At 42.5% G+C, this 288358-nt stretch overlaps 2 protein-coding genes, 3 long non-coding RNA genes and 1 other non-coding gene across 10 annotated transcripts; 5 read left to right on the top strand and 1 right to left on the bottom strand.

Annotated features, from left to right (window-relative positions):
* The first annotated feature begins 53851 nt into the window (after window positions 1-53851).
* Window positions 53852-150574, top strand: FAM20C (FAM20C golgi associated secretory pathway kinase). Of its 2 annotated transcripts, none has more exons than XM_007656042.3 (10): window positions 53852-55785; window positions 58243-58253; window positions 72480-72558; window positions 133104-133196; window positions 134273-134388; window positions 145397-145577; window positions 146350-146459; window positions 147466-147547; window positions 148137-148196; window positions 149471-150574. In XM_007656042.3, the coding sequence occupies exons 1-10, from the start codon at window positions 55256-55258 to the stop codon at window positions 149721-149723; spliced, it is 1515 nt and encodes a 504-aa protein (XP_007654232.1). In that variant the 5' UTR covers window positions 53852-55255; the 3' UTR covers window positions 149724-150574. The 2 variants fall into 2 exon arrangements, with proteins under 2 accessions (XP_007654232.1, XP_007654225.1); XM_007656035.3 differs by having other exon boundaries at window positions 53854-55785; window positions 58243-58421.
* A 1346-nt stretch (window positions 150575-151920) lies between these two features.
* Window positions 151921-169089, top strand: LOC114806528. 2 transcript variants are annotated; one of them, XR_003754564.2, is made up of 4 exons: window positions 151921-152016; window positions 153298-153381; window positions 155219-155331; window positions 168113-169089. It is a non-coding gene; the product is annotated as an uncharacterized LOC114806528 (long non-coding RNA). The 2 variants fall into 2 exon arrangements; XR_003754565.2 differs by lacking the exon at window positions 155219-155331.
* Window positions 169090-179217: 10128 nt separating this feature from the next.
* LOC114806363 lies at window positions 179218-191862 on the top strand. Of its 2 annotated transcripts, none has more exons than XR_003754389.2 (4): window positions 179218-179293; window positions 186774-186891; window positions 189242-189395; window positions 191225-191862. It is a non-coding gene; the product is annotated as an uncharacterized LOC114806363 (long non-coding RNA). The 2 variants fall into 2 exon arrangements; XR_005661129.1 differs by having other exon boundaries at window positions 186771-186891.
* LOC114809664 lies at window positions 185069-185207 on the top strand. Its single transcript, XR_003757441.1, has one exon. It is a non-coding gene; the product is annotated as a small nucleolar RNA SNORA7 (small nucleolar RNA).
* Window positions 191863-210524: 18662 nt separating the features above from the next.
* Window positions 210525-216233, top strand: FOXL3 (forkhead box L3). Of its 2 annotated transcripts, XM_007656022.4 has the most exons (4): window positions 210526-211573; window positions 212592-212760; window positions 213177-213318; window positions 214727-216233. In XM_007656022.4, exons 1-4 carry the CDS (start codon window positions 211467-211469, stop codon window positions 214741-214743), a joined length of 435 nt encoding a protein of 144 aa, XP_007654212.1. In that variant the 5' UTR covers window positions 210526-211466; the 3' UTR covers window positions 214744-216233. The 2 variants fall into 2 exon arrangements, with proteins under 2 accessions (XP_001511921.2, XP_007654212.1); XM_001511871.5 differs by having other exon boundaries at window positions 210525-211573; window positions 213177-214940.
* Window positions 214467-226006, bottom strand: LOC103164925. The gene is made up of 3 exons (XR_484385.2): window positions 225964-226006; window positions 219450-219632; window positions 214467-215079 (listed from the first exon to the last, which is right to left on the bottom strand). It is a non-coding gene; the product is annotated as an uncharacterized LOC103164925 (long non-coding RNA).
* Window positions 226007-288358: the final 62352 nt, after the last annotated feature.

Here is a 288358-nt window from a genome sequence, read left to right as displayed (position 1 = left end):
GGTGGAAGAATATACCGCCCTGCTTGCAAACAGTTGGTTATTTTTAACTCTTTTCTCCATACTGTGCATCTGCTGTTTTTCGGCTCTCCCACTGGTAAAGGCCCGAAATTGTGAGCGCATCAACACTCTGGCCTCCAGCCAGATTCATCCTGAAAGGAAGCTCATGGTTAAAATGCAAAGTAATGCTTGCGTATTTACACCTGATAGTGCTAGTAGAGAAGGATGCATATATCTCTCTGGGATTGAATCCATGGAATAAACACACTGGGCTCCATGGAGGGCAAGGTGAGTTTAGGAGGGTTAATTGTGACTTTGAAGGGGGACAACTTGTTACAGAACATGGAACAACATAATCTGTGTTTTCCTATTTCCTAGTTAATAGTTCTCCCACACAGGTGTGCAGCTTCTGGTGTGAATCACTTTTCCATCCTCGGAAAAAGCAATTATTTGACAATGTTACTTGTAGCCAAGGAGCGTGGCTCAGTGGAAAGAACACGGGATTGAGAGTCAGAGGTCACAGGTTCAAATTCCGGCTCTGCCGCTTGTCAGCTGTGTGACTTTGGGCAAGTCACTTAACTTCTCTGTGCCTCAGTTACCCCATCTGTAAAATGAGTATTAGGGCTGTGAGCCCCACGTGGGGCGACCTGATCCCCTTGTATCCTCCCCAGCGCTTAGAACAGTGCTTTGCAGATAGTAAGCACTTAACAACTACCATCATTATTATTATTATCGATCAATCGATCACTTATATTTATTAAACACCTTAGCTGCGACTGGGCCCCTAACTCCCTCTGCCCCGTCTCTCCAACTGTCCTCAAAAAGGACCAGTCTTTTCACGCTGTTGCAACAAGACAATAACGCTGCTGCAACAAGATCGTAATTGTGGTACTGGTTAAGCGCTTACTATGTGCCAATCATTGTACTAAGCACTGGGATAGTTGCAATCAAGTCAGGTTAGATACAATCCCTGTTGCCCATGGGACTCACAGTCTAACAGGGAGAGAGAACAGGCATTTTATCTACATTTTACAGATGGGGAAACTGAATCATAGAGAAGTTAATTGACTTGATCAAGCAGCAGAAGACAAGTGGAGAGCTAGGATTAGAACCTATAGCTTTCCACTAGGTTGTGCTGCCTCACAAGACCAGGAACAGTCTCAGGATCAGTCTCTCATGTGTCTACACTGGAAAAGCTGCTAAATAAATAAAATCCATTGGATAGGAGCCACTGGGATCCTCGTAATCTGGAGTCTTCATTCCACTGGAGCTAAGGGACTATAGGGGTCACAACGTGTAGGGCACCTTTCTCTCTAGGGCACCTTCCTTCCTGCTACCTGACTCCTTGGGAATGAAACCTATCTTCAGTAGATTAATAGTATTTATTAAGTGCGTACAATCAATCATTGGTATGTATTGAGAGCCTACTGTGTGCCGAGCATCGAGCCAAGTAAAACAGTAATAGAGAAGCAGCATGGCCTAGTGGATAAAGCATGGACCTTGGAGTCAGAGTCTAATCCCAGCTCTGCCACTTTTCTGGTGTGTGACCTTGAGCAAGTCACTTCACTTCTCTGGGCCTCAGTTACCTCATCTGTAGAATGAGGAATAAGTCTGTGAGCCTTACATGGGACAGGGACTGTGTCCAACCTGGTAAACTTGCATCTAACCTGGCACTTAGTGTCAGGCACACAGTGTCTGGCACATAATAGGCACTTAACAAATACAAGCTAATCAGTTTGGACACAGTCCCTGTCCCATCAAGGGCTTACAGTCTTAATACCCCTTTTACTGTTGAGGTAATGAAGGCACAGAGAAGTGACGTGGGTGCCCAAGGTCACACAGCAGACAAGTGGCAGAGCCAGCATTGGAAACCAGATCCTTCTGATTCCCAGGTTCATGCTCTAACCATTAGGCCACACGGCTTGAATTGATTGATTGAGACCTGGACCTACCACTGATGCCACTTTCAGCGTCTGGAGCAGATTTGTCAGCATCACCTAATCATGCTTACCCTTACCCTTACAGTCACAAAAATGTGAAGTCTGGGAGCACGTGCAGTCCTATAACACCAAAGCAATGTTGGCTCTGTTACATCTTAATGAGATAGAAGAAGTGAGGTGAATGCATGACAGCAGGATACCTAAAATGCTGTATTATAGTAAACTGAAAGGGACAAGCTGTTAAAAGGGAGGGCCAAAAAAATATTTTAATTGCACAAGGAAACAAAACGTGAAACCAAGGAGCAGAGGTGTGGACAGCCGGGAGATTGCAGCAGAAGACAGATTGTCTGCCACACAGAAATTAGAAATGGGATGACTGTTTTAGAGTAGAAACTTCAAAATTCTAACAGAAAGAGAGAAAAAAGGAAATGGTGTCAGGCGTGGAGGATAGTAAATGCCACAGTGCCGAAACAGGATATCTTCACATGTTTACAATATAAAAGGGATTATTGATCACTCATTAGTCTTGTCATATACACTTACATAATGATAATAATAATGTTGGTATTTGTTAAACACTTACTATGTGCCAAGCATTGTTCTAAGCACTGGGGTAGATACAGGGTCATCAGGTTGTCCCACGTGAGGCTCACAGTTAATCCCCATTTTACATATAATGGTAACATTTCATAGTAAGAAGCATCATCTTCGAACCCAAAGGATAAGTACTTATATTTGAGGTTAAAGAAAAACTGTTGCATGGTTTGTACTATTTCTTGTAAATATACACCTTGAGTAGGAAACAAAATCAATTCATCACTAATTATTCCAGTGACATCTTTTCCTCACAATAATATAACTTATCATGGGAATTGATTGTCTATAATGTGCTTGAGGATCATACAGACGTATGGGAAGCAGAGAAACAGTATGGCCTAGGGGATAGAACATGGGCCTTGATTCTAATCTCAGCTCCATTATTTGCTGGCTGTGTGGCCTTGGGCAAGTCACTTAACTCCTCTGTGCTTCAGTTACCTCGTGTGTAAAGTGGGGACATGGACTGCATCCAACTTAATTAGCTTGTAAATGCCCCAGTGCTTAGTACAATGCCTGGCACATATTAAGGACTTAACAAATACCATTAAAAAAAATTAAAGTATAAGATGTGAACCCTACCCTTGAAGAATTTACACCTGTCAGTGGTTTCCATAAGTGCCTGTCCCACATGAGGCTCGCAAACCATGACATTATCTTTGACTCCTCTGTCTCATTCAATCCGACACCAGATCCTATTGGTCCCACCTTCACAACATCAGTAAAATCCACCCTTTCCTCTCCATCTAAATTGCTACCATATTAATACAATCACTCATCCTATCCCACCTGAATTACTGCATCAGCCTCCTTGCTGACCTCCCAGCCTCCTGTCTCTCCCCACTCCAGTCCATACTTCACTCCGCTGCCCGGATCATTTTTCTACAGATACGTTCTGGATACATCACACCGCTCCTCAAAAAACAGCAGTGGTTGCCCACCTACCTCCCAATCAAACTAAAACTCCTCTCCATTGGCTTTAAAGCACTCCATCACCTTACCCCCTCCTACCTTGCCTCGCTTCTATCTTTCTACAACCCAGCCAGGACACTTCACTCCTCTAGTGCTCACCTTCTCACTGTCCCTCCATTTCACCTTTCTTGCTGCCGACACCTAGTCCATGTCCTGCTTCTGGCCTGGAACACCCTCCCTCTTCTAATCCAACAGACAACTACTCTCCCTCGCTTCAAAGCCTTATTGAAGGCACATCCCCTCCAAGAGGCCTTCTCAGACTAAGCCCCACCTTTCCTTATCTCCCACTCCCTTCTGCATCGCTCTGACTTGTTCCCTTTGCTCTTCCCCCATCCCAGCCCCAAAGCACTTATATACATATCTGTAATTTTATTTATCCCTTTGCTCTTCCCTGCTCTCAGCCCCAGAGCAATTATGTACATATCTGTAATTTTATTTATTTCTACTGAAGTCTGTCTCTCTCACTATAAACTGTGAGCTCGTTGTGGTCAGGGAATGTCACTGTTTATTGTCGGATTGTACTTTCCCAACTTCTTAGTACAGTGCTCTGCACACAGTAAGTGCTCAGTAAATACAATTGAATGAATGAATGAATGAATGAATGAATGAATGAATGAATCCATCTTCATTTTTAGATGAGGGAACTGAGGCCCAAAGAGGTTAAGTGACTTGCCCAAGATCACACAATAGTGGAATCAGGACTCGAATCAAGGTCTCCTGACTCCCAGTCCTGTGCTGTGCTTTGTTCCTTATTTGCACAGTATTTCATTATATTCTGATTTTGGACTCTCCTACCATCTCTTTTGATTTCTTCTTGTCCTTTGTTCTTTCTTTGATGTTCCTTCTTTTAATTTTCCCTGCCAAAACACTTATAAGTTTCAGACTGACCACTTTGAAGCAGTCTAGACTTTTTCATCCTTTCCTTCCTGTTTAGTTTCATGACTATTTAATTATTATTTCTACATTATTTTCCCAAGATTTTTTCCTCTAAGATAGATACCCACCTTGTCACATCTGCTGTCTGATGAAATTATAATTGTGACTCAATAGAAATAAGGAAAATCTCTGTAATATTGGGCTGAGGAAGCCTTCAGGGTTAGAAATCTTGGCTCAGCTACTTATTCAGGATGGATATTAGTGAGTTCACAGAAACCTGCTCTCTTTCTGAAGCCCTGGCATGATTTGAAGGCAGGATGAGATGATCCGCTAGATAAATAGCTCTCACTATGTTCACTCTTTGATTCTTGGCATGTGAATCGGCGGCATTTCAGTACATTATCTGCCTGTGCGTTGCATTTTCTGATCCAAGTGAGTGACGTTTGCTTCAGGAAGCCTGTTTTCCCAAGAAGCACAATTTAAACTAAAATATTATACATTCAAGGGGTTTCATCTGTTGTAAGACTCACTGGTCTCAGGACACTAGACTGTCAGCTCCATGTGGGCAAGGATCATATCTACCAACTCCACTGCATTGGACTTACCCAAGTGCTTGGTTCAGTGCTAGGCACAAAGTAAGTGCTCAATACCATTGATTTGTTGATTGATAAAGCACATTTTGGAGTTTGAAATGGTCTGCTTCTCATCTCAAACCTTTTCAGAGGACTTTTTCCTGCCTTTATCTTTGCCCAAGGCTGCAGAGGCAAAGCAAAGTAGAAAAGAGACGAGCTCTCCAATGAATCTAAGCAGTGTAGAGAGACAACCCAGATCATAGAGTGTCACAAGGGAATTTGTTCTGATTAAAATAATATAGTGAATTTGAAATGTGCACCCTGAGCAGTCTCAGTCATCTAAGGGACTAATTTAACAGGGGATTGGATCCAATCACTCATTTTAGCTGTCAGGATCTGAGCAGTTCAAATAACAGATTATATGGGTGATTGTGATAGTGTGGATCTAATGTTTGCTGGGAAATATACCCTCCAAGAGGAGAGTTCAGAGAGTGCTCCCCAGTGGTATTCTAAGGGCGAGTTTTCTGCTTTCTCCACACCCTCCCAACTCTGTCTCTGCAAGGCTTCCCTGCCGGTGTGGGTCATTGGCTACAGGAGACTGATTCCCCTCTCTGTCTGACTAGGAGAATCCCATGGTGAGGGGAATGTGAAAAGGAGGGTGCGCTCCCCTTGAATCAATCAGTCAGTCGAACAGTTGTATTTACTGAGTGCTTAAAGCATGTAGAGCACGAGACTAAGCTCTTGGGAGAGTACAATCACCCAGGGTTCTAGGGCCTTTCTGGACGCATCGAGAACGAAGCACAAAACTTGGGAATAGGATAGAAAGTATCCAAGAAAAGGGTGTGTGTGTGTGTGTGTGTGTATATGGGCGGGAGGAGGAGGGAGTGAAGGAAGAGGGGGCTGGGTGTGGAGGAGAGGTTGTCCATCTGTGCCAGGGTTTCTAAACGGGGGTTTTCCCAGATTGAACTGTGATTACCAAATTCCCTTGGTGTGTTCTGGACCAGACCAAGGAACAAAAAGTGATTCATGCCTAAAATGACTCTAAACAAATCCTCCCAGCTCAGAGCTGTTTTGATTCACCACAGCTTTCTCTCCAGCTTGGCAGCTGGCTTGTGGTTTCTCCTCAGGCCTCCTATGCCATCTTTCCAGACTTTCCCAGCCTCCCATGCCCTAGTGATCCCTTCAGATCCCTTCTTTGTCAGGGAATGGTAATGAGTTATCCAAAACAGAGTATCTAAAATCTCATTGTCTGAAAATAGATGGTAGAAAATATGACCATCAAAATTTAAGCCAATCCTTAAAGCGCCATCTGTCTGGAGGTACGCCATTGCTGCTCTGTTCAGATAAAGTCTATCATGATGGAAGAAAGTCTGCCTGGGTAAGCAGGGAACACAAGAAAAGAAGGGAATATGGGGTCAGAGGGGAAAACATTAAAGAATGATGAGGAAGAGAGGGCAAATGGGGATGGTACAAAGCGAAGGTGGAGAGTAAAAGGAAAGGAGGAGGGAAGAATTGGAAGAAACAGGGAAAGGGTGATGAAGGTGACACAATGAGTGAGGATAAGAGAGGGAAAGGAAAGAATGGGGAAGGTAGAAGATGAAAGAAGGATCCAGGAAGAAAGGAAGAGATGAATCATATTTATTGAGCTCTTACTGTGTGCAGAGCACAATACTAAGAGCTTGGAAGAGTACAATGTAACAGAGTTAATAGACAAGTTCTCTGACCACAAGGAGCTTACAGTCTTGAGAGAGAGACAGACATCGAAATAAATTTTAATGTTTCACACTAATTTTAATATTAAATATTAATAGTTAATGTGGGACCTGAGGTCTTCCAGTCAGACTTTGCCTAAAGGTCCGAGTTGGTAGAAATATTTTAATCCTGAAAAACCTTTCAACATTTTGATGATTTGGACATTTGAACATGTTTTCTATTTTTTCATAACTCTGCTGACATTAGCCAGCAGGGAATGTCACAAGTGCAGAAAGACCACACATCGCCAGCTCCAAGATCCTTGGAGGGCCATCACATATAATAATAATAATAATGTTGGTATCTGTTGAGCATTTACTATGTGCTGAGCACTGTTCTAAGCACTGGGGTAGATACAGGATAATCAGGTTGTTCCACATGAGGTTCACAGTCTTAATCCCCATTTTACAGATGAGGTAATTGAGACACCGAGAAGTCAAGTGACTTGCCCAAAGTCACACGGCTGACAGGTGGTGGAGTCGGAATTAGAACCCACGACTTCTGACTCCTAAAGCTGTGCCCTTTCCCCTGAGCCACGCTGCTTCTCATCCCAGGCAGTCTTTCCCCTCCGAACCACCATGGGAGGAAACCAGCCCTTCCCCCTGCAGGAGAGCACCCTGAAGCTGCCTCCCCAGCAGAGAGAAGCAGTGTAGCCTGGTGGATAGAGCATGGACCTGGGAGTCAGAGGATGTGGGTTCTAAACCCAGCTCCCCTACTTATCTGCCATGTGACCTTAACTTCTCTGTGCCTCGGTTACCTCACCTGTAAAATGAGGATTACAACTGTGAACCCCATGTGGAACCCGGATTATGTCAAACCTGGTTAGCATGGATCTACCCTCAGTGCTTAGTACAGTGCCTGGCACATAGTGAAATCTTAACAAATACCATTAAAAATGAGCTCAACTATTGGGGAGGTGAGTTGTTCCTAAACAAGGAGCTGAGGCCTCTGGGAAATTCCCCCATCCAAGTACCATCTCCCATCGCAATAGCCTTAATTTCTGAATTCCTTGTTTGTAACTGCTTCTATCATCCACTAGTTGTTCCTTTTTCTAGGCGTCTTTTCTTCATTTAATTCTGAGTCCTTGTTAGGAATGGGACTGGGTCTGAATTGTTTATTTTGTAACTACCCCAGCACTTACCCAAGTGTTGAGTATTTAATGATGATAATGATGGTGATGGAGTCTCACACAAAACGACAGGTGACTCGCAATCCAGTCATGAACCCTTCTGTACAGAAAACGTGCCTGAGGGAATTGATTATAGCATTATAGTGATTTTTACAGCTACTTTTGGCTCTTGCATCCCTGCCAATCTGGTGCCCGCTGGAGCAGTGAGTACAACAAGCAAGTAGGACCTTAATCAATCAATTAGTTTATGGTTATTCATTGTCTGATTTTTTTTTATTTTCAATTCAGTGATTTGTCTTGGGATCACTTCAAATGAATGTCCTTTCTGAATCTGCAGAGAAAGTAAAACATCTGTGGGTAGGTGTGGTAGTAAAGTAAGGCAAATATAAATCAAGGCTATAAGCAAACAAGAAAAATGAAGAGGAGTTGGAAATGCCAACCTCTGAATAGCAGAACTGTTGCTGCTCTATCGAGCACATTGGAAATCCCCCCAAGAGGAACCATTCTTTTCAGGCTAAAAATTGGTCTCCCCAACCCCCAGGTTCCTCTCAAAGTGACCTAATAACAATAATAATAATGGCATTTGTTAAGTGCTTACTATGTGCCAGGCACGTACTAAGCACTGCGGTGGATGCAAGCAAAATGAATTAGACCCAGTTTCTGTCCCATGTGGGGCTCACAGTCACAGAGAAGTGAAGTGACTTGTCCGCAACGCCACAGCAGACAAGTGACAGAGCCAGGATCAGAATCCATGCCCCTCACTTTGGAACTTTGGGAAATGAAAAGGAAGCATCATGGCCTTGGGGAAGGAGCTTGGTCCAGTTGGAAAAAGCACAGGCTGGAGCGACAGAGGATTTGGGCTCTAATCTCAGCTCTGAAACCTGTCTGCGGTGTGACCTTGGGCAAGTCACTTCACTTCTCTGTATCTCAGTTACCTAATCTGTGGATTAAGATTGTGAGACCCATGTTGGGCAGGAACTGCGTCTAACCCAATTTGCCTGTATCTTCTTCCCCATCTTAGTTCAGTGCCTGGCACATAGTAAGTGCTTAAATACCATAAAAAAGGAGAGTGGTTAAAGATGCTATCTTTTGGGGAGAAGTTCCCCAAATGTAATTAACTATGTTGACTCTGAAAAAACAAGTGAGGGATGTGGGGCATTGCCTTATATACTAAATGTTTCTTTAGCCCAATCCATCTATTTACCTGCTTTGGTGTCACATATTTCCTGGGGAGAAGAGACAAAAATGAGAACAGACAGGGATATACACTGCTTCAGAGGTTTGGGATGAGAAAATTCAATCTGCCTTTAAAGTCTTTCCTTTTTGATCTGTATCTCTATATGGACATTTCCTGACTGGTGAGCAGATATGGATCCTGAATCCAGTTTCCCAAGCTTTGAGTAGGAAATGGGGAAAAATGAAGGGTCAGGCAGCCCACTTGAAGAGATGACCTCAAGATAAGAAAATGCAGCCTATCATTCGCCTGTCTGTGCCTATGTTCTTGATCAAATCAATGGGTCCTGGCATCAGTAAAGGAGTATGAGAGTGCAGGAGAGAATACTGACAAAGGTCACCACACAGGTCCATTTATATGGCAGTCTTGGTTTTACTTGGAAGTCTTGGAATCAAGCTCAGGGTGACACCATCTTCTTCAGTGTCACTATCTCATTGGTATTTATTTCCTAATACTTTAAGAGTTTTTTAAATAGTCCCTATATACTTGGTATTTGTTAAATCACATCCACTTCACATTATTCTGCTCTTGCAGGTTAACTGTTCACCTCAGACCTTTACTCCTTTTATTATTTCTGGGCTCCTCTCCTGCCATCCCTCTAGACTATAAACTCATTTTGGGCAGGGAATTGTGTCTTTCAACTCTGTTGTGTTGTACTCTCCCAAGTGCTTAATAGAGTGCTCTGTACACAGTAAATGCTCAATAAATATGATTGATTGATTAATTAAGAAAGGGGATAAATTTGGGTTAGAGATCTGGAAAGGAAGATGCTATTTTTAATGAGGGTAATTGTATATTCTCATCTTAGCATGCTTCTACAGAAAAACTTCTCACCAAATTCTGCTACTTTGTAGCACCTTCTGCAATGATGCATCAGCTTCTAGAGATTCTTATAGGGAGGCAGCATGGCCTAGTCGAAAAAACACAAGTCTTGGAGTCAGAAGACCTGGTTTCTACTCCTAACTCCACCTCCTGCCTGCTGAGTGACCTCAAAAAATTATTTTTATTCAGCCTCAGTTTTCTCATCTGCAAAATGGGGATAAAATACCTGATCCCCCCCACCCCCAGACTGTGAGCTCTGTGGGAGGAGAAATGTCTAATCTAATCATTTTGTATCTACCTAGAGGGTCATGGGTTCTAATCTTGGCTCTGCCACTTGTCTGCTGTGTGACCTTGGGCAAATCACTTCACTTCTCTGGGCCTCAGTTATCTCACCTGTAAAATGAGGATAGAGACTGTGATCCCCATGTGGGTCAGAAACTGTGTCCAACCCGATTTCCTTGTACCCACCCCAGTGCTTAGTACAGTGGTTGGCACATAGTAAATGCTTAACAAAAATACCTTATCATTACTATTACTACCCCAGTCCTTAGTACAGTGCTTGGTACATAGTAAACACAATATCTCAGTGACACAACTGGAGAATAAGCATCTACAAAAGCTAAAATGAGCCTGTATGAGGTGGCTGCAGGAAGGCCTTGATTTACAAAATCCCCATCCTAATTCTAGGGCTCTAATTAGGAAATAGAGTCTGGTGCTCTCTGCTCTTCACTTTCCAAGAGTGAACCAAGGCCAGGGTGAATTACCCTGAGCAAATAATTTTGTAGAGTGCTAGAGGGTATCCCTGGACCAGACTAACAGTCCGAATCAACATTAGAGGTCCCTTGGAGAATGTCTCCTCACCCCAGGGACCCCAAAGAGCTGAAACATCCCATCCTTCTGATCTCAAAGGAGTAGGTAGTGTGACCAGAGTACCCAGTGGCTTTTAATGGAACCAGAGCTAAGAAACAGTCCAAGCCTCTGCCAGGGAGAGGAGACCAGGGATGTGCATGGTGAAATCTTGGAGAAGGAGCATGGCCAAGTGGAAAGAGCACAGGCCTGGAAGTCAGAGGACTTGGATTTTAATCCCGACTGTTTCACTTATCTACTGTGAGACCTTGGGCAAGTCGCTTAACTTCTCTTTGCCTCAGTTTCAATGAGATATGGAGATTCAATATCTGGTCTCCCTCCTATCTAGACTGGGAGCCCCATATGGGACTGTTCTGATTAATTTGTATCTACCACAGCGCTTAATCCAGTGTTTGTGAAATAGTATGCCCTGAACAAATACCATTATTATTATTACTGTCACAGAAGAAGATCGTGAACAGCTCACACAGAACCATCCTCAGCCATGGGGCAGCCCGTTGTGCTAGACAGAGATTAATAATAATTGTGGTATTTGTTAAGAGCTTACTATGTGCTGGGTACTGTACTAAGCATTGGGGTAGATACAAGGTAAGCAAGTTGGACATAATCCCTGTCCCACATTGGGCTCACAGTCTTAATCCCCATTTTTTACAGAGGAGGGAACTGGGGCACGGAGAAGTAAAATGACTTTCCCAAGGTCACACAGCAGTCGTGGTAGAGCCGGAATTAGAATGTGGGTCCTTCTGACTCCCAGGCTTGGTGAGTAAAGGTGGGGTATGTGGGGATGGGAACTGCTGAACCTCTGGGTCACTGGATGTTTGACTGTGGAATTGCACTAGGTGATCTGGGCGCATAACTGGGGAACTGTCCAGTGATCTGGGTTTTATGTGGGGAGCTGGGATGTAGTCCTAAGAGAGCGTCAACCACTCTGCTGAACCCTTCATTTTTCATGCTTGCAGGTTTTGGGTTTTACACAGAGGCCTCCCATCAGTATCACTCAGTTCTGGAAAGGACTAGAGCTGAGATTGGAGAACAACTCCTAGTCTAATGGAGGCAGCCTTCCTGCCAATAAAAGGGGACTGCCCAAGGGTTACCTATCCAAGGAAGAAAAGTAGGAAGCTGAATCCAAAAGCCCAGAATTTCTTCGGGGATAGAAATCCTGCATTTACTAAGGCACCGAACAAAAAAGGTTTACTCAGTTAATCAGACATCTTAGGTTCTGGTCCTATAGGAATCACTATAGCATTTGATCTGAAAATGCAGCCTAATGCTGCTTTGCCATTATTTTCACTTATATCAACAGTTTGGATGAAGCTGACATGAGAACAAAGTACTGAAGAAGATTTTGGAATCTAATTCCTTGGAGACCATTAAAAATTTAATCAATATCCATCTCTCTGAGATGAATCTGGTACATCATGAAAGCAAATTCTAGAGGATAACATCTCCCCACTGTTTTTGTTAACCTTCTTGCCTTCTTCTTTGGAGTTCAACTGGAACTTAGGTCTATTAAATCACCTCTACTTTAAACACATTCTGCATGGATTGTCACTTGCTCTACAAAGGGACTGTTTCTACAATAAATATTATTATCATGGTATTGGTTAAGCGTTGAGTATGTGTCAAGTACTGTTCTAAGTGCTGGGGGAGATACGAGCTAATCAGGTCAAATGCAGTCCCTGTCCAACAGGGGACTCAGTCTAATAGGAGGGAGAACAAGTATTAAATCCCCATTTTACAGATGAGGAAACTGAGGCACAAGAAGTTATGACTTGTCTAAGGTCACATAGTAGAGAAGTGGCTGTGCCAGCATTAGAACCCAGGTTCCCTGACTCAAGAGTCCATGCTCGTTCCACATAGTCATACTGTTTCTCAGGGGAAAGAAATGCTGGAGGTCTCAAGGACAGCAATGGAAGGATTTGGCTATGGAAACCGAAGGAGTGATTTCTCTATTATCAGACTGGCACAGAATCCACTCTTTCTTCCATTTCTGTTATTCAGAAGAGAAGAGAGATTAAACTACACCAAATAGTTCTCTCCCTGAATGGATAACCAGGAATGAGCAAAGGGCAGCTAAAAGCCAGGACTTCCAGTGCACTGAAAGAAATAGCTGCAGCCCTGGAATGCTTCTCAAGGGAAGACTGAGAGCCTCTTTCTTTGTTTTTGTCTTTAAATGAGTTTTTGAAAGGATATCATGCCCAGATCTCAGGGCACCAAATGTGTGAGACAAAAAGAATCTAAGCTTTGAGCAGGTGGGAATCCCTTCAGCGGACGTAAAAGTTGACTGCAGAATGATATCCTGTCATTCATCTTTGTGCAAACTTCTCAATGGAAATTGGGCCTATGCAACAATGACAGGATGTAGCCCTTGCTCTGGGGGTCAAGAGTACCATAGAGGGCGTCACGTCCTCCAAGATGTAGAGTGATAACCTCTTCCAAAAGTGGGGATCCCTGCCTAGAATGGTTAAAACTGCTAGGTAAAATACTGTCTAGGACTGAATCAGCTCAGTTGTTAAGGGGAACCAAGAAGAGAGGTGATGAGAAAATTAAATGTCGAACAACTCGAATCGCCTCACCTCCTCTGGTCTACATCCTGAAGTTTGGTGTGCAAGGATTAAGAGACCAGGTTTTTTCCTCGAGTTCCAGTTCTATTGCACAACCCATGTTGATCAAGGCTGATATTATCTAAATTCTTCAGTTACCTTGTTTGCATATTTTTCTCTGTAAAGAAAGGTATCCTTAAGCCAATATTACATACCCAGGGGGTGCTGTGGAGCAGATAGGTGAAAAATAAAAGTAGAAGTACAAAGCACTCACTACACATGAAAAATAAATCAGTTTAATTGCCAGGAATAGATGAGAACACCTTGATTTCACAGTCTTTGTCACTCCTCTTGGATATATTCCATTGTCTGGTTCCTAAAGTAGCAGTGAATATCATCTCAGGCAGCAAAGTGGTGGGTTCAGCCATCCCGGCATGTAAGGCTGGTGGTCTTCCCAAGATGGCTGTCTGGAAGCCCCAGAAGAGAGAAAGAAATAGAAAAATTCATAAGAGAAAGATGAGAGAGAGAAGAAGTGAAATATGAGAGAAAGAGAGAGAGGAAATGGAGTAAGAAAGAGAGATGGAGTGAATTTGAAAGAAGGGAGAGTGTGAGGGATAAGGAATAAAAAAAGGGAGGTACAGTGAGAGAAGAAAGAAGGGAGATAGAGAGGGGAGGAGAAAGAAAGATAAGGGTGAGGGAGAGAGAAAGAGAGAGGCAGATAGAAAGAAGAGAGAGAGAAAAAAACATGCTCCATCTGGCATGATCACCCTCTGGCAGTCATGGCTACTTTAACATCCAGGTTTCTGGTTCCTGATAGGGCTCACTTTGTTATTAATCTTACCTGACTCCTGGGCCTTGGGAAGAGAATGACAGGAAACCCCTGGAGATGTATTTTGATTATGTTATCCAGGTGGGCAAAGAACCTGAAGGAACTGGAAAAGGAAGTGAATGGAGGTAATGACTGAGAGAACAGGTTTGTTGGAAAAGGAAGTTTCAGGAACTTATAGAGATTTGGTGATAGTCAGTGATTGTTGGAGCACCCCGGAGCTAAAGATTTTTCAGACCAGAAGAAAATGTCATCTTAAGGATAGCAAATAAGTACTTAAGGTGCCTCTGAATTTCTCTCTTGGGTTTTTCTGACCATAAAGGTGGGCATAGAAAGAGCAGGAAAGCAGGGAAATGACATAAGCTGGATTCTTTTGTTAATTAGCACCCAAAATTAAAAAAAAAAAAAACTGGAAGAAGTTTGATTTAGGCACAACTACTTTTCTATGGTTCAGGCCTTATCAACTCATCTCCCTCACTTTGAATCCAAATTTCCATATGATGAAATTGTCCCCAGAACAATCCAACATCCATGCTAAGAGTAATGCAAGTCTGCTCACCAGGTCTACCTCTACTCCAGTTTCACTCATACAGACTTGGTAGGCAACCAACATCTGAATAAGCAAGCCAGTGCTAGCTCAAGTGAGAGTCAAATTCAACAAGAACCAGGGGAGCTCTGCCAATTCAATGCAGGTCTGATTTATATCTTTTCTTTCAAGTCCAAAAAAATTTCCCGGTGGAAATGGATTTGTTTTTTTTTTCTAATAGTGAAATAATATCCTCTGAAGTTGATTCTCTCCTGGCTCAAGATGACTTTCAAGAATGTTTAAGCAGATACTTTTTCAGTAAGCAAAATAACACGCCTTCCTATCCAGTAGTGGGAAAGTTATTAGAATAATCACCTTAGAGGAGTGTTGGGGTTTGCTCTTGTAGACATATAGACCCTCCAGTGTTAGAGCACACTATCAGGAATACATCTGAGAAAAACTCACTGAATGTGTTTGGTAAACAAATCCAGAACCTGAAGTGATGGCTATTTATCTCTTTCAGAAATCCTGATTGAACCAAGTTGACCTTAGCTCAACTGAGCTAGCCTTTCATGTTTCTTTTTTTTTTTGAGAAATTCTTTTGAAGATAAGGTTTCCACTCAAGATATAGAAAATTCATCTTTGGGTGCATGAGTGCATAGTGGCAGCTTAGGAATTCCTACATTCAGTGCTGAGGGGATGAAGTAAAGTTAAGACCTCAAGAAGGTAAACAGTAGAAGAAAATGAAGGGTTCCATAGGCAAAGAGAAGGACCCTCACCACCCACTTCTTGACAAAGAGAATTGTGTCAAAGGAAAACAGTAATAGTAATAACAATTGATAATAATTATGGTATTTTTTAAGTGCTTATTATATGCCAAGCACTGTTCTAAGTGACGGGGTAGATACAAGGTAATCAGGTTGGACACAGTCCTTGTCCCACTTGGGGTTCACACTCTTCATCCCCATTTTAAGAATGAGATAACTAAGGCACAGAGAAGTTAAGTGACTTACCCAAGGTCAAGATAGAAGATGATCAGGTCCCACCTGGATGCTCACAGTCTAAGTAAGAGGGAGAACAGATATTGAATCCCCATTTTGTAGATGAGGGAACTGAGGCACAGTGAAGTTAAGTGACTTACCTAAGGTCACACAACAGATGTATGAAGGAGCCAGGATTATAATCCAATTTTTCTGACTCCCAGGCCCATGCTTTCTCCACTAGGCCATGCTGCTTCCCAAGTAGAAGTACTAATAGTATTTATTAAGTGCTTACTGTGTTCAGGGCACTGTTCTAAGCTCTTGGAGAGAATACAAAGGTGAGAATTAGACATGGTCCCTGTCCCTCTGTGTCTTCCAATCTAAGAGTTTAAGTGAGGAGAAAGGCTTGGAGATACATCAGGAATGATAAAACATTAATATGAAATATCCAAGTGTATAGAACAGTACTTGATGCATAGTGAGTGTTTATCAAAGAAAATACCAATAATTGGTTAATCAGATTTAAATTACTTTTAACCCCAGAATCTTAACTTCACCATTACCCCACTCAGTGTGAAAAACTAACCTAGTTCAAATGTCTAAAGTATTTTTTTTTCCTGTAAATTTCCAAATTCTAATTCTAAAACTCAAAACAAGCAAAGCTTTGTAATTGGTATAGTCAGTACAAGACCGGAATGTTACTGTTTCACAAGAACTGAGATGGCATAACAAAAGGGAAGTACAGTTTTAACTAAAACACAATACAGGGGTTTGGAATGAGGTCATTGTCCAGAGTCTTTCTAAATCCAAAGCTAGGGAAACTGGGATGTGACTTTTGCTTTTTTCCTGGTTATAGAGATTGTTCCCCATGATCTGTGATTTATGTTAAAGGCCTTCTTCAGAAATCAAATAGAATAGCTTACTTTGTGCCAAGCAGTGTTCTAAGCACTGGGGTAGATACAAGGTGATCAGGTTGTCCTATGTGTGTCTCACACTCTTAATTTCCATTTTGCAGATGAGGTAAGCATTTACTATATGCCAAGACCTGTACTAAACACCTGGGTAGACAGAAGATCAGACACAGTTCCTGCCCACATGGAGCTTACAGTCTGAGAGGGAGATCAGGTATTTTATTCCCATTTTGCAGAAGAGGAAACGAAGGCACAGAGAAGTAAAGTGAACTGCCCAAGGTGACACAACATCAAGTGGCAGAACATGAATAAGAGCCCAGGCCCTCTAAATTTGTGTTAAAGGCCTTCTTCAGAAATCAATAGAAAGGTACTTCGAGAGGATAGATGATATTTTCTCACAAGTGTTTGTAAAGGAAATTTCTGCCCTACCTGCCTATTATGTTTCATATATGATCTTTTTGACAGGCCATTCCATTTTTCGGACTCCTTTGCTCTGGAGTTGTATTGGAACTGAGTTCCGTTGGGCCTTTTAGATTGTCTTCTCTCTGTTCTTTCACCTGAACAACCTTTCAGATGAATGTCTCGATTGTAGGAATACCTCATTCTGGGAATGTGCAAAACTACAGGGCTGCAGGATTCTCACTACGTCATGCCTCCTCCTTTGAGAGACAAAGTGCCCGTTGTCAGGATTTAGAAGGCTCAGCCGCAGATCTCTTCCATGAAACGTATCCGTTCTGTTTCTGTTGAAACTTATCGCTCTCATTTCACTGAACGGGAAGCGACTTGTTCTGGCACAGTCTCATAATGATGAAACCTTAAATATAGACCTGGCGGGAACCTGAAGAACTCATCAAGTCACCCTAGGGCCTTTTATGGGTAACTTAGCCACCTGTTCTGCACCGGGTGGAACCTCTCCAAATTTAGTTCCCTGAACCCACTACCAGAGAAATGGCCATGGTGACCTAAACAAGTCTCACTTTGGGCCATAGAGTAGTCCTGAGGGTCTAACATAAAGGAAAGCTCTAGTGGTAGAGGAAGTAGGTGGAAATAGTCAAGTGCAGCTGCTCCCAACCCTGGATGCATAGCTATTTATTAATCATAATGACGATGGTATTTGTTAAGTACTTACTATGTAAAAAACACTGTTTTAAGCCCTGGGGTAGATACAAGGTAATCAGGTTGTCCCACTTGGGGTTCATAGTCTTAATCCCCATTTTACAAATGAGGTAGCATTTACTATATGCCAAGCCCTGTACTAAGCACCGGGGTAGACACAATATAATCAGATCAGACAGAGTTACTGCCCACATGGGACTCACAGTCTCAGAGAGAAAGATCAAGTATTTTATCCCCATTTTGTAGAAGAGGAAACTGAGGCACAGAGAATAATAATAATGTTGGTATTTGTTAAGAGCTTACTATGTGCAGAGCACTGTTCTAAGCACTGGGGTAGATACAGGGTAATCAGGTTGTCCCAGGTTAGGCTCCCAATCTTCATCCCCATTTTATAGATGAGGTCACTGAGGCAGAGAGAAGTGAAGTGACTTGCCCACAGTCACACAGCTGACAAGTGGCAGAGCTGGGATTCAAACCCACGACCTCTGTCTCCCAAGCCCAGGCTCTTGCCACTGAGCCACGCTGCTTCTCTAAGAGAAGTTAAGTGACCTTCCCAAGGTCACACAACATCAAGTGGCAGAGCAGGAATAAGAGCCCCAGGCCCTCTAAATCCTAGGCCCATGCTCTTTCCGCCAGGCCAGGCTGCTTCTTCTTGTCTCTGACTTCCACTGACCCCAGAGATAAGCTGCTTGTGGGCTCCAGCCCTGGTGGAAATTCTAGTTACTGGCCATCTGAAGTGGGAATTTTTTCCCTGTATCCATACTGAACTAGTCTGTCTAAGCATAAGTGGGTCTCTATTCATGTGCCTGTGAGTGTTTGTATATTGATTCGAGTGTGTGCCTTTGTGATCTCTTATCCCATTTCCCCACAGCGTACTGAATCTGTAACTGGCTTGGGATCAACGAGGGTACCTGGAGAAACAACGGGCTTACCTATCACTTCCTGTAATAGTGCTCTGCTGGGATCAATGTGTTGTGGGAATCAAGGACCGGGAAGTAAACCAGAGGCCTAGTAGTAATAGAAATAATAATAGTAGTAATAGCAGTAATAGTGGGATTTACTGAGTCCCTACTGAAGGCAGTGAACTGTTTGTGAAGTACAAAGGGGAAGCACAAGACATGTTCCCTGTCCTCAAGAAGCTTCCATGCAGAAGATGCTCCGTAATACCGATGATAATGATAGTGACACAGATGAACAAGTAGAATAATTTAAGACAAATTGTTCTCTATTCCCCAAGGACCTTGAAATCTCAAGTTTCTGAAATTGAGTTGCCTCACTGTAGTGTGGCTCAGTCGAAAGAGCATGGGCTTTGGAGTCAGAGGTCATGAGTTCGAATCCCAGCTCTGCCACTTAGCTGTGTGACTGTGGGCAAGTCACTTAACTTCTCTGGGCCTCAGTTACCCCATCTGTAAAATGGGGATTAAGACTGTGAGCCCCATGTGGGACAACCTGATTCCCCCGTGTCTCCCCCAGTGCTTAGAACAGTGCTCTGCACATAGTAAGTGCTTAACAAATACCAACATTATTATTATTTAGACTAGGGAACGGTACTAAGGCCTTGGGAACATATAAATGCAGTAGACGTTATGGCCTCTGCCTTGGAGAGTTTTACAGTTTAATTGGAGAGGTTCACTGTATTCATTCCAGAACCTCATTGCTCGAGATTCTGACTTGTCTTTTAATACTGAATGTGGCACAAAGGTGAAGCTAATGGAAATGGAATTGGCATTAGGCATCCATTAAAGTCAGCATTTGGCTGAATGTCCTCATTGTCATTGTTGTCAATGGTATTTATTGAGTGTTTCCTGTATGCAGAGCACTGTGCTAAGTACTAAGAATGCAGGCCAACACAATTACAAGCTGAAGCAGGGAGCCAAGAGCAAGGCAATGTACTATACTATCTTGCTGTGCGACCTTTAGCAAGTCACTTAATTCCTTGGGATAGGATAACCTGTTCTCCTTCCCTCCTACACTGTGAGCCCCATATAGGACATAAGCTGTGTGTGATTATCTTTGATCTATCCCATTGTTTAGCAGAGTGCTTGGTCTCTGCATACAATCAATTGCATTTATTGAGCACTTGCGTGCAGCGTACTGAACTAAATGCTTAGGAAGTACAGTATAACAGAGTTGGAAGGCATGTTTCCTGCTCACAAAATGCTTGAAAAACAATGTGGCCTAGTGGAAAGAGGATGGTCTAGTAGGGGAACTGGGTTCTAATCCCAGCTCCACCATTGTCTCTGCTGTGTGACCTTGGGCAAGTCACTTAACTTCTCTGTGCCTCAGTTACCTCATCTCTAAAATCAGTGGAAAGAGCATGGGCTTTGGAGTCAGAGGTCATGAGTTCGCATCCCAGCTCTGCCACTTGTCAGCTGTGTGACTGTGGGCAAGTCACTTAACTTCTCTGTGCCTCAGTTCCCTCATCTGTAAAATGGGGATGAAGACTGTGAGCCCCACGTGGGACAACCTGATTTCCCTGTGTCTACCCCAGCGCTTAGAACAGTGCTCTGCACATAGTAAGCGCTTAACAAATACCAACATTATTATGGAGATTAAATTATATTCTTTCCTACTTGGACTGTGAGCCGCATATGGGCAGGGACTCTGTCCAAACTGATTAACTTCAACCCATTGCTTAGAACAGTGCTTAACACATAGTCTGCACTTAACAAGTACCATAACAGGGCATATAATAAATACCATCCTTATTTTTAGAAGCAGTGGAAGCGGCAACAACACTCAGCAGAGTGTAGCTGGAAGTTACTAAAGTCAGAGAGCATACCAGACTGGGATCAGAAAACAGATGGGCAGAACTGTTACAGTCAGATAATTCCCAAATGCAAGTATGGAGAAAAGTTCTATAAAAGATGAACAGAAAGCCAATGCAGCAGCTCTTGGTCGCCCTAAATACAAAAGAACACTCATTTCTCCATACAGAGATGCAACTCCATATCAGGATCTGTAGGCTTCAAGATGCATGAGGAACATGTAACAACATACTCAAGACCTATATCCAGGGAGCTATAAATATATATAGCCCTTAGTACTCAAAGGGGAGCCCAGGGATCCACGGCGTAGAAGTCACTGAAAAGGTCAATGCAGGGATGCAAAATCCCAGACTATATCGTGCACACATGAAGACATTTGTTGTCTGCTGAGGCTGATGCTTTTTACACTTTGTCCTCCTTGCCTCAAGATCTTTGCAAAAGTCCTTAAAGAAAGCCAACCCTTGCTTGCTTGCAGTAGCCAAACTAATATATCTGTGTCAACTGAATCTCATCCTAACACGAGATAGAGAGCAGAAAGTTCATATCTTAGCTACCGTGCTTTCAAGAACAGGGCACTGGTGTTTTGTGGACAACATGGGTAAAAGAAGGAGCAGAGGGGATAACAGGAAAAGATGTCCCTAGATCCTTCTTTGAAGGTAGAGTTTAGGGAAATATGGATGGACTCTCCTTAAAAGTCCTTTTTCCTTTCATATCCAAGCATATTTGGCTAGGAGCAGGAAAGATGATGCAAAAATTCCTTGGGGATTCAGAGATGTGTGAAGGAGGCTTCTACTCTTCCTTTATGCTGTATTCTGTAAAGCTGGATTTCATTTCCAGGTATGAATTACCATCTTAGTGTCATTCAACTGAAGTCATGAAACCAATACATCATACTACTATATTAAACAATACTAGATGAGTACATTTAACATTGGCCTTTTTTAAGTTCCATTAAATCATTTTCTCATACTAGTTCCACAAGGCTAGGGAAAGATTGAATAGCGTCATGTATCGCTTAGTAACAAAAGTGTTTTGAAATTCTTATCACACTTGGCTTCTTACATTCAAGTCAACATTCCTTGATGGACATCAGAATACTGTTTTTACTTGTTGAAAGAAGACAATTTTATTGATAACATCTTTAATTATTGTGCTTTCCAGCATGCTTGCATTTCTTCTGCTCCTGGAAAAGTTTTTTTTTTTCTTTCAAATCATTGTAAGATGTCAAAAAGCAAGCAACTCCAAGCCCTTGTCTTTCTTTTCAGTCAGGAGATGCCATTACTTCTCTTTCCTATAAAAATAAATAGCACCACCATCTAAGACTATTTAGAGAAGCCTGGGAGTAAGTGCATTCTAACAGATGGGATGGTTTGAACCTTTTATGGCTCATTTTGGGATGTGAATGTCCCTTTAAGCAAATAAAGAGACAAGAAACAGATCCTCTTAGGTGAGGCAGAAGGAAATGCCTCTGTCATCCCTGCCCTTCTCCCAGTAATCTCCAGTCCTGCCACACCTGATGCCAAATTGCAAAGGAGGAGGCTCTAACCCTCCCCAACTCCATCCTGGATCACTTTTCTACAAAAACATTCAGGCCATGTTTCCCCACTGCTCACGAACCTGCAGTGGTTGCCCATCCACCTGTGCAACAAACGGAAACTCCTTATCATTGGCTATAAAGCACTCAATCACTTCGCCCCCTTTTAACTCACCCCACTACTCTCCTACTACAACCAAACCCACACACTTTGCTCCTGTAGTACTAACCTTCTCATTGTACCTCTATCTCCTCTATCTCACCACCAACCTCACCCACATCTGCCTCTGGCCTGGAATACTCTCCCTCATTAAATGAGATAGGCACTTACTCTCCCCCCTTCAAATCCTTATTATAGGCATGTCTCTAAGAGGCCATCCTTGACTAAGCTCTCATTTCCTCTCCCCTCGATCCTTTCTGTGTCACCCTGACTTGCTCCCTTTATTCATCCCCATTCCCAGCCACATAACACTTCAGTGCAAATCTGTAATTTATTCATATTCTGTTTCCCTCTCTAGACTGTAAACTTATTGTGGGCAGGGAATGTGTCTGTGATATTGTTATATTGTACCCTCCCAAGTGCTTAGTACTGTGTTCTGCACACAGTAAGTGCTTAATAAATATAATTGACTGGCTGACCCTTTCATGCTTGCTCTGCCTACAGAGCAACAATAATAGAGCTTGAGAGAGAAGGAGTCTGCTGCACACTTGTTCATTAGGTATTTATGTCTGCCTTTGCTCAAGGAGCACTAATAATAATTTTTATGGTATTTGCTAACTGCTTACTATGCAACAAGCACTGTTCTAAGCTTTGGGGTAGATATAAGGTAATCAGGTTGGACACAGTCCCTGTCCCACATGGGGCTCAAAATCTTATTTTCTATTTCACAGAAGAGGTAACGGAGGCCCAGAGAAGTGATTTGCCCAAGGTCACACAGCAGACAGGCAGAACCAGGATTAGAACTCATGACCTCTGGAGCCAGTGAATGTGCCACCCCTGCTTTCACTCTTCCCTGCCCTCCTTCAACTCTGCACTCTGGCCCTCCCTTCTTTTTTTAGTGGTATTCACTGTTAAGAGTTTACTATGTGCCACGCACTGGGGTAGGTACATGATAATCAAGGAGGACACAGTCCCTCTCCCACATAGGCTCACAGTCTAAAGATTTTAAAGATCTTTAAAATTCCCATTTTAAAGATGAGAGGCACAGAGTTGTCATTTGCCCTAGTTCACATAGCAGACAAGTGGTGGAGTTTGGATTAGAACTACATCCTCTGACTCCCAGGCCCAGGCTATTTTCACTAGGCCATGCTGCTTTCTTTTTTTTTTATGGTACTTGTTAAGTGCTTACTCTGTGCCAAGCATTGTTCTAAGCACTGGGGTAGACACAAGATAACCAAGTTCGACACAGTCCCTGACCCATGTGGGGCTCACAGTTTAAGTAGGAACGAGTAGGATTTAATCCCCATTTTACAGATGCGGTAACTGAGGGACCAAGAAGTTAAGTGATTTGTCTAAGGTCACACAGCAGACACGCTCAGAGCCAAGAGTAGAATCCACGTTCTCCACCTCCCTGGCCAGTGCTCTTTTCATTAGAGCATTCATTCATTCAATCATTTATTGAGTGCTTACTGTGTGCAAAGCACTGTACTAAGTGCTTGGAATGTACAATTCGGCAACAGACAGAGCCAATGCCTGCCCAACAACTGGCTCACTGCCCCTCTCCAAGCAGCTGCTTCCTTTCATTCTTTCATTCAATTGAATTTATTGAGCACCTACATGTGTGCAGAGCACTGTACTAATTGCGTGGAAAGTACAATTCAGCATCAAATAGAGACAATCCCTATTCAATAACCGGCTCACAATCTAGAGTCAGAAATTCATGGGTTCTAATCCCAGCTCCACCACTTGCCCGCTTTGTGAACTTGGGTAAATTACTGCACTTCTCTGGCCCTCAGTTATACCTCATCTATAAAATGGAGATTGAGACTGTGAGCCCCAGGTGGGACAGGGATTGAGTCCAACCCAATTTTCTCCTATACATTCCAGCGCTTAGTACAGTACCCGGCACAGAGTAAGTGATTAACAAATACCTTAATTATTATAATTATTATTATTATTAGAAGGTGACACAACATGAAGGGTATAGGTTTGGTCTGCCAAAGAAAAGGAGGAGATGGATAGGGTGTAAGTGTTTGTGGATATGTGAGCCAGGGGAGAGGTAGGCATTGAGAAAATATGTCCATGAGATATTAGAGGGAAAATTTTGTAAATTGGTCCTTATAAAACAAACATGCTTCATTTATGAGCAAACTGAGAGCAAGAGACAATAAGATGGAAAATGCACACACAGAAAAAGCAACAAAAATATTCAGGGTTAAAAAAAAACCCCACAAATAACTAAAGCTAATTTTCCCATAATGTTTTGAACTTGAAACAATGAAAGAACAAATGACAATCTAATAATGTCTAGGGTTATCAACAGCGAAGAATGGGAAATGAAGAAGCACTATAAAGTTTTATAAACCTCCAGTGTGCCTGCCTGAAACAAATGGTTTGCTGCCTTCAAAATGTCTGATTCCCCGAAGGCCTAGAAAGACACATAATGACCTGGAAAAAGACTCCCATGTACAATCCCCATTTATGAAATCCAGGGTAGCACACCAATAAAGCCTGAGGCAAAATCTTCCTTAGCCATTTTCCAGTGATGTGAGCAAAAGAAAATGCTTTAACCGGGAAAAGATCTTAAATGGAAAAGATGATCTCTTTTTAATATAAACAGACCAAGGAAAAAGAAAAAGAAAACATTGAAAGAAATAATGTTACGGAGGAGTCGGGTGAGTTCTCTGGACTGCTTGGAATGAACTACCTAACAATCAAACCTAACAACCTAACCCTACAATTCTTTAATGATTCTACAATTATCATCATTAGTTTTTTTTGAGTGCCTTCTGTGTACAGAGTACCTCACTAGGCACTTTATAGCTTGCCACATAAAATGGAAGACATGGTCCCTGCCCTAAAGAGACTCTATTTAAGTATCCCCAAATTGTTGCCATTTGTCAACAAGCAGCATTGGGGAGGAGGCTTCTCAGTGTCTGAGTGCAGATTTTGAAGCAGTATTCAGCAAAACAAGAATCCCAGCTGAATGGGCCTGCACCTTGACTCCCTCAAGCTGAATTTGACTACAACTCTGGACTCAGTGGTCAGTGACTACACTGATGCTGATTAGAAATGCTTTCAATGTTTAGAAAATTGGTGGGGTAGTTTGGATGAGCAGGAGGGTTGTCCACACCCATTTTTCCTGCCCTGCTCAACCCCCAATATGGGACTTTCCTGGCTGAGAGCTTTGGGGGTGGGAAATAAGGAGGGGTGAGCTGTAGAGAAGGGAAAGAGGAGTGGAGATATGGCCTAAACCCATATTCCCATACATTTGGAGCAGAATTAATTGATTCATTCATTCAATATAACAACAAACGGAAACATTCCTGCCCACAACGAGCTCACAGTCTAGAGCGGGAGGCAGATGTTAATATAAATAAATAAATAAATAAATAAATAAATAAATAAATAAATAAATGAATGAATGAATGAATAAATAAATAAATAGCAGATTTATGCAGATTTACACATATATGCTGTGGGGTTGGAAGGGAGAATGCAAGAAGGAGCATGTAGGAGTGATGCAAAAGGGAGTGGGAGAAGGGGAGAGGAAAACTTGTCAAGGAGAATTCAGAATTCACCATTGATAGGAATCCCACTGTAGTTAGGGGAAGAGACCACTCTTGTCAGAGGACATTAAAGTGACAATGGGAAAGAGGCCGGATTTATGGAATTTGATTAAACCGGGATTGGAGGAGGCTGAAAGGCCTAACTTAATGGCCATACTGCCTAGGGCTAATCTATTGGCAGGGTGAACAAGTCTTTCATAATTCCCTTGCTTACTTTACAACCCTGTGGGGGTGAGCCAGACAACATGAGGTGAATTTAACCTATTATTTACTCTGACCATTTAGCATGGCAGAACTGAGAAGTCTTAGGTTGAGGTCTTGCCACCAGGGTCATTTTATGTTTTTCTGTTGTTTTTCTTGGGAGTTTTCACCCAGATTGGCCCAATTTGGAGAAGCTGTCCAGGGTGCTGGTGCCATGCCTTGTCTTGTGCAGACCCTTCTTCCTTCCTAAGAAAAGGGAACGTTGCAAAGTTTGAAAGACATTGATATTGTTCTTTGCACCTTCAAAATGGAACTCTGAAACATCAGTTTGCCAACTGTCCGGCCTAACTCCCCACTGCAAAGTTTCTTGCCTGGGACTGATACTTTCCTTAGAAAGAGTTTGGATTAAAATATGGGGATGGAAAAATCCACAGTGCTCTCAGTCAGGCGAGTAGATTGCTATCAGAATCCCTTTAGCAGTCTCTGAGGGAGATACTTATTGAGTGTCCAGTGGGTGCAATGCACTGTACTAAGAGCTTGGGAAAGGACAATAGAACATAAAATATGTTCCCTATTTTCCTGGGAAGACAGGCAAAAATATTTTTTCAAATGGGGTAATCCAAAATAAATGAATTGACAGTACGATGGATTATCCGTAGTTACATAAGGGCTGATGGAGGGTTTGAATAGATAAATATGTAAGTGGCTGAGGGACTGACGTGACTTGGCTTTGGGGACTAGTTATTCAAGACTCTAAAATCATTAGACCGGCCTGGCTGACACTGTCCTCCCTGGAAAATTATTTTAAAACACCATCTGTCCTGTAGACATGATTTATCATTGTAATGATTGACCACAGGAAACTGGACCTTAATGGGAAGGAAGGGTTTTGTCAAAGCTACCCTCTTCTGTTTAAGATCATGGAGTCTCCCTATTAAGGAAATTAGTTTTTCTCTCATATCTAACCTGGAGGTGTTATGGGAGTAAAAAGCTCAGACAACACATCACTACCCGGAACTTAATATGATTCCAAATTAGTCTTGGAAAAAGATGTTTAGGCATGACAAAGAACTAGGGAAAAGGATTTCATCCCAGGATTGAAAATGATTTGAGCTCCTGTTCTTTAAAAAGAGGAGAAGAGAAGATGACTGGGTTTAAGGGGAAACTTGAAAGTGTGAAGGAGCAAATTATAACTCTGTTGGTAGAATGATTTAGGAATGGCAATTGCATAAATGTTGGAAGAGAAGCAGTGTGGCTCAGTGAAAAGAGCGTGGGCTTCGGAATCAGAGGTCATGGGTTCGACTCCCGGCTCTGCCACTTGTCAGCTGTGTGACTGTGGGCAACTCATTTAACTTCTCTGTGCTTCAGTTACCTCATCTGTAAAATGGGGATTATCTGTGAGCCTCACGTGGGACAAACTGATTACTCTGTATCTGCCCCAGCACTTAGAACAGTGCTCTGCACATAGTAAGCGCTGAACAAATACCAACATCATCAAGAGAAATAAAAAATATTAAATCCTTCCTCGGTCTATCACTGCAAGGGATAAAGGGTAATATGTGTCCCTAGGGTCTCTGCCATTTTGGAAACAGCTAATTCACTAATTCAGGGAAGCAGCCCTGGCTAAGTGGAAAGAGCACTGGCTTGGGAGTCAGAGGACCTGGGTTCTAATCCCAACTCTGCCACTTGTCTGTTGTGTGACCTTGGGCAAGCCACTTAACTTCTCTGTGCCTCAGTTACCTCATTTGTAAAATGGGGATTAAGACTGCAAGTCCCACTTGGGACAACCTGATTACCTTGTATCTATCCAGCACTTAAAACAGTGCTTGGCACATAGTAAGTGCTTAACAAATGCCATAATTATTATAATTATTAATGACAGGAAATCTCCATATACTCCAGTCCTCTAGGCTGTAAGATCATTGTGGTTAGGGGATGTGTCTCCCAACTCTATCGCAGTGTAATCTCCCAAGCACTTTGTACACTGCTCCACACACGGTAAGGGCTCAATAATTGCCATAGATTTATTGGTATATTGAGATATTCCTTTCCCGGCTACCCTCCATTCACAGGTATCTTCTCATTTGATAGCCACTTCCTGGTTCAAAACCCAGCAAAATCCATTCCCTTGTTTGAAAAGACATGATGGCCTTGTGGCCCAGAAACACCACTCTACGTGAAAGAGCAAAATTATTTGAAAGATGGAAAGTTGATTTTCCCTTCCTCTCTCCTGTGACTGTGGCATAGAAATAGGGAAAAGAGTGAAGGCAGGAGGAAGAAAGGAGAAACTGGGAAGGTTGAATATGTCAGAGGAATGCAGTGGTGGAATGAATAAGGACTCATATTCATTCTGCCTCTCCCCACTCCAGTGCATATTTTGCTCTGCTGCCCTGATCATTTTTCTAAGAAAACATTCATTCCAAGTTTTCCACTTCTCAAGAACCTCCAGTGGTTGCCCATCCAACTCCACATCAAACAGAAACTATTTACCACAGCTTTAAAGCACTCAATCACCTTTCCCCTCCTGCTTTACCTCCTTGGTTTCCTACACAGTCCAGCCTACACACTTCATTCCTCTAATGTCAACTTACTGTAGCTTGATCTCATCTTCCACACCACCAACCTCTCACCCATGTCCTGTCTCTGGCCTGGTACTCCCCCTCCATATCTGACAATCTCTCTCCCCACATTCAGAGCTTTATTAAAACCTTATTTCCTCCAAGAGGTCTTCCCTGGCTAAGTCTACCTTTCCCCGATTCACTCCCCCTTCTGTGTCACCCAAATGCTTGGATTTTTATCCCTTAAAAGCCACACCCTTAGCCCCACAATATTTATGTGCATATCCAGAATTTAAATGTCTGCCTCCCCTTCTAGACTGTAAGCTCCTTGTGGACAGGGAAAATGTCTCCTAACTCTATTGCAATGTATTCTCCTAAATGCTTATTACAGTGCTCTGCACAGAGTAAGTGCTTAATAAATGAGAAGCAGCAAGTCCTAGTGGATCGAGCACAGGCCTTGGAGTCAAAAGGACCTAGGTTCTAATCCTGCCCCCTCCACTTCTCTGCTGTATGATCTTGGGCAAGTCACTTCACTCCTCTGACAGTTACCTCATCTGTAAAATGGGAATTAGGACTGTGAGCCTCATGTGGGGCATGGACTGTGTCCAACCTGAATACCTTGTATCTACTCCAGCTCTTAGAACAGTGCCTAGCACATTGTAGCAAATACTATTAAAAAATACTAAATAAATTCACTCTTTCATTCATTCAGTCATATTTATTAAGCGCTTACTGTGTGCTGCTGTGTGACTTTGGGCAGGTCACTTCACTTCTCTGTGTCTCAGTCACCCCACCTGCAAAATGGAGCATTAGACTGTGATCTCCATGTGGGACATGGACTGTGTCCAACCTAATTACCTGTTATCTACTTTGGCACTTACAACAGTGCCTGGCATATAGTAAGTACATAAAAACACCATTAAAAATAAAATTTAATAAAAATAAGAACATAAAGGACCTCCCCTACTATCCTGGGATCTAGTTGAATGATTTCCCAGCTTGGTAAGAATCTATTAGAGGATAGTGCACTCTGGCAGATTTAGGTGTTGATCACTCATTCAGGATCACTATTTGGCTAGAACCCAAATCCGAAGAGCAAAGTGAGAATGTCTCAGGTTTACCTCTAAGCCTCAGCTTGGAAGGCATAAAGTATCTAACAGAGAGCACCCTCCCCTAGCAAGTCTAATGAGGAAGCATCCAGACAATATGTATCTTGTGGCATCTGGTGACATCATGGTACCTGCTGAGAAGCAGCGTGGCTTAGTTGATAGAGCACCGGCCTGGGAGTCAGAAAGACCTGGGTTCTAATCCTGGCTCTGTCACTTGTCTGCTGTGTGACCTTGGGTAAATCACTTAACTTCTCTGTTGCCTCAGTTCCCTCATCTGTAAAATGGGGATGAAGACCGTGAGCCCCTTGTGGAACAGGTACTGTGTCCAACCTGATTATCATGTATCTACTTCAGCACTTAGTACAGTGCCTGACACATAGTAAGCACTTAAATGCCATTTAAAAAAATGACCTTTCTGCATGTGCAGACCCAATCATCTCAACCCAAATTATTTCAACAACACTTGTCGTGTTGCTCTCCCTTTTTAGTTTGGGTGAAAATGGACTAGACTACAGGGGCATAGTTAAAAAACATCAAGGTTTTAATTATTTTCTTATTAAAACTGGACTTGGGCCTTCCCCAAGAAGACACAACTACTATATGCCCACTTAATGCAGTATGCTGCATTATGAAGCTGGGGTGCTTTTTTGAAGAAAAGGGTCTGATCGTCGAGGAAATCACGATTTAAAAGAAGGTCCATATGCACTTGTCCAAATTAAATTAGATTGTCCTGCTCTGTCCTTTCAATGTGATATAGTACCTGTGTGGTCTGGTGGCTTTGCCCTCTAGATAACGAGAAACAGCCCAACTTCAGTATTTGAAACAAGTCCGAAGCATGCACACATTCTGCCTGTATCGCAGGGCATCTTGACCCAAACAGGATTGAAAAATTACAGTCACATCAACACCGGAGAGAGAGGCTCAGAAGAGAAACAGAGATGATGAAGGCCTAAAACTTCATGAGGTTTTCTTCCCTGCATCGGGAAATCATCTCTGATGAGTCAGCCAGAGATATGTGATAGGTGCACCTTGAGGCACATTAAATTCATTTCCCCTTAGCAAGAATTTAGTCTCAAAATTTTCAAATGTGCTTTCTCTTAAAGCCATTTTATTGATCTGATAGAGGAATCCCATGATTCCTAGTCAGTAACAATACAATCTGTGCTTTCTTGACTTTGGTTGTGAGCCATTAATTTGGGTCGGGAGTGGAAAATGCTGAGCTCATCATTGTTTCCTGAGTCAAATGTGGTGACATCATGGTCCCAGGGTGCCAGTTACAGTATCTATCAGCACAAACACTGTGAGTGTTGGTTTGGTGCTGGGAAGCAGGCTTGGCCTAGGTCGAGTCAAGCTTAAAGCACAATGATTTACTAAAAAAAAAAATTTGAGGAAAGACTTCAGTTTTTAGTGTGAAAATGATTTGTATTTACATTTGCACTTTAGCCAAAAATGTTGATTTATTCAGATTCTTCAATCTCTCTGCAGTTGGGATGCCGCTGGTATCTGCAATTTATTTTTCCCCTCTATGTAATTAATTTTAATGTGTCTCCCCCTGAAGACTGTAAATTCCTTGTGGGCAGGAATTGTGTCTAGAAACTTTATTGTTTTGTGTTTTCACAAGCAATTAGGATAGATCTCTGCCCACTGTAAATTCTCATAAATAACATTGATCGAATGATTGAACCATCACTATCTGTTCATGTTTCTAGCCACATGAATTGCCTGGATAATTGAACCCTCTAATGAGCTTTGGCTTAATTTTTCAGGTTATTTAAGGACTAAATTTCCACCCTTGAACTATCTAGATAATCCAAGGATTAGAGGTTGAAAAATCTGCATTATTTACACCTACAAACCTATCCAGGATTCCTTAACCATTAAATTACAACATCAGTACCTTTTTACATCCCTTTATTCAAGTCCACATTCAATTATTTGTTTTGATTATGCTGTAAATCCTTTTATTTCTGTCTCTTCTGGGTTGGAATGTATGCTCCCTGTGGGCAGAGAATGTTGGCTTGTTGGCTTGAATGAGAAACAAGAAACAAGTTGGCTTGTTTTGTTCTTCCCAAATGGTTAATACAGAGCATTGCACCCAGGAGGAACTCACTAACTGCTTTTTGTACTTCTACTTCGACTTATACTACTGAAGTAACATGGCCTAGTGGTTAACAACACAGGACTGGCAGTCCAAAGATCTGGGTTCTGCTCCTGGTTCTGATCCTGAGCAAGTTACTGCACTTTGTATCTTAATTACCTCATCTGTGAAATGGGGATTAAGACTGGAATCCCCATGTGGAACTGAACTGTGTCTAATCTTATTAGATTGTATCTACCTCAGCACTCAGTACAATACCTGGTACAATGTCTTGTCTTATGTTGTCGAGTCGTCTCCGACCCAAAGCGACATAATTTCCCACAGTGCCCCATATCTGTCTGCAATCATTCTGCTAGTGTATCCATATAGAGGTTTCTTGGTAAAAATATGGCAGTGGTTTACCATTGCCTTATGCCAGGCAGTAAATGTGAGACTTCATCCTCTACTCTCTCCCATGCCGCTGCTACCCAGCACAGGTGAGTTTTGACCTGTAGCAGATTGCCTTCCACTCACTAGCCACTGCCCAAGCTGGGATTGGAGTAGATTTATTTTTGCTTGACTTTCCTTCCCATAGTCGAGACGGGTAGAATACTGGAAACTCTCCAGGTGCGATCCTGAGAGGGGGACCTGGCATATAGTATGCACTTAATGGATACAAAAGGAAAAAAAACAACAGTTACAAAATTACTCCTACTACTATAATGTTAATAGGAACCAGGACAATTTGCCCTACCTTCAGCTCTATAGCACTGTGTACCTAGCTATAAATAATTTATTTGTATTAATGTCTGTATCCTCCTCTAGACTGTAAGCTCTCTGTGGGCAGGGAGCATGCCTACCAATGCCGATGTATTGTAATCGCTTCACCATTTAGTAGAGTGCTCTATATGGAATAAGCACTCAATAAATACATTGATGATGATGATGATGATGATATTAACAGACTGATCATAAACAACTTGGACTAGAACATTTTTCCATGACTACAGGGAAACACAACAGTCCCCCAGTCTGAACAATTAATTATAGCTGCAAAGGGGATTGCAATCATTCCCACCGTTGGGGATGGTTCAAATACCAAGAGGTGAGTGGAAAGAGCAATGAGAAAGGCTGTACCTGATTTTGTCAGCCATAAATTTCCGTGTGGAAGGATGGCCTGATCATTTGCCTTTAGCCACAGTCCCAGGTGTAGATTATTATGGGAAGGAGGCAGAATCCTAAAAGGATCTATTCAGTTCTGATCACATTTAAAGATTCTTCCAGAAAGGCTATTTTCCCATGAGAATTCCAGATAAGGGAACAACCACACCCTTACCCCAGAATGGGGCTTGTTTAGTGTGAGTCACTGTTTTATAGCAGTTGTATTTTTCTGATTGCTGCAGAGATGAGTCAGAAAAAAAATTTTCTTCTGAATAATCAACCAATCAAGAGACCAAGGCCATGTCATCGCTTGATTTGGAAAGGAAGTGGAGAGGAACAAAATGGATTTGCAGCTGTTTGGAGAGTGTCACAAAATGTGGCAATGGAAGACGATTTGCATCTAAACTGATGCAGAACTTAAATTCAGGGGGTATGAAGAAACCATAATCTTGCTACTACTTAGGATTTTCAAAGGCTGGATTGCACTGTTTCAACCTTTGTCCCTCAGTGTGGTTTGGACATGGTCAGTATCCAAGGTGAGATTTGCCTGAAAATCCCCAAGTTCTGAAAACAGATGTGAGCATACTTATTGAACTTCATCTGACTCCATGGATCTTTTTGAATCCCACATGAAATCTTTTCTGATTGTTTGGGGTAGGACTGTGGATGTCTAAATAAGGTAATTAGATCAGCAGTGTAGACCCCCTCTGAATTGACTGACAGGCTGGCTAAAGCTTCCTAGTCTGTGCCTTTGTCTTGACAAAGTAACAGAGCTTCCTAAATTCCAAGAGCTAGTAATTCACCTTTCAGAAAGCAAAAATCCTGTTGGGCTTTCACTCCTCTTGGAATATTAACTAATATTATTAGCTACCAGAGGAATGTTTCATTCTCAAAATTTAGCTGCATATCTGACTTAGAAAAGTATTATCTGTCAATCTTCAGACAAATGGCTACTTCTGAATGTAAGCTTTCTACTACGAGTACGATAATAATGTTTGGTTTAAGTAGCTAAGTGGGAAAGAATGGCATTGCAGTTTAGCTTCTAAGTTGAGTGATTTTGAAACCTCCTTTAGAAATGGCTTTTTTAAAGTGGATTCTCATTTTTAACCTCTCCTTATTTCTCAGGAATGATGAAGTTAAGAAATAACATAAATAGAGAATGTATGGAAGTACATAATGCAGCACCATTATAATCTGTACACCATTAAAAAAGAAAATAAAAGCCTCTCCTAGGTGAGAAGGTTTATTACAATTCCATATTAAATAACCACAGATAATCTGTTTGGTCAAGCTGCAAGCACTATTTCCTCAACTAATTTTTCAGTTGACACCTCTATATTTGTCAGAATTCCACCTGGGGCAAGCAACACTAACAGTGGGTGGACCATGTAGACAGCAAAGCTGCGTGAGGAGATGATAATAATAGTAACAATATTATTATTGTTCTTATTAATAATGACAGTATTTGTTTGACATTTACTATGTGCCAAGCGCTGAAATAGATACAATTAGATCAGGCACAGCTCTTGTTTCAGTGTATTCATAATCTAAATAGGAGGGAGAATGGGCATTTAATCCCCATTTTCCAGATGAGGAAATGGAGATTCAGAGAATTTCAGTGACTTGCCAAGAGAAAGAAAGCAGGAGAGCCAGAATTAGAATCAGGTTCTTCTGACTCCTAGTCCTGTGCTCTTTCCACTGCTCCACACTGTTTCTTACACCATTAGTCTCATCTTATTCCAGAGACCCTAACCCCAGATGACATACTGAGACCCTTTACATTCATTCATTCATTGATTCAATCATATTTATTAAGTGCTTACTGTGTGCACAGCACTGTATTAAGTGCTTGGCAAAGTACAATACAACAATAAACAGTGACAATCTTCACCCACAACTAGCTCACAGTCTAGACGGGGGGAGACATACATCAGTACAAATAAATTAAATTTCATATATATACATAAGTGCAGTGGGACTATGAGGGACGGCGGGGAGAGCAAAGGGAGAAAGTCAGGTTAATGCAGAAGGGAGTAGGAGATGAGGAAAAATGGGGCTTAGTCTGGGAAGGCCTCTTGGAGGAGATGTGCCTTCAATAAGGGTTTGAGATGGAGGCACAGTGAGAAGGTTAGCACTAGAGGAATGAAGTATGTGGGCTGGGTTGTAGGAGGAGAGGAGTGAGGTGAGTTAGGAGGGAGAAAGGAGACGGACTGCTTTAAAGCCAACGGTGAGGAGTTTTTGTTTGATATGGAGGTAGATAGGCAACCACTGGAGATTTTTGAGGAGGGCGGTGACTTGTCCTGAACGCTTTTTTGTAGAAAGGTGATCCGGGCAGCAGAGTGAAGTATGGACTGGAGTGGTGGACTGGAGAGGTTAGGAAGTGAGAAAAGAGGTTGATGCATTCATCTAGGCAGGATAGGATGAGTGATTATATTAACATGGTAGCAGTTTGGATGTCCTCACTCTCTATGAGAGGCCTGAGGACCTATGGATCATTTCCCAGTCAGGGAGAGTAGAGTGGAGTCTGAGAGGTGTCATATTAAATTGTTGCTGGAGTTCTCCAGCAAAATACCTGGGGTGTTTGGGGAGAGCAGATTTCAGCCCCAGAACTTTTATTAGTTCCTTTGCACCACTGGATAATTGTGAAGACTCCACATGGATCTCCAGACAGTGCAGTCGGCAAATCCTCCTTGGATCTGAAATGAAGGGTCCTCAAACTTCCCCCTCCCTTTCCCCCTTCCTTCCTAAATGTGAGCCCCATGTGGGATAGGGACTGTATCTGACCTTAGAACCTTGTACTTAGCCCAGTACTTACAGTGCTTGTTTTGTAGTAAGTGCTTAAAAATTGTTAGTTATTGTTAATAGTATAACTGTCCAAGCAGTCTCTATTGTATTGTACTCTCCCAAGTGCTTAGTACACCACTCTGCACACAGTAAGTACTCAATAAACAGCAGTACTTAGACCATGAGTCCCATCTGGGGCAGAGTCTGTGTCCAACTGGGTTAATTTGTATCTACCCCGGTTCTTAGAACAGTGCTTGACATGTAATAAATGCTTAAATGATACTACAGTAATAATACCATAATAATAATTGATTGAGATGTCCCAGTTTTACAGTCCCTAGATTTAATCCTCTCCCTGGACAAATTAGACCCTGCAGGGGAGGCCCGCTAACGCCCTTAACATGAGCTGACAATATTGTGTACTCACAATGTTGTGTACTCCAGGGACAATCAGGAAGCACTGCCCCAAACACCAGTCCCACAAACCTGGTTGCCCCATTTCCACTAGACCAAAGAAGCAATCCCCTTGTGATTTCAGCAGAGCTGCAGTGAATATCATCAGTTACTCTTTACGCTGACAGCGTGGCTGAGAACAATCAAGACATCATCATCCGCCATCCCCTCTTACTACTCAATGGCCCTTCAACCTGGTAACTTGGAGAAAGTAGCTGCATTGACTGTGTTCTGTGATCATGGTTTTCCCCCGTTCCCAAGGACAAGCAGAAGCACCGGGGTCTGGGAGGCCCCTGCCCTGACCAGTAAAGGCAAGAGAAAGGAGGAGGTGTCATGGTGCTTGCTCTGGGGTCCCCTGGGGAACAGCTGGGAAGGAGCATGGCATAATGGCTAGAGCACGGGCCTGGAAGTCAGAAGGTCATGGGTTCTAATTCTGGCTCCATCACTTGTCTGCTGTGTGGCGTTGCAAGTCACTTCACTTCTCTGGGCACCAGTTCCCTCATCTGTAAAATCAGACTTAAGACTGTGAGCCCTGTGAGGGACAGAGACTGCGACCAACCTGACTTTCTTATATCCACCCCAGCATTTAGTATAGTGCCTGACACATAGTAAATGCATAACAAATATCACAATTGTCATTATTATTATTTTTATTATTATTATTATCTGAAATGTCGGTGCTCTGAATGACTCCCTTCTTGTTTCCTCCTAGGGAAAGTTGGGGGTTTTTTATGGCATTTCTTTAGCACTTAATGTGTGTTGGGCACTGTACTAAGCGGTGGGGTAGATAGAAGCTAATCAGGTTGGACACAGTCCCTCTCCCACATAGGACATCTTAATCCCCATTTTGCAGTTAAGGTAACTCTGAGGCACAGAGAAGTTAAGTGACTTGCCCAAGGTCACACAGCAGACAAGTGTCAAAAGCAGGATTAGACCCCAGGTCTTTCTGACTCCAAGACTCATGGTCTAACCATTAGGTCACATGGCTTTTCTTCTTCATCTTGCCCGCAGTGTCTGGAATTCCCCACCCTTCTGGGGAGGCACAGCCCTGAAATTGCTTTGGAAAAAGCAGGAAAGAAAGTAGGTTTTCATCTCGGCTCAAAACCACAATTCACTCCAGAGACACAAAAGCCCTTCTCAACTTTAAGGCACAAAATCAGCTCTCCCCCGCCTACCTGCCATCCCACTACAACACAGCCCACACACTTTGTTCTTCTAACACTAACTTATTCACTGTATCTTTCTATCAACTCTCTCACTGTCAAGCCCTTGCTCACCATCTCCCTCCTGTCTGGAACTCCTTTCCATTTCATACCCAAAAGACCACCAGTCTCCCCAACTTGAGAGCTCTACTAATATCATATCTCCATCATGAAGCCTTCCCTGACTAATCTTTCATCTTCCATCCTATTCTGTGCCACCCCCAAATGCCTAACCTAACTTGAATGCCAAATGCCTAACGAGTCCTAACCCGCTTACCACCTACCCCCACACCTCAGCACAGTACATATTTGTCTCCACCACTAAATTTCAAGCTCCTTGAGGGCTGGAATCATGTCTGCTTATTTCATTATAGTCTCCTGAGCATTTAGTACAATGCTCTGCAAATGATAAGCACTCAATAATACTATTGATTGGTTGACGGATTGATTGATTCTGGACCTGGACTCCAAGGCAGGAAAAAGAAGTTCAGGTTAATTCCAGTGGGATGCAACGGTGCTGCCTGAGGATAGCTGACCTTCTGCATCACTGTCTTCCAGGTACCTTCCAACTCGGGTGACTCCTGCTTTTCCTACTACTTTCCAGGGGTATAAGGATGAGACATGAGAGGGGAATGTCACCTGAGTCCTCCTGTAGGAGAGATCAAAGCATGCCTTTAGACAAAGCATTCCTTGTCCAGGGCAAATCCATTCACTCATGCTCTCAATTTACTAGGCAGTGAATTCAAATATCATTTCTGGCTTTGCAGGGAAGAATCCAAATTTAAAGTCCTGGCCCTTTAAGATCTATTTTACTTATGTGGGCTAGGACATTTTCTCACTCCATCATTTCCTGCTGCTTGAGTAACCAACTCTTTCTCAGGAAAGCGAAGGAGGTAGCTTTTAGAGGCACAACACGGTGATTTTTTTCCTCTGATCGGTCTTCAGACCTCCTAATTAGAGGGGAAAGCTGTTCCTCTTTGGAACCATGATATCTTTGGAAGCCGTTGTGGTCGGAGTCTTGTTTGGTTTCCCCTGAGATACCTTGCCCAGCTGTGCTTATTAGACTGCTTCAGAGGATCTCTCAGAGGTTGAAGGGAAGGGTCAGAGTGGCTCCCGGCACCCTCTCCCTGCCCCGTCTCTCTCAGCTCTGGAAGATCAGGCCCTAGTGTCTTATCCTTGTCCAATGCTTGCCTCCAGCTGAAGATTGTGTACCTCAAGTCCAGTTGTGGATCATATGCCTTTGAACATGTAATAATGATAATTATAATGGTATTTGTTAAGCACTTATTATGAGTCAGGCACTCTTCTAAGCACTGGGGTAGATATAAGATAATCATGTTGGACACAGTCCCTATCCCACATGGAGTTCACACTCATCCCCATTCTTCAGATGAGGTAACTGAGGAAAAGAGAGAGTAAGTGACTGGGATAGGTTCAAGTTTATCAAGTCACATATGGGGCCCACAGTGTAAGAAGGAGAGATAGCAGGTATTGAATCCCCATTTTGTAGATGAGGGAAATGAGGTACAGAGAAGTTAAGTGACCTACCAAGGTCACACAGCAAGTAAGTGATGAAGCAGGATTAGAACCCAGGTCCTCTGACTTCCAGGCCTGTGCTCTTTCCTCTAGGCCACACTGCTTCTCAAACCTGGAAGAAATTCCCCTCCAAACCCTTCTCTGATGAGGGCTGACTGCCCCCCACCTAGTCAGAGGAACATTTACTGAATATAAATGTCCCAATCCAAACACCTGATACCAAGCCCCTCCTGTGGAACTTGGATGTTTTCAGCAAAAGGAAACAATTCAGAAATCCCAGCCACATGGATTCCAGTTCCTGGATCTCTGTAGTTATTTAAAAGGAGAACTGTACAGTAGGATCAGACTAGCACCCAGAAATGTGCACCCAACTGGAGTCAGGCTCATGATCAAATGAACCTGAAACTGAAGGAATTTAGAACAAAAACAAAATGCCCATCTTAAAGGCAGGACTAGATCAGTACCATCACTATCATCTTCTGTCTCTCTTGCTGGTAGAGGTCATGTTGCTTTTGCCTTACTCTTCTCTCTCCCCATATATTTCAAAGCAAAGTCTTGTTAGAGTGTAAGCTAGTTGTGGGGAGACAGTACATCTCTTCCTTCAGATGTGCTTTCCCAAGAGCTGAGTATGGTGCATCTCATTTTATAGGTGCTCAATAAACACCATTCCTGTTATAGTCTGGAAACTATCCGATTAAAGCCTTGTTCCCCAGGACTATAATCTATAGGTTTCACTTGAGAGAGAAGAGTAAGCAAAGAAAAAGCAGTTTGGCCTAGTGGAAAAAGCATGGCCTGAGAGTCAAAGGAACTGGTTTCTAATCCTGACTACATCACTTGCCTTCCAGGTGACACTAGGCAAGTGATTGAACTTTTCTGTGCTTCAGTTTCCTTATCTTTCAAATGGAACTAAATACCTTTTTTTTTCTTCTTCTAGACTGTGAACCCTAAATGGGACAGGGACTGTGTCCAACCAGATTATCTTTGATCTATCCCTGCATTTACTACAGTGCTTGACTCCTGTCAATGAATCAATGCTCCTTATTGAGCATTCACAATGTGCAGAGCACAGTCCAACAGAGTTAGCAGACACACTCCCTGCACATAACGAGCTAACAGTGTACGGGGGAAACAGACATTGATATAAATAAATAATTTAAGATATATTTTAAAGTTATGTACATAAGTGCTGTTAAGCACCTTGTAAGAACTTAACAAATGCCAAAAAAAAAAGTTAAATCCTTCCACAAGATGGAAGACTGGGACTGGATTTTGAGGCACATATGTGTTTCAAGGATCAAGGAGGTTTATACCAGACTCAAACTAGACATAAGGTTGAAATTTTTATCTATCATGATGGTTTGGGCTTTAAAAAATGAATTCCCTTTAAGCTGTTGCCAGTGAAAGGCATATTTCCACACTTCCTGACCTCTTCTTCAGTACCCATCAAATACAAGTACCAGAACTGAGAAAAAGGCACCAAGACTTAAATCCTTTAAGATTCTGCCAGAATTAGTCTTTGGCTCTGACAGACACTGGAATGGATTACTAAGGGAAGGAAGTTTTGGAATCTATTTCTCGGGAACTCTCTCAGACAAGCATACATACTGATGGATCTGTTGTGATCTTGATTCGGTTCTGTGCAGAAACAGAGGGATGGATTCAATGACTTCCAGAGGGTGAGGATTTTATGGTCCTGTAAAAGCTAGCTGTGAGGATGGAGTGTGCTTTCCATTTAGCTGTCCAGAAGGTGGGATGGACTGCTCCACTGACTGCTTGCATAATAGTCACTGTCACCCACCGCTTACTGGCAGCTCCAGCTCCTCTCCAGAATCATGGGTTGCTTCAGGCATTTTCTTTCTACATTCCAAGTAACTGACCCAAATACTCTAAATAAACACAAGGACGGAGGAGAATCTGGCCAAGAGACAGTTATTTAATAAGGACTGAACACACATCTGGGGAACCGCTCCAGCTGAGAAGGAACAGTTTCTAGGAAAACTGACAAAAGGAGAATCTGTCTGACTTTAATCGACTTTAATCAACCCTTAGCTGCCTGTCCCTTCCTTGCCCCTGTAGTCCTGTCTTTCACCTGATGGTACTTAAATATTGGAATGGTCCCAGGGTGTAGTCGTGATAAGGTTACAAAAAAAGTCCCACTAGATTGTAAACTCAATGTGTCCAGGGATCAATCAATCAATCAATCAACTGTACTTATTGAGTGCTTACTATGTACAGAGAAAGTGATCAATCAGTGGTATTTATTGAGCTCTTACTATGTGCAGAGCACTGTTCTAAGTGCTGGGGAGAGTACAATACAAGGGAAATTAGCAGACACATTCTCTACCCATAAGGAGCTTACAGTCTAAACACTCTACTAAGTGACTGGAAGAGTACAACAGAGTTGAACATGTCTTTCTAACTCTATTTTACACTTGGGAAGAAAATATGTTTTGTGGTTTAACATTGCTTTCCACCTTCATAATTTTATCTCCCTGGTGCTCCTTCCGCTCTTGCCCTGTACTTGAATTTGTCCACGCTCCAAAGCAACTTGAGGTAGGGACGGTACCATATGGCTGAAATGACGAAAGACTATAAATGAGTTTTAAGTTGGCATTACTAGCAAAAAAAAAACCACCCCTCCACGTTTGTATCTGCATATAAATTGCAGCAGTTTTCAGTTGTTCAAAGTTTAGAAATTAAGAGGTAGCTCAGACTCTCCCAAGCACCTAATTCAGTGCTCTGCAGACAGTAAGTGCTCAATAGATATAATTGATTGAAAAATATGATTGATGGATTATACCATAAGCTCACTGTGGACAGGGAATGGGTCTATGACTCTTTTGTACTGTACTCTCCCAAGAGTTTAGTTCAGTGCTTTTCACACAGTGAATGCTCAATAAACACAATTAACTGATTGATTGATTAGTTGGGGTAGAATTAAGGTTTTAAATAAGCAAGCTCCTCACTCTTTTTTCCTTTTATTTGAAAACAGAGTATTCCTCACATATGATAGCAGCTAATGATGCGTATATTTATGGGAATGTCTACGTAAGATGAATAAACTGCCTTAAACAATAAAGGAAAGAACTAGTCTCTTTAGAAAGTCCTTTCCTTGCTACCCATAATACCTAGCTCTTGTTCTGAAATTAACTGACTACCGCCACAAAAAATGGCAATCCAAGGAAAAGTGGAGATAATGACTTTATGAAAGATATTAGCTAGTCTCAGGCTAGAAGTAGATATAAAAAGAGCTAGTCTCAGGCTAGAAGTAGATATAGAAAAGTATCCCTCCTTTCACCCAGCACAATAATTTCTCATCAGAGTGACTAAAACTCAAGGAGATGAACACCGAATTAAAGAGGCTAAAGCTGAATGTTTCAGGTGTGAAGGAAGAGATGCCTTTCAGGAAGAAAGCTAAGCGACACATAATAACAAGGCCTTTTACTCAGATTATGCCTTCCCAGATAAGTAATCCTTTAATTCATTGTAAGCAGGGGATGTGTCTGTTACATTCTACTCTCCCCAGTGCTTATTACAGTGCTCTGCACACAGTAAGCACTCAGTGAATATGATTGATTGAAGCCAAAATGCAGTGGTTTAGCCAGCGTAACACTTGGTTTGGAAGGGATCCATTCCATCAGTGGCAATTGAAAGTCTCCAAAGCACTGGTCATTGTCTTAAATATTACTGATTCGTATAAATGATGTACTTCTTCTGGGCAAGAATCAACATTTCCACTTCAATTATGCTATCCCAAGTGTTTAGTACAGTGCTCTGCACATGGTAAATAATAACAATAATAATTTTGGAATTTGTTAAGCACTTACTGTGTGCCAGACACTGTACTAAACTCTGGGGTAGATAGGAGGTAATCAGGTTGGATTCAATCCCTGTCCTACTTGGGATGCACAATCTTAATCCCCATTTTACAGATGAGGTAACTGAGGCAAAGGGAAGTGAAGCGACTTGCCCAAGGTCACACAAGTGGCAAACAAGTGGCAGAACTGGGATTACAGCCCAAGTCTTTCCAACTCCCAGGCCCCTGCTCTATCCATTAGACCATGCTGCTTCTCTAAAATACTATTGATTGGTTGACTACTGATAAGAATGGGAAAGATTTAACAGTTGAATTCATGTGAGAGCTAAAAGATAGTAAGCAATGGAGCATGATATCTAGGTTGTGGTCTCCTAGGACAGGCAGTGTGGTTGTGTGATGGACTGAGAAGCGAAAGTGGGAAGAGGAGGGAAGCAGCATGGAAAGACGATATCCCTGGGAATCAGAGGACCTGTGTTCTAATCCCAGTTTTGCCACTTACCGGTTGTGTGACCTTGGGCAAGTCACTTAACTTCTCTGTGCCTCAGTTCCCTCATTTGCAAAATGGGGATGAAATATCTGATCTCCCTCCTACTTAGAGAGTGAGCCCCATGGGGGACCTCATTATGTTGTATCTACCCCAGCACTTAGTACAGTAGTACTAAGCATAGTACTTAGCTTAGCATATACCACTCTTTTTATTAATTGAGCTTAATATTCATATTAATTAATATTCACATTTAATTAAGATGGTGTCTTTTTTCTGAGAACTCAAAGACACTTCAAATGGATCTCATTTATGCTCACAACAGTCCTGTGTTGTGGCAGGAAGCTGGTATTAATGGACCCAACTTACTGAAGCACTAACTGAGACCCAGAAACTTTAAGAGCCTGTACAAGGTTGCATAGTAAATATATAAGGAATCAGAAACTGCCCATGGTGGAAGAAAATCTGTAGCTCTGGAGTCTAGTTTCTATGAAGGAAAATGAAAGAAAGACATGTATCTATAATTACATGATGGGTTTACAGCCATCTGGAAGGTTCCAAAATGGGATTTTTACCAACCTTGGATCCTTCCTCCAAAAAAAGTGCTAGATTTTTTAGAAAGAATAGTTAAAGGGGAATGCTTATCATGTTGTCATGTTGTTATGAAAAGTCAGTTGATGTTTACACATGCATAGTTTCTTGGAATAAACTATTTGTGTAATGGACACTCATCAGCTTATTTTTTTCCTGGGGATTTTGGCACAGTGATGTATTTGTATGTACCCTTGGAGATTTGAAAAAAAAAAGGTCAGAACTGGGCAGGATTCAAATAGCAGGCACCCAGAATTATAGGGTAATTAAGCTGTGAGAATCCTTGCATAATCATCTGGTCCAGCCTCCTGCATCTAGGAAGATGAAGAATCTTAAGGAAAGGGACTTTAGTTTTTACCTTTACTGCAGTCTCTCCCAGAACAGTGCTTGCAATTCAGTAAGTGCTTAAGTAAACAAGCACTTAGTACAGTGCTCTTCACATAGTAAGCACTCAGTAAATACTATTGAATGAATAAACGAAGGCGAGCGAAGGAAATGACTAAACCAAGCGGCACTGTTGTGCAGTCTCGGCCTTCCAGCCCTTTCTCTTCCTCTTTCTCACTCCCCTATTTAACCTCACTCCTCTCCCACTCTACCCCAGCTCGCAGATTTCACTTCTCTCAAGCTAACCTATTCACTTGTCCTTATTCTCATCTCCCCAGGCACTGCCCCCTTGTCCACACCCTCCATTCTGCCTGGAACTCCTTCACCTTTCACACTAGGAGACCACTGCTTTCCCCATCTTCAAAGCACTCCAGAAATCACATCTCCTGAGGATGCCTTCCCTGATTCCTCTTCCATCTCCCCACCCTCTTTTCCCCTTTAATGCCCCTTCTGAATTTCCACTTTACCTAAGCACTTGGGTACTCATCCCCACAACCCAGTAGCACTTATGCATGTATTTTTAAAATGTGTTACTCCCCTATATTTAACTTACTCTTATGCCCCTCTTCCCAGCTAGTTTGTAAACTCTCCAAGGGCAGGAATCCTGTTTACTATAGCTACTGTACTCTCCTAAATACTTAGTACAGTGTTCTGCCCAGAATAAACATTCAATAAATTATATTAATGGATGACCTAGTATTCATTGAGCACTTTCTGTCCACAAAAGATAGTACTAAACACGTGGGGGAGTATGAGGCAAAATAAACAATCCTTGCCCTCAAGGAGTTTAGAATCTAGCAAGAGGGAGAAAGGAAGGGTGAGGAACACTGAGAAAAATAATTTATAGAGAGGAGGAAAAAGAAAACGGGAAGATTCTAATCCCAGCTCTGCCACTTGTCTGCTTTATGACTTTGGGCAAGTCACTTCACTTCTCTGTGCCTCAGTTACCTCAGCTGTAAAATGGGGATTGAGACTGTGAACCCCACATGGGACAGGGACTGTGTCCAACACAATTTGCTTGTAACCATCCCAGCACTTAGTACAGTGGCTGGCACATAGTAAGTGCTTAACAAGTACCATTATCATTATTATTATTATTATTGGTGGATAAATTAGTGCTTTAATAATAGAATACATATACCTTTGCTTTTAATAATTTTGCTTTTAATAACTTTAATAATAATTTTATAATTTATAATGACATGTAAATAATATATAATTATATATAATAATGCAACAACAGTAGTTTATGACTTGTAATAATAAAATTTAATAATTTTGCTTTTAATAATTACTTTTGGTAATTATTATTACCCAAGCACTTTTGCTCTTAAGGACGAGTGGCACATATATGTATATACATACACATATATACATACACATATATACATATATATGTGTACCACTCGTCCTTGAGAGCAAAAGTGCTTGGGTAATAATAATTACCAAAAGTAATTATTAAAAGCAAAATTATTAAATTTTATTATTATAAATCATACATAATACATATGTATATATATGCCACTTGTCCTTGAGAGCAAAAGTGCTTGGGTAGTTCCTGAGACAATTTGACTGTGTTAAGTGCTTGGGAGAATACAATACAACAGAGATGGTAAACATGTTCCCTGCCCATGCTTACAGTGTAGAGTCTATACTTCCTGGCAGAAGTGAGATTTCAGGAGGGCTTCAAAGATGAAGAGAGCCCTGGTCTGAGAATATGAAAGAGTGGGAATTCTAAGCAGGAGGAAGAGTAAAAAACAAGGGGTCAGAGGTGGAAGGGGAGAAAATGAGGCACAGTGAGAAAATTAGCTCTTGAGAAGCAGCGTGTCCTAGTGGAAAGAACAAGGGCCTGGAAGTCAGAGGTTCTAATCCTGGCTCAGCCACTTACCTGCTGTGAAACCTTGGGCAAGGCATTTAATTTCTCTTGCCCTCGGTTTCCTTATCTACAGAATGAGTATTCAATACCTGTTCTCCTTCCTACCTAGATTGTGTTCCCCATGCAGGATAAGGACTGTGTCCCACCTGATTCTCTTGTATCTACCTCAGTGCTTAATATCTTGTTTGGCACAGTGTAAGTGCTTAACTAATTATTATTATTAGGAATGAAGAGTGCCGAATGGGATGTAGAGTTGATAAATAAGAGGAAGATAATTAATAGAGTACCTTAAAGCTGTGTTTCCCCTTTATCCCACTGAAGGTTTTCAAGAACTGGAGAAACATCTGCAGAATGATGCTTTAGAAAGGTGATCCAGGCAGCCCAGTAAAGTACAAACTGGAGCAGGGAGATTCTGAGACGGGGGACCAGTGAGGAGGCTGGTACAGTAGCCTAGTTTGGGATATGTTGAGCACCTAGACCATGGTGACGGATGTTTGCATGGAGAGGAAGGGGCAGATATGGGACATGTTCTGGAGGAAAAACCAGTGAGATTTAGGGACAGATTTACTCTGAGTGCTGTATCTCTTTAGAATGTCCATACAAAGCACCAGCAAATTATCTCCCCCTATTAAGAGCGATTGAAGGGGATACTTTTTTCGCTGATGGGGAAGAAAGGTCACTTTGGGGAGACTGGTGGTGATTGTGTTTAGAAGGAACATAACGCAGCATGGGGAAGCAGCATGGCCTACTGGAAAGAGCCTGGCCTGGAAGTCAGAGGACATGGGTTCTAATCCCAGCTCTGCCATTTGCTGGGTGACCTCAGCCAAGTCACTTAACTTCCCTGTTGTTCAGTTACCTCATCTGTAAAATGGGGGTTAAGACTTTGAACCCCAAGAGAGAAATGAACCATGTCAAGCCTGTTTACCTTGTATCTACCCTAGTGCTTAGTATGGTGCATAACACATAATAAGTGCTTAACAAATGCCATAGAAACAAGAAAAAGCGACCCATCTGAAGCACAAAATAATAGCAATGACTAGGATGTTGCTCTCCAGATCCCTGAAAGGTGGACAAAGTCCGGGCTAACAAGCGGATCACACTGCCCATAGGACCAGTCGGGTTAAATCTCAAGAGTCCCCCGTTACAGACTCAGTGCCCTACCTGGGAAAGCTATCACCATTGAGAAGAGTAACCTAGAAACTCCTTTTGCTGGACTTATATAATGTAAAGTCTCTCCCTTTAGTCTTCTCTTCTCCCAGCTGCAAACCTCAATTGCTTTACCTTTCCTCATAGGATTTTTTTTTCCATCCTTTAATTCCATCTCTGTGACTCTTCTCTGGACTGTTGTGCTTTGGTACTGTAAACTTTTTCATTCTGCTCAAAAATTTGGCCTGCAGATTTACAAGAGTTGTGCAGGAGCAAAGCTAACCAGTTTCCAAGTAATAGATTTTAGTTAGCCATGTTCCAGGTCTTACATCCTAAAAAAAATAAAAATCTGCCTCAGTTTTTGCCTTAGTGTATAGCTGTGGTTTTGCTTCTTGGGAGAAAATCTCCAGGTGTTTCGTTCAGAATATGTCTTATTTTTCACAAGGGTTTGCTTGCCAGAAAGCAGTGAGGTAAATGTCTGCTGGAGAGCTATTTCTCTAAGGGAGGATTATTGGAACATGCAGATTTGATGTGCTGCTGGATAATCATAACGTGTGTCTGCATAGGGCCAGCAGGCCCTTGGAACATTATTTTTTGATGTAAGAGCTTGAATCTGCATGGGGCAACCAAATGGGGTAAACATTAGTGAGGAATGGGCTGTGTGGGCAAGGACAGAATTTTGGGAGGAGCAAGGATTATCTGGGCAGCAGAAATCACCTCTTGGCCCAATTAAAAGGCCCCCCCTGAGCTAATCTTATTCCCCAAATGATTTGTCTGCAGGAATCCCACATAGCATTCTTCAGCTACCGTACTGAATTGCAACCACATTTAAAAAAATAGCAAACTGTAGAGAAGCAGCATGGCTCAGTGGAAAGAGCCCGGGCTTGGGAGTCAGAGGTCACAGGTTCGAATCCCCACTCTGCTACTTGTCAGCTTTGTGACTGTGGGCAAGTCACTTCACTTCTCTGTGCCTCAATGACCTCATCTGTAAAATGGGGATGAAGACTGGGAGCCTCACGTGGGACGACCTGTTTACCCCAGTGCTTAGAACAGTGCTGTGCACATAGTAAGCGCTTACCAAATACCAACATTATTATTATTTTTACTATCTCTAAATGAAAGAAGATACCTGTGGCAAAAATGGTTTGATGGCCCTTGTTCCCTGATCCCCTGGCCTCTGGTGCAGCCATCAACCCAACCTAGTCAGGGCAAGACCTGGAGTGTGGGAGTCTGGGACATTTCCAGGAAGCTAATAGGTGATAGCAGTGGGGATCTCCCATTTCTCTGACTTTTCTCTTCCAAATCTATTTTGAATGAGACTGGCAATTTGGGGGACTATCTTTGCTAGTTTCCGTCCCCATCTGGATGGGTACTGCATTCCTAAATTGGCCTACACATATACCTATGTGCTATTAAATGAGGCTGTTACCTCTTCAGCAACCTTGCAACCAATCTTCTCACCACCTAGGACATTTGTTTACATTTTCCCTCCTTCATTGAGACATAGTCTCCCGCCCTTAGACTGTAAGCTTACTGTGGGTAAGAAATGTAATCTTCCAACTCCATGGTTTTGTTCTCTCCCAATCTTAGTACAGTGCTCTGCACACAGTAAGCACTCAAATTCCACTGACTGATATTCTTTCCTTCCTTTTTTCATAGAGACAGTGGACTACCCAATATCACCCATCCATGGTGACTCAGCTTGCCTTCCTGTGATCAGCTGCAAATCTTGTGAGGCGACTGAATAGGATTTAAGTCTGTCTGTAGTCATATACTGCATATTTATGGAAACATCTTGGCTTAGGGGCAATAGCTTGGGCCTGGGAGTCTGAGTTCTAATCCCAGTTTTGCTATTTTTCTGTGTGTGACATAGGGCAAGTCACTTAACTTCTGTGTGCCTCAGTTCCCTCATCTGTAAAATGGAGATTCAACACTCCTTCTTCCTGCTTAAACTGCGAGCCCCTTGTGAGGCAGGGACTGTGTCTGATTTAGTTATCTCATCAGACTGGAGTTACCTACTCCAGTGCTTGGCACATATTAAGCACTTTAAAATACCACAGTTATTGGTCTGTCCTTTATAGAGGACTTAATGGGGGCAGTGCAAAAACACACAAAACCAACTACATCATAAGAGAAAGTTCTTACACTCAACAATATCTCCTTGAGTACTCTATCCACAGCATTTACTTCCATAATTGCCCCACTCCAGCTTTTCAGTAGGAAATAAAAGATTTTTTTGTACCAAATAACTGTAAGCAATGATAGCCATATGCATTGGAGGAAGAGCAGAGGGGAAAGGAGGAGTGTAGACGCGAGAGGGAGTAGGAGTTAGTTCACTGGGCTTCTTGTGGTTAGGGACTGTGTCTACCAATTCTACTGTAGTCTCTCAAATGCTTAGTGCAGTGCTCTGGACACAGTAAATGCACAATAAATAATATTGATTTATTGAATGACTGAGTTCCTGATGCATGCAGCTTTTGGGAGTCAACAAAAGAAGTAAGAGATGCAGTCTCGAGTGCTCTATTACCTTCCTCTTCCTCTCCCCTCCTTTCCTCTTCTTTTTATCCATTTCCCCTAACTACTAGACTTTATTCTTATAGGACCTATATAATTGCCCCCACCCATTTTAAGGTAACAAAAGTTGTGTGGGTAATTTATGAACGTCAGTACTGTACTACATATAAATAATAATAATAATAATGTTGGTATTTGTTAAGCGCTTACTATGTGCAGAGCACTGTTCTAAACGCTGGGGTAGATACAGGGTAATCAGGTTGTTCCATGTGAGGCTCACAGTTAATCCCCATTTTACAGATGAGGGAACTGAGGCACAGAGAAGTGAAGTGACTTGCCCACAGTCACACAGCTGACAAGTGGCAGAGCCGGGAGTCAAACCCATGACCTCCGACTCCTAAACCCGGGCTCTTTCCACTGAGCCACGCTGCTTCTCCTGTATTACATATAGAGACATTCTCTATTACATATTCTGTTATACATGCATATATATGTAGAGAGAGGTAGGGGAAGAGACAGAAAATAAGAGAAAAGGAATAAAGATGCCACTGAATGTTTTTGACCTGACAAAATTTTTACCTTGCAGCGTGGCTCAGTGGAAAGAGCCCGGGCTTTGGAGTCAGAGGTCATGAGTTCGAATCCCAGCTCTGCCACTTGTCAGCTGTGTGACTGTGGGCAAGTCACTTAACTTCTCTGTGCCTCAGTTACCTCATCTGTAAAATGGGGATTAAGAGTATGAGCCCCACGTGGGACATCCTGATTCCCCTGTGTCTACCCCAGCGCTTAGAACAGTGCTCGGCACATAGTAAGCGCTTAACAAATACCAACATTATTATTACCTTGCAGAAAGGTATGTGCAACCTTTTAGGAGTTGAGTCAAGGTGATGCCAAGATGATGAAATTAAAATAAACAGAGTTTTAAACTTCTTTCACCACCTAGGTTGCAGATCCTCCAGTCAAGCACCAATGCATCTAATGGGATGCGTAGTTCCTAATGCAATTCAAAAGCATCTCCCTGAAGATTCAAATGGGTTGACAATGTAATACACTTGGAGGAAATAAATGGCTTTCTCACCCACATGTATGAACAGTTTTCCCAGATGTCAAGGGTCAGACTGTAGAATGTCTAATACAGTTATCCAAATTAATATTACCCAGTCCCTATTGGTCAGGGAGAATGTCTGGGTGAGTTGAGGAATAGGAAACAGGCAAAAGGCCCTGTGAGCACCAATTTTATATAGAGACAATTTGGCAGGTATTTCTCCACGTTGCTTACAAAATTGCAAAGAAGCCCCTCACTATGGAAAGGTCCGAATGAAGGGGGGTCCTGAGAAATAGCAATGAAGAGTTCAATTATATTTAATAATACCACTGAACCACTGATATACCTGGGAATATGGTGAGCTGCCACAAATCTTGAAGGGTGCATGAAAATTTGAAGAGGTTGGTAGGTGATTTGAGTCTACCTGAAAGGCTATAATAAATGCATTGTGGTGCTTTCAAGTGTCAGATTACTGTCTTCATAGGCAAAATACACCCCTTCCCCACCCCCACCCCCCAACCAAGAGAGGGCACTGACTCAGTGCTTGGCATAGCAGAAGTGTGTCAGTTGGGAGGCCAGTAGACTCAGGCTTGAGTCTGAGATCGGCCACCAACCTGCTGTGTGACTTGGGCAAGTCACTTAACCTCCCTGTTCCTCAGTTTTCTTGTAGCAAAATGGATATACTAGTACTTGCCTTTCTTCCTACTTCACAGACTTGTTGTGAGGGCAAAAATGAGATAGGTAATGTGAGAGCACTTGGGGAATAAAAACCCTCTGTAAAAAAAATGAAGGTATTAGTAAAAGTGATATATTGTGTTACTGGCAGAAAATGGGGTGGCTCCACTCAAGGGAAACTGATACACCATCTTTGAGTCAGGCAGAAAGGAAGCTGGCAGGACAGCTAGTCTATAAATGGGGTCACGGTGGCAGAGGCTGCAGGTGGGAGATTGATCTACCCAGCCACAATTATACCCCTAATAGGTGGCTACGACATGTTGCTGCCACTCAAAATCCTGGACTGCCTGTGTGGGGATATTTTGAACAAGTTATAAATCTAGGTCCCTCCCCTCCCCAGTGACAATCTATCTCCTGAGATTAATCCCTACTATCCTTTCTGCCAAGTTTGTTGTATGTTATACAGCTGGAGCACCTATTTCCTAAATCAATTCCAACCTCAGTCCTATTCACTTTTCCCCAAATTCCCCCACCAAGTCCAATAGGCTGAGGGCCCGTCTTCATGTTTAGCCCAGTGGAGCCACTTAAATAATCTGAACCTTCTCACTCTCTTGGTAGAATCTTCTGCATGCTGAAAACGTTTCAGGTTATGTTTTTAGAGTTCAGTGCTACAGGGTCAAGATGTTGGATAGTGAAATTTTAATGTGATCTAGAAGCTGTTCCCTCTCCCCTTTTGATTCCGTTATACAAATGTTCATAATCGTATGTCAGGAGAAAGAGAAATAGATCCCGATGTATACAATTCTCCTCATTGGCACTTATTTCATAATCCTCACTTAGTACAGTGCCAGCCTATAGTACAGTGCTTTGTGCACAATAATTTAATAAATGGTATTACTACTACTAATGTCCTACTATTACTACTACAGGTGGTAAAACTCGAAGCTTTACCCACTAAAACCCAAAACGCACTTTTCCCTCCTCTAGTGCCCAACCTACTCACTGTACCTCGATTTCGTCTTTCTCGCCACTCTCCCCCACATCCTGCATCTGGCCTGAAACACCCTCCCTCTCCATATCTGATAGACGATTACTCTCCCCACCTTCGAAACCTTATTAAAAGCACATCTCTTCCAAGAGGCCTTCCCTAAACGGGCATCTCCTCTTCTCCCACTACCTTTTGCGTCACTCTTGCACTCGAATACACCCTTCTTTCACCCCTCCCTCAGCCCCACTGTACTTATGTACATAGCTGTAATTGATTTATTTATAATACTGTCTTCCCCGCTAGACCGTAAACTCCTCCTGGGCTGGGAACGTGTCTACCGAATCTGTTACACTGAACTCTCCCAAGCGCTTAGGGCAGTGCTCTACATTACAGTAAGCACTCAATCAACACAACGAATTCATTACTAGGCGTCGATGTTGTGCTAGGATTACCAGGTAGGAGCCTAGCAAGGCACGGCCCCGTTTCTGTGAATCGGAACAACCCAAATTGAGGATTAAAGAGGCTCAACCTCTGGATGCTTTTACAGCTAACACTGCATATGAAAACCAGTAGACACATGCAGCGTTTAAGAGCTTCGAAGTCAAAGTCTTAAGCCTCTCATCCCCCAGCAAGCTCTGTGGGCTCCCACAATCTCTGCCGGACAGAGAACTGATCTCATTTTTCTTCAGGCTCTATTTGATGATCAAGAAGGACAGTGTGCGGCTCAGGTAACACGAAGGGGAGGACGATTACTCTGCAACACATCTGCAGAGTGTTTCTGACCCCAGCCACCCAGACCTGAAATGAAGACCGTTCGACGGTTCGCATCCCGTTCTTTGGGGCGTCCCATTCATCGCGGCCTTGATGTTTTGCCACGTTGGCCGACCTTTCCTCGGGAGGAAGAAGGAGTCGCTTTCCCCAGAGCAGCCTCCAGCCCAGACAATGACATCGCAGAATTCATGTTCCCCAATCTAGGCAGAGCCAGGCTGCGCTTCCACACTTCGCAGAGCTGTGGGCCTGGAGCTTTCCTGCAAACCTCTGAGAAATAGGCGCCCTCTCCTTGCTCTTTGCGGAGCTGCAGAAGCTTGGGGAGGGCAGAGGAGAGAGCCGGTGTGGGTGCGGGAAGCTCTGCTTTCGGTTGAGGTTTTCCTGTTACTATCACTGGAGCGTTTATTTAGCCAATCTCTTCACTATGACGTCGGGGAGGCTGGATTCATGACTTGCCCGTAATATTTAACACACCCACGGAAGAGCCGAGCTGCAGCGCTTCCAGTCCTGCGTGCAGAGTAGCTGAAGGGGGATATTCGCCCTGCACCTGCCGTTAGATTTCTCATTTTTCTCTCTCCCTCTCTCGTACCCCGGGTCCCTCTCGGTGTCTCTCTGTCTCTCTCCTCTCTCCTCCCTCCTTTTTCCCTTTTTTTTTTTCCTCCCTCCCTCCCTTCCTCTCCGGGCAGAAATGTAAGTCGGAGAAGAGATCCAAGAGAGGCGTCTCCCTGCAAAGCTACCGAGCCCAAGGAGCTCGGCTTCCCTCCCCCATCCACACCCCCTCCCCCCCCCCAATCCACGCCCCCTCCCCCCTCCCCGGGCCATGTTTCAGCTCGCCTCGCCTTAGTGTCCTCGCCAAGGCTGGATACAGAGTCTTTTGCTGGGGCGAGCCCGGCCAGCTCCCCCTCGGTTTCCCGGGGGTGCAGGAGGCGGTGGGTGGAAGGATTTTATTTTGATTTGATTTGATTTTTTTGGAGAGCGGATCAGCCCGGCCTCCCGGAGTCAATGCTTGGAACAGAGCTGCGGGCGAGAAAGCGCACCCCTCCACCGCCGCCGCATCGCGGGTCCAAGCCCGGAGGATGGAAAACCAAGTCCCGTCCCGGCATTATGGATGATTAAACCTCTTTTCCGAGTCCATCGCAGGCTCCCTCGGGCTCACATGTGTGTGTATGTGCGTGTATGTGCGTGTATATGCCTGTGTGCCCGCGCGCTCGCATGTGCGTCTGATTTATTTTTATTTTTTTCCATGTGCATCTGACTCCCCCAACCCCCCCCCACCTTTCCCACCGGCTAAGGGTCTCCCCCACCTCCCCATCTTCCTCCGAAAAACCTAGCTGTGACCCCTCTATGAATCCGAAGAGTACTTGAGGCTCATCATTAATAATAAAACAACAGAGGCGCGTCTGTAGATGGCAATGCTTTTCCATTGATTTTTACAGACTCGATTGCTGAGTGAGGATGAGTGCTTGGTTTGGGGTTTTTTTTCCTGTTTTCTGGGTGGTTTGGGGTGGGGGGTTTTTTTGCCCGGGATTGTATGAGGAATAGAAGGGGAGGGAAAGAGAAGTAAAACCTTTTTTTCCTGTTTTTTGGCCAGAGTTGTATGAGAAATAGAAGGGGAGAGAAAGGGGAGTAAAGCCTTTTTTTTCCCCTGTCTTTCTTTTGGCTGGACTTGTATGAGAAATAGAAGGGGAGAGAAGGGGGAGTAAAGCTTTTTTTTTCTGTCTGGTTTTTGACTGGAATTGTATGAGAAATAGAAGGGGAGAGAAAGGGGAGTAAAGTCTTATTTTCTGTCTTTCTTTTGGCTGGAATTGTACGAGAAGTAGAAGGGGAGCGAAAGGGGAGGAAAGCCTTTTTTCTGTCCTTTTTGGGGGGGCTGGAATTGTACGAGAAGTAGAAGGGGAGCGAAAGGGGAGGAAAGCCTTTTTTCTGTCCTTTTTTGGGGGGGCCGGAATAGTATGAGAAATAGAAGGGGAGAGAAAGGGGAGGAAAGCCCGATGACTCGTTAAATATTTCTTTCTCCCTGCCTGCGAAGATAACTTTCTTGACTCTCGCTGCGTCCTTTGTCCATGGTCAGAAGAGAGAGAGCTCTACGGTAGCTTTTTCTGTGCAAGAGCATCCTCTCCCCACCCCATCCCCATCTCTCCCCCTCCCAACGCGCCTTTCTAAATCTCGGAAAGTCTTAAAGGCGTTAGACTCCTTTGGCCATGAAAATGATCCTGGTGCGCAAATTCCGGGTGCTGATCCTGGTGGTGTTCCTCCTCGCCTGCACGATGCACATCATGATCGATCTGTTGCCAAAGCTGGAGGCTCGAGGGGCCCGGGCTTCGGGCGACCCGAGCTGTTCTTGCTCGCCCACGCCGGGCGAGGAGGCCCAGGGCTGGGGCAAGCCCAGGACCGAGCCGGCCTGGCCCAACAAGCACACGCTCCGCATCCTGCAGGACTTCAGCAGCGATCCCGGCTCCAACCTGACTTCCCACTCTCTGGAGAAGGTGACCGAAGCCCTCCAGGGGCCGGAGTCCCCGGCCTTCCCCGCAGACCCCCGGGCCAGGAAGCTCATCCAGGATGGGAGTCCCAGCCGGAGGCTGCCAAGGGGGAAAGGACCGTCCAAGCTGGCCTCCCTCTTCGAGCATCCCCTCTACAGAATCGCCATCCCCGGCCTGACGGACGAAGATGTCCTCTTCGACGTGAACAGCGACATCCGATTTAATCCCAAGGCTGCCGAGATCCAGGAATGGTGAGTCGGCCGGCTTCTCCGGGGCCGGGCTCGGCTCTGCCAACTCTCCCGGATGGGACCCTGACCCCTCTAGTCTGGGAGCTCCTTGTGGGCAGGGATCGTCTCTCTTTATTCCTCTTGATGGTACTTTCCCAAGCGCTTAGCACAGGGCTCTACCCACCGTAAGCGCTCAATAAATACGATGGAATGAGCGAACGCACCCCGGAGGGGCTCCCTAAGTACCATTTCTTGATTGCTGATGGAAGAAAAACTCTTTCCCCTCCCCCTTGGGCCGAGAGCCCCGGGTGGGACAGGGACTGTGTTCGATGGGCTTATCTTGGATCTGCCCCAGCGCTTGGCGCAGTGCTTAAACAGCAGTTAGGTCTCTACCACCAGTACTGTGGAGGTTATTTCTACGCTCAGGGATCTAGAGTTTAACTTAATCTGCTCTCCCCGGGACCTCTCGGACGGTCCTCATTTCACCCTCGACGGGGCTGATTTGCTCCGACACCGCCTCACACCTTCCTAGCTTTGCCTTGTCCACGAGTCAGCCCAGTTCCATGGTCATTATCTGGGGGCTATGAAGATTGTCCCCCAGGACTAACGAGGTGCCACTGATGTGTCATGGCCCATCCCTCTTAGCCATATTCCAGCCATCCAGATCGTCTATTGATCTCAGATTTTGAAACAGCGGGGCCAGGGAAAATGGGGCATCTGCAGAAAAAAAGTGACCCTAGGTACGCGGAAAGGAGTTACTGGGGACCACCCACCCCAAAAGGTGCTCTTATGTGTCTAGTTTTCATATCAGTCCATCAGTTAGAAAGCCCCCCTCTCGCTGAGGAGCTGCTAGGCAGCGCTTGGTGTTTTCACGTAAAGGTGGGTGGCGACACAGTTTTGAAGGGAAAGTGTTTTCCTTGTCGATCTCAGATGCATCTAATGATTCTTTAAAATCAGTCATTCGGAATAAAATCAACATGCCTGGTGTGCCGGCAAAGAACATGAGAGTCGAGGGATGGGGTGGGGGTGCCGATAGGCGGAGTAGAAGGGGGCATGGGATGTTTAGGAGGGATTGTCTCATATGCACCTAGAAGCCAGTTGAGCCAGTAAAAAGAAAAGCATTACCTAACTCAGGTGGTACCTGCTGATAAGCTTCCCCTGCCCCCTCCTTTTTAAGTTCCTCTGGTTTTCTGGCCCATATCAAAGTAAATCAACACATTTTGTAACCCAGTGCAGTTATATATTAACTCCCTTCAAGGCCAGGTGAGGTAACTGTGACAGAGAACTGAACCAATGGAGATGTTAAATAGATGGGTGAATAAAATTCCAGGTATTGGCACCTCCAAAGAACTTCTCTCCTGAAATATTAATATTCTTCTTCAGGAGCACTTCCCATCTTTTCTGAACTTCCCCAAGTACTCTGCGGCATCCCTTCATTGCCCGGACCATTGATTTAAAATACATGCTTAGAAATTTGAGTGACTGGAGAGGGAGGAGGAGATAATCCCAGAGCCTTTTCTTTGATACAATAGCACCCTCTTCCCGATCCAATGGCACCGAAAAGCACAGGAGTTGCTGGGCACCATGCTAAAGAGAGCCAGTGGGCCGTCAGTCAGTGCAGATTGAATCCTTGGTAGAGATTTTTGTCTATTTCCATTAAGGCAGATGTGGTCAACCTGCAGTGATGACTGTTCAACTGAAGTACAGACCTGGGCTGCAATCAGGATAATTGTGAAAAGAGGGCAGTTCAGAGCAGCTAAGCATACCACTGACCTCTAGGAGTTCAGAATCTGAACCAAAGCAGATGGGTGATGGTTTTTTTAACTGAAGTATAGATATAGAGGAGGTTTTTCAGCTAAAGAATACGTACTCCTGTTGCTCCCTAGGCTTCCTTAATTAAAATCAAATTTTTCACTTAATATAATTCAAACACCTCTTTAACTCTAACAGTAGCTTAAAGCAAAGGAAGATTTCATGTAGATATGGGACTTATTTATAATTTACATTTAGCAGGTAGTGAAAAGAAATCTGGTTTCATTTGCTCCCTGGGAACAGACTATGTGTTATGTCTTAATTTGACATGATAATCGTCTGGCAATTTTCAGGATATATTCCTTATGTACAATAGAGAAAGGCTCGGGAAGTCTTCGACATTTTGGTTTCAGCCTTGTTAAAGTTAAACCTCTTCTGCAGAATCTCTAGAGAGTAAATACAGATGGAAGGGTCTTTAGGACTTGGCAATTATATTCCATTGACTGCAGATGATACTTTTTTATTTTAGCAATGTATAGAATATGAGCCAACTGACACCCAAACTTTAATGCTTTCTAAATGGGTAACTAAAATTTTGACACTAGGGTCCATGTGAAAGTAGCTTCTCACACAATTCCAACTGTTTTCACACCTCTGCATTTCATTAATTGCAATAACTGATGCTTTAAATCAGCCAGTAAAGCAAATATTTTTCCTTTCCTTTGATAGGCAAAATGAAGGTAATGAAGATGAAGAATTTTTACCCACGGGAGAAACATCTGTCGATTCCTATCCCAACTGGTTAAAATTTCATATTGGCATTAATAGATACGAGTTATATTCCAAGCATAATCCTGCAATTGGGGCTTTGCTGCAAGATCTTGTCTCCCAAAAGATAACAAGTGTCGGTAGGTTGCCATCCATATCATTCTCTTTGGCTGTTTAACTCTTCTTTGGAACTGTGGTCTCTGGACTGTTGCGAGTGCCTCTCTCAAATGAGTTGTATGGAGACGTTCATTAGGAAAGCCAGTCTCTGGCTATTCTCAGAAGAATCCTTCACTTTTGGTGAGGAGTTTGAAAGGCTTTCTGAAGGGTGCAGTGAGCAACAGATCTGGTTTTTCCATTTTGCTGCAAGATAATAATGATGATAGTATTTGTTAAGTACTTATTATGTGCCAGGCACTGTTCTAAAGGTTGGGGTTGGACAAGCTAATTGGGTTGGACACAGTGCTTGTCCCACCGAGGGCTCATTGTCTTAATCCCCATTTTACAGATGAGCAAACTGAGTCACAGAGAAGTTAAGCGACGTGCCCAAGGTCACACAGCAGACAAGTGGTGGAGCCAGGGTTAGAACCCCATGACCTTCTGTTTTCCAGGCCCAGGCTCTATCCACTATGCCAAGCTCCTCCTCCAGCAGATACATGCTGCCAAAGGAGAAACACTAAATAGAGAGAGTTTGCTTTTCACAGCTAATCCCCATTAGAAATAATACTAATGGAAGATGTATAAAAAGTTAGAAAGGTCATCTAAGTGAAAGGCTACAAGAGCAATGCATGTTTGTGTTTTCAGCAGTCCTTCCGGTCTCAAAATTACTCATCCAGCACTGGGGATACCAATATGCATCTATTACCTACCTTGTCCCATGCCTCCTAACACTGAGGAAAGACAGAGAGAGAAGGGGATATTTGACAGCCTTTTGTCTCCTTTTACAATCAGGTTTTCTGAGAGCAATACATAACTGCAAAAGAATCTATTATTTTTAGTCTGCTCAGATGATTTTATTTTTAGAGTACTACTAGTGAAGCCCTTTTTTCCAAGATTTGGGCACATATGAAATATGGTAATTAGAAGTTTAAAAAAGTTTAGGATAAAGGTGTATGAATTCTGAAAAGCAGGTGCAGTAGGTCTTCCCATTTTAAGAAAATGTGGTAGCAGTGGAGTGGTGGGTTGCTAATTTTTCACTGGGGCTATAATTTCCAGTGAATCATACTATAATGAGTGTGATCAGGTTGGATGGACCCAGTGACAAAACCAGTCTGAGAAATGTACAAAACCAGTGTACACCTCACCTGTGATATAATAATAACAGTAATAATAACTGTGGTAAAAGTTGAGCACTTACTATGTGCCTTGAACTGTACTAAGCACTGGAGTGGATACAAGCAAATCGGGTTGGACATAATCCCTGTCCCACATGGGGGTCACAGCCTTAATCTCTATTTTGCAGATGAGGTAACTGAGGCACAGAGAAGTGAAGTGTCTTGGCCAAGGTCACACAGCAGATAAGTAGCAGAGCTGGAATTGATATTCAGTTCCTTCTGACTCCCAGGCCTGTGCCTAGGTTAAACTGCTTCCGAGATCACCTCACCAGTGTATGTTGCTAGATAGCAGTTCATGTAGAGCCTATACACATTCTTACGTAGATAGAGATTGTATAGACAGTAAATCTATATTCTTGATAGTGTCTTAAGCTATTTGGCATGTTGCAGGATAGTTTACAGTAATAATAATAATGTTGGTATTTGTTAAGCGCTTACTATGTGCAAAGCATTGTTCTAAGCACTGAGGGGATACAAGGTGATCAGGTTGTCCCATGTGGGGCTCACAGTTTTAATCCCCATTTTACAGATGAGGTAACTGAGGCACAGAGAAGTGAAGCGACTTGCCTAAAGTCACACAGCTGGCAAGCGGCGGAGCTGGGATTAGAACCCATGACCACTGACTCCCAAGCCCGGGCTCTTTCCACTGAGCCACACTGCAGTCTTATATGAAGAGAGTCAGTAGATTTGGGAAGGATTTACTAGTTCATCTACTGAGGGTACCATTTTCTGCATTCCCTGCATGACTTAGATTTGTAGGCCAACCACTCACTTTGCAACTAGAAGGTTGAAGTAGACAGCTTACTTTAAGGCTCGTGTTAATTCTCTCCAGTGAAAGAGAAATTAATGTAACCAGTCCTCTCCTCCATTCCTCACCTGCTGCCCTGGGGGAATTGGTGTAGTACACCAGTGACCTGGCAACAGGCATACTGACAATTCAAACTGCCCCCTTCAATCCAAGTAACAGTCCTTGAAAAAGCTGGAGCGATAAACACCTGAGAAGAGAATACTGGATTTCTTTTAGGATGCCAGTTCACCTCAGAATAGTATTTTTGGAATCTCATTAGACTTGCAACTGTGCTGAATAACTTCATTTTTCAAGTTTATTGCCTTTTATGTTAGTTCTCCACTGTCCAATCCAGAATTTTAACTTATGGTCCAAATCAGCACATTCACAATCACTGCTTGGAGTAAACTGAAAAATCACTGCCTTTTTAGATAGTACAGTGGCCTGGCTAGAACACTGAGGGAAGTAGAGTAATTAATCAGATCCATTTAGGAAAGGTAATGATACCCATAATTGCTTAGGTTGTCCTAACAGGTGACTAGACACTTTAAAGCTGCACTATTGAATGAATGAATAAAGGGAGACAATGAAGCATATTTCTCATATTCAAAAAAGGAGTCAATATAATTAGAAGTGAATACAGCAACTACAGTCAGGAAAGAAGAAGGTGATTCCAGGGGAAAAGGAATGGAGGAAAATCAAGAATGAAGTAATGGGATAATAAAGAGACTCTGTTGATTCTCTTTTTTCCATATCACTGAGAGTGTAATAAGAAGGGATCAGAGCAGTTTATTTAATCCTGTTATAGACAAACTCTCCAATGCTACCTGTCAATTATATTGCCTGGCTGAAGTAGTTCAAATAGTCAGAGCAGGTGATTTAAATGAGAGAAAGCCTGAGCTTGATTCTCCTGGCGTTACTGCTTCCTTGCTTTGCCCAGGTGAAGTCACTCTACCTCTTTGAGACGTAGTGTTTCCATCTGTAAAAGAGGCTTTATAGTGTTAGTGTGCGTTTGGAGCTGATGTAAGGAGTGACCGGTTCCTGGATACTAAATTGTCTGGAAAAATGAGGTGAGAGTTTAATCACTGCCATTACTGATTGATAATACAGTGCAGAAGAAAAAGACAGTTTAGTCAACTATCCAAAAAATCTGGGTGGTTTTACCTAACCAAACCTGAAAATAGCTAGGTCCTCCAGAATTAAGTTTAGAAGGGTAGGTGGCCATTTAGACCAGTAAAATAATCAGAATTCAGATGAAAATGTTTGAATCACTTGCTCCACCTCATTATGAATTGAATAGTAAAGTTTTTATGGTTTGGTTTCATCTTTTAGATATTCCAAAAAATGAGAAAAGAACAAAATCAAAATTATTGCCGGGAGGGAATGTGCCTGCCAACTCTGTTGTATTGTAGAGAAGCAGCATAGCCTAGTGGATGGAGCATGGGCCTGGGAGTAACCAGAATCTGGGTTCTATTCTCAGCGCTACCACTTGTCTGTTGTGACCTTAGGCAAGTCACTTAATTTATCTGTGCCTCAGTTATCTTATCTGTAAAATGGGGATTAAGATTGTGAGCCCCATGTAGAGCAGGGACTATGTCTAACCTCAATAGCTTGGATTGACCCCAGTGCTTAGTAGAGTGCCTGGAACATAGTAAGTACTTAATTACTGTAATTTTTATTATTATTTTCACTCCTCCAAATTCTTAGTAAAGTGTTCTGCACCTAAGTGCTCAATAAATATCATTGATGGAATGACTGGTCAATAGGATAAAAAATATTTGTTTCATTTTAATACCCTAAATATTTATTCTTTGAGTGGATTTCAGGATGCTATTTCTGCCCATGTGTTTTCTCTTAAATACAGGGCTTATGAACAAAAGAAATGGAGATGTATACATATATATCTACGAATGAACCCTTTTGTATCAGAGAATACCAAACATGCTGGGATATAATATTCTCCAACATTATTTCCAGCAGTTCCAATTATTTTACCAATAACTGTGTGTGCTACTTTGGGGACTATTTTATTTACAACAGAACTATGAGTTTGAATACCCACTTTCAAGTGGTAACGTAAAATCTTTCTGCATCAGAGAACAGTATATTATTTATACTTTCCTTACATTCGGGATAAACTCAGAGAACAGCAATAATGAAATCTTCAACTAAATGGCATAGAGTCTTTGAGAAATTTATGCCGACAGTTTCAAAGCATGAAAATTGGGGCTAGGAAAATTACTACCCAAACCCTGAAAGTTAAAAAAAAAAAAAAAAGTCATCATGGGTATTGCTCAGTTTCTTCAGGTTAAAAGTTAAGGAAACTGCCCCTTATACTGATGATGGTGCTTCTGGCAAAAAGAAAAAAGGAAAAAAGGCAAGAATGAATTTGTAACTTGTTCCTACAATGACACACAGAGGTGGCCTTGAAAAAAGCAAGGTTAAGGATGGTTTAATAAAATACAGTAGAAGCCCTGAAGAGTAGTCTATACCTGAGATGTCTTGTGTTCAGTGGTTAAATATTGTTGCAGTTAGAAGATTGTTGTGAGTTTCTCTAAATCTCTTTCTTGAACTTGTCAAATTAAAATCCTTGTCTTCTGATTCACTTAATTGTATTAATGAAATTTGGAGCTGTAGATAGTGGAGCTGATTGTTATCAATACAGTGTACTTAAAACAGGGTCCTAGCTGCTTAGTAACCAGGTTCCATTTTCCTCTTGGAACCACATTGAACTCTGTCCATTTAAAAAGCACAAGAACTTCCATTTAATCAGGCAATAATTAAATTGCTATCATCCTGAACTCTGGATGCCAAGAACATATGGTAAATGGGTGCTAAATTACTGGTAAAGTAATGATAATGGTATAAAAGTATTTTTTGACCAGCACTGTGTCCCAAATGAAAACACTGCTATACTGTCTAGAACAAGACAGATCAGGTATGGGAGGGTGTGCTTAAGAGAAAAACTTCTCAGGAGGAAATCTCAATATGTCCCCAATAATAATGATGGCATTTAAGTGCTTATTATGTGCCAAGCACTGTTTTAAGAGCTGGGGTAGATATAAGGTGAAGCAGGTTGTCCCACATGAGGCTCACAGTCTTCATCCCCATTGTACAGATGAGGAAGCTGAGGAACAGAGAAGTGAAGTGATTTGCCCATGGTCACACAGCAAACAAGTGGTGGAGGCACAATTAGAACCCACATCCTCTGACACCCACGCTCATGCTCTTTCCACTAAGCCACACTGCTAATAGTCATTGTAGATTTTGCTTTGGGCTTATGATGTGTCAAGTACTGTATTAAGCACTGGGGTAAATACAAGATAATCAGGTCAGACAGAGTCCCTGTCCCACACGGAGCTCACAGTCTAAAATAATAGGCAAATAATACAATTTATATTGAATGAAACAGGAACTTGGTGGACTTCTCAGCTCTGAATGGACAAAAGTACTCTGTTAGGACCAACAAATGCCTGAGTTTCCCCAGGTTCAGAACTATGTTGCGCTCCTCATTTAAGTAAATTAGCAGCCTTTGTAGAATCTAAGCAAGTTTCTGAATCTTGCTCTTATTGGGTAGGCTACAGACCTGTGAAACTGCTGCAGGCTACAACAAAAGGGGACTAAGTATTCAGAGAAAGGATACCAAGCACACATTACAGTGCTCTGCACTCAGTAAGCACTTAATAAATTTGATTGAATCAATGAAAGGATGACAGACATGTCAATACAGATCGAAGGGCCCATGTTCTAAGCTCCAAAGCACATAGACAGTAGTGTGCACTGTGAAAAGCTGACTTTAAGCTCAAGAAAGTTTCCTGATGCATCTCAATGCCTCTCATTACCTCTCATCTCTTCTTTATCAGCGGTGTTTGCTGAGCATCAAATCCTTCCCCTGTAAGGACAGGCACCCATATTATCATTAGTGTGATTAGGGCAAAGTGACCCCCCCAGAGCTGTGACACTTCATAGCACTTTCATGTACATTAAAATCACAGCACCCTAATTTAAAAAAAAATCATCAGTATTGTGTCTCAAAGGCCACATTCATTGGAGATTCTTGCTATATCTTAGGGCAGAATATTGCTTTGGTCTCCGAAAATTCTTATTTTGCCTTAAGTTTAACATTAAAAGCAGAGTAGCCTATTTTTTCCGATGTTCTTCCACCTAGTATGATCTCTTCATAACTTTTTAAACAGAGGTATCCACATGTTGTCCTTCCCTACATCCCTACTTTCTTTGTTGTTTGAGAGAGGACTTTAGGGCATTTGGCTGTGATAATGTTGGGGGTTTTGCTCTTCAGAAGTCTTGATCCCTTGTGTGCATGGATTTATACTCTAATGCTTCCACATGTCTTTTAATTTATCTTAGTGCCTCCCCATCTAGACTGTAAGCTTGTTGAGGCCGGGGATCATGCTTACTTACTCTACTTATGCACGTACTTACTTCCAAGCACTTACTACAGTGTTCTCCACAGAGTAAGCTCTCAATAAATATTATGGATTGATTTTCACACTGGTAGGGATTGATGGGAGGCTTGGGGAGTCAGGGGGAAGGGGAGGTGTAGGGGAGAGGAAAGGGATAAGCTTAACTCCTGCTCCAGGGGAGAAGTAGAGATAATGGAGCACAACCCAGTCTAAATGTGTCTTACATCCTAGTGATTTCTTTCTTTTTCCTCATTCCATTCTCTTGCAATTCGCCCATCTTCTCCATCGGAGGCCAACCCCGTCTCCTCCACCTTCAGGTCAATGCTCCACTGACCCTAATTATTTCAGCAAGCTTTAAGGAACTTTTCCACAGCTGGCAAAAACTCTGCCTAAAAAATGTTGACCTCAGGGACTTCTAGCTCAGCAGCTATTTGGCCCAAAATTAAGTTTCTGTCAAAGTCAAAGTCAATCCACTGTTTAACATCAAAGTTTCATTAGAGGTCTTGGGATATTATATGCTTCCAAACAGAGAAGGGCAAGGAAAACATTGCAGAGTATAATTGGCTTCTGTAGAGCCATCTGCAATGTAGTCGAGTTTGACTTTCAGAAAGGACTTGATTTGACTATGGTATTTATTAAGTGCTTACTCTGCATTAAGCCCTGTGCTAAGTCTGGAGTAAAATCAAAATAAATAGTTAAGACATTGTCTCTGTCCTACAAAGGACACCCCTCTGGAGCTTCTCCACAATATTACCCGGTAGGTTTTGCCTCTGGATGCAGCTATGATGTAAATGAAGGACGAACAGGGTGGAGAGGCCTTGGTGAGAAAGAAGGCTATGAGGTCAGAAAGTCAGTGTTGCATCTCATCTTGCAGGCCATAAATGTTCTGAAGAATGTGCCTTCCAAGGCCACCCTTGGAGAAAAACAAAGGTATTTGGATGTTTTCACTGTGCGTTTGGGCCAGAACACATGTAGGGAATTAGGGAATTGTGTTTGACAATGTGAGCCTGTTTGGATACAGTGTGCCATGCTGTCAGAAGAAACAGCTTGTGGCACATTCTTGGGTAGCCTGTGTTTTACCCGCAATATCAGAATGGCTGAGTATTGTAGAGGAAGTTTTTTTCGAGAATGCAACATTTGTATAATAGGAGAACTGGATATATCTGTTTGCCCAAAAATTAACCCCAATCTCTCTAAGCAAGAATCTTGTTCGGTACTCCTAAGTACTCAGTAAACTTCTTCAGTACCACAGATGGTCATGACCTCTTTGGAGATGTGACAAAGCTCAGTCTTTAAATATGCAGTCCTCTACCTGTGAGCTCTAAAGGTTTTCTCATCTGCACCAAATCTGGATTCTCAAAGAAAGGTCTGCTATGTGACCTTGGGCAAGTCACTTCACTTCTCTTTGCCTCAATTATCTGTCAGTTGGGGCTAGAGACTGTGAGCCCCACATGGGACAGGGATTGTGTCCAACCCGATTTACGTATCCACCCCAGCACTTAGAACAGTGCCTGGTGCATAGTAAGTGCTTAAATACCATTATCATCACTGGCAGGATCAAATTAGCTTTTGAAATGAACAAGCTCAACTTAGCTCATGCATCAGACTTCTTGATCAGGATCTTGTACCATGTTCTTTCTCCCTTATGATCTTCTCTGGGATCTTTTCTACTTTGACCCACTTCCATCATTCTTGGGCTAAAGTTCTGATCGTGTTCTTTTGCCTAGGGAATAATTCTCAGTGAGGAAGCCTGTATCATGAAGACACAAGTTTCCCAGCGGAAATAGCCTGCCACTTGTCCTAGTCTAACAAAGACAATGGAAGTAAAGCCTTTGTTCTAAGGGATACTACCTATTTATATATGGAACCTAATATGGCGATGTTTGTATTCTTAAGTGATTAAAAGGCAAGGGACTGCGTGTTAGCTTGGTACACAAGAAACAAGTGTTTCGAAATACCTAGTCTCTGCGACTTCATTTAATGCCCTGTAATTTCCAATTATTTGTTTGTTCATGGGAAGGGATGGTAATTCAGTAGAAGACGAGGGTCAGGGAAACAGCAAAGCAGATGGGGTTCTGTTCCAGAAATAAAGTAATTAAACTGACCAGATATACATAATATTTTGCTATAAAAAATAAGGATTACGAGCACTGAGAATAAGCGGGTGACCTCTCTGTATTAAGGCCCAGAGTGGAATAATTAAAGGAAGAGGTAGCTAATGGTGCTGGTTATTAAAAGAAAATGTAGCAGCAAGATGGAGTTTAATTAAACCATGGGTTATGAAATCAGAAAGATAAGATACTTTGAATTGCACTGAGTTTTAAACTTTAGGTCAGTTTTCTTTTTTAATGATGGTGGATGATTTTGATAATTCTATAGGCAGGATAAAATGAAATATACTCAAATGAAATGACTTTTTCTTCTTATTTCAAGGTGCTATTTCCAGTAAGTTTAAATTTAGACACAAAGACAGGGATTATCATTGTCCCTAGATGACATTCAACTGCATGTCTCTACTATTTGTTAATGCTGCTTTCTCCAGTGATAAACAAGTGAAGTTTAAGTGGCTAGTTTACTTCCTGCAAATCTTCCTACCTTTAGTACTTAGGTAGTTTGTCTTCTAATTGAAGGAAGTATTGCTGTAGCCACTGCTCACAGCTGAGTCTATGCTTTTATGTGGCCTTTTGCATAGCCATGTTGCTCCTGTATTATATCAAAATACTTTAATAGGTAGAACACCTGGATATCGCTTTAGCTCACTTTTGTTTAATGGTATTTAAGTGCTTACTATGTGCCAGGTACTGTACTAAGCACTGGGGTAGATATAAGCTAATCAGGTTGAACTCAGTCCATGTCCCACATGGGACTCACAGACTGAATCCCCATTTTACAGGTGAGGCATCTGGGGCACAGATTAGCTAAATGACTTGCCCAAGGTCACGCAGTAGAGAAGTGGCGGAACCAGGATTAAAACCCAGGTCCTATTGACTCCCAGGCCCATGCTTTATCCACTAGGCAACACTGCTTCTCCTCCATTGCCCCTCTCCATTGTCTCCTTGTCTGCCTCTGTGTCCCCCTTCTTTACACCAAGACAGGAGTGGGAGGAAAGAGGACACAGAAAAAGGCAAAACACCTTACTGAACAGTGATCCCGTTAGTCACAAAGTCCATTTAACTGGAGTCATCCTCCTTTGGTAAAGAAGATAGTCAACAAATGGATCCTTCCAATTCTGCTCTTTCCTACTTAGACTGTTAGCCCCATGCAGGACAGGGACTGTGTCCAACCTAATTAACTGGTACCTTACCCCAGCACTTAAAACAGTGTTTGACATGTAGTAAATGCTTAACAAATACCATAAAACATTTAAAAAAGAGAGCTAACCTCAGTGATTTTTCCAGTTTATGGAAGGTGGAGTTGCTTTTTCCAATTTCTTCAAACTAGGTAGGCAAGAAGGAGAAGGTAGGCAGTGGAGCTGAAGTGTCCTGATACCCCGTGATTTATTTCTTGAAGGTGAAACAAAGTTGTAGGCCTGGGAAAGTCAGGGTAAACTATTTTATTCCAGCCTGTTAGTCTCTAGTGTAAGGAAAATGAAAATCACAAATCAAAAGTACTGTTATCTGTTTATAAAGTTATTAGGGCACTATTTTCCAAGAGATACACATCAGTCAGTGTAGGCTCCCAAATCTTACCTGGGATAAGATTGGGAATAAGCCTCAAGCATCAGGCCATTCTCAGTTTTCCATTCAGTTGGTTTGGAAATTCCCACGATTTCTTCAGGCAAAAAACAGTCCTACTGTAGATTGGACAGAGGCACCATTGAGCCCTCTGATTCCCTGCCTCCATCTTGGATTTGGTACAAAACTCCATTGATGTTTCTACGTGATGGCCCTAACTGCCAGTGCCCCGGGACTTCTGAGTAAGCTGGAAAACTTATTAGCTTTCTCGCTTGGTCAGTTCCCTTGGTAATGAAACATGAGAAGAAGGGCAGAGCCATGGGGAGGAGCCCCTCCTGGGAATCCCCAGTCACCCTTGTCAGACGGGAGTATGCCCTCTCACCCAGAATTCATTCATTTTAGTCAAGCATATTTACTGAGCACTTACTGTGTGCAGAGCACTGTACTAAGCACTTGGGAAATAGTAATAATGTTGGTATTTGTTAAGCGCTTACTATGTGCAGAGCACTGTTCTAAGCGCTGGGGTAGGCACAGAGGAATCAGGTTGTCCCATGTGGGGCTCACAGTCTTAATCCCCATTTTACAGATGAGGTAACTGAGGCACAGAGAAGTTAAGTGACTTGCCCACAGTCACACAGTTGACAAGTGGCAGAGCCGGGAAAGGAAATATAACAATAACCCAACACATTCCTTGAACGGAGAGGCTCTTAGGGTAACTTTTACCTCTTAGAACAACTCAATAATAATAATGATGATAATAATAATAGTGTTAAGTGCTTACTATGTGTCAAGCACTGTTTTAAGCACTAGGGTAGATCTGAGGTTATCAGGTGGGATGCAGTCCCTGTCCTACATGGGGCTCAGTCTTAATCCCCATTTTATAGATGAGGTAACTGAGGAACAGAGAAGTGAAGTGGCTTGCCCAAGGTCATACAGCAGTCAAACGGTAGAGCCAGGATTAGTATGCAGGTCCTTCTGGCTCACAGGCCTTCACTCTATCCACTACTCCATGCTACTTCTCCTAACCACAGGGGGAGCCAGGGAAATCCTACATCCCAGCTCAAGGGAGATTGGTTCCTACTTTGTTGATTTTTATGCAGTTCCAGCCAGTTTACTTAGCTGTCTCTCATTTGGACATTTGACCCAAGGAAAGGGAGATTAGTTCCTAGCTTGTTTATTTTTAATGCAGTTCCAGCCAGTTTGCTGAGCAATCTCTTGTTTGGACTTATGGAGGCAAAGTTTTATTCCTCTTGCCTGCCTCCTGATTTGGTGATAGTAATAGCAGTGGCAGCATTTTTTGAGCACCCATTTTGTCTGGTACACTGTGCCCGGCTCTTGGGAGTACGGTATAATGAAGTGACACCTTCTCTGCCAACAACTGTTATATGCTCTTGATGATCAGTATCCAAGATCCTTGTCCTTTCAATGTGTCCCACTTCCAGCTTATTTTTACTTCTGCCTCCCCCTGTAGACTTTAAGCTCCTTGAGGGCAGGGACTGTGTCTCTCAACTTTGTTGTATTGAAGTTTTCCAAGTACTCTGGATTCAATAAACGCTCACTAAATATGACTGATTTGGGGGTCAACAGGGTAGAGAACAAGGCTGAAAGATCAGCAAAACATGAACTACCCCCACTGTCGACACTGAGGTTCCCAAGGCCGCATGGAGGAGGGATTAATATTGTGTGTCCAAGCTTGTTTCATCTATACCGTTTGACCCGCTGCTAGGTTGATCGATGTTGATGGAGTATCCCATTAACAACTACAGGCGAGCCTCAATCCTGAGACTCCAGGGTTGAGAACCCACAGAAAGTAGTTGGTAATAGTTATTGTGGTGTGCTCAGAGCCACTAGTGTTCTCTCATTCTTGTGAGTTGTATTCTCCCTGAGGCATGGAGTCCAGGGAGCAATAAGTTGGGTAGAGGTACAGGGCATTGTGAAGTTCACTTAATGGTATATTTCACTTGCAGGATCCATTTATGGCCAAAAGGACCATAGGGGAGTGCTGGAGCTGTCATAGCATCATAGCCCATAAGAGGTTGCTGCAGTAATAATAATAATGATTATTGTTATTATTGTAGTACTTATTAAAGAAGGAACATGGGAAGGAATTCCTTTCCTAGTAATTTTGATATTTTGTATTGGAAGAGAGCATGGCCTAGTGGAAAAAGCCAAGACCTGAAAATCAGGGAACCTTGGTGCTAACGCTGCTCCATCACTTGCCTGCTGCGTGACCTAGGACAAGTCACTAACCTTCTCTGTGACTCACTTCCCTCATCTGCAAAATGGGGATTCAGTTCTGTGCTCCCTCCTACATAGAATGTGATCTGCATGTGGGACCTGATTACCCTGTATTTACCTCAGTGCTTAGTACAGTGCTTGGCACATAGAAAGTGCTTAAGTAATTAATAGTTATGATTATTGTTCACTTACTATTTTCCAAGCACTGTACTAGCACTGTGGTAAATACAATACAGTGAGATCAAACATAGTCTCTGTCCCACCATAGCTTGCTCTCTAAGAGGAAGTAGTGTAGCCTAGTGGAATGAGCTCTGGGCTTGAAGTCAGAGGAGCTGGGTTCTAATCCTGGATTCACCACTTATCTGCTATGGGTCCTTGGGCAAGTCACTTATGTTCTCTTTGCCCCAATTTCCTCATCTGTAAAACACAGATAAGTTACCCATTCTCCCTCTTACTTAGTCTGTAAGTCTGTTGAAGGACAGGAACTGTCCAACCCAACTATCTTGTGTCCACCACAGTGCTTGATACATAGTAGTTGCTTAGCAGGTAGTAGTATTATTGTTATCAGGGAGCAAGAACAGGTATTTAATCCCCATTTTCCAGATGAGGAAACTGAGGCACAGAAAAGTCAAGTGATTTGCCCAAACAGTATGGCCTAGTGGAAATACAACAGCTCTGGGAGTCAAAGGACATGTATTGTGATCCCAGCTCTGCTCCTTGCCTGATATGACCTTGGGCAAGTCTCTTAATTTATCTGTGCCTCACTTTCCTCATCTGAAAATGGAGAATCAGTACCTGTTCTCTCTCCTGCTTAGACTGTGAGCCCTATGTGTGATAACTGTGTCCAACCTGATTGTGTTATATTATTCAAATTTACTGAAGGCCCATCCCCTCCAAGAAATCTTCCCTGCCTTAACTCTCCTCTCCTTTTCTCCCATTCCCTTCTGTGCCGCTCTTCCTTGCCCCTTCATTCATTCTCCCTCCCATCCCCACAGCACATATATCTGTAATTTATTTATCTATTTAGACTATTGACTGTGCCCCCCTCTAGACTGTGAGCTCGTTGTAGGCAGGAATGTGTTTGTTTTTATACTGTACTCCCCCAAGTGCTTAATACAATGCTTTGCACACAGCTCAAGAAATATGAATGAATGAATCAGATTTGCTTGTATCCAACCCAGCGCTCAGTACAATGCTTTGCACAAAGTAAGCACTTAACAAATACCACAAATTATCATTATATGATTATTATTGTTAATATCAGCCCTGTAATTAGAGGACAGAAGCTCATCCTCTAGACTGTTAGCTCTCTGTGAGCAGGGACCATGTCTATCAACTCGATTATATTGCACTCTCCCTCGTGCTTAATACAGTGCTCTGCACACAGTAAGTGCTCAATAAAGATGATTGATTAATTCACTTGGGAAAAAGGTTCACCTAGTGAAGACCCAGTATTCTCTGTCTCCTCTGCAGGGAGGTATATTAAAGAAAGAGGAGGTATGTACTGTCCCCCAAGTCAGACAACTAAGTACTATGTGGTAATCCATGTCCACTGGAAATATCACAGAAAAAAGAACAGAAGTAAAACGAGACTGTAAAGAAATGGTGATGATACCCCAATTTAGCAAGGGAAAAATACTGCAATTTCACTACAGTGACAGATTACAGAGCGTAAATAGAATTGTATAATTAACATAGTAATCTGGAGAAAATTGCTGATTGAATTTTTTTTTCTCTCCTGCAGCAATGAAGTCAGGAGGCACTCAGCTAAAGCTCATCATGACATTCCAAAATTATGGGCAAGCTTTATTCAAACCCATGAAGTAAGTAGGAGACAGTTGAATTTTTTAAAATCTGGAATTGAATCTGCTGTGGTTGATTTCTCTTAATTCTTATTAAAAATGAACCTCTTTTGTCTAGAAATATTGGTGTTGAGGAAGAATATGATGATGACTTTCTAAATAGATCTGAGAAGTGGTGTTGGATTTGAACTTGGAAGGGTTTTGTGTCTAACTTCCTCACCTCAGAATCCTCTGGGGTACAGTTACGTTAAGGATATGTCATGGAATATAAAGCCCATTCTTGTCTGCGCCTTTGTGATCCTGTCATGGAACATGGAACCTCTACCCCTGTTGGGTAGAGGGGTGAGTGTGTGTTTGAGAGTGCTGTGCAGTAAGTGGGAAGTTGCCAAAAGTGCCAGTCTGGCTTCCACCCCCTTCACTCCCTGGAAATTGCCCTTTCAACCTTAACTTCATTGACACTCCCCTTGCCTGGTTCTCCTTATGTACCTCTTTGGGTGCTCATTTTCAATCCCTTCCATATTCTCCTCCTCTGCCTCCCACCCCCTAACTGTAGGAGTCTCTCAAGGCTCAGTTCTGGTTCCCTTCCTATTTTTCATTTATACCCACTCCCCTGGAAAACTCATTCATTCCCATGTCTTCAACTATCATCTCTAGGCAGATGATTCCCAAATCTACATCTCCAGCACTGAACTCTCTCCTTCTCTGCAGTCACATATTTCCTCCTGCCTTTAGGACATCTTACTTGGATGTCCCATGTTATCTCAAAGGTAACATGTGCAAAACAGAACTCCTCATCTTCCCTTCCAAACCCTCTCCTCCCCATGACTTTCCCATCACTGTAAACAGCATCATCCTCCTCCTTGTTTCAGAAGCACATAACCTTGGCATTATCTTCAACTCATCTCTCTCATTCAACATACACATTCATTGTCACAAAATCTTGTTAGTTCTATCTTCACAGCATCGCTAAAATCCACCCTTTCCATCCAAACTGCTATCACATTGATCCAAGCACCTACTCTATCCCGCCTCAACTATTGCATCGGCCTCCTTGCTGACCCCCGCCTCCTGTCTCGCCCAACTCCAATCCATATGTTACTCTGCTGCCCAGATCATTTTTCTAAAAAAATTTCAGTCCATGTTTCCCCATTTCTCAGGAACCTCCAGTGGTTGCCCATCCAACCCTGCATCAAACAGAAATTCCTTACCATTGGCTTTAAAACACTCAATCACCTTGCCCCCTTCTGTCTTATCTCACTGATTCCTACTGTGACCCAGCATGCTCACTCTGCACCTCTAACCCCAACCTGTTCCCTGTACCTTGATCTCATCTAGCCCTTGACCACATCCTGCCTGGGGTCTGGAACTCTCTCCCGCTTCATACCATCACTCTCCTGACATTCAAAGTCTTAGTAAAATCTCCTCTCCTCCAAGAGGCCTTCCCCAACTAAGCCCTCATTTCCCCACTCCTCCCTTCTGCATCAGCCTTACACTTGTATTCCCACCCTTTATTCACCTCACCCTCAGTCTTAGACTTATGTAAATATCCATAATTTATTTTAATGTCTGTCTCCCCCTCTAGACTGTAAGCCCCTGTGGGCAGGGACCATGTCTACCAACTCCATTATATTGTATTCTCCCAAGTGCTTAGTACAGTGTTCCAAACACAGTTAAGCACTCAATAAATACCACAGATGAAGTGGGAGATGCAGGTGTCAGCCATCGTTAATGCATTCTCCTCTCCGCACTCCTCCCTCCCATTCAGGAAGAGACAAAGTGATAAGGAAAAGAAAAGTAGCAGAGGGAGGGAAGGGCCCCATCCTGGAGGAGATGGAACCAGACACCATTTAAGAGCCCCCACCACCTCCACCCTTGTGCTAACAGCTACATCCAGCTGTAAAGCACAATACCAGAAAAAGCATCAAGGGGGATTGGGAGCATGATCATAACCAAACCACAGGTGCAAAAATACAGAGGGGCAGCTCAACTCCCAGAAGGGTTTATATCTGCCTAAGCTTCTTTTTCATAGATGCTTCTCATTTATGGTACCTCAGAGGAAGTCCGGCTATATATTGTGTTTACTTCCCATAGTGACATCATCTCTCAAATGACCCAGTTCTAGGTAGACTCCTCAATAGGATCGACAGCCAAGGAAGATATTTAATCAGACCTGTTGCACTTAGAAGCCTATTTTATCTTTCTTTGAGCTAGAGCTATTTGTAATGAGAGGCCCAGTTACTAATTAAGTGGCAACAATATTTATGTGGCTAGTAAAATGGGCTTTTAGACACCGTTCAGAAAAAGTAAACATAAAGGAGGAAGGACACAGGTTATGTATCGTCAGTGCAGAGTCATAATGAAGTATGCCAAGGGCATATTCAATCAGGTTTAGTAATATCACTTGAGGCTACCAGATGTTTAATAAACTACTCAATATCTGTATCAGGGGAATCAATGGAGTAGCATTCATTTTCTTCCTTTGTTTTTCCAATATGGGACTTACATTCATTACCTCATTTGAGATAGCCCATAAAGAATAAGGAAACAAATGATCACCATGTCTTCCCAAGCAATGGAGCAGAGGACTATGTATTTATGTGGATAATATGATCAATACAAGTGGTTAATCTGGAAAATTCAAGTAGAAAGAAGAAAATGTGTTTCCTTCAGTACCAGGAATTTTGACTAAACTATCCATACACTTGCCTTACCGTGTAAATGCTGTCACTGATTCATTTTGGATAAGTATAGATTAGTGTTTTTTACCTAACATTTTTATTTTGATATTTACTGTTGGTGGGTACATATTTTTCATATGCAGTATAGCCTTCCTTTTCAGGATTCTCGGGTTACATAAATGTGGCTATTTAAGGCCCTCTCATAATTATGACATTGTCATTTTGGGATTGCTATGGAGGTTGAATAGAGAGTTTGACATTTGTCTCAACGGCATTCTATGCACTGATGGCAAGATGATGGATGGTTTTGGACATTCAGCCAGTTCCCACACAAAGCAATTATAGGAATCCATGGACAATAGGAAAAAAAATGACAGTGTTTTAATCTCCCCTTGAACTGGATTTCAAGGACATTACCACAGCCTCCTCATAGCAGATTTATTTTGTTCACCTTGGAGTGCACATTTTCTGAAACTCTGGGGAAAATATTTTCAGCATGTTTGAGGCCTTTTGAAAAGAATGTTGGCAAAGAAGTAGCAATTATTCAGGGGATTCGGGTAAGATGCCCTTTGTAGAGACAGTCTAAAATTAGCAGGGTGGTTTAGTTATTTAAACATCAGAAGCAAGGACTATGTGAACAGCTTTCCACCTGGGATTCATACTTCTTTCATTATCATCAGGAAATAACTCCCAGTTCCTTGTCCCAAAAAGATGAAGAGGAAACCAAACCTTAGAGTTTGCATCGCTCTCAGATGTAGGCACTTAGTACAGTGCTTTGCACACAGTAGGTGCTCAATAAATACGATTGAATGAATGTAACTGGCAGTAGTTATGTTATTGGGTATTCATGGCTTAAAGAGCAGCAAGGGAAGCATCATCCCCTTGTGGGAAGAGTAAGGCTAGAGAGTCAGAGGACCTGAATTCTAATCCTGGATTTACCACTTGCCTGCTGTGTGACCTTGGAGAGTCACTTAAATTATCTGTGCCTCAGTTTCCTCATCAGTAAAAAAGGGATTAAATCCTTGTTGTCTTACCCCCTGGGACAGAGACTTTGTATGACCTGATCATCTTGTATCTGCACCAGCGTTTAATACAGTGCTTGTCTGGTCTGATGCTGTCAAGTTGTCTCCGACCCATAGTGACTCCATGGACACATTTCTCCTCCAGATTGCCCCACTTCCACCTGCAATCCTTCTTGTAGTGTATCCATAGAGTTTTCTTGGTAAAAATATGGAAGTGGTTTACCACTGCCTTCTTTACACAATAAACTCGACTTTCTCCCATGCCACTGCTGTCCAACACAGGTGAGTTTTGACTTGTAGCAGATTGCCTTCCACTGGCTAGCCACTGCCCAAGCTAGGAATGGAATGAGTAGGCCTCTGCTTGACTCTCTGTCCCATAGCTGAGACTTGTAGAATACTGGAAACTCTCCAGGTGTAATCCTGAGAGGGTAATACAGTGCTAGGCACGCAATAAGTGATTAACAAATACCTCAGTTACTATTGTTGAGAATTTTATTAAATGGAAAATAATGTCCATAGTTGTAGCATTTATTTGATTGTCTTTAACCCTTCTTTGTTGTATTTGATAAATGCTTACTATATGCCAGGCATAGTACTAAGCACTAGAATAGATACAAGCTAATTAGGTTGGACACTGTTCATGACCCACACGAGGCTCATGAGGCTCGAGGCACACGAGGTCTTAATTCCTATTTTACAGAGGAGATGACTGAGGAACAGAGAAGTTAAGTCATTTGTCCAGGGTCACACAGCAGACAAGTGACTGATTCCCAGGCCTGTGTTCTATCCACTACAGAATGCTGCTTTCCTTGAAAAGTATTCCTGTCATTGATTAGATTGTCTCAGAAAATCTTGCCTCAGAAAATCTTGTCTCTGAAAATCTTAAAGTGCTGGATAAAAACTTTTATATGATGAATATTGAATTTTTTTAAGCACAATTATTGAAACAGAATGACAGGGAAGAAGCATAGGGAGAAAGCTAAAAAGAAGGGGAAAACTAAAAATTGAGAAAAATACAAAAGATTAGAAGTGGAAGAAACAAGTAAAATCAAATATAATAATGTTGATATTAAGCGCTTACTATGTGCAGAGCACTGTTCTAAGCGCTGGGGTAGACACAGGGGAATCAGGTTGTCCCACGGGGGGCCCACAGTCTTAATCCCCATTTTACAGATGAGGTAACTGAGGCACAGAGAAGTTAAGTGACTTGCCCACAGTCACACAGCTGACAAGTGGCAGATCCAGGATTCGAACCCATGACCTCTGACTCCAAAGCCCGTGCTCTTTCCACTGAGCCACGCTGCTTCTCTATGTGAAGTAGCCATTATTCTCAGCCCCAGTATCTACCATTCAGAGTCACTAGTGTTGATATGGAGTGGGAAGGGGAAACAGGCTCCTTTGTTGGGTGAAGATTTCATGGTCAGAAATTAAGGTGGCCTTAGATGGCATTCAGAAATGCTGGATATTGAGATGCACGTGACTTTGCATGCATGACACCAGACGTGTAGCATAATGTGATGACATCCCAGCTTCATTATGAGAAGTATACTGAACTCACCCATACCTACAGCATTTCCTCAGGGGGACACTTGAACCTCCACTTGCTTCAGAGTCACCGTTTTCCTCTCCCAGGTTCACCGGACCTGGTCACCAAGTCAGAGCCTTGGAGTTTGGTAGCAGCAGAAGTGGCAGAGGGAGGTTGTGTGCTTAAGGCCAAAATGAGGGAAATAAGAGCATCTGGAGCTCAATCCACATTGGATAAGGGACCGATGAGCCAAAAACCAGACCGTCCAGGGTAAAACTGGACGAGTGGCTACACCCTATTCAAATTACAGGTGTGCACTGTCCCTTCTTAGCTTGGCTTCTATCTCCATCTGAGAGACCATGAAAAGTCCATAGAGACTTTTAGTAATTAATCTTTCAATATTCATTCAATCATATTTGAGCGCTTACTATGTGCCAAGCACTGTACTAAACACTTGGAATGTATATTCCCTTTATATTTGTTGGGGACTGTTATCTTCAAATTCAAAGAGATTAGAATTTTAAGTATAGGTGGAACTCAGAAGAATAAATGCTGATTTCTACCTGGACTAACCTTAGTTACCATCACATTAGCCCTCATCCTTTTAATTGAAATTTTGTCACTCATATTTCAAGTTTTTGTTTTTGTAATACTAGAGTAAAAGTAAATATTTGCTAAAGTACACTGAAGATCCTAATTTATGGGGTTAGAAATAGACAATAAAATGCTTTTCAAATCATTTTAGAGGTAAAATTGGCTTCTTCTGGTATTTTGTCATTGGCATGTTGTTGCCACTTTACCCAATTGTGCGATCAGCTGGAACATCAGCTGCGGTTATTAGATGTCTGGTTGAAATGTAGAACAAAGGGCCTTTAAGTCACAAAGTATCTCCCTCACCTCCCCCTTCCCATCCAAGGATTTATCCCTGACACTACTCTCCTCTTCTCACTGAGTCAGTTCAGGATTTGCGGTATATTGCAGGAAAAAATTGTGTGTAATTTCTATATCATTCTAATATTTTTTAATTTAGTTGAGAAGTGAGGTCTAATGGAGAGAATATGGACCTGAGAGTCAGAGAACCCGGGTTCTAATTAAGCTCTGCCACTTGTCTGCTGTGTGACTTTGGGCAAGTCACTTAACTTCTCTATACTCAGTTACCTCATCTATAAAATGGGCATTAAATCCTCCCTCCAGTTTAGACTGTGAGTCCCTTGTGAGACAGGGCGTAGTACCAACCTGATTATCTTGTCTCTCCTCCAGCACTTAGAACAGTGCTTGACACATACTAAGTGCTTAATACATGCCATTAAAAAAAATTAACATCTCAAAGTAAATAAGGAAAATAGTACTTTAAATGGATGAGCTGTGGATGATATCATCAAGAAAAAATAATAGGAAAACTTTAAATGCTAGTGTTTTAAAATTTGATACCCAAGTTCACCTAGAGCATTTTCATGGAAAAAAGTGAACAAAGAAACCGAGAATTGTTGCCACACCAAATCTGTCTAAACAGGTAGATTGAAATGGTGAGATGAGCAGTAATTGTTATAGTTTGATTAAACTCTGCAGCCAGTCTGGATTATCAAATCAAAATATCTTTCTAAGAAGCAGTTTTATTTTCTCGATAGGGGTCCTGACAACTTAGCGTATTTATTTAAAATGTTAAATGGCAGCTTTGTAATACTTAAAGAGCTGGTGATAGAGTCAAATTTAAGATGTTTATTCTACATGTCTAGTAAATTCCTGGCTGACCAGTGTGTCAAAATCCCACCACACCAAGATGTTAGTTACTTTTATGGCTATGTGAAAATCCAAAAGTAGAAAAATGCCCCCTTTCACTTGCAAAATCATTGTAACAACATAACCAAACTCCTACAGCATGGCAGAGTGGATACAGCATGGGCCTGGGAGTCAGAAGGTCATGGATTCTAATCCTGCCTTGCCCCTTGTCTGCTATGTGACCTTGGACAAGTTACTTCACTCCTCTGGGCCTCAGCTACCTCATCTGTGAAATAGGGATTTAGAATCTGAGCCCCCTGTGAAATAGGAACTGTGTCCAACCTGATTTGCTTAGTACAGTGTCTGGTGCATAGTAAGTGCTTAATAAATACCATAATTATTAAAACAAAATGAAAAATAATGCCATTTAAGTGTTTACTCTGTGCCAAGCACTATACTTGATCATTAGATCAGGCACCATCATTCATTCAGTCCTATTTATTGAGTGCTTACTGTGTGCAGAGCATTTATAAGCACTTGGGAAAGTACAGTACAACACTAAACAGTGACATCCCCTGCCCACAGTGAGCTTACAGTGTCTTTTCTACACAGGACTCATAGTCAAAGAGGGAGGGGGGAAAATGATTATTTTAATCATCATTTTACATGTGAGCAAACTCAGGCATAGAGAAGTTATTTGTCCAAGGTCACGCAACAGGCGAGAGGTAGAGCAGGACTAGAGTCTAGGTATGTGTCCTGATTTCCAGTCCTCTCCTCTTCCCACTAGGCCTTGCTGCTTCTCATCCTGCTGTGCAGGTGAAAGCGTGGGAACTGTCTTCAGTGTCGAGAGGTGCACCCTTCTCTCCTCACTGATTGAACTCTTGTACTGGTAGTTGGTCAGAATTCAGTCAACCTGTAGGCAAGGGTCTAGACTGATGACATACAGAATCATGTCATCATGAATCACTGGGTCTGGTAGTCAGAAGGTCATGAGTCTAATCCCTGCTCTGCCACTTGTCTGCTGTGTAACCTTGGGCAAGTCACTTCACTTCTCTGGGCCTCAGTTACCTCATGTGTAAAATGGGGATTGAGACTCTGAGTCCCCCTAGGGACAGGGACTGTGATTGAATCAGAAACAGTCTTGTAGCCACCCCAGCATTTAATATGGTGCCTGGCATATAGTAAGTGCTTAGCAAATGCCACAGTTAACATTATTGGATGGAAAAGGAATTGGTGGCCAGGTCCCTTCCCAGAATGGTTCTCTATTGAATGGCTCCAGTTCTTTGCACTCTCTCTCTCTCTCTCCCTTGACTATATGTGGATCCCAGCTGGTTCCTCCCAAGCAGATCCTGGTGAAGAAGTTGGGTATCTCAAGTTCTTCAACTCAGTGGCATTCCCTGGGTAAAAGAGAAAGGACAAGAGAAAATAATCCTCCCTGAGAAAAATATGTGACCTAGAAGACCAGCCTGAGTCAAAGAACCTAGTTCTCTAGAGTGGGATGGGAAAATTGGGCTTATATTTATCAGTCTGCAACATCCAGAGCATTAACTGACCACCTATTTTGCTCAGCTATGTTTGTTCATTTGTGTGTGTCTGGCATTGGATCAGGCCCTAAAATAGAGATCGATCAAAGAAAAGATGCAGTCTTGTCTCCCATAATAATAATGGTATGTATTAAGTGTCTTTCATGTTCAAAGCAGTGTACTAAATACTGGGAAAAAATATGTGGATGAATCTTGTTCATTGGCATCTCCAATGAATACAGGACCTGGGCTGCCCCAGTGCAGGAGAAGAGATGATAAATTACCAAGGACTTAGCCAACAGCTTAGTAACAGAGAAGGTTAAGTTTGAAAGCTCCAACAGGGAACTTTTTCCAATAAAACGTTTCAGGTTTTTGTTATGATCCATTTGTCTGCAAAACTGCAGGCAGGGATTATATTTGGTCAGTGATTCATAAACCCAAGGAGGACAAGATTGCCCAATGCTGGACCTGAGAAACTTTGGATGGGGAGTGAGATAAACATTTTACCCAACACTCCCCTTGGAACCTAATAGAGCCACATCCCAAAACCAAGATTTGATTTGACCTTTAGATTTTGAAAAATTGGGTTGAGGATGTGTGAGGCTCTTGGAGGGGGGTGTGTGATTGTGTGTGTGTGTACAAATGTATGTATTTGTATACATGTGTGTATATAATATATGTATTAAAAATGCATATATATTACAATTTGGGAAGAGCTTGTGTGGGAAGAATCCCTAAGATAGGAGATTGGGATCATACAGAAGCAGATTAAGAAGTGATCCCAGCCTCCCTTCCTTGGAGGAACCTGCAATTTATGTACAGAAGGAATCCAGGATATGAACAGTTGGTCAATAATCACGTGTGTTGTGGCCCAGTGGAAAGAGCATGGGTTTGAGAGAATGGAGACCAGGTTTCTATTCCCAGTTCTGCTAATTGCCTGCTGTGTGACCTTGGACAAGTCACTTGATTTCTCTGTGCTTCTTTCCTCATTTGTAAAATGAAAATTAAAGGCCTATTCTCTCTTCCCTTTAGACTGTGAATAGTATGTGATTCAGGGACTATACCTGACCTGATTATTTTTTTACCTAACCAAGGGCTTGTCACATAGTAAGTGCTTAACAAATAACCACAATTATTATTATTATCTTTATTAACCTCAAGCTTACTGTAAACTGACCACAGATCTGAACTTCTGCTTGCCTTTTAAAACACTGATTCAAACGGGGGAACTGTCCCTAAAGGCCAGTAGATTAGTATAGTTTGCCAGGTCACAAATCGTTTTACCGTTTCCCATCACTCTACACAGCTTCTTTGCCTATAGTGCCCAGGAGTATCATAAATAGAATTAAAGTTCTTTCCTCACAGCCCACCAAAATCTTTCCCGCAGCACTGGATTTCCTTGAAAGCCAATGGCTGCTTGCATTGCTGACCATTTCAGATTGGTTTTTAATGATAAAAAATGAGCAGAAAGTATGCACTCCTTGTCAGTCCGTAAGATGGTATTCATGTCAGAAGTTCAAAAGCTGAGTTTCAAGATCAATTCATTTCTAAAGAAAGTCCATTTGGGAACTCACTGTCTCTCCCTCCTATTGTCCCCTGTACTCTTTCCAACCACATTCCAGCTCTTTGCAGCCACCTCGTATTTAACGTCGTTGTCATATTTTTGAGGCCTTTTCAAAGCACTGATTTGTTTAATGTTCTTTTAAGGTGAATTTAGGGCAGAAAGCTCTTTTGTACATAAAGAAAAATCCCTGGTCCCTCTTCCTGTTCAGTGAGGCTCACTTCTCAACGGTTACTGTGACCAAATGTTTTCACAGACCAGGGCTGTGTTAGGGTCTTCTCTCCACCCCCTTATTTCAAAATCCCAGAGAAGTTCTGATTGACCTGCAATCCCAGAACCACAGAAATTCCTTGCTGATTAAACGTATAAACAGAGCCAGCTTATAAAAGAATCTCTGGGCTGAGCCATTACTTCAAAATGGAGAAACCAGAGTGCTGCTTTGGCTATAAGTTCTTGATGGTACCTGACAGATCGCACACCATCAGGTCATTAATTCAAGCTAGTGGAGCGAAAACAATAAAGATGGGTTTAATAACCAAAAGAGCACTATTGTGGTAAATAAAGCCTCATCGTCTATAATTATTTTATTTATCTGAAGTGCTGCCTCATCCCTTTTGAAGCAGCTTCTCATACATAAAGGGTGTTGGAGTGAGAGCCAGGGCAATTTATAACTCCCATGGCCAAATGCAGATTCCATAGCTGTTTCCAAATGAGTGGAGTCATGGAAAGTGAGAGTACTGCTTAGTATTCTGGGGAGGTTTTAATGCATTTGCAATGTAGTGAATATATTTTGACACAATAGCAAGGTAGGTCTTTTAGCATATTGCCACTTCATCATGCTGTGCAAACATCATCACAATAAATTACAACAGTAAAATGCCAATTTATAGAGTGTTAGGGGGAATGATAGAAATTACTGAGGCCTACATCAGCAACTCCAGACAGATTAGCAAAGTTCCCATACGGTTTTCCTTTCCAGCTCAGATTCTAGCCTGGGGTTTTACCAACTGGTAATATTGAAATGATATTATCTGGGGGAAGAGGGATAAGCTCACTATGCTGGCTACCCATGTGCTCTTATTTTTTGTTTTTTATCATATTTGTTAAACCGGGCATTGTACTAAGCACTGGGGTGAATCCAAGCTAATCAGGTTGGACACAGTGCCTGTCTCATGTGGGGCTCACAGTCTTAATCCCCATTTTACAGATGAAGAGACTGAGGCACAGAGAAGTTAAGTGACTTGCCCAAGATCCCACAGCAAATGTGGCAGAGCCAGGATTAGAATTCAGGTCCTTCTGGATCCCAGGCCTGTGCTCTATCCACTTGGCCAAGCTGCTGCTTTGTTCATTTACTGTCTCTGCAGTCTCTGGGTATTCTCTGCACGAGCTCTCAGAATCCATGGGAACCCCAGTAGATCAAAGCTGAATGTTTGATAAATTCCATTAGGAGGCTTTCTGAGTGGGCAGAAAGTTGAGATGTGCAGCTCTCTGGGCTTCAGTCATGTTGGGGTCCTGAGGGCAGGTGGGGAGAGGCACAGGATTGAAATGAATTTAGGGCAGGGACAGAAGGAAGGGCAGTATTACAATGTGTTGTGGGTATCATGGCAGCTCAAAACCTCTCCAATGGGGCAGAATTTTCCCTGAGTCCTTTTTGACTTTATCTGCTGGAATAAGGTAGCAAGCCTGCAAAGCTAGGAACACATCCCAAAATCACAATGTTTCCATGGGTCCCTTCAAACAAATAGATCTTTTTAGGGTAAATTCTAAGTGCATAAAGGTTTTCATTTTAAAAAAGGAAAGTTCAACACATGATGCTCACTTCCTCCCTACAGAACTTTGAAACCATCACTCAGTATTTCCATTTATCTATTCTCAAGATGAAAGAACTGTTAAGAGATTTAGAAAAAATACTTTTGTTTTTGATGGCATGAGGTGAGCTCTCTTACAGAAAGTATTACTAGCTTCCAAATCGCATACTTTTAGAAAGAAAGACTTAGCAGAATTCTTTAAATGTCTCTTTGATTTACTCTTTCGGGAGTGCTACATCGATATCATACTTTGTGATAGTGGCATTATATTGTGCCTAAAAATCCCATTTACAAAATCTGCTGGTAAGTTTTAGGATTCTCCAATTATTTCTCTTCTCTGAGACTATATTGGAAATTTGTCCCCAAGAAATGAAGTCATGGAATACTCCCACTCTGTAGATTGATTTGGTGTTTTACATTTCGTATGTTAATATCTTGGGGATAAAAAACCAGAAAAAGTGATTGAAAGCTCAGCTGGCAATCATGCCACACAAGTATGTAAGGCAACACAAAAATTAAAATCAACTTTCTGAATAGTTTCAGAAATAGTATGACTTGTGACAACATTCTAATAATATTGGTATTTGTTAAGCACTTACTATGTGCAGAGCACTGTTCTAAGTGCTGGGGTAAATACAGGGTAATCAGGTTGTCCCACTTGAGGCTCACAGTTAATCCCCATTTTACAGATGAGGTAACTGAGGCACAGAGAAGTTAAGTGACTTGCCCACAGTCACACAGCTGACAAGTGGCAGAGCTGAGAGTCGAACTCATGACCTCTGACTCCGAAGCCCAGGCTCTTTTCCACTGACATCCGGTCCCCGAGCATCATATGGCATTGTACACAATGTGCTTTCTTACAGTGTGATGTGACAATATCATATCGGTACTGTTTTGAGAAGTTCACCCCATTTGGCCTGAATAGACCTGAACCTAGAACATTTCTTTGAGGTATACTGATCCCCCTCCCCAAACCGCAATTGCTTCAGAGATTTTATGCTCCCCTCTAGGAACATGTGAATATGGTGCTGTGTCTGAGCCATTAAAGGAGGGAGAGTCAGTGCTGAAAATAAAAATATGGGACATAAAGGTGTCTGATGCCTACTGGACTTTAAAGCAGATAGGGGAAGTGACAGCATATAAAGATATGTTTAAAAGTGCAGTGGGGCTAGGGATGGGGAAAGATTTTATTATTGTTGTTAATGGTGCTCATTAAGCACTTAATAAGTGCCAGGCACAATGCTAAGCACTGGGAAAGACACAAGATAATCAGGTTGGACACCGTCTCTTTAGCATATGGGGTTCAAAACCTAAGTTGGAGGGAATAGGATTGAATTTGTATTTTAAGAATGAGGAAACTTAGGTACAGAGAAGTTAAATGACTTGGCTAAGATCACACAGCAGACAAGGGGTGAAGCTGAGATTAGAACCCAAGACCTATGACTCCCAGACCTGTAATCTTCTTCTTTTTTAGTGGTAGTTGTTAAGCACGTACTATGTGCCAGGCACTGTACTAAGTATTAGGGTAAATACATGCAAATCAGATTGATCACAGTCCATGTCCCACATGGGGCTCACAGTCTGAATCCCCATTTTTACAGATGAAGTAACTGAGGCACAAAGAAGTTAAATGACTTGCCCAGGGTCACCCAGAAGACAAGTGGCAGAGTCAAGATTAGAACCCAGGTCCTTCTGATTTACAGGCCTGTGGTCAATTCACTAGGCCAGGCTGCTCTTTCCACTTGGCCATGGTGCTTCCCTCAGTATCAAACTGCTTAAAGGGTACAGACCAGAGTGTGTAGCTTATGTGGAGGGGTGGGCAAATAGGTTGGGGAATTGAACGGTTTGTCAGGGATGTCCTCTTGCAGGAGTTATGATTTTAGTAGTGTTCGAAGATGAGGAGAGGCTTGTATTAGTAATATTAACAGTAGTAATAGTATTTATTAAACACTAACTGTTTGCAGAGAACTGTACTAAGCACTGGAAAAGCATACACAAGTGGGAATTTCATATGGATCCTGTCCCTCATAATCTATGAGGTGGAGGCAGCCCAGTCTTGTGTCCTGTTGCATGTTGACATCAATCCAAATTAGCCTGAAATTTCTGTAGCAAGCCATCTCTCTGAGGGACTTCACTTACATTTTTGTCAATGAAATGGAAGCCAGTGCCGCTACCAGAGTATTCTTTCCTCTTTAATTCTCATGACCATCCTTTCTGACTGAGGGGAAGCCCTATCCTTATGCTGGGTGGGCAACTCTTTATAAGGTGTGTTGTGGAGATGGGGGGGTGGTCGTGAGGGAAGGGCTCAGAAGGCAAGAGGGAGGTAGGCATGGCTCTCAGGAATACCTGCCTGAAGGTCCTTTTCTTGAAAAGAGCCAGGAGTGTGGGAAATCAAAATGCAGTACTCTCTCACAGTCTTGGATGATGATGATGACAGTGGTATTCATTAAGTTCTTACTACGTGCCAGGCACTGTACTAAGCACTGGTGTCTATACAAGCAAATCAGGTTGGACACAGCCCCTGTCCCACAAAGGCTCACAGTCTTAAACTCCATTTTACAGATGAAGAACTGTGAAGTGAAGTGACTTGTCCAGAGTCACTCAGTCAAGAGACAGAGCTGGGATTAAAGCCCAGGTCCTTCTAACTCAGGCCCATGCTCTACCCACAAAACCACACTACTCAGCGTGGTTTGGTTCTCAATTTGGAGATTTGCAAACCCCAGTGAGCATTGCCTGTCCTGAGGGTGAGTACTCTCCATCAACCCAGGGTGGAGAGGGGAGCCTACACAAATGCTTTGCCCTTACTTACCCCTCAGTCCCTCTCATATCTGAACCCCTTGAGAGGATTAAGAAGAGTTAATGTCTGAGCACCCAAAATGGCCTGCCTGCACTTCCCTGAGGTGTGACAGAGTTGCAGCCACTTCACCTATATCTTTTCCTCAACTCATCAATCAGTGCTATTTATTGAGCCCTTACTTTGTGCAGGTCAGTGTACTGATCGCTTGGGAGAGTGCAATACGGAAGAGTTGATAGACGCAGTATCCGACACAGTATCTGCCCCCAAGCATCGTACAGTCTAGAGGGGTGACAGACATTAAAGTAAACTATGGATTTGTCTGTAAGTGCTGTGTGGGGAATACCAAGTGCTTAAAGATATTGATCCAGATGCATAGGCGAGGCAGATTTCTTCATTAGCCATGGGCTTTTCTTACTCCTGTTGTCTTCCGGGAGATGTTGTTAGGGTCAGAAATGGATTTTGGAATGCCAGCCTCCAGCAGGTTCCTTGACACCTGGATGGGGTCCCATCACCAACTATTTTGAAAGATGTCTTGTTAAAACGTGTGGGCTCCTGCGGTCCCTGGTAAAAACAGGGCTATCTAAAAGCACTTTAGCCTGCCAAGGCTGTCTAACGATCTGAACACTTTTCTGCAAAAATAGTGGGAGAACCACCTTGGCAATTAATTGTGCCCATAATTGGTGCCCACCCTTCTTACCCTTGGTGGAGTTCCAGATGTCATTAGGCCAGGGAACAGACTGGGAGGTGATTCTGCTCTGAGGAGAACACCTTCTCATAGCACCTTTAGACATATATCTACCCAGGGCTTAGTACAGCGCTTGGCACATAATAAGGGCTTTGCAAACACTGCAGTCATTGTTGTTTTAATAATAATAATTTGTTGTTTTATTTATAAAAATAATTGTTGTTTTAATAATAATAATTGTTGTTTTAATAATAAGGGCTGGGTTGACTCAAGAAATTAGAGTCAACATAGAGAAGCAGCATGGCTTAGTGGAAAGAGCACAGGGTTGGCAACCAGAGGACATGGGTTCTAATTCCACCTCCACCACTTGTCTCCTGTGTGACCATGGGCAAGTCACTTCAGTTCTCTGTGCCTCAATTCCCTTATCTGTAAAATGTGGTTTAAGACTGTGAACCCAAATGGGACAACCCGATTACCTTATATCTACCCCAGCGCTTAGAACAATGCTTGGCCAATAGTAAGCACTTAACAAATACCATCAGTATTATTAGTATTGGGACTCTGAAGTCCTGGCTTCAAGTGTAGATTCTTGTCCATTCCATGCCGTCGCCCCCGTCATCCATCGGGGGCACCTTGTGGGACCTTTAAGATACAGTGTTGTGGGCAGGGAGGGAGAGAGGGGACACACAGCAAAGCCAGAATCCACTGAATCTTGACCAGTAATTTGGGTCTCCCAGGAAATTATGGGGGGTGCTCCAGAAGGGAGCGAGGGGTACTGTGCTATTTCTGGGAAGCACAGCCAGAGCTCTGAATGGTGACCCTGCTATTGAGACAAGTGTGTAAGGGTGGACTAGACCACTGCCTATTTGGGGAGCTGGATCAGACAGGGAGGAGCTGCAGCTGGGCTGCCCCATGAGAAGTCACAGCCCCCCCAAACACATACACACCTTCTCCTCTTCACCTGGAGAATCCGATTTCTGTTTTTAGTCAAGCTCAATTTCCTTACTCTATCAGGATCCTTATCTAGGTTGGACTTTCAAAAGTGATACCCAGCTTTGAATCCTTTGAGTGCTCTTTCGTTTAGCATCTCTCGCCCATGGTGACAGTAAATCAGAAAGCAGCAATTGGTAGTGAATGAGGATTATGTGTGGTTGAGGAGATATTCTTTTAGGCTCCTTTTTCTTTCCTAAATTCCATAACTTGTTCCATATTTTGGCACATTTCTTTGACATTTGATATCATGTATGTGGGGAAATAGAAAAGAAAGTGGGAAACACAAACTACACACATACACTCACATGCACACACTCACGCATACAAACCAGTTACCAGGAACCAAAAAGTCTGGGAATCTATTGTAGGCCAAAAGTCATGGATTTTTTTCATCGTAATATCCTCATTCCTACCTGCGGTTTATGCTCAGCAGGGAAATCATACCCAGGAGAGGATAAGAATGGAAACAGCAGGGTTTTGGAGATCATGTTTGGAAATACTGTTTTAGAGAATGCCAACTCCATGGACCAAGAATTGTTGCTAACATTAATGGCCCTGAGCCACATAAACAATCCAATAAAATAGCCTGGAAAGTTATATGCTTTCTTTGAAAGACACGGCTCCCAATATATAAGAGGATGTATGTTTAGAAGCAGCTGACTTTGATGACATCCTTCTGCCTTCCTAACCTTCTATAATTATAGTCCAACTGCCCATATTTCATCCTGCTTTATTGTTGGGTAAAGTAATTATACTGAGATGTCCGGAGGGAAAGTGCCAGACAGTTTTTTCCTTCCACAGGATATGAGTGAGAGAGAGAGAGTGTGTGTGTGTATGTGTGTGGGGGTGGGGGTGTGAGAAGTGTCATAAATAAATGTGACTTCAAGACTGCATCACATCCAGTAAAGTGAAAAATATACCTAACTTGCCCTTAAGCCAGATAGTGTTCTCAGGAGAGAGCAGATTGATCCTTTTAGTGCCATAAACTTATTTTGTAAACCTCCTTTACCTGTGGACTAACTCCTTACTGTAATAGCCCCTCGGCAAGTTAAGTTCTGCATTTAGCATAGCTCTACAGATCCATTTTGCTATGAGCTATATGAGATGTGAGAGAAAAGTCAGAACAATATTTACGATTTATACAAGCCAGAGAGAAGAGTGTGAAATGATGTATACATAACACGAATATATTCATATTTAAGCACTAACTTACTTATGCACTCCCCTATGTCTACCCCAGCGCTTAGAACAGTGCTCGGCACATAGTAAGCGCTTAACAAATACCAACATTATTATTATGCACTAAATCATGTACACATCCCTCTTTTTCTTCTTTCACCTGTGTGAAAATTTGCTTTAGTGTCTGTCTAAGATATTAGAAGATCTTTGAGGGCTAAATTTGTGTCTACTATTTGTATTGCACTCAGAGAAGCATTGTGATTAAGTAGAAAGCCATGTCCCTGAGAGTCAAATAATGATAATGATAATGTTGGTATTTGTTAAGCGCTGACTATGTGCAGAGCAATGTTCTAAGTGCTGGGGTAGTTACAGGTTGTCCCACGTGAGGCTCACAGTTAATCCCCATTTTACAGATGAGGTAACTGAGGCACAGAGAAGTTAAATGACTTGCTCACAGTCACACAGCTGACAAGTGGCAGAGCCGGAATTCAAACCCATGACCTCTGACTCCCAAGCCCGTGCTCTTTCCACATGCAGTGTGATCTTGGGCAAGTCACTTAAACCTCTGTTCCTCAGTTTCCTCTTTTTTTAAAAAAATTGGTATTTGTTAAGCACTATGTGTCATGCACTGTTCTAAGTATTGGAGTAGATGCAATCACAGTCCCTGTCCTGCATGTGGTTCACAGTCTATTTAGGAGGATGAACAGGTATTAAAAAACCATTTTATGATTGAGGAAACTAAGGCACAGAGAGGTTAAGTGACTTGCTCAGAGAAGTTAAATGACTTGCCCAGGATCCCATAAAAAGCAGAGCTGGGATTACAACCCGGGTCCTTTAACTTCAAGCCCCATGCTTTTTCCACTAGGTTTCTGAATCCTCATCTATAAAATAGGAATACAGTGCAAGTCCTTCCCATTTAAATTGTATGCCCCATGAGGGACAGAGACTGAGTCCAACTTAATTGTCTTGTTCCTGCTACAGTGCCTGGCTCGTGAGTAGACACTTAAAAAATATCACAGTTATTGTTACTACTCTCCCGATTGCTTAATACAGTGCTTTGCACCCAGTACATGCTCAAATATTACTGAATGATTGGCTTATATGATAAAATGCATGTGTGTGTGAGCTTGTGAGTACAAATATGTGTGACCATTCACTCTAGTGGGTGTGCTGATAGGGGTCAGATTTCTGATTGGGTTGATATTTTTGTCAATCATTTGGATTAGGAAGAGAAATAATGAAGAGAAAGGTGATCCAAGTCATAATAGATGGACTGATTTAAGGGAACATTCTCCTGTAATCATTGAAGGTACAGGAGATTTCACTTTCCTTTTGGCTCATGTCCCAGGAGGTGATATCCACCACTCAGTCACTAAGATTTTTCTTTTCAAGTTCTGCCAGAGGTCCCCCGCCCCGCCTCATCTCCGAAAGAAAATAAGCTCCCCAAGAGTTTGTATGACAGCAGTCACTTGTTTACTAAACAGTCCATGATCTAGCCAGGGCTTTCCTAGGTCAATACCACTTTGTATCCAACACTGGAAGGTTCTAGTTAGCATTCAGCCAGCATTCTGAGGTTTGGACCGCAGAGTTTCCGTTTGCTTTCCATGTCACAGTTGTGGCGAAGGCCAGGTCTGAATCACGAGCCAGATGTTTCTGCGTTGGTGGTGTTCCACCCAGGGCTTGGCAGTTCCACCCAACTCGGAGCCATAGTGACCGCCCCCTTCCCATATGTGTTCCGCTCAGAATCAGAATCGGGACCCAGTGACAAGGTCCGAACCCTAACACCTGGGTCATGGTGATACAAGGTCTAGTGCGATGGAAATCAGATTCGGGACTGCAAAATGAAAACAGCCATAAACCAAGAGTGGCAAGCGACTTGATTCGCCCTGCCACCTTGAAGCTGGGAGGCCAAGTACCGTGTGCCTGAGTGGGTGCCTCGCTCTCGTTTCTCTCGTTGATGACCTCTTACCCGCACCCTCCCTCCTGCCCAAAATTCCCATCCCCTTCATATCTGGCGGTCCATCACTCTCAAAGCCCTACTAAAATCACATCTCCTCCAGGCAGCCTTCCCTGACTAATCTCTCATCTCCCCACCCTATTTCCCCCACTGCTGCATCATCTATTTTTTCATTCATTCGATCGTATTTATTGAGCGCTTGCTGTGTGCACAGCACTGTACTAAGCGCTTGGAAAGTACAATTCGGCAACAGACAGAGACATTCCCTCCCCAACAAGGGGCTCACAGTCTAGAAGGGGGAGAGAGAGAGAGAAGTTTCATACTATTAGCGCTTCTTCTAGCTCTAGTATGTTGGCATGGAATTTCCTCTACTAGTCAAGGCCAGCTCAACTTCAAGCAATACAGAGTTTCTTTAATAATAATAAACACTAGTGTCCATTCCTGATCTCAAGTGCTTAGTACAGTGCTCTGCACACAGTAAGTGCTCAATAAATACTATTGACTGACCTGAAAAGCACTTAGTCACCCCATCCCCTCCTCCACAATGCTTATGAATATAACTTTATACACAGATGCTTCCCCTACCTGTGATTTATTTTTGTGTCCACCTCCCCTGCTAGATTGTTAGCTCCCCAAGGTCAGAGATCATACCTACTAACTCTGTTGCACTTTTCCAAGTACTTACTACCATGCTCAGCACATATTAGGCGCACAGTAAATACAGAGACTGGTTGATAAGTTGCTGGTGTAGGTGCCCTAGCCATCACCACCCTCCAAACAACATGCCATCGTCCACCTAAGGGCACTGTTGCCAAACGTAGTTGCAGAGCAGGTTGTTAGAGTGGGATGCTGGCAGGGCTTGAAATGTTCTCTTTGAGGGGATTGTGAAAAGGTAGATAATCAATGGCTGTCTGACATGCCTATCCAGTGGCAGGATGGATAAATGGGGTCCACGGAGCTGCTGCTGCAGAGATGAAGTAGCTACTTATGGATTGTCCTACCACTAACCGGAAAGAATGAATGCCCCCAAAGGACGTGACATCATCAAACTAGGGCTGTTTCATATTGACTCGGGCGATTTGGAAATACTGATTTACAAGAGACTTAGGGAGATTTAAGAAAAACGGCAATGGCGGTCATTCGAGTCCTGCCTGGTATTTACTGAGCACTATCTGTTTGCAAAGCCCTATACTAAGTGCTCGGTGGACTACAATGCAATAGCGTTGTTAGACTTCATTCCTGTCCTCAAGGGGTCTATAGTCTAATGGCATTGAGACAGGATGGCAGAGATCCCCGAAGGAAAGTGGGGGCAAGGATGCCTGCCCACTGAGGTAGAGGGTTTTCAGGGTCCACGGCTCAGTATGTACTTGGCAGCACCAGGAAACACAGGCAGGAAGGGATCATTCCTGCCCCTGTTTCTTAGATCTGCTTCCTAATCTGAGCTGCTTCTTGGGCAGCAACCAAATAGGAATTCTCATAAAAGCAGCGTGGCTCAGTGGCAAGATCCCGGGCTTGAGAGTCAGAGGTCGTGGGTTCTAATTCCGGTTCCTCCACTTGTCAACTGTGTGACTTTGGGCAAATCACTTAACTTCTCTGTGCCTCAGTTACCTCATCTGTAAAAGGGGGATTAAGATTGTGAGCCCCATCTCGGACAACCTGATAATCTAGTGTCTCCTTCAACATTTAGAACAGTGGTTGGCACATAGCAAGCACCTAACAAATGCCATCATCATTATTATTATAGAGAAGCAGTGTGGCTCAGTGGAAAGAGCACGGGCTTTGGAGTCAGAGATCATGGGTTTGAATCCCGGATCTGACACTTGTCAGCTGTGTGACTTTGGGCAAGTCACTTAACTTCTCTGTGCCTCAATTACCTCATCTGTAAAATGGGGATTAAGACTGTGAGCCCCACGTGGGACAACCTGATTCCCTTGTGTCTACCCCAGCGCTTAGAACAGTGCTCTGCACATAGTAAGTGCTTAACAAATACCAACATTATTATTATTATTTCTTCCTGAAAATATTTCTCATGCCAGTAGGTAAGAAGGGGTTCATCTAGGTGCCTGGGGTTTGTATGCAAGTGGTCCCATGTGGTTCTATTAATTCCATTTGGACCTGTTCTCCATTGACTGTCTCCGACCCAATTATCTTGCATCTATCCCAGTGTGTTGGCTCAAAGTAAGTACCTAAAAAACCACAGTTAAAATTATTATTGACTCTTTGGGACTTGCAATTCATCCTTTCTTGTTGGTGTGTGTCAGGATAAAGGACCATAATGGGGGCGAGGCCTGCAGCCATGGTCTGCATTGTCTTCCCTCCCAAGATATTGATGTCAGTTCTCCTAGATTTTGACAAGTGGCTAAATCCAGCTCTGTGGTCCTGCATGGAGCAAAAGGCCTTGCAAGCTTAAATATAGCTGTGCACCAAATAGATCCACTGGGCTCAGTTTATAAATCCTTCAGATATGGAAGATTTGTGCTAATCAGACACTTTTGTCTTAATCGTCACTGTCATGATAAAGGAAAAGGGCCATCCTGGGTTGATGTCTCTGGCCTCTTCAGAAGACAATCAAATTTCTCCAAGAGACATCACCTGCCTCTCTTACAGAAACAGCACAGAAGAGTACAGGCTTGGAAATCAGCAGTTTCACTGCTTGTTTACTGTATGACCTTGGGCAAGTCACTTAACTGCTCTGTGCCTCAGTTTCCTCATCTGTAACATAAGGATCAAATATTCTCCCTCCCATTTAGACTGTGAGTCCCCCACGGAACAGGAACTGTGTCCAACTCGCTTAACTTATATCGACCCCAGCACTTCATCCAGTGTCTGGTACATAATAAGGGCCTAACAAATGCCGCAATTATTATTATTTAAATGCCATGACTGGGTCATCTGCCTTTCCTGCCCCACTGCTCTTTTGGCACCTTTGCTACGATGTGACCGGTTGGCGGCGTGTGAGCGGGCACCATGCCAGTGAACAGATGGAGCAGACTGTGCTGGCAGCTCAGAAACCATGTGTGTACATCTAATGAGGGGTGGTGAGGAGGGCAGAAGGCCTCACCAGGGACATGCAGCTGACTGACAATCCCGAAGCTACCGGCTTCCGATCGTGGTGGGCAGTGGAAAGAGCCTCGGGTTTAGAATCTGGGGCCGACCTGCGAGCCATTTGAAAATATAGATGTTGACTTGTTAGATCATTTGACAGCTAAGTTTGTCAGATGTCCAGTCAATCATTTCTGCCTCAGTGTGGGCCCAGAGAGACATTGTAGTAATCATCTCAATGGATGCCCCCAGAACACTGCAGAATAATTGAGCTGTCTAAACAAGATACGAGACTTTAATTTTAGTATGTCAGGAGGGGGTGTAAAATGTGGCACTACCCAGAAAAATGGGTTAATGCCTTATGTCATGTAAAGGCCTAAATATATGTATGCCCCATGGTCAGTACTTGTAGAGTTTGTGGCATTTCTCGGAATCAGTTGTGCTTATTTCAGATTATAAATTGCTTGAGGTAGAAGGAACCATATCCATCTGATGAACTTTATATTGTGGGTATCTTGGCATTAGGTGTATAAATAGGTGCCTCTTAGAGTCTTTTTGTCAATAATAATAATGGCATTTTCAGTGTACATTTAAGTGCTTTGTAAGGAGCCAGGACTGTGCTAAGCAGTAGAGTAGATATAAGATTTTCCACTTGGACAGTGTCATCTAGATTCATGGAATACCATCTTTACTGGCTTGAGAGAGGGGCATTTCGGTTTGGATTGGTTTTGTTTGATTGATTTTTGTTAAAGCCCAATCAACTCTGTTATATTTCCTTTGCATACCTGGGTGAGCAGAGGGCTTAGTGGGTAGGGCATGGGCCTGGGAGTCATAAGGAGTTTGGTTCTAATCCCAGCTCTGCTACATGTCTGCTCTGTGACCTTGGACAAATAACTCAACTTTTCTATAGCTCAGTTACCTCATCTGTAAAATGGGGATAAGACAACTGTATCCAACCTGATTAGTTTGTATCTACCCTGGCTCTTAATACAGTGTCTGGCACATAGTGAGGGCTAAACAAATGCCATAAAAAAGAGGGGCTAAGGATTTGGGAATACAGATGAAGAGAAAAAGAATACAGCCAAGTGGGACCAGGTGACCCTAGTTCTCCCACAAACAGACTTTGTTTTTTAGCCGCTCATCTGACTTATATGTCATCTAGTCCAGCGTTCCAGGTTTCAGGAACCCCTAAAGCCTTCTTCTAAAGCATCACAAATAGTTAAGACTCTTTCCAAGGAAGGAGACTCCAGGTGACCTCAGAAACCTATCCTAGTATCTAAAATCAATCAATCAATCATATTTATTGAGCTCTATGTGCTTGAGAAAGTATAATACAACAGAATTAGCAGACACATTCTCTGCCCATAATGAACTTACAGTCTTGTGGGGGTGACATGCATTAATATCAATAAATAAATGATTTATAATGTATAATTCAAAGATAAGTATATAAGTGTTATGGGGCTGAAGGTGGGCGAATATCAAATATCCAAAAGTCCAAAGGTCACAAATTACTCACTGTCAGTGTTTTAAGCTCCTTGTGGACAGGGAATGTGTCAACCAACTCTGTCATATTGTACTCTCCCAAACTCCTAGAACAGTGCTCTGCACACAATAAGTGCTCAGTAAATATGAGCGATAATATTCTAGATTAGGTCTCTAGTCTGGGACCCTTTCCATAGGCTGTGCATGTAAGCTCAATGTCTCAAGCCAAGGAAGGGGGTTGAGATTCCAGATTCCCTAGTTATTTCCTCACCTTCAATTCCAAGCCCCCATTGATTATGACCTTGCTTTAACACACAGCAGCCTGATGCTTACCCCGCTACAGAGGAATTGCTTTCTAAGTGTTTTCAGGGATCTGAGTTCTCTCAGTGTTGGAGCCGCTGTGAAGGTTATAATCGTGCCTGGCTCATACAGAGTTTCCACTGACCCTCCAGGTGTCCTTGATGATTTCCCAAGTAATTTTCACCTTCATCTTGCCACTGCCTCATGCATTTCTGATCCAGCCTTTGAGCTGTTAACCTTGGGCTCACTGGGAACTGGAGAAATTACCAAGTTACTGGATTGGGCTTTGTTGTTTTTGGTCTAAGCGTCCCCACTGCCACAGTCCTGTTATTTTTGCATCTTGCGGAGGGTGCGAGCCAGCAGAGGGCCATGCCAGGAAGATCAAATGATACTGGAGTGTGAAGAAATCCAAGTGTTTCATTTTATATTCCTGTCACCTGGCCTGCACTGCTGCTCTCCCTCTGCACAGAGTTTGCTTGCCACGTCGCTTCTGCATTTTCTCTGGCCATCTGGAATTAAATAGCTTGACCCTAACCTCAGTGGAGAATGTCCCCGGGCACATGCCAAGCTCTGCTTGTAGCTCCTTCGTCCTTTTTGGGAATTTGATTTTGATTTGAGGACTAAAATGCCATCTCCTCACGCTTTTGGAAGCAGTCAAAAACGGTGGCTGCCTTCCAGCCTTGCTTGGCTAGAGGGGCAGATGTTCTGGGTAGTGAAAGGGTGCAGGGCAATTGCTCTGAATGCCTTTAGTGTGTATGAGGAAGGCTGAGGTAGCAAAGGCAGCCTTGTAGCCCCACAAAGGAGCTATTCAGCAAAAGGGAGAGTGGAAATGCACCGTACCAGTTAGACCCCCTTTGCGGTGGACCATATGAATGCAAGATCCTCTTGCCCTTGGAAGGAGTATCTCTGGGTAGCCTTTAGGCTTAAGGTTACTTCCCAGCATTGTTCTCCAAGTGAACCAGATTCCAAGTTAAAGACATTCACAATCATGCCCTTTCTCTGTTTTTTTAAAGGGATCTGTTAAGCACTTACTATGTGTCAGGCACTATACTAAGTGTTGGGGTAGATAAAAGTTAATTCGATTGGACACAGTCCCTGTCCCACACAGGACTAACGGTATTAATCACTGTTTTACTGGTGAGGTAACAGAGGCATAGAGAAGTTAAGTGACTTGCCCAGGGTCACTCAGCAAAACAGTGGTAGAGCTGGGATTAGAATCCAGGTCCTTCTGACCCCAGACCTATGCTCTATCCACTAGGCCACGCTACTCAAGTTACCTAAATTTAGTGAGTTAATGATAGGAGACTGGGCGCCTAGAACTTTGTTTCAAAGGAGCCCTGTAGGGCTGAAAAACACTTGGTTGGACTGGAGCAGAAAAAGCAGGAATGTCGTATGATTATTTTTTCATGTTGTCTCCTTATTGGCCTGGAGCCATACAACTGGTAGCTGCTCTTATTTGGCAATGTTGAGGTGCTGTCTGTTGCCAGGGAGATAGGGGAATTATCCAGGTTTCTCTTGATGGCTGAAAAGTGGGGGTCGATGGGTTCCGCTACCCTAATGTTGCCTGCCCCAGTCAGGGCTCCAACACTGACAGACTGTAAGCTCCAACACAGGTAGACTGTAAGCTCCCTGTGGGCAGGGATCTTGTCTACCGACTCCATTGTATTCTCCTCTCCGAAGTTCTTGGTACAGCATTCTGCACATAATAGGGGCTCAATAAATGCCACTGATGGGTTGATTGGTAGTTTTCAGCAAGAAACCCATAATGTGTTTTTAGAGGAAAAGCTTGGTGAGGTCAGAAAGTGTGAGAAGGGTTGAAACAGATTCTTGGATGCTGAGTCCAGAAAGGGTAATTTGAGGCCAACGTTAAGACTTTGGTGAGGATAATAATAACAACTGTGGTATATGTTAAGCACTTACTGTGTTCCAAGCACTGTGCTAAGTCCTGGGGTAAATACAGTGCCATCAGATCAGACACAGTTTGTGTCCCAAATGGGTTCACAGTCAAAAAAAAGGAGGAAAAACAGGTAGTAAAGCCCCATTTTACAGATGAGGAAACTGAGGCACAGAGAAGACAAGTGACTTAGTAAGATGGGTGTCAAGGAGAACAACATTCCTGCAAATGACCTTTGTTGCCAGGTCCAAGAGAGAACATGAGGCGAGATGAATCATTGGTCTGATTCAATTAAACATTGCATATCTTCTGTTCTTCTGTTCTAAGCATTATACTTTCCGATGCAGTTCTGGAGCAAAAGTAACAGTTTTTTTACTAAAGAATGATCTCAAAATTAAAAAAAAGCTCACCTCAGATCCATCTATTATTTCATAAATGACAAATGATAATCATTTACCAAAATGCTCTCCTTGTGGTGGTCAGAGCCCACATGCATCTGTATTTGAATGTCTGCATGACCAAAAAAAAACTTCAACAGAAAGGAAGTATAACAACCCTTCCATTACCCATTTATCTATTTCTGTATCAATTTGGGTATTCAAATGTAAGAATCTCAGGAATTGCTAAGTCAACCTTTAATATAAGGGATTTATGAATTTGGCTCAGCACTTGGAATGCTCCTAGAAGCAAATCAATGTTAATAAATCACAGGGCACAATGAAGTATGCTGCCCACTGTTCTATATCTAAGGAGCAGCATAAACAGCCTACTTAGCAGCAGGTAAGGCTGGGCTTTAGGGGGCTCTAAATTGCTGGCCAAGACTCTGTTCAAAAAGTATCAACCTTACGTTCCTCACCACGAATAGAAAGGAGAGAAGAAGGATCCGTAAAGAAGTAGATTAACCCAGCCCTCTGTCTCCAACATTTTGCTTCCTTTATGCCTCCTCTGTCACTTCTGTACATGGCAGCCAGCTCAAATCCTGCATCTTCTCAGGTCAGTTCCACACAATAGCCAAGGAGTCTCGCATGTTGCAGTAGATGACTTGGGCATGTAAGCACAGTAGACTGTGAGTGTCATATTTGATAAGTGCTTCCTATATACCAAGCAGTGTACTGAACACTCCACTGGGGTAATAATAATGCTGGTATTTGTTAAGCGCTTACTACGTGCCGAGCAGTGTTCTAAGCGCTGGAGTAGATACAGGGTAATCAGGTTGTCCCACGTGAGGCTCACAGTTAATTCCCATTTTACAGATGAGGTAACTGATAACTGAGGCACAGAGAAGTCAAGTGACTTGCCCACAGTCACACAGCTGACAAGTGGCAGAGCCGGGAGTCGAACCCATGACCTCTGACTCCAAGCCCAAGCTCTTTCCACTGATAATAATGTTGGTATTTGTTAAGCGCTCACTATGTGCAGAGCACTGCTCTAAGCGCTGGGGTAGACACAGGGGAATCAGGTTGTCCCACATGGGGCTCACAGTCTTAATCCTCATTTTACAGATGAGGTAACTGAGGCACAGCAGACAAGTGGCAAGGTCACACAGCAGACAAGTGGCAGAGCAGGGATTCAAACTCATGACCTCTGACTCCAAAGCCCGTGCTCTTTCCACTGAGCCATGCTGCTTCTCTAGGGTAGTTACAATACAATCAGATCAGTCACAGTCCCTGTCCCTAATGGGGTTTTCGATCTAAGAGGGAAGCGGGGAGAGTAGGTATTCATCCCATTTTACAGATGAGTTAACTGAAGCACAGAATCATTATGTGATTTACCCAAGGCCTCACAGACAAGTGGCAGAGCCAGAATTAGAACCCGTGCCCTCTGACTTTCAGGCCCGTGTTCTTTCCACTTTGTCACTCTGCTTCTCTCCCAGTTTCTAGCAGAGAATAAAAGCAAGGAGTCTTGCTATATCACAAAAAGGTTAGCAACCAGCTGGCCTCCATCACTACTGAGATCCCTTCTACAATTCCCCCAGCAGCGGGTACTATTTAGGCTGCTTCTCACATTTCTAAATACACACCATGTTTCAGTTTATAGCACGTAGATTTTGATGTTACAGCACTCACCTTTTTAATGGTACTAGCTTCGGTGGCACGTGCAGCTGGTACTGGGGGGGCAGGGGGTGGGGAGGGGGCATCCAGAAGTCATGGAGAAAAGGGGAAACAGTTTTATAATCCTTGACTGTGGGGAACGAAGGGAAAACTTGAAAGAGGACAAGGGGAGCATAGGAAAGACCAGGAAAAGCAGCAGCAAGGAGGGGTGACATATCCATTTTACTTCCAGTGATTAAAAAGGCCTGCTTCCCATTCCCTAAAAATATAATAATGTTGGTATTTCTTAAGTGCTTACTATGTGCCGAGCACAGTTCTAAGCGCTGGGGTAAACACAGGGTAATCAGGTTGTCCCACGTCAGGCACACAGTCTTAATCCCCATTTTACAGGTGAGGTAACTGAGGCACCGAGAAGTGAAGTGACTTGCCCAAAGTCACACAGCTGATGGTGGCGGAGCTGGGATTAGAACCCATGACCTTTGACTCCTAAGCCCTTGCTCTTTCCACTGAGCCACGCTAAATATAGATCTAGCTCTGATACCTATAATTGATTTGAGTACACAATGCTAGGTCATTTTGGCAAAATATCTATAAATTTTGTGTGTCTGTCTCTCTGGTGTAGAGTGTAAGGTCCTTATGGATAGGAAATATCACTTATGCTAAGTCACAGTTTCCTACCAGCTTAGCGGATACTCAATTAAAACCTTTGCTCCTTCTACTATTACTTTTTCTTCCACTACTATTGCTACCAATAACACTAAAATAGGGTATCCAACCTCGGTTTGCGAAGCAATCTCTCATTTATAACATCATAACCTCCTTGGGTGAAAACAGTTTCCTTAAAATATTTCGATTTAAGACACGGTTTTCAGGGACAGGTCACAAGTCTGAGGGACTGCCGGTAATCAGACACTTCCTAACTGTGAGAATGACTAAATATAAGCCAAGTTCACCAATAGAAGTTGTGGAAATTCAGGATACTTTTTGACAGCCAATTTGCAGGGCATTTCTTGTCGATGGTCTAGCTGTGATCCTGTCAGAGGCTAAGTGGGAGGCTATCCAAGTTCTTCAAGAGCTTTCTCATTGCCTCAGATGCTTTGATTTCCAAACAAGGGGCCTCAATCTCTTTTTCACATAGACTGTCTCACACTCAGGGCATGTCGTCATGAACTTGGTTGCTCGTGACTGAATTGAATAGTGAAAACCCCCAGAACCCAACATTCATGGCATAAATTATGGTGGAAACAATGCTGTGGTCCACGTAGCTCCACTCATAGAGTCAAGGTCTCAATGCTAACAACACCAGGCACCATGAGATGCCATAAGTCTGATATCCCTGCACACTGTGAATTTTCATTATTTTTTTAAATGTTATTTTTTAAGCACTTACTCTGTGACAAGCACTGTACTAAGTGCTGGGGCAGATACAATCTAGTCAGATTGGACACAGTCCATGTCCCACAAGAGGCTCATGCTCTTAATCCTCATTTTGCAGATGAGGGAACTGAGGCACAGAGAAGTTAAAGTGACTCACCCAAGGTCACACAGCAAACAAGTGGTGGAGTCGGAATTAGAACCCAGGCCCTCTGGCTCCCAGGCCCGGGCTGTTTTCACTAGAGCTTGATACTTCTCATTATTGCCTAGAAGGTATTAGAATGGGCAGTGACTAGCAAGTAGATGGCAATCTGCTACAAGTCAAAACTCACCCATGCTGGGCAGCAACGCCATGGGAGAGAGTCGAGGATGGAGACTCAAGTTTGCTGCACAGAAGGCAACAAGGGTAGACCACTTGCATATTTTTACCAAGAAAATTCTATGGACATACCACCAGAAAGATTGCAGGTGGAGAGCAGGGTGTTCTGGGAGAGAGATGTCCGCGGTGTCGGGATGGGTCGAAAACGTCTCAACGACATAAGACAAGACCACTGCACATAGTACAGCGCTTGACACCAGCTAATCATTTTACAAAACCGTTTTTTAAAAAAGTACTACCACTCAGTAGCTCACTTAGAAAAACAACATAGTATAGAGCACAGGCCTGGGAGTCAGATTGTCGTGGGTTCTAATCCCGGCTCTGCCACTTGTCTGCTCTGTGGCCTTGGGCAAGTCGTTTCACTTCTCTGGGACTCAGTTACCTCATCTGTAAAACGAGAATTGAGACTGTGAGCCCCACATGGGACAGGGACTGTGTATGCACCCAGCTTGTATCCACCCAGCACTTAGTACAGTGCCTGGCACATAATAAGTGTTTAACAAATACCATAATTATTATTATTATTAGCTCGTGGCTTTGTCACTTTTATGAATGGAAGTGCCACAACTTAGCCAATTTTTCTACCTTTGAGCTGTGGATAAAAATATTTCCTCAGAGACTCTTAGAAAATATCACTTTCTTCATTAAGAATTGAAATCAAAGAGTAACATTTACCAAAAGTATTCTCAATGACAGCTATGGCAAACCTAATTTATATTTTTATGTGAATAGTCCAAATCATGTGGTGCTTATTTGATTTTTTTCCTCTATCCCAGTCATATCTTGGAGGTGAACATAAATGGAAGAAATAAAATAATGGCATTTCTTTGCAGTTGATCTTTGGTTGGGGGGTGGTGGAATAAAAATGAAGGGATTGAAATGTGAAAGCAGTTTGATCACATCAAGGCTGTTCATGACTAAAATGGACAAAGTTCAAGGAGAGAGAACTTTGAATTTTCATTGTGGGCACTCTTAGCATATAGAAATGAATTTTAAATTAATCTGGTGTTTTCCTTCTGATAATTGTAGGGTACCTTGAGCTTTTGGGGGCCAAATAATTACAAGCAATAGCAACTGAGTTAATCTTTTAAACCACATTTTATATTAAATAGTAGTATACAACTGATAAAATATTTAGATGAACACAAAATATAAATCCAGAGCAATTTTCTGTGTGCAATGTGGAGCCCAGGCCTGGAGACCAGGAGACTGGGGCTAGTCAGAGTAGGACTGGGGTGGGAGAGGGATGGGGCTGACTAGCAGAGTGGCCTAGTGAAAAGACCACCAGCCTGGGAGTCGGCGGATCTGGGTTCTAATTCTGACTATGCCACTTGCTCTGCTCTGTGAACTTGGACAAGTCATTCAATTTCTCTGAGCTTCAATTTCCTCAACTGTAAAATGAGGATTATAGCCTACTACCTAGACTGTCAGCCCCATGTGGATAGTGACTGTCCTACCTGATTATCTTGCATCTTCCCCAGCACTTAGTTCAGTCAGTACCTGACACATAGTACTTGCTTAATAAATACCATAATTATTATTTCTTACAATTAAATTGGTGTGCATTTCTGGGAAATGAAGTCCCACCATTACCATCCAGGAAACAGACTGTATTTCTTGGAGCCGCATGTCCCAAAAACACTTCAGGTGAGGGAACTGCCTGCAGTTAGCTGTCATGCCACGATAGCCTGTGTAGCTTCTTTCTCGAGTCTCCCATAGTCCCTGTCACTGCTACAGAGTGTGCAGTGACTAAATGGGATCCTGTTTTAGATGGTACAGGTTGGGTCAATCCACACACAACATCCAGACACCCTGTCTTCTCTGGTACTGGGTGACTGGTATCTAACTACAAGTGCCAACAGAGCCCACCCTTCCTTGGTTACATCAAAAGTCCAGAAATTTTTAGGGGAAGTGTATCCATATTTCACTACATTTTAGTTCCTTATTCATAGCTCTGAATAGTGGGTGGTATAATATTCAAATACCTTTAAAGTAACAGCAGGCTTAACATTTCAACAAAGACTTCTTTTCATCTTTGAAAACAAGCCCTAATCATTGTAATACTTTGAACATGGAAATCAGTCTTTTCTAACCCAGTCCCTTTTTGAATAATTATTTTTTAAAAATTGATTTCCATCAAATTGGCCATAACAAGCTGGAGAGTCTCCTCTGAATTAATTTTCCACCTAGTTGAAGAAATTAGCTCTTTCCTTCTCCTTGTCTTTCCCACTTTGAAGCAGTATTAAAGTGGTTACCTGGATACCTGCTTGAAAAGATAGATGTAATAGCAATTTAAATATCCAATTTGCCATTTGAAAACCAGTGTGATTAGCCAGGTGGTATTTGGCACAAATATTAGAATTTAAATATTGATGTGTTGTTTTTTCTGAGTTATAGCCAGAATGGCTATAGTACGCTGAATGAAGTTGCTTTCATGGTAACAGAAAACATGCTAAATCCAATGTGGATGTTCACTACATGGGACTTCATTTCTACATTCTTTTCCTCCCACTGTTTCCTAGAAATAGAGTGTCTGAAGGACATGTGTTCTTAGGGTTACTATGAATTCTCTGGGAAATGCAATGCCTTGATCAAACCTCAGAACCATTTAGTACATTTTCCTGAAGGAATGGAGATGTTGCCCTAAAGAATGAGTGGGGTTCCATAACAGTGGAAATTTTAGGTAACTGCTTAATACATCTAGCCTATGTGGTGTGTTCCCCAGATAGCTGTTCCATAAGTGTGCTTTAAAAGCATAAAGAGTGCAAGAGCGATAAATAAAAAATACACCCTTTGCTCAAGACTATAGCTCATTGATTTTCTAAGTGCCAAATTACCCAGTCTGCTTCAGTCCTCTTCCTTCAATCAATAACTGACACAGGCGGGCCCAATCGGAAACCCCCTCCCCCACCCACCCGTGATGTTTAAAAGGTTGCCATTAGCTCAGTAGAACCATTAAAAGTAGCTGCCCTGTGGAAGCTCCTACCAGCTCTGGGGCAGGTCAGCTCCATCTCATGTTAAACACGGTTTCAATGTGTCACATTGATGCTCAGAAAAAGTGACCTTTATCCTTTGGTGTTAATTGGCATTACAAACATTTAGATAATCAGTGCCATTAAATGAGCTTAATGGATCCCACATCCCCAAATGAATAAGCCCACAGTTTGCCTCATGTGGTGAGAGTGCTATGGATTTTCCTCTGGTTAACAGTATCAAAGACTTTAATGTTAGGTCAATCAATAGAGAATTGGTTCCATTTCTAGATGTAAGGGGATCCCTCCCCATTATGGATTTGGATTTATAGTGTTCGTCATAACCATCGTCGTATGCAACTTCATATAAAATATAGATATTTTCATTTTCCAAGGAGAGCTGTATGGTTACGAAATGATTGCAATAGCTTATTATGCACAAAGTTTCCATTGTAATGAATAGATTTATCTTCCAGGAAATCAGCAATATTTTCTAGCCAGCAGAATTGCAGGACTCCAAGTATAAATAATGCAAGACATGTTGTGTTGCCTTTATAATTCTTCCTGGGATATTACGCCATTAAAATTTTCAAGGTTTTTTAAGCAGCTCACACACAGCAGGTTCAAAGAATGTTCATGTGATGAACAGTTTCAGAGACGGCATCAACTAATCTAAAAAGCTGGAGAAGATCACTCGAACATTTTTTTTTGTTTGCAGTAATTATAGCACAGGAAGAAACTGGCATTTAAGTTAATACCTGATGGTTCAGATCTAAATTGGGATCCATCATGGAGGGCTTTGAATTACAAACAAGATGCAGGCATTGAGGTTTGTAGTAAGACACACACTTAAAAAAAAAAACAACCTAAAACAAACACAGTTCCCTTAAATTCCAGAAGATATACAACTGTTAAATAAAACTACCAAGAAGAGTGAATTGTATACTCTAAGAATTTAAAGGTCAGGTTTAATTCATTGCCAGGGTAAAGAACTGATTTTCCTTAAGTAGTCTTTTAAAGCAATTGAAAACCTGAAATTAAACAGCTTAATATATCTTTTTAATGACAGTGTAGCTGGATTCTATTTGTTGAGCAACAGAAAGATTATCCAAGATATGATGGCACAATTTTGCCTCTAATCTTTCACTTCTGAGCCAGGGATAGCCTGTAGCTTATGAAGGAAATTTAAGTATCTGTCTTGTTCAGGCATTTCTTTACGCATGAGCTCAGTTTAAGTGCATGTTGTAAATGGAAATCAAATATGTGCCAGGGAATGGAGAATAGCTATTTGTTCATTGAAGCAATGATCACATTTTTAGTGAACATTTAAATGAAGTTCAGCACAGTAGATACAGTCTAGAAACAGGAATAAAGTGCTGGCATGGAGGGACAGGATTGTCACATGTGATGCTTCCCAATAATTTCTGATAAGCCCTAGTTTTCACGGTTACAATACAAAACAGCATTTTAAAAGTCTTTCAACTATACTCTCAGAGGAGAGCCAGAGGAGCGACTGTCCCCATGAAAAGTTGAGAAACAGAGAGGTCAAGTAACTTGCTCAGTGCTATCCGGCAAGCCAATGAATGGCAAAGATTTTTTTCACCCCTGAAAGCATGTGTGTGTGTGTATTGTATAGATATGAGTGCCTGGATAACACATGCTGGTATGCTGGATGAAATGTGTTTGTAATGTACAGAGCACGGGCCTGGGAGTGAGAAGGACCTGGATTCCAATCCCAGCTCTGCTACTAGTCTACATGTGACCTTGGGCAAGTCACCTCACTTCACTGTGCCTCATTTCCCTCGTTTGTTAGATGGGGATTAAGCCTGTGAGCCCTATCTGGGGCAGGGACTGTGTCCAACCCAATTATCTTGTATCTCCCAGCAGCTGGGTGGCTGGAGACTATAACAATGATAATGGAAGAACCATTAGAAAGGTTGCAGATTATGGCAAAGACAGGACGTACTGGAGAAAATACATCCATAGAGTCCCTGTGAATCGGAAACAACTCAACGGCACTTGATAATAATAATAATAACAACCCCATCTTTTAGAACAGTGCTTGGCACATAGTAAGGACTTAACAAATACCACAGTTGTTATTATGTGGTGTGGGAAAACATTGTGTGTACATAGGGTACGGGTACCAGTTCATATTAATTTTTGTTTTTATGAAAAAGATATGCAAGTCATTTATGATTTACCTGAATTGTTGAACACACATTAGTGCCCCCTTTGAATAGTTTTAGCTAATGTACCAACTTCATTTTTGCCAAAGAATTCAGTGTGTTTTAATGAAAGTCAAATACAAAGAACTGGCTTATTTTTTTCCTTCTTCTTATAGCCACAAGCACAATTGACCTCCCGCTTCCCAACCAGGAAGGGTAGAGGCTGAGGAAGAAGTGCATTCTCACAGTATATTATTGCAGTGTGTTCATTGTTCAATAATAACTTAACCATTTACCCCTTTTTTCTAATAGTTTTCCAAATAAAGCATTAAAAATGTGTGCATAAATAGTACTAATATGAAAGGGGAATTGATTCTTCCACAATTGCTTTGGAAAATACTGGATTTAGACTGAGAAGCAGTGAAGTGAATTTGACAATGTCTTGAGAGGCAACAGATATCTCAATTCATGAAGATTTACTAAAAATAGATTCCTGTCTGCATGACCTCTGTGTGATATTTTTCAGATCTTTTGCATTAATTGGGAACAAGAAAATGCTAGCAAATCCTCTCACCGTTAGGAGGACAACTAAATAGGTAGTTTTCATACTGACTTTTTTTTCGCTCTTTTGTACTCAGCCATTGAGTCAAGAGTGTTACTCCGTATATGAGAAGCAGCAAGGTCTACTGGAAAGGGCACGAGCCTGGGAGTCAGAGGCCCTGGGTTCTATTCTCTGCTCTGCCACTTGTCTGCTGTGTGACCTTGGGCAAGTCACTTCACTTCTCCTACTTAGACTATGAGTGACCTGATTATCTTGCATCTACCCCAGCACTTAGTGCTTAAGTACCACAATTATTACATAAATATAGTTTTTGCCTGTTTTATCTATCCCTATCTCTCTAAGCAAAATCACTGATTAGGATGTAATAATAATAGTGTGTCTGTTAAACACATACTATGTGCAAAACACTGTTCTAATTACTGGGGTAGGTCAATTAAAATAAGATCAGTCACAGCCCTTTTCCCACGTGGGGCTCACAGTGTAAGAAGGAGGGAGAACAGTTAAGGAGAACACACAGCAGGCAACCAGCAGAGCCAGGATTCGAACCAGGTCTTGTGACAGACATTAGTATAAATAAATAATTTATAACATATAGTTTAAAGATTTGTACCTATGTGCCGTGGGTTACATTCATTGTCATACTTATTGAGTGCTTACTATGTGCAGAGCACTGAACTAAGCACTTGGGAAGTACAGTCAGCAACAAATAGAGACAATCCCTGCCCACAACGCGCTCATAGTCTAAAAGGAGCAGACAGACATCAAAACAAGAAAACAGGCATCAGTAGCATCGTTATAAATTAATAAAATTATAGGTGTATACACATCTGGGTCAGGCACATATCAGTGACCTAAGTCATAGATCCAAGAGCATAGACAACACAGAAGGGAACAGGAGATGGGGGGAAAAAAGAGAGATTAATTGGGGAAGGCCTCTTTCAGAGAGGATAAGGCTGAAGTAATTAAGAGGTCAAGATAGCAGATATCACTCTGAACTGAATCTCTAAGCATCTGGATCTGACTCTAGTAACTGATCTAACAAAGCCCTATCACTATGATAATCTCTAACCAACTAAGGAAATGAACCTAGAATTAAATGAATAGAGAGACTCGGAGATGGCAGAACTTGCTCCGTTCTGACTGACATATCTGGTTAGGAGACAGAATTCAAGTCATCTGCTGAAAGGAAAGAATCTATATTGGCTCTGAAAATGTATCTCTTGTGTGTTAGAGTAAATGGATGTGACATGGAATTAAGTCCCTTCGTTAGCTAAAGGCTCAATGGAAAGAGCCTGGGCTTGGGAGTCAGAGGTCGTTGGTTCTAATCCTGGTTCCACCACTTGTCTGCTGTGTGACTTTGGGCAAGTCACTTAACTTCTTTGGGCCTCAGTTCCCTCATCTGTAAAATGGGGATGAAGACTGTGAGCCCCACGTGGGTTAACCTCATTCCCTTGTATCTACCCCAGCGCTTGGAACAGTGCTCGGCACATATGAACGCTTAACAAATACCAATATTATTATTATTATTATTATTTCCTGAATGAATACTATGTTCCAAGCAATATGCTAAGTGATGGGATAGATACAAATATAACACATCAGACACAGTCCCTACCCCACATGGATAAACAGATTAAGAACACTGAGAACATTGGACTGCCCAACAACAAACAAAAGAGTAAAGAAACAAGCTCCTTTGCTTGTGAGCACTGTAAGTCAGTCGCAATGGTATGCATGCCTTAGGGACATCAATTTGTGGAAAAGATTTGTCTAGTGGTCATGTCACAGGTATAACAAACAAGAGCCCTTATAGCTAAGTGCATGTGCGACCTCTTGGAGCTAAGATGTTCCAGCATACTTTGGATTCCATATTGAAAATATGCATCGTGTTGCAGCATTGGTATAAACTGGCCCTGGTGATTCCCTTTGACCATCGAGGAACTAAGGAATTTCTAGCATTTAACAATATTCTTTCCCTGCATTTGAGGCACTGTCCCATGAACCCTGAAAATCATGCGGGTGTATGTTCTAATCAGAGGGCCCAAAAAGCTGGCCATTTTACAACCTTTCTGATTTCACATTTCACTACCCATCTTCTCTCTTATTCATCAGGTGTGGTTGATGAGGTTTATGTTTTATGGAGATATTTTAATGCTAAAATTATAGTATTTGTTAAGCATTTACTCTGGGCCAAGCACCGTGCTACTCACTGGGGTAGGTACTAGGTAATCAGAATGGACACAGGCCCCGTCCCTTCTAGAACTCACATCCCAAGAGGCAGTGAGTGTAGGACTCTCGGTTCGATTGTCTCCATTTTACGGATGAGGAAGCTGAGAGTCGCTGAGATTAAGTAATTTACCTAAGGTCACACCGATCTGTGGCTGAGCTTGGATGAGAATCCGGGTCTTCTGCTTCACAGTCCCTTGTTCTTTCCACCTGGCTGCACTGACGTATACTGAGCACTAAAAGGCAGCTGCAGAACATAAAGCTGCTCCATTAAAAAGTTGTGCAACAGTATCTCACTGAGAAAGTTGATGACCCAGTTTTTTTTGTTGTTGTTGGTTTTTGCCATACAGTTTGACTTTCTCTTTTTATGAGTTGGTTCCAGTGGGTCTTCCTAGTTTTACAGAATCAAAATAAAGACGACAAGTGGTTCTCAAGCTTGTTTCTCCTGCCGATACCTTTCCTCATTCCCAAAGGTCGGCCTGATTCCCCTCAAGGGCTCACCAATCCCCCTTCTCCCTCCTATCACATATTCCTGCTGAGAGACCTTTCTCTAGAGCATAGGCTCTTCATTCATGAAATGGGGTGATGATAATAATAATAATAGTATTTGTTAAGCACTTATTATGTGCCAGACACTGTACTAAGTGTTGGGGTAGATACAAGATAATTGGGTTGGACATGGTCCCTGTCCAACATAAGGCTCACAGTTTAATCCTCATTTTACAGATAAGGAAATTAAGGCACAGAGAAGTTAAATGATTTGCCCAAGGTCACCCAGCAAACAAGTGGAGGAGGCGGGATTAGAATCCAGATCCTTCTAACCCCAGGCCCGTGCTCTATCCACTAAGTCATGCTGCTTCTCAGTACTTGCCACCTCTCAAATGGTTTGAATTGATTGAGATAAATTCATATTTTGTTTGAAATGGTTAGAGCAAGGCAGCACGCAGCATTTAAAAGATTTCAACTGAGAAGCATTTGATTTCATCTTGCCATACATCTAAGATCATCTCACTGTTTCCCACACGTAAAAGCATTTTCATGAGGCAGTAAAACAATTTAAAAGATGTGGAGATATTGACCAATAGATTCTGAGAAATTACAGAAACTTCACCCCGTGGAATGATTACCTTAAGGTAGCCTCCCTCCCAGGTGTGACCAAAGCCAACTGCAGACATTTGGCCACCCTGATGCAACAGTACAATTGCCTGTCCACCTCTCATGTGACCTGGATGGTGAGAAGATGGTGGAAAGAGTATGGGATTCTAGTGGATAGAGTACTCCCAGAGCCTGGGAGTCAGAAGGATCTGGGTTCAGCATGGCTCAGTGGAAAGAGCAAGGGTTTAGGAGTCTGAGGTCATGGGTTCTAATGCCGGCTCCGCCACCTGTCAGCTGTGTGACTTTGGGCAATTCACTTAACTTCTCGGTGCCTCAGTTACCTCATCTGTAAAATGGTGTTTAAGACTGTGAGCCTCACGTGGGACAACCTGATTAGCCTGTATCTACCCCAGTGCTTAGAACAGTGCTTGGCACATAGTAAGCGCTTAAGTAATACCAACATTATTATTAATAATAATCCCAGCTCTGCCACTGTCTACTGTGTGACCTTGAGCAAGTCACTTCACTTCTCTGGACCTCATCTGGAAAATGGGGATTGAGATTGGGAGCACTATGTGGGACAGGGACTGTGTCCAACCCTATTAACTTGTATCTACTCCAGCACTTAGTACAGTGCCAGGCACATAGTAAGCGCTTCACAAATACCACAATTATTAATTATCATCATTATTACTATTATGACCTGGGGATGTCATGTGGAGCCCTGTGTGATGTCATTGCATTGCAGTTTTCTCCAGGGTCCCTGATAATTTGGTCCACTCGCTCCGGCCCTGGGCAATACCTACATGCTCGCTGATCCCCTGGGAGGATGAGGTGGGATTGGTGCAGGGTCAGGGGGTCAAGGATAGTGTGAACTACCGGCAAGCTGGGTTGGTGTTCACCCAGTGCAACCCAGCTTCCCATCCTTCCCCAAAGTGACCGATTCCTTGCATACCATCAGAGCCCAGTCCTGGGTGTGTCATGTTTCTCACTGCATAATTACTGAAACATTTCAATGCCAAAACCCGAAACAGTAAGGCTGACCAAGGTCTTGTAGAACAGATATCATCCACAGAGTGAACAGCTTCAGGAGCAGATGATGGGATAACCTCCCTAGTGAGAGGGAAAGAGGAGGAGGGTCCATTATTCAATTAATCAATCAATCACATTTATTGAGTGCTTACTCTGTGCAGAGCACTGTACTAAATGCTTGGGAAAATGCAATATAACAGAGTTGGTAGGAAAGAGCACGGGCTTTGGAGTCAGAGCTCATGAGTTCGAATCCCAGCTCTGCCACCTGTCAGCTGTGTGACTGTGGGCAAGTCACTTAACTTCTCTGTGCCTCAGTTACCTCATCTGTAAAATGAGTATGAAGACTGGGAGCCCCACGTGGGACAACCTGGTTCCCCTGTGTCTACCCCAGCGCTTAGAACAGTGCTCTGCACATAGTAAGAGCTTAACAAATACCAACATTATTATTATTATTATTACCCCAGCACTTAGAACAGTGCTCTGCACATAGTAAGCGCTTAACAAATACCAACATTATTATTATTATTATTCCCTGCCCACAACGAGCTTACAGCCTAGGGGATAGATAAGCAAAATCTTAACTTGGTATCCTCTCCACCCCCCGTCACAGTATCACATCATGGTTTGGGAATTGGGAGCACTGGACACCACCCATGCTCTTAATGCAGGTGCTCCAAGCCCCAGACCTGAAAGTCCAGATTTGTATATTCCAAAATACCTGGAATTTCAACCATAGACCTTGGGTCTAGGGACCCCTTTGACCAAGGCACTGGGTAAATTCCCCAGTCATCGCTCATCAGAGGCACAGTTCCCTGGGTAATCTTACAGACTGCATTTCCACTTGCCCTGTTATGACCTGCCAATTCAAGGATTTGCCCAGCTTCAGTATCTCCTGAAGGAGAGCCTCCAAGGCGAATGATTTCCTCTTCACATTTCAATAGGCCATTGTTATTGCTTAAAGACACACATAAATTGAACTTGAACAGTGCAGTCAGCATTTAAGGGATTGAGGAGCCCACAGATACACAGTAAGTGCTCAATAAATACAATTGATTGAATGAATGAATTTTACCTGGTATGTAAATTATGATAGTTAAATGAACCAAAACCAACTGGGCTTCCATATTTAAAACACCTTTGGATAGTATGCAGTTTTACAGGGAGACAAAAATTCCTTCATATAGTCACTAGCTCCTCCAGATTCATCTTCGGCTGTTATTCAAATTCATCTTCAGATTTTAGACCAAACCAGATGGGAATATAGTGACCCCAAACCTAAGAGAGAAAAGAAGGGACATGAGGTATTTCTGAGTTCTACAGGAAAGAAGAGGAGCAGATTCTAGCAGGGAGACTCCACATTGTCTTTTGGTTTGGTTGCTGTATTTTAATTCCCATTTTCATCTTTTCTGTCTTTAAATATCCTCAGATTTACAAATCAGAAAAATCCTTACCACTGAGTGACCAATGCCTAAATTGGATTTTATGGGAACAGCTAGTGAAGCCCAGGCTATTACATTGTGAAATCCAGACTATAAAGTGCTTTAATTGTTTGTTGTTCTGGTGATTTAGGGGCTTTGGATAAAAATAAAGCACTTTTGTAGGTTAGAACAAACCCAAAGGGCAACTGAGAGAGGAAATGAACCTGGTTTAAAGTCACTGAAACTTAAGGTAATGGATAGTCGACCAACACGCAGCAAAATTCTCCAGCCTGGCTTTTCCTAACCTCCCTCTCCAAGGTAGCATTTTTAGATACTAACATTCCTTTTGTGATCACAATGATGATACTAATAAAATTGTCCTTGTTAAGTGCTTATTATGTGCCAAGCACAACTAAGCACTGGGGTAGACAAACCCCTGTCCCACATGGGGCTTACAGTCTAAGTCAAGATCCTTACAAAGTAGGTCTATTCAATGCTAGTTGAAGGTCTGTTAGTCAAAGGTCTGTAAAGTGTGAGATTTAAAAATCTCCTGTATTGTTCAACCTTCTTCGTTGTTGTGAGACGACCTTCTAGGGAAAACAATCAATCAATCAGTTGTATTTATTGAGGGCTTCCTGGATGCAGAGAACTTTACTAAGTGCTTGGGCTAGTACAATATAACAATAAACAGACACACTCCCTGCCCACAATGAGCTACATCCAGTTTCTTGAGCAGTCTCACTAACATCTTCTAGACTAAGCTCATTCTCTAAACTGTAAACTCATTGTGGGCAGGGAATGTGTCTGTTTATTGTTATATTGTACTCTCCCAAGCACTTAGTACAGTTCTCTGCACACAGGAAGCGCTCATTAAATATGATTGACTACTAATCATGTTCAACATCACATGGTATGTCAGATTAGCAACAAGGTCTCAGAATATAATCAGCTCACCAGGAATGAGAAAATACTTAAAGTAATATAGCTTCATTGGGGGAGACCTACGATAGATTAATCAGTGGTATTTATTGAGCTTACTAATGGCAGAGCACTATCCTAAGCATTTGAGAGAGTACAATACAACAAAATTAGTGGATGTGTTTCTTGCCCACAAGGACCTTAATTAATTAATCAATCCATGATATATATTGAGTATTTACTGTTTACAGTAGTAAGCACTTGGGAAAGTTCAATATGACCATAAAACCAACACATAGTGCAGAACACTATACTAAGAACTTGGGTAAATGCAATAGAGTTACTAGACTCTCTACCAGCGTTGGGGAGATACGTTAGCCTAGATACGTTAGCCTAGCAAGGAACTATTCTAACTTGCAAGCTGTGCACCATCAGTAAATCACTTTATTTCTCTATGCCTCAGTTTTTTCTTCTGTAAGGTGGTGATTCAATACTTATTCTACTGCCTACTTGGGCTGTGAGCCTCATGGTAAACAGGGACTGTGTCTGAATAGATTATCAAGCACTTTGTAGAGTGCTTGGCATATAGTAAGCACTTATAAACCACAATTATCATTATAATTAATTTAATAATAGGGATAGGGCTATCTGTATACTCTGAGTGAATAACAGGGCAGGATTAACTAAATTTGTACCAATCACTATCTAATATTTGAAACATTAAGAGCAAGCTTAATTTCACCTCTTTTATCATCAAATTCTAATTAAACCACAAAGGCAGTTATCATAAGATGGGGAGAGCCTGTGGAGGTGCATCTAAAACCAAATTAATGATTATACCATGAACTAAAATGTACTTTTTGTAACTTCCCAAATGGAAAACATTGATGTGTTTATTGAAAAATAACATAAAAATGTAAAATTTGGCTCTTTGAGGGTGCTACCTAAGGGAAGAATTCTCAAGAATGCATTTAACCCTTCATTTGGCCACAATCCCTTCCATTTTCTTACCCATAACTGCAAAATGTTCGTAAGTATTTGTCTCTTGTCAGACTTCTTCCTGGCTGACGAGGTTTTGTGTGAAAGAGATTTTGCCAGTTTTCAGCAGAGAGGGAGAGAGAGAGGGGGGAAGAGAATTCCCTTACCAGCGTCATTGTCTGTCCAGAGAGAAAGGATCTGATAAACTGCTTGATGGGCTGTGGCCTGATGGAGATAAGATCTCCTTTCTATGGCAGGCAGCCCTGAGCTCACTGAGGCAGAGCAGTGAGCAGGTTTACAGCCAGTTGTCTGATTTCCAAGTCAGGCAGGCTGCAGTGAAGAAAGTGATGCCTTCTAGAGGAGAAAGAAAGTGGTTTTGCATGGTAGAGTCTGTCTAAATAGGACAGCTTGGAGATGATACAGTTTGGTCTAGTGGAAAGAGCACTGACCTAGGAGTCAGCGGAACTGCGTTCTAATCCTGGCTCTCACACTTGTCTACTATGTAACGTTGGGAATGTAACTTAACTTCTGTGTGCCTCGATTTACTCATTATAAAATAGGACTTCAATACATGCTCTCCCTCCTCATCCTCCTTCTCCTTCTCCTCCTCATCATCAATGGTATATATTGAGTGCTTACTACCTGTAGAGCTCTGCGCTAAGTGCTTGGGTGAGTACAATACACTAGATCTGGCAGATGCATTCCCTTTCCACAACGAGTTTAGAGTCTAGTGGGAAAGACAAACATGTATATAAATAAATAATTTATCCTACTTAGACTATGAGCCCCATGTGAGACTATGAATATGTCCACCCTGATTATCCTGTATATATCTCCAGGCTTTAATACAGAGCTTGACACATAGTAAGTGCCTAACAAATCCCACAATCATTATTACTAGTGCTGACTTACAAGGGGTAGAAAAGGAATAGTTTTGACTTTTTGCCATTTCTTTCTGGTCTAGCAGAGCCAGCCCCCTGTTGCTGTGGGTTCTGGGTTTCAGGTGCGATGATTTGAAATTTGTGCTCCAGAGCAGAGTGATTCTGGCCTCCAGCACAGGGTTGCCCCGCATACAGCCTTCTACAGACAAGTACTCCAGGCTTGGTCTAAGGTCTCCACCAGAAGTCAGTGTTTTTCTGGACTTGGGATCTGGGCAGACAAGACAGGCACCCCCATTGCTTATGGCAGGAACTGAACTAGTCTCCAGAGGTGTAGGCAGCTCTTGGATGGAGCCAAATGATGGTCTGAATCTCTGATGCCTCAACAGACCACTCTAGCTCTAGAAAATAGGACTTCTACTCCTGCCGTCTCCTACAAGGAACTTCATTCATTCAATTCATTCAATAGTATTTATTGAGCGCTTACTATGTGCAGAGCACTGTACTAAGCGTTTTGTATATGAGTTTGCCACATGAGTTTTGTTTTTGTTTTTAATGGTTCTTGTTAAGAGCAGACTGTGGCAGGCCCTATACTAAGCTTTGAGATTGGTACAGGGTGATCAAGTTGGATACAGTCCTTGTCCCACATGGAGCTCGCATTCTTAATTCCTATTTTACAGATGAAGTAACTGAGGCTCAGAGAAATGAAGTGACTTCCCCAAGGTTATGCTGCACACAAGTGATGGAGCTGGGGTTAGAATCCAGATCCTCTGACTTCCAGGCCCACTTTCTTCCCACTAGGCCACATTGAGCCCAAGGATTCTCCTGAGGAGAGTGCAAAGTGCAGCCAGCAGTGGCATGCTCTAGGGCTGTACGAACTTCTCATCCCTGAGGTCTCACCGGCAAGTCGAGAGCCACTTGTGGAGTGATGCCAGGGTTCCCAGCTTCATCCCCGACTCCTCCACCCCCAGAGTCTGTGGTGTGATCTTCTGTGTACTTTTATTAGATGAACATTTAAAACTCAGATTAAAATGTAATGTAAAACAGGAGGGAGGAGAGGGAGAGCAGGAGGGAAGTCATAGGATGGACTAGAAAAACTCAAAACAATCCAATAAACTTATGGTCGAACAAACATCTGAATGAGCGGGATGGATTGCTGAAGAACAGAGAGAAGGTAGGCAGATCACGGAGCCTCAGAAGGCTGCAGAGGGAATTCTGTCCAGAAACTGGGTGGGTAAAGGACAGTCCTGGCCAAAAAGCACTGCATGTGACATGAAAAAAAAAAAACCCTCACTAGGTCCAGCTGAACTGAACCCCAAGGTTACAGAGGGTAGGTCCAATCAGGACCAGATCAGCCTAAGGCCCCCATACATAAATAGGGAGAAATGGTAATACCACAAAGGCATTTAAGCCCAGCCCCTGGGTTATTTGATATACAATCTAGCATGCTCACTTCCTTCCAGCAAAAGCAGCATGGCCTCGTGGGAAGAGCATGGGCCTTTGAGTCAGAGGACCTGGCTTCTAATCCTGACTCTGCCACTTTGCTGTGTGACCGCAGGCAAGCCACTTAACTTCTCTGGGTTGCAGTTTCCTCAACTGTAAAATGGGGATTCGATACCCATTCTCCTTCCTACTTAGTCTGTGAGCCCCATACAGGACACGGACTGTGTCTAACCTGTCCTGTATATATCCCAGTGCTTAGAGTAATGTTTGACACGTAGTAAGCACTTACAAAATACCATGAAAAAAAGCTATTCACTGTACTTTGATCTCATCTATCTTGGCTCTGACCCCTTGCCCATTTCCTCTCTCTGGCTTGGGACTCTCACCCCATTCATATTTGACAAACCACCACTCTCGCGACCACCACTCTCCCCACCTCCAAAGCCTTATTCAAATTGCATCTCCCCCAAGAGGCCTTTCCGGATTAAGCCCTCATTTCCCCTACTCCCTCCCCTTTTCGCATTACCTATGCACATGGATTTGTACCCTTTAAGCACTTGATATTCGTCCTACCCTCAGCCCCACAGCACTTATGTACCTATCCATAATTTATTTTAATGTCTATCGCCTCCTCTAGAATGGAAACTCCTTGAGGACAGAGAACATGCCTACCAACTCTTTATTGGTGCACCCACTCTTTCAAAGGCTTAGTATAGTGCTCTGCGTACAGTAAGCACTCAATAAATGGGATTGATTGAGGGCTGGGGTGGACAGGAGAGAGACACCAGTGTGAGTTGGCCAAGGGATGGGGACCATGTCTAATTCCCATCTGTGTACTCTCTCCCAGTGATCAGAACAGGACTCTGCACACACTAAGAGTTTAAATACTTTTTCTACTGCCACTGTTGACCAATGACCAACGTAATCTATCCTCCCATAGTCCACTAGAATGCAAAATCCTTGAGGACAGGGATCATGTCTGCTAAATGTACTGTGCTCTCCCAAGTGCTTTGGGGAGTGCTCTGCACACAGTGAGTGGGTGCTCAATATGTACTTTTGCCTGACAGCTACCGAAACCTCTAGACTAGCCCAGATTGTATGACTGCACGGAACAAGTGTCTTCCCTGAGCCAATGACATTGATAAATAGGCACAAGAATATTTCACCCAGAGAGTGCTCAGTACGTTGTAGTGGATGGAGTGCGGGCCTGGGAGTCAGAAGGTCTGGGTTCTAATCCTGGTTCTGCTGTGTGACCTCGGGAAAGTCACTTCACTTCTCTGAGCTTCAGTTACCTAATCTGTAAAACAGGGATTGAGAACTGTGAGCCCCTAATGGGACGGGGCCTGTGTCCAACTCGATTGGCTTGCATTCACTCTAAAGCTTAAGTCAGTGCCTGGCACATATTAAGCACTTAAATACCAAAATTATCATTATCATCATTATTATTAATGATAATAAATATCATTGAATGATTGATTGATTTAGTCCTTTTAGCCCCAGTATCCAGGAGAATTAGGTCACCCTGATGTTTTCACTTTCCCAGAGCACTCTGCTGAAAAGAAGAGCAGCCTGGCACCTGAGGAGTATCCTCTGTTGGCTAAAGGTGACTCTGCTGTCTTTTCTGTAGAGCCACAGAACCTCACACTCATTGTGTTTGAAGAAAAGTTCCCTAAGACAGTTGAGAAACAGTTGGGAACATGGTGTAAATGACCATCCTCTTCCACACTTACCAGGCACCTTATTATCCAAGTGAGTAAATGCCAGAAGCAGTAATAACTGGAGTGGAACTGACCTCTCGCTGTGGCCAGGGAATGTTTCACCCAATTCTATTGTATTGTATGCTCCCAAACACTCAGTACAGTGCTCTGCACATAATAAGTGCTCAATAAATAACGCTGATGGTGACCTTTTAGACAGATCTGCACCCGAACAGTGGTAGAAAGATGGGGTAAGGTTTTTGAGAACATGCACTCTTGAGTGAACCCTCTGAACACATAAGTTTTTAAATGGTATTTGTTAAATGCTTACTACATGTCTAGTACTATTCTAAGTACTGGGGTGGAGACAATATAATCAGGTTGGACAGAGGTCATGTCCCACAAAGGGCTCACAGTCTAAATCGTTGGAAGGAGGATTTAATCCCCATTTTGCAGCTGAGATAACTGAGGCACAGGGAAGTTAAGTGACTTGCCCAAGTTGACAAAGTCGACAGGTGGAGGAGCCAGGACTTCATTTCAACAATCTGTAAAAACCCAAACTTCTGTGTCACAATAATACAGTAAAAGAGAAAGGGAGTTCAACTTCTTCACAAGTATTTGTAAATATATTAAAGAAAATTAGATTGTCTTAAACCCTCTGATTTAATTCAACTATCCAGAAAGGTAAATATCTTTAAGTATTCAAGTCTCTCCCACTTGAAAAGCATCTCATTACCAGGTGTTCATGCTGGTCATGTCTTCAGAAGATTTTTTCTCTTCCCAAGTATCATCTGTCATGTTAGTGGTTTATGGTTCAGAGACATTGAATATCTGGGACTTGGAAGGGGGCAGGGAGAAAGATGATGGATTTGTTAAGCTGGTCATTGCAAAAGGGCACCCACTCTATTTTCTTCAAAGAAAACTTCTACAAGATCAAGTGAGTTTGAGGAGGGAAGCAGTGTGGCTTAGTGGAAGAGCACAGGCCTGGGCATCAGAAGACCTGGGTGCTAATTCTGGCTCTGCCATGTATGTGTAACTTATGTATTTGTTTATATTAATGTCTGTCGTTGTGCCCACCCCACCCCGGCCCCCGAATGTAAGCTCATTGTGAATAGGGAACGTGTCTACCAATTCTGATATACTGGACTCTCCCAAGCACTTAATTTAGTCCTCTGCACATCGTAAGTACTCAGTAAATATCACTGATTAATTGATTGTCTCCTAGGTGACCTTGGGTAAGTCCTTTAAGTTCTCTGTTCCTCAGTTACCTCATCTTTATAAACAAAATGGGGATTCAGTCAATCAATAGTATATCAATCTAACAGAATTGGTAGACACGTTCTGTGCCCACAATAAGTTTATATTAAATCCTCCTCTCTCTGACTTACTTTGAGTTTCATGTGAGACAGGGACTGTGTCCAACCTGATTATCTTGTATCTATTTCCATTCTTAGTACAGTGTCTAGCACATACTAAGTGCTTAACAAGTACCATTAAAAGAAACCAAAAAACAAAGAAAAACTTAACAAAACAAAAAAATAAGGTTATAATGTACTTTCTCATGCAAATATGGAAAACATTCCATCCAAAATCTGGCTTCTCACTTTCTTGCTAATTTTACTTTGCTTTGCTATGACAATAACTTTGATTATTCACTAATCAGTTGGGAAAAAAACTACTGTAGGGTGTCAAGAATCTCTTTATCCTTTTACTACTGATTGTCAAGTATGATTTCTGCCCCCATTGATGGAGCTTTGGAGATAAACTAGTCCAATCTGAGAAATAAGGTATTGCTAGGGGCTGCTGCTAACTCTTTTTTCTTCCTTTGAAGGTGGCCCCTTTGTTTTCCTAAAGAACATATTCTTTAGGACTGAATATTAGAAAGTCTTCTCACTGAACCATGTCAAAGTGAGGTTTCTGTCCTTTCACTTCATCTTTGTTCAGTTAAGCCCTCTTTAGACGAAGGACAACAGCGATGCAGTAAATCTTAGAAACTGGGGATCCATTGCAAACTTTCAGAAAACTGACTTTGAAATCTCCCCAGCAGCCATTTTTTAATGGCACTGACTACCATTTTTGCAGTTCCAACTCCATGCTCTTATGATGAATGCCAGACTTGTAAAGGGAATGGGATTATTGCCAGCTGCGATACTAATAAAAGTAGATTCCAACTCCTGCCAGGGGCAGGGTCGAGGTTTAACTTATGTGAAGGTTGTTATTTTCCCCCAACACACAAACATTCCGCAGATTTATTCACCTGAGAAATATCGGTGTCGCTCTCATTCTTGTTTTCTGTGTCTTCAGTGTAATAATTAAGTAAATACATCAAAAGCTTTTCCTTAGGCTTATTTATTTATTACCATGATAAACTTTAATTTTAACCTGAAATTAAGAGTAGACCAAGTCTGATATAGTTATATCTAGTTTACATATATATATATATTAGTGCATATGTTCAATTATCTATATGTCCATAGGTATACATATTATTCCACATCTAGACATTTGGAGTCCTTCATTTGCCTTGTGTTTATGAAGTCTGCAAGCTCACACCTGCTTTCTGAGGATGTATCTGATAAGCCTTCATAAATAAGCCTGCCGCATTCCCCAAAAAGTGATATGTGTTTTTTTCTGAAGGCATTAATGTCTTTCTCAGGAATTAATTTCTGTTTTCAGTTGGTCTAGCTTCCAATATAACCCTTAATATCAGGGAATTTTTTTTTATAAATGCCCACAAGTACCTCATACCATGATTCATAAAGTCCCACTTTCATGAGCCAGACCAGCTACCAGGGAAATGAATGTCTTGTCCTAAGCAAATTCTGTGATTTAGATTTTAGTTACTTTGGGGGACGGATATCCTTTCTAGTCCAATTAAATGGCCTCAACATTTGTTCCTGAGTGGGCTACATGTTTTCTGGATCTTATTTTGCCCTAAATACAATAAACTCCCATAAACATTCCCCGTTGGGGTTTCTTTGCGTTGTTTCAGCTCAGCTCAGCTTTGCTAAGTTTCCATTTGTAGCAGGGCCCCAATGTAACTTGTCTGTGCCAAAGTTACCTCATCTATAAAATGGGGATTAAATCCTACTCCCTCCAATTTAGACTGTGAGTCCCAAGTAGAACAGAGACTGTGTCCAACCTGATTATTTTGTGTCTACCCTAGTGCTTAGAACTGCGCTTGAACAGCAGTTAGTAATTAACAAATATTGTTATTATTCCTAGCCCTCAATTTTCATTTTCAGTGGTATTTATTGGGCACTCACTATGTGCCAAACACCATACTAAGCTTTGGGTTAGGTACTAGATAATCTGCTCCCAGTTCCTGTCCCACATGTGGCCCACCATCTAAGCAGAAGGGAGAAGTGGTATTGAATTCCCATTTTACAGATGAGGCAACTGAGGCACAGAGAAGTTAAGTGACTTACCCTAGGCCACAGAGGAGGCAATTGGTGGAGTTGGGATAAGAACCCAGGTCTCCTGACTCTGAGGCCAAGCTCTTGCTACTAGGCCATGCTGCTAGTTCTCATCCGCTATTGCCATTGTGTGGGTGGAAAGGAAACTCTGCCTGATGGTGTGGGCCCACATCAAAGATGAGGAGCTGCCTCAGAGTCTATCTTCTCTTAAAGTAATCAGCTTTCATCTATCTTCTGGCTTCCTGATATCAAAGGTAAATAAACAAAAAACCTGAAAAGCAGTCAGGCTGCCATTTGACAGAATTTTTCTAGCTGATACATAAACCTCAGTGGTCCATTTATGAAAAACAGTTCGTCGACTTTCACGCCCAGGTCCGTTGCCAAAAATATTGTACTCTAAACTTCCTGGACTGTTCCAGGAAGGCGGGATCCAGGGAGCTTGTTACCGAGCTAAGAAATGGGACAGTCAGCAACAGTAATCCTATTTAAAACCAGCTGAGTCTTGTCAAAGAGTTTCACAGTCCAGCTGCCCAGAGAGGAGCCCCAGTGCCTTGCCCCAAGGGCACACCACAAATTAGTGGTGAAACTGGGAACAAAACTGCCCCTTTCACTGAACAGCCTATGGGCATCAGAAAAGAGAGTCGAGAGGATACTTCTGGGTATGTGCTCCAGGATTGTTGGAAATAGAAGCCTGGGTAGGTACAGAGAACAGGTCCTTAACATATCAAAGAGGGTAAGGCCTGGGTAAACCTAGAGAATAACTCTGTTGCTACTGTTGTGGGCTGGGGAGAGAAATAACCAAGAAATGAGGGCAAGGGATGGTTTAAATATAAACTTTTCATCAGAGGCCAGGCAGAGAAGCAGCATGGCCTAGTGGAAATAGTCCAGGCCTGGAAGTCAGGGGACCTGGAGTCTAATCTTGGCTCTGCCACTAGTCCTTTCTCCCTCTTTCCCAGCTTTGCCCTTTGGTCAGCAAACCAGCTGACCCACTAATTTAAACTATGGACATGATCGATCAGTAGCCCCTATAAACCACTTATTTGTAGGATCATCTTAAAGGATTTTGTCCGATCATGTAGTGGCCCAGAATACACCAACCTGTTATAGAACCATCCTGGCTCAGATGTGCATAGGATAATGAAGTGATAGCAAAGAAAGAAGGAAATGGAGTAAACCAGCGGGAGTCATAAGGACTAAGGGGAGCTGGATCCTTTTCGGGAGGGGAGGGGGGCGGGGGTGTTGGGAAAAGGGAGCAGGGAGGCTAAATCTCCCAATAGCAGTGGACCTGTGAGTCAGGGAATCTGGATTTTAATCCCAGGCTGCTATGTGACCTTGAGCAAGTCACTTAACTTCTTTGTGCCTTACTTTCCTTCTCTGTAAATGGGAATTCAATCCCTATTCTCCTCCCCTGTAGGCTGTGAACCCCATGTGGACAGGGACTGTCTGTTGTATTGTCTCTACCCAGTGCTTGTCATATAACAAGTGCTTAACAAATACCACAGTTATTTATTGTATCTATTCCAGTGCTTACCACAGTGCCTGGCACATTGTAACTCCTTAACAAATGTTGTTAATCCCCTTCAGACAACAGTGGATGAGTCACGTCTAAGCAGGGTGACCCCCAGTGGCTTCTCAGCTGTAATTTATTACATTCTCTAGTACATACCAGGCCTCACAGAACCTGATAATAATAATGATAATTATTATTATGGTACTTGTTAAGCACTATGTGTCAAGCACTGTTCTGAGCCCTGAAGTAGATACAAATCAATTAGGTTGGACATAGTTCCTGTCCCACATGGGGTTTACAATCTTAATCCCTATTTTTACAGGTGAGGTAACTGTAACTGCCCAGAGAAGTTATGTGATTTGCCTAAGGTCACACATCAGACATGTGGCAGAAGCAGGATTAGAACCCAGATCTTTCTGACTCCCAGGCCCGTGCTCTATTCACTAAACCATGCTGCTTCTCAAGTGATCCTCTGGTGCTGCTCCACCTCAGTTCCATCGCCAGCGGTCTTTCTGCAGAAGCTCTCAAAAGTTCTGCTCTAAGGCCAAGACAAATGTGCAGGAGAGTCTGAAACCCCAGCCAGGAGGAAGCAGGAGCAGACAGTGCAGACATCAACCTATCCACCCCTTCTATCACATCTGCAGGCCACTCCAGCTGAGGCCACGTTTTACAGCAGAGAAATCAGCTTATCCTAAGATTGGAGTAGAGTCGCCTATTGACAAGACCCAGAAGGACCTGGGTCAGAGTCAGAAGGACCTTGGTTCCAATCCCATCTCCACCACTTGTTTGTTCTGTGACTTTGAGGAAGTCACTTAATTTACCTGTGCCTCAGTGATCATATATATAAAATGGGGATTAAAAACCGTGAACCCCATGTGGGACAGGGACTGCTTCTAACTGGATTAGGTTGTATCTACCTCAGGATTTTGTACAGTGCCTGGAACATAGTAAGTGCTTAACAAATATCATTTAAAAAAATGATGTAGGACCCAGTCTGGGATTACAGTAATAGGTTGTGTTTATGTTCCCATCATGGGATTATGGCTAACAGGTTGTGTATGTGAATCCCAAACTGGGGTTTTGCCCCAATAAATGGAGAATAGAAGCATGAAATGAACCATGATCTACTTTCAAAAACCATGTTTTCTCCCAATTGTGATTTTTGGCAACTAAGGTAAAGCTTCCCAGATCAAATTCCAAGTTTGCACAGGCTAGAAAAGTTAATGTGCATTTTACTTACGTATTCATTTGTGTAAATCATTTGAAATGGGGAATATTTCTGCGTTGAATATTTGCTGTAGAGCCATGCCTTTTTATAAATTATTGCACACAATAATACTTATTGTTATTATTATTATTATTACTGCATTAAACACTAGGTAATAATTATGGTGTTTGTTATGCACTTACTATGTGCTAAGCACTGTTCTAATCACTGAGGTAATAATAATGTTGGTATTTGTTAAGTGCTTACTATGTGCAGAGCACTGTTCTAAGCGCTGGGGTAGACACAGGGGAATCAGGTTGTCCCACGTGGGGCTCACAGTTTTCATCCCCATTTTACAGATGAGGGAACTGAGGCACAGAGAAGTTAAGTGACTTGCCCACAGTCACACAGCTGACAAGTGGCAGAGCTGGGATTCGAACTCATCACCTCTGACTCCAAAGCCCAGGCTCTTTCCACTGAGCCACGCTGCTTCTCATACAGGTAGATACAAGGTAGATACAAGGTAATCAGCTTGTCCCACATGGATCTCACAGTCTTAATCCCCATTTTACAGTTGAGGTAAATGAGGCACAGAGAAGTTAAGTGGCTTGCCCAAGATCACATAGACAAATGGAGGAGCTGAGATTAGAACTCATTACCTCTGACTCCCAACCCCATGCTCTTTCACTAAGCCATGCTGCATTTTTTCATCAATAAATCAGTGTTATTCATTGAATGCTCACTGTATTCAGAGCACTGTAGTAAGTATTTGGGAGAGTATAATAGAAGAGATTTGACAGACATGTTCCCTACCCACAGTGAGTTTACAATCTAGAGGAGGAGACAGACATTAATATACATAAATAATTTGTAGATATGTACATAAGAGTTGTGGACCTGTGAGCAGTGTCATTATACTGCCCTAAAAGCATTATCATTTTAACAGTTGCACCAATGTTGCTAGTTTATTATTATTTTTCCTATTCAAAATTGTGTTTTTTTCAAATTGAGATCATGTTTCTTCTGCAGTTGTTCCATCTGTTTTAAAAATTCCAGTCTCTTTCTGTTTAAAAGCTATTTTCTTCCTTGTGTCCTTAGGATAAAGACATGCTTTTCCTTGTTATTCTGTTTTCATTAATTAGTTTCATGGGTGTAGGCAAAACCCATATCATGAGTTCCCCAGCACATGCCTTTTAATTCCTAGAGGCACCATATCTTCTGGTGACTGTCAACTTGATTAGGTCTTTTATTAACCCACGACTGGCTTTCTCCAGTTCCCTGTAAACGATGTGTTTATGATCCTTGTATTCATAATGGATACGTTTATTCTAAGAGACAGGGGCTATACAATCAACTTTCAATTATCCACAGTAGCAGAGGACAGGAATAGCATGAATAAATGAAATATACTCATAATCTAAAAACCAATTGTGTCATTCTCTTTCCCACACAAACCAATTTACGGGAACTGCTGAGAAGCAGTCAGTTGAACTAATTTGGGCTTCATTCTTTGTCCTTATCCTTCCCCACCTCAGCTGAAGGTGTGTGAACAGTGAAATACCAAAATCAGGCAGTGGGAGAGAAGAGGAGAACTGAGAACTTGAGTTTTCTCATCTGCAGTCATTGCAGGTTGTTAGCGATGTACTCACATCTGCAGCCACTGAGTTGGTCTAGAGAGCGATGAGTCAATTTAATGGGTAGCTTCTTGAAGTTTCTTGCTGGTTTCCTAACCCTCTTGCTATTAGGGTCAGCGTCCCAGATGATCTCCATGAGGCGGTGTCCCAGTCCCCATTTCCAGAATAAGCAAATCTCAAAAGGGACATCATCGCCTGACAGTGTTTTTGTTCTTGAATTTTTACTTGGTGTTTCCAGGGAAAAGGGAATGGGGAAAAGGTCCTTGGGTCATCTGGAGAAAATATAAAAGAAATGAAGTCCTGATTGGGAGGACCAAATGAAATAATGAGTCCTGAGGCAAAATGTTGCTTTTAAAATTAACACCTGATTTTGTTTTTTATTTTGAGGACCTTAATCCTTTCATCTTAGTTCAAGGTTTAATAGGTCTTTTCCAAACTAAATGTTTTATTCTCAAAATGTTTTAGTCATCCTCAACTGCAGAGAATGGATAAAAATAAATACATGTTCCTGAGGAAACTGTTAGGTTTACACAACTCAGGAAGGTGAGTGATACTGGTGGCTCTCCCACCTGGAGCTGGGGAAGGAGTGGGGGCAGTAAAGGGGACGGGGTAACTGCACAAGGCAGCAGAAGGTACAGGACCACTCTCCTGCTAAATATGCATCCATCCAGCTATAACACTTGAACAAGCTCTGGACTAATAATAACTATGGTATATAGTAAGTGCTTACTATGTGCCAGGCACTGTACTAAGCGCTGGGGTGGGGACAAGCAAATCAGGTTAGACACAGTCCCTGTCCCGTGTGGGGCTCACAGTCTCAACCCACAGATAAGACAACTGAGGCCCAGAGAAGTGAAGTGACTTACCCAAGGTCATGCAGCAGACGTGTGATAGCTCCGGGCATTAGAACCCATGACTTTCTCACTCCCAGGCCTGTGGTCTATCCATTACGCCATGCTGCTTCCCATAAGAGGCCCACAGTCCTACTGAAATCACATCTACTCCAAGAGGCCTTCCCTACCTAGGATCTCACTTCACAGTTTTAGCCCTCCCTTCTGCCTCACCTATGGAGTTGGATCTATTCCTCTTGAACACTTTGATATTCACCCCTTTCCTAGCCCTGTGGCACTTATATATGTATCCAGCTGCAATTTATTTTAATGTCTGTCACCCCCTCTAGACTAGAAGTCCCTTGTGGGCAGAGATCATGTCTACCTACTCTTCTGTATTTTAGTCTCCCAGCTTAGCAAAGTGCTCTGCTCACAGTAAGCACTCAACAAATACCATGAATTGATTGAGTGAAGGTTGAGGTAAAAATGCCCCTCATATCAACACCCTTCTCTCCAACTTGGGGTTCACCACTGTCCAGTCAAAGAGTTCCAGGAGAGCAGGTGGCTTGCTATTTTGGTGGGACCACAGACAGAAAGTCTCAAGGAGGAGCCTTAGAATCCATCTTCTCACTTGGCTTCAGAGAAAAACCTCTTAAACCTTCCAACTGGTTTCTCACTCATCTTTCCCTGCATTTCCCTGCTTTTCCTGGTCTAGAGAGTGGTAAGGGTACCACTTTATCAGGTGCCTTGCCTTACATTAAAAAGAAAAAAAGATGAAGATTTTGCTGTCTATCTGAGCAAAGTCAAAGAGAAAGGCTTCATGACCCCTGTAGCTTTGCTGGAACCAGACCCTTGAGAGGTGAGTTGGAACAGCACTGCCCTAAAGTCCAGTATTGATTTAGATCCTGCCTTCAAGAATCAAATATATCACAATGATAGAGGATCCCCTGAAGGAATAAAGTGCCTAATCAGCCCCTTAAGGATAGGACCTAATTTTATCTGCCAGGTGGTGAAATGGACTCAAACTTCCCAAACTGGAGTTTATTCTTCACCGAGGCTCATGGGTAAGCTTTCAAAGGTCCCAGCTTCTATCAACAAAGACTACTGTGTTCTCTCTTTTCTAGAAACAACTAACATGTTGGAATGAAATTACAATGCACTTGGAAATCAGGCAGCAAAACAGAAACAGTAAATGCTATGTTCAGTAGTGAAAGCTGGAGGATTTAAATGTAGGCTGGTTCATGGGTAACAGAAGTAAAAGACAATGAATAAATGAGATTAGAACAGCCAGTTTGCATGCCTTAGTGCTGCGGTGAAGCAGTAGAGACATGAAATTTGTAAAAGATATACTGTTTCTCTCATGAAAATCTAATTCTATGGGAGACAGGAAGCCAATCAACCAATTTCTCCAGCATCAATTTCTCTCTGTATGAGGTAGATGAACACATTAGGTGAATGAACTTTTCTGGGCCACCAGACTATCATTAGCTCTTCCAAACTGATGCTTCAGGGAGACAGCAGATATGTATCCACTTTTGACGCCATCTGCTTTATGGTCAGGTAGTAACCTTTGAGCACCATGTGGCCTCCTGCCTTGCCACTTGCTCAGTCTGCCCTGACCACTGGAGACTTTGGCCAGAAGGGTATTAAAACATGTGACAATCCTTCCCTCCTGCTCCCCCTCCACCTCCACCACTTTTATCTCATCTACTGGAACAATGTGTTTGATTTCACTGCATGTAAAGCAAGTTATTTAAAAATATTTAAAGTATTCTAGTTGTGGAGGCATAGCAAAAGGGTTTCTGATAGATACTGCCCACTTTTTCCCTAAATGAAACCAACCAAGGTTGAGTCCCCCACTTTGCCAAGCATGGAGAAGCTCTTTGTTGGCCTGAATAAGGTTTCAGCTGGCAGTGATTTAGCAAATGTTCCATATGCCAAAGATGGAGCTGAAAGTTATAATTACTATTCTTTGCCATTCGTTATACACTCCAGATAAAGATCTGCCCTTTATTTGAAATATATTTTCTGGGCTGTGTTCCTTGTTAAGGAAGGTTGTGTTGTATTTCTAGGCTAGTGGGGATAAAAAACAGATGGCAGTGATTTGTTTACATGAGACGGTCTTCTGACACTTATCAACCAACTCGAGTAAATTTCTTCAATTTGTTAAGGCTCAGCAGCATCTCCTCTTCCTGTGAGTGGATGGTGGAAACTTATTTTATTGAAGCAAAAGCCAGCAGAGAAATGAAACGCAAAGAAATGATTGGTATTTTCTACTCTCCTGAAATAGGGCTTTTTTTTTCTTGCTTGGGCTTAATTCCTTTTTTAAACGTTGTGCTCACCAATCTTTAGTGAGATATATAGCCACAGACTGAGGATTTTTACCATGAAACTGCAGCATCCCTATTGGCAAGAGCACAAGCAGAGCATAAGTACAAGAAGCAGACAAGTTACAGAGAATGTAGATCATCTTTTGGCTGTGTCCAAGCCACATGCTGTTCACCTGTTCTGACCATTGCATGGGATTTCAATGAATTCCTTATCTGACAATTTATGCTATCTTAGTGCTTTGCTATTTTGGTCCAAGTAAGCATGGCTGTAGTTCCAGACTCTTTAGCCTCTGGATGCTCATTAATTTCCTATTAGCTAATTGTCTAGAGGTTCCCCTCCACTTCCCCCAAAACCCACATCTATGTTTGTAATGCTTTCTATTAATACCCTGGCCTCCTGGTAGAGATTTCCAAGGGAGGACATGAAACATCCTTCCTGAGGGTAGGGAGATAACTAATTGCCAGCTTATAGAGCAGGAGTTACCTCAGGTTGATCTCTGCCGACTAGAGCCATCAAGAGCAATTAGGAGTGGACAACTGAGTACTTAACTATAGAAAGCTGTATGGGGTGGTGAGACAAGGGGGACATTATTCATTTAGTAATGGAATGTCACCCAGGTGTGTGAGTATGCAGATAAGATCCAAGCATGGCCAACAATCCGATCGACATTATGGGCATGTAGCCTTTGCCACCTGTAGAGCCTGGTGCCGTTTCTAGTTCTGCCCTTTTGTGTTGTGATCTTCTTGAAGCCTCTGCCTAAAGACAGTTGTCTCAGTTCTTATAGCTGCCTGCCAAGGATCATCGGTCTGCAGCTGCTGCTGTCTCCCAGCTGTTCACAGTTATGTTATATTCCCTGGAGTTTTGCTTCCTTGTGTCTTCGACTTTGTTGCGTCTATATTTTCCCCTATTCCTGCTCTGTGTAAACAATTATGTCTGCCTGTCTCTACCATTTAATTGTAAGCTCCTTGAGGATAGCAACTGTATCTTATATTTTTCTTGTACTCTGCCAAGTGTCTAGTACAGTGATCTGTCCCCGATAATTACTTAACAAACACTATTATTTGAATGAATGAATGAATTGAAGAATGAATGAATGAGATTTCTTTTATTGTCCTTGAATGGTTCCTGCCAACTTTAGGTCGCCATATCATAATGGTATGGGATAGGCCGTTATTGTCCATTCCCCTCAAATGCTATGTTCAGGGGAGGCTCGACTCACTGTTCCCACTGGTTGGGATACCGTTGTGCCAGGTGACTTTTCAGAATGATGCATTAGGTGGCACGGAAGGAAGTGCTGGAGGAATTGAGTTTGGCATCTGTGATAAATCAGGGTCTCATGGCAATATGGAAGGTCTAGGAAGCCACTGCAGGGTTCAGGCCAGCTGAGGGGAGCAATGAGGTGTTCCACCCCAGGTTTCTCCTCCTCCTGAAGATTGATGGAAGAAAGGGCATCTCTGAAGTGTTTAGGCATCTCTTCCATGCTCCATAAATTGAAACCAGAGAGGTAGGGTGCTGTCTAACCGGCTGCCTGAGACAGAGGCCTATAGCTACCTCCAGAGAGTGGAGTGTCTTTGTAGGTAGATTGCCTTAGGTTACCTATCCTACTGATGAATGAACAGGAAAATATTATCTTGCATTAGAAAATATTACTGGGAAAATATTTGCATATGTTTGGGGCCATTGAATGTGGTGTTTTTTTTCTCATTAGGAGGATTTTGCTTAAGATCAGGCTTTACATTAAAACCTTATGTGGGGTGTTATGAAATCTGTGGCTATTTTGCCAGATCAGAATGTGAAGTAGCAAGCAACTCTTTCCAGTGCCTCTGTAGCAGAGCCTCTCATGCTCTCTGAAAGCATATGACAAGTATCGCAGAAAGAAGAGCAGACGGGTTCCAAAGTGAAGCAAACAGGCTCAGCTAGGATCTCAGGAACAAAAGAGCACAGTGTAGAGCCCACCTGCCAGAGATGAAAGAAATTTGAGTACAAGCATATATATTTCACTCACAGTTTCAATGAATGATAGCTTTTTCCCAGTGATCCCTAATGCAAAGAAAAAGGGCCAAACAAGTGATTTCACGACAGACAAGCCCAACGTGACCTCCATCAAAAATGTGGATGCAGATTGAGTTTACTGATGAAGAGAATGGGGCCACCTGTTTTCCCAAAATTCTTCATTAAGCAAAAAACATGGACCTCTTCAGCAGAAGGGTTGCTGGTTGAATGCCTCTGGGGTGAAAGTTCTCTTCAGACTCATTGCTTTCCATATGCTTTCTCTGCAGACAAACCAGGGAGCAGGAAACCCCACCGGATTTTTTTTATTTCTCAGACTATGAAAGACATAATGCTGAAATAGCTGCATTTCACCTGGACAGGTAAAGACTCCTTTTTTTTCTTCAACCTAAAGTGTAAGTCTTGCCATCTCTATGACCAAATTAGATCTTATGTGGGTCTGTGAGCAAGGACAGGGATTGTCTCTTTCTGTTGCCAAATTGTACATTCCAAGCGCTTAGTACAATGCTCTCCACACAGTAAGCGCTCAGTAAGTATGATTGAATGAGTGAATGGGAACCAAAATGCCAAATGGAGAAATACAGCAATGCAATATAATGCCATTTCACTGGAAGTGTGTGTGCAGAAACTAAGGAGGCCCATAGCCCTAAGATGTCTGGGTCTACCCAGGGACCCTAACCCTTTAGAGTATCAAATTACCTCGAGTCCTAAGGAAGCTCTGAGCCCCTGAAACCTGCTCAGACTCCACAGGGGACACCAGGCGAGCACTATTCCCACCTGGGTGGTACTTCTTAGGGCCCCAAAGCCTGGACCAGATCCCAGGAGGCCACTCCAGTCATCAGTAATGGTCTTGGAGTAGTCTTAATCTATCAAGTCTCTGCAATGTCAGAAGACTCACCCAGTTACTGACTGATTCCTAGTAGGCTGGGAACCTGTGCAGAAAGAGTCATTTGGGCAAAGGCAGAACGTGGCATTGTCTCACACTGGCCTTGTTGGCTGCTGCATATATAGAGTTGTCCTTCACATTTGAAGTAGACAGCACCGATGGTGGAATTCACCTACAGGGGTATGTGTGGATAAAGACTAGTGTTTTATAGGCAGGAGCTTAGTATGAAGGGACTAAGAGTAGATATTCATAGGTCCAGATTGGGCTGGAGCGATGGGCGTGCAGGAACAGAGAGCGTTCATCTAAATTCACCTAAAAGGTTTTCCTGGAGAAGGTGGATTTTTTTAGAAGTGTTTTGAAGGAGGAGAGCTGGATGCTTTACCACGGTTTTAACCATTCCCATCCTTCACTAGGCTCCCTTTTAACAACCCAGAAAGAAATAAAGAACCAAGTAGTGAGTTCCAAGAGAAGGCACCTGTGCCTCCATGCCCCAGTAGGATGAGGGGCTTTTTTTTTTCAAGGAATGGTGTTTATTTTCTCCTTTCTTTACAGAATCCTAGATTTTCGCCGCGTCCCTCCGGTTGCAGGCAGATTGGTCAATATGACGAAGGAAATAAGAGATGTAACCCGAGACAAGAAGCTCTGGAGAACCTTCTTTATCTCACCAGGTAGTCCTTTGTGCACGGCATCCTTTCCAATGGATCTCATGGTGGTGACTCTGGGAAACTGGAAAGAAAAAGGGACTATAGAGTGATTTCTGTCCTAATTCCTGGACATAATAGCTGTGTGATTTGGGAATTCTTTACAGTGGGGGAACCAGATCTTGGTTTCATCATAAAATTTGATAGGATCATGATCTAACTACACATCATATGCTCTAACTACACATCTCCTGGCAGCAAATGTAAACCATGGAGGAAATATGACAGGCAGAAAACCTTGTGCTTGTGGTGTCAGATTATAATGTTTTGCCCAGGAACATGTTGAAAGATTGGGTTGAGGAGAGGAAAAGATTTAGCCACAGAATTTTCCCCCTTTGACAGATCCTGGTTGTGTCAACACTTAGGTCTGTAATGGAGGTACTAATAGAGTAGTAGAAGCTGATTCCTGAAATCCTTTCCTTTCTGGGAACTACATTTCCCAAAAACTGAGAAGCAGCTTGGCTTAGTGGAAAGAGCATGGGCTTGGGAGTCAGAGGTCATGGGTTCTAATCCCAGCTCCGCCATTTGTCAGCTGTGTGACTTTGGGCAAGTCACTTAACTTCTTTGGACCTCAGTTACCTCATCTGTAAAATGGGGATTAAGACTGTGAGCCCCAAATGGGACAACCTGATGACCTTGTATCTACCCCAGTGCTTAGAACAGTGCTTGGCACATAGTAAGCACTTAACAAATACCAACATTATTATTATTACATTTTCTAGAATCCTTAGGGAGATTAAAATAATCTGGGACTAATAATAATTGTAATATTTGTTAATCACTTAATGTGAGTCAAGCATGGCACTAAAACTGGGGCAGATACAGTATATATGGATTGGACACATCCGGGTCCAAACAGCACTCACAGTCTGATTAGGAAGGAAAGTAGATATTTAATTTCCATTTTACTGGTGAGAAAACCTAGGCACAGAGGTTAAAGTGACTTGCCCGATGTCACGGACCAACCAAGTGGGAGATCTAGGATTAGAACCCAGGTCCTCTAATTCCCAGGCCTGTAATTTTTCCACTAGGTCACGCTGCTTCACCTGGGAAGAGGTGAGTCTGACCATTAGGAGTCCATAAAGGCATTCAGTCAGTCAGCAAGTCAGTGGGAGCTTTTAAATCCAAGAGAGGAGGATGCTTAGATCTCTCTGTAGTTGGTCTGAGATGTTGCTTTGCCTCCTCCATGTGACTAAAGTGTACATATTTAGACCCCAAAATGCTTTCTGAGACCCAAGGAAACCTGTATAAATACTGGAATGTAAAAATCTGGATTTAGCTGTCTTTCCCCTTTTACTCTTTTTAATAAATCTAAAACTTTTGTGTGAGTCTTCAGCAATTTGAGCATGTCCGTAAGCAAACGTCAATTTTTCCCTGGTTCTTCAGTCATTAATTCTGATTGATTTACTTTCACACAACACCAGTGCGATTGGAGCTATAATCTTGAGACATAAAATCACAATATGGAGAATTGTGAAAACCCACAAATCCATTACCTCTAAACTCTGAGCTTGTTGTGCGCAGGGAATGTGTCTGTTGTATTGTACTCTCCCAAGCGCTTAGTACAGTGCTTTGCACACAATAAGCACTCAAATACAATTGAATGAATAAACAACTACCTTAATATGTGCCCTCCTAGACCAAAGTTTTGTTGACCAAATGGGAATCCACCACGCTTCATTCATTATACAGTGAACTCATTTAAAGTCATTTATACCCTTCCTAGATATTCTGAACCCAACCCCATCACTGGCTTCAAGCACAAGTTCAGATACTTCCCTCTAAAAGAGGCTTTAGTATCTTTACCTAATCCTCACTCCATCCCTATTTGATAAGGCTCAGTAAAGCCTACAATGGCCATTGAGCTTCTGGGATGAAGGTTCTGTGGAAAGGCAAGATTCAGGAGAGTATTTTTCTTAATTCGTTCTCAGAATCTTGGGCAATGAAAGCAGGGTGCATGTTAACGCTTATTGCATGGCTCTCGTGGTAATTATAGCAGATGGGTCATTTAGCTTTTAAACCAGAGACAGAAAGTATGTCATAGTCAAAAAAAATTTCAGGATTCCTGGAACCCTAAAGCTGAAAGGGAAGGAAAGAGGACATCTCATCCACCTCCCTGCCTCCAAATTGGTTTACGGTTAACCCACCCAATGTCAGTGGATTTTTTTAGGATCTCTGCTATTTCTAGTAGACGTGTATTTTCTCCAAAAATTAACTCTTTAGTGTTGCTTAGTGGGTCTAGAGTCAAATCCACTTACTCGCTCACTATACCCTAAAGATTCAGGTTTTTGCAACCAGGATAAAATGGTACTGAGGTTTTAGAAATCCCACTCAAATGGATCTGAATCTGGATTCTGCTCTGCCTCCTCCTCCTCTTGTCGATGTGTACTCACCTATGTCTCTTATCACTAAGAAGATGGGGGATTAAATCCAGTAACTGCTAAGATGTCAAACTGAAATATCAATAAATCCTATTCATCCAATAATGGTGTTGAACCTTTGCTGAGTTGATGGAAGTTTCCCAAGGGTTACTCTATATAAGTCACATCTTGGGGCCAGGGCGGGCGGGGAGGCCAGTCTCTTTTCCAAGGTACCAGAAATCTCACAACTCTTGCTGTGCTCATCTGCATGTCCCAGTTGCTGAGGACAGGTAGTCTTCCACTTTGCAACTGGACAGATAATAACATCACCAAAAACAGAAGCAGAGGAAAGCAAGGTGGTAAACACAAAGTCTGCTTTCTGCAGTATAATAGTTTCCGGAGAAAAGATGCTCTGGACAAATGGGATTTGAATGTGTTTCAATAGACCTGTTATCCTGAACCTTTCTCTTATTTTCTGATATCTGATGTTTGATTGATATTTGATATTGAATTCTGATATCTGATAGAGTAATTAGAAAACTATCCATTTTCTTCTTGAATTTTGACAGGGCTTCAGTGATCCTAGTTTAGAAAAATAAAACAAAAATCAAAGGAATCATAAACCAGTAAGCATGGAAATTAAGCAAACAAAAGTATTTATAGATCACCTGTGGGCAGAGCAGAGTACTGATCTAAGGGAGAGTGCAGCAGAACTAAAGGAAATGATCCCTGCCTCCCTGAAAATGATAGGCACAAGATAATATACAGACAAGAGGAAGAACATGGAAATAAGATGGATAGTTTGATAATGAAGTGCTTATTTAGTAGAGTTCACTCAGTCCTGACAACACGTGTTTTCAATACACATTTTGGAAAGAACATCCTCCAGTAATGCAAGTCTGTCTTGGTTCAGTTTGCCAAATCTAAGAGGCATTTTCTATATATTTTCCAGATCAATTTAATTTGCACTTTTCTTCAATTATGGTCAGCAATTTGTCAGACTCAATCCCCCTAAATCCATAATTGAATTATCCATTTTCTCATCACAGAAAGTGTGGTGAGCTTTCTATGTTTTATTTATTTCAAAATACATTAAGGAGAGACAGAATAAAAAATAGACCCTAAAGTAACTATCAGAAGGCCATTACCCTGTTCAACATTTGATGTCAAAAACAGTTAAACCCCATAAGCTCTAACTCTGTTGGCCAAATGAGTAACCGTTCAATGCTCAGAGGCAAAATATCATCTATTCCTTGCCATTTAAATATCAATAACAGGCAGGGAGCTTGTGTGTAAATATGGAAAGCTTATGCCTACCAATTACCTTCACAGGTGCATTCATTCTTATTCAGGAATAGCAGAAAAACCTAAAACTCAGATTGAAATGGTGTCAGTTAATAAACTCCAGTGGAAGAAAAGCATATGTCTTAAAATTGTGTAGTCTTTTAGGTGAAACAAAGGAAATGGGAGTCTATCAGTGATCATTTAAATTAATTTTTATCTTTGTCACAGAGGGAACTTGCAATGGCACCATTACAAATTTCAGAGTAATTTGCCAGCAAAAAGAGATATATTAAAGCTGTCAGCCATAGTTTGAGGAGAAATTGAGGTAGCACTTTAAAGAAATCAATGTTACAGCGAATAAGCACTGGTGCTATTCACCGCATTTACCAATCCCAAAGGATTATGGATTTTTCTCTACAAACAAAAGGCAACCTGGCTGTATAATTATTCTGGGCATGTAGATTGAAACCATTTCACATCCCATTCAGGTGGTGTTCAGCTTGACCCCCCCATGCCCCGGACTTTGTTTGGGAAAAGACTGTCAAGTAGTGCAGATGGCTTATCGCAAGTTTCTAAGAATTACCAATACTACTAATCACTGTATGTTGTTGTTGAAATGCTTTCTTTTTTCACCAGAGCTGAAGCTATGTCAGCTCAATTGCAATTTATTTTGTCAGGCTGGCTTTGTAATTCTTAGCATCTATCACCTGAGTATGTTTGCAAGGATAACTGTAGAGCTATCCCTCGTGTTACAGAAATGTGTATATCTTCCCACCAAGTATCTAAATGGCCCATTTTCATTGACTCTAGAAATGAAGCTTCCTTAAATCCTTTCTTGTAAACAAGCGTGGCTAACGTGGAACATTTTAGCCTATCATTTCTGACATCCTGGAAGGCCATGTCTAATCCAAATTAGCTCCATTCAGAAAATTCACAGTTCCAGAGTCAGTCTGTCAACAAAATTTTGAGGTGTAGCTTTCTGATGAAAGCTTTTGGAAAAATGTTGGATTTTCATCCACAAGCCGAATGATAAGAGCAGAGCATAAACCCAGGTCACTTTTCCAATGAATAAACTACAGGTAATTCATGACTATAGAGGAAAAAAAAAACCTCTTAGCCAGGCTCTAATCCAGAATTACACTGGCCCATATCCAGAACCATTCCTAAAGAATTAAAGAGCATTTCATCCGATTTCTATTTTCCTTATCCTCAGGCGTGTTGGGCATTTGCGTATAAGACAAGTCAAAAGGGGGTAAAGGGACAAGGAAAACTGACAGGCAGGGGGAACAAGGAACCAAGTCAGCCTGCTAATCCATTTCCAACACAGAAACACAGTGGATCCTTACATCACCGTTAGGTAAGCCACATGTATACAGGCAACTGAGGGTTTTGTAAAATATTTCCTTCAGGAACTTATTTTATGTGAAAGAAACCCAATAGCAAAAACATTTCTTTTTGTTGGAAAAGTCAAATTTATGATTAAATGGTTCCCAAACAAAATCAGGAGTGGGATCTAATGGAAGAGTGGAGGCCAGAATTGTTTTGATGTTCTTGGGATCTCAGGACATTTTACTAGTGTTTCCACCCCTTGCTTCTGGGTCAGAAATGCCACCAGATGGAAATATCATTCCAAGAATTTCTGCAGAGAGCACGTTGCCGATGTTTGCCAAATGTTTCCCTGGAAAATATTCCTTCTCATTATGACTCTCTTGGCAAATCTCTTTTCACCTTCCATTCCCTTGCCAGAGTAGATGAGGTTAATTGGCTATCTGGAAATTTGCAGGATGGTAACTAATCCAGTGGACCTTGGCTATTTTCCCTTTTATAGTTACCTACTGGTGATTAATGTCCCACGCATTCCCCCAATCATTTCTTAGACAAGATTGTCCCCACCTATTTTTGGTGTTGGAGACCATTACACCACTCCCTCGCCTATTAGAAAAGGGGGAATATCATTTAGCTGAACCAATTAAAATAATGGATTACAGCAGAGAAGCAGGGAATGGAATAGAATGCAATCAGGGTGATTTATTAGACAGGGCCATGCTAGTGGTATTGCACCCCTGCCAGAGTAAAGAGAATATATGGCAAAGCTGGGAATAATTGCTAGGAAACTTGGGAGCTCTGTACTCTGTTAATGGGTTTAGTTCTCCTTTGCTAATATTTTGAGCACAAATTAGCTTTTGGGTTTTCTTTAGTTCTACAAGATTTAAACCTGGCAAATGTTTTGAAGCTTTACTAGATTGTGTTACGTTAGGTATGACTTCCACCCCACCTAACCCACGGTAATCATCAACATCAAAGTTGTCATCTTCTACTATGAAAGGCAACCATATATGGGATGAGCCAGAAGGGAACCTCCAGAGGCCAGATGGCCCATGCCTGGGAGTTAGAGGACCTGAGTTCTAATCCCAACTCTGACTCTTGCCTACTGTGTTACTGAGGACAAATCACTCAGCTTTTCTGTTTACCAGTTTCCTTATCTGTAATATGAGGACACAATACCTCTTCTCCCTCCTGTTTACTCTGTGAGCCCATGAGGGATAAGGATTATGTCTGCTCTGATTATCTTCTATAAGTAAGAACTATAGCAAGCACTTTACAAATACCATCATTACCATTATCTCCCACCTTCAGGTCAAATTCACCCAACCAATCTAGAAAGTGAAATCTTGTTCCTTTGCTCTAAAATCACAGTCAATCTATTGTATTTTTTGAGTGCTTACTAAGAGGAGAATACTGTACAAAGTGCTTGGGAAAAAATAAAAGAATATTATAGGCATGTTCTTTACCCATAAGGAGGTTGCCTCTAGAGGGGAAAAGGAAGGAGTCATCACAACCTCCCTTGCTTAAGCATTGGGTGACTTAACTCTTAGAAATAGAAAGTTCTAAATGCTGCCCAACTTTATCCCTTCTATTGGAGTTTAAGCACAATCCTTCTTGCTTTATCTTCAATGGGAACAGAGAACAGGGGTTTCCCATCCCTCACATGGGGCCTCTTCAGGGCTCTGAACAAGGCTTCACCTGCAAAAGGGCTTCAGAAATAAAAAAAGAAACAATTGGATAATGGTGCAGCTTTAGAAGCAAGGTAACCTAGTGGATAGAGCACGGGCCTGGAAGGCAGAAGGACCTGGGTTTTGATCCTGGCTCCCTCATTTGTCAGTTGTATGACCTTGCGCAACTCACTTAACTTTTCTGTGCTTCAGTTACCTCATCTGTAAAATGGACATTAAGAGTATAACGCCCGTATGCAACAGGGACTGTTTCCAAAATGATTTGCTCATATCCACCCTGCACTTAGTGCAGTGTCTGGTACATGGTAAGCACTTAAGGAATACCAGAATTATTATTACTGTTGTTATTATTATTAGAACCTCATAAGAACAGATAGCATTTGAGTGATTAGAAAAATGAAATCAATCAGTCAATAGTAATTATTGAGCACTTATTGAGTGCCAAGCATTATACTAAGCACTTGATACCCTCTTCCTCCAGGTCAGCCATGGACATATATCCTTCTTCCACTCTCTATTCCACTTTCCAAATACCATACTTATTATTCTTCTCCATCCAAAAAAGGTATTGAAAAATGAGGAGGAGGGATGAAATATCCTTGGGTCCCGCTCATCGGAAGTTTCTCTAATCTGAGCAGAGGAAAGCATCTTTACCTGAATTGCCATTTTTAAATGCTATTTGCTAAGCACTTACTCTGTGCTAGTCACTGTACTTAACGGTGGGGTAGATACAAGCTAACCTGGTTGGACAGAGCCCATTTCTCACCTGCAGCTCACAGTCTTAATCCCCATTTTACAGATGAGGTAACTGAGGCACAGTGAAGTGACTTGTCCAAGGTCACCCAGAAGATGTGGCGGAGCAGCGATTAGCACCCAGATCCTTCTATTTCTCAGGCCTGTGCTCCATCCACTAGCCCATGCTGCTGCTTGCCCCACAGTTGATGGATGGCAAAATCCTTGAGGACATGGATCAGATTTATTTTTTTTAAATGAAACGCAGTCAGTCATTAAGTACTGCACTACATGCCCGTGGGGGGCCTCCTTAGACAATCTTGAACACTTACTGTGGCTTTTGGGGTCTTCATTTGAGAGTAAGTCTCCATTTAGCTACAGCAACTCATTTTCCAGAGTTTGCCCTGAACTACTATGAGATCATGCCATGTGGCCACTGTTGGCCTTAGCAGATACTGTACACCCAGGTGTCCATATTGTCATGTATAATAATAATAGTAACTGTAGTATTTGTTAAGTACTTTTAAGTATTTAAGTTAAGTTAAATTGAAAGTTAAGTTGTTAAGTATTTGGTTAGAGAAGTAGCGTGGCTCAGTGGAAAGAACCTGGGCTTGGGAGTCAGAGTCATGGGTTCGAATCCCGGCTCTGCCACTTGTCAGCTGTGTGACTTTGGGCATGTCACTTAACTTCTCTGTGCCTCAGTTACCTCATCTGTAAAATGGGGATTAAGACAGTGAGCCCCAAGTGGGACAACCTAATTACCCTGTATTTACCCCAGTGCTTAGAACAGTGCTCTGCACATAGTAAGCACTTAACAAATACCAACATTAAGTACTTACTATGTGTCAGGCACTGTACTATGCCCTGGGATGGATACAAGCAGAATGAGTTGGGTGCAGTCCCTGTCCCGCATGGGACTCACAGTCTCAACCCCCCTTATATAGATGAGGGAACTGAGACACAAAAATGTAAAGTGACTTGCCCAAGGCCACACAGCAGACAAGTGGCAGAGCCGGCATTAGAACCCATGACCTTCTGACTCCCAGGCCCGTGCTCGAGCTGCCACGCTATGCTGTCAGGAATGTAGCACAACATAATCATGTTATATGCCCCATTTTGGGAAGTGTATATCAGTCTCCCCAAACCTACATTGTTTCTCTATGGGAATTCCCTGATTACCTCTCCAACCTCCCCACTTGCTCTAGACAAGTCTTCCCAGATTCCACTACCTATGAGTATCATCTCTGAGCCATAGGGCCTGGCGGCTGGTGTTGAGGAGGAGTAGACATTGGCACTGAAAATTAAAATACCAGACAAAAATGCATCCAGTGTCGACTCAGACCAGGGTGGGATAGGCAAAAGCGGACAGTGGATAATTTGCAGATGGAGGGAAGCCTGATTTTGTTTCTGGTTTAGCTATACTCAGTAGTTACCTCTATGTGATTAATCCCAATTGCTTTTTTTTTGTCAAATGAATAGGTGATGAGATACGCTCTTCCAGGAGTTTAATTCGCATGCAAATACTCAAAACCTATTTGCATTGATTTGGTTATCTGCACTGATTGGGTTTTGTTGGGGTTTTTTAAAAATTAGGCCCCCAAAGTCAACTAATTTAGGTACAACAAGAAGTACTGGAGCAGACAGATTTTATAGTCTGTGATTGTTGAAGATCAGATAACTGCTGTTGGGTATAAATACATTTGTTTAAAGTGTGGAAGATATGCTGTTGCAATTTGTCGAGACATAAATTAACTGAATCCATAAATGGGTGGTATTGACTCATTTTCCTTTGATCGTTCTGATAGTAAAATATCAGACACTGGCAATCTGTTTTCATTCAATAATGTTTATGCTTTTAGACTATTTGTTTACAGTCTAATAAAATGTTTTATCCACATTCTTGGGCAGCATTAAACTAAACTGAATTTACCTACAGAATTGCTGCTCTTTTTTCTGTTAAACTCATATTGCCGGTTGAATAAATCATCTGGGTGGACATTCATACATTACCAAATTTTGTTTTGAATTATGAAACCAAAAAACAAATCAAACTCATTCTTTTTTTTTTATCAGAGCTTGAATCAGAAAAGGCAAGTGAATCCAAGCATATGCTGGTAATTCCAATGTGTTCTCGTTTTTGAACTACTTTCATATGTTGTTGCAAAACAGAGAACAAACACCTATTCAAATGTAATGATCTGGACTCAGTTAATATTGGACTGACCCAGTTAGTGGCCTATATTGGCCCCTCAGTATAAGTTAGTCATTCTGTCTATCGTATTTATTGAGCACTTACTGTATGCAGAGCAGTATCCTATGCCCTTGGGAGAGTATAATATAATGTTATATAATATAATATAACATTCCCTGCCCACAGTGAGCTCACAGTCTAGATGGGGAGACTGACACTGATATAAGTAAATACAATTACAGATGTGTACATAGATGCTGTGGGGCTGGGTGGGGAGATAGATAAAGGGAGCAAGTCAGCACAGTGTAGAAGGGAGTGGGAGAAGAGTAAAGGAGGGCTTAGCCAGGGAGGGCCTCTTGGAGGTGATGTGCCTTTAGTAACGTTTCAAAGGTGGAGAGAGTAATTGTCGAATATGAAGAAAATGGACATGCCAGGCCAGGGAAAAGATGTGATTGAGAGGTCAGCAGCGAAATAAACGAGATTGAGGTACGGTGAAAAGGTTGGTATTAAAGGAGCAAAGTATGAGGTCTGGGTTGAAGCAGGAGGATATCAAGGTGAGGTAGGGAGTGGCAAGGTGATTGAGTGCTTTGAGTTTGATTACTTAAGTACAATTGCCCTCTTAAGCCACCAGTGGACCACTTAGTGCTCTGGGATAGCTCATTTTCTTTCAATCGTCAATCAATCAGTGGTATTTATTGAGTGCTTACTATGTGTGGACCAGGGTTCTAAGTGCTTGGGAGAGTATAATACAAAGAAATGAGCAGGCACATTTCCTGCTCATGACTTTTTTTTTTTAATGTGGTATTGGTAAGTGCTTACTCCACACCAGCCACTGGGCTAAGGGTTGGAGGAGATACAAGGTAATCAGGTTGGACACGGTTCCTGTCCCAAATAGAGCTCACAGTCTTAATCCCCATTTTACGGATGAGATGATTGAAGCACAGAGAAGTTAAATGACTCACCCAAGGTCACACAGCAGAAAAGGGACAGAGCCGGAATTAGAACCTTGGGCTTCTGATTCCCAGGCCTGTGCTCTTTCCACAAGGCCACCTGGCTTCGAACTTGTCCTGGATCAGGACGACTGCAGTCAAAAAGGCCTTCTCATCTAAGGAGTCTATTGCTAATCACTGAGCACTGAATACGGTTCCCAAGTAGTGATTTCTTAGGAAGTCATGGGTTCAGCAAATTTATTCTGAGAGTCCCATGAAGGGATTTGTCCATCCCAGAAGGCTAAAGCCCCAGTGACAACTAGCGAACTAGATAAGGACAGCAAGGGAGGGAAAATACTCCCCTTCCTTCCCTTGGTTTACCCACTAAATTTAACTATCCTGCATGGTGTTTGAATGAGTGACAAGGAAATTTTGAAAATCGGCTCATTATCTCTTTCCCAACAGCAAACAACATCTGTTTCTATGGAGAATGTTCCTATTACTGCTCCACGGAGCACGCTCTGTGTGGGAAGCCAGACCAGATTGAAGGTTCCCTAGCTGCTTTTCTGCCCGACCTGTCGCTTGCAAAAAGGAAAACCTGGCGAAATCCCTGGAGGCGCTCTTATCACAAACGCAAGAAAGCAGAGTGAGTCTTGCGACCTTGGTTCTAGACCCCCGTGCCCAGTTTGCCCACCATTATAACAGCTGCCATAGTAAATGGTCATCTTTAAATCTCTTTCTAGTTTTGTCTTTTGTCCTGTGTTATAATCATGGGAAATTACTATTTCCATTATCACCTTACCTCCACCATCTCAGAACTGGATATTCAGCTTTCCTTTGACCTCCCGATTGCATCTAGCATATTTTTTAGCTATTTCCACTACATTTAAAGACATCTATTGTCCTCCCTCATCTAGCATTTATTACGGTACTTGCAGATGCTTAATGACTGTACTGCTTTGGATTCCGGTAACCCATGTGTTCCCTGAAACTTGTAGAATTAGCAGTGCTTTTGGCATTTTGCTTTACCAAATCATAGAATTGTGATTTAAATTATAATTATATTATAAATTATAATTAAATCAAATTATAAGTCCTCAGACTTAGGCAGCAAATATAGAGGTCATTGTGTTCCTGCCTCCTTTTACAACTCCCAGAAACCCTTGAGAGTTGGATTTCTGTCCAACTGTAAAAGATCTACAGGAAAACCAATTCCATAACATTCTTTAACAAAACCATTTTAATGTCTCATGGCTGTTATCTTCAGGTCCTTAGTCCCTTTGGCTGCAATTCATACCCACTTCCTCTCACACTAGGTTCACCTTAGAAAAATCCATTGAAATCTGTAGATAGCTAAGATGGTTAATTGATTTATGTGTCATCTCTTTTCTTTCTTTTACCCTGGTTGTTAATATCAGGTGGGAAGTAGACCCAGATTACTGTGAAGAGGTGAAACAGACACCACCGTATGACAGCAGCAACAGGATTTTGGATATAATGGATATGACTATTTTCGATTTCCTAATGGGTAAGTTTTAGAGCCTGTTCAATTACTTATAAGAACTAGAATTATATGTAGGACCATAGGTAGTACAGCAATTTCTGATACCCAGCAGGAGCCTATTTCCCATAAATAGTAAACACTTCAGATCTTTTGGGGTAGCAGAAAAGATTGAAACCATCAAATATTTACACAGACACATTGTTAAAAAGCTCACAGTCTAATGCTTCTGCTTGTTATTTCTGTAAAATGTGGCCCAAGGGGGGTCTAGGGCAAGTTTCCTCAATGCTTGGATGGGGCAAACTCAAGCCTGATCAAGCCATGTATGACCACACATCTCCCTTCCCCCCACCAGATGGCTGTGGAAGCCTTGGGAGGGAACATTGCTCACAGAATTCTGTTGGTAAGGTTCTGGCTCAGAGTTCCATTTTGCCATTCACCCCAATCTTAGTTTTTAACTAAATGGGAGCAGGCAAACTCACAGAGAAGCAGCATGGCATAGTGGATAGAGCACAGACCTGGGGGTCAGAAGGTCATGGGTTCTAATCTTGGCTCTGCCACTTGTCTGCTGTGTGACCCTGAGCAAGTCACTTCACTTCTCTGTGCCTCAGTTACCCATCTGTAAAATGGGGATTGAAATTGAGAGCCCCATATGGGACAAGGACTGTCCCAATTGATTTGCTTGTAATCAGCTCCCCCCTGGCCAGTGCTTAGTACAGTGCCTGGCACATATTAAGCACTTAACATACACCTGCATTATCATAATAATAATAATACTCTAAAGCATGGACACGCATGTGGCTGATATGTTTAAGATGGCATTGTGGTTCTCTTTTGGTCATACCCGGAAGTTCCCCAAGGCACGCTAGGTTGGTTGAACCCTCATCCATTGGTACGAGCTGAGGACTGATTCATTTGTCAAGGGCTGGAGTTAAAATATCCTAATTTTCACTTCAAAATATCTGCACCTTCTGCCCCCCTGTTTTTATTTTTAAAAACCAAAATAAAGGAATGCTTTCGGTTTATTTTACAGGAAATATGGATCGACATCATTATGAAACCTTTGAAAAGTTTGGAAATGAAACTTTTATCATTCACTTAGATAATGGAAGAGGGTAAGCATGCTGTGATCTTCTGTCCCTGCCTAAAGGAGTTACATGTATTATAACGGTGGCATTTGTTAAGCGCTTACTATGTGCCAGGCACTGCTCTAAACTCTGGGATTTATACAAGCAACACAACAAAGTTAGTAGACATGTACCCTGCCCAGAAGGAGCTTACAGTCTGGTGTACAGTGCTCGGCACACAGAAAGCTTTCAATAAATACCATTGATTGATGAGGCAGAGTCAGGGCGGCATGTGTTGAGGGGCAGTTTAGCCCACTCTCTTGGAGTAAAGTACAGGGGACCCAACCCCCTAAGATTGGGAAGACCTCCCACCCTGGGCAGAGGAGACAAAGGAGGGGGAGGAAATGGAAGATGCAGAAGCTGGGATGGTTGATTATGAAACTTGACAGTTCAATCCCAGAATTTCCTAACATCTCGACTTTCCTTCAGTTATGCCAAGATGCTGCTATTTGCCCCGATTTGAAAGCCTACTTAGCTCAGACAATGGCCTATTTTTTTGTCTCTTGACTTTTAAGGAACACGTGGTGCTTTTGACAATGAGTTCTCTATGTGATTGTATTTTTCTTTTCTTCACTAGGTTTGGAAAATATTCACATGATGAGCTTTCCATTTTGGTGCCTTTAAATCAATGCTGCAGGTACATCCTCTGTCCATTTTTATCACTTACATGTGGAAGCCTAATCCATTAGAAATCAAAAGGAATGGCTTAAAAACAACAGCACTCTGCTAGGGAAAAAGAGGAAATGAGATCACACCCTTCGTTTTCATAACAAGGATGGGAAAGGGAAGAAAAAGAAAGAAAGGCAGAGCCAGAGAGTAGGAATGTGAATAAAGAGGAAGGGGAGGCCCCTTGGGGTACGTATGACCCTTGGGATTGATAGTTTCAACGCAAAGCAAGATTTCTTGAGGGAAGAAAAGTGGGCAGTGTATCGGTCCAGGTTTTCTTTTGTTTATTGATGAGAGTCGATTCCTTGCTATATGAAGGGCAGTGGAGATTGTTGTGCCCTCTGGTTTGGAGGCCAAAAACCAAAAGGTCTAGTCCTGTGATCTGGGCCCTTTGGGGATTTCTAGAGAAAGATGCAGCATTCAGTGGGGAAGGTGAAGCATGTGTGCCCATACAGAGTCATTAATTCTCATTCCCCTACTTCTCCGGACATCCCAGTAAGCAGGACCTGGTTGAAGGACTCTCATTTAGCCTGAAAATTTGTATAAACAGAAATTTAAGATCTCTTGTGGCATATAAATGCATCAAAAATAGCATATCTTTGGAAAAGCAGCATAGCCTAGTGGGAAGAGTGTGGGCCTTTAAGTCAGAGGATCTGAGTTCTACACCCAGCCCTGCTACTTATGTACTCTGTGATCTTGGGCAAGTCACTTAAGTTCTCTGTTCCTCGGTTTCCTCATCTGTAAAGTGGGGATTTAATCCTACTCCCTCCTTCTTAGACTGTGAGCCCCATATGGGACAGGGACTGTGTCCAATCTTGAATCTACCTCAGGGCTTCGTACAATGCCTGGCACAAAGTAAGCAGTTAATAAGTAGCATGGTTTTTTTTTAAAGACCATAGGACTGAGAGTCAGGAGACCTGGTTTCTAACCCTGGCTTGCTAGATGTGTGACTTCCAGCAAGTCACTACCCTCTCTGTTCCTCAGTTGCCTCATCTGTAAAATGGGGATGAAATACCTGTCCTCCCTTCCCCTTGGACTCTGAGACCCGTGATGGGCAAAGACCATGTCTGATATGATTGCATGGTATCTATCCCACTGCTTAGTAGAGTGTTTGGAACCTAGAAAATGCTTAACAAATACCACAGTTGTTAGTGTATAAAAGGGGCAGACCTCCCCCTGCCATTCTAGAATGAAGAGAATGTCTAGATGCATAGGACCAACTCATTCTCCATCTCCTTTTCACAGGATACGGAAATCAACCTATCTGCGATTACAATTGCTAGCCAAGGAAGAGTATAAACTGAGTCACTTAATGGAAGAATCTTTAATGAAAGACAAAGTTGCTCCCATCCTCTATCAGTTACACTTAGAAGCAATGGACAGACGTTTGCGGATTGTTCTCCAAGCGGTTAGGGACTGCATAGAAAAAGATGGCTTTAACAGCGTGGTTGAAAATGACTTTGACACTGACAACACTTTTACAACCAAAAGGTCGTGACATTAGATTGCTTTGTTTTTACTAGCTAAGTTCGAAGAAGAAAAAAGTCTTGCAAGAGACTATGTATGCCACTTTGTGAATTCAATGAATTCAGAAATGAGGATATAATTGTTCCCAAAGTAGGTAAAGTGTAGACTCAGAGAAGGATTGAATAATTAAGAAAATAAGTCTAAGGTGATGCTTTTAATTAGTTCCTGTAACAGAATATGAAAGGTTTGGCATTGACAGATGACATGAATTGGTGGCAATTAATTGCATTCTGTCCTTTTTGTACAGAAAGGAGGCCTTTATTTAATATTTTGTATTTATATATGGTGTGTATATATATATAGACATATATATATAAACCAGAGACCTACCTACCAAATTCATTAAGGGAGGGGCAGCAGAATTTTGATGTCTCACCATTTATTCTAGGTGACAGTTCACTTGGTCTTTCATGTTAACCCTTGAAGTGCTTTCATTTGCCAGGCCCAATTTAAACAAATGGCTTTCTTACTGAATGTCAGCATTTGAAGGGTTAAGATGCAAACTTAGAAATGCAGTGGTTCATCCAAATGGAATTTCAGTAATTGTTCATTGACAGAGAATACTTGAATGTTGGTTTTACAAAGTGATGTAAAATGACGAGTTGTACTATTTATCTATCATGAAGTAACAGTTCTTATCTTTCTAGACAGGCGTAGTAGAGCTGCTACTTTTCTGAATTTGCTTTTGATAGTTTTGTGTAAATATATACATATCTGGGTAAAGCTGCACTCGGCAGTGATAGGCTTAATTTTGCAGCATTTTTGTGGAATTGTTTGCAATGTGGTAAAAGTGCAATAAAGATATAGCAAATGTGTACCCCAGCTGCATTAGTGGGCTCAATTTTGATCAAACACCACGTAGCCAAAAGAAAACCATAGAATAGAGGAAAGAGTTTGATTTTTATGCTGCTAAAATGTCACAAGCATCTTGTTGCAAAACTGGAGATAAGATAACCTTTCTAGCATACAATCTGCCTTTTCACCCATAGGATCAGGAACCAGTAACAAATCTTTTGGTTAAGTAGAAGAACAGGGAAAATTTAGGGATCCAGGTCAGAACATATAGGAAAAGATCAGCTTGGGATTTTCAATACTAGAGATCCAGAAGAAACCAAAGACCCACAGACTTCCTGCTTTACACTTAGCTCTCCCTGTTACTTGAGGCAGAAGGTAAGGTATTATAAATTTAGGGAAATCTCCTAAAGAGGCTGCCCCTTTTCTGTACTGGAACTGTTGTACTATGGGCATAACCCTTTTCCTCACATCTGAACTACGCTTTTTATACTTTACCAATCTCTTACAAATGAATCTTGGCTGTTAGAAATTGGACGATGTAAAGATCATCTTGTCTTTAAGTGGGGAGAGGTAAAATCCAGGTGCAGCCAAGTGAACATATATTGTTCAAAAAGTGGTTCGTGTTTTGCCCTGCCTGTAGAGCAGTAGCGCTACCAAGCTTTCCAATAGGCTCATTGTGTCCTGACTTGCTCCAGAAATGGATCTTCAACTTTTGAACAGAACAAACCTTTTGGGGCAGTCTCAAAAACACTGAATGGAAGAAGCTGGACAGATGATTAAGAAAACAGTGAAGAAACCCACAGGGCAAAAACTAAATACTTTTCTTTTCACCTCACAGACCTTGGCCCCCAATGGCATCTCCTCATGCATGGGCTGCCAAGATTGGTTGTGGTCAGGGAATGTCTCTGTTTATTGTTATACTGCACTCTCCCAAGTGCTTAGTACAGTGTCCTACACACAGTAAGTACTCAGTAAGTACGATTGAATGACTGATTCTATCATGGATGAGTTTGGATCATAGATGCCAACTGTTCATTTGGAGTGATACATGGCCTAGTGAATAAAGCACAGGCGTGGGAGTCAGAACAACCCAACGAATCCCAGCTCTGCCACTTGTCTGCTGTGTGACCTTGTGTATGTCACTTTACTTCTCTGTACCTCAGTTACCTCATCTGTAAAATGGGGATTAAGACTGTGAGCCCCATATGGCGAAGGGATTGAGTCCAACCTGATTACCTTGTATCTACCCCAGCACTTAGAACAGCACTTAGCACATAGTAAGCGCTTAACAAATATGATTATTATTATTAAAAGGGGTATGGGGTTTCTACAGGGGGAGTAGGTGGGATGGGTTTTGGGAGTGGCAAGCAGGTTTCAAAGAGATAAACGGGTGAGTAATACCTGATTGGATGTCTTTGCAGGCCTTCTCTGATGCTTCAGTTCTTTTTGGAAGCCTGGAAAGAGCAAAGGTAGGTGTTCTGCCCTAGAGGTGAGGGGGTGAAGGCAGTGGCTTAATAGTATTTGTTAAGTGCTTACTATGTGCCAGCCACTGTTCTAAGTGCTGGGGTAAATGCAAATTAATTAGGTTGGACACAGTCCATGTTCCACATGGAGCTTACAGTCAATGCCCATTTTACAGATGAGGGAACTGAGGCACAGAGTAGTAAAGTGACTTGCCCAAGGTCACAAAGCAGACAGGTGGAGGAGTGGGGATTAGAATCCAGCCCCTGGTGGGTTTCTTTGGGTTTTTTTAAATGATATTTGTTAAGCACTTACTGTGTGCCAGGCACTGTACAAAGCATTTCAGACTCCCAGACCCATCCTCTATCCACTAGGCAACGCTGCTTCACACCCAACACGACCCTTGCTGGAAATCCACCAGGTAGGTGATCCTCATATCCCTCACAGAGTTGTCCCCTAAAGTTCAATTCTAAATGACTCAGACACTTTCCAAGGTGTTCTGAAACTTCACAGGCCCTTCACTTAAGTGAAGTACAATGGTGTTTTTCTTTCCAAATACCACCATCTCTCGCTCATTCATGCCAAGATGAATGAATGCAATCTACACATCTTCTGAAGCCCTCGTTTCGGCCATGAGAATTGATGACCTTTCTAGACCAAACCATGCCCAGAGCTTTTGGGAAATTATAGGAATTCTCCATTTTGTCCTACCTCACTTATTCCTCATTCCTCCGCCCTCTAATGGAAATACTAACCAACAGTGAGATGCATATCAGTCAGGAAAATGAAGAAAGAATCAACACAAGCAGACCAGTCAACTATAAGAGGGCTAATCTTAGAAGCAGTGTCGCTTAGAAGCAGCGGGAAGTAGTGTGGTTTAGTGGATAGAGCATGGGCCTCAAAGTCAGAAGGAGTCAGAAGTCACTTAACTTCTCCGGTACTGAGTTACTTCATCTGTAAAATGGGAATTTAGAGCATGAGCTCCATGTGGGACAGGGATTGTGTGTCCAACCAGCTTAACTTGTATCTATTCCAGTGCTTAGAAAGGTGCTCGGCACATATAAATGCTTAACAAGCACCATAATTATTATTATTAATCATCCCTTGGGTAATCGAGGATGCAATGCATGCACTGAGTGTCTAAGGAATTTCTAACAGAGCTCCTTTTTTAGAATGAAGCCCATACATTGGGTAAATTAAAAGGGAGATGATGACGAAATGCAAGATTGTCATACAAAGCTAATAACTATGTAGATTGTTAAAATAACTCCATTTTCGTATTCTTCCAGCACTGGCATTTTATGTATACGCATCTGGTGCTTTTTGAAAGCCTATATTGTTTCCTCAGAGGAAGATCGACCCAGAAGATGCCGGTAGGTCATAAAACGTATATGCTGAAATCTTCATTGTTGTAGGTTTTAAGCTAGGTGTGTGTAGTGGTGATCCCAATATAATCAGTTCTTTGGAGTTTGTTCAATTCACTTTTTAGAAAATTGCTTGAGTTCCAGTGCCGAAAAGGTCATCTGCTCAAGGAGGTTGGTCTATGTAACCAATCTGCTCAGACAGCCCCCATAACAAAGAAATGTTACCAGAAATCATGCTGAAACTGAGTTGGCCTCATCTAGAAACTAGAATAATTCAAAGCCTGGGGAAATTACCTTGAACGTGTAAATTCATTGAACAAACAGCCATGTTGGAAATATACAAACAGATCAATAATGAGGGCAGTCCAGGACCAGATATGGTTGTATTGAAATTCTAAATTTTCAGAGAATACAAGTCACTAGGGAAAATGAATGGGTTTCACACATTTTTCAGGCATTGGAAGATTCAGGCATGTTTTCATCCATTACGACTGGAGCCTGGATCTCACATTCACTTCATTCCCAAATAGTCTGTAAAAGAAAAACTGACTTTGAGACATACAGGAGTAAAACTCTTGAAGCATTTTAAAAGTTGCAAGCAGGTGGTGGATATATAGTTATACCTTCTACTGTGAGGATTGAGTGTTTGGACTTACAGTTCACACCACTAGGGCACACTCACTTCTCCCATAATGCCAGGATTGTGTTCCTGTACAATTCTGGTACAACTCCATGTTAGGGTAATCTTGTGCTGTGGTATTTATTTGCCCAGCCCAATGTTTGCTCTCAAACCGATCCCTTTGACAGAGTGGCACACCACATCCAACGGGTTCACGTTGTCACATGAACATTCTCTAATGCTCTAACAACATTTTAGCCAAAATGTGGAATGAAAATCCATATTATGGCAGTACTGAAATTGACGAGTCTCCCAGCACTTAGAGTTACATCATCCCCTCGACCAACTAGAGCACTTATAAACTTATTTACCTCCTCATTAGCCCACAGGCCCACTGGATAGAGCACAGGTCTGGGAATCAGATCCTAATCCTAGCTCTGCTACTTATATGCTCTATGACCTTGGGCAAATCACTTACCTCCCTCATCTTTAAGCACTTTAACAGTCACTCACTTCCCTTCCCACAGCATTTATGTACATGTCCTAATATAATGTTAGCTATGATTTCCCCTTGGTACAATTTATCTGTCTTCACCTCTAGACTGCAAGTTCCTTGTGTCCAAGGATCATATCTATGAAATCTACTGTATTGTACCAAGTCCTTAGTACAGTGTTCTGCACATAGTAAATACCACTGATTGATTGATTTTACAAATAAGGAAACTGAAGCCAGGAGATTGTGACTTACTCAAGACGTGACACTAGGTGAGTGCAAGAGTCAAACTCCCACACCACTAGACCATGCAGTTGCTAATGAATATGTCCATTATTTAGCAAAATCCAGGAAGAATCTATAGACCTCCTCCTCCCCCCACCCCAGTTGATCAGAAAGCCTAGGGAAATGTTTCTCTTCTTGCTAATATTAGCTGGGAAGCCAACATTATATTGGACTCTGACAGAATTGGACTAAAAAAGAAATTGGCCAGTCAGAAATGCATATACAAGAAAGTGCAAGAGAGAAAAATCCCTTAAGATTGAGGTGGGAAAAAACAAAATTCCTCTTTGGGAATGATTTGCTCTGCTGAGTTTCCTATTTTCTTTATTGACCTCAAATGTAATGAGGGTTGGTGACTTTTGTAGGAAGTCATTAGGTCATTTAGTACCTCTCAAAATGAAGAGTTAATCTGCTAGAAGATGAAGAATGAAAGTGTGTGTGTTTGTGTGTAGGATGGTAATCAGAAGCAGTGACGCTGGTGTTGCTGACACTGACCTAAGCAACAATCTCCACGGAAAGGAAGATTAACGTGATAGATTGTAACATCTCCATAGAAGTACTAAAGGTTTGATTGGATCAATTCTCCACTTTTTAAACACTGCCTACATACACTTTTTTAGCCAACAGACCGTAAAATTAGTATCGGAATGAAAATCTGCATATAACTGAGGTACTGCTAGGCTTTGCTGGATATTTATTGCATATAGTAAGCAAAGCAAGTACAGCTCTTAATAGGATGAGCATTATGACTTTGAAAATGCCTAATTACTTATTAACACACTAGAAGAGAAAGGCTCCGATTGAGCTGTTCCAGTCTTCTGTGTTTTTTTTTTTCCTTAGTTTCACCTAAGAAATCCAGAGACAAAAAAAAAATGTGGAAAACAGCCCAGATGAGTTCAGATGAGAAAGAAGGGTTAGGGAGTAGTATTATGGTATTTGTTGAGCACTTACTCTCTGTCAAGGACTGTTCTAAAACTCTAGGAAAGATACAAGACAATCAGGTCAGACACAGTCCTTGTCCCACACAGAGCTCACAATCTAAGTAGGAGGGAGAATAGGTATCTCATTTTACAGATGAGCTAACTGATGCACAGAGAAGTTAATTGACTTGCCCAAGTTCACACAGCAGGCCCGAGGCAGAGCCGGTATTAGAATCCAGGTCTTCTGACTCAAACCTGTGCTCTTTCCACTAGTTCACACTCCTTGGCAGAGCACAGCATTGTACCAGGGTTTGAGGCTCCCTGCCTCATGGTCAAGTTCCTTTGACCCATTTGCCTCGTGTTTTCTTTCAGCTAATAATATTTACTAACCGCTCACTTGTACAGGGTCCTGGGCCAGGCCTTGTATACACTTCATCCAAATTCAAATTAATGCCTCCTTTGTGGGCACATTGTCTAACTAGTTGTGCCATTGAAATCCTAAAGCGAGAAGCAGTGTGAACCAGTGGATAGAATACAGGCCTGGGAGTCAGAAGGACCTGAGTTCTCAAACTGGCTCCACTGCTTGTCTGCTGTGTGACCTTAGGTAAGTCATTTAACTTCCCTGTGCCTTAGTTACCTCATCTGTAAAACGGGGATTAAGACTGTGCACCCCATGTGGGCCAGGGTCTGTATCCAGCCTATTTACCTTGTATCTACCGCAGCACTTTGTAAGTGCTTAACAAATCCAAAAAAAAATGTTCTGAACCACCCATTGCTTCTAAAGTGCTGGGTAACCTTGAGCAAGCCACTTGACCTCCTTATGCCACAAGGTCATCATCAGCAAGACTGACCTAAAGTTATGTAGTGAGCACACTGATAATAATAACAATTGTGGTATTTGTTGAGCACTTACTATGTGTCAGGCACTGTACTAAATGCTGGGGTGGAAACAAGAAAATCAAGTCGGACACAGACCCAGTCCTACATGGGGGTCACAGTCTTAATCCCCATTTTGCAGATGAGGTAACTTAGGCAAAGAGAAGTGAGGTGTCTGCCTAAGGTCACACAGCAGACAAGTGAAGGGGCCGGAATTAGAACCCAAATCCTTCTGACTCCCAGGCCCATGCTCTATCCACTAGGCAATGCTGTAATGATGATAAAGCAGCCTGTATAAACATGAGCTGGACTAATAGTAGTAGTAATAGTATTTATTAAACACTGCGTGCAGACCATTATACTGAATGCTGGGAGAGAATGTTCAGGTGGGAATTAGACACGGTCCTTGGCCCTCGGGGGGGGGGTTCAAAAGCTAAGAGTTTATATGGCAAGAAGGGATTGGAGAATTGTACATCCCAAGAGCTTAGTACGGTGCTGTGCACATAGTAAGTTCTCACTAAATACTAATGAATGAATAGGAACATCAGGAGTGATGAAACTTTTAGAACACAAAACAAATACATAAAATATGCTCAAAGCTTGGTGGGGATGGGGGCATCCAAGAGTGTGCTGGAGCAGCTTTTATCCCTGGCTGGGTGGGGCTCACATGCTTAATCTCCATTTTACAGATGAGGTAAATGAGGAACAGAGAAATTAAGTGACTTGCCCAAGATCACACAGCAAACAAGTGGCAAAGCCGGAATTAGAACCCTGTCCTCTGACTCCCAAGCCTGTGCTCTTGCCACTAGGCCATGCAGCTTCACAGCATTGCTAAAATCTGCCCTTTTCTCTCTATCCAAACTGTTACCATTAAATTGAACAGGCTGTATATTCAAACATGGAGAAACAATATCAGAGGAAAGAAAATCTCTGAAAAGGGCCTTGGATGGGAGTCAAGATTACCTGACTTCCAATTACTGATTGCGTGATCTTGGGTAAATCAATTAACCTCACTGTGCTTCCATTTCCCCCTTGGTAAAATCAAGTTGATCATTAGGACTCTTGTGAATTGCCAGGGCTATCAAGAGAAGAAATGGGATAATAAGCCAGATTTCCCCAATGCCTACATGACTCCTTAGTAATGTTATGCACTTCGCTCAGTGATACCCTAGTGAACTAAACATGTTAATATAGCTTTCCAAATTCCTGATCCAGTGCATAAAGAGACTCCTTGAAGACTGAATGAGTGACTGTGACTACCCAAAGAGCTTAACTTTGTCCCAGTTCTTAAGCTAACTTCCCCAAGAAAATGTCATTTAACCTATTAAGTGCTTTGGGCTCTGTGAATCATAAGATGAAACTGTTTTATACTTGTCATTTATTATTAAATCAAGAATGCAAGCTCTTTTTCTACTTTTTTTTTTAGTTCCTAAATAAAAAGAGAGGTAGCTGAGCCGCTGAACTGAATTGGCTAAACAATTATTTGCAAGAAAGTACGTTATGTCCCTAATGAATAGACAATCTTTACTCTCCCTGTGGCTGAATCTAATCAGGGTAAAACTAGAATCAGTCTCCTTTTCAATTTGACCCTAAAAAGGATTTGTAATCTTGGTGATGATTTTTCCAACTAATAATAGTTGTGCTTTTTGTTAAGCAATTACTATGTGCCAAAGACACAAAATAGATACAAAATACTAGATACAAAATAGTTAAGGTCCAACATGGGGTTCACAGTCCACAGGCTTGGGAGGCAGACACGTGGGTTCTAATCCTGCCTCTGCCATTTGTCTGCTGTGTGACCTTGGGCAAGTCACTTCACTTCTCTGGGGCTCAGTTCCCTCATCTGTAAAATGGAGATTCGAGACTGTGAGCCCCACATGAGACAGGGACTGTGTCCAACCCAATCTGCTTGTATCCACCCCAGCGCTTAGTACAGTGCCTGGCACATAGTTAAGCACTTAAATACCATAATTATTATTATTATCATCCCAGCACTTAGAACAGTGCTTGGCACATAGTGCTTAACAAATACAAAAAAAAAAAATAGGAAGGAGAATAGGTATTGAATCCCTATTTTGCAGATAAGAGAACTGAGACACAGAGAAAGTAAGTGATTTGCCCAAGGTCACATAACAGGTAAGTGGTGTAAACTGGGATTAGAACCCAGAGTCTCTGACTCCCAGGCCCATGCTGCTTCAGTTAGACCATGCTGCTTCTCAACTAGGCTGAAAGAGTAGGTTTGAGCCTAAAGAGAGTTGGGTTTTTTGTTGGGAGGGGACGTCTTCTCGTTGACCCAGGACGAGTGCCCATAGTTTATCACTGCTGGAGAAGAGGACTAGGGGAGCTACACTGGGCCTCTCTTTTCACTGTCAAGCTGCCTGGACTTTAGGGCTGCCTTGACAGCTCCCTTAAGGAAGCAACAGATTGAGTTGGAAGACAAATCTCTGCTAATAGGTGGATAAGCTACTGTCCAGACAGCTTTGCTGGACATTGAGATGGGACAACAAGCCCAGGTTTCTATTGTCCACACAATGCTCTCCCTGCAATGGATTGTTCTGAAACAGAAGATTTGATTTACCTTAAGCAGATACCAGTTAGAAACAGAAATTCGTAGCAAAACCCATCCTCTTTGAAAACGTGCTTGCCATGCGAATTTGGTCACTGTTTCCCCAAATGAAAACTCTTAATTCTGACCTCCCAAGTCGCAGAAAACAATGTTTCGGAAGATTGTCTGCCCTTCCAAAGTGGGGAGGAGCCAAGAGATAAATATGTCTTGCCAACAGGGGTGAGCTTTTTGGGAGATCACATTTGGTTCAGCAACTCAGTGGTATCGATTTCCAAAACTTACCGATACTCTGAACTGCTGCAAAAACATGGAAAGAAAATCAACGTTACAGAGTGGTAGAAGCAGGCTGGGGTAGTGGATAGAGCACGGGCCTGGGAGTCAGAAGGTCATGGGTTCTAATCCCGGCTCTTCCACTTGCCTACTGTGTGACCTTGGCAAACATTTCACTTCCCTGTGCCTCAGTGACCTCATCTGTAAAATAGGGATTAAGACTGTGAGCCCCACATGGGACAAGGACTGTGTCCAACCCAGTTTGCTTGTATTCACCCCAGCGCTTAGTAGAGCATCTGGCACAAAGGGCTTAACAAATACCATAACAATAATAAGAGTAATAATTATTATGAGCAAATCTGGATGAGAAACTAGTGCATCAATGCCTTGGGCTCCCTAACTAGATGTATCCTGGTTAATTAAGTCTATAATGGCACATGCTGAATGATTCATCTTAAGATAAAGCTTTTTGTCCATGGTGTGACTCCTGCAGTGAGCTCTAAGATTCAGTAGAAGAAAGAAGCCACCATTCTGCTCTCACAGAATTAACCTAACTGTATAATGATATGAAAGAGGTGGAAGAAGAAATTTATTGCTGAATCCTATAGGTGCAATCTTCTCACGCTCCAAAACATTAAGTGAAATTTCTCTCATTGTACCCAATGTTCAACAGAGCCAGAAAGAGTTTTAATCATTTCAGCCTACGTTATCCTCATCTTTGCCATAGCCAGTGGCCTGTGAATAGCAGGTTCAGACTAAAAACCAGTGCTCCTGGTTACTAATTCAGTACCCTATACTGTAAAGTAATGGTTCTCCGATCTTTTCATTCTTCCGATACCCCCGTGCCTCATATCTCACTCATATAAAAAGCAAAAGCCACAGTTTGTTTCTCTTGGTGAGTGACAGGTTGTATGAAAGGTAGAGATGGAGGTTACTGAGGGTCAGAGTATTCAGGAGGTAGAGAAGGCTGACCCTGTACTTCATACAATCCATCTTTGTCGTGGCCATCACCTAAAAATCCAGCACCAGTTTCTACAGCCTCCTGCACATGATATTGACATCACATTCCAAGCTGGGGAACACTCTAGTAATAAACTCCGCCACCATCCAACTGAGTAAAGCAGGGCATTTTCAATCGCATTCTCCATGGAACCCTGAATTCCTAAGGACATAAATAAGATAGTGAGCTCTGTTTCCTGATCTGACTCACCATGACTCCTTTTTGGGTTGTTGTTGTTGTTTAACTTGATTTTTAGTTATTCAAACTAAAGTCCTTAAGCCTGCTTTGGTTGTTGGTTGGCCCAACCCCTTCACCTGTTGTACTCATTTTTCTTTCCTAAATTACTTTAAAAAAACACTTTCTAACAGTGATTATATTCATAAGATGTAGATTAGTTACCATGGGGTCATTCTGGGGACTGGGAAGACATTTTGCAAAGTTCTGAAATTCTTAGAAAACCAGCTATGTGGCACTCTGTCATCTGGGGACAGAAATACAAGGAAGTTGGCCTCCTACTAAACGTTGTTTACTGACTGGCTGTCCTCCCAGTTGAATGTGTTATAACTGTGGTATTTAAGTGCTTACTGTGTGCCAAACACTGTACTAATCATCAGGGTAGGTCAAGATAACCAAGTTGGACACAGTCCCTGTCCCCTATATGACTCACGTCTAAATAGGAACAAGATCAGGTATTAAGTCCCCATTTTACAGAAGAGAAAACTGAGACACAAATAAATTAAGTGACTTCCCCAAGTTATGGCCTAGTGGAGAGAGCATGGGATTGGGAGTCAGGTGACCCAGCTGTGTATCAACTGTGTGGCCTTGGGAAAATCACTGAAGATCTCTCAACCTCAGTTTCCTCAAATGTAAAATGGACATAGGATATACTGTGAACTCTGTGGGAGAGAGGTATTATGATCTGAAAACTTGTATCTACTTCTGCCCTTAGCAAATAACAAGCGCTTAATATGTCATAATGACAATATTAGCATAAAAACTTTGAATTTGAAAGTTTCTGCTGTGCTTTCTAATCCACCGCAAGTGCGATAGCTCTGCTTGAAAAAAAGCAAAACTAAGACCCTCTAGTGTCCCACAGCCCTCACATTCAGGAATCTCTTCTGCCTAATTTCAATTCCTTCTGAGACACATGAAGTCCATTTCCTCCACATCAGACCTCAGGGGAGACAGAAAGCAGCTGGTTATTATTCTCTGTACAATACTTGAAGATCATTGTCAACCCTCCCCCAGACTTTTCTCCCAATTAAGCCATCCGAAGTCTATTAGCCTTTCCTCATACATAATACTTTACAAAATATTTCAATTACTGAGAGAGAAAGTGGGGGTGAGGGGAGTGGGAGTTATGAATTGAGACTGAATTGTCCTGGGCTTTCAGGACCAGCACCCTTGGGCAAAAATGTGGCTGATGGCTGAAGTTTATCCCAGAGATCTGAAGAGCATTTGATCTGTATATATTTGGGATTCAGTAAAACACTTTGAAGATTTTGACAAGTTCTCTGAGAATCAATAATACAGACCCTGTTCTGTGTGGCTTCTGAGCCTTGTGTGTTTAGGTTACTGAAACAACCACAGTTTTACAACTGTCTGTCAGGACAAGGATCTAGAACTGGATGAGGTAGTGGAGAGTTGCTGGTTGGCCCTTATCGATCAATCATACTTATTGAGTTCTTACTATGTGCAGAGCACTGTACTAAGCTCTTGAGGGAGCACAATATAACAGAATTAGCAGGCATGTTCCCTGCCCACAGTAACCTAATGTAATATCAAAGACATCTACCAATCAAGCAAGGCCACTTATTGAGCATTTGCTGTGCGCAGGGCACTGTACAAAAGCACTTGGGAGAGTTTGGCTTTAAAGCACTCAATTTGCTCCCTCCTAACTTACCTCACTAATCTCCTGCTGTGGCACAGCTCACATACTTTGCTCCTCTAGTGCAAACTTACTCACTGTGCCCTGATCTCTTCTATATTATCCCAAATCTTCTCTCTGGCCTGGAACTTCCTCCCACTCCTTATATGATAGATTACCACTCTCCCCACCTTCAAAGCCTTATTGAGGTCGCATCTCCTCCAAGAGGCCTTCCCCAATTTAGCCCTTTCACCCCAGCTCCCTCTCCCTTCTGCGTCACCCATACACTTGGATCTGTGCCCTTTGGGATTTCGTATTTGCCCCACCTTCAGCCCCACAGAACCTATGTGTAGATACATACATTTTTATAATATATATAATACTATTATATAATATAAATTTCTTTATATTGATGTCTGTCTCCCCCTCTAGACTGTAACAATAATAATAATAATTGTGGGATTTGTTAAGCGCTTACTATGTGCCAAGCACTGTTTTAATCACTGGGTAGATACAAGATAGTTGGAAACAGTCCCTGTCCCTAATGGGGCTCACAGTCTTAATCCCTCTTTGAGGTAATTAAGGCACAGAGAAGTGAAGTTACTTTCCTAAGGTCACACAGCAGACAAGTGGCAATATCAGAATTAGAACCTAGGTCCTCTGACTCCCAGGCCCGTGCTCTTTCCACCAGGCGATGCTACTGTACTGTGCTCTGCATACAGCAAGCACTCAGTAAAGTATCACTGATTATAACATAACACAGTTGGTAGACATGTTCCCTGCCCACAAGGACCTTACAGTCTAGGGGTATTATACTGTACTATGCCAACTATACTCTGAGGTTTGAGATTTAACTGTTTGTGAAGTTGCAAAGGCCAATCTGGGAAGGGGTGGGGGTTGGGAAGAGCAGGAGGAGGAGGAGATGGAAACAGTGCTTGATTTTTCAGCGAAGAAACAGAGACCCTAGGCAGTTCTCCTAGTTAGCAACTTCTTGTTTTGACTTATAAAACTGAGCAACTCTGATATGCGAGTCACTGACGAAGAGTAAACACAAAATACCGAGATGTCAGTTTAGCGGTGTTACTTCTCTGACCTTCACCACACTTTAAAGACTAAAACAAGGTTATTTTTGTCAGCACTTGGCAAGGGGAAATGTTCAACATTTGGAACAGGACTGCCTAGCGAACAGCATGATATTTTCTTTAGACTTCACACATTATTAAAAAAAAACTCTCTGCAGCTGGTTTGAGAAGAAAAACTTTCATCAGATGCCATACAAATAGTTATTCCCATTGATTTTAAAGGAGTCCTGTCTCAACTGTGTGGGCTTCCATTTTGCTATATTTCCTGCTTCAGGACACAGGAAGTAGTTTCAAGAATGTATATTTTTTGGGTCATTTTAAATAAAAGTCACTGCTTACAGAAACTCAGCATTACTCTGAAACCACTCTTAGAATAGAGAGATAGTCTCTGTCTGGAAAAGAGCCCTAGAATCAGTCCTAAATTTTCAAAAATAAAAGGACCCAGATTTTCAGAATCCAGATTGGTCCTTTCTATGCCCTATCTCTGATATAGTAATGTTGCTCAATCAAAAATCAAATTTTCCCCTTCCTACACTGCTTTCTTTAGTAGATTTGGTAGATTTATTAGATTTCCTTAGTAGATTTGGCTACTTAGCTGTGGTAATTTGCTGGAGGGCATTAGGGTGTGGACAAGGTAAAAATAGAATTATTATTCAACAAATCTCACAACACTAGGACAAATAAACATCCACACAAGCTCAATGTGGTAGTTTCAAAACAAACCCAAGAAAATACTTCTTCACACCGTGGGTGGTTAGCCCTTGGAATTAGATACAGAGGAAGTTGTGCAGATAGAAAATAGTGATAACTTTAATAGGTTTTCGATAAATTCATGGAGAAGCAGTCTATAAAGGAGGGTTAGAGGGCAAATTAGAGATGCAGAGTGCTTGGTAGGGAATCTGTTATGTTGTTACATTGTACTCGCCCAAGAATGTAGTACAGTGCTCTGCACCCAATAAAAGCTCAATAAATACGATTGACTGACTAGCACATAGTAAGTGCTTAACAAATATCATTGTTATTATTATTGTTGCTACTATTAACATTATTTTTATGGTATTTGTTAAGCGCTTATTATGTGCCAGGCACTGTACTAAATGCTGGGGTAGATAGAAGATAGATGTCCCACATATAGCTCACATTATTAATCCACCTTTTACAGATGAGGTGATTGAGGCACAGAAAAGTTAAGTGACTTGTCCAAGATCACACAGCAGACAAGTGACAGAGCTGAGATTAGAACTCAGATTCCTTCTGGCTCTGAGGCCTGTGCTCCATCTACAAGGCCATTCTGCTACCTTGTTGTTGTCATGTGGCAGCCATCTTTGACAAGCATTGGGCAGCTGCCATCTTTAGGCGTCTGGTGCAGCTGCCTCACCAAGTTGTGGTCTGAGGCAACAGTTTACAATGCTTATTGCCTGAAGCTGGCTCTGGACCATACAACTGGGAGATATACTTTTCATAATTACAAAAACCAGCTCAGTGATTCAGTAGAGAAAATAAAATACTGGTACATTCAGAGTTTTAAAAATATGCTGCACGTTAGAAAACATATTTCAAAAAGGGATACACATTAAAAAATTGTTTGATGAAGTTCAATTCTGATTACTGTGCTACTGCTGCACATTTCTGTAGTTCTTAGGAAAAGTAAAAGCCTTTTGATATTTGTGAGATCATTATGTCACACCAGATGATTGAAGAGCTCCCCAAATCATAGGTGGGAAATAAGACACATAAGATTATGGACCTCTAAATTTGAATCATGAGAAGTGGGGGAAGGCAGTGAGGAGAGGCAAAGGGAGATGCAGGAAAGATACAAACTAATTGACAAAATTTGAATATTTACTAGGCTATGTCTTGGTTTCCAGGTAGAACTTTAGCTCAGACCTGCTTGGCTTTGACTAGCATTTAATAATAATAATAATAATGGTGTTTGTTAAGCACTTACTGTGTACCAAGCACTGTACTAAATACTGGTATTCTTACAGGATAATCAGGTCAGGCATAGTCCCTGTCCCACACATGGCTCTTAGTCGATAGGAGGGAGAACAGGTATTATAACCCCATTTTATAGATGAGGAAACTGAGGCATAGAAAAGTGAAGTAAATTTATCCAAGATCACCCAGCAAGCAGGTGGCAGAGCCAGTATGAGAACACAGGTCCACTGACTCTCAGGTCTGTGCTCTTTCCACTTGCCCATGTTGTTTCCCTCCTGCTGTATGACCTTGAGCAAGTCACTTCACTTTTCTGGGCCTCAGTTACCTCATCTGTAAATTTGGGATTAAAACCGGGACCTGTTGAGGGACATGTGTCCAACCTGATTAGCTTGTATCTACTCCAGCTTTAAATATAGTGCCTGGCACATAGTAGAGCCAATGAAAATGTTTCTTGACTACCATTCTTCCGTTCTGTTATCAGTTGGAGGTGAACAGTTATCAGATGAACTCTTCTAGTATTGTTTCTGGCAAGCAGAAATTTCTTGCTTATCTCATGTTTCTTCAGGGAGCCAATTCATTGGTAATCATAGGTTTCAGCAACAATGTCTGGGAGAGTGTATTTTGTTCTGGAATATCATTATCCTTTGGGCACAGGACTCAGCAAGTGGGCTTCAAATTTATGATGCATCTGCACTAGGAGCATCTATCCTCCAGAACTGGGATTAACTGTATGTGATCATTACAGCTTTGAGAGAAAAGCAGCCTGGCCTAATGGCTAGAATATGGGCTTGAGAATCAGAAGGACCTGGGTTCTAATCCTGAGTCCACCAGTCATCTGCTGTGTGATCTTTGGCAAGTCACTTGACTCCTCTGGGTCTCAGGTACCTTAGCCATAAAATGGGGAATAAGATTGTGAGCCCCATGTGAGACAAGGATAGTGTCTGACCTGATTTACTTATATCCACTCCAGTGTTTAGCACAGAGTAAGTGCTTAACAAATGCCATAATTATTGTCATTATTATTGAACAAGGACCTTATTCTTTTTCATGTCTCTATCCTTCCCTTGGAAGTAAATTAAGGGCTTGGAGAGGCACATTTCCTTTTTAAGGACATCAGAAAAATATTCATATTATGATTATTAGTAGTAGTAGTATCACATTCATTTGTGCAAAACACTATTCTAGTCTCTGGGGAAAGCTTTAAGCCATGGTCCCTTGATAGGTGACTTTACATTGACTATTTTAAGGGTCACGGAATGGTTGAAAATGTTACAGGACTATTAGTTTTCAAATTACTTAGAAAAGTTGACGTTTGAAAATAGAGTAGGTAAAAAAGCATTTTTAAAGACTCTCCTGTTGCCATGTAGCCTCTTAATTGATGAATTTCTCCTTATTTTTTTCCCCACCCACCTAGCTCTAGAGGGGATGGAACGTGACCTCAGAAATGATGAGTATGAGAGGATAACATTGTTCCAGGGAGACCCAGGACTTCATGGTTGCAGCTGCAGCTCGATCTATGTTCCCAGAATTTCAAATAAGCACTAACGTGGCTACATTCTTACTGCTCATTTTGATGCTTTTAAATGTAGACCAGTTTATTCTCTTTCTCAAGCAATGGGTGTTTCCCCCTGAAATGTAGAGACAAGTTATTTCTATCATTATTTAAAGGGAGGGTCATTATTTAAAAATAGGATTGACACCACATCGTAAATGTATTTAAACCATGGAGGCATAGTGATGAAATTTGTTATGTATCTCCATATCCCAAAAGAACACTAAATTGCATTCTGTTGCATTGAGATATTTTCTTTGGTGTCGACATGAAGGATTTCCTCAATTTTCTTTCTTTCCTTTCCGTTTGAAAATGTGCTTAGCCAGAGTGGAAAACTCAAGAAGCACATTCTCCCAAAAAAGATTCAAGTCTCTTTCCCCCCCCAAGTTAAGCATATCTTTATGCTCCAGATTTTGGTGCTGATTTTAGAGTTCTGTGCTACACATTTGCTGCTACCAATGACTACCAGTGTTTGAGGTAGCAATCAATGTGGCAAAATTGGAGTCGGCAGCTTTTCCTTGTCCTATCTTAGGAAAAGTGGCTGGAGCAAGGAATCTCTCTAAATTATCATTTTCCTTGGGCCCAAGCTCTTGTGATTAAGGATTTCTCTGCCTCTTGTAATCCTTGGGAACAGCCAGCTGCACATCATCTTACATTTCAAAGTGCTCTAATTTATAACACATGATTGGGAATGGCTTGATTTTAAACTGAATTTCTTGTTGCTCTTAGACCTTCAGGGTTTCCTTGGGAACAAGATGTAGATCTAAATGTGGTTCAAGTGAAAATACCAAATGCATAAATGCATAACTAATGGTCTTACAGTGCTTTGTCCACCTTCCAGTTGAGGCAGGGTGGGGGGCAGTCATTCCTTCAAGACACGATAATGCTTTCATTTAGCAAAAGTGCCAGACCAGATTCAAATGTTCCCATTAAATCCATTGCAATCACATTCACACCCCTTTGGTTTGTGTTCAACAAAAAAGTTAGGTGTGGCTGCAATTTATCAACCTCATATGATATTTAAAAAAAAAAGGAGTCTTACATGTCCATAGGGGCATTTGACACAAAACCAGAGAATCATTCCAGATAGTAAAGCCAATTCTCATTCAAGATGCTGATTAGTCTGTCCATGACATGTGACTCAGGTGCAGCATGATTTTCTAGAATTTTTTATCCTCAAATCCACAGTTTTGCTAAATGGCATTCATCATATTCATCAATAAAGAAACCCTCAGGCCCTATGCCTTAAAAAATATTTTGTTTTTCCTTTTGCAGCATTTCTAAGGTGGACCAACCAAGTGGCGAAAATGAACTGGAACTAGCGCTTCGGCCAACAGCAGGACCTCCTGGGCCCATGGGCACAGTTTAACTGTTTCCATGTAGATCAACTCATTGGCAACCGAAGGTTTTGAACTGCCTGCATACTATTGAAATTTGGGGTCAATCAGACTCCATTACCACTAACCCAAGCGATCAGGCACTGAACAAGAAGGAGTATAAATAATAGCAGCACCAAGCCCTCAACCACTCCTGGGAAATTTCAGAATCACCTTTCCATACCCTAATGGGCAAGTATGTGTTTACTGTTCTTGTGGAACGACAAGCGACTGTAGCCTTATAACCTCCCCAGGGATTTTAAGAATTTCTTTTTTCTTCTCATTGAAGCCTACTTACTGACTTCTTGCTCTTAGCATTTTCAGCTTCAGGAATTCCCTTTTGAAGGAATGAATGCATGAGCAATAACTAATGCACTCCAGAATGATGTTTGCCACTCATCGAGTTTTGTTTTCTTGGTTTTGCCAAGAACATAAAGAGCTTCTGCTGCTTTTTGTTTTCTACAAACTACATCTGAAAGCATTTGGGTGACTAAGCCATGAAAAGAAATGAAAAGGCAAATAGGCGGTGGAATGTCATTGAATCCTCTTGGCCTAAGAGGGCACAGCATTAGGTGATGAATGTCAGTCGGCTGATATTGTAAGCTCCCTAAGGGACAAGGACAGTGAGTCATTTATTCCTATTGTATGTTCTTAAATGTCCAGCACGGAGTTCTGCGTACAGGGGGTGCTCAATAAATTCTGGTGCCATTGGGGATGATGGAGACACAGAATGCAATCCTGGCAATGTGCCCAGAAAACTGTCAATCTGTTATTCAAACAACCAGGGCAGGAATAGTGAGGAAGAGACCCAATCAACCACTCAAATGATTGTACTTATTGAGTGCTTACTGTGTGCAGAGAACTTTACTAAGTGTTTGGGAGAGTACATTACCACAGAGTTGGTAGACACATTCCCTGCCCATAAGGAGCTTACATTATAGAGGGGGATCTTACAGTCTAGAGGGAGAGCTTACAGTCTAGAAGAGAGGTTTCAGTCTAGTTTTGACTACCAAGGCAAGAGATCAAAGTATCTGGCTATGATTTTAGGGATTAAAAGAAATAGTACTAATAGCAATATTTTCCTTATGCTCCAAGCACTGGGATAGATTCATAACAGCCATATGGGGCACAGACTTGTCCCTCTTGGGCTCTAAGTCTTAATATGGAGGGCAGGCATTCTATAACCATGATATATGATAGCAAACTCAGGCCCAGAGAGGCATAAGTGATTTACCCTCATAGCAAGCAAATGATGGAGCTGAGTCTAGAAACCAGGTCTCCTGATTCCCAGTTCTCTCTGCTGTTTTCCCTACACCAACCTAGTTAGATGACAGGAAATGACTCACCTGGGTTGCAGGTGACCCTAGGAGGTGCTTCAATTTGGGGAAGCAAGCCTGGGAGGCGGCCATTGCCTACCTCCCCATCCCACTTTGGTCTGGTCCCAGAGGCTTCTGGGAGCCCTGAAGGCAGGGGTGCTAAACTGCAGAAAAGAGTGGTATTTTAAGAAAAACTAGATAGCTGGGGTAGTAAGGGACCATGTCCAGGGACTGTGGATTTCTTTATTTACCCCAGTCTTATTACAGTGCTTTGCACATATTCAGTGCTTTATGCATGTTAGTAATAAAAGGAAGGGACAGTCTAAGATATTCCAGGTTCAGTTGGGCCTGGCTCCCAGCCAGCCTGACCCAGTCCCAGAGCTCAGGCCCTGTGGTTCCCAATCTAGATCGAGGCTAGCGAGAGCTTCCGAATGCAATGTGAAGAGTGAGGAATTCTCCCTCTGCTGCTCCACTAGCTCAAATGACTGTTCGTAATTCACTCATCTTCTAGGATAGGAGTTTCTCTGACTATTAAATAAAGAAAATGCTAATTTATTCTTCACCTAAGGATGGTGTGGAACAATTACATAATGATACTGCCAAGTTTTTCTTAATAATTCATCATTAATCATGCACTGTAGTGCGGCTTCCGATGCAGCACATTAGACAATTACAGCAATTCAGGGATTCGTACCAAAACTTCTATTTTCATAAGCCTAAACTCTGATTACTATGCAAAATTTGATCAACTTGATAAGTTCAATAAGATCATTGGCGGCTGCACAATGATATGATCAGCTGAGTGTCAGTACTAACAGGGATTTGCCATATAAGAGGAGCTGGGCTGAATAGCAGCAGGCTCGATCATGCTCAATCTATTCTATGCTGTCATGTCAGAGGAAATAACAAGGGACTTGGAAGTGAGAATAAGCCTCTGATTCACTGGGAAACTCTTCCATCTGAACGGGCCAAGGCATCACTGAAAATCTTTACGGCAGAAATCCAGAAACTAATGTAAGCTGAAGATTCTGCTGTCGCAGCAAAGGCATAACACATGCTGATGATTATGAGTCTTTTTTGTAGAATCTGCACAGTGTTAAAAGCCGATGGTAAACCCAGAGAAACCCGAGATTATCTAACGATCTGCACCGAGGAAACCCTCCACACCATCAAAGATGTTCAGAGGCACCTTCAGCTTGACAAGACGGATGGCACAATAGGGGAAGGAAGGACACTTTCAACCAATGGGATGTGGCGGTGCAGACTACAGCAAAGGACAGAGCAGCCTAGTGGGTAGCCATCAGGAGCAGCATTGCTTTTCTTGAATAGAAGCTTCAGGAAATTCAGGGATAGATGGGAACACCAGACCAGGACTTGCAATGGTCTGCAAAGGCACAAACATCAGCAAAACAATCAGGCCATATTTCCCCACTCCTCAAGAACCCCCAGTGGTCACTCATCCATCTCCACATCAAACAAATACTCCTCACCACTGGCTTTAAAGTAGTCAATCACCTTGGTCCCTCCTACCTCACCTCGCTACTCTCCTACTACAACCCAGCTCACACTCTTCACTCCTCTAACGCCAACCTTCTCACTGTACCTTTATCTTGTGTATCTCACCACTGACCTCTTGACTACATCCTGCCTCTGGTCTAGAATGCCCTCCCTCCTTGTATCTGACAATTACTCTCCCCCTCTTCAAAGCCTTACTGAAAGCACATCTCCTCCAAGAGGCCTTCCCTGAATAGGCCCTCCTTTCCTTTTCTCCTAATCTCTCCTGCATCTCCCTGACTCACTCCCTTTATTCATCCTCCCCCCATGCCCAAAGCACTTATGTACCGATATGTAATTTTATTTGTATTAATGTCTGTCACCCCCTTCAAGAATCTAAGCTCATTATGGGCTGGGAATGTGTTTGTTACATTGTTATATTATACTCTCCTAAGTGCTTAGTACAGTGCTCTGTACACAGGAAGCTCTCAATAAATATGATTGACTGAAAGCTAGGAAATGTCTTTCCATGCACATAATGTATAATGAATCATGAATTCTTTCAGATCCTTCAGCCTGGATAGGATCTCATTTTCAGTAGCAGAACTAACTAGGAAGGACAGCTCTCTTTCTCTCCCTCTCTTTAGTATTCATGCTTATCCTATCTATCTGATCTTTGAATGAAAGGCACTATGAAATATTATTTGTTTTTTTCCATCAGTGACGAATTCTCCCATTCCATTTGGAACCAAGAGAATATTTTAAAAATCCATAAGGGCCCTGCTAAATTGATTTGTTGCTAATTGTTGAGGGCATGAGGAAAACTATCTTTTCAATCAACAAGTAATTTTTGTGTGTCCCCAAGTTGCACCATGCTATCTGAGGTACTGTGGGCCCACAGTAAAGGCAGACACAATTGCTGCCCTCTAGGATCCTACAACCTAAGAAAGGAAGCAAGGTAGATATATACACAGTCAACATAAATAAGTGACATGAAGGGACTGAAAAAAAATACTCATGAGGCCAAAAAAAAAATATTTTGTCAAGCAAAGTGGTCCAGGGCCCCTTGCCTATTAGCTCAGTGATATCCCTCCTCCACCCACCTCTACGGAGGCCATGTCCCAACCCTCTGGAACAAAGCAATCAGTATCTGGAGCTGAAACATAACTTCCTTCCTCACTCCTGGAACCCTGGGAATGCAAGGATTGCCCCTCCTCCTCCCCACCCCCGACCCCCACAGCACTGTAAAGATCCTTCTCTTCACTGAAGATCTTGCTGTTGCAGCACAGATCCAACACATTCTGATGATTACGAGTCTTTCTGTTGAATTGGCACAGTGTTATAAACTGATGATAAACCCAGACAAACCCGAGGTTATCTAACAAGCTGCACCAAGAAAACCCTCCACACCATCAGAGATGTTTATTGGCACATTCAGCTCAACAGGGAGGATGACACAAATAGGGGAGGGAAAGACACTTTCAAGCAATGAGATGAAACTGTGACTTGCTCTTGTCGTTAAGGTTCTCAGTTTATTGTTTTTCCTTCATCACGATATTCCTACTCATGTGAGTCTCCCAGCAGTTCTTCCCATTAGTAGATTGCAATCCCCCTGTGAGCTAGAGGGTATGCCTGAATTTTTAGCCTTGGGCCTTACCCCAGCACTGAGTCCACTGCCCTGCACAAAGTGATGATAATGATAGAGTTTACTCATCAGGAATGACAAATCAATTTTAGAACTGACACCGAGAACCTTCAGGACTGAGAACTTGCCTAGAGGAATTGATTATGGTGCTAATGGCTTGTTCCACACCAACTGCGCACTCTCAACCCTGTTACTTGTGTTTCTGAGGATGCATGGAATGAAACAAGGGAATAGGTGGAAAGGGGAGCAGCCCAATGTCAAATGTACATCCTGTCCTTGCCCTCGTTAACCGGTTACAGACAGAATCAAGACTAGAACCGGCCTCTGCTACTTGTCTGCTGTGTGACCTTGGACAAGTCACTTGACTTTTCTGGGCCTCAGTTACCTCATTTGTAAAATGGGTATTAAGATGGTGAATCCCCGTGGGACATGGATTGTGTTCAACATAATTAGCTTGTATTCACCCCAGTGCTGAATATAATGCCTGGCACAGTTAGTGTTTAACAAATAACATGTTTTTAAAAGTCACTGAACTTCTCAGAGCCTCAATTTCCTCATCTGTAAAATGTCAGTCAGTTAATTGTATTTTTTGAGCACTTACTGTGTGCAGAGCACTCTACCTTAGCACAATATAACAATAAACAGACACTTTCCCTTCCCACCACGAGCTTACAGTCTAGAGACGGAATGGCATGGGATTCAGATGGGCATCAAATTATCTGTTCTGCCTCGAGGTTAGCCTGTGAACCCCATTTGGGGCAGACAGGGACAGTGTCCAATCTAATTACATGATATCCAATCTAAAACATGGCACATTGCTTGGCACATATAATTACTATTAAGTCAACTGAGCATCTTTACACAATGCAAGCATTTAACAAATGCAACAATTAGTAGTAGTAGTAACAACACGACCAATAATAAAATTAAGGATACAGCTTTCTATTTGATTTCCAGGGTATGAGAGAAGAGGGGGTGGAGAGAAAGAGAGAGAACCTGCTTTTCCCAAGGAGAGTTAAGTACTCCGCTTTATCCATAAGTAGGACAGGATTTGGCCAGAGGGGACTGTGAGAAGAGTGTAGGGAGGAATTTCAAGAGCACTAAAAACTCTCTTAAAATCTGCCTGGGAGGAATTACAGTGAATAATGAATTTCATTTCGGAGTATCACAAGAAGAAGGAGATGGCAGGGAACCCATTGCATCTGATATTTTTAACAAGATGGTAAATGAATGGGGAACACTGCATGCCTCTGTAGATAACTGAAAAATACCTGAGAACATTTTTATCTATAAAGATAATTCTGATCCGATCATGCTCAATCATTTTCTGAGAACATTTGGGATGCTAGAAATCTACTGAATCTGCTCATCACTTGAGAAACGTGTCAAAAAGCTGGTTCACTAAGCTTATTAAGATGAATAAGAAATATCAAATGGCATGTGGGTACAATTGTCATATGCGTTACATATCCTCTGTCAATATCAAATTCATTAATTGAATCATATTTACCCAAGTCATAAATCATAAATGAAACATAAATCGAAAGTCACACTTTAAAACCACCACATCAGATCAGCCTCAGCCAGAGTTAACTATATAGGAGAGACTGGTTTTTTTTTGTACCAAAGTTATGAGTCTAGAACAGATACTTCTCCCCACCCTACAGTATGTTTCTACATAGGCTTAAAGACCCACCACCGTTTACATTAACCCAATATAACATGGTGTCTTCTTCATAGGAATGGTGAGGGCTTGCAAAAACTCAGCCATATGAATTAGTCTGATATATATTAAGCACCTACTGTAGCTACTATTTGCCAAACCATTGGGCTAAGCACTAGGAGAGATGCAAGACAGAGTGAATGAAAAATCCCATCTTCATTGCCTGTGTTTTTATTAAAATATAACCAAAATCATATCATAAAGCGAATATCTCTGATGTTGCTAGGAGGCTCTTTAGAACTAAGACTCGGTCCTTCTTGATGGGCTGGCCATCTATGTTTTTGATAATTTTGGTTTTTGTTAAGCACTTATTATGTGCCAGGCACTGTATTAAGTACTGGGGTAGATACAAGCGAATTGGGTTGGACATAGCCTCTGTTCCACAGAGGGCTCACCCTATAAATCCTCATTTTACAAATGAGGTAACTGAGGCCCAGAGAAGCTAAATGACTTGCCAAAGGTCACACAGCAGACACTTGGAATATCAGGAACTAGAACCCCGGACCTTCTGACTCCCAGGCCTATGATCTGTCTGCTAAGCCAGGCTGCTTCTCTCTAGGGCAGACAGTCATGCAAAGGAGACTATTGGTTGTGCCTACACAATAAAATGAATGGTGAAGATTAAGGGATCTCACACTAGGTTAAAGCACCGGTCCAACCAACCACACTCATGGTTATTGATTTGCCATCTAAAATCACTGTTTTTCTCTCTAATAATTCACCCCAGGAAATTGACTCCCGACTTGTCAGTTGTGTGGCTTTGGGCAAGTCACTTAACTTCTCTGCGCCTGTTACCTTATCTGTAAAATGGGGATTAAGACTGTGAGCCCTACGTGGGACAACCTGATTACTTTGTATCTACCCCAGTCCTTAGAACAGCGCTTGATACATAGTAAGCAGGGCGGCTCAGTGGAAAAGCACGGGCTTAGGAGTCAGAGGTCATGGGTTCTAATCCCCGCTCCACCACCTGTCAGCTCTGTGACCTTGGGCAAGCCACTTTACTTCTCGGTGCCTCAGTTACCTCATCTGTAAAATGGGGTTTAAGACTGTGAGCCCCACATGGGACAACCTGATTACCCTGTATCTACCCCAGGCTTAGAACAGTGCTCAGTACATAGGAAATGCTTAACAAATACTAACATTAGTAAGCACTTAACAAATATCATAATTATTATCATTTTCGCTTATCTTTTTCTTTCTTCCTTCCTTTCTTTCCTTCCTCCTTTTCTTTCTTTTTTTTCTCTCGCTCTCATTTGTTAAGTACTTACTATGTGCCAGGTGCTATCCTAAGTGCCGGGATAGATAAAAGCTAATCAGATTTGTCCACAGTTCATGTCCCATGTAGGGCGCACAGTCCTAATTCCCATTTTATAGATGAGGTAACTGAGGCACAGAGATGTGACTTATCCAAGGTCATATAGCAGACAAGTGGCAGAAACAGGATTAGAACCCAGGTCCTCTAACTCCTAGGCCTGTGCTCTTTCCTCACTGCTTCTCTCTTCATATGCCACTATGTCCTGCCTAAGAAACAGCAGCCATATCTGACTGCAGTTTGCCAGACATGGACATACCCCAGCTTTATGTCCTGGTCAAATTACCCTTTTCTGTTTATTTTCTTATTTGAATAATTCATGCCTCATCCTGAAACCTCCCTTTGCAGAAAAATAATGGTTGGGGACTGGAATTGTTCAAATGGGCTTTCTCTATTGATCAAATTCACTGCAGGATGGTTTAACTCTCCACCCATAGAGATATAACCCTCAACTAGGCAGAGAAGTCTCTGAGTAATTTTCACTTGGATCATTTCCAATCTCCCCCACATAGGATATCTGAATTCTTTCGTCCTGGGTGGTAGGTTATCGTCCAAAACTCCCCTGTTCTCTTCATCCTGCCAAAAATAAACAATTTCCCTTTGGTCCTTTCTGGAGAGCCACTTGTTACTGGTGTAGGGGAAACACAGCAATGAATGCTCCACATGCTTTGGGTTATAAAAGATATTCTCTCATCCCTGTTTGGGCCTTTGTTCTCCAGGGTTAGACACCACAGAAACAGCATTCACATGAAGTCTTTGCTACAACAGTTTGAGCCACCAGGGTAAACATGCAAATCCATAAACATTTGGAGATTGAGTAGCTCGTGTCCTGTCCCTAGATAAGAAGGAAAATAAAAGCACAGTGTTCCAAAGATGTTGTACAGTGCTGTCCTCCTCTGCCCAATTTCCTCAGTCCCTTGCTCTTCCATCTGACCAGCTCCCCGAAGATTGCTGCTTTGGCAGCTAATGTCTTTTAGATAGAACAGGAGCCGCAATTTTCCCAAAGAGGTGGCAGCTCGTGCCTGATTTTGCAAGGTGCAATACGTCTTTCCTCCCAGTTCAAGGACAGTTCGCCACTGGGCCCTTTCATTTGCCTTTCCGGGCACTCATCCAGGCCTGGGAGAAAACATCTTCTCTCAGCTGGTGATCTGCCGTGTCATAACAATACAAAATACCGTCCTACTTTTCGCCCATATCTTTCCTCCTTCAAAGCCCAAGGCACACTTTACCAAATACAAATACTTTTCTATCAGCATGCCACATTGCTCCGTTCCACAGTTGAGACTCAAAGCCACAAAGATACATTTCTTGGAAATGCCAAGAGAGACAAGCAAAGTAAATAGGAAGGTCTTCACAGACAGAAGACCTCACAGGGTGACGGTCCTGTTGGGGGCAGAGGGATGGACTGGATGTCACTGCAGACTTTCTGTCTGATATTTTCGTTTTAAACACCCAGTCCACCTCCGCCCAGCATCTGCCACCCAATCCTAAAGCTCAGGAGGGGCGCGGCTGCTTACAGGAATTTGGAGGGGTGAAGGGGGAAATACACCAGCTCTGGAGTAAGGAAAGAGACCAGCTCAAAAACTAGATGGATTCTACAAATTGAGTCAAAGAACTTTTTCGCGTGCGCCCTTAGAGCACCATTATTTCATGCAATTTACCAAACATATGTAATGTGCTGCAGTATAATGTAATTGAGAAGTAGTGCTGCCTAATGGTTAGAGCACAGGCCTGGGAGTCAGAAGGACTAGGGTTCTAAGCTCTGCCACGTGTCTGCTGTGTGACCTTGGGCAAGTCACTTAACTACTCTGTGCCCCAGTTACCTCATCTGTAAAATGGGGATTAAGACTGTGAACCTGATGTGGGACAGGGACTGTGTCCAACCTGATTATACTATAGCTATCCCAGTGCTTAATAAGGTGCCCGGTCCATAGTAAGTGCCTAACAAATACCACAGTTATTAATGGAATTACATCTGTTGCTGCTGGGATGGCAAAGGGTCATCTGAGATGTATCAGAGAAGCAGCGTGGCTCAGTGGAAAGAGCACAGGCTTGGGAGTCAGAGGTCATGAGTTCGAATCCCGGCTCTGCCACTTGTCAGCTGTGTGACTGTGGGCAAGTCACTTATCATCTGTAAAATGGGGATTAACTGTGAGCCTCACATGGGACAACCTGATTACCCTGTATTTACCCCAGCGCTTAGAACAGTGCTCTGCACATAGTAAGCGCTTAACAAATACCAACATTATTATTATTGTCATCAGTGGCCACCCTCAAATGTAAAAGCTACCTCCTAGTAGTATTTATTAAGCATCTATTGTGTGCAAGGCATGGCTGGGAAAAAACACAGCCAGGCCCCCAGAGGGTTTGCAAATCTAAAACTAAGGTGGGGGAGGGTTGTGATAGATTAAACCATAAAAATACAAGAATGCCATAAAAGACAAGGGTACTAATAAGCACAAGATAAGTAGGGTACTGTGGCTGGAGGAGCAGGATTCATTCAATCATATTCACTGGGCATTTACTGTGTGCAGAGCACTGTACTAAGCACTTGTACTACAGCAGGGGATGGGAAAGGACTCAAAGACTTGGCCTCCCCCCACCAATGGACAACCTAACAGAAAACACCTTCATTCATTCATTCACTCATTCAATCGCCTTTACTGAGTGCTTATTGGGTGCAGAGCACTATACTAAGCACTTGGAAAGTGCAATTGGGCAACAGATAGAGACAATCCCTACCCAACAACGGGCTCACAGTCTAGAAAGGGGAGACAAACAACAAAACAAGTAGACAAGCACCACTACCATCAAAATAGATAAATTCATTCATTCAATAGTGTTTATTGAGTGCTTACTATGTGCAGAGCACTGTACTAAGTGCTAAGTGCTTGAATGTACATTTCAGGCAACAGATAAAGACAATCCCTGCCCAATAACGGGGTCACAGTCTAAACGGGGGAGACAGACAGCAAAGCAAAACAGAACAAAACAAAACAAGTAGTCTGGCGTAGATATCAAGATAAATAGAAATCATAGATATAGACACATCATTAACAAAATAAATAGAGTAATAAAAATGCACAATGCTGAGGGAAGGAGAAGGGGGAAGAGCAGAGAGTGGGAGAAGGGGGAATGGGGAGGGGAGGCGGAGAAAAGGGAAAGGGGGATTCAGTCTGGGAAGGCCTCCTGGAGGAGGTGAGTTCTCAGTAAGGAATAGAACCATAGATAAATGCACATCATTAATAAAATGAATAGAGCAACAAATATATGCAAGTGCTGTGGGGAGGGGAAGGGGGTAGAGCAGAGGGAGGGGGTAGGGGGAATGGGGAGGGGAGGAGGAGCAGAGAGGGAAAGGGAGGGCTCAGTCTGGGAAGGCCTCCAGGAAGGGGTGAGCTCTCAGTAGGGCTTTGAAGAGGGGAAGAGAGTTAGGCTCTTCACGACTCAGAGTCCAACAGTCCTAACTGCAATCCCAGCGGCTACCACATCCCAATGTTCTAAACAGCATTAGAGGCCCCATGTTCCCCCTGCTTGCATTCTTCCTACCCCAATGGCGCAGGCGGGAGTGACGCCTCAGGATGGCATAGAAGGTAAGCTTGCTCTGGGCAGGGAATGTGCCTGTTTATTGTATTAAACTCTCCCAAGCACTTAGTACAGTGGTCTGCACCCAGTAAGCACTCAATAAATGCGATTGAATTAGGTGGTCCATTGGTGGGGGGAGGCCAACGTTGTTGTGCTGCCAGTCTTTGAGTCCTTGCCCATCCCCTGCTATACTGCCCTAAGTGACCTGCCCACATGACCAAGGACATAGGCTAATATTGCTTTGCACTCAAGTGGTCAAAAAATACTTATCGATTAATGTGTTCGTTAAGCCCTTACTATGTGCCAAGAACTGAACTGAAGTAAATACAAGTTAATCAGGTTGGACACAGTCTCTCTCTCCCACAAGGGCTTCACACTCTTAATCCCCATTTTACAGAGGAGGTAACTGAGGCCCAGAGAAGTGAAGTGACTAGCCCAAGGTCACACAGCAGACAAGTAGCAGAGCTGGGATTAGAATTCAGGTCCTTCTGACTCCCAGGCCCTTGCTTCTCTGCAACACCCAAGAAGACCTTGACATTCACTCAGCACCCACAACAGGTCTTACATTTGGAAGCAAATTCCACACATATGTTTAAAAGAAGGAGCCAGGGCTGTTGGCAGGTTGTTGATAGTGACCCTCGCCGTTGCCCGGGAGCAACGGAACAGAAGCTGAGAAATCCATCTTGGAAATTTGGAGTAGGATCACTGGGGCCTCGTTGTACTGACAGCGAGTTGGATTTTATAGTAGTCTAATAGCCCTTTCATTGTCACATAGGGTCTAGGCACTGCAGATGTATAATCATCAATCTACTCTTCTAAATCTCGCTGTCCTTCTGCTTGAGGGAATCTAATTGAAGCCAATATGTCTTAGCCAAGCATAAGAACTGCTGTGTTATCAGTGGGGTGGAATTATCAGTTTATATATGTCTCTTCTTTGGTCAGGGACCTCGGGTCCGTAACTGACTGGGCCCTTAGCCCAGACAAGCAGTTTTGCCTTACAAGGCTTTTGTGTGTATATGTGTGGCTAATCATTTTCACCAACTCCAGGAGTTACAGGAATCTTGGGAATATAATTAAATTAGTTATTTAAGTTGATCGAGAGGAAGCAGTCCTAGATAGTGGATAGAGCATGGGCCTGGGAGTCCGAAGGTCATGAGCTCTAATCCCGGCTCTGCCACTTGTCTGCTGTGTGGCCTTGGGCAACTCACTTCACTTGTCTGGGCCTCAGTTTCCCCATCTGTAAAATGGGGATTAAGACTGTGAGTGAGCCTCAAGAGGGAAAGGGACTGTGTCCAGCCTGATTTGCTAGTATGCACTCCAGCGCTTAGTACGGTGGTTGGCACACAATAAGCACTTAAGAAAATACAATTACTACTATATTATTATTATTAACATTGAAATTTTGAAACGTGAAAGACTGGGGCAAACCGAGGGGTTTGGGGAAGAGAGAGCATGGGGACTCAGGAGGATGTATTTAGGAAATGAACCAATCAGTGGTATTAATTGAGCACTTACTATAGGCAGAGCACTGTACTAAGCACTTGGGAGAGTACAATACAGTAATAATAATGTTGGTATTTGTTAAGTGCTTACTATGTGCAGAGCACTGTTCTAAGCACTGGGGTAGATACAGAGTAATCAGGTTGTCCCACGTGAGGCTCACAGTTAATTCCCATTTTACAGATGAGGTAACCGAGGCCCAGAGAAGTCAGGTGACTTGCCCACAGTCACACAGCTGACAAGTGGCAGAGCTGGGATTCGAACCCATGACCTCTGACTCCCAAGTCCAGGCTCTTTCCACTGAGCCACGCTGCTTCTACAACAGAGTTGGTAGACAAGCTCCCTGCCTACAAAGACTTTAGTCTAGAAGAAAATAAATGTTTTATCCTAAATTTAGTCTTGGGGTGGACTAGAAGCCTCTTTTAGGTGAGCTCCCCCTCAGTTGGGTTTGCAGTTCTGACATGTACCAGTTTAAGAGGCTGGATAAATAGCAACCTCTGGAGAAGATCTTTTCACCACAGGGCCATGAGTCAGGTACAGGTAACTGAAGCAGGATTATTGATCTCCACTGGGTCGTTGCCACAGCCTCCTGTTTCAGGTTGGAGAGGGGAGAAAGGAAATACAGGAGAAACAGGAGGCTGTGGAGAAAAAGAGGGGTGAGGACGGAAGGAGTGTCAAATGTGGGCTATCAGCGAGGCTGTCTGGGTTGACCAGCCCACGTGATTCTAGTCCTGTGCAGGGTATCAATCAATAAATCATTTTTGAGTACTTACTGGGTGCAGGACACTATACTAAGAGCTGGGGAGAGTACAATGCAACAGTTTGTAGGCATGTTTCCTGCCCACAATGCGCTTATAGTCTAGAGGGGGAGAAAGGCATAGTTATAAATAATTTATAATAATTTATAGGTTCAGTCCGTGAGTGCTGTGGGGTTGAGGGTAGGGCAAATATCAAATGCCCAGAGGCCACAGATGCAAGGCCACTGAAGACGAAGAAGGGAGATGGAGCCAGGAGAAAGAAGACTTCATCAGGGAAGGCCTCTTGGAGGAGATGTGATATTAATGGCAGGCTCAATCCTCCCTTGCAGTGCTTTTTTCACAGACCTGCTAATGTTGCTGGAGGAGCTATTATACGGAGCTTCCCTCCGGGGTGGGATGACAAGTTCCCACTCCTGAAACCTACAGTCTTCTAGACTGTAAACTCATTGTAGTAGGGAAGTTTCTGTTATAGTGGATTCTCCCAAGTGTTTAGCGCGATGCTCTGCACACACTAAGAGCTTAATAAATACCATTGATTGACTGATCGGACATATACTCCCAAGCTATCGGCAACTGTTCTGCTCCTAAGGGTTCTCCTTAATGGAAAAAAAAGAAATTCTCTTTACCCTCTTCAAGGGATATTCTACTTCTCCAATCTGGATCTATCTGCAAACCACTTGTCCCATTATATGAGGTAAGGGATTAACTGTGCTTTTTTAAACCAGAGAGAGCCTTGTGTCAACTGGGCAATAGTCTTGAAAAGGGGACTGAAAGCCCCACTCTTAATCCCTTCTTCTCACCCAACGTTTAAAAACAAATAATGCAACTCTAATCCTCCAATTTATGTCAGTCTTTAAATCTCCAATCAGTTTGCACCACCTAGAGGGGAAACGGAAAGTCACAGGATATTTCAATTGCCAATAATTAAGAAAATCAATAGGACAGTGTGGAGTTTTAGAACTTAGTGCTGAAAGCCCTTTTCTCTCTTCCACTTGGATTTCGCAAAGGCTGAAGCCCATGTCAGTCATGCAATTCTACAGTGCCAGTTACTTATTTTTTTATATATCTTCTGAAGACATATTTCTACTGCAAGAAGACTTGCTCCGGCCTGGTTCTTGACCCAGAGTCCAGTTGCTTTTCTACTCCGAGGAAAGTAGGCCCTACTGAGCAGATCTGACCTCACTGTAACCCTGAATTGAAAGCTTTCATCATTCGCAGTACTGAGCATCGGACCAGAAAGGCTACATTGCACAATAACCAAGTGCAAACATCTGACAAGTCATTGTCAAATGATCCTAAAGCCGCTGTCACTGTTCTACTGTAACATCCTTTGGTTTCTCTGGCCTGTGATAGAATATAAACAAGCCTTCTCTTCTGGGAACAAGCTAGGGAATCATTTTTGAGCCAAGAACCTCCTTCCCCCCACCAGAAAGATGCCAGTGCCTGAAGGAAGTGCCCTGGGGAATTTCCATCGTTCCTCCTCTTAGAGAGGCTAGTTTGGCTGAAGGATTTCAGGAGAGTCCATCCAGTGGATAACCATCCCCACAGCTCTTTGAGCTGAGCTCCCCCAGTTTCACTCATCCCAGATCTGATGGGAACTGAAGGTTTCCACAAAGGGCTCAAATTTCTGGTTTACTGATCTGCTATCTCTTTTAATGGCCCCCATCCACAAAATCCCCACCCCTTTTTTGCTCCTGCTCTCAAAGTGATAAGTTGGTGCCTATAAATCCATCAGCATCCACCTCAGTCCTGGGCTTAAAAGGCCTAATGTAGTGTCAGGCAAGGAATAAAGGCTTCCCCTGGTTGCCCTTCTGTGCTTCCATCCAGTTGGTTACACAATATGATTTTTTCTCCAGCAAAGGCAGCACAGCTGCAGAAACTCAGAGTTTGGATCCCTCTCGTGGAGGGAGAAGAAAATGCTGAGGCTCTTTTGTTTAACTTGATCAGGAGGGAATTATATCAAGGATGTAACCCTTGATAGCTTTTCATATTAACAACAGTGGAGGGGGTCCTACAGGGCAGGGAGGAATGCTGAGTATTTCTTAGAAGATTTTCTTCACGGAGCAAATAGAGATCTTAATGACATAATATTTTTCTTCCTTCTCTCTCCTGAGCCTACCTTTGGGTACTGTCAGTGCTTAGCAGGGGTTGGGAAGATAAAGCAACTCAAATCAGCCAGTTCCCCAACTTCTAGCTAGTTCGGTGGGGAAGGAAGTTGAAACCTGGTACTAAAACTGGGGCTGGGGCTTAGGGACAAGAGTTAGGCCTATAGTATCATTCTCCATAAATTGTTCATTCATTCGATTGCATTTATTGAGCGATTACTGTGTGCAAAGCACTATATTAAGCACTTGGGAGAGTACAGTATAACAATGAACAGGCACATTCCCTGCCCACAACAATCTCACTAGTGGACTAACTTACTCTTGTTAATACCCCCTGCCGAGACCTCCATTCCACTCCATTTGGATGGAGATTTCCACCTATCAGACAAAAGCAATCCCAATGAACCTGGGGAGGTTGGGGGCGGTTAGGGAGCAGGAGGGTCTGGCCTGAACCAGTTTGTGACCTGGCTGATGCAAAGGATTCAAGTAAGCTCAAAAAGACAGACCAAAAATATTAAAAGGAAACAAAAGAGCAGGTTTTTAAGTAATTCTATATCTGCTAATATATAAGATTTATTTGCTGGATATATTGCAAGGACTCTCCATTTGCCTAGCTGAACACTTACAGTAACTATTATTCATTCTCTCTATCATATTTGAGCACTTACTGTGCAGAGCACTATACTAAGTCCTTGGGAGAGTACAGTATAACAATAAACAGATACATTCCCTGCCCACAATGAGCTTATATTACTGTCTTTCCCTCCAGACTGTAAGCTTGCTGTGGGCATCCTCCTCTCCCAAGCATTTAATACAGTGCTCTGCAATCAATCTGTGGTATTTATTGAGTACTTACTTTATGCAGGCTGAACGTTTTTGTTGAAAAATGATCCATGCAGCAGAGTGAAGTATGGACTGGAGCGGGGAGAGACAGGAGGCTGAGACGTCAGCAAGGAGGCAGATGCAGGAATCGAGGTGGGTTAGGATAATTGCTTAGATCAGTGTGGCAGCAGTTTGGATGAGCGAAAAGGGCAGATTTTAGCAATATTGTGAAAGTTGAACTGACAGGATTTAGTGACAGATTGAATATGTGGGTGAAATGAGAAAGATGAGTCTAGGACAACACCGAGGTCATGGGCTTGTGGGTTAGGGAGGATGACGGTATTGGCTACAGTGATGGGAAAGACAGGGGGAGGACGGGGTTTGGGTGGGAAGAAATGGAGTTCAATTTTGGACATGTTTAGTCTGAGGTGTTGCTGGGAAATCCAGGTAGAGATGTCCTGAAGACGGGGGCTAATGTGAGATTGCTGGCAAGGAGAGAGGTCAGGGCTGGAGATGTAGATCTGGAAATCATTTGCAGAGAGATGGTAAATGAAGCCATGGGAGGAAATAAGTTTTCCAGTGGCATGGGTGTAGAGAGACCCTACTCAGGATCACACCTGGAGAGTTTCCAGTACTCTACCAGTCTTGGCTATGGAAGGGAGAGTCAAGCAGAGGCATACCCGTTCCATTCCTAGCTTGGGCAGTGGCTAGCAAGTGGAAGGCAATCTGCTGCAAGTCAAAAGTCACTTGTGCTGGGCAGCAGTGGCAAAGGAGAGAGTCGAGGGTGGAGACTCAAATTTACTGCATGCAAAGAGGCAATGGTAAACCATTTCTGTATTTTTAACCCAGAAAACTCTAAAGATACACTATCAGACCGATCGCGAATAGAGGAAGGGGGGCTCTGGAAGAAGCAGCGTGTCCCAGTGGAAAGAGCATGGGCTTGGGAGTCAGAGGTCGTGGGTTCTAATCTCAGCTCCACCACTGATAACGCTGTGTGACTTCGGGCAAGTCGCTTGACTTCCCTGTGCCTCAGTTACCTCATCTGTAAATGGGGATGAAGACTGTGAGCCCCACGTGGGACAACCTGATTACCTTGTATCTACCCCAGTGCTTAAAACAGTGCTCAGCACATAGTAAGCACTTAAGTGCCATTATTACTATTATTATTATCATTTTGGGAGAAATGTGTCCATAGAGTCGCTAGGGGTCGGAGACAACTTGACAGCATAAGACAAGGCAAGGGTGTAAGAGAGAATAGAGGGGGACCTAGAACTGAGCCTTGAGGGACCCCCTCACCATCAGATAGTGGAAGGCAAAAAAGAGGAGCTGGCAAAAGAAACTGAGAAGGAGTGATAGAAGAACCAAGTAAGAACAGTGTCAGTGAAGCCAAGGTTAGGTAAAGTTTCAAGGAGAAAGGGGTTGTTTACAACGCCCAAGGCTGCTGAAAGGTGCAGAAGGATTAGGGTAGAACAGAAGGTGCCAGATTTGGAGAGAAGAAGGCCGTTACCTGAGGGCTGCTCAGTGTAGTGGGCAGAAGTCAGATTGGAAGGGATCTAGAAGAGAATTGGAGGATAGGAAGTGGAGACAGTGTAAACAACACTCTCAAGAAGCCTGGAAAGAAATGGTTAGGAGGGAGCTGTGGGGTCAAGGGATTTTTTTTAGGATAGGATATACATAAACATGTTTAAAAGCAGTGGGGAAAAAGCCATTGGAAAGTGAGCAGTTAAAAAGGCAGTCAAGGAGAGAAGAAGGGAGAGGGTATTTTAAAAGGTATGAAGGGATGGGATCAGAAGCACAGGTGGAGATGGTAGAATTAGAGGGGAGGGGACAGATCCCATTTTAGGTTACTGCAGGGAATACAGAGAGAGTCAAACAGGGTGGAGGAGGAGTGGGGGATTTGAGAACAGCAAGGGAGATTTTAGGGAGATTATGCCTGATGGTTTCAATTTTGTTGATGAAGTATGTGGCCGGGTCTTAAGGGAAAGAGATGGTGGTGAGGGAGGGGGTGGAACAGGAGGTTTGAGGAGGGATTTAAATGTCTGGAACAGGTGGTGGGGGGGTGGGTGTGGTAATTGATTAGAAAGAAGTCTTGGTGGGCAGTGGAGAGGCCCAAATGAAGCAGTTAAGAATGAGTAATCTTTAGATTGTAAATTCATGTGGGTGGGGAATGTGACCATTATAGTTGTATTGTACTTTCCCAAGTATTTAGTACAGTACCCTATACACAGTAAGTGCTCAATAAATATGATTGAATGAATTTGAGGTGAAGAAGGTCAGAGAAATGTCTGGATTTCCTCCAGCAGCAGAAGAAATGTAATGAAGAGGTGATCCAGGCTCCTGGATTAATGACATAAGACTAGAGGAGAAACAGAGGAGCAAAAGAGGGTGGTGTTGAAGCATCGACATGTTCATCAGGAGAAGGTAATGTGGATATGGAGACCAAATGGAGTAGGAGGGCTGTAGAATATTGGAAGGGGGGAAAAAGGACAGGCTTGCCTGGGGTGAGTGTATGGGAAAGAGAGCAGGTGAGGAGGTTATGGCCTGATGGGGGAATCTCAGAATTGGTGAGGGTGGAGATTGTACAATGACTAGATTATAAAATCAAGTATGCGGCCAAGATGGTGAGTGTGTGAGGTGGGATAGAGCAGGAGATCATTGGAATAGTGAAGTAAAGGGAGGTGGACAATAGAATAATGATAATATTTGTAAAGCACTTATGTGCTTAGGCACTGTTCTAAGCACTGAGGTAGACATAAGGTAATTAGGTTGGATGCAGTCCCTGTCCCACATGGGGCTCACAGACTTAATCCCCATTTTATAGTTGTGGTAACTGAGGCCCAGAGATGTTGAAGTGACTTGCCCAGAGTCACACAGCAGCAAAGTAGCAGAGCCAGGATTAGAGACCATGACCTTCTGACTCCCAGGCCCATGGTCTATTACTAAGCCATGTCTCTCCCTTTGTTCTACCCCCTCTTCCCTCCACCCACCCAACAGCACTTGTGTATATATGTGCATATCTATAATTCTATTTAATTTTATTGCCTGTTTACTTGATGTGTATATGTATCTATAATTCTATTTATTTATAGTGATGCCTGTTTACTTGCTTTGATGTCTATCTCCCCCCTTCTAGACTGAGCCCTGTGTGGGCTGAAATTGTCTCTATTGCTGAATTGTACTTTCCAAGCACTTAATAGAGTGTTCTGCACACAGAGAGCATTCAATAAGTATGATTGAATGAAAGGGACAGCCACATGGATATCCTTAGGGAAGGATCAATGGGGGGAAGGACAACAGGAGAAGGAATTTGAGAAAGGGATCAAAATGGTTGATAGTTGGAAGAGAGGCCCCAGGGATAATAATAATGTTGGTATTTGTCAAGTGCTTGCTATGTGCCAGCACCGTTCTAAGCACTGAAATAAATACAAGGTAATCAGGTTGTCCCACGTAGTGCTCACAGTCTTCATCCCCATTTTACAGATGAGGTAACTGAGACCCAGAGAAGTGAACTGACTTGCCCAAGGGCACATAGCTGACAAGCGGTGGAGTGGCGGTTAGAACCCATGACCTCTGACTCCCAAGCCCATGCTATTTCCACTAAGCCCCGGAGATGTAATAGATGACCGTGACTGGAGTGAATGATAAAGGTGGATGGTATGGACTTTAAAGGAAGGGAAAAAGAGAAATAAAGGAGGTGGGATGGTAAAAGAGCAGCACTGTGGGGCGAGAAGGAAGCCATCTACTTTCCCAGATAGTCTGGAGGAGTGGGAGAATATAATGTTGGTATTTGTTAAGCACTTACTATGAGCCAAGCACTGTTCTAAGTGCCGGGGTAGATACAAGGTAATCAGGTTGTCCCACGTGAGGCTCACAGCCTTAATCCCCATTTCACAAATGAGGTAACTGAGGCACCGAGAGGTTGTGATTTGCCCAAAATCACAAAGCTGACAGGCGGCAGAGCTGGGATTAGAACCCATGACCTGTGACTCCTAAACCCATGTTCTTTCCACAGCCACCTTGCTTCTCGATGAGCGCCTCCCCCGCCCCCCGAGAGAGTAACAGGGGAGACTGTCATCTGGGGAGAGAGAGGTTTCAGTGATGGTGAGGGGAGGATTAAGTGGATCAGAAGGAAACCTTCCCCCTGATGATAATGATGGTATTAAATGCTTATTATGTGCCAGGCACTGTTCTAAGCGTTAGGGTGGATACAAGGTAATGAGGTTGTCCCAGGTGGGATTTAAAAGACTTAATCCCCATTTTACAGATGAGGTAACCGAGGCACAGAGAAGTTAAGTGACTTGCCAAAGTCACACAGTTGCCAAGTGGGAGAGCCGGGATTAGAACCCCCGCCCTCTGACTCCCAAGGCCAGGCTCTTTCCACTAAGCCACGCACTTTCTCATGGATGGAGAGGGGGGTTCCACAGGCCGCATTTGGCTGAGGCTGTTGGGAGTGCGAGGGGTAAGAAGGAGTTGAATAGGAGTGAACTGAAGGGGCCAAGTTGGGGTGAGGAGCAGGTCTGGGAAAGGATGCTAGTGAGCCCGTCATTGGGCAGAGATTGTCTCTGTTTCCGAATTGTGCATTCCAAGCGCTTAGTACAGTGCTCTGCACATAGTAAGCACTCAATAAATACTATTGAATGAATGCTAGGGGTGGGAGGATGCAAAAGGTAGGAAGGGGTTGGAGGGGGGTCGTCAGAGGAAGGGGACTGAGGGTCCGTAGCTGCAGCATCTCATCCGTAGATCCGGCGGCTAACGCAGGTTCCTCTAGCAGGTGGCGATTTAGCAGTTCCCAGATGGGACGGATTCCACAAATGCTGAGCTGCAATTAGCGAGTCATTAAAGCGTTTGTCCGGTGGTGAATGGGCGAGAGCTATCAAGTCGCTAAGTTGTTGATGGGTGATTGTTGACGCGTTGGTATCATTTGGGTGAGTCGCTCTCCAGCTTCTTGGTTCGGGGTCTGGGTACGAAGGGATAGGGGTGGGAGAGGTGAGATTGGTGATTCCTTCCTTGGGCAGACCCAAGTTCCTGGTGCACGGGTTGGGGGTGAAGGTGCACCCTTCCCCCGGTGTTGTCCTACACCCCTGGGGCCCAGAGGGCCGGGGTCTCTTGCCTCCGGGCAGTCCCAAGAAACCAGTGGGTGGAGTGGGACTACCCTCCACTTGGCTCAATAAATACGATTGATTCTATGTTAAATCATGAAAATGTTGAAACCACATTTCTGATCCCAAAAGCTTTACTTATTGCAACGCAATCGTAGTATAATATCTAAACCTATTAGAAAGCTTGGGGGGAAAACAAAACCACAGAACAATAGCTTATGTTGACAAAGCAGTATAGGAAGCAGCATGGCCTAGTGGAAAGAACACAGACCTGGGAGTCAGAGGACTTCGGTTCTAAACCCAGCTCTGCCACTTGTCTGCTGTGTCGCTTAACTTCTAGGTGCCTCAATTTACTCAATCTGTAAAATGGGGATTAAATCCTACTCCCTCCTACTTCTACCCTGAGGCCTCCTGTGGGACAACGTGATTATCTTGTAATCTACTGCAGCACTTAATACAATGCTTTACACAAAGTAAACACTTAACAAATACCATAAAAAGATTATTCAGTTTAAGAAGTAGAACCAATAAGGGCTAGTGATTCAAACCGAAAATCATAGTCCTTGAGATCCAATTCGGAGTCGAGTTGCGGAATGAATATTAAATAACCACTCTCCAAGGGTGAAGGGGGTGGTTGGTTCCAGAGCTTTTTGAGCTAGACTCACAGTTTTGCTCATCAGAAGTCTCTGAAAAGACCCAAGAGTTGCCTAACAGGATTGAAAAGACATATAATAGGTGGCCTTTGACTGACTTATTAACTCCTTAAAGCCAGCCTTCTCCCAGTCATCTCCCCTAAAATCTGTGCCCTCCCATGCTCCGAATGAAAACCTGGCACCTCTGGGGGAGGAATTTGCTCCTCCTTCAGGCCCTCTACTCTCTCACTATATTCGCTACCCCAGCAGGAACACACCAGGCGAAGAATCAATTGGTACCATAATGCATTCTTCCACCGAGGTTCTTGATCCTTAAGTTTCAGAACTGAAGCTCATCCATTGCTCTTGACTTGGGATCTCATTACAAATGCCTGGAATCGGGCAGAGAATTAGGCTCTTCACAGAATGATGTCTCTTTCTGTTTTTTAAATTTCACCAACGGATAAATCAGTAGAGAGGCACTGTTACCTCGTGAAAAGGGCACAGAGCTGGGAGTCGGAGGATCTGGCTCCTACGCTTCCCTGCTGTATAGTCTTGGACAAGTGCAGTAACTTCTATATGTCCCAGTTTCCTCATCTTTAAAATGAGGCTTCAATACCTGTTCTCCCTCCTAGTTAGATTAGTTAGATGCATTCAATTGTATATATTGAGTGAACCTTATGTGGGACAGGGATAGGTTAAGTTGGCTAAGTTCTTAGAACAGTGCATGACACACACTAAATGCTTAACAAATAAAAAAAAAAGGATAACATTACCAAGTACAACATTGCTGTTACTTTGGTCCCTCCAGTTTCACTGGGTTTGCACTAGTGATATTTTCCTAAAATCAACCCAACCTAAGGTGGGGAGCAGGGAGCATATCCCTTGTTCTCAACTGTATAATGCACACTATTTGTGCCATCCTAACTTCAAAAGCATCGAGCTCAGTAATCACTGAAACATTGTAATGTGACACAGTTTTCTGATTTTTTTTTTTTCCCTCCCCATCACACTTTTCTTCAGAGGACCAGTAATCCTTGAGCTGGCCTGGGGGTGGTAAGGAGCATTAACCTTATGCTTTTAAAAGGATTAGATTCCATAGAAGAAATGTACCACACACACAAACTATAATTAGCCTGATGTGGAGCGCAAGAATTGGTAAGTTTCCTAAAAAGAAAAAGAAAATCTATCCAAGAAAAGATAACCTTGTTGAAAACAAACAAAAATGAAAGGTAAGGCTCCACAGTGGGAGGATTTGAGTAGAAGTCTGAGGACCAGACTATCATTTCGGTTCAAAGCAAAAAGAACTTTTTTGTGTGTGTGTGACAATCACCTTGAGCCCCCAAAAAGGCAGAGAATGAATTTAGAAATTTTACCTATCACCCCTCAGTCATTGGGTCAGATACAGCATTCCTATTCAGAAAGTTCATCATTTAAATTCACTTTAGGTAATGAGGAGGAAAATGCATTTGTTCAAGGCCTGGAAGAAATGGAGCTAAAGACAAATCAAAAGTTTAATAAAGCTTTGAGTCATGTCCCTTCATACAATTTTCTGAACTCACTCCAGCCACTGGCACTCTGTAAATGCTTCTTTACTCTGGTGATGTCTGGAATACCTAATAAAGACAGACCTTACTAGACAAACATTTGGAAAGCTAGTCAGTCAGTCATATTTGAGTGCTTACTGCTTGCAAAGCACTGTACTAAGCGCTTGGGAGAGTACAATACAACAATAAACAGATACATTCCCTGCCCACAATAAGTTTACAGTCTAGATACAGTCCCTGTCCCACATGAGGCTCGCAGTCTAAGGCAGAGGGAGAATGGGTATTCAATTCCCATTTTACATATAAGGAAACTGAGGTCCAGAGAAGTAAAGTGACTTGCTCAAGGTCACTCACCAGTCAAATGGCAGATCTAGAATTAGACCCAGCTCTCCTGTCTCCCATGCCTGTGCTTATTCAACTAGGCTATGCTTATAGAGAAGCAGCATGGCTAAGTGGAAAGAGCCCGGGCTTAGGAGTCAGAGGTCATGGGTTCTAATCCCAGATCCGCCACCTGTCAGCTGTGTGACCTTGGGCAAGTCACTTAACTTCTCGGTGCCTCAGTTACCTCATCTGTAAAATGGGGATTAAGACTGTGAGCCCCACGTGGCACAACCTGATTACCCTGTATCTACCCCAGCACTTAGAACAGTGCTCAGCACATAGTAAGCACTTAAATACCAAAATTATTATTATTATTATTCTCTAGGACCAACTTTAAAGTGCATCTATCCATCAGGATTAGCATGAAGTGTGAACTTCTTTTGATAAGATCTTCCTTTTCTATATCATTTTCTACTGTCTACATCTATGTTAATGTAATCATCACCAGATCCAAGAACAGCTGGCTCATGCATAACCACAGCCCTATCCCAATCTCTCCCCAGGGAAAATAGCATGCAGCTCAGAAAATCATTGCACATACCAGCTTCAGATTTGAAATGAACCCAGGGCCTTGGCACCAGAGCAGGATTTAACTGTGGAAGGACAATGTCTAGAGAGAAATTGACTATAGAACCTCAAAGACATTCAAGTATTTGGTCAGTGATGATTATTCTGATTGTTCACCCACAGAAAACCCCAGTCTTGAAATTGTATTTTTCAGAAATATGTGTCAACCTCCCTTTGTCACATTCATCTTGAAGGAAAATCAAAAAGATGAAGAAATAAAAAGGGAAGGAAACAGAGTTGAAACCAGAAATCTCATGTGGGTCTTTGGGGAAGAGGTAAACCAGAATGAAGAATTCCTGACACCCTGGAAAAGGCTCTTTTAATCCTTTAATGTAAGGAGTTTGAAAGATCCACTGCAAAATCAAAATTTGCTAATTAGTTTCTTACTGAGACAGCTCTTGGTCTAATGAAATTGTCATGCCCCAGGGCCTACTGGATAGATTATGGGCCTGGGAATCAGAAAGACCTGGGTTCTAATCCTAGCTCTGTCACTTCATTCAATCAATTGTATTTATTGAGCCCTTCTGGAATGTAGAACGCTGTACTAAGCACTTGGAAAGTATAGTTCAGGAACAAATAGAGACAATCCCTGCCCACAACGGGCTCACAGTCTAGAAGGGGGGACACAGACATTAAAACAAGTAAAAAGGCATAAATAGCATCAATATAAATAAATAGAATTATAGATATAGATTAGAACCCATGACGTCTGACTCCCAAGCCCGGGCTCTTTCCACTAAGCCACGCTGCTTCTGGGGAGATACAGGAGGTTGGGAGATCAAAAAGATGCTGAAGCAGTAATTCAGTCGGGATATGATGAGTGATTGTACTACCTGGTAGTGGTTTGGATGTAGAGGAAAGGGCAGATCTTGGCAATGCTAGGAAGGTGAGGCTGGCGGGTTTTGGTGACTGATTGGATGTGTCAGGTGAATGAGAGAGCAGAGTCAAGGATGACACCAAGGTTGTGGGCTTGTGAGATGGGAAGGATGTGGATAGATAGCCATCCACAGTGATGGAAAAATCAGGGAGCCACTTGTCTGCTGTGTGACCTTGGGCAAAAGACTTCACTTCTCTGTGCCTTATTTCCCTCATCTGTAAAATGGAGATGAGACTGTGAGCCCTATGTGGGACAGGGACTATGTCCAACCCTATTATCTTGTCTACACCAGCCTTTAGAGCAGTGCCTGGCACATAGTAAGCACTTAACGAATACAACAATTATCATTATTATCTAATTTGTCTTTCTCATTTGAAGTAGATGATCTGGAATCAAAACTTTGGAAGGTCAAAAATTTTTTAGATTTTGCAACATCATATCAAGCAGAAGGATGAAGTTAACAAATTAATAAATCCCTAAAGTGAGCAGTGAGCAGGATACTAATTTGTAAACGTCGGGAGGGCTGGGCCCAGGAGAAAGGAGGATATGATCTCTTCAGTAGTGGTTCTGCTTGGTGAATTTGCATCCCTCTTTTGTAAACCACTCTTCCAGAATGAAACTTGAACTAGTGGCCAGACACACCCTTGTGGCTTTCTCCTTTACAATGTTTTTGGCAGATCCCAGATACAATGTAACCAATTAAATAGCAAAAAATAGTGATTTTCCTTATGAGATGTTGCGAGGCTTAATTAACTACATATATAGTTCTCTGGGTCTTCTGAATAAAACATGAAAAATCACATAAATGTTGAAGAAAAACATGAATTTTGCTAAGTCAAAGTCAAACTTCCCCCTTAACTTCATCAATAACGTATTTGAAATGGTTATTCATTAATTTGATTGGTGGGATTTGGTAGGAAGTCATCATCAATCAATAGCCTGACAAGTTGGCCAGGATTTATTAGTCTCTTAGCATGTATGTCCTTCTTACACAGGGCGTGGAGTCGACCCATGGAACTGAATAAAAATCAAAAACATTCTAGGGGAGTAAATACTTCAAAAGAGCAGGGAAAGCACAGGCCAATCAGCATCATGGCAGACACTAACCACCAAATCTAGAAATCCAAACTCAGGGAGATAAGCTGGCTCTAGGCCAATCTTGTACAAGGATTAAGCTCACTGTAGGCAGGGAATGGGTCTACCAACTCTGTATTGTACTCTTCCAAGTGCTTAATACAGTGCTCTGCACACAGTAAGCGCTCAATAAATACCTTTGATTGATTGACACTGTTGCTGCTGGCTCAACTGTGAACCTCTCTACAGGGAGCTGCTTGTTGGAAAAGGCCTAATTACACGCTTCGGCCTAATTACAATGCTGTGACTTCTCAGGTCCTTTTTTGAGGTCAGACATCTATTCAGTCAGTATTGATCGCATTTATTGAGCGCTTACTGTGCGCAGAGCATGGTACTGAGTGCTTGGGAGAGTACAATATAACAATATACAGACATGTTCCCTTCCCACAGTGAGTTTATAGTCTAGAGGGGGAGCCATGGCAATTGACCATCCTTAATTGGCTCTCTGAAATGCCACACTAGCTCACTCTGAGATTACCCCTATAGCTTGCTGCTTCACCCCGTGACTCTTCTCTTTGAAACTCCATACGGGGGCTCACTGTGGTATTTTTTAGGTGTTTTCCTCCATGACAAGACCTGGGGTAAGATGCAAGACACTGATCTAAGACTATTCTTGCCCTCATGAGGCTCACAATCTAAGATGTAGGAATAGCAGGTCTCTTATCCCTATTATGCAGGTAAGGAAACTGAGGCACAGGGCAGTTAAATGACTTGCCTAAGGTCACCTAGCAGTCAAGAGGCAGAGCTGGGCCTAGAACCCAAGTCTTCTGACTCCCAGTTCCATGTATTTTCCATATACAATGTTAAATCTGGATGTGTTGGCTAGTGAAGGAAATTCTGTTACAATTAATACAATTGCCTCTTAGATTTTAACATTTAGAAAAGAGTGAAAATAAGAAAGTACATTTTCTCCAGGAATCTTGTGCAGTTGCCACTATTATGAGAATAATGTGATAGTCTATGTCCATAACCTACCCTGAACAATGCACCATTAAACTATTATTCCAAGTACCAATGTTAATGTTTCCCAAATGCAAATTTGCATGGTACCCCCTGTGGCAACAAAATCTAGGAATATGTATCACCTCACCTATTCAAAATGCCATTAAATTAAATCTCCTGCTACTAATTGACAATACTGAGTCAGTCTGGGCAGATGGCACCACTTTCTATTTTCTCTCTGGAGCCCGATAAATCTGATGAATCTGATGATGCACCTAAAATCTCATGTGGAGTAAGTTTCCTGCCAGGGAGTATCCTAAAACTCACTTAATAATCAGGACCTAATTGTTCTGATTTTTTTTTCTCCACAGAGACACTAGCTAAAATGATCACAGAAAAATCCTTGGTAACCTTCAATCAACCAGCCATATTTTTTGAGTGCCTTCTGTGTGCAGAGCACTGTACTAAGTGCTTGGGAGAGTACAATGCAGTAGAGTTGGTAGGCATATTCTCTACTACAATATGTTCACAGTCTAGATGGGGAGACAGAAATATAGAGTTGAAGGAAATGGCTGACTATAAGAACAGGCACAAAGCCAGTCTCTGGTTCTTTAGAATGGCACTGCAGCCACCCTGGGTTTTGCCTGCATTCGCTTCTGATTCCCTCGTGTTTCCTCTTCTCCCCATGGGAACCACTTCTTCTTCCCCCCCCAACCCTTCTTCCCCCACTTCTTCACCCCAAGAGACCCACTTGCCTCCCCATGTAACAAGCTAAACACCCCTCTATTAAGGCAAGCCAAGCCGTATGTCCGGCATCAATAGATATCAAAGCTGCCTTGTTTGTTGAGCTTTTAGACCTTAAATTGGACAGAGCTCAAGTGGGTGAGTGCAGTTAGAAGAAATGAGCAAGCGAAAATACAGTTGCTCGCTCCTACCAGATCTATGTTTATTATAATTATGAGATATGGGCTTAAATGGAAGAGAAAATGTAATGAATCTGCAATAAAAATAACAAATAGGTTGATTGAAAAATAAATGAAAAACGAAGATTATCAGATTCTGGCATGGATTAGCCTCAGCAGGTGGTGTCCCTTTGTCAGCAGATATACTTTTCTCCAGCCCTAAGGTCTGGTTTCTTTCTGCTAATGGGCTTCCTGCTCGTAAACTCCCTAGAATCTTCAGTTACAAAAACCTAAATATAGTAAAGAATAGTAAAATGGGAAACTGCGTGGCTTAGTGGAAAGAGCATGGGCAGGGGCTCAGAGGACCTGGAGTTTTGCCACTTGCCTCCCGAGTGACCTTGGGCAAGTTATTTAAATTCCCTGTGTCTCAGTTTCCTCATCTATAAAATAGGGATTGAATCCTTCTCCCTCCAGCTTAGACTTTAAGCTTCATGTGTTAAAGGGACTATGTCGGACCTGATTATCTTACATGTACCCCAGCATATGGCACATAGTAAATGCTTAAGAAATGCCACAATTACTGTTACTAAAACGCAATACTAAAGGGTCAGCTCCTTGTGGTCAGAGAATCTGTCTGTTGCTTCTACTGTTCCTCCCAAGAGATATTGTACTCAGCTAGTGCTCAATAAACACCATTACCACTATTACTTCTGAGGTTTGCTCCTCTCTTTTAGGCCAAGATTTGGGTCCTTGCTGGAAAATTTTAAATCTCTTCTTTGAAGGGAGTTTATATTGTGGTCAGTTTTCATTTTATTCTCAGACTTTCAGTTCTTCCAAGCACTTAACCCTTTTGGATAGCATGCAGTGGTCCAGGACATTTCTAAAAGACAGAACTCACTGTACCACTGAATTTGTTCCCAAGTAGATTGTTGTGATACAGTTGTCTAGTGTTAACACTGACTGTCACTTGTGTCTGACCTAATTAATTTGTATCCACCCCAGCGCTTAGAAAAGTGTTGGACATATAGGGCTTAGCAAATACCATAAAACAGTGATTTCATGGGGAGAAGCAACCTTGAGTAATCAGAACTCAGGGTGTTATCAGAAGTTTCCTTCTGTATTTCATGAAGCATGAACTAAGTCTCTGGTGACCGAAATGCCAATGAAGAGACCACTCAGCTAAAAGTATAGTTTGAATTGGGATTTAGAGAGCTCACCTCTCGTACATACCAGGGTTAAGGGCTTACAGTTTTCAATTGATTGTCACTATAACTGCTTTCTGAGTATTTATTGTTTTTCCTCAGTCCAGAATGATGGTGAGGAAACTGGAGAAAGAAATGAACTGTCTGGTCTGCTGGAAATGGCAAGGGTTCTGTCAGAAAGAATAACTGTAACTTGTGCTTTTGTATTCAGATGTTGCTCCAGAAACAAGAACCTTGGGCAAGTTCCCTAACTGCTCTGGGCCTCAGTTCCCTCATTTGCAAAATGGAGATTAAATACCTGTTCTCCCTCCTATTTAGACTGTGAGCATCATGTAGGACAAGAATGAGTCTGCCCTGATTGTCTTAGTGCAATGCTTGACACAGTAAGCACTTAACGGTGCCTAGTACAGTTCTCGACTCAGAAAGCACTTAACAAATACCACAATTATATTATTAATACTTACCTACTTACTGTTCCTCCATCTCCTTTGTCTTGCCATTGATCCCTTGCTCATGCCTTCCCTTCTGCCTCGAATTCCTTTCCCCTTCTTATCTGACAGACTACCACTTTCTCCATCTTCAAAGCCCTACTAAAATAAAATCACATCTCCTCCAGAGGGCTTCTGCGACTACTCTCATTTCCTCACCCTATTCTTCCTCCCTACTGCATTCCCTATAGGGCCTAAGTACTTGGATAAACATTCTACCCTAACCCCCAGAGCCCATATGATTATATCCTTACCCTCCTTGCTTTCCCTAACTGTAACATTTTATTGTCTGTCTGCCTCACCAGATAGTATGATCCTTGTGGGCAGGAAGGATGTCTATCAACTCTATTGTTCTCTCTCAAGTGCTTATTACAATGCTTTTAACTTGCTGTGCTGGAAATCTCACCCAGTACATTAGAAGTATTTTCTGACCCCAGTTTCCAGGTCTATCACTGCATTCTCAAGTGTGATGATATAGAGGAGAAAGAGCAAGCTTGGACCTATCCCCAGCCCTACACTACTCTGATGGAAATGCAAAAAGGGTCAGAAAGGTCATCTTCAACTCTGACTAGACTCTACCAACTTCTAGGAAAATGTTTCTGCCCAGAGAAGAACATTAATATCCTAAGGCTACTCTATTTTTTTTATAATATACTTGCTTCCTGGGCTACTGTGAGACAGTTGAGCACAGAGGCAGAAGCTCTTTAAAAATTGACTTATCTGCACAAAACTAAACTAATATCGATAATACAAAGGCAACCAATATTACTCAAGATCCAGAGTAGGAAAGATGATAGTGAGGTACAGGGTAGGGGAATAACTGTCAAAAAATAATTGTGGTATCTGTTAAACCCATACTCTGTGCCAAGTACTAGACCAAGTGCCGGGATAGTTGCAGTATATTCGGATCAGACAGTCCCTGTTCCACATGGAGTTCACAGTCTAAGGGAGGACAGGTGTTCTATCCTCACTTTACAGATGAAGAAACTGAGGGACAGAGAAGTTAAGTGACTTGTCCAAAGTCACACAGGAGGCAAATGTTGGAGTAAGGAATCGTACCCAGGTCCCCTGTCTTCCAGGCCTGTATTCGGTCATTAGGACATGCTGATTCTCCATGTGAACAAGAGGAATACCAAGCCAATCAAGAGCAACCAGTAGGAACAAACTCTCATGGTCACCTTTTCTTCCAGACTTGCAATAGATACTGCTAGCTACAAATCCCCTGTCATTAGGAGATGTTGAAGGTAGGTCCAGTAAGAAACAGGGATTCTATTATTGCTTTTAGCATGAATATTTGTTGGTCCCGTGGAGGCTCAGTCATCAAGAATAGTCACTTGAGGACTATACTAGAGAAATAGCATCAGTTTTAATCTGAGTCATTGACATATACATGAATAAGCAAGCAGTGTTGCCTAGTGAATAGAGCATAGGCCTGTGAGTCAGAAGGACCTGGGATCTAATCTCAGTTCTGCCACTTGTCTGCAGTGTGACCTTAGGGAAGTCACTTACCCTCTCTGTGCCATAGTTACTTCATCTATAAAATGGAGATTGACAGTGAACTCCATATGGGACATAGATTGTGTCCAACCTGATTAGCTTGTATCTACTCCAGCAACTAGTACAAAGCCTAGCACATAGTAAGCCCCTAACAAAGATCATAGACAAAATTGTTCTCCCTTCTACTTGGACTGTGAACATTATATTGGACAGAGACAGTGTCTGACCTGCCGACCCTGGATCTACCCCATTGCTTAGTACAGTGCTTGGCACATAGTGCCTAACAAATACCATAGTTATTATTATTTCTATCATTATTATTACTGTTGTTGTTGCTGCTGTTGTTATTAATATCCACTCTCCCAGTGATCCAGATTGGCTTAAGCTCCTTGAGGTCAGGGATTGTACATTTCTTATTCTTTTGTACTCTCCCAAACACCTAGTCCACCACTCACTGTCCAGGAGGCACTCAGTAAATATCACTGATTGGTGTTTTTCCCAAATGCTAATCAGTGGTCCATTTCAGTGGTCTTGTCTTATGCTGTCGAGTCGTCTCCGACCCATACAGACTCCATGGAAAACATCTTTCCCAGAACACCCTACCTCCATCTGTATTCATTCTGATAGTGTATCCGAAGCATGCTTTTTAACTTCTTTACATCTATGATGCATGAGCACTTGAGATGACATGATGATCCAGTCACCTTTTGAGAATGATGGATGAGCTTTAGTACTTGGGACAGAGAGCCTCCAAAAATGAATCGAATATAATGCAATTGATTTTACGCCAGTCCACACACACTCTCTCTTCCCCACCAATTGCATTCCAGCCGAGGCCCAGAGTGCCACGTGTGAGTTGGCGAGCAGAGGCGCAGCTAACTGAGATGAACACACAATGCTTTCGGTTTTTTTAAAAGCAAGACCTATTTATGGCTAAATAAGTCACAGCACACTGCCATAGCACCATGAACTTTCAGTTGGCTTAGTGACCCCAATGGTTTTAGTTGCTCCCAACAGCCACTGTTATCATGATTCCTGCTGGGTCTTTCTCTCAGAATCAATCAATTGTATTTATTGAGCACTTACTGTGTGCAGAGCAGTGTACTAAGAACTTAGGAGAATACAGTAATAACAGAGTTGGTAGGAATGCTCCCTGTCCACAACGAGCTTACAGTCTAGAGAATGCCAGGGGCAGTTTGTCAGTCAACAGCCTTCACCACTGATGCCTCAGCCGGGCTTCAGAACTCAAGAAGTGATATTGAAGGATTCTGGAATTAAATTTTTGCCTATTTTTCCTGTTTAATTTGAAATAGAAACCTCTTTGGAACGGACATTCATTAGAGAAATATTTCTAACTAAAAGAATTCATCATACCAACAACTTTCCCCCAGATTATCCTTGAAACCCTAGGGACAAAAAGACTTCTTCACTTTGCACAAAATTAAACTCGCTTGAGGTTTTTGGAGGGTACAGTCTATTTTTCTCTCCACCAGCACTCAAATTAATAATGCATAAAAAGGAACAAAGGAAAAAAAGCAAAGTTATGTTCCTGGTAGTTTTCCAAACCAACACAGCACACTTTAGGGATGGTTTTCTAAATAACTGCGGTTTGATTCCCATTAATGCTAGAGAACATAGGCAAAAGTAGTTAGCATCTGGCATTTCTTCCTTTACTGGTAATACCATGTGTGTTACATTCAGAAGCCAAAAATTGTATTAAGGAAAGATTAGAACCAAATAATGCTTTATGTAGCTACAAACTTTACCTCGATGAATAACCAATGAAATGAATGAAGTACTTACTATAAACACTTACATAAGATATACTTTTTGGGTAACTCTTTTTTGTTTTGTTTGTTAACCACTTACTATATGCTAGGCACTGTACTAAGTGCTGCTGAATTGTATATTCCAAGCGCTTAGTACAGCACTCTGCACATAGTAAGCAAGGAAGTTAAGTGATAGAGTGATAGAATTAAGTCACTTAATTTCTCCTGGCTTTAGTTTCCTCAACTGTAAAATTGGGGTTTGTTACCTGTTCTCCTTCTTACTTAGATTGTGAGCCTCACCGAGACTGTGTTTAACCTGATTATCTGATACCTGCACCAGTGTTTAGTGCAGTGATAGGAAGAAAGTAAAGTGCTTGAGAGAAAGAGTGTGCATGTGTGTCTTTGCCTTGTGGAAGCACTGCAAAATGGAACAATGTGAGAATATACTATGGGGTAAATTTTTAAATTTCCTGAACTTTTCAAATTCCCAAAGGCATTTTTAATGTGATTTGTAAAATTGAACTTTGGTTGCTTATCATTTGGTTAACTTCTTTTAAAATTTAATATGATTTTATTTAGAAAATTAAGATTACCTGACTTATGACCATTTAGTACATTGACCTAAAAGCTCTTGTGGGTCTTTAAGGAGTAAGAACTTTACTCCATTCAAAATATATACATATGCATGTATGTATATATATATATAAAATGCCCTTTATATCAGAGCACAGTGTCCATAATGACAGAAAGGAAATGGGCCAATTTCCCCATATTCTTTTATACATCTTTTTACTACCTAGCTATATAATTATACAGTAATTAGGATTGCTTAATGCAATATCTCCAAATAATAATAATTCAGCATTATGTACTCTGTAGTGTTTAATAAAGGCTGAACATCTGACCTTGGAATAGTTAGCCCAAAGCTGTTATAAAAATAGGCAAACAAAAAGGGCATTGCAGCGATGGTGGTGGTTTTGTTGGTGGTAACAGTGATAGAGATAGCCGTTGTGGCATATGCAGGCTGGCAAAATGCCCAGTTTCTAAATTTAGGCTAAGTTTACTATCTTAAAGAAACTGCATCACCTAGTGGATAGAGCAAGGGCCTGGGAGTCAGAAGGACCTGGGTTCTAACCCAGCTCTGCCAATTGTCTGTTGTGTGACTGTGGGCAAATTACTTCTGTAACCCACTTACCTCATCTGTAAAATGGGGATTAAGACTGTGAGCCCCATGTGGGACAAGGTTTGTATCCAACCTGATTAGCCTGAATCTACCCCAGCGCTTAATACAGAGCCTGGTACATAGTAGGTGCTTAACAGATACCACAATTACTATCTTTTGACTTTGAACATAATTGTAATTTTCATGCTTAATCACTACTGGTTTAACATCAAAACTTGTTCTTCTACTTCCACGGTAGGTTGTCTTTCTCCATGTGGAAACAAGGTTTCCATTAAAACCATGAATTCGCCTATAAAGAAAACAAGAAATACATATGAAACTATTTAACCTTCACACTAGCTAAAGATATACAGTACTGCCTTGACCGACTTCAAGGATGTGGGAAAAGAAAAGAACAATGAAAAACAACAGCTCAGATTTAGTAAATCCTAACTAAAGGGTTTAGGTAAACATGAGAGACCTTTGGAGGGGAGAAAAGAAATACTGAACTCAGTTTCATTTACACCAGATTTATCAGGTTAATGCTCACCATCCCAGCAAAGTATCTGTTTCCAAAGCCTTATCACTGTTCTGGATTGGGTAGGATTTGTACTTTGAATTTGCTAGGCATGCTTTTAGACCTCCTCTGTTTAAGGGAAAGCAGGGTGGCCTAGTGGGAAGACACAGGAGACTGGAGTTCTTAGTTCTGGCTCTGTCCCTTGCCTGCTGTGTGACCTTGGTCGTCACTTAATTTCACTGGGCCTTGGTTTCCTCTATAAAATGGGGATTCAATCGTACTCCCTCCTACTTAGACACAGCCTCATATGGGACAAGGACTGTGTCCAACCTGATTAGCTGGCATTTGAGAAGCAGCATGGCTCAGTGGAAAGAACCTGGGCTTGGGAGTCAGAGGTCATGGGTTCGAATCCCAGATCCACCGCTTGCCAGCTGTGTGACTTTGGGCAAGTCACTTAACTTCTCTGTGCCTCAGTTACCTCATCTGTAAAATGGGGATTAAAAACTGTGAGCCCTTGTGGGACAACCTGATCACCTTGTATCCCCCACCACTTAGAACAGTGCTTTGAACATAGTAAGTGCTTAACAAATACCATCATTTTTTTTTCTACTTCCAGCATTTAGCACAATGCTTGGTATGTATGGAGCACTTAATAAATGCCACAATTAACTAAAGACTGTGCGCATCAGGTTAGAGATAAAAGCTGCAGCTGTGCCTCTTCACTTCTGAAAATGAGCAAAATATCTGTTATTTGCAGCTTCACCTCCCTAAGTGCTCTTGGCCTGCCCCCACCGTAGCCTAAAGAACAAAACTTCCTGCCTCCACCATGCTCTTTGGGGTCCAAGCTGGATATAAAAGCTGCTGCCAAGTCTTCCTGGTCCCTCTTCCACTGCAGACAAGTGAAATAATAATAATAATAATGGCATTTATTAAGCACTTACTATGTGCCAAGCACTGTTCTAAGTGCTGGGGGGGATACAAGGTAATCAGGTTGTCCCACATGGGGTTGACAGTCTTGATCCCCATTTTATAGATGAGGCAACTGAGGCATAGAGAAGTTGTGACTTGCCCAAAGTCACACAGCTGACAAGTAGAGAATATAAGTAACTTGCCCAAAGTCACACAACAGACATATGGCAGAGCAGGGATTAGACCCAGGACCTCTGATTCTCTTTCTACTAGGCCGTGCTGCTTCTGTGTTTCTAGGTGGTGCTTTTTTTTCTATTACCCACTGAGCCACGCTGCTTCTGAGCCACGCTGAAATATTCATGCCCCCTCCCCCACGCATTCTCACTCCCCCCAATCCCCTTCACCACAGTGGACTGAACTGCCTTCCCTCCCCTCCACCCAGCGTCGATACTAGCTCTCCTCCTTGCCACTGAGTAGACCCCATCCAGTCCTGCTTTCCATCACCCCGGTGGGAGAACCACCCTTGCAGTACGAATCCTTATAGACCTTTGGGGCTGTGGTGGCTGTTGTTATGGACTAGACTGGACTAGTTAATCACTAGAAGAAATTCTGCTTCTCTAGGCACGGCTCCCTAGTGACTCTTGTTTTTATTTTGTGTATTGTGCATTTTCCTTGTCCCTTATGCTGTTTTAGGGTTTCATTTCTCCCAGTGTGTCTGGCTCCAGTCCTCTCCCCATGCCCCACCTATTTTCACAGATTGTGAGGCCCTTGTGGGACTAATTCCCAATTGTGTACTTTTTTCCCACATTTAATACAATGCTCTGCAATAAGTTCTTAATATAAGCTATTGCTACTATTATTATTAGACCTCAGCAGGGCAGTGGAGTGATAGTAGTTTTCTTCCACTGTCACTTCCATGGGGCAGCAGATTTAGGCTCTGACTTTCCCTGATTTTCCATTTTGAAACTGGGCAAGTTCATTCTTTCGATCAAATTTATTGAGCACTCACTATGTGCAAAGCACTGCCCTAAGCGCTTGAGAGAGTACAACAAACATGTTGCTTGCTCACAGTGAGCTCACCGTCTAGAGGGGTAGACGGACATTAGTAAACATAAATAAATGAATACAGTCTGCTTTATAACTTCACTATGGTACTCTGTAACAGTTCACTATATAGGGAGGTTACCTAGTTAATGGTTTAACAATTCCAAGAAAGGGTTCTACTAATTTAAATGGAGAGATAATTATAACAATAATATTATTGTGGTATTAAGCACTTACTGTGTGCCAGACACTACACTAAGCGCTGGGATAGATACAAGCAAATCGCATTGGATACAGTCCCTGTCCCACATGGTAACTGAGGCCAGAGAAGTTAAGTGATTTGCCTGAGGTCACACAGCAGACAAGTGGCCGAGTCAAAATTAGAACCCAGGTCTTTCTGACTCCTGGGCACTTGCTCTGTCCACTAGACAACACTGCTTTCCCTACTGCCGCCTCTCCTGCTCCTGAAAATCAATCTCTTTGGTCTCTGGGTTCCCCTGCCCTAGTGGTTGTAAAGGAGGAACACATGAAATATATGTATGTCACCTAATGCACCCTCAAAAAAATAACTTCACAATGTGGTCCTATAATAGGTACAGGGAAGTAGTTATCTTCATGTTCAGATATTTATTGACCACCTACTTAGCCGGGTCACCGTACCACAGCCTTTTAGAGAATACAGAGAAGACATTTTCCCATTCCTTTAAGAGATAACTTTCTCCCAGTTATTGGGGTTTTTTTCTGGCACCTGGATCATTCTGGCAAGAATGCAAGAAATATATTTCAGGTTCAGAGGGAGATTCTCTTTAACAAATGTAGACAAAATTCACACTAATGATTTCTTAATGGGACAAACCCAGATGATTTTATAATTTCTTCTCTTAATTAATGTCACCAAATATCTCATACACACAGTTCTGGAAATAAAGGAAACAATTTAAAAGGTAAAATTCTGCTCTTATTTCAAGAGAGTTTTGAAATTCACTTTCAAGGACCTAAGTCACAGATGTGAAGTCGTAAGCTTGACTTGGAAAGTCCTAATATATCCTTGCTTTTGTCCTTTACCCAGTCTATAACACATATCAAGCAAAGGTAAACTGAAGATTGGGCATCTAAAAATTATAAAGTTATTTCTTGAAGATAGGTACTTAATTCCCATTTTACAGATAAGGAGATTAAGGCCCAGAGAAGTTAAATGTGTTGTTCAAGGTCCCACAGCATACATGTGGTAGAGCTAGGATTGTAACCCAGATCTTCTGACTCGCAGTGCCATGCCTTTTCACACAGCAATGACCTGTCACAGGAGTGAGAAGAATTAACCGAGGAGAACTGGGGGCTATGGCCTGTCAAATGATCATTGAAAACCATTTTCTGCTTTGGCGCTTTAAATCCAAATTGTGGTTTCCTTCTGAAAACTGAATCTCTAGCCCTTGGTAGTAATAGTAATGCTATTTATTGAGCACCTACTGTAATAATCACTCAAGAAAGTGAAACAGAAGCAGAATGCTCCTTCCCTGCCCACCTAGGTTACATAAAAATATTAAAAGGTAATCGATAAAGGTGCTGAGATCTAGAACCTGCAGCAACACTACCCTAGACATTAGTCCTTGTTTGCTTTTTTTTACTTTAAAATGCCTAGATTTGACTTTGGTGATTTATTAGAGTTGTGCTGCATGGAGAGGGCTGCTTCAGAGGTAGAAGGTTATATTTGTCACTAGCAATAGCAGCAGCAGCAGAATTCAGCTGTCCAATTGGACATGCAGCTCAGAGACAAGGAGGTAGAACACTGACTTTCCAACAGCCAAGGACAGGGTGAGAGTGAAACATTTGACAAAAAGAGTGAAGAAAGCTACAGCCCTGCTAGCTGTCTATTATACACTGAATGTCTTATTTGTATAAATATTTCCCATTTGCTCTTTCTGTATATGTTTTATTCCTTGGCTCAGATGTTGAGTAATAAAAATAATTATGGTATTTGTTAAGCATTTACCATGTGCCAGGCACTATACTAAATGCTGGGGTGGATGCAAGCAAATTAAGTTGGGCACAGTCCCTGCCTCACATGGGACTCCCAGTCTCAATCCCCATTTTGCAGATGATGTAACTGAGGCACAGAGAAGTGAAGTGATTTGCCCAAGGTCACACAGCAGACAAATGGCAGAGCCGGGATTAGAACTATGACCTTCGGACTCCCAGGGCCTTTCTCTATCCACTACCCCACGCTGCTTCTCCAGCTAAGAAATAATTCAGTTCGACAGTTGTTCTGCAAGACTTGTTTAAAGTGGAGCCATCTGCTGTGGTCATGTGAGGGTTGTATTTTGAAAAACCTCATGTTATGGGAAAATCACATTGCAGCAACTATTGGTTCAATGGGAATTAATGGGTCAGAGGATAGATGGTTCAAAGATATCGCCATAATCAATGTTTTTTAGTAGAAATGATTTTATTATTATGCCCACCACTAATAGAATGCTTTTCATGCTGCCATTCATTGTTCAATTAATAATTAATTATAATAATTATAATAAAAATTGTGGTATTTGTTAAGCATTATGTGCCAAGCACTGTTCTAAGCACTAGGGTGGATACAAGAAAATTGGGTTGGACACAGTCCCTGCCCCACGTGGGGCTCATGGTTTTGATCCCCTTTCAAAGATGAGGCAATCGAGGCATAGAGAAGTTAAGTGGCTTGCCTAAGGTCACACAGCAGACATGTGGCAGGACAGGGATTAGAACCCATGTCCTTTGACTCCCAGGTCTTTGCTCTTTCCACTAACCCATGATGCTTCTTACTGGTATTGCATACTGTAACGTTTTAAAAACACAAAGAAGCATGAAGTATTCTATGGTACGAAACAGCGAGTCTGAGGCACAGACTGGGAAATGTAGCAACATCAAGCTTTAACCAATGTCATGCACCTGTGCCCAGCTAATTCCCACAATGAATCTACTTGTGCTACCTTATGGATAGTACTAAACCCAGAACAGACTTGTACTGTTTCATCATGTTTGATCCGAATCATCTGAAGAAACAGGTCTTCTAGTAGAACTCAGTGTACACTAAGTTGAGCCCAAGAAAAAGAGGAACTTTATGTTGTTTCTCACATCCTGGAAATGGTATTTTGTTGTTTGCTTTTTTAGATTGGGTCCCCTGAGGGACAGGGACCATGTCTAATTCCCAACTATGTATCCTTTCCAAGTGCCTAGTACAGTGCACACAGGAAGCACTTAATAAATACTACTTCTAGCTCACTGTGGGCAGGGAATGTGTCTATTGTTGTATTGTACTTCTCCCAAGACTAGTACAGTGCTCTGCATACAGTAAGCACTCAATAAATACGATTGATTGACTACCACTCTGAGGAAAAATGCCATAGCTGAATTATGGACATTCAAGAAAAGCCTAACAACTACATCCATGCTTATTGATTGATTGATTGATTGATTGCTTATTATGTGCAGAGCACTGTACTAAATGCTGGGGAGAGAATAATATGATTGAATGAACAGTACAACAGTTGGTAAACAAATTCCCTGCCCTCACCAAGCTTATAGTCTAGAGAAGTTTAGCGTGTTCCAATCTCTGGGTACCTAGTTCTACTTTAGCAAATGTAGCTAGAGTTTCTATGTGACAGAATTTCTTCACTGCCAGAAGTCAAAATTTAACATACTTGGCCTCCGTTTATTTTAAATATCCACTTTTCAGTAAGAGAGTTAATAATTAATTGGCCTTCATTTTCAGATGTCTTTGCCACTCTGATAAACTATACAAACAATTCTTCAATGTGGGGCATCAATTCTTATGAAAATCTGCATTTAAAAAAATATGCTTTATTCAGTGACATACCCATGCTCACCGCAGTTTCTCTTTATACCACCACACACCACATCCACACAAGCTTTCGTTGTCAGATGAACATTCCCTAATTCCCTAACAAGTTTCTAGCAAAATGTGTACTAAAAGCACGTGTTATGGCAGAATTGCAAATTTTGTTATTTTTTTAGTTGGGGGTGGTCTATCTCTTGAAAGTGAGCATGCATATGATTAAAATTTATGATCCAAGTATAGATCCTGCAACTATATGCTTCTGGGGTGTCCAGTAAAATTACTCTTTTCAGTGACCCCAAAAAGGCATTACAGTTTTCTACACCAGTAAAAGCCATTCTTTGTTTTTCTTAAAAGGGTTTAAACACAGATTTGGAACATACAAACTCAGAGTCAAAGGGAGAGAACAATTTTACTCTTATTTCTAATTGGATCTTGGCAAAGTTTATGCGGTTGACAAAATAAACGATGTCGGACTTCTGAAAAGTATATAATAAGCTCATTCAAGACAACAGTAGGTAGTCTGAAAATAAAAAATTGCCACAGAACAGTCCAGTAGTTTTTGATTTATTTGGACCAAATTCTCAGCCCAGACTTTACTGTGACACAGACAATGAGTCTGATGCTAATTTTTTTATACAGTTCTTTCCTTTGTATGAAAGGTTATTTTGTTTTTACCAAGTCATCATAGAGTGACATCCCCCATGAGAATGCAGAAGGAATTCAGTCTTTCTAAAAGAATATACTATTCGTATCTTTGCAGGGAGAGAGACTCTAGTTGCAACTTTAGCACATTTGGCTCCTAAAATGAGGAACTTGAGAGTTAAAGTATTTATCCTCGATGGAATGTGGTATTGCCGCAAGAGTTTATATGCTGCAACTTTTTTTCTTTTGCCATGCAGGGAGTGAGTGCAAAAAGTGAATGTTGTGGAGTATTTGATTTGGAAGCTGGGATTGAAATTCAATTGTCATAGTCCCACTGAACCCACTTCTAAATTCGGGAACTTCATATAGGTCACATTCAATTTGAAAAGGAAAGTTTTGATATGGGAAAGAGTGTCGTTCAAATGTACTGAGTTTTTCATGCATATTGTCATTGGTAGTGTGTTGAAAGAATAATTCACATAAACTGTCTCATTACATCAATCTCCAATTATCAAGATATTTGTTTCTAGAATCATTTTTTTAGAACCATATCCAGTACAGCATTCTAAATCATCTGCATTTTCTATTTAAACGACACAACTTGTTTTTTTCCTTCTTATAGTTTAAATTACCTTTTTTTCCCGGTTTTCCTGAATCAAAGCTCCTTTTTAACTACAGTATTTGGGACATTGGGAGACACTGTTAATTTCTGTTTGGAAAGATGCTCTGGGGAATATAGTTTCAATGTAGTACAAAGTTAGTGCTACCCTATTTTATCATTTCATCTGAGTCACTTTCTCCATGGGATATATATATATATATATATATATATATATATATATTTCTTCATTCTATTATTGCCTTTATCCTTAAAATAGCTTCCCGGGGAAATAGCAGTCTTCCAATAATTTGATTATCATGTGGCGTACACCTTTTTCGGTTCCCGAACCTTTGTTATGCTTTGGTTTACATCACTTGTTGGAAAACACTCCAAAGCATAGAAAAACCATTAAATTGTTGCAGTATTGGATGCCAACACACAGGGCTATTACTCTAATTCATCCTCCAGATCAAAGCCCACACAGGCAGTTCTCCTGCCTGAAGCTATTTTCCTTTGACTTTCCTGCTTGACAGTAGTCTCCCATAGTCTCTGTTCTGCCCTCTTTGAACATATAGCTTTTCCTTTGGTCACGGAAATACAATTTATGTCTATTATACTGTATTACAGATTACACTGGGGCGATGTGCATTATTAGATAGAATACTTGCTCACTGGAAGGGGAGTATGTGTGGGTGAGTGTTGTGTCTGTGTGTGTGTGGGAGAGAGAGAGACAGGGGGAAGGGAAGGAGGCAGCGTTCTAAAATTTTAATTTGCAAGAGCTAACCTTGAAGCATGATTTATTAACATCACGTTGTTTGCTTTTGTCACATTGTGTATGGAGGGATGGCAAATGCTTGGCCCCACTCCACAGCCACATCAGACCACCCAAAGAGTCAGAGCAGCCCAGCTACCGGCTGTGCACGCCCAGAGTTCAAAGGTTCATGAGAGAACTAACCCATTTAATCAGTTATTAGCTGCCTCCCCTATAACCAGATTGGATACAGGAAAAAAAAATAGAATAAAAGGGGGAGGAGGAGGGAGAGGGAAAGAGAGAAATCTCCCTACAGACTGCTTGTCTGGGACTCAAGAATTACAAAAACAACCTCCACCCCAGGACGGAGGGAGTATGTGAGACGGAAGGGGGAGGAGGAGGATAAGGAGGAGGAGAGGGAGGTTGGGAAGAGAAAGGCGAGGCACAGAGGGGAGTCCCTCTCCAGCCCTCCTGGATCACCCCACCGGAGCCCAGCCGCCCAAGATGTTTGATAACACGCAGTATCCTTACAACTGCTTCAACTACGATGGGGATGACTATCCAGCCTGCAGCTCCGACGAGGAGAAGAAACTCACTCGCCCGGCTTACAGGTACAGAGGAAGAAGTTTGGTCCCACTCTCCTTACCGGGAAAAGGGGTAGTTAGGGAGGGAGAGAGGGATCCGGCCCCCCGGGGATTGGGAGAGGATTTCAAGGGGGTCCCTGGAGGGGTGGGATGGAGCCAAGGATGCCAGCCATCTGTGGGGATGGGAGAAAGAGGGATGCCAGGGATCCTGGAGGGAGGGGAACATCATCATCATCCTAATTGTGGTATTTGTTAAGTGCTTACTGGGTGCCAGGTACTGTATTAAACGCTGGGGGGTTACAAGCAAAGCAAGGAGGGTTGGATACCAGTCATACTTGGGGGGAGGGGGAGATATAACCTTTGCCCCCCCCCCACCTCCTCCTTAGAGAGTGTCCCATCGCTGGACATGCAGATGGAGGGCAGGGGGGAGAGAAAGAGGGTGAACATCCCCCAGATCTCTCCCTGGCCCCCATCCCGTAGGGGTGGTCCAAGTCTAGAGGTGCCTGATGTGGGAGCAGGGGAACCCATAGCTTAGTGGGAAGGGCATGGGTTGGGAGTCGGAGGTTGTGGGTTCTAATCCCCGCTCTGCCACTTGTCAGCTGTGCGACTTTGGGCAAGTCACTTAACTTTTCTGTGCCTCGGTTACCTCATCTGTAAAATGGGAAGTGCAGACTGTGAGCCCCAAATGGGACAACCTGATTACCTTGTATCTACCCTACCCCAAATACCATCATTATTATTCAGAGGGGTGGCCGGGGGGAGGAGGATTAACCCCCTTCGAGTGGGCACCTCTGCCCCCCCATCTCTCCCACAGGTGGGGTGGGGTGACTGCACCCCAGGATCTGGGGGAGCTAAAGGGGAAGGCTGGGTTCCTGGGGTATGCCTGACTTTTGCTCTGGGGCAGGGAGCATCAGCTGGGCCTAGGAGGAAGGCAAGGCAGAGAGCAGTTCTCCACCCACACTACCCACTCTTGGTCCCCCCCCCCCCCAAAGGGATAGTAATGCTCTGTCCGAGGCAATGACATAACCCTGAGTTTTTTTTCCAGCTACATTGCCTTGATTGCAATGGCCATCCAGCAAACTCCTTCCAATAAAGTGACCCTGTCTGGCATTTATGACTTTATAATGAAGAAATTCCCTTACTACAGATCAAACCAAAGAGCGTGGCAAAACTCCATTAGACATAACTTATCCCTTAACAGTTGTTTTGTAAAGGTAAGATTAATCACCGTCTATTTGCATACGCCTGGGTACAGATGCAGCTTGGCAATGTCTTTCTATCTAAGAAACATCTGTGTTAAATAATCCCGTTAAAATAGGAGGGGTGGGGGGCGGGGAGGGAGGGGAAGGAACTCTTGAGAAATCTTTAGATTGAGCTACAGATAATTAAGAGTTCCACTCCCACTCTCACATCTCTCAGTTGTTGAAAAGTTAATGCCCTCCTTGTTTGATTTAGGTTAACATGCAGCAAGTTAAACAAGCTGGGTTTCACCTAGGCACTGCTCAATGAAAGAGAGATTTTAATGACTTCTCATATGTTTATCCTAATCTTGCATTTGAATGCATACAGATGTAAAGTAGTAGCATCTGCAAAACATACCCACACTGAACTGCCTTTAAAACAAATGCAGGTGCCCAGGACCGAAGGGAATGAGAAGGGAAAAGGAAATTACTGGACCTTTGCTTCGGGTTGTGAATCCATGTTGGATCTTTTTGAAAATGGGAATTTCAGAAGGAGACGCCGAAGGAGGAACGTGAAACGGGAACGCAAAGGTCAGAGACCGTATGGAACTGAAGGGCCTTCTTCTCCTGAGCTGGCTGCTGCAGATTCCCATTCCCTGGGGAGCGCTTGCCCTGATAGAAAAGCCAAGAATTCCCAACCTGGATCGCATCACCTGGATCCACCTCTGCCATTCCTCCCAAATGGCCTCTCCAGCCAGCAGAACCTAAACAACTCTGCTCTAGGAAAACCTGACTCAGAAATTAAATTTAGCATTGATTATATTCTTTCAGCCCCTGACCCTCTGCCCGCGTTAAGATCACCATATAATGCACAAACTAATAAATATCACATATTGGAGTCCCAACAGATAAATCTCCAGTTTTGGACAATGTGATGTGATTCCCAACCAACCCAATTCTGTTCTAAATTTCTGATTTTGAATTTGGTCTAGCTTCTTCACTTTCTGAAAAAGATGACATCGACTCATTTGAGTCAGATGACCTAGTATGTGAAATTCAAGGTTTAATTTCAGTCGTTGATGATTAACCTTTTATCTATTCTACTTTGGCTTTTGACCTTTGTCAGAAACTCAAAATGCAAAATTGTGGCATGATTTTCAAGAGCTCTACCTTGAAAATTTCTGATTTTACTGACACATTCTGTGGGTTCACCCAGTATATGTTTTGATTTCTGAGAAGGGAATAGATTCCAGATCGTTTTTATGCGAGTCGATATTACATTTTATTCCAAGCTGATTCACTTTATTATTCAGTATTGCATTTCATAAAACCAATATCTGAAAATGGGGATGCTAATTACACTGTTGCAGGAATCTGAGTAATTCTGTTACACAAACTATTACAGTGAAGGGTGATTTATCCCAATGCTCCTGACTCTGGTCAGTGTTGCTGAGTGATGTGATAAGAGCTGACAGTTATACTTGAACTTGTAAACAAAGATTCCCCTTGTGCTATCATAAAGTTTTTGGTGATAGTTCAAAACATCCCTGGCACTTATTTGATTTAAGAAGGAAATAAAGATGTGCAAGAAATTTAATTCACAGACAATGTGGGATGAAAGTGGCTCTTCACTCTCCCTCAGCACATATTATTTGTTTGAATTTTCTGCAACTAATCACCAAAGTGGTATGTGATCAGATTCTTCGGGCACCAGAGAGCTATACTATTATTGACATCAAAGTCAGAATCTGATGTCTCTGTTGGAAATGTAAGTTATTTAATTAAAGCTTAGAGATGGGTATTTTTTTAAATACAGTGAAACAATTTGACCAAACTTAGCTTTTTTCACAAACACTTTTTTGTGGAGTTAATTGCCTTCTGTGATTTGAGCATCAGTATGGCTTCCACAAAATCATTTTTGCAAGGTGTCTACCAGATGCTGGTTGGTTTATTGACAATTATGTGAAGCTTTTTTTTTTTAAGCCTGTCTTTGTAACAGGGACTGAAGATAAATGAAGGCTGGCAAAATGAGTTGAATCAAAGCTGGGCAAAGATATTCTTAATCATGGCTTGAATTTTTATACAGAAGGTATGACATTTCATTAAGTTATTTTACATTTTATTCACATATACTGTATATATACACAATCTATTCTTATATATTGTTTTTGAAAGGAGAAAGTCACTGGCACTTATAAATGTTGTGAAATGCATGTTTGTCTTGCTATTATAGTCCTCCTCACCCCCAAAATCTTCCCAATTTTCTTCTTCTAAATGGGCTGTCCTTTGGGGCTCAGAAACACTCTTCAATCTGAACTGCACAAGCACTCCTAAAATGCCTTTACACTCTATCTGAAAAGCAAGAAGATAGAAATTATTAAAGAACAAACACAAAAACACCCTTACCTCCAGCTTTCTCAGATTTTTTAATTTATGCAGAGTGTTATGTTCATCCTGTAGGTAAGATGGTGTGTGTATATTTTGTGGTTTCAAGTGAATGCACTTCAGTATATGTATAGTTATATTTATCTCTGTGTACCTGTCTCACCTAAAATGTTATTTTTAATTATGCTTCTTGTAAGCAGGACAGTGATGATGCAATTCAATCTTTAATGAACACGAGTATAGATGGAGTATTTGAAAATATATTTTTCTGCAGCAAACTAAGCAAATATAATTTACATTGTACCATATGGTTATAATTATTTAGTGCCTTTGTCTAACCAATGAAACTGTTTTGGAGCAGAAGTTTCTTACTCTGCAAACATTTGGATAGAATGGCTTATAACTGCTTTACGAAAGGAGAAAACCCCAAAATGATGAATTTTCAGCAGGGATCCAAGCCCACCTTAGTTAACTTAACATTCTCCATCCAGATATTCATTTAGCTTAAGCTGTCTCTTGAAAAAGGAATGTTTGGTGCTGTGCTAACACGCAATCAGAGATATTTGTATGTAGAGATAGTTGCTAACATTTGTTTTGCAAAGGATATCAATCATGTTTCTAAAAGTAAAGGGACATTTTTCAATTTACCCAGCATATTATATTCGGCCTACTTTAGAAAGGTTTCCAGCACTTAAAGTGAATGGCATTTAATATAGAACAACATAACAGGGGTGAGGGGTAGATGTGACCTATTCAAATGTCGCTGCCATTATATAGCCATTCCCAGTGCAATTATAATTAAATACTTTATGCCTTTCTTGCAAATCCTCTGATCGATCATTGATATTAACATTAATATTATATTACCCCCGAGCAGATGTCTGCCACACAAGTGTTATGGATCACCAGTTTTCCATTAACTAAGTTGTGAGGCAGTGCCATATACTAGTCAGGGATAAATTTCCGTAAATTACCTTATCATAAAACAAAGCTTCCAAGACTGTTTCGTACAAGAGCAAGTAATGTTATTCTTTCTCTTAGGCCACAGTGTGTCTGTACATTATGTGCCCCTGATTCTACAGAAGCAAGACGTACCAATAAATGATAATAATTTGTCTGCATTTGGGTTTCCCCCAATGTTCTTTTAGGAAAAAAAAGAGACAGAGACCAAATTGTTTCCAAATTTCTAGGTTTCAGATGTCATCTTTCTTCTTCACTCCAACCACACTCTTACCCACCTCTCCAAAACACCAGAATTTAGATTTTTAAAAAAAGGCTCATTTGCTAAAATCTATTTACTGGTTGAGATAAGGGAACAAGAAATACTAAACTACTGGGGGAAGCTATAATATGGGCAAAAGTAGTTATAATGAGAAAGTTCCATTTTCCTCATGTAGATTAAATGAATAATAGGATTAGATCAGGAGGTAAGGTTTGGGAGGATGATACGCACCTGCTTTCTTGACAAGTACTTCTTAGTACCCAAAAAGAAAACTACATACTGGTCTTAATTCTGAAAATATGGTTATATAGTTGTCCTTTGTATTTGAAGACCCCATTTACAGTGGTGAACTTTGCCTATGAGTGCATGTGTGGTTGAAAAGGCTAATGCTTGATCCACAGTCCTAGTCAATGGGCACAAAAATATCCCTTGTTGTGCAGTTATACATAATATTTGTAATACCTGGCACTGTTTCCTCTTTTGCCTCCTTGTCTCTCTTTCCATGAGAAGCTTTTGTTTAAAGAGAGTTACTGCCTTCCTGACTGGCAGTGGACCATGCAGGTCTGTCCTCCATACTTGACTCCCCCTTTCATTTGCAATGCAACATTGTCTGGTTTGTTTTTCTCTGTCCTTTTTTTTAAAAAAATGGTATTTCAGTGCTTACTGCAGTAGGCACTGGGATAGATACAAGCTAATCAGGTTGGACACGGTCCTTGTCCCACATAAGGCTCATAATCTTAATTCCCATTTTCTAGATGAGGTAACAGGCACAGAGAAGTTAAGTGACTAGCCTAAGATCACACAGCAGGCGATAGGGAGAGCTGGAATTAGAACCCAGATCCTCTGACTCCCAGGCCCATGCCCTGTCCACTAGGTCCTGCTGCTTCTCCTTAAGATGATTCTTCTGCCCTCCCTGCTGTCAGCTTCCCAATTTCAGCTCACCCTTCAGCAACTGTTTAAATAACTTCTCCTCATTCTCCTCACACACCCCACCTAGTAGTACTCTGTTAAGTAGTAACAATATTCATTAAGCACTTACTTGGTGTAGAGCACTATTCTAAGTTTTGGGAGAGGATACCCAGGTGGGAATTAGGCTTGGCCCCTGTCAAGACCTGAGTTTTGGCCTCTACACCCTGCAATAGATACTGCAGCTGCAATTCAGGTGTATCCCACAATGCAACTGGGCAATAGTCCTTAAAAGTGTGATATCATATCATACTTTTCCAATAGACTTATGCGTTATAAATTAGCAACCATTCCAATACCACTTTTTTCATACAACTATGAAATTCATTTTATACTGTGATTATAAGTCACTAAACCATTGGCTAATCTTCATTACAATAATTCACAGCATAATATCACAATATTGCCTAAATGAAAAGTTGTCTTTTTGAAACTTTATAGGAGGCAGAAGTAGAATCTTTTTTTGCTGACTAGTAGTGGCTTTTCAACTTTAGCAAAGAATTTGTCCAATTTAAATTGAACATTAGCCTTCTTTTCCTAAAGTACTCTGTGGAAGCTAACACTCCCACACTCCTTTGAACAAACACCTCTTTTAGGGTCGTCTTCAATCATACTCAAATTCAGCCTTTCTCTTGATGCAAGGCTTTTAAATCCCCAACTTTTAATAGGTGGTGGCATAAACATAAACTACTTTATGTATTTTGTCACCTTGCCATGATACAATAGAGTGTCAAAGTTTGGAGAAGTCTCGATTACTATATCTCTGAATGAAAGGGTAGTCAACTCTTCCACAGAGGTATCATCCATTTCTAAATGAGAGAAATGCTGAGAAGCTGAGAAGCAGCGTGGGTCAGCGGAAAGAACCTGGGCTTGGGAGCCAGAGGTCATGGGTTCGAATGCCGCCTCTGCCACTTGTCAGCTGTGTGACTGTGGGCAAGTCACTTCACTTCTCTGTGCCTCAGTTCCCTCATCTGTAAAATGGGGATTAACTGTGAACCTCACGGACAACCTGATTACCCTGTATCTCCCCCAGCGCTTAGAACAGTGCTCTGCACATAGTAAGCGCTTAACAAATACCAACATCATTATTATTATTATTATTATATGAATTTACCTCCCCAGTTCAGCAGCTTCTTTGGTCATCTGCTCAGGAGTCCCTTCAAAGCCTTGAAAATCTGACTCAAACCTTGGGCAGAGCACCTCCAAGATCAATTCATAATAATGTTGGTATTTGTTAAGCGCTTACTATGTGCCGAGCACTGTACTAAGCGCTGGGGTAGACATAGGGGAATCAGGTTGTCCCACGTGGGGCTCACAGTCTTAATCCCCATTTTACAGATGAGGGAACTGAGGCACAGAGAAGTTAAGTGACTTGCCCACAGTCACACAGCCGACAAGTGGCAGAGCTGGGATTCGAACTCATGAGCCCTGACTCCAAAGCCCGTGCTCTTTCCACTGAGCCACGATTATTTGCTTCTTTTGATCCAGAGAGAAAGGAGGTGGGAAGGGTCTTACCTAAATTGGTTCACAGCAATGTCAGGGCTGTTCAGGTATCAAATGATACAAATTTCATCCCTTGGGCGGTTTCAACCTATACTATACTTTAAGATAGTAAGGTAGACTAGTCAATTTGGATACAGTAGCTTGTATCTACTTCAGTACTTAGTACAGTGCCTGGCACATAGTAAGGCCTTAACAGTGCAGTGTGGCTTAGTGGATAGAGCATGGGTCTGGGAGTCAAAAGGACCTGGGTTCTAATCCCGGCTCTGCCACATGTCTGCGGTGTGACCCTGAGCAAATCACTTAACTTCTCTGGGCCTCAGTTTTACCTCATCTGTAAAATGGGGATTGAGACTGTGAGCCCCATGTAGGACAGGGACTGTGTCCAACCCGATTTCCCTGTATCCACCTCAGCATTTAGTACAGTATCTGGTACATAGTAAGCTCTTAACAAATACCACTATTATCATCATTCTCTGGGCCTCAGTTATCTCATCTGAAAAAATGTAGTAAAAAAGTGTGAGCCCCATGTGGGAAGGGACTGGGTCTGACCTGATTAACTTATATCTCCCCCAGTGCATAGAACAGTACTTGGAACATAGTAAGTGCTTAACAAGTACTATTAATTATTATTAATAATAACAAGTACCATAAAATGATGCAATAATTGTATCAGGTTGACTTGTAATTCAGCTCCAGGAATCAGAAGTCCACAGCAGTGGAAGAGACATCCAAAAGGGCCATGGAGTTACAGAGAAAGTAATGCTGTTTCCGCTTCCTTATGTTTCAGGGACTTCCACCTCCTGAAAGGGGGCTGAGCAGCAAGAAGGATCTGGGGAGAGAGGGAGATTTTTAGTGCTGCTGTAACTACCTCGTGTCCACCCATAGTGGATGAAATCCCTCTGGGTAAGGATGGTATTTGTGAGTGGAGGTGCCCAGCACAGCTAGCTCAAATTCTCAATTCTAACCAGCATGAAAACAGAGAGTGTGTTCTTCCCATCTAGAAAACAGAAGGGTTATGTTAATAATAATAATAATAATGATATTTGTTAAGCATTTACTGTGTGCCAAGCACTGTTCTAATCACTGGGGTAGATACACAATTATCAGGTTGTCCCACGTGGGGGTCACAGTCTTAGTCCCCATTTTACAGATGAGGTAACTGAGGTACAGAGAAGTTATATGACTTGCCCAGAGTCACATAGCAAACAAGTGGCGGGGTCGGGATTACAGTAACTCATCAATGACTGTCCATAGCCCACCTGAAACACCTTCTTCAAAAGTTTCTTGAAGATGGTTACTATGAAAAGGTTTTAAGCTTTGGAAAATCTCATGGTAGGTAGAAAATGTTCAGTTGACTCTCAATCCCATTTCAAATTCAAAAGTATTTTCAGCCTTATTCTGACTCTGTAGCCAAATTGCATTCAAAACTCTTAGCCTGAAACAGTGGGATCAGATCGCCCTCTAAGAATTGTTTATTCCCTTATTGTAACCATTGTTGGTTTGTTTATTGAAACATAGTTTTCTTGGTTTGTTTGATTTGTAACTGAATTTTTTTTTTCAGCTTCACTTTGATACTGTGTATCTGTCTTTCCCTTAGATTGGGAGTCCAGTGATTTGATCTGTCTTGTTAGGCATTTCATCATCTCTCTTCCTCCTATTTATCCATTCTCTTCTTCCATTACACATGAGCTCACACTTCATTCTTCTCAAACTAACCAACTCATTGTGCTTCATTCTCAAGTCTCCTGACTCTGTCCTCTCTTGCTTGAACCCATCCCTCTGCAAATCCACCAGTTCACAGCTCTCCCCATCCTCAAAACTATTTTGAAATCACTCCTCCTCCAATATGTCTTCCTCAAGTAACCTCCTTCCAACTACCCCTTCACTACTGTTGTGCCACCTATTCATTTGTGTATAGCCCTTCTGTACAGATTGACATACCCCATCTTTTCAGAACTAATTCATATTTAGTTTTGGTCTCACCATTGCTAGACTGTAAAATTCATAAGGTCAGAGATTAAGACTATTAACTCTACTGTGTACTCCCAAATACTTAGTACAGTGTTAGGCAAACTATAAGAGTTAAATACTATTGATTACTGTATTACCCCACTGTTTAGCACAGTGTTTACTATTACTAAAAAATTTCAATACCAATAAAATACAGATCAGTTCTAGTTCTGGAAATCTGAGCTGAATAGATGATCACATACTAACCTGAAGCACAGCAAAGAGAGAAGAAATGAAACAGGGCACAATATTTGCAGCACAGTGATGGCCCCTGTCCCTGAGCGAATAGCTGTGCTTTCACCCTTCCTGAGGAAAAATGTTAGTTCCTTTAAGGCTGTGTTATCTCATTTTTAATTCAACCAGACTAGGGAGGTTTTAGAGTTCAGTCAATCAATCGATCAGTGGTATTTATTGAGTACTTACTACGTGCAGAGCACTTTACTAAGTGCTTGAGAGAGTACGGTCTAACAGAAGCTCCTCAACATTGGCTTTAAAGCACTCCATCACCTTGCCCCCTTCTATCTCACCTCCCTACTCTCTTACTACTACCCAGCCTGCACATTTTGCTCCTCTAATGCTAACCTTCTCACTGTACCTCGATCTCATCTATCTTGCCACTGACCACGCTGTCCCTCCTTATATCCATCAGACAGTGACTCCCCCTTCTTCCAAGCCTTATTGAAGGCCCATCTCTTCCAAGAGGCCTTCCCTGACTAAGCCCTCCTTTCCTCTTCTCCCACTCCCTTCTGCGTCATTCTAACTTCCTCCCTTCATTCATCCCCACCTCCCCCTCCAACAGCTTCACAGCATTTATGTACATATCCGTAATTTATATTAATGTCTGTCTCCCCTTCTAGACTGTAAGCTGATTGTGGGCAGGGAATGTCTGTCTTCTGTTATATCATACTCTCCCAAGCACTTAGTACAGTGCTCTGCACACAGTAAGTATGTTTGACTGACTGACCAACTAGACACATTCCCTATCCACAGGGAAGGTAATTGAGAACTTCAGATTCTCTTCACTTCAAGGCGAAACTTGGTAGATAGATAAGAGGATGGAAGAATAAATAAATTGATGGTTCAATTTTTTTTCTTTCATGTTTCTAATAGTAATAGTAGTAATCGTATTTATCAAGCACTTTCTGTGTGCAAAGCACTGTAAAAGCGCTAGGAGGTAATACACAAGTGGGATTTATACATGGTCCCTGTCCTTCAGAGGGCTCACAACCTAAATTTCTCTTATTATGAGTCCATGGACTCCATTCCACTCATTAAAAGCAAGGAAGGGCTAGCAACAGAGAGCTCTCAAGGGATGCCTACAGAACATTAAACAGTGGAGAAAACTACTGAGAACCATAGTTATTCACAAGATTGTATTTCCATAGCTTCCTATTCAGGGAATCTAGAGGAAAAGAGATTGTGAATTGTAACTAGTAACTGGAAAATGAAGGATGAGACTACAGAAGGTGGGCCAGCTGGCCTCCTACCTCTTCGAAAAATTCCTCTTGCTCTACCAAGTACCAAAACCATGGTTCTAAAATTGCCACCCATTCTCAAAGCCAAACAAGCAAGCTGATAATTGTGAGTTGTGTGGTATAAAAGCAAAAGAAAAAAAAAAGCGAATTTATCTTGATGCTGAGGACCTGGAATCTCTCAATATAAACATTCTAAATTAGGAACCCAAACATGTCCTGTTTCTCACTGCAAGTATGAAACCAAAAATAAGTACTTACAGATGATGAGCATGGGATTTAGAAGAACAAAACAACTTAAAACTTTGAAAGTAATCTGGTTCACTTTTCAACATCCACCCTAAAACCATCAGATTGTCATATTCAGTAGCTATCCAAGAATGGATTCACAGTTGGTCACACAGGCAATCTGAATAATTGATGAAAGGCTATATTTTTACTCTCTCTCTCTCTCTGGACTGTAAGCTTATTGTGTGTAGGGGACATGTCCCCCCAATCTGTTATATTGTACTCTCCCAACTGCTTAATACAGTGCTCTGCACACAGTAAGTGCTCAATAAATACAAGTGATGGCTTGATTTTTTTTGTTAAGAAACTGTACCACATAATAGCACATCATTTTCTTACTGAGATTGATCATTTCTTGACTCCAACATTAATGCAGTAAGGATGTGACGGGGAGGAGACAGAAGGGTTGGGAGTGGGAGAATAGTGGGCCAAATTGGGAAGAGTTTTGGATACATAGGGCTCTCCCCCTCTAGACTGTGAACTGATTATGGGCAGGGAATGTGTGTGTTGTTATATGTACTCTTCCAAGTGCTTAGCACAGTGCTTTGCACACAGTAAGTGCTCAATAAATACGATTGAATGAATGAATGATGGATGGATGGTATCCCATCCCCTTCTTGTCTCTTCTCTTTCACATACCTCTGGAAGATCTCTCTCAAGCTACCACTCCTGCTGTCTCCACCATGCCAAACACAACACCCACTCCCAGTCCTTTGACTATCCAGTTGATGAGGGCTTTGACTAGACTTGAGTTCCAGAGAATTACATGGGATGAGAAAACTTTCAGAAATGCCCATTGTGCCTTGTTGATAGATGCCATCTGCATCCTTTTGTATTTTTTTCCTAGGTGTATGGACATTTGATATATTTCCTTCTTGCAGATCAGGAGGAAAAAAAATCACCAAAATGGCTGCCAAACAGAGAATAAGCCATCTGTGTGGCTTGACTAGTGACCTATCTCCTGAATTCTTCCTGTTAGAAAAGAAGCACTTTGCAAAATACCTATAGTGAGTAACTTTAGCAGCCCTCCTTTACACCAGATATTTGAAGGGAATAATAGAGATGTGGAATAAGCCAGAACCCAAAAAGGGACTCCCTTGAACAAGTATACAGCTCTCATTATCTGTGTTTGCTAACAAATAAACTTTTATTGATCCAAGTGAGATGAATACTAGAAAGTTATTTGAAACCAAGATATAAAACTACAAACTAAAATTTTCATCAGAAAAATTACAAAATAGATCATCAACTTCCAGTTCTCCTCGTGCTTTCCCCACCAGATAAATTGGAGAACAAGGGCTTACCCATGGAGAACCAGCTCTACAGAGGGAGACAAAGAACCTTCTCATTGGTCTGTATCCCAGAAAGCCAAAAGACAATAACTCCACATCTTTCTTCCCTAATCAAGAGAATTCAGACTTCTCTAGACTGTAAACTTGTTGTGGGCAGGAACTGTGTCTATTATACTGCTGTGTTGTACTCTCCCAAGTGATTAGTACTATGCTCTGCACAGAGTAAGTGCTCAATAAATACAGTTGATTGATTGGTTCTGCTCAGAAATACCCTCTACTGTGGTACAAAGAGGTTGTGAGTCAGCCCCTTTGTCTCCTGGAAAATGTAGTTTTTCCTTTAATTCTACCAACCTGCAACAGCACCATTGGAATATTTTGAACTCTCCAAGACTATAATATAACACCAACAATAACTTTCTTTCTCATCTGCAGGTAAGAAAGACTTGATCCGTTCTCCCCTGTCTGTCTTTCCACGCTGATCTCCTATGATAACTAAATCTGTACCCCATTCCTCTAAAGCCAACTTACTCTCTGTACCTTGGTATCTCACCTAAAAAACCCTTGTCTACATCTTCCTTCTGGCCTGGAACTCCTCCCCCTTCATATCCAACAGAACCCTAATTTCCCTATCTTCAAAAATCACATACATCTACCCTAAAATTACTTCAAGAGGCCCTCCCCAACTATCCCCTCATTTCCCCTTTCCCCCCATCACTTCTGCGTAGACTATGTACTCTGATCTGTACCTCGTATTTGACATTCACCCCACTCTCAGCCCCACAACACATTTTACTGATGAGAAAACTACTGTCCAGAAAAGTAAAGTGACTTGCACACAGTCACTCAGAAGAAGTACATGCTTTTTTTTAATGGCATTTGTTAAACATTTACTATATGCCAGGCACCGTACTAAGCACTGGGGCAGATACATGGTTGTCAAGTTGGACATAGTCCCTGTCCCACAAGGGGCTCCCAGTCCTAATCCCTATTTTACAGGTGAGGTAACTGAGGCCCAGAGAATTTAAGTGACTTGCCCAAGGTCATACAGCAGACAAGTGGTGGAGCAGAGATTAGAACCCAGATCCTTCTGACTCCCATGCCCATGCTCTATCCACTAGGCCACACTGCTTCCCATCTCCTTTCACTCTGCCATTTCCACTGTCTTTTATTTTAATGTCTGCTTCCCCTTCTAGACTTCAAGCTCCTTGAGAGCAGAGATTGAGTCTACCAACTGTATTTTATTGTACTTTCCCAAGTAGTTAGCACAGCACTCTGCATGCAGTAAGCACTCAGTATTGATCAATTGATTTATAGATTGATTCTCTTTCCTGGGAGCAGTGTAGGCTCCGGATTGACCATGAGGTCAATCAATAGGGATTGAAGTGGTATTATATTTCCAGAACACAGAATCTTAGGCTACCACAGTGTGATTTCACCAAAAAAATCCATTTTACCAAGGATTAAATCACTCAAGCATGATTTTGCCAGTTGATATTTTTGCTTAAAAAACTCCATTTTAACTACTCTGACACGAGGTGTAGAAGCATGATATTCATCAGTAATTAATGCTATCTGGACATGGGTTATGATACAGCACTAAATATTAGAGACCCCTCCTCTTACCCACCCCATGAAACGTGATGTCAACACACAGGCCTGTTTTTTGTCATCTGGTCATTCATTCCATTATATTTGAGCGCTTACTGTGTGCAGAACACTGTACTAAGCCCTTATCATCCCTATCCCCTAACCTCCCTGCCATCTTGAATGGCCTTAGAACAGTCACCAATGCTCTGACAGGCTGACTAAAGACTGATTTACAAGGGCTGGCCTCTGGTACCCTGGAATATCCATTACCAAACAATTGTACCCCAGGTTAATTAGGAAGGAGGCACAAGGAATTCTGCTGACTGTGTGCAAGTCACTTTACTTTTCTGCACAGTAGTTTTCTCATCAGTAAAATGGGGATAACCTGGAGAGTTTCCCAGACCAGTCTCGGGCTAAGAGAGGGAGAGTTGAGCGGAGGCATAACCATTCCATTCCTAACTTGGGCAGTGGCTAGTGAATGAAAGACAATGTGCTACAAGTCAAAACTCACCTGTCCTGGGCAGCAGCAGCATGGGAAAGAGTCAAGGGCGGAGACTCAAATATACTGCAAGGAAGAAGGCAATGGTAAACCACTTCTGTATTTTTACCAAGAAAACTCTATTAATACATCCACCAGAAAGATTGCAGATGGAGGTAGGGTGTTCTGGGAGAGATTTGCCCATGGAGTTGCTATGGGTTGGAGATGACTCGACAGCATAAGACAAAATGGGGATAAAATGCTGTTCTTCCTCCCGCTTAGACTGTGCCCCATGTGGGATATTCATTCAATCCTATTTTGAGCACTTACTGTATGCAAAGCACTGTGCACTGTATACTTACCCCTGTACACAGACTGCAGCCAATCTAATTATCTTGCATCTGCCCCAATCCTTGGCACACAGTAAGAACTTAATAAATGCCATCAGCATCATTTTTTATGGCGTTTAAGTGCTGTCTGTGTGGTAGGCACTGTACTAAGCACTGGTGTAGAGATGAGCTAATCCGGTGCCCAATGTTCCACATGGGGCTCACAGTCTCAATTTCCCTTTTACAGTTCAGGTAACAGAGGCACACAGAAGTTAAGTGACTTGCCCAAGGTCACACAGCAGACAAGTGGCGGAGTGTTAGAACCCAGGTCCTACTGACTCCCAGGTCCATGCTCTTCCCATCATCTTCTGTGTTTCTGCTGCCTTGTCTTCACAGTCTCTCCCCCGCAGGAGCTTACAATCTAACATTTTTATGACAATTAAAATAATGTGGTACTGGTAAATAGCCAGACAAACAGATCCATCCCAAAATGTGATTCACAGGTGTAGAGGTGGCTGAAAGGGTAGTCTGGCTGGGATGATGAGGGACATTAATCAGAGAGCACCTCATCTGTGACAGCAGCAAGTAGCACTTTCTTTCACTGGAATAAAACTAGTAAGCCTGCGATTGCTGCAGAAGGGTCCAGGGGCCCAGAGCCCAGGACTGACGAGTCCAGACCACAGTCAGAAATGGATCTTTCCCTCTTGAGAGGTTCATACTCAAATGGCCCTCCCTATCTACACCATGAGCTCCTTATGGGCTGGGGACATGTCTACCAACTCTGCAGTATTGTTCTCTCCCAAGTGCTTAGTAAGGTGTTCTGCACACAGTAAGTGCTGGATAAAAACCACTGATCAATCTGAGTGAGTGACCAAACTGGGCCATACTCCTATCAGAATTTCAAAAGGGAAGGGAAATCCCCATCGATGGATAGTTTGTTGTCCCTGTGACCTACTGGAGCATACAAAAACACCCTTACTGTGCCAGTGATTTGACCTGTACAGATCAGAGAGGCTGAGCCGGCTAGGAGTGGACCCTCTGAGCCTGAGGAGGTCCAGAAATGGAGGAGGGTGAGGGCTTGGACCATCTTATCTTAACCTCTACCTGCCACTTCTCCTGTCGACTAAGCATGATCTACTAAGTTGACTGAGTCTCTCCTGTCCAGAGTTCCCAAGAATGCCTCAACATCCTCTGAAAGTTAGAGAAGTTTCCCCAACATTATCCTCTGAAAAAGGAACAAGTCAGCTTCAGGCAGAGAAGTTTTTCTTAAGGTGCATCGAAGAGATGTTGTAGGAAGAGGGAGAGAAGGGGTGTCTACACTGGCAGCAGAAAAACCAGAAAACACACAGGCTGCCTCCCTGCCTGTGGCCATTTCCCACGTTACAAAGCACTGTCAATTCTGCTATGACATATGTTTCCATTACACAGTTTGGATTCAAACAGCAGGCCCATTAGGGAATGTGCTTCATACAACATCAGTCTGTCCTGGATATAACCCCATCTGCAAGTTGACAAAAGTAAATTCAGGGGAAGAAGAATCAGTGGTGAGCAAGCGGTGATGTTGATCAAGGCATGTCAGTCAATCGAATTTACTGAACACTTACTGCGTTCAGAGCACTGTTACTAAGCACTTGGGAGTAGAACCCAGGTCCTCCGACTCCCAGGTCTGTGCTCTTTCCCCTAGGCCACACAACTTCTCTATAATCATTTATCCTGTTGTCGGCTTTATCATTTTCCCACCTTCCCTGTTAGGATATTGAGAAATACAGAATGATCAAATCTAGTCGTGTCACAGCATATCCATTTCTGTAATTAGAAAGAGTTTCTTTTCACCTCTATTTCCCAAATTCTAAAAATGATTAATCTGGATCTCCATCAATTAATAATCACTATGTTTGCCCAAATGCCCAAGAGGAGAGACTAGAAAAAGAAAGTGGATACATAACCTATTACTTTTAATTTGATATTTTTATTCAACAAAATGCATACCCAAACTTTTGCAAAATTACATGTTTTCCTATTGCTACAAATACCAACTGAATTGAATGTAAATTGCAGATCCATGGTTTACTTTGTTGTTCTAAAACAACCACTACCTTTAAACAAAATGAAAAGCTTGTCAGGCTATGAGATTTCAGATTATAAATTAACAGACTTCATATGCTTTTGTGCAATTACATTTTGTCAGCTTTAGGCTACTTCAGACCAAAATTTCAAATAAAATATGGACTCACTGAACTGAAACTTTCAGCATTAGATTTATAATAAACAAAAGGTGGGTCATAGAAACCAGTCTTTAAATATATATATAAAAAATGAGTGGCAACAGTTGAACTTTACCAAATTTGAATCTTGTGTACACCACATGTGCACATATACAGGACCAGGGAAAGGGGGTAGGGAGAAGAAATTGCACTGTAGAGAAGCAGCATGGCTTAGTGGGTAGAACACAGGCTGGGGAGTCAGAAGAACCTGGGTTTTAATCACAGGCCTGCCACATGTCTGCTGTGCGACCTTGGGAAAGTCACTTCACTTCTCTGTGCCTCAGTTACCTCATCTGTAAAATGGAGATTAAGAATATGACCCTTTGTGGGACAGGAACTGTGTCCAACCTGGTTAATTTGTTTCTATCCCAGCACTTAGAACAATGCTTGGCATATAGTAAGAATTTAACAATAATAATCATAACTGGATCCTGCACAGATTAGAGTCCCATGTTTTATGAAATGTGGGATTGGTCCAGTCAATTTCTTTCGGACCCAGGCCTCCCAGCCTATTCTTTCTGCCTTGCTCTAATCTTCACAACCATAGGAAGCAGCATGGCCAAATGGGTAAAGGATGGGCCTGGGATTCAGAAGACCTGGATTCTAATCCCCACTCTGTGGCATGACAGTTTTGGTTGCCCTAAGGTATGGACAAATTATGCCTTTCTAGACTGTAACCTCATTGTGGGCAGGGAATGTGTCTGTTTTATTGTTATAGTGTACTCTCTCAAGCGCTTGGTCCAATGCTCTGCACACAGTAAATGATCAATAAATACGACTGACTGACTCTCTATGTGGGCCAGTAAACAACTACTGAACACTGACTGGCCTTCCAACTTAACCTTTAATCAGTCAATAGTATTTATTCAATCATATTTATTGAGGACTTACTGTTGGCAGAGCCCTTTACCAACCACTTCCATGAGCACAATATAACAGAGTTGGTAGACACGTTTTCTGCATGGAGCACCTACTGCATGCAGACCATTGGGAGGGTAAGTAGAATTAATAGACATAATCCCATCACTGAGGAATATACATTCTAGTAGGGCCTTGTTTCCCTCATTATGATGTAAACCCATCAAAGCCACAGACCATGCCACAAATCTACTGAACTTGCCCAGGCACAAGTAAATTAAAGAGAGGAGGAATCATAGTAATAATAATAACGATGGCATTTGTTAAGTGCTTACTATGTGCCTGTCCCTGTACTAAGCGCAGGGGTGGGTACAACCAAATTGGTTTGGATACAGTCCCTGTCCCACTTAGGGCTCACTGTTTCAATCCCCATTTTACAGATGAGGTAACAGGCACAGAGAAGTAAAGTGACTTACCCAAGCTCACGCAGAAGACAAATGGCAGAGCCAGAATTAGAACCCATAACCCTCTGACTCCTAGGCCAGTGCTCTATCCACTACACCATGCTGCTTCTGAAGTAATACAATAGAGAAGATATACTCAGAAGTGCTACAGGGGCTGTGAGTATGCACAAGGTTAGGGGACGCAAGAGTACTGATGTGATATTTGGGGGATATAGTAGGAAGATGAAAAATTAATCACCTAGGAGATGTAATTTCAGAATGTGAAGGTGGCAGAGGTGTGGTATGTCAGCTGTGAAGGGGAAGGAGGTTGGCAACAGATGAGTAGAAGAAGAGGCATAGTGAATAGGCTAACTGAAAATGAGTCAAGAGGTGCTTTAGGTTAGATAAGTAGGATGTAGAGAGCTGGTTGAGTTCCTTAAAGTCAACTGCCAGGAGCTTCTGCGTGGTGCAGAGAGGAATGAGCAACTATGGGAGGCTCTTGAGGAGTGTGGAAGTGGACCGAATGATGTTTTAGAAAATGAATCAGGGCAGGGAAAAGGAAATAAAGACAGACTAGAGAAGGGAAATACTGGAAGCAGACAGCTCAACTAGAAGACTGATGCAGGAGTCAAGTCAGATGTGACAAGTACCTGGGCCAAAATGATGGCCATTTAGATGAAGAGGAACTTCTCTGGGCCTCGGTTTCCTCATCAGTAAAATGGGAACAAAATGTCTGTTCTTTCTCCCTCATAGATCATGAGCCTTATGTGGGACAGGGATGGTATCCGATTTGATTATCTTGTAACTACCCTAATGCTTGTCACATAGTGATTAATAAACCTCATGATTATTACTATGATTGACAGGTCACTGATCTAATCCTGGGGTCAACCATCTATCATTCTTAAATATGACTTTCTTTCCTCCTCCTTTCTTTCCACCGGAAACTCTGAAAGTCAAGCTCTGCTAATCCTGAAGAGGGGGAAAAATGCAATCAGCAAAGCTTCTATTTCCACAGCTGATTTTCCTAGTGGATTGGGTCATCTTGTGCTATATTCTTAGCTCTCCCAATAAGCTTCTGAAATTGATTATAAGGCTTCCTGCTCCTAGGTCGTGAGCCTAGTGATATTGACGTAACGTGCAAGGAAATTGGAGGCTGAAATACCAGTAGCAACAGCTGGAGGCAGTTACGAAAAAAGGTGTCACCATTACTGGCAAACGTTCTTTGGCAATAGGTTTAATCGAGCATTCGATTATCACGTTTAGATCACAAAAGGACAGGATGGGCTAAATTTGGGCTTGAAACAAAAAACCGGAACTGTTTAGGGGATGAAAAAGGAGAAAAATGAAAGCAGACCTACTTGTTTTGTCTACATATCCATAATGACTTAATTTGTTCTGTTCCTTGTAAAACCCATTTAATTTAAAAAATAGAATGTTTGGGCATTAAAGTGCATTTTTTTCTAAAGGAAATTATTTGGTCTGTATTATGTGGATTGCTTATCCATGCTCCTAAACTCACTGCATAATTAAACCCCCACCTCCTTTTTAGCTTGTAGGCTGGTCTACAACAGTGCTATTGAGAGGGAGTGATTAGGGGTGCCTTGTAAACTTTAATTGCTACTATTCTGGATAAAAGAAAGGGGAATAGGCAAGGCAGAGGATAGTCTCTCAGGGCCCGAGGAGACCTTGAAAGACTGCAGTGTCAAGAACATGTCAGGTTTTCCCTTTGGGATATTCCTGCTGGACCTTTGGGTTTTGGGGGATGTAGGAAATTTGGAGCCTCTGAGTGAACATAAAGATTGAATGGCAAGAAGCTAAAGAGGGCAGAGATATTTTGCCCTTGATGTGCTAAGGGGCTGAGGTTGGAAGTCTGAAGGGACAAATATGGTTGGTCCAGCTGGCTCCAAATGACCTATCAAATCCACAATTGAACCAATTTCCAGAGAACTTCAAGTAGCAGTCGGGGGTTGATGGGTGGTGTTTAAGGGGGAGGGAAGTGAGGAAATGGCCTTGGGAAAGGCTTAGGTCCCCACCCACATTTTTTATATTCATTACTTCTGAATGAAGGGGCAGAACAGAGGAGTGACATGGGGGTGACATCAAGTCAGCTGTTCTCACTGACTAGTGAAAGGTGCTAAAGTCCTGTCCCATCGAACTCAAGTCATTCACCAGCCCAAGTGAGAGAGCTCCCTTTTCTTTTCAAGGCCTAGTCCTCTAGAAGCCCTACTTTACACTGTAGAATGAAACCCCTTTCTCTAAAGGCACCATGATTGGGGGAACTCCAGGGCAGGAGTCCTAAAAAGATAGACAAATGGATAGAGGAATACAGAAAGTAAGTCAAACCAGAAGAAGATTGGTAAAGACTGAAAGTTAAAGAGATAAGGGAAGAAATAAAGAAATAGACAGGCAACTAGGGAAAGAAGAATAGTGTGCGCACACACACTCTCACACTTTCCTAACAGCCACTCTTTCCTCTGTCCACTTCCAGCAATACAATAACAATGCTCTTCGTGTCCCACTATTGTGGAAAAAAAACATTTTTCAAATATTGTTTGCCTTCAGTCAAATGTAACTCTAGCTTAGGGCTATTAATTATGAGGTGTAGCACTTGTTCCTGTTATGAGAAGGCAAAGTTTTGTATATGTGAATACATACATGTATATTATAGACTACATTAAATTCCAGTGTTAGGGTTATATAGAGAAATCTACATACAAATGCACACTTTTCACACTTCCAAAAAACACCTTAACACATATTTAGATATAACAAAGGAGAAAAAGAGCAGACCCAATAATTTGGTGTTTCAGCAAATTTGGAATAACTTATTTCCATTTCTGTTTGCATTTCTTGATTACTTACAGATACATGTGCCAGAGTACAACATGTACACTTGAAGGAATGCTAACACAATCATCATCAGAGTGTACCCAGAGATTTCAGACACTTTAAAGAATGCCTTTCTTAACAAAGTTTCCTTGTTAATTAGTTGGGTCAAACAATTCCATTAAGCACTCGGTCTCCTTGCCCCCTCCTACCTCACTACTCTCCTAACTATAACCCAGCCCGCACACTTCGTTCCTCTAACGCTAACCTACTCACTGTACCTTGATCTTATCTATATTACCACCTACCTCTCGCCCATGTCCTGCCTCTGGAGTCAAATGCCCTCCCTCTTCATATCCGACAGACAGTTACTCTGCCCCCTTCAAAGTTTTACTGAAGGCACATCTCCTCTAAGAGGCCTGCCCTGACTAAACCCTGATTTCAATCTCTCTCACTCCCTTCTGCGTTACCCTGACTTGTTCCCTTCATTCACGTACAGGCTCTGTGCATCCTGTTGACTGGGATGCATGCCCAAAGAATTCTGGAAAACAGCACAAATAAGAGAACGTTACAAAGGTGGCGTGAGCATTTTTCCATTAATAAAGCCTCAGGCTAAATAACCCATATCCAGGCCAGAGATTCTGCAGATTCAGAAAGCGCTTTGTGATTTCCATGCCATAGCTCTAGTAAAGTTTGTCACATCTCATGACTCATTTAGTCTTGCACTGTCTCTTTCTGAAGTTCTCTGGCCCTACACAGCTGCAGAGTGAGAGTATCAACTCACTATGCACTCGAGATTGGACAGCAACTGTTGGGAAAATCTGCCAGACCTCAGGACCAGCAACACTGCCCTCCTATGTCTTTCTCCCTGCTCTGTTGTCCAGTCCATGTCTCTGCTCCTGAATAAGAAGGAGCAGGCTGCCATGGTGCCCTGGGGTAACAGTGGGATGAAAGAGCTACAGTGCAAAAGCTACCAGCAATTCTGCTCTGGGGAGGAGGGTCGCAAACATATGTTCATTCACTCGAATTGATCGAGCACTTACTGTGTGCAGAGCACTGCACGAAACACTTGGGAGAGTACAAAATAACAATAAACAGACACACTGCCCACAACATGCTTACAGTCTCCTTTCTGCTCTCAAAAAAGCCATCAGAAGTGGAGCTAGGAACAACCTTAGCACTGACCTATGGCCCTGCTAATGTGATAAATACACATTAGTTTTCACTTTTGAATAATCATTTACACCCTGTGTAGCACATATATCTGTTCTATTTATTCATTTGGACCACCCTAATTGTACATATCTTCATGTGTGTCTCCCCCATTGGGATGGAAGAGTTTCATTTTATAACTATGTAGCTCCCAAGTGCCAAGCCAATGAATGTTTCTACTACTACTATTATTTATTTTTATCGCTATTGCTGAGGTTTTTGTTATCATGATTGCTTGTTAAGCGACAGCTTGTGAGCTAAGGAAGCAGCACGGCCAATTGAAAGAGCACAGGCCTGGGAGTTAGAGAATCTGAGTTCTAACTCCAGCTCTGCCATTTATCTGTTATGTAACCTTGGGAAAATCACTTAAACTTCTCTGTGCATCAGTTCTCTAATTTACCAAATAGGGATTTGATATCTGTTCTCTCTCCTACTTAGACTGTGAGGCTTATGAGTTACCTAGTTTTCTTGTATCTCTCTCCGCACTTGGTCCAGTGCTGGGCATATATAGTAAGCACTTAAAAAGTACCACAATCATGATCATTATAAGCATCAGATAATCTCCATTTCATAATTTTAAGGAATGATAAAGTTTTGGGGAATCCTATATTCTGCAAACAGTGTACTCCACTAGATTGGAAGCTCCTTGAGGACAAGGATTGGGCCAACCAACTCTATTGTATTGTAGTTGGTAATAAAAATGATGGCATTTATTAAGTGCTTACTATGTGCCAAGCACTGTTCTAAGCGCTGGGGTAGATATGAAGTAATCAGGTTGTCCCACGTGGGGCTCACAGTCTTAATCCCCATTTTACAGATGAGGTAACTGGCACAGAAAAGTTAAGTAACTTGCCCAAAGTCACGCAGCTGACAAACAGCAGAGCTGGGATTTGAACCCATACCTCTGATTCCCCAGCCTGGGCTCTTTCCACTGAGCCATGTTGCTTTGGTATTTGTTAAGGGCTTACTATGAGCAAATTACCAATGCAAGCATTTAGTACAGTGCCCCACACACAGTGAGTACCAACTGATTGAATTATTTTTTGAGAGTCAACAATGGCTACGCTTTCTGGGACTACAAGGGTTGACTCACCCTCCCTCCCTTGGCTTTTGAGGTGGTGGCGAGAAGAGAGCGACGAAACCTTAGGATAGTGATCCAACTCCTATCTTTCCACTCTGAGCATGCCACTAAAGCAGTATAGCAGAAAACATGTTAAAGGAACGAGCCCACCCACAGCAAGAGGGGCCCCAGTTTATTAACACCCCCCACTGCCCTTCCCACCCCCCAACATTGAGAATGCCAATGCCCAGCTGGGTGGCAAGGTCCTAGAGGCACTAGGAGTATAGTAGCAGAGGCCATACCAGGGAATGATAGATCCTAAACCTAGTCCTGGGCTGGAAATATTAGCAAGCTTTGAAGCATTGCTAAAGGATAGAAGGAAGTGCAACCTCTGCTTCCTTAAATTTACCAACACAGCAGGGCCTGCCCTGAAATCTCCTTACACCTGTTCATCCAAGTTTTTCTACTGCAAAAGAAGTGGAGCAGATTTGAAATATACGTTCACTCAATTTCAGTCAGTTAATCCAAAGGTCAAAACATTTCATCTTTTATAGGCATAGCCCCTGCCCTTTAATAAATGGGATGAGATGGACAAGACAAATCAACATACATAAGAAAACATTACTTAAAATAATGAATGGCTTCAATCATATTTATTGAGTGTTTACTGTGTGCAGAAGACTGTACTAAGTACTTGGAAGAATACGATATAACAATGTAACAGATGCATTCCCTGCCCACAAAAGGCTTACAGTCTCGAGATGGAGAATTGAGTGGATCAGCTGCTCTACTGGAAGTATAGGAAATGGATGGAGTGAATTCAGAAAGCTTCCTGGAAGGAATGGACTTTGAAGATGGAAGAGAAATAATGTGGCATGGATTAGGGTAATTTTCTAAATTAGACTTCTGATCCAAAAGTGTTGAAGCACCTTTCTAAAGTCCATAACATTCTTGTGAAAAATTTCTCTCAGCCAATGGTAATCGCCAGCTCACTGAAGTGTGCAACTCCAAGATTCTGAGAGGGTCATGTGACATTAGTCATAAGGTTTTCTGCCACAAAAAATCATTTTTATTTTTTTTTACATTTTTTAGAGAGCTAAAGTACCCAGATAAATGAAATGCAATCCTTAACCTACTTCCATTAGCTTTCTCCTCCCCTAATTAATGCTGCTTGCATAAAATCCTTACAAATGGTTCCTCTAACTCCAACATCGACTGTGTTGCCCTGTGGTTCCTGCTATTTTTTTTTTTGATGCCTTGAAAGTGATTGCAAAGACCCTTGACCAAGTGGCTTGATTTCTTGAAAGACAAAAATAACCAAGGATAATTCATGTTTCACAATCATAATCCCAAACTTATCACAAAGCAGATAGTTGCATCAATGCAAAGCAAGTGTTCAATTCCCAAGTTCAAATGAGCCTCATGTTTGATTTTTTTTCTTCATTTCCTAAAACACTGGCCCCTGGGGGGGAAGAAAAGCTTTTGAACTTGCTAATAGTCCTATCCTTCACTGTTTCTCCTAAACCCTCTCACCTAGGAATGCCTTCAAAAGCCAAATGGCATGACTGTGATTTCTATCTCTTACTCAAAACTGATGGAGAGACTGAATTCATCATCTTCATTCTGAGAACTGACATTGGTCTTATATTGGCTTTTTTCACAAATGAAGAAACTAAAGGAGTTAATTGGAGTTAAGTGCCTGGGGTGGTCATGAAGTACAAACATAATAAGAAATAGAATTCATGTTTCTGGAGTTTCTAGGATCTAAGGGAAGTTATCAGTAATATGTTAGCACTGGTAGAATTATTTCATGTAATCAAAGCATGGAGACCACAAGACCTAGTTGAAAGAGTGCAGGACTGGATGTCAGGGTTCTAATCTCAGATCCTCCACTTGCCTACTAGATGCCCCTGGACCATTTTTTTAAATTTCTGTGCCTCAGTTTCTTCAACTGTAAAGATGGAAATCAAATGGCTGATTTCCCTCCGTCTTTGTTACAAAAGTATCATAACAAAATACTTACAGGGAGGAAGTCTTAACAACCCATCTCCATAAAAGATATTCAAAAGGAATAAAAGAGTGGTGGACTCTGGTCAGAATCCAAAACTCTACCTGAATATTTCAAAGAACAGTATAACTCTAATTACACTTAACTGATCCCAAGTAATATTTTAGCAGAAGAGTATGGCGAACAATGCAATAAAATAAATTCAGCTTAGATTAAAAGCCCTAAACTAAGATTTATACTAGAAAAAACTCCAAAATAGATCAATTGCCCCTGACTTCCCTAGCTTAGCTTTCTGACAACTTAGAGAATATGACTTTATCCATGCAAAACCAACTCTGCAGAGATAGATGAAGAGACTCCTTTCTGAAAACTATCTGGAGAACAAAAAGGTAGAACCACATCCCTCTCCCCTCATCCAAATAACTCAAGAGCTTTGCACCTCTATGAGGTGCAAAGAAGGCATGAGCCAGCTCCTTTTCATCCTGAGAAATATAATTTTTTTTTTCCCTTGAATGTCCTTGCCAGTCTTCCACCACTGAGAGAAGCGGCATGGCCTAATGGATAGGGCATGGGCCCTGGGAGCCAGAGGACTTGGCTTCTAATCCTGGTTCTACCATGTCCCTACTGTGTGACCTTGGGCAATTCACTTAATTTCTCTGTGCCTCAGTTACCTCATCTGTAAAATGGGGATTAAGATTGTGAGCTCTCTGTGGGATAGGGATTGTGTTCAACCCGATTATCTTGTATCTACTGCAGCGTTTAGAACAATGCCTAGAACATAGTAATCGATTAATATTTAAAAAATTTCATATTTTGAACAACTCTCACCAAAGACTAACCAATCGTCCTCAAGTTGCCAAATGGGAGCAATTTGTACAACTTCAGAACAAACCCTGAATAAACTATTAAAACATATCAGCCTCTTTCCACTAAAGGAATGGAATATAGAAGATGATCCAGAAGCAAATATTTTCAACAATTCAACCTCAGATTCAGAACTGGAATGAAATAGACTAACAGTATCTCCCATCAATGCAGACAAATAGACTTAGGCAAAATTTTGTACAGTTAACATCTGAAACAAGACTTATTGATTCTTGAAACTGAAAGATTTGCCACGGTGCATGACCAGGTGGAAAGAGCACAGGCCTGGGAGTCAAAAGACCTGGTTTCTAATTCTGACTCTGCCACTGGTGTGATCCTGGGCTTCTCTGTGCTTCAGTTTCTCCAACCAACTTAGACTGTGGGGCAGGGACTGTGTCCAATTTGATTTTCTTGTATCTACTCCAATGATTAGCACAGTGCTTGACAGACAGTAAAAGTTTAACAAATACCACAATTATTATGGCAGGTCAGGATAAATTGTAGGTGCCCAAAGTTAGCACAATTAAATGCTGAAAGAAAGCTTAATTGATAATAAGTGCAGGTTGTGGCTAATGAGACAATTAAACATGTAACTGGAGAAACCCTGGCTGCTGTGGATTATACCGAAGGGCACAAATAACATAGCTAGAATTGTTCCGCAACAATTAACTTTCAATCCCAATTTATTGACTGGTTTGTAAACACAAACCTTAGAATGTTATGGCAAATACTTTTGTATGAGGGCAGAACAGTGATAGATGAACAAATCATAGCCAAGACACCTGACATTTTGCTGTCAGAAACTAAAAAAGATTAATAGTGAAATCTATCAATGTGGCTGTTCACTTAAGCAAAAATATTCCAAGAACACATACAGAGATGATGAATGTGTTTGTGAGTCTCGTATAGGAGCTGAAGCAAATGTATGGGTTGACCTTCTGAAAAGAAAAGACCTCATTTGAGAAATTAGGGTAGTTCCTCCCCCTCTGATTAAACATTAAGGTAATAGAAATTCATTATAAAGTGGCCTCGATTTAGAAAGGGGTATTCCCAGGTACATCACATAACTGGAGACATTTAATCCCAACAATAGTTTTAAATAATATAATTGACTAATGTCCACAAGGCTGTTATCCATGGCAATGGCCAGATTAATCTGAGAAATAAAAATGAATAACAATGATCTTATATTAGTTAAAATTCCCTTCTTTCTAGGTCAGCATATCATTTGCTTTCTTCTGATTGAAAAATCTTTCATTTTGGAGAAATTTTTAGATAGACTCTAATATTATGCCCTGTGCCTGAGAGTGTTTGATAAATTATACTTCTGAAAAATATGCATAGATGTATAGAAAGAGAATGAATTCATTGATAATATATGATGATCTCAAATCAATCTCTGAGCCTGAGAAATTATGTGTATGAGAAATTCTTAGGTGTGTGACTTTTATTCCTTTCAGAGTCAATATTAAGATACAAATACCTTCCTCAAAATGAGGAAAACAGACAAAGCTTCTAATGAGGAGGTGAACAATTGGTGAAACATCTGGCTTGTTCGGTGTCTAAGTAAATTCCATTTCAATCTTTCTCATTTCCCATTTTCACTAAAGAAACTTGATTTTTTTCCATAAGAGGAATGTTTCTTCAGTTGGGAAGATTTCATGAGGCTGGGATTTCTTTTCTACTCAACATGTTTCAATGGAGCTGATGCAGTCTTTTCCTAGCCTACCTTTTAGTGGTGCAATTTAAACTGGCAATTTGTTCAGTCTCGGTAATTTTACTCCACAGTGCTCTAGCATCGGAACAATGCTCGCATTAACAAGAAGTTGGCCAGAATACAACTGACTTTTTTTTTTTTAACAACCTCTTCCTTGCCAAAGAAAGATAGTCTAAAACAATAAAATGTTTAAAATTTCTGGATTTTTTGTTCTGTAAAATATTTCAGGAGTATAGTTTTAGTTTTTTTTAATGGGAATATTTTTTTTCTCCTGCGATTTTCTTCTAAAGACACCACAGCTGATAAGTCATATGTAAATTAAATGAACAACGTTTATAGAGTTCATGTGCTCCTCATTTCGGTATGCCTTGTTTGTTTAGGTGTTTGCATCTATCACTGTGTAAAACAGGCTTTTCATTAGGTATCAAGATTGTATTAGAGAAAACTATTAATTTATTTAGGTGCCTACAATAAGCAGTGGGGTGGCTGCAATACCAGGAACCGATGAAAACTATATATGCTAGACTGCATTAGATGTAAAGGTTAATCCATAAATCAAAGGGAAATGTCAAATGCCTTTTAACATTGATTGAGATGTAAGTTAGCACAGGTAGGGGTAGCTCGGTTACATAAATTCACAAAACTACTCAATTCACAGAAGAAAATCAGGTCTGTGCAACTTGAAAAAAAAATGAGATTTGATATGTTTATATGATCATCTCAAGATTCACCACCCCATTTTGTTTTGGCTTCCATTTATCCTAGATTTACAAAGTCAACTAATGTATACAACTTGGTCTTCTTCCCCAAGATCTGAACAGAAAATCCCATGGGAGGAAGATAGAGTTATTAGTTTGAACATTTCATTATATAGACTTTGAAAATAAAATCTTTTAATATGTTTGGCTCTTTGAAATTTGAATAATTAGTTCCCATTTACAAATCTTAGGATCAGGTAAGATTTCAGTCCATTTAATTCAATCGTATTTATTGAGCGCTTATTGTGTGCAGAGCATGGTAAGAAGCTCTTGGGAAAGTATAATACAGCAATAAAGAGAGACAATGCCTACCCACAATGAGCTCACGGTCTAGATGGGGGAAGAAAGACATCAACACAAGTCCTGGGACAGCTTCAAGAATCTTAGGATATGGAAATAGGATAAATCTGCCACTTGTCTGCTATGTGACTTTGGGCAAGTCACTTAACTTCTCTGTGCCTCAGTTATCTCATTTGTAAAATGAGAGGTTAAGACTGTGAGCTCCATGAGGGTCATGGACTGTGTCCAACCTGATTAATTTGTATCTACCCCGGCACTTAGTACAGTGCCAGACAAATAGTAAGCACTTAAATACATTCAAAAAAAGCAACACATTCCTATCTTTTAAAAATTAATCTCTCCCTACCCAGTGAAACTATAGCTTCCACTTGGCACTTTGTGGCATTCTTTATCATGGGGAAGGGATCTTCCTCCCACACATGCCAGCTGGGCTGCTCAACTTCCGTTAGTTCTGAGCATGTCGCAACCCAGTTTAAAAAGTGCCAGGAGGTGCACGCAAGGAAAAAATGAAGCAAAAGAAGGCCACCTTCCTCTCCCTCTCCTCTGTCGTGGTCCCTCCCCTTGTCCAGAGCTGCTCATCCATAAATAATCCTACTAGTGACAGGAAGGAAACCTTTGGCAAATCAGTCAATTATATTTATTAAGCATTTACTCTGTGCAGAGCAGGGTCCTAATAATAATGATGGTACTGGTTAAGCGCTTACTGTGTGTGAAGCACTGTTGTAAGCTCTGAGTGCTTGGGAGAGTACAATATAACAATAAACAGCCACATTCCCTGCCCACAATGAAGTTGGCACCCTGACCAGCTGGCTTCCTGTTACTCCTGATTATAAATTAAATGAACAAAGTTTATGGAATTTGTGTACTCCTCATTTCGGGATGCTTCATTTGTTTAGGTGCTAGTGTCTACCCTGTATAAAACAGCTACTTCATTAGGTGTTTGATTGCGGTAGAGAAGACAATTAATTTAGTCACTCCTTACTGTGTGATGTATGGTGGCTGTATCACCCGGAACCGATGAAAACAATATACACATCTTACTGCATTAGATGTAAGGTACTGTACTAAACACTGTACTAAGCACTTGGGAGAGTAAAATAGAACAGAGTTGGTAGACATGTTCCCTACCCACAAATTCATAGTCTAGAGGGGGAGACAGATATTAAAATAAATTATGGGAATACACATAAATGCTGTAGGGCTGAAGGTAGGGTGAATATCCCATCTCCTCAGGCTTTCTCTAATTCTATGTTCACCAAGAAAAGTTCTGACAGGTCCTGCTGATGTAAACTCTCATAAGATCTGATCGTTTTTTATCATATTTCCTTTTGTCATTTTGCTAAATTATCTTTCCCATCCATAATGTTCTCAAATTCCTATTTCTATTTAAACTACCTGATCTCGTGTTTCCTATTTCCAGGCTACTTTATGAGTTTTCAACTACTGTGGATTTTTCTCCATTTGTCTACCACCTTATAATTAAGTGCTCAGTTCTATTTGCTTTCTCAATGGAAGTAATTGATGTAGAATGAGTTGCTGACTGCTTACTACAGAAGCCAGGCCTGTATTGTTTTTCAGTAGGGAGGAGTCAAAATTGGTTATTTTGAAGGATACAAATGAATGAAATCAATCAAAGGTATTTACTGAGAATTTAATTTGTATCTACCACTGGACTTAAACCAGTGTTTGACACATTGTAAGCACTTAACAAGTATAACAATAATAATAATGATAATATGTCAGAGAGAAGACTCCATCCTCCCAGCCCAATTTAGAACCACCCCCTGCCCTCCCCTTGCTGGAGGAAAGGAGTCTTCTAGTGTAATTAAAGTTGTGGATTCTTGGGGGCTGGGAGGAGGCAACATTTCATGGGGATTTTGTGAGTGTATGACTGTTGCTTGAGGATTTTGCACAAAGATGCTCCCAACGATGACAGTTCTAAAATGTAAACTCTTTGTGGGCAGGGAATGTGACTGTTTATTGTTATATTGTACTCCCCCAAGGGCTTAGTACAGTGTTTTACACACGATAAGCACTCAATAAATATGATTGATTGAATGAATGAATGAATGGTGGGAAAACACACCCGAGGCACAACTTTGTCTTTACGAAAATACTCCAGACCCTACCCCTCTCTCCCAGCGAGGCTAGGTTTACAGCCACCTAGAGATGATGAATGCAGAGTGTCATTCTCTGCGCTATAAACTGTCACCAATTTGTTTCAGAGGGAAACTGACAAGCAGTCTGCGAAATGGAGAGAAAAGGAAGGAACACATGACTCTGCAGTAATTAACGCCACGACTCAAGAGTCCTCTTAGTGCTTCCGTTGACAGGTTTCAGTATTGTTGAACACAGCGCTCCCAGATCCTTCATTAAGTCACTCTGAGAACCCACCTGTTCTGTGAAGCATATAGCATGGATGGATCATTTTCCTGGACCCCTTGTTAGTGACTCACCGGACCTTGTCTGGACACGCTCTCGGGAACAGATCATTGGAGAAGTCTCTTGTTTTGGGATGGCTGGTACATCCTGTAGTGCCACTGTGCTAATGCCTATTACGCTCCAATTTCTGAGATGTGTTAGGTACCATTTCAATCTGGTTTTTCTGTTTGCTGCCTACACTCTAAAGACTCCTTCCCTTCTCCCATCTGCTTCCCAGTGGAGCAGCATGGCTTAGTGGAAAGAGCACAAGCCTAAGAATCAGAGGACCTGGGTTCTAATCCTGACTCCATGTGGCTGCAGTGTGACCTTGGGCAAGTTATTTAATGTTTCTGGGCTCAGCTATTTCACCTGTAAAATAATAACGTTGATATTTGTTAAGCTCTTACTACGTGCAGAGCACTGTTCTAAGCACTGGGGTAGATACAGGGTATTCGGGTTGTCCCACATGAGGCTCACAGTCTTCATCCCCATTTGACAGATGAGGTAACTGAGGCACAGAGAAGTTAAGTGACTTGCCCACAGTCACGCAGCTGATGGTGGTGGAGCTGGGATTCGAACCCATGACCTCTGACTCCCAAGCCCATGCTCTTTCCACTGAGCCATGCTGCTTCTCTGATAATAATGTGGTATTTGTTAAGCATGTACTATGTGCAAAGCACTGTTCTAAGCGCTGGGGGGATACAAGGTGATCAGGTTGTCCCGCGAGGGGCTCACAGTTTTTATTCCCCATTTTACAGAAGAGGTAACTGAGGCACAGAGAAGTTAAGTGACTTGCCCAAAGTCACCCAGCTGGCAAGCGATGGAGCATACCTGTCCTCCCTCCTACTGAGATTATGAGCCCTGTGTGGAACAGGGACTGCTTGAGCTGATTATTTTGCATCTTCTTCAGTGCATGAAACAGAGCTGGACACATAGTAAGTGCATTACAATCGAGCATATTTATTGAGCATTTACTTCATGCTGAGCATTGTACTAAGCACTTTGGAGAGTACAGTATAATATCCTAGGGTAAAATATAAGCCAAACTCACTCAACATTTGCCATGGCAGGAAATTCAAAGAAATTTCTCCACATCATGAATAGTAATAATGATAATAATAATAATATTCTTTAAGCATTTACTATGTGTCAAACACTGTGCTAAAATATAGGATAAGATCTCCATGCCTGGAATGTTAGAGGTGCGAAGAAATTTTCTGTGTGCTTTATCAAGCAGGACATCCAAAATTATAGTTTAAAATGAACATGGCTCTTTTACAATCAATCTCTTTACCAGGGACTCTCCACACATATGATCTGATCATTAGTATATTTTAATACTTTCTGAAATCTCAACTATTCCTGTAATACAAGGGAAGGAGAAAGATGAGACTGAGAGGTGATTTTTTTTTTAAAGTTTCCAATGTTACTGATTAAAACAAGCAGGGAGAAGCCATCAGCTGTGATATTGGGCTGGCATTAATTGAAGGAACTTTTGGTAAATAAAATAAAAGCAGCTTTCCCTGTTGGACAGAAATGCCATATGCCAACTGATACTGTATTTTCAGCAGGGAGTAAGAATACTGTTGTTTAGATCTCTCTGAATCCAAACCCAGCCTCATGCTGTGATCACCCTGAAAACAATTGCTTCTCTCACAGTGGAATTTCCCAGTCACTGTAGGGAAAACATGTTCAAAGGGGATTGAAACGTCTGTCCACCAATGATAAATACCAGAGCAGGTAATTAACCAATGGATTCACTGGGGAAAGGTATTCAGAAAAGGTATTCAGAACAGCTTTTCACCAAAGCCAACCACTAGAACTGTAGAGTGAAATTCTCTTCAAAACAAAATTGCCAGCAGTGCTAGAGCTAAACCCAAGGCTAGTGGGAGACATAGTTAAGGGCCTGGGAAAGCTTTTGTCCTTAGCTTGCCATTCAGGGTGGCATGATTCTGCTTTCTGGGCTTTAAACAATAACAGAGGCTCCCTTCTGGAAGCACTGGGACAAAGACTTGGGGTCATGGCTGCCTGTCTACTTGTTTTGTTTTCTTGCCTATCCCCTTCTAGACTGTCAGCCTGTTGTTGGATAGGGATTGTCTCTATCTGTTGCCCATTTGTACTTTCCAAGCACTTAGTACAGTGCTCTGCATCCAGTAAGCGCTCAATAAATATGATTGAATGAATGATCATCAGAAAAGAATTCTGGGGCTCCATTACCTCGTCTCGAATTGAATTTTAAATGTGTTTGAAAGTCCCTGTTGCAATGTGCGCATTGCATTAAAGGAATGGTTTTTTGAAGTCACTCCCATCACCATTAATTCCATAAATATATAATGACGCTTAATACAGTAGGATGCAATGGAGGAAAAAAGAAATTACTGAGTAAAGAGAACATCACCATGCTGATTGTCTCTGATAGGGATGAGCCAAGTGTCTTTAACTGGTCATTAAGTACGAATGGGTGCCCTTTTATCTTATTAAGACAGGAGAGATCGGGGTTCCTAGGATATGAATAAGTGAAATAGAAGTGTCCAGGGACACCAGAGGTCAGCTCCTACTGATACAAGATAATAGAAGACCACCTAGAAACTGAGAAAAATCATTCCAAGTGATTGGAATGGCATGGGTCAGTGGAAAGAGCCCGGGCTTGGGAGTCAGAGATCATGGGTTCGAATTCCGCCTCTGCCACTTGTCAGCTGTGTGACTGTGGGCAAGTCACTTCACTTCTCTGTGCCTCAGTTACCTCATCTGTAAAATGGGGATTAACTGTGAGCCTCACGTGGGACAACCTGATTACCCTGTATCTCCCCCAGTGCTTAGAACAGCTTAGCATAGTAAGCGCTTAACAAATGCCAACATTATTATTTATATAAGTGACGAAGCTGAGAAAATCAACAGTTGACTGAAGAAAGTGGAAATCCATGAAGGAAGGGCAAGGAAATTGCCTTGGTCTATGATGGAGTGAATGGGATCCCTGCAAGGAATCCAGAAAGAGAAATAGAAGGAAAAAGATGATTGTGGTATTTACTAAGCACTGGGACAGATACAAAGTAATCAGATTGGACACAAAATATGTCCCACATGGGATTCAGAGTCTTAATTCCCATTTTATAGATGAGGTAACTGAGGCCCAGAGAAGTTAAGTGATTTGCACAAGGTCAAAGGGCAAACAAGTGGCAGAGCCGGGATTAGAACCCACATCCTCTGATTCCCAGGCCTGTCGTCTTTCCACTAGGCCATGCTGCTTCCAGGAGCCTTTCCAACATGGATGAAAGTAAAAATTCCTTTTGCAGGAGCAGAGAGCAGGCATGCTCCATTGGAGGTGATGGGAGTGGGAGGAGTGGGGGTTGGAGAGTGGTGTTGGTGAGCAAGAGACAGCATGTGTGGAGGCGGCCCCTCAACCCCACTCAACTCTATCCCACCTGGCCAGGGGACCCTGCCACTAATAGGGCTGAAGCAGCAGCCTGTCACAGTCCATCACCACCAGAAATTCATTTTCACACTGGAACTTCACTTCTGGACATTTCTGTTACACCAGAACCCTGCATTAATCTGTTGCCATTTGTTTTTTTTTATTCCTGCCGATCCCTGGAAGGACAGAATAGTTGGGGCTTGTTCAGGTTTGGGTTTTGTCATGAGAAATATCCACAAGGTGGTAATGTGTTTGGAAGCCAAGGAGTCTTATATAACACAGCCACACAGGTAGCAGTGCCCTTCGTATGCAAGGATGATGCTACTGAGGGTGAAATTCATCTGTGAGTGGCTACAGAGGCTGATGCTGAACTCACTGTCCTGATATCAGGGGTTCAAACAATAACTACCCCTTCTTTTAAAAAAAAAGGCATTTGTTAAGCTCTTACTATATGCCAGACATTGTACCGAGCACTGGTAGAGACAAGCTAATCAGGTTGTACATAGTTCATGCCCCACCTGGGGCTCACGGGCTTAATTCCCATTTTGCAGATGAAGTGACTGAGGCACAGGGAAGTTAAGTGACTTGCTCGAGGTCTCACAGCAGACAAGTGACAGAGTCAGGATTGGAACCCAGGTACTTTTTCCTCCCAGGCCAGTGCTCTCTTCACTAGGCCATGCTGCTTCCCTTGAGGTAGCCTGTGGTCCATGGATTATGTGCTTACATTGTTTTTCATTGGTTGAAATGATTTGCGTAAACTAACCACAGTCTCTTGCCCAGTTCCCCTGAAGTCAGAAATACTCAATCAGTTGTATTCCTTGGGTGCTTATCGTGTGCAGAGCACTGTATTAAGCATTTGGGATGGTACAACATAACAGAGTTGGCCAACACTCATTGCCAGATGGTTAGTTAGGAAATGGGAGCAGAATGTGGTTCTTAAAACAGGATATCCCCTAGCCTCAGCATTCAAATACATATGTATGTTTTTATTTATTCAAAGTTTATTTTTGAAGCCACAATGTGAATAGAACGTTATTAGGCAAAATATTGAATACCTCAAAGTTACTTGATCTGTTGGCATTCTTCTATCTCCACACCTGAGTATTTATTTTTTTAGAGAGCAAAAATGCTTTTGCACCATAGTAATCTTAAAATGGAGAAATGTGCCAGCCCTGCCTCTGAAGGGATCATATCTAAAGGAGGAGCTCTCTTTTTCCACTCATACTGCATTGGGTCAGCTTGGATGGTTGAACCCCTTGAAACTGCTTAATAATCAAGGCCAATAAAGCCCATAATGGGCCCTGAATATTCCTGGAGCCAGCTATGCCTCCTGACTAAAGACAATATCAGGTGGGAAACTTGAGGGGACCACCACCATACCTTCTCTAAAATATGGATCAGTCCAACCACTGGGTATTTGCCTCCTCAACTTGGCTAAAATTACTTTTTAGCCTGGAAATCAGCAGAGGTTCATGCAAGGGGTGGGGTAAAGGTTAGCTATCAGAAAGACTTCCCATCAAAGAAGCAAACTGTGCTCCTCTACCTCCCTTAGAAACTGTCTTCTGCTCTTTTTCTGTTGAGCTCAGTAAGGGTAGCCCAAATTTCTTCCTTTTCTCCCCTGGGTTCTCTACTTAAGAGAACCCACTCTCTGCACTCCAGACCACCCTCCCTTCCACACACCTGTAGTCCCTCCCTCTTTATGTTGTCCTCCAAATCTACTCCTTCAACTTCCATTTCTCCCTCTCTGTTTCAGCTTGATGGATCCCTCTGTTACATGCTGTCTAATTATCACCCATGTAGTCTTTCCTAGTACTTAGTAAGCCCAGAGTAAACACTTAAATATATTACTACTACTTAACAGTAGACCTCACTGGTGCTACCCAAATCCATGGTTCCTAACCCTGAAGCAGTCAAGTTGAGTGCCAGGTCTGAACTAGGGCAGAATAGGGGTAGAGCAGACAGCCACCAAGGAAGATGAGGTGAAGGGAGCGCTTGGAAGAGGTTGGGGAACTTGGGGGAAGAAAGTGCAAGACTTTTGTTCACCTCCTTTTTGGTTTCCTTTTTTCCCTTTTCATCCTCCTCCACTGCCTCTTCCAGTCCTGCCCAAATCCAACCCCAACCTTGGCCTCTCAATTTGGCAGGGTTATAGAAATAGATTTAGAATAGAGGAGGGTGCAAAAGGGGCCTGGAAGTCAAGGAGAGGCGCTTGGGGTGTGTAGCAAGAGGTCAAGAAGTCCATGGATCAGGGGGAGGCAAAGAAGAAGAAGCACAGCGATGAGGCCTAATGGAAAGAGCGCTAGGAGACCTGCATTTTTTTATATCCTATCTCCACCATTTAGGTGAATAACCTAGGGGAAGTCATTGACTTTTCTGTGCCTTATCTGTAAAATGAGGATTCAGTACCTGTTTTTCTCCCCACTTAGACTGGGAATCCCAGAGGAACAGGGACAGTGTCTGGCCTGATTGTATTGCTGCATCTATCCTAGAACCTAGTAAGTGCCTTACACACACTGCAATCCTGATTATTATTATTCTCCAGCAAATTCACCAAAGCAGAAACTTGATCTGCAATCATTTGAAAAGAGAAGTGAGTTCCATGACACTGACATTGGAGAGGTGGGGGGGAGCTCTGAGGCTCATGGACCATGAACTGATGTCCAGTTTGCCTCTGCCTCCATGAGGCCCTGCTGTTACTGACCAAATCATCAAGGATACTCTCTCTGTGTAAGCGCCCCCAGTCCACTCTAGGAATAGGAACAATAGTAATTTGGCTGATGGTTGAACAACAAGAGTTTTCAAAGCCTCAGAGGAATGATTAACACAATCAACACTTCTTCTGGTCATCGAAAAAGCATTCTATTCACTCCAATAGTTCAGTGGCCTGACTGCTTAACTGCTGCTGTAACAAGATGTGTGGGTGGTGAGGCGGGAGGCAGGGGAGAGGTGCTGAAAGACATTGACGTTATACACTACTGAATGAGTTTCACAAGGAATTGTGTCATCACCATTTTCCCTTTGGATACATTTTAATATCTTTCATCAGTTTGACCAGGGTAGAGAGCTGTGACTTCTTTTCCAGACCACTGGTCTGGGAGTCAGAAGAATATGGGTTCTAATCCCAGCTCCCCGACTTGCCTGATGTGTGACCTTGGGCAAATCACAACTTCTCTGGGCCTCAACTCCTTCATCTGTAAAACGGGGATTAAGACTGTGAGCTTCATGTGGAATATGAGCTGTGTCCAACCTGATTAGCTTGTATCATCCCGTGTTTAATACAGCATCCGGCACACTGTAAGCATTTAAATAGTTATCATCATCATCATCATAAATTCATTTCTCCGGTTTTACTCCTTCTATTAATTTGGCTTTCTGTTACTATCCTAAACGAGTGAGGCTTTTACAGAATCCCCTCCTCCAAAAGACCTCGTCACCATTTGGAGATCAATTCCTAACATCTTCTGCCCAACTCCTGGCGCTTCCAATAATAACGTATTTGCCATTCCACCGGTCAAGGGGAGAGCGCAATTAGCCAAATCCAGGCTCTGTGTTCAAATCATTCTCTCCCTGTCCAGTCTCCTCGTGGTTAATCGCTTCCCGAGCTCTAGGTTTTCACTCAAGTTCTTTCAAATCTTTGGCAAGCTGCCCAGTCCTCAGAAACACAAAAATAAGACAGAGGGAAATGTAAAAGCTAGACTTCATCCATACTCCCTTAGGGGCCAAGCACAATTACAGTCTGAATGGGTGTGTGTGGTTTGATTTGTTTTCTTATGTAAGCTAGCTGTTTGAAAATGCACAATCATCATCATCATCAATGGTATTTACTGAGTGCTTACTATGTGCAGAGCACTGTAGTAAGCACTTGGGAAAGTACAGTACAACAGAGTTCATTCAATCATATTTACTGAGTGTTTACTGTGTGCAGAGCACTGTACTAAGCACTTGGGAAAGTACAATACAAAGCTGGTAGACACATTACCTCCCCACAGTGAGTTTACAATCTAGAAGACAGACATTAATGAATAAATCATTTATGATATATAATTTACAGATATGTTGCCGAACTGTACTTTCCAAGTGCTTAGTACAGTGCTCTGCACACAGTAAGCGCTCAATAAATATGACTGAATGAATGGATGTGGACAATAACTCCATATCTTTATAAGCTGTGAATTATCAGCTGCACATAGGCCAACTTAAAGCTCAAAATCTCCACTCACCTAATTCCAGGAAGGTCAGGGGAGCCCCAGGACAGATCATATATTGTTTTAGAGATTGCCTGAGGTCCAGATTTCCATCCTGAGTATTTCAATGGCATGAGATAAGGCCCGGGATGGGAATTTTACTTATACTGTCACCTCACTGAGTGTCTTATGAGAAGGGAAGAGGAAGGTAGGGTGGTACAGTGTGATAGACCAATGGAGAAAGAAGTTAGGTGATGTGGGATTGTTTAGAGGAGGTTGTCCATAAAAAAAAAAAGTCAGAGGCAATGCATTGCTTGGTTTCTCATGACTAAAGTTTGGGGGCCGGGGTTGGGTTGGAGGAGTTGCATTGCTCAATTTATCAAGGATAAAGACTAGGGCTTTTATTGGAGAAGGAATGTTGCTGTTTTTCTTTGCTAAGAATAATAACTGTGGTATTTTAAAAGCACATATTAGGTGTCAAGTATTACTGGGTTAGAAGCAAGATAATCAGGTGGGACACAGTCCCAGTCCCTTATGATGTTCACAGTTCAAGAAGGAGTGAGAACAGGCATTGGATCCTCCTTTTACAATCAATTGTGTTCATTGAGAGTCTACTGTGTGCAGAACACTGTACAAAACACTTGGGAGAGTACAATATAAAATAGTTGGTAGTCACGTTCCCTGCCCACAAGAACCTTACAGTCTAGATGAACTGCACATAGAAATGAAGTGACTTATTATCTAAGGTCATCCCGCAGGCAAGTGACAGAGCCCGAATCAGACCTTTTTCCTTTGATTCCCAGGGCCGTGTTTTTTCCACCGGGCTGAGTTGGAAGGGTTGTATTGCTCTGTTTATCGTGGCTTCGAGAGAAGTATCTTTCTATTTTTCATGGCTGGGGATAGGAGACTGTTTCCTTTGGGAAAATGCTTGCAGGGGTTTCCCCCTCCCCAAATAAAAACCTACACATTTGCTAGATAAACCAACCCTGACATCTGTATTTACGGTGGAATTACCAGCAGCTTGAGGTATTAATCCTAGGCTGGGAACTCGGCAGAGAGGTTGATGGTTCCCTTCCCCTGGGGTCGACAGGCACATACTTTCCCTAGCTAAATGTATACATATTGGGCTGTTGTTGGCGGGATTACATTCCACCTTCACCGTTCCTCCATTGACAGCACCAAAGACACCCCCTTCCCCACTCCAAGCACAAGCTTGAATGCCAAATTCTCGACTGGCCAGCGTTTACAAAAGAGTTTTCAAAACACTGCTCTGCACACAATAAACGTTCAATAGACACGATTGACTGATTGATTGAAAAGTATTTCCTCCAAATCTACGCCTCTGAAACCAATTGAAATGTAGGAATCTTGATTGGGAGATAAAGGGCCAGGAAAAAGCTTTTGCTCATCTTTTCCACAAGATGGCAGGAACAGTCAAGGTTTAGAATGGAGATTATTCTGGAAGCTTATTTACTCAGAAGCACTAGCCAAATCTAGCCGCCCCAAGGCCAACATCCAGCTAGCTACCCATCTCGCCTCTTACAGAAGATAACTGCTGAATCTTCCACGGGGAGAAATGGGTCCATTATCCACTTTCCCCTGGGGGGTGGGGAGAGTGAGACATGGATTTTAGACTATTCTCAATTTGCTACTCTGTTTTTCCATTTGACCGTGTCCAAAATGGGTTTTCAATTAAATATTCCGGTAAATTCCATGAGGTAGGAAAATTAAATTAGAACCCCTGGACTATATAGGAGTTCTATCTACCCAGAAGTGCAATTTCACATCATCCCTGGTGAGTTGAGAGGGGTGGGGCTATTACTCTCTTGTTACAGATGAGCGAGCTGAAGCTCAAAGAAGGCTTTTAATAATAATAATAATAATAATAATAATAATGTTGGTATTTGTTAAGTGCTTACTATATGCAGAGCACTGTTCTAAGCTCTGGGGTAGATACAGGGTAATCAGGTTGTCCCACATGAGGCTCACAGTCTTCATCCCCATTTTACAGATGAGGGAACTGAGGCACAGAGAAGTTAAGTGACTTGCCCACAGTCACACAGCTGACAAGCGGCAGAGCTGGGATTTGAACCCATGACCTCTGGTCCCAAGCCTGGGCTCTTTCCACTGAGCCACGCTGCTTCTCGCCCAAGGTCACACTTCAGGTCATTAACAGAACTAAGGCTAGAACTAAGGGGGCCACTGATAGCACTAGAGAAAACGGGGCAGCCCGTTCCCGACCCAGAAGCAACAGATGTCCCTTAAATATGATGCGTAGATTATGGAATTTAACAGCAGCATGGAGAAGTCAAAAATGTTGATAATGAAAATTGAGGCATTTAGGTCATTGTGGGCAGGGAACTGGTCTAACTCGGTTGTATTGTATTCTCCCCCAAGTGCTTAGTACAGTGCTCTGCATACAGTAAGCGCTCAACAAATGCCATCGATTTAGCACTAAGCTAGATGCAATACAATCAGAACAGACGCAGTCCCTAACCCACAAAGGGTTTAAACCCCATTTTGCAGATGAGGAAACTGAGGCCCAGAGAAGTTAAGTGATTTGTCCAAAATCCCTCTGCAAGCAAGTAGCAGACCCTGGATTAGGACCCAGTTTTCCTGATCTCCTGCTGGAGAAGTCACTGATTCATCTCCAAACTCACTGAGCTAGTTGTCTACACCAGATGTCTCAAGTACCTCTCTTCCAATTCTCTCCTTGACCCCCAACCAGTCTGGTTTCCGCCCCCTCCACTCCACAGAAACTGCCCTTGCAAAGGTCACAAGTCACTTCCTTTTTGCCAAATCCTGTGGCGGCTACTTCATTCTAATCCTTCTCTACCACTCAACTGCCTTCGAAACATTATCCAACCTCAGCTTCATTGGCATTGTCCTCTGCCAGTTCTCCTCCTCTCTGGCTGCTCATTCTCAGTCTCTTTCATGGGCTTCTCCTCTCCCCTCTACTGTGAAAGTTCAGTTCTAGGTCCCCTTCTATTCTCCATTTTCACCCACTCCCTTGGAGAACTCATTCACTCCCGTGGCTTCAATCATCTCTACGCGGATGATTCCCAAATCTACATCTCCAGCCCTGATCTCTCTCCTTCTCGGAAGTCTCACATTTCCTTCTGCCTCCAAAACAGAACTCCTCTTTCCATTCAAACCTTGTCCGCCCACTGACTTTCCCATCACTGTAGACAGTGCCACCATCTTTCCTGCCTCACAAGCCCATAACCTTGACGTTATCCTTGACTCCTCTCTGTCATTCAATCCACATTTTCAATCTAAATCCTGTTGGGTTCAACTTTCACAACTGTGCTAAAATTTGCCCTTTCCTCTCCATCCAAACTACTACCGCAGAAATCTAAGCACTTCTCCTATCCCACCTTGATTATTTTATCAGACTCTTAGCTGATCTCCCTGCTTATTATCCCTCCCCACTCCAATCCATACTTCACTCTGCTGCCCAGATCATTTTTCTACAAAAACATTCAGCCCATATTTCCCCACTCAAGAATCTCCAGGGGTTGCCCTTCCAACTCCACATCAAACAGAATCTCCTTACCATAGAAATGAATGCACTCAGATACGTTGCCCCTCCTACCTCACCTTGCTACTCTCTACTACAACCCAGCTCACACACTTCGATCCTCTTGCTGTATCTCCATCTCATCTATCTTGCCACTGACATCTTGCCCACATCTTGCTTCTGGCCTGGAGCACGGTCCCTCTTCTTATCTTCTTCAAAATCTTATAGAGGTCACATCTCCTCCAAGAGGCCTTCCTCGACTAAGTCTCATTTCTTTTTCTCCCACCCTCTTCTGTGTCACCTTGATTTGCTCTCTTTATTTACCACCCCCTCAGCCCCAGAGCACTTATGTACATATCTGTAATTCATGTGTATTAATGTATGTCTCCCCCTCTAGACTATAGGCTCATTGTGGAAAGGGAATGTGTCTGTTATATTATTATGCTGCACTCTCCCAAGTGTTCTGCACACAGTAAGCACTCAATAAGTACAATTGATTACCTGCTCTGTGCCTCAGTTTTCACACTTGTAAAATGGTGTTTAAATACCTATTCTCCCTCTTGCTTATACTCTGAAGACCTTGTGGGACAGAGACTCTATCCAACCTGACTAATTTGATTCTATCCCAGCACTTAATACCTGTGCCTCAGTTACTTCATCTGTAAAATGGGGATTAAGACTGTGAACCCCAAGTGGAACAAGTGGTGGAGTTGAAATTTCTTAGTCCATTCCCACTGTGGTTGAGAATGAATTTATTCTCGCTGGAACAGGTATGTTCCCTCTGGTTCCTATAGAAGTAGTGAGAAGTAGCATGACTAGTGGATAGCCCAAGAGCCGAGGAGTCAGAAAGACCCGGGTTCTAATCCAGACTCTACTTATCTTTCCTGTGATCTGAGGCAAGTCACTCGACTTCTCTGTGTGTCAGTTTGCTCATCTGTAAAATTGGGATTAAAGCTGTGAGCCCCATAAGGGACATGGACTGTGTCCAATTTGATGATTATACTCTCCCAAGAGCTTAGTATAGTGCTCTGCACATAGTAAGTGCTCAATAAATACCATTGATTGATTAGCTGGTATCTACCCAAGTGATTAGTACAGTGCCAGGCACATAGTAAGCACTTATCAAATACCATTAAAAAAAAAGTCAGTTGCTGATCTAGCAACACCTCTCTCTCCAAGCACCTGTCCCTTGAATGTAGCTATTTACCTTGTGTGTCCGATTCATGTGATTTCCATTTTCTCTAGTCGGCAGAGGAGAGGAATGAGCTGCTTGCAAATGACTAAGCAGCAACAGACATGACATTGTTTCCCAAAGGTTTCATAATATAACCCAGAGTTGGGAATGACCGACAGGTCTCCAGAGTTAACCCCAAAGTACTAACTGTGGGTGAATGAGGGTGGGGTTGAGTCAACCTCTGGTTCAAGCATTCAGTTCCATCGATGACTGACTATCATGTCACCCAGGACCCCAGCTGCAAGGGGAGTTCTCTGAGCTTACCCACTTTGCTCCCCTCTCTCCCACACTAACACAAGAGGACGTATGTGTGAATCATCTGATGGGAAGCCAGCTGATCTACTCTATCCCATGGTAGTCACACCAAGGATGAGAAAGGCTGTCAGTATGTAGAGGAGACATCTCCTCTGAAGAGCCACACTGCGGCTGAGATAGGCCAATGGTTTGTCCAGGAAATGTTTCCTCTGAAGAGGCTCCTCTGTTTTTTTCGTTGTTCTTGGAGGTCATTCAGGAACCAGCCCTCTGAGTTTCCTATATATGAAGAATATGGACCTGTGATCATTAAATTACCCAGTGCACCTTTTTCCCTGTGGGAACTGAGGAGCAACAAGGCCAAGTGGGAAGAGCATGGGTCTTGGAGTCAGAGGACCTGGATTTTAATCTTGACTCTGCCACTTGGCTTCTGTGAACCTTGGGCAAATCACTTCATTTCTCTGTGCTTTAGTTTCCTCATCTGTAAAATGGGGATTTAATACCAGTTCTCTCTCCTACCTAGACTGTGAGTTCCATGTGGGACAAGGACTTTGTCCAATCTCTCTATCTTATATCTACCTTGGTATTTAGAACAGTGCTTTGCACACACAACACAAATATAATAGTAATAATAATAATAACAACTCAATGCTATTGCCTGATTGATTTCCTATATTGTGATCTTACATTCTTTGAAATCCCATGTTAAGGAACACTCACATGAGTTATTCATCCATTCCCATTCTGCATGCCTACAAGCAAACTGTTTGTTCCAATATCGCAGCACGCCACATCTAGACAGGCTGATGTTGTCAGACAAACATCCCCTAATTCCTTAACAACATTCTCACCAAAGCATGCAGGGGAAACATGCATTATGGCAGAACTGGGGGGTTCCAAAATGCTGCGAGTGCATAACTGTATTCCCATTTGATTTGCATGTGTCTCAGCTTCAGCCATAGAAAAAGCAGTCTATTCTCAGAGAAGCATAGAATCAAAATTGTGAGCTAGCTCCCCAGGGGTTGTTACTTCTTGGTTTTTCTCTTCCTCTTAATGCTTTGGTTATTCTATTATTCCTTAGAGATAAAGATGTTCCACAATCTCTATCATACCAGAAGTATCCAGTAGAAAAGGGGAGGCCCATGACACTAAAAGCCCAAGGCTGAAGATGAGGATCACCAGAAACCTTTTCCAGTGACAATAGCCCATAGGACTCATGCTTAGATCACTTCCACAGACAGGCCATCAGAGGCAAAAGATCTCTGGCTCTTGTTTCTGACCTAGATCACCTTGATACAATCTCGATCATTACCAGGGTCCTCAAATGTCAAAGATTCAGCATTTCCCTAGTGTCCTCCAGGAAAAGGGTTTGTGGTTTCATGTTCCCTGCCTTCACAGCAGCAGTTTGGATTTGTAGTCCTCAGGCTTCCCAATGCCCATAGCTACAATCCCCATCATCAAGCCTGATGGTATATTCCAGAAGTACGATTATTGGTAATCTAAGTTATGCACCACTATTGAAAGCATGAACCATTAATTAAGTCGATCTGGGAATGCTGGAACGAAGCTCGGGAAGCAAAAACAACAGCCAATGGCTGAGTATGCTTCTCATTTCTTTTCCAGGCACTTGGAGGAGGAAAAGATGCCCTATAAATAGCTGACCAAACGCCCAACCCACTAGTCACGGTGGGGCCTCTCATCTGACCAAGTAACTTGTTGCCACCTAAGCAGAGAAAGCCTCCCCATAACACTGACATTGACATTGTTTTTCCCAGGTATCCCTACATAAATAAATATCACTCAAAAACAGAACAGTTGAGGTATAGCCCTGTAATCAGCCACTTGTGAAACCGCACGAATTAACCAGGTTAACAATTAACACACACAAACATAGCACACAAGACTTGAAACTGGAAAATGCCTAGGCTGGTTTTTATGACTGCCCTTTGAACAGGTAAAGATTGAATTTTATTTGGCCCGGGAAGCTTTGCGGTGGTCTCTTTCTCTGCTCTCCCTGCTTTTTGAACTTTGGAATTTTTTCTCCTTTTACTCCATTGACTATAACCGAACCCTTCTATAAAGATGCAAAAAAGTTCTTCTAATGTTTTATGGGTAGAGTGGTTATAGGCCCCAAACTGCAATCACTAATAATACTCTAATTTTATGTCATTAGTTAACAAGAATTCTTAGATTTTTTTTCTTATGCAACATCTCCCTGATTTAATTACATAGCTAAGTAACCACTATACATGTCAAACATGTATTATGTATTTTTAAAACACATGCTGTATATAATTAACATTACTGCTAGTCTCTAACGCTACTAAAGTTAGTGCTAGCTAGACTCCGTCTGCAATTATAAGTAGCCTTTATTAAAATATTTGATGCCTCCCACATCAAACAAAATTAATCAGTAACAAGCTGTAATGTTATTAGGTCATTTCCCAACTTACAGAACTCAGTGAACATCTTATCTGATGGGCCAGTATGTAAAACTTTAGGAATTCTCCTTTCTGTATCTATATGGGATTCTTTTTCTATTTCATATGTTCCCGTTTGGGGAAATTACTTGTGTACTTATATTCCTGGCTATTATATGAAGTGGTTATTTCATGTGACCTGGTTAGTATATCATCTAGTGTACTACTAAGAAACATGATACTTTTTAGATCTTGCTGAATATAAAGATTGGTCATCTTTATGGCAAAAAAAACCCCAAAAAACTAATTGTAATCGAAAGTGGCTTGTAGGAATCGAGAGGGAAGGAAGAAGAAGGAGGAGGGGAAGGAAGAGGAGGAGGAGGAGAAGAAGAAAGCAAACTATTTGCCAAGCGCTGTGCTAAGCAGTAGGGTAGGCACAATACAAGCAGATCAGACACAGTACTTATTCTGCATGTTGCTCACTATCTTGAGCCAGGGGTTACCCTGGCTAGGAGACAAGTTCAGTGTTGGGCTCTGCTACTTGAGCAAGAGCTTAGAAAGAAGTTCAGAGAAGAGAGCCAGTAGGATGATTAATGGATCAGAAACTAAGTGGGAGGATACGTACATAACTGGGATTATTTGCCTAAAGAAGAAAAGACCAAGAAAAGAGAATCTTCAAAAAGATGAAGAACTATTATAAAGATGATGATCAATTGACTTAGTCAATCAATGAATGGTATTTACTGAGCATTCACCACCATGTGCAGAGTATCATACTAAACACTTGGGAGAGTACCATACAAAAGAGTTGGTAGACGTGTTCCCTGTCCACATGGAGTTTATAGTCTAGAGGGGGTGACAGACATCAAAATAAATTATAGCTATGTTCATAAGTTCCTTGGGCAGAATGAAAGTTTTTGAACCCCAAGGAGACATTAGGAGCTTAGAATAGACATAAAGAATTACCTTTCAGAGTTGTCCTGGAGGGAGGGGCAACATTAGGATGTGACAGCCCGCATCCAGACCAATTTTATTGTCCACTTTCAGATCAGGGTTTAACAGAGTGCTGTCCCTTGCAAGCTATGATACACCTCAGAGGATCATTGAATACTAAAATAGGTGTCTGGCTTGATTACCTTGTATTTGCTTCAGCATTTAGTAGAGTTCAGTACCTGGCACATAGTAAGTGCTAAACAAATATCGCAATTATTAACTAAGATTGTGAGTGGGCCAAGAAAAGAACCTCCATCTGGTTCTTTCTTCATTAATTCATTCTTCCACAAGTTTATTCTGGTCTAAAATCTAACTCCTCTTTTAAAATGTAAAATTGACCACACGTTTGCTTTTTGCTGATTCCTATCAAATCATGTAGCCCTTACAAAGTGAGGGACACCTGTTTTGTTGACTGTAAGCATCTTGAGGTCAGGAACCATGTGTTTTACTTCAGCTGAATCTCTCACATACTTGGTACAGACTCCTGAACACAGTAAGTAAGTAGGCACTCAATAAATACTGTTGATCATGATGCAGTTCATATGAATTTCAATTACATTTTTACAATGCTATCAGCCTTCAACATATCAGAGCTAGACAAAGGGCGGAGATGATTTTATAATCACAAGGAAAACTACTGCCAATTTTTCCGTTTCTTGGCTTTTTGTAAACAAAACTTGAACCCAGAATTTTTAAGCTTTTCTGGTTTCAAACAGCTATTCATGTTCATGGACAAATCTTCCATTAAACAGCTAGCTTGTGGAATGGAATAAAATATCCGGAGAGAATAAAGGTCAGAAAAAGACTGAATGAACTATGATAAGGAATATAAGTCATGCTCTGGACCATGCCCATTTGTCTATGCCTGGTATTCAAGGAGCTGGATCAAGACAATCACTATTCAGGGTTCTGTCGTCTTCTTGCCTTTGAAAGTCCCTGCTAATCTCTCCTTAATAAGAGCCAACTCCATGAAAACAAGGTAGCAAGGCTTTGAAGACAAATTAATGAAGACAGTCATGACAGGGCTACACTTTATTCAACCACTTCACTCTAATGATGCTTTAAGATCTACTGGATGAGTATTTTGAAATAATAAATAAGGGCTAATCCAAACACAACTCATGCTAGACTTAAAATAATTTTCAGAAATCATTTGGCCACAGAAATTCTGTTGAGCCCAAGAACTTCCTACTGCCCTCAGTTCCACATTCCAATTTTTTCTCCACAACAACCACTTCCTCTTAGTCACCCTTTCCTCAGGCCCAAATCAGGGCTGCAAAAACACTGGACAACACAGCTGATTCTCATTCTCAATTCTCCTGTCCCCAACCCACTGAACTCACACATCCCCATGCATGGAACTCCTTTCTTCCACAATTCCACCAAATAATATTCCTCTCCACCTTGAAAGCCCTCATAAAAGAACATCTCCTCCTGGACCCATTCCTGAACCACTAATCCCTATCTCACCAATCATCCCTTAGCACTTATGTGATTGTGAGTTTATTTAAATTATTGACCTGGGTTTTTTATTTTTTATTTTTACTGTTGCCAGTTGAATCTTTGTTTTCCCTCGGATCAATTTTGTGTATATTATGCTTCGGGCTAGCTCCCTCATTTGAGTAGAAGCTCCTGGAGAGCAGGGATGTTGTCTTTGACTTTCATTTTATGATCCTAAGCACTCTTTACAGTGTTTCATGCCTAGCAGGTGATCAACAATTACCGAAGATAATGATGATTAATGATTTAGCCAACTGAGCCAGGGCTTCCTTGCATCGATGTCTATATTTTCAGGACCTTAGACCACATTTGTCTCAGGTGGAGGAGAGATGTATGTAAGCATGTAATTTCAATATTCATTTTAGGTAGTGAAAAGGTCAACCATAACAACTTGAATATGTAGAACATGCATAACAGGAGCCTACAGTGTAATTAAGCTGGACTCCTTCCCTGATTAAACAGTACCTGAACATTCTTGATGTTTCCCCAACCATGCTTGTCCACTACCCAAGGCTGAGGGTTAGCACAAGCAGAAAGAGCATGAGTGAGGTTTGCAGGTAAGGAACACTAACCCCAGATTCTCAGATCTGCTTGTCCCCTCAACCTACTTCTCCCCCTGCTGACTAGACACCTCTTCTTGGTGGACCTGGAAGATGAAAATGATCTATTGAGAACAACATGTCTGTGATTTTATTAATAATAATAATTAATAATTATGGTATCTGTTAAGTGCTTACTATGTGCCAGGCACTGTACTAAGTGCTGAGGTGGACACAAGGAAATCGGGATAGACATAGTCCCTGTCCCTTATGGGGCTCACAATCTCAATCCCCTTTTTTCAGATGAGGGAACTGAGGCCCAGAGAAATGAAGTGACTTGCCCAAGATCACACAGCAGACAACTGGTGGGGTTGGGATTAGAACCCATGGCCTTCTGAGTCCCAGGCCCATGCTCTATCCACTATGCCATGCTGCTTCTTTAATAATAATATAGTTCTTGTATAGAGTGGTCTAAGCTCTGTACTAAGCACTGGGGTAGTTAAAGATAATCAGCTCAGACACTGTTCCTGTCTCGCATGAGGATCACAATCTAAGGGGTAGGGGTGAACAGGTCTCGAATCCCCATTTTACAGATGACAAAACTGAGGGGCTGACAAGTTAAGTGACTTGCTCAGGTTCACACAGCAGGCAAGAAGCTCTCGGTTTAAGAGTAGCACAAAGATTGAAAGGTGCTGAATAGGCAAATTCTGCTATGACATCAAATATCATTTAAGTATATATTAGTCATCCAACCATCCAAATCTTCATTTAGCAGATGTATATATTTGCCCTTCTTGTTTGATGATCCCAGAAATGACAGTGAAATACATCCATCTGCACAGATGTGGTTGAAAAGACTTGTGCTAGACATTGCCTAACTAATTTCTACCACCTCTGGTTATGTCTTCTCAATAGTCAACTTTAGGACTAAAGTATATATTGATTTATGTCCTTTATTTGTTCATGTTAATCCTCTTACTGGTATCAGTTGTATCCAAGTTTCCTCTTGTTCCCAATGTACGAATGCAATTTATGTCTGCCAGTTCCCCGCTCCCCTGACCCCCCATTAGATCATAAATTCCTAGTGGGCAAAAACCACATTTTATTTTTCTCTCCCAAGATCCTAACACAGTACAGTGTTCTGCCCACATCTGGCACTCAAGAAATGCCATTGGGTGGGTGTATGGATGGATGAATGGCAACACCTAGAGCAGTTTTTAATTATTTCTCTTGGAATCATGATCTTCCTGTAACTTCTGCTCGAGGAGAACACTCCAGATCACCAGGCACTGGATGACTTTGATATTGATGCCTGTCTACTTGTTTTGTTTTGTTGTCTGTCTCTCCACTTCTCGACGAGCCCATTGTTGGGTTTGGATTGTCTCCATTTGTTGCCAAAATGTACTTTCCAAGCTCTCAGTACAGTACTCTGCATTCAGTAAGCAGTAAATAAATACGAATGAATGAATGAATGAATGAATGAATGAGTTTGCCTCAGTTGTCATTTGAGGTCCTATTTCCTGAAGATTTACATTTGGAGGAAAGACAAAATTAATGCAGGACATTAATGAACAGATTGGCATGATTCCACTTACCACCATTTCCCTAAAATGAATGTGTTAATTATTTTTCATTATTATCTTTATCATGGGACCCAAGCCTCCCAAAGGAGGCTCCAAGTGTAACAGGAACTTCCTTATTCGAAGTGATTGAAGCCACACTCTGTTCCACCTACTCCATTCCCTTGAATTACAGCTGGCTAAGCATGGAGAGAAGACCTGGGAAGATTAGATCCTAGGAGTCCTGGATCCAAATCATAATAATAATTGTGCTATTTGTTAAGCTCTTACTTTGTGCCAGGCCCTGTACTAAGCGCTGGAGTGGATACAAGGAAATCGAGTTGGATACGGTCCCTGTCCCACATGGGGCTCACAATCTCAATCCCCATTTTACAGATGAGGTAACTGAGGCCGAGAGAAGTGAAGTGACTTGAGTAAAGTGAAGCAGATGAGTGGAGGAGCCGGGATTAGACCTCATGACCTGAGTCTCAGACACGTGCTCTATCCATTACGCCATGTGGCTTTCCTATGCACCCTGACTTCAGGGAGTGGCTCCCTCACTACTTGAGAGAACAGTCATGGACAGCATCAGGGAGGGCTATGGGGTGAGGGCCTAGTAATGCCTGGACCACATTGCATCTTCCTTCAATCCTAATCTCTCCATCCCTGTCATTCCTCATGCTTATCTTCCTCTTCCCAGACTGTTCTTTCCTGACTGTTTCTAAGGGAGATGGAATACGGTCTGGGGCTTGGTGACTTCTCTCCCAGACTTCTTGCTGATAATCTAGCAGAGAAGCAGCCTGGTGTAGTGGATAGAGCACAGGCCTGGGAATCAGAAGGTCATGAGTTCTAATCCCCACTGTGTCACTTGTATGTGTGACCTTAGACAAGTCACTTAACTTCTCTGTGTCTCAGTTACCTCATCTGTAAAATGGGGATTGAAACTGTGAGCCCCACGTAGGACAGGGATTGTGTCTAACCCAATTTGCTTGTGTCCACCCCAGTGGGTGTTCAGTGCCTGGAACATAGTAAGCGCTTAACAAATACCACAGTAATCCAAAGAAAAGAAAGGCAGGAATCATCCTCCATGAAGGCAAGACAGGGACCCTTCCCCCATCCTGCCAGCTGCCATCTTTCCCTTTTGTTGCCTCCAGCAGTTTGTTGCTGACTGAGGGGCTAGAGCCTCCTTTGAACCTCTCCCTTCTCTGCCACAGGCTCCGACTTGTGCATTCCCTTTCTTTCCTTCTGCACATCACTTGCCGCCGGGAGGGGAGGTTTGGCCAAGGAGTGGTGATGGATTCCCCAACTAGCGTTGAACCCCAACACTCACATTCAGCAGGCAGCTGTCACAGATGTGGTTAAGTCAACTTTAATTACTACCTAAAATGAATTAGAAATTTTAGGGAGCTGCAGGCTTCACAAATATGGGTCATGTGAACTCCCCACACAAGGTCATGAGAAAGGTTACCTTCACTGTCTCTCTCACACACACATACAACTCTCTGTCTCACAGACACCCAAGCATGTGCGGGCGTGTGCATACACACATGCGTGCATGCACGCATTAGGGTTACATCTTTGTCTGCCATTTATTGTGTACAGTATCCCCACAGGATTTCTATCCTCAGGGAGGCTTCTTACTGGTTGACTAATGCCCAAGCACCCTGACGTTCCAATTTCACAGCCTTCTCCTAGGCCCCAAGGCTGCCTTTATCAGTTAATCACTCTCCTCCAGTTAGATATTCCTGTTCCCTCCTGGGCTGATCCTGAAGGGTTTCTTCAGCAACATCTCCAGAATTTGGTTGGTCCATCAGCTTCCTGACTCCCTCCTTATGGCTTCAGACATTCTTCCTCTGGGGCCATGGACAGACCACCTCTGACCATTACAGCCTGAAAGACTGGGTCCCTTGTGATGACTTTGAAGGTGCTCAGTTGGCAAAGTCAAATCCTTTGACATTCATCTTCTCATTACCAATGAACTAGGGTAGGCAAACACTCAGCTTTGTGCTGGGTAGTCCAGTTTTCAGCTGGCTGTCCCCCATTTGGTGTTCGGGTAGGGAGAGGCTGGCAAAGGGGTGTCCAGGATTCTAGAGTGCCAACAGTTACCATCCTACAAAAGGCAGCCTGGTTCCCCTAGACACTCAGACACATTTTTGTCCATTTTCAGTCAAAGCCAAAGGTGGGCGTATCACCAACAACACTGTCATCATCATAATCAACACTACTGTGGTACTTGGGAGAATACAACAGAAGCAAAAGTAGGAACCTCTCATAGCAGAGAACCCAGGGGCAGTCATTCCAATTCCCCAAACCCTAGAATCCATCCTGATGATACCCTTGGGGTCAAAAACCAGGCAGCAAGAGGCCCCAGAAGTATTCAATTCTCTCAGCTCAAGCTGAACAAAAGTTACCCTGACTTACTAAGAATGCTCTACCCACCACCATACTTAGCTACCCTATAAACTACTACTAGATTGTAAGAGCCTTGAGGACACGTATTGGATCTACCAACTCTATTGTATTGACCTCTCCCAGGCACTTAGTACAGTGTTCTGACACAATAAATGCTAAATATTGATTGATTGATACCAGGCTCACATTTCCTGGTAGATAGAGGATTTGCTCTGTTAATATTTTCCACTTGCTTCACGCTCTTCTCTAGTTTGTTCCCCTGTTACTGTTAACCAGGTTAAATGCCCATCATGTACTTACTACACGAGGGTGCTAAGACCATCCTGCCTTTGGGAAGGGAAAAGGTTCTAGCAAAGCCCTGCTACAATGTCCGACTCTCTCTGCTGTGATGGGCATTTCATACTACCCAGGTCTCCGAGTGTCTTTAGTAGTCCCCATTAAATGGCAGAAAGAGAAGAGGAGGAGAGAGAAATTGGGAGAAAAGAAGATGCAGTAAACAGTAGGAGTAAACAGTAGGGCACTTGGCTGCTGCCTCCACTCACCACTCTATTCTTCTCCTCTCTTTCGCTGAGTATGAAAAGGAGCTTCCAGCATAGTCAGGGGCATGAGGATCTGGCCTCATGGCCTTAAAAAATGTGATAATGATGGTGATAGTGAGTAAGGCTCCCAGCCCTGTCCTCCTCCCTGCCACCCAGTTACCACCCTCAACAAACAAACAAACACCCTCAACAAACAAACACAAACACCAATGATGGGGAAGGGATCAGGGGAGGGGGAAGGAGGGCACCCCTTACCGCCCACAGACTCACCTCCTGTCCACTCAACTGGAAGGTTGGGTCTCTTTCAGAACCCACTCCAGACTTTTCAGATGGTAGCCCAGGACCCCCAGATCTTTGGCCACCCCACTCATGTGAGTCATCTGATTGCATTAGGAGAGACTTGGAGACAGCAGGGAATGAAGGGAAGACCGAAACTACTGAGTTGCAACCTCCAAGGCCCTATAGTGGACCTACAGGGATGTACTTTTGTGGAGCACCTGTCAAGATGAGAATCCAATCACCCAATTCTTACTGACATTTCAATTTCCTTATTTTCCCAGGTAAAATCTAAAATGATATCAAACAGAGCAGTGATGGTGGCCATTCTGCAGCCTACTGAAATCCAAGGCCACAGTCCCAACAAGAGAGCAATAAGATTCTACCAGTACTGAAGAATACTGGACACCCTTTGCCAAACACTCCTGCCCCCAGACACACAACACACAAACATACACACAGTAAAGAGCAATGGGGGACTAGTTGAAAACCAAGCTGTCCAATATAAAATCAGCCAAATGATCACCCTACTTCCCTTCTAGGCTCAGAGGAATAGGCCAGACTTGGAAGAGACGGGCCTCAGCACAGCACAGGCCCAGTTGCTGGAGACCTAAAGATAACTAGCCTAATGAACATCAAGCCCCAGGCCTAGGAAGAAGAAAATGCAACTCAACTCTATTCTCTCTTTTCTTGATTTTCAAGGTAACCCGTGTTTGGGAGAGAAATGGCAGGGTCTGATGGGCAAACCTAGCACATGAAAAATCTTTTATAATTGACTGCGTCTGCCTTAGCCAGCTAGTGTCAGAGGGAAGGAATTTGAGGACTTTCGCTGCAATTCAGCATGGATACATTTTTATATTCACAGGGGGCAGGATCCATCTCTAGACTCATGCACATAGTCAAGGCATCTATTTACTACCTCTGTTATACTGTACTTTTCCAAGTGCTTAGTACAGTGCTCTGCACACCACTGATTGACTATAAAAGTAGTAGACTGAGGTCATGCAGACAGGAGTTTTTTTCTAGAGATCAAGCTAGAGCCTACTCTATTTATAGTTGCCACCTAAAGGTGTCGGTAGCTTTTGCGCTCCTCCTGGTACCAAGAAGCAACACAGCCTAGAGGATAGAGCACAAGCCTGGAAGTCAGAAGGTCCTGGGTTCTAATCCCAGTTGTGCCACTTGTCTGTGTGACCTTGGGCCAGTCACTTCACATCTGTGGGCCTCAGTTACCTCATCTATAAAATGGGAATTAAGACTGGAAGCCTTATATGAGTCAGGGACAGTGTACAACCCAATTTGTTTGGATCCACCCCAGCATCTAGTTCAGTGCCTGACACATAGTAAATGCTTAACAAATACCATAAATATTATTATTATTATTGGTACCACCACTCCATCCACTACTGTCCAAACTCCAAAGGCTGCCCTGAGGTGACCCCAGATGGCAACAAGGTGGCCCCATAGAGTGAGTGAAGGGAAAGCCAGAATCACAGTCTGCCAAACGGGCAGTCGGCGGATATCAATATTTGCGGGGCCGAATCCAAGGCTTTCAAAGTCATCTTGCTTGTTTGCATGAGTTAATCCCCATTCATGTTAGTTCTCCCTGCTTACTGTGCAGCTTGTTCTGAGCAAAGCCAGGGCAGGAAGGGAATCTTAAAATACCCACCAGGTGTAGACATGGCCTTTGGGGTGTTTACCTGCGAGGGATGCTTTTGTCCCTCAAGTCGACGAGCAGGATCGAAGAGATGGTAGCAGGAGGGGATGACTGGAAAGGGGGGAGGGCAGGGGTTTGGGAAATGTAGGTGGGGCCGAATCAAATTGCCCCACCTGAGGAAGAGCTCCTAAGGTTGAATAAGGTCGTTTAGCGAATCTTTTCCTCCTTGCAGTTTTGATAATCGTGCTCATAATGCCCCCCCCCTTGTCACAGGTGAAAACGACTTGAATTGCCGCCCTCTTGGCTGGCCCAATCAATACCTAATTAGCTGATAGCCCAGCTCTGGGCTGCCTGTCGGTACGTGCAGCAGGGGTACTTGGGGGAATAAACAGAAAACTCTCAAAAGCTGGCAGTGCTGAGTCATTCTGCCCAATAGCTCCTCTCTGAATAACTGGGTGGTAGCCTGGCTGATGACAGATTAGACCCTACTTTTTGCTGCACATTCTCTACTTCCCTGGAGCTGTATAATAGCACTTGGTTTTTAATAATCAATTTCCTGGGGAGAGAGGGAGTAAAGGTCTGGCTTTTTGATGTCTCTCTACCAATGGCTGTTTCTCCTTCAGTGGATCTTACTTATCCAGGATGGGCAAGGTTGGTGGGGGGTGCAAATTTACTTTTGAAACTAAGGCTTGGCAGAGTCAGTGGCAGGACAACCCGGATGAAAATCAGTGTCTCTGATTCCTCTTTTGCTATTTACTGCTGGAAGTTGTTTGACTCTTCTTTCATCTGAGGAAACCAAGATTTTGTCCTGGGATGCATCCTCCCCAGGCCCCCCAATTAATAATAATAGTAATAATAATGGTATTTGTTAAGGACTTACTATGTGCCAGGCCTGTTTTAAGCTCTGGGGTAGATATAAAATAATCGGGTTGGACCCAATCCCTGTCCCACATAAGGACTCACAGTCTTAATCCTCCTTTTACAGATGACTTAACTGAGGCCCAGAGAAGTTAGGTGATTTGCCCAAAGGCAATTCCATCCCCTCCCCGCCCAAGGGGCTGCTTGGCTAGAGAGGAACCAGTGAGACAGGAGCAGAAAAAAAAGAGTTTTTCTCTAACTTGAGGCAGTAGGGGGACTTTAAACAATTCCCATTCCGATTGTGAGTTAAGGGTCAGAAGACCAGCCCTTGGGATGTCTCCTCAGGCCAGTATATGCGATCCCGAAGAGAAACATGCAGAAAACATTCCAGATTTCAACCAAAGTGTTTCCACTGCTCCTTACCTGGAAGGGGAAGAAGGAGAGAGAGAAGGGTGGTGGTGGAGGACTTCATTGGAAAGCCAAAAAGGTAGAGAAGAAAGGCAAGGGGATGAAGGCGAGGGGCAGTATTCCACTGAGTGGCAGAGAAAATAGAGAAGTAGTACAGTAGTAATGGTATTTATTGAGTAGCCACTGGATGTAACACACTGGGCTAAGTGCTTGGGAAATTATCACAGAAGCATGAGATACACTTGAAGAGAGCGGATTGGACAAAGAATAGTCCCACCTAGTGCTTCATCCCCAGCCACATTCATCGATCAGTCGTATTTACTGAGTGCTTATTGTGTGCAGAGCACTGTACTGAGAACTTGGGAGAGTACAATTTAGCAGTATAACAGAGTTGGTAGACAAGTTCCCTGACCATAAAGAGCTTAGGTCAGGGAGCTGCCCAGTTCACAGGCGACTCAGTGAGATGAAGTGGGCAGCAGGTTATGGTACTACACTTTAAGTAATCGATCTTATTCATTGAGGTTGAATTAGGTCTTCTTGCAAATCCATTCCTCTTTGTAACTTAATAATCGTGTTTATAGTGGCCTCCCTTGTCTCAGGTGGAAAAGACTTGAACTGCCACAGAGCACTGTGCAGAGCAGAGCACTGCAAATAAGCATTTTGAGAAAGTACAATACAACAGAGTTGGCGGACACAGCCCCTACCCACAGGGAGCTCACAGGACAAAAAAAAAGACATTAAAATAAATCACAGGTAGGGGAAATAGTAGAGCGGAAGGATATATACATTTTTACACATGTGATGTGGAGCTGGGGTGCATATCAAAGGGCTGAAAGGATACACGGCCAGATGTGTAGTCGACATAGAGGAGAGGGCAAGTGGGGGAAATGAAGGCTTAGTTTGAGGAGGTCTTTTGGAGGAGATGTGATTTGGTGGACTGTTGGTTATGAGTGGGGAGGGAGTCCCAGGCCCAAGGGAGGACATGGGCGAGGAGTTGGTGGTGGGGTAGATGAGATCGAGGTACAGTGAGTAAGTTGGCATTAGAGGAGTGGCATGTGTTGTAGTGTATTTTGTGGAGTAGGAGATCAGCTAAGTTAGGAAGGAGGGGGGGAGCTGATTGATTGCCTTTAAACCGATGGTAAGGAGTTTCTGTCTGATGAGGTAGAAGGGCAACAACTGGTGGGGATGTGGAGATGTGGACTGAACAGTTTTTCAGAAAAATGATCCAGGAAGCAGAGTGAAGCATGGCCTGGGGGAGGGGAGAGACAGAAAGCAGACTGAGGGTATAGTCAAGACTGTCAGCTCCTCTCTAGACTGTAAGCCCCTTGTGGTAGGGGTCATGTCTACCAAGTCTGTTATATTGTACTCTCCTAAATACTTAGCACAGCGTCCTATACAAAGTAAGTGCTCAATAAGTACCACTGATTGATTGATTGATTGATTGATTAGTAGTGGTAGCCTCAATTCGCATCCGAGGCCAAGGTTAAACCAAGAAAGTTACATTTATTAAAATGGAAGATAGTGTCTCCTGGCCTAAGGACCTACTGTTTAACAGGGGAAACAAGGTAAATCAAATAGAAGAGCTACATTAATATATTATATTTATGTGTATGTATGTATATATGTGTATATCTATTTATGGTATTTCTAAAGTGCTTAATATGTGCCAGGCACTGTACTATGCACTGGGATAGATATAAGTTAGTCTGGTTAGACATAGTCCATATACCACATGGGTGTCACAGATGTAATTCCCATTTTATGAATGAAGTAACTGAGGCACAGAGAAGTTGAGTGACTTGTCCAAGGTCACACAGCTTACATGTGGAGGAGCCAGGATTAGAATCCAGGTCCTTCTGATTCCCAGGCTAGTGCTCCATCCACTAAGCCAAAATACTTCTCAAAATAATAATTCTGGTATTTGTTAAGGACTTACTATGTGCCAAGCCCTAAACTAAGTGTCAGGGTAGATACCAGATAATCAGGTTGGGCATAGTCTTTGTCCCCCATGGGGCTCACAGTGTAAGATGAGGGAGAAAAGTATTTAATCACCATTTTAAATCAATCATATTTATTGAGTGCTTGCTGTGTGTAAAGCACTGTATTAAGTGCTTGAGAAAGTACAAGTATAGCAGTATAACAGAGTTGGTAGACACGTTCCCTTCCCACAGTGAATTTACAGTTTAGAGGGGAAGACAGTCATTAATATAAATAAATAAATAAAGGATATGTATGTGTGCGCTGTGGGGCTGAGGGAGGGAGCAAATCAGGGAGATACAGAAGGGAGTGTGAGAGGAGGAAATGAGGGCTTCGTCAGGGAAGGCCTCTTGGAGGAGATATGTCTTCAGTAAGGCTTTGAAGGTAGGGAGAATGATCTGTCAAATATAAAGAGAGAGGGCATTCCAGGCCACAGGCAAGACATGGAAAGAGGTTGGCGGCGAGACAGGTGAGATCAAGGTACAGTGAGTAGGTTGGCATTAGAGAAGTGAAATGAGCAGGCAGGTTGTAGTAGGAAAGCAGGGAGGTAAGATAGGAGGGGCAAAGTGATTGAAAACTTTAAAGCCAATGATAAAGATTTTCTTTTTGATGTAGAGGTGGATGGGCAACCACTGGGGGGTTCTTGAGCAGAGGGGAAACTTGGACTGAATATTTTTGTGGAATAATGATCTGGGTGGGAAAGTGAAATATGGACTTGAGTGGGAAGAGACAGGCAGCAGGGAGGTCCGCAAGGAGGCTGCTGCACTTATCAAAGCAGGATAGGATAAATGCTTGGATTAACATGGTAGTAGTTTGGATAGAGAGGAAAGGGCGGATTTTAGGGATGTTGTGAAGGGTGAACCAACAGGATTTTGTGATGGCTTGAATATGTGGGTGGAACGAGAGAGATGAGTCAAGGATAACACCAAGGTTATGGGCTTGTGAGACAGGAAGGGTGGAAGTGCTGTCTACAGTGATGGGACAATCAGGGAGAGGACAGGGTCTGCATGGGAAGATGAGGAGTTCTGTTTTGGTCATGTTAAGTTTCAAGTGTCAGCTGGACAACCAAGGACAGATATCCTGAAGGCAGGAAGAAATGCGAGACTGCAGAGAAAGAGAAAGATCAAGGCTGGAGAAGTAGATTTGAAAATTATCTGCATAGATCAATCAATCCTATTTATTGAGCTCTTACTGTGTGCACAGCACTGGACCAAGCATCTGGGAGAGTACAATATAACAATATAACAGACTTTGTAGACATGTTCTCTGCCTACAACAACCTTACAGTATAGATGGGAAGACAGACATTAATGTAAGTAATTAATTAATAATTACTAAATACGATTGACTGAATGACTGACATTAGGAGATTGTCAACTAAAGTGAAAGAGCAGCATATCAGGTTTCAAACTAAAGGTTTAGAGAGTTATAGTATTGCCCAGTCTTCTCTACAATGGTGAGACCTGAACCACACAAAGGCACCACAGTGGGCTAAACTCACCATCATCAAATGATGAGGCAGGATCACAAACAATGAAGTTCTGGAATGAAGCCAGTCTCCTAGCATTGATGATATAATAATGATAATAATAAATAATGTTGGTATTTGTTAAGCGCTTACTATGTGCCAAGCACTGTTCTAAGTGCTGGGGTAGACATAGGGGAATCAGGTTGTCCCACATGGGGCTCACAGTCTTAATCCCCATTTTACAGATGAGGGAACTGAGGCATAGAGAAGTTAAGTGACTTGCCCACAGTCACACAGATGACAAGTGGCAGAGCTGGGATTCGAACTCATGAGCCCTGACTCCAAAGCCCATGCTCTTTCCACTGAGCCACGCTGCTTCTCCAATGATATGCTCATTTCAACACAGCTATGCTGGGTGAGACTGGTGAGGGAAATAAATGACTGCAGGATACCCAAACAACTGTTGTAAGGAGAGTGGATCTTGGAAAATTGAAAGCAAGGAGGACAGAGGAAATGTTTTAAGGACTCAGTAAAGTAAAGCCTCAGAAAATGTACCCTAACTGAATATTGGTAGTAAATTGTTCAGGACAAACCAGCATATTATGCTGTTATCAAGAAAAAGAGTGACTCTTAGACTTGTCTATAGATTATAAGCTTCTTTTTTGTGGTATTGGTTGAGTCCTTACTGTGTGCCAGGCACTGTGTTAAGCACTGGAGTAGATAAATGGTAATCAGGCTGGACACTGTTCATGTTCCACTGGGGACTGACACTATTAATCCCCATTTTACAGATGAGGTAACTGAGGCATGGAAAAGTTAAGTGACTTTCCCAAGGTCACACAGCTGACAAATGGTAGAACCAGGGGACCAGTACCCAGGTCCTTATGACTCTCAAGTCTATGCTTCATCCATTAGGCCACACTGCTTTTGGACAGGGATCACTTCTACCAGCTATATTATATTGTCCTTTCCCAAGTATTTAGTACAGTGCTCTGCACATAGGAAGTGCTCAGTAAATACCATCGAAGCTGCACACTGTGGGCAGGGAACATGTCCACCAACTCTGTTGTATTGTATTCTTCCCAGTGCCTAGTACAGCACTCTGCACACAGTAAGTGCTCAATAAATACAAATGATTGATTGGTTGTTTGACAGATCATTGGGTAAAAGTTTTGAGAGGCAAGGGAACAAAAGAGAAAACAGTGCCAAGATATCAAACATAACAGAACAAGGAACTGTGGTTTTGTACACTTGATGTAGCCAGGACTGTGGATCCTGCTTCAGCCTTTCCGGTCACACAAGCACAATAATAGGTGAATTTCCTAGTCGGTGAGGTCATCTTCCAATAAGAATGACAAGAAGATTCTGCAAAAGCTAAATAATGGCAATTCCCTTTAATGAGAACCTTCGGTCCATTTAAGTCGCCCAGCAAGGGACACTCCGGGTGTTAATGACCATGTGAATGAAGTACTGAAAATTGTAACATGAGAGATTGGAAGAGGCCCAGAAAGTTGGGGCGGAAGCCTCAAGACTCACAAGGGTTGGAAATGTTTGGGAATTTTTTTTTTTGGTCAAAACTTTCCTCCAAATCACAGTAGATGGAGCCTCTTCTTGGTAGTATGATCTCTTTTGAGATGTGTTGGATTTGAGGATGACTAGGATCCCATCTAAAAAGGGTATTTGCCCTCTGGAGTTGTAATTCTGACAGGCATGCTGTTTCACAATGAATCTCCAAAGGGCAGGGTAAACTCACCCCGGAGCGAAGTGATGCCTTCTGTAGAACCCTGTCCCCTACAAACTGGGAAATGCCCGCAATTGAGGGACCTTTACCAGCGGTTCTTGGTTCACTAAGAGAGTTTTTCCAGATTCGTTTTGGGAGGAAAAAAAGCCTATCATCCTAGCTGCCACTCACTAATGGAGCTTGGGTGGGGTTTCATTTGAAATTCAAGAGGTGCTGGGCTTGAGCCTCTATGTGATGCTATATTTTGAATTTGGAATGGACTTAGAATGTGGGGTGGTTTTAATAATGGTTTTAATAACAGTGATACTCTCAGAGCCAAGATTCATCAAACCCAAAGGTGCCAGGGATCTCCCTAGGAAATCCCTGGCATAAATTCACAACTAGAGTTGGCAGGAGGGAAAAGAGGTCCAAGAGACAAGAGGAGACAGGGAGGTGAAGACAGAGAGGAAGAGAAAGAGAGATAGGCAGAATTGGAGAGAAAGAGACAAAGAGAGAAGCAGGGGAGAAGAGAGTATTCTCTTAGTAGTCTTGAGGCCCATGTTCCAGCTACCTCCAAAATTCCAGCTGAGGCCAGAGACAGAATCATAAAATTGCTTGCCTGGGGATGCCCTCTCCCTCCATTTGTTTTCCTCCTGCTCTTTTTATTTTCAAAGTAGGAGAGAAACAGTTTCCTCCCCTTCCCTACTCCAAATCCCTGTTACACTGGCTAAAGCCATGCTCGTTAGGATTCCTAGTGAAGTTGTTGAGCCTAGGAGCTGCCAAGGAGAAAGCCAGTTCAAAGCTGAGCTTTCTCCTTTCATTTCATCATCTTCCTATTAGGGATTTTTCCATTGTCTTTGATTTATTACCTGTGCTTGAGAAAAATAATACTTAGCACTTTACATCTTCCAAGCATTTTACAAACACTAACTAACTAATCCTCCCTGCTTCCTTGGGGAAACAGATGAACAGCAGAAGGATTTTGTGTTATTTTTGTGTGGGGTGGGTGGGAGTTGAAACCTGGTTGGATTAGGGCCATTTTCCCCAAGTGGACAGAATGAATAATATATTTACAGATTAACTGACCCAAACCAAAAAAAAAAAAAGGAAGACAAAAAATAATGGGGAGATTATTGGTTAAATTTGGAAAGAGATTATTCTGCAGAATTCCTTTCTGTTTGGATAACTTCACACCTGTAATGGGGACTCTGGCCCTGACACCTGTAACAGCCATTTCAAGGACAACTGACCACTTGCATGAAATGGCTCATTACTGCCACAAATAGTCAATTTCAGGGACAATTATTTTTATGGTCCATTTAGATCTGGTAGATAATAAGTGGCCCCAAGTGACACTGCCATAAAGGGAAGCCACGCTTTGGGAATGCATTCCGAAGAGTCATTTTTATTAAATAATAAAATGCATATTAGGGTGGCATACTATCTCCTTTTCCTTTATTGTCCTTACTCTCTTTGGCACGCTTTGTAATTACTCACTCACATCCACGGATATATGATTGCAACACAGACTCTTTGTGCAACATTTCCCTGATAGTGTAATTCCACACACTAGATTTGCAATCTCTGTTCCACCAAGCTCTAGGTTCAATATTTCTGGGTGGTCTGGGTGACGGATGAGTTTTTATTCTTCCCAGATATAAGCCTTTAAGAAAGCTATCTTGCTCCCTGATTGCATCTTTCATCGCTAAAAGCTAAGACCAAGGCAACTTGTCTTAGAAGGTCAGCTTCTGGGGCTTTCTGGATAGTTTTCTCTCTTGGTCCTGGCAAAGTGCCGGGTACGAGGCGGGGAGGGGGAGTGTGTGGCTGTGTGTGTGAGAGTGGGTGGTCAGTGAATGGCTCTTAACTGTGGTGTTTCAGGAGGGGGTTGGCAAAAGAAACCCAGTGAAGAGCATACAGCAAAAGCTTGGAAGCTTCTGCCAACCATAAAAATCAATGTGACACTATGTGCCTGTGGGTGTATCTCATTCTAATTGAGGGTCATCATCCCCGCTTATCCCTTGCCTCTTCGGCTGCCTCACGTGGACTCAGATCTTCGCCACAGTCCTAGAAAAGTCATTTGTGGGCAGTAGACGTTGGGAGGCAACCCATCAGGCTGGTCTTTGGATGGGCTGAGGAAAGGTTGGAGAGCATGTGAGGTGTCTGAGGGTGGGTGGGTGGTGGCAGCATTCTGAGGGAAGAGTCAGCACTTCCCGACAGAGTTCAAAGGCCAAGCGGTCGCTTTGCAGCCTGGTTTTCTCCCACTGCCCACAGAAGGCATTTCGAATATCAGTGTTACTTGGATGATTGTCATTCCCTCTTTTTCCCCAAAGTTCAACTAATAGCATTTATTGAATACCCACTGGGTACGACACTATACTAAGCTCTAGGGAAGAAGAAAAAGGCTAATTACTAAATTCCTCCCAGTTGCTGCCTCTTCTTTTTCCCAGCATATCAGGCCCATTCTCCTTCTTCAGCTTATCTGTGCACAACACCTCCTACTCATTTCCCTCGTAGGTGGGTGTCCCTCCTCTCAGAACCAGCCTGCCCAGGGCCACTGGTCTGTCTCCTTCTTGTCTCCTCCCTTGATCACATCCTCCCTCCTGCCTGGAACATACTCACCATATTTCTGACAGACCAGCACTCTCCCCACCTTCAAAGCCCTATCGAAAGCATATGTCTTCCAGGAAGCCTACCTGGACTAACATCTCATCTCCCACTGGCCTCCACTCAGTTTTTCCTCCTTATTGCCCTCCTCGAGTATTCAACACCTATACAATGCCCACCAGCTCCACAACACTAAAGCACATCTCCTTGTACTCAGTTACTTCCCTTACCTGTAATTTATTTTCATGTCTGGCTCCCCAGTTGAACCAAAACTGCTACAGTGCTCTTTACAAAATCCGTGCTCAATAAATACCACTGATTGATTGACTGAATTTTTTTCAGTAAAAGGGCTGTCTAGAACTGGATTGCCCCTCTCTGGGTTGCCCTTGGAGAGTTTCCAGTACTCTGCCAGTCTCGACTACAGGAGGGAGAGCCATTCCTAGCTCGGATAGTGGCTAGCGAGTGGAAAGCAATCTGCTACAAATCAAAACTCACTTGTGCTGGGCAGCAGTGGCGTGGGAGGGAGAGATTCTAGGGCGGAGACTCAAGTTAACTGCATGGAAGGAGACAATGGTAAACCCCTTCTGTATTTTAACCAAAAAAACTCTATGGATACATTATCAGAACTATTACAGATACAGATGGGGCGTTCTGGGAGAGATGTGTCCACGGTGTCGCTATGAGACGGAGACGACAGAATAAGACAAGAGAAGAACTGGATTTCAGCCTTGAAACAGCCTGTTGCTTAGGAACATACCAGTTCTCAGTGCCTGTGAAAAAAATTCTCTTCCATTGCGGATGTACAATCGTTCTAGGAGCCTGAAAGATATTCTCCTGTGCCTCTCCTTCTCATGATTCCTTACTGTAGTACTATTGGAGAGGAGAGAGGCTGTGAGAAAAATGAGAAGTGGCAGGGATGGGAAACAATTGAAAAGAAATTGCAATTTCAAAGGAAATCAAAAAGAACCCCCACCAGGAACACAGCCCCTCCCTTCTCCCCCTATACACCCACATGCCCACCCACTCATACTCAAAGGCTGTATCCTCCACCCACCCCTCCTTTTTTATAAATTGAATTTGTTAAATGCTTGCTATGTACCAGGCACTGAACTAAGTGTTGGGATAGATACAAGTTAAACAGTTTGGATACAGTCCATGTCCTGCCTAGAGCTCACAGTGTTAGTCCCCCTTTTATTAATAACAATAATAATAATGTTGGTATTTGTTAAGTGCTTACTATGTGCAGAGCACTGTTCTAAGCGCTGGGGAGGATACAAGGTAATCAGGTTGTCCCAAGTGAGGCTCACAGTCTTAATCCCCATTTTACAGATGAGGTAACTGAGGCACCGAGAAGTTAAGTGACTTGCCTACAGTCACACAGCTGACAAGTGGCAGAGAAGGGATTCGAACCCAGGTCCTTCCGACTTCCAGGCCTGGGAGAAGCAGAATGGCCTAGTGGATAGAGCATGAGTCTGGGAGACAGGAGGTCATAGATTCTAACCCTGGCTCCTCCATTTGTCTGCTGTGTGACATAGGGCAAATAATTTAACTTTTCTGTGCCTCAGTTATTTCATCTGTAAAATGGGGGTCGAGACTGTGAGCCCCATGTGGGACAGGGACTGTGTCCAAGCCAATTTACTTGTATCCAATCCAGTGTTTAGTACAGTGCCTAGCACATAGTAAGCACTTCTCAAATGCCATTATTATTATTATTATTATCTACTAGGCAAAACTGCTTCTCTAGAAAATTCTAGATAATCTCACAATCCACTCCCTCAGGGACCCCTTCATCCAATGGGGAAAATGGGGGAGGACGTGGCCTCCCAACCTAGCACTCTACATTCCACCACACCACCTGGCCCAGTGGAGGAGCAGGATGGTATAGTGGATAGAACAGGGGCCTGGCAGTCAGAAGGTCATGGGTTCTAACCCTGACTCCACAACTTGCCTGCTGTGTGGCCTTTGGCAAGCCACTTCACTTCTCTGGGCCTCAGTTATCTGTAAAATTGGGATGAAGCCTATGAACCCTGTGCAGGATAGGGACTGTGGACAACCCAATTTGCTTGTATCCACCCCTGAGTTTAGTACATGCCTGGAACATAATAAGGGCTTAACAAATACTATTATTATTATTATTGGGAAAAGAGCCCAGAACTGGGTAGGAGGAAAGGATGCACAAAGAATAAGAGGGAGAAAGGTAAAAAAAAGTACCAATAATTTTGGTATTTGCCAAGTACACCTAAGCTCTGGGTTAGATGCAATATACAGAGATCAGACATAGTACCCGCCCTTTAGTGGGCCTCAGTCTATGGAAAAGCAGGCACTGGCCTGGGCTTCATTGATTCATTTGTATTTATTGAGTGCTTACTGTATGTGGAGCACTGTGCTAAGCACTTGGGAGGGTATAGTATAATGATAAATAGACACATTCCCGCCCACAATGAGCTTACAGTCTTGAGGGTCTCCTTCTCCTCACCCTCCTCCCAGCTTCTGCTTCCCTGTAGCCACCAGAGCACTGAATGAGCTCTGACTCCCAGGAGAGTGGCCTCTAACCCTGTTGCAGTGCCTGGTACCAGATTCTTATCAAGGATGACAAGGCTGGGACTCAGCCAGCTCCTGGACCTGTAAAACCTTCCTCCTCTAGACTGTTAGCTCCCTGTGGACAGGGATTGTGTCTGTCAACTCTGTAATGTACTCTCCCGAATACTTAGAACAGTGCTCTGCACACAGTAAGCACTCGATAAATACCACTGACTGCTTGATTTTCCCATAGCCTGACTTCAAATGTTTGCTGACCTAGGCATCCAGGTGTGATTCAAAGATTTAAAAATCATCAGCAACGTCATCAGCATCACTGTGATATCTGGAGACAGGATTGGCAGTGGTCATAAAAATGCCTCCTTTTCCAACCTGCGGTGTTATCGGCAGGTATTGCTCTAAAGGTCACTCCCGGGAATTACCTAGCTGGTTTCACCCACAGGGCAAGGTGGCACAAACAGACTTTGTTGTTGTTACCTGGAGAGCTTGGGAAGTCTGATAGATGTTTCAAGGTCCTGCTGGAAGTCACCACCTGGGACGTACTTTGGATCTGTGGGAGTGGGTGGGGTGCTTTGGACTCCACGGGCTGGGGAGAAGAAGGAAGAGGAAGGTGAATACAGGGGTTAAATGAGAGCTCCCTGGCCTCCCCTACCCTCTGTCTAGTCAGAGTTTGACCCTGAAACTCCAGTGACCCCCAAGGTCCTGCAATTTAAAAGTGGATAGAGATCAGTGTAGTTCCCTCATATATTAGAATATCCCCCCTCCTCCCAGTCATAAATTGGGGGCCCCTAGGAACCTCTCATTCAGGTCACCAAAGAGGCTCTGACTACCCCTTGCTTTGGGCTAGATGTGTTTAGGGAGGCAGCCACACTGATATGACATTGAGTTAGATTTCAGATCCCCCTGATCCTCTGTATGGCTAGAAAGACCTGAGTTGACAGTTTTTTGAGCTGTCACTAACACTTCACCTCCCTGTTCTTTTTCTTTCCCACCCAAGCATTAACCTCCAGCCTCTTTTCCTTTCCACTATCAATCATTCGATAGATGGCATTTGTTGATCACTTACTGTGTGCAGAGCACTGTACTAAGCACCTGGGAGAATACATTACGAAAGAGTTGGTAGATACAATTCCTGCCTTCAAGGAGCTTAGACAGTAAAATAGACAATAAAATAGAGAGCTGCCGCCATACATCCTAGGGCTGGATTTCATTTCCTCATTCCCACCCTCCTGATTCCACCCTGTCCTCTCAGTGAACCAGAAACTAGCCATTTCCAATTCCATATAATTGAGATCTTGCTCTAGAGATTGAAATGTGATGATGAGACTGTACTTTGAGTCCTCTCTCCTGTCTGCCTCCATGTGTCTTTCTGCAATCTAGAAGTCTTAGGACTGACTCAGAGAGATTTGGTGAAAGGCAATTACTATAGGTGACACTTTTATAATTAGTGAGTCCTTGGCAGTCAATCTGGAATGATTATTTCAACGCATCATGATGCTGGCAGCAGTTATCCCAGTACCCTGAACAAAGGCAGCCTAAACTAATTTACTGGGGGAACCAAGTTCCATTGATTGCCTGCTGTGTGACTTTGGAAAAGTCACGTAACTGCTCTGTGTCTCATTTTCCTTCTATGAAAAATGGGGATACTTGTTCTCCTTCCCCCTTAAACAGTGATCCCCTTGTGGAATGGGGTTTGGATCTGCTCTGATTGTACCTACCTCATTGCACAACACAATACTTGGTTGGTACATAGTCAGTGCTTATCAAATAGAGTTATCATTATTATTATTATTATTATTATTATGACTGAGATTGAGATTGAGAAACAGCATGGCCCAGTGGAAAGAGCATGGGCTTGAGAGTCAGAGGACATGGGTTCCAATCCTGGTTCCACCACATGTCTGCTGTATGACCTTGGGCAAGCCATTTGACTTCTCGGTGCTTCAGCTCCCTCATCTTCCTTCTCATTTTCCTTCTATGAAAAATGGGGATACTTGTTCTCCTTCCCCCTTAAACAGTGATCCCCTTGTGGAATGGGGTTTGGATCTGCTCTGATTGTACCTACCTCATTGCACAACACAATACTTGGTTGGTACATAGTCAGTGCTTATCAAATAGAGTTATCATTATTATCATTATTATGGGGCAGCGTGGCGCAGTGGAAAGAGCACGGGCTTTGGAGTCAGGGCTCATGAGTTCGAATCCCAGCTCTGCCACTTGTCAGCTGTGTGACTGTGGGCAAGTCACTTAACATCTCTGTGCCTCAGTTCCCTCATCTATAAAATGGGGATTAAGACTGTGAGCCCCACGTGGGACAACCTGATTCCCCTGTGTCTACCCCAGCGCTTAGAACAGTGCTCTGCACATAGTAAGCGCTTAACAAATACCAACATTATTATTATTATTATCATCTGTAAAATGGGGATTAAGACTGTGAGCCCCACGTGGGCTGTGGACTGTGTCCAACATGATTAACTTGTATCTATCACAGCACTTAGTACAGTCCCTGGCACATAGTAAGCACTTTATAAATATCACAAAAATAAAGGTTCAGAATCAGAATTCCTAAGGCTTAATCAATTGATCAGTGATATTTATTGACCACTTACTGACCGCAGAGAACTGTAATAAGCACTTGGGAGAGTCCATAAGAGAAGAGTTGTTCTATTTTCTCTAACGGTATCTATGTCATGTGAGCAAAAGCCCAGATCTATTCTCCCTGGTTATGGAGTTGAGGATTTGGGAACAAAGAAACCTCCCCATTACCTGTCACACCATTTCCAAGCCTACTTACCTGTTCCTGTGTGGGGAAACAGGTATTTGCTGTGATTACCCTCTCACTGCACCTTGTTAGACATTCCACCTGATAAATGCTACCTTTCTCAACTGGAATTGTGTAGCCAGCTGATTTAATGATAAGGTACAAAGTCTTAACTCGCTCAAGTGGAATTGGTTTTTCATTGTCTGCTTTAATATCTAATTATCTGGACTAATGACTGATTATGTCTCTCTCGTCTCTTTGACCTTTAATAATTTTTGTACCAACATGCTTTGCTACTTTCCGGGGGAAATGTTATCTGAAGTGTGAAATTAACCATTCCTTTGTTATGAAATCACCACTTGGGCATTGCTGCTAAATAGTTTCAAACCTGAAACATATTTGAACAGCCTCCAAGTTCATTTAACACATGACCTTCTGTGTTTTCACAATTATAATTTCCTAAGAAAAGTAAAACTCTGGAAGACAAGGGGAAATATGCAGACAGCTGCAGGGGTGTAAGCCACTTTCTTGTCAGGATGAGCTCCGCAGATTCGACAGGAGGACAGCAGTAAATCTCCCCAAACAAACTGCCTTTTCATTGGAGGCCCCAGGGTACATCAGTCCAAGGAGTTTAAAATACCCAAGTCTCCCCTAGATTGGCCTATGGAACTTCACAGCAGAGAAAACTGCCAAAAAGCTTTCCATGGATTTCTTTTTCAAGCTCTAGAAAGAGAATTATCAAGGTAAAATGGAGAGAGGACCCATTCCTTGTCTCTTAATTGATTAATTGTTTAATATTTATTGCCCACCTGATGGTTTACTTTACAGGCCAGAAAAAAGATGCTGATTTTACCCTGTAACCACCAGTCAACTTTAGAGGTCACCTGGTGGTCCATCCCTTTCCTTGAAGTGGCAATAATAATAATAACTGTGGTATTTGTTAAGTGCTTACTATGTGCCAGGCCCTATACTAAGCGCTGGGGTGGATACAAGCAAATTGGGTTGGACACAGTCCCTGTCCCACGTGGGGTTTACAGTTTCAACCCCTATTTTACAGATGAGGTAGCTGAGGTCCAGGGAAGTGAAGTGACTGGCCCAAAGTCACCCAGCAGGCAAGTGGCAGAGCCGGGATTAAGGCAGAGAAGAAGAGGTGCGGCTTTCCTGGTTTTCCTCCAAGCCCTCCATCCTCCTTCTCCAAATACCCTGGTAGTGCTCACTGCCAATGGGAAGCCAACAGCATTGTCTGAGGATCTGGAGAAGGTGGGTTGAGCTAGAAATGGACCAGTTCAAGTTCCCTCTCTCTCTCTTCCCCTCTGCTCAAACCACCCCTTCCAGCCCTCCACCACAGCCCCCAGCTGCCAAAATCCATCTCTGTTGGCCTCCTGCTGTACACTCCAAGGGAGTTAAGTATCCATAAACACCTGAGTGGGGTAGCGTGGTGCGAGTCTGTTGTGTGACCTTGGACAAGCCACTTAACTTCTCTGACTCAGTCACCTCATCTGTAAAATGGAGATTAAGACTGTGAGCTCTATGTAGCACATGGACTATGTCCTAGCTGATTAGCTTGCATCTACCCCAGTGCTTAGTACAGTGCCTGGTGCATAGTAAGTGCTTAACAAATATTATTTTTTTTAAAAGAGGGGCATTCCATACTGTCTTCCATAGCAACATGAAGTCATGGCCAGCCGCAGTTACCACTGAGACTTCAGAAAATAACTACAATAATCATGGCAATTACTGACTGCTTACTATGTGCTAATCACAAGATAATCAAGTCAGTCACAATCTCTATCCTGAGCAGGGATATGAAGGAGGAAGGGCAGTTTCCTACCCTTGTTTTATACATTCATTTATTCAATTGTATTTATTAAGTACTTACTCTGTGCAGAGCACTGTACTAAGCACTTGGGAGATTACAATACATCAGTAAACAGACACATTCCTTGCCCATAATGAGGCTACAGTCAAGGGCCAGGGGGACAGACATTAATATAAATAAATTACAAATATTTACATAAGTTCTGTGGGGCTGGGACCAAGGGATGAATGAAGAGAGCAAGTCAGAGTGTTGCAGATGGGAGTGAGGGAAAAAGGGGCCTAGTCAGGGAAGGCCTCTTGAAGGAGATGTGCCTTAAATAAGGCTTTGAAGGAGGGTAGAGTAATTGTCCGATGTGAGGAGGGAGGACGTTTCAGGCCAAAGGCAAGATGTGAGCAAGGGATTGGCAGAGAGATACACAAGATCAAAGCAACAGATGAGCCCACTAAGGCCCAGAAATGTTAAGTCATTTACCCAAGATCACACAACAGACTACTGGCAGAGCTGAGACTAGAACCCTGATCTCCTGACACCCACATATATGCTTTTTCCTCTTTCCTGCAGTCCACGGGAGGGGATGAGGAAGGAGAGAGAAAGGAAAGGAGAGAGAAAGGAGAGAGAAAGGAGAGAGAAAGGAGAGAGGAAGGGAAGGGAAGGGAAGGGAAGGGAAGGGAAGGGAAGGGAAGGGAAGGGAAGGGAAGGGAAGGGAAGGGAAGGGAAGGGAAGGGAAGGGAAGGGAAGGGAAGGGAAGGGAAGGGAAGGGAAGGGAAGGGAAGGGAAGGGAAGGGAAGGGAAGGGAAGGGAAGGGAAGGGAAGGGAAGGGAAGGGAAGGGAAGGGAAGGGAAGGGAAGGAGGAAAGAAACAGAAAATGGAGGAGAAATCAGAAAGGGAAAAACTGAGAAGTCTCTCCCAGGTAAAGTAAGGTACTTTCAAGTATTTTCTGAAAATCTCTTTCATTCCCTGTTTTCTCCTTCCCAGTTCTCTTTTACCACGTCCTTCGAAAGCATCTGGTGTTTCTGAAGGTAAAAGCCTAATATAGCAGCCTAAGATTTCAGAAGTTTGTTGGGTCGGGAATGGTGACCCCTAAAAAATCTCATCCCTAAGAGTTTCACATAGTTGTTAATTAGCTGAAGGTACATGTGGTTTCAGATTTCCCTGTTTTACATTTGTAAGAAAGTAGACGTTCTCTCCAATCCTTTTTATAGCTGACAGAATTTCTAGTCAATCTAATATTCAGGGTTGTAGTTCCAGCACATTCAGAGATACTGCTCCATCTCCAAAGATTCAGCTACCCCTTGTTCCTCCCATCCTCTGGTCAAACGCTCCCACCCCAAAGATCACACAGAATGAGATTGGTAAAAAACAGACCCCATTGTCCTGATGTCTGGGCCCTCCTATTCAAATCAGTTAACTTAAGCCCAAACTCTGGGTCCCAAGTAATAGTGGTAATAGTAGTAGTAAGAACAAGAACAAGAATAAAAAGAATAATAGGGAGCAGCATGGCCGAGTAGAGAGAGTACAGGCTTGGGAGTCAGAAGGACCTGGGTTCAAGTCCCAGCTCCACCACTTGTCTGCGGTATGACCTTGAGCGAGTCACTTCACTTCCCTGAGCCTCAGTTCCCTCATCTGTAAAATGGGGATTAAGACTGGGAGCCTCACGTGGGACAGGGACCATGTCCAAACTGATTAGCTTGTATCTTCCCCAGTGCTTATAGCAGTACTGACATGTAGCAATCCTTAACAAATACCATTTTTATGATTATTACTAATCATAATAATAGCTTACTCTGTGTCCAACACTGTCCTAAATCCTGGGGCAGATCCAGAACTGTACCACATGGTCCTAAAAAGAGGTTACCCATTAGTTGGGGGATTGAATAAAACTATCAGCGCACCCCCTCCCCAAATCAGATGACAGGCTGGGCTCTAAAAAGTAATCCAGGAAATCCATGGTGCATGCAGACCCTGGGAACTTGCATGCCAGGGGTGCAAAAAAGGAAGATGGGGCAGAGCCTGGGGGTCAGGGTGGCCTAATGGAAAAAATAGTAGTAATAGTATTTATTAAGTGCTCGCTCTGTGCAAAGCACTGCATTAAGCACTGGGAGAGAATACACAGGTGGGAATTAGACACAGTCCCTGTCCTGTGGGGCATTCACAATCTTATAGGAATTTCATAGATGAGACTAGAAGAAGGCTTTCAATAGAAGATTTGGAATAGTTAAGCCTATTTCTAAATTTAATTTTAGAAATTATAACATAATGTAGAGCAATTCTATTCCAATTATTTAAAAAGCTTCACACATTCTTGATTAAATTTTCAATTTTCTCCAAGAACAATTTACAGGGCAGAAGGGACCTTGAGGAGCAGATTCAAGCATTTTAAAATCTGAAATTTTACTCCCAGCACAGGCTTGGGAATCAGAAGACCTGAGTTCTAATCCCAGCTCTATCACTTTCCTGTTGGGTGACCTTGGGCAAGTCACTCGACTTCTCTATGCCTCCATTTTCTCATCTTCTAAAGTGGGGATTCAAAACTTTACCTTCCCCTTAGATTTTGATAGGGACTTGGCCCAATCTCTTTATGTGGTTACAACCTCAGTGCTTAGAACAGAGCTTGGTACATACAAAGTGCTTAGCAAAGACCACAGTTATTATTAGTAGGATTATCGTTATTATTAGTAGTATTACTTTTAGGAAGATCTGCTCATAATGCATAGGTCACTTGAATAGAAGCAACAGCTCTATCTCCAACTCAATCGAATGGAATTGTTATTTGTACATTCAAAGGAAGCCACATAAGCCATTTTAGGGAACTGATCAGGTAGCCTCTTGATTGGCTCCATCCAGCTTCCTGGCCCATTTAACAAAAGGGATACTGAGTCAGGAGACTCTAGATTCTATTCCCAGTTCTTCCAGTGACCACAAGGCCTTTTCCCTCTGAAGAATGGGAACAGCAATGCCAAAGATAGGAACTGAGATTCTTAACAGGAACATGTGAGACAACTACCTGCAAAGTGTTATTCCTCTGCTGTTACCTTTACATCAATCTCTATGCAAGCTGGATCAAATCTCATGTATATTGCCAGTGACTGTCTCTGACTCTTCACTAGGTGGTTGTACTGATTTATCCACAAGAGATAATCATTGTGTGATTGTGATTCCTATTGTCTGAAGAATATCACATTTCATCACCAAGCCTAAAAAACAGCTTCTCCGCAAAAATACGATTGGTCAGTGATTTTGATTAAACCCAAATGGCTACACTGATAAACCAACCAGACCAGAAACTGCATGCTTTTTCTTCTTTACATTTAACAGGATCTCCTGCATGGGTGGGTGTTGGAGAGAGGGAAAGGAGGAAGAAAAGAAGGACGAAAAGAAGAGAAGAAATAAGGGAAGGAAGGGAAGGGGTTAGGGTGAGAGAGAGAGAGACAGACAGACAGTCGGAGGGGGGAGAGACTTAGACTCAGTGAGAATGAAAAGGAGGGGAAAAGAGGGAGCGGAAGAAAAAGATTATGTTTTGTCCTAAGATATGTTTAGAAGCTGGCTCTCCTGTCACTGCACCATGGAGCCTTCCCTGGCTAGTGATGCATAAAGATTGGGTTTGAAATAACAACCCACCAAAATAGCCTTCCAACTACTTCCTTTTAGGAGAGATCAGTGCTAAGACTTGATGAAACACAAGAGAAGGGAGCGAGTCCCAGCGACCACCCAGTTCAAAGCTTGCCGGCTGTAAGAGGCAGCACCTCGCCTCCCCATGTCTCTGGCATTCCATTAGCGACACAACTAACACAACACGGCAATGAGAAGACTAATAGTGTCATTGTTCTGCCGAGTTCTTCCCTTTTCGAGGAGTAGCGTGCTGAGCTGGATTCAAGCTTGCAATCTGAAAGGCCTTTTCATTATTGTATTGAAAACTCCTGTGACTGCAGATCTGGTAATCAAAGGACTTTTATGTAAAGTCACATTTTTTCCAAAACCAGAAAAGTTCAGACTCAGAGCATAAACATTAGACTCATTATTTAGAAATAGCAAGTCCTTTGGGTTCTGGTATCAGATCAAAGCTAAGAAATTAAATTGCTTCAGAAAATTGAGTCAGCTTAGGGATCAGCATATTTCTTGTTTGCTTACTTTTTCATTATGAGGCTAAAAAAAGGAATAACAAAATTCAGCCAGTGGTTTTAAAGTTCATCTGTGTTTTTGAAGCCTGCTAGGATGCCGTACGCTCAGGAGGGCCCCGGTGTGTGGAGGCAGAAAGGATTTTGTCGACGTGACAATAAACTGCCCCCTGTGGATTTGTTCGATGGTTGTCTCCGAGAAACTCCTGGCTTCACATCCAAGAAAAGGGGAATTTAATCGCAGAGCTCAATGGGAAGGGTAGTGTGCTATTCACAGATCTGCCCTCTGAAGCTCTGAAACTCAAAATGCTTTACGTTGACATGAATTTCAGGATCCTGTGCAAGTCTGGAAATCAGAACTCAACCAAGAGGGCATGGAAAATAAAAGGAAGGGTAGGCAGGCTCCCCAAATAATAGACTGTAAACTCCTAGAGAGAGGGCTTGTGTCTACCAACCCTAATGTATTGCACAGATTAGTACACTGCTCTGCACCTAGTAATTGCTCAGTAAATGCCATGATTATTAAATAGCATTAATTGATAATATGGAAGGATTAATAGATTTTATTCATTGAGCACTTACTGTATACAGAGCACTGTACTAAGC

The sequence above is a fragment of the Ornithorhynchus anatinus genome, chromosome 2, assembly GCF_004115215.2.
Source record: "Ornithorhynchus anatinus isolate Pmale09 chromosome 2, mOrnAna1.pri.v4, whole genome shotgun sequence".
Taxonomy (NCBI): domain Eukaryota; kingdom Metazoa; phylum Chordata; class Mammalia; order Monotremata; family Ornithorhynchidae; genus Ornithorhynchus; species Ornithorhynchus anatinus.
Note: the sequence above shows the minus strand (reverse complement) of the source record. Positions and strands in the feature narration are given on the sequence as shown.

What these genes read in the sequence shown, in the direction of transcription:
- FOXL3 (XM_001511871.5), top strand. Translation starts at nt 211,467, where the DNA reads ATGTTTGATAACACGCAGTATCCTTACAACTGCTTCAACTACGATGGG. An exon ending in CTCACTCGCCCGGCTTACAG is followed by an intron (nt 211,574 to 212,591) that starts GTACAGAGGAAG and finishes TTTTTTTTCCAG; the next exon opens with CTACATTGCCTTGATTGCAA. An exon ending in TTAACAGTTGTTTTGTAAAG is followed by an intron (nt 212,761 to 213,176) that starts GTAAGATTAATC and finishes AAACAAATGCAG; the next exon opens with GTGCCCAGGACCGAAGGGAA.
- FAM20C (XM_007656035.3), top strand. Translation starts at nt 55,256, where the DNA reads ATGAAAATGATCCTGGTGCGCAAATTCCGGGTGCTGATCCTGGTGGTG. An exon ending in GCTTTATTCAAACCCATGAA is followed by an intron (nt 72,559 to 133,103) that starts GTAAGTAGGAGA and finishes CTTTCTCTGCAG; the next exon opens with ACAAACCAGGGAGCAGGAAA. An exon ending in TATTTTCGATTTCCTAATGG is followed by an intron (nt 146,460 to 147,465) that starts GTAAGTTTTAGA and finishes TTTATTTTACAG; the next exon opens with GAAATATGGATCGACATCAT.